Source organism: Rattus norvegicus, chromosome 14 (genome assembly GCF_021556685.1).
Source record: "Rattus norvegicus strain SHRSP/BbbUtx chromosome 14, alternate assembly SHRSP_T2T, whole genome shotgun sequence".
NCBI classification, from domain to species: domain Eukaryota; kingdom Metazoa; phylum Chordata; class Mammalia; order Rodentia; family Muridae; genus Rattus; species Rattus norvegicus.
The window spans coordinates 80,631,347-80,919,704 of NC_141547.1; the positions used below are offsets into that span (position 1 = coordinate 80,631,347).

At 44.9% G+C, this 288,358-nt stretch overlaps 5 protein-coding genes, 3 long non-coding RNA genes and 2 pseudogenes across 42 annotated transcripts in view; 4 read left to right on the forward strand and 6 right to left on the reverse strand.

Moving 5' to 3' along the window:
• Positions 1-2,001: 2,001 nt before the first annotated feature.
• Sh3bp2 (SH3-domain binding protein 2) lies at positions 2,002-39,139 on the reverse strand. Of its 10 annotated transcripts, none has more exons than XM_087583198.1 (14): positions 39,058-39,102; positions 31,705-31,786; positions 12,735-12,874; positions 11,616-11,718; positions 9,854-9,971; positions 9,401-9,471; positions 8,484-8,572; positions 8,138-8,206; positions 5,860-6,511; positions 5,064-5,172; positions 4,793-4,848; positions 4,408-4,489; positions 3,843-3,902; positions 2,002-3,180 (listed from the first exon to the last, which is right to left on the reverse strand). In XM_087583198.1, exons 3-14 carry the CDS (start codon positions 12,868-12,870, stop codon positions 3,043-3,045), a joined length of 1,683 nt encoding a protein of 560 aa, XP_087439324.1. In that variant the 5' UTR covers positions 12,871-12,874; positions 31,705-31,786; positions 39,058-39,102; the 3' UTR covers positions 2,002-3,042.
• Positions 39,140-54,123: 14,984 nt separating this feature from the next.
• Tnip2 (TNFAIP3 interacting protein 2) lies at positions 54,124-71,441 on the forward strand. 2 transcript variants are annotated; one of them, NM_001394684.1, is given in 6 exon segments: positions 54,124-54,466; positions 63,001-63,291; positions 65,796-65,885; positions 67,955-68,203; positions 68,397-68,516; positions 70,648-71,441. In NM_001394684.1, coding segments are annotated over 6 exon segments (1,293 nt in total). In that variant the 5' UTR covers positions 54,124-54,187; the 3' UTR covers positions 70,912-71,441.
• LOC148001411 (uncharacterized) lies at positions 55,247-58,458 on the reverse strand. Its single transcript, XR_015637512.1, has 2 exons — positions 56,642-58,458; positions 55,247-56,546 (listed from the first exon to the last, which is right to left on the reverse strand). It is a non-coding gene; the product is annotated as an uncharacterized LOC148001411 (long non-coding RNA).
• A 10,730-nt stretch (positions 71,442-82,171) lies between the features above and the next one.
• On the reverse strand, positions 82,172-207,913 carry Fam193a (family with sequence similarity 193, member A). 3 transcript variants are annotated; one of them, NM_001427458.1, is given in 21 exon segments: positions 82,172-82,974; positions 92,845-92,926; positions 101,590-102,463; positions 103,891-104,121; positions 105,939-106,122; positions 106,799-107,081; positions 108,932-109,222; positions 110,118-110,316; positions 123,745-123,996; positions 128,002-128,181; positions 128,302-128,455; positions 131,139-131,381; positions 131,496-131,608; positions 132,381-132,458; positions 136,063-136,210; positions 141,468-141,592; positions 146,897-147,131; positions 153,486-153,653; positions 154,278-154,432; positions 165,602-165,844; positions 207,435-207,913. In NM_001427458.1, coding segments are annotated over 21 exon segments (4,554 nt in total). In that variant the 5' UTR covers positions 207,657-207,913; the 3' UTR covers positions 82,172-82,880.
• On the forward strand, positions 82,932-87,147 carry LOC148001412 (uncharacterized). The gene is made up of 2 exons (XR_015637510.1): positions 82,932-85,728; positions 85,849-87,147. It is a non-coding gene; the product is annotated as an uncharacterized LOC148001412 (long non-coding RNA).
• Positions 145,355-145,824, reverse strand: LOC148001413 (U6 snRNA-associated Sm-like protein LSm3 pseudogene; annotated as a pseudogene).
• Positions 176,339-176,434, forward strand: LOC120096838 (small nucleolar RNA U13; annotated as a pseudogene).
• An 18,585-nt stretch (positions 207,914-226,498) lies between the features above and the next one.
• On the reverse strand, positions 226,499-247,546 carry Rnf4 (ring finger protein 4). Of its 10 annotated transcripts, none has more exons than XR_015636554.1 (8): positions 247,417-247,546; positions 246,052-246,114; positions 240,294-240,451; positions 238,322-238,448; positions 235,609-235,700; positions 229,728-229,887; positions 229,183-229,231; positions 226,499-228,687 (listed from the first exon to the last, which is right to left on the reverse strand). XR_015636554.1 is itself a non-coding variant. In XM_087582702.1 (8 exons), exons 2-8 carry the CDS (start codon positions 240,300-240,302, stop codon positions 228,538-228,540), a joined length of 585 nt encoding a protein of 194 aa, XP_087438828.1. In that variant the 5' UTR covers positions 240,303-240,451; positions 247,417-247,546; the 3' UTR covers positions 226,499-228,537. The 10 variants fall into 10 exon arrangements, 2 of the variants coding, with proteins under 2 accessions (XP_087438828.1, NP_062055.1); XR_015636558.1 differs by lacking the exon at positions 247,417-247,546 and adding an exon at positions 247,160-247,294; XM_087582702.1 differs by lacking the exon at positions 246,052-246,114 and adding an exon at positions 230,212-230,221 and having other exon boundaries at positions 235,621-235,700.
• A 6,759-nt stretch (positions 247,547-254,305) lies between these two features.
• The window catches only part of Cfap99 (cilia and flagella associated protein 99), a 38,384-nt gene continuing 4,331 nt past the window's right edge, over positions 254,306-288,358 (reverse strand). The window contains exons 2-17 of one of the 11 annotated variants that reach the window (XM_087583203.1): positions 285,052-285,180; positions 284,202-284,319; positions 281,173-281,317; positions 280,097-280,191; positions 276,236-276,348; positions 274,803-274,980; positions 272,433-272,513; positions 272,177-272,251; positions 271,131-271,202; positions 270,817-270,905; positions 269,325-269,529; positions 259,405-259,546; positions 259,032-259,183; positions 257,302-257,507; positions 255,273-255,441; positions 254,821-255,127 (exon numbers count right to left, since the gene is read on the reverse strand). In XM_087583203.1, coding sequence (XP_087439329.1) covers positions 255,008-255,127; positions 255,273-255,441; positions 257,302-257,507; positions 259,032-259,183; positions 259,405-259,546; positions 269,325-269,529; positions 270,817-270,905; positions 271,131-271,202; positions 272,177-272,251; positions 272,433-272,513; positions 274,803-274,980; positions 276,236-276,348; positions 280,097-280,191; positions 281,173-281,317; positions 284,202-284,204 — 1,845 coding nt within the window. In that variant the 5' untranslated portion in view covers positions 284,205-284,319; positions 285,052-285,180 and the 3' untranslated portion in view covers positions 254,821-255,007. 11 annotated transcript variants of the gene reach the window in all.
• LOC103693090 (uncharacterized) lies at positions 254,981-271,782 on the forward strand. Of its 4 annotated transcripts, none has more exons than XR_015637506.1 (5): positions 254,981-255,500; positions 257,448-257,687; positions 260,463-260,772; positions 266,996-267,029; positions 267,526-268,774. It is a non-coding gene; the product is annotated as an uncharacterized LOC103693090 (long non-coding RNA). The 4 variants fall into 4 exon arrangements; XR_015637507.1 differs by having other exon boundaries at positions 255,144-255,500; positions 260,475-260,772; XR_015637508.1 differs by lacking the exon at positions 260,463-260,772 and having other exon boundaries at positions 255,144-255,500.

Below are 288,358 nucleotides of genomic sequence, written 5' to 3' on the forward strand. Positions count from 1 at the left end.
CCTGTATTGGGAATGAAGCTGTGTCTGGGGGGAGGGGGGTCTGGTTGATAAGGTGCACACCCAGAAACACGACCCAGAGTGGGAGCAACTGGCCCTTGTCTAAGTCTCTAACTACCCTACTGGGGCTTGTAGCTCAGTGGTAGAGCACTTGCCTCTAACATTAGTAAGATGCTGGGGTTCCATCTCTAGCTGTTTAAACAATATATGAAAATCCTTTTACCAATAAAAAAATCTAAAAAGAGGGAAACAATCTCAAAGAGCAAAAAGGTTCTCCACACTTCCAGACCAGGAAACATAGAACCATGTTCCTCCCTGGGCCTTGACTCCAGGATGCTTCTCTTTGCTCAGATTCCAAACAGAAGCCATCTATGACCACATCATAAAAGCAGAAAAGTCAGGGAACCCTCTCGGGGCTTCAGTTTCTCTCTCAGTCCCTCAGAAGTAAGGCAGGACCTCAAGCTCCTGTTGCCCACCCCAAACCCTGCCTCACACACTGGGATCCAAAAGGCAAATTTGCTCCCCCACAGCTATGGCTCTTGGGGTGGCTGAGGGCACCTGAGAGCTATGGGAGGTTAGCAGAGCTGACCAGATACCCACAATGATTAGTGGAGTGTCAGGGAGCCAGACTGGAGCCATAGTTTCAACTCGGAGCAGCGAAGCAGTGATGGATTCACATGACCGTAAGTAGCAAAGCTGAGACTCAAACTCAGGCTTCTCCAGTCTCTCACTTAAAAATGGGTCTACTTGGGGGCTGGAGAGATGGCTCGGCGGTTAAGAGCACTGTCTGCTCTTCCAGAGGTCCTGAGTTCAATTCCCAGCAGCCACATGGTGGCTCACAACCATCTGTAATGGAATCTGATGCCCTCTTCTGGTGTGTCAGAAGACAGTACAGCATACTTATACCTAATGAATAAATAAATTAAAAAAAATGGGTCTATTTCTCCAGCTCAGTAACATAAATGCCTGAAGTGTTCACTACACAGTAACCACCACACTAGGAGTTCCTCTCTCATGGTGTAGGACCAAGGACTGGACTCTTCCATCACCCCTGTGCACAATCTTGCAAATAAGGCCCTCGACTTGAGTCGGTTCACAGAGATGGACAGCTGTACCAGCTGGTCCAGAGGTAAGACAAGGCTGTGTGAAACCCCTAGGTGGGCCTTGAACCTCACAGTTTAGTCAACTGTTTAGTCAGCCTGAAGGATCCAGCTCTGACCCAAAGAATCCTTAATCTTCTAGCCTTGAAACACATCAGCCTCTGAGCTGGTCTCCAAAGCAGGAGATCTGCAGCACCGTGCACACTCGCAGACTCCTAGGCACGGGACTTCTATTTTGTATTTTACAGAAATGGACACTGGCCATTTCCATGGACCCAGTCCCTGGTTGAGTTTAGAAAGGGAGGAAAAAAATGATTGGCCCCCGAGGGATTGTTCAAAACAGCAAAAGTTCCATATGCCCTAAACCTGACCATGGCATCCTGATCCCTCTCCCACAGTAGGCTGAAAGGAAACATCTGCAGAGATGGACATCTGGTTCCTGGAAACAGATGCCCAGTGGAATCCAATGTCTGTCATTCACTGCACCCTGTGATGCCAGGGGGACATAGCCTCCCACATTCACAAATTTGAAGCTTCCAAAATACAGGAGTTGTGGAGGGGGGCTCCCAAACAAAAGCCCCTCTTACTAGACAGCAGTCCCTGGCTACTGAGCACAAGCCCCAGTCCTTGCTCTAGGTTCTATGTAAACGCCTCTCCTCCAGGGCTGGAGAGATGGCTCAACAGTTAAAGAGCTCTGACTGCTCTTCCAGAGGACCCAGGTTCAATTCCCAGCACCCACATGGCGGCTCACAACCATTCATAACTCCAGTCCCAGGAGATCTGACACCCTCTTCTGTCACCCCTGGGCCCCAGGTGCCTACACATGATACACAGACAAACATGCAGGCAAGACACTCGTACACATAAAATAATAAAATACAAATTAAAAAAAAAACCAACCTTCTTCTCCAACATAAAGTGCAATGGTGCCAAGGTCTCTGCCGGCCCTGACATCCAGATGCGTTTATTTTCACAGAAAAAGCCCAGTCTAAACAGCTGTGCCAGGGGTGTGGCCTGGACCAACTGGGATTACCCAAACTACTTGGGGGTATGTGGATGCCACTAGCCCCACCTTTCCTTGGCCTGTCCCACTTCACTCTCGTCAGCACTTCAGGAAGAAGTGTAACTGGAACCTTCCCCTGACCCCCGACCCACCAACCCCACTGGATTCTAAGCTCCTGGATCCCAGAATACAGCACCTCCAGCGGCAGCATCTCATAGAGTGCTCTAGACTAAGCTTGGCCAGGCTGGACTAGGGGCTGCTTACAGCCGGCAACCAGCTCCAGCACCAGGCCAGTCACATAGGTGGTTAATAACTGCTAACTGGGCCTTTCAAGGTCAGGCTCCAGGCAAGACTGAGAGATCCAGGTGGATCCAGTTAGCTCCCTCAGCAGCCTGTGCCCTGGAAGACTAAAGACCACCCATTAGGGCTGCCTCTGGTAGCTCTCAACCTGGACACTGGTGGTGCTCAGTAGAGCCTGCTGCCTGCTCTGTGCCAATCAAGCCCTGGTCATTTGAGACAAAGGTCATCTCTGATTTATAGAGAGGCAATGGCCCCTCCTTGAGCATTCCTATGTCTTAGCATTCCTATGGGTCCCGGGACAAGGCTTAGGTACCATTCAACTAACCCAGCCTTGCTTGGTCCCAGCCCACTCCAGAGTGGGCATGTAATAGAGACTAGCTCTTGTGCCATCAAAACCCAGGCAGCACTTAGCACCAGACCTGGGTTCTTGAGAGGTGGGCCGTGGAGGGGCTGGATGGGTCAAGTCATCCACCAGTCCTTTAGTTGTGGCCTGCTCCAGCCTGGAACCCAGCCTGCTCACTGAGGCTAGGTGTCTGACATCAAGGCCACTCCTGTTCATCTTCCCATGCAAGCCGGTCTCCATCTATGTGGCAGGGCTGTGGCCCTGTGGATGCTTCCACCCAACAGCTGTGTGAAATGATGTCACCTGGGCCCAGCGTAGCCGTACGGGTGCCGCAGCAACAGGCTCTGGTGGCTAGGCAGCACGTGGGTGTGGTAGTGCTCCACCATGCTGCCCACACTTGCAAACAGAACCTCACCTTCCAGGTAGAACTTAGAATCCTGCAGGAAGAGAGGAAGCGGGTTCAGCAGGGACTGAGTGGCCCACTGTCTCAAGCCTATGTCTCCCTCACCTCTTCCCTCGGCTTCTCCCCCAACCGCATTCCCTCGGCTTCTCAAAGGGGAAGGTCAGCAGTGACAATGGCACTGATAGTCAGGCTCGCTCCCAGCTGCCCATGTTCCCTCCCTGTCTGTCCACACACGTCAGGACTGGGTTCTTGAGGTCTCCTGTCAGTAGCCTCTCATTAGCCTCAAGGGCCCAGTGTGAGAAGAACTGCTCTCAGGGCAAGATCTGGGAATAAAACCAAGGGCCAGGGGCTGGGGATTTAGCTCAGTGGTAGAGCGCTTACCTAGGAAGCGCAAGGCCCTGGGTTCGGTCCCCAGCTCAGAAAAAAAAGAACCAAAAAAAAAAAAAAAAAAACCAAGGGCCAAGGGTGGTTACCCAGTACTTCTAGAGGAAGTAATGACAAAACAAGGTTAGAAGATGATGGAGTATGAGGCCATGGAGAAGAGACGGAGGGCAAAGGACAGGGGAGGGCTGATGGTATGGAGGGACCAGTCTAGTTTCCCACTGCCGAATCCTGTCAGGGGCACTCGTTTGACTCTTGCTAAGCCTTGAAGCCAGGGTCCCTACCCCATCCTCAGAGCAGGGCCCAGTTTCTCACCTTCTCAAAGATGCGATAATTCCTCACTTTGTTTGAAGATTCATCCCACACGACCAAGACCTAGGAGGAGGGAAATATGGGGTGGGAGGCTTAGAGGAGGCTGAGGACTGGCCACCAAAGCCTGGAGTGGGGAGTAGCAATTATGGGCTAGACGCTGCAGCTTGGGGGCTGGGGGTGGGGGTAACGTAGACTACATTCCAGCTACAAACACCTGTACAGAGATAGCCCCTCACCCTGAGGCCATCCCTCTGCCCTTAGAGAGCCCCCCTGACGCTAAGCAGTGGGACCATCTCTCACACGAGTGAGGTGTGGTGTTAATGGATATGCAACCTCTGCCCTACACGGTCTCCCTATGCCTCTGCACAAACCCCACCCTAATTCGCACTCTATGGCTCCAGTTGGAAGGCAGCCACATTCACACCCAATTTACAGAAGTCATTGAGTTCTGAGAACAGAGAGAAAATGTGCCACTGGGCAAGGACCCCTAAGAAAGAATTCAGTTAAGGTGCCAAGTAAGAGGACAGAGGGCTCTAGTGGCACAGTGGTACTTAGGCAGCCGTCCTACCTTCCCTGACTTGGTAGAGGAGTTCCGAATACAATACAGCCCATCCTGAGGCTCTCCGAGAGGGTTTGTGGCTTTGAACAACCTAAAACAAAACGGCCATGTCAATGGGCGAACCTCCCCAGACAGCTTTCATAAGGGGTACCCACTAGACCCACTCCACTACTGGGCTCTCTTCCCACTCTTGGTTGTCAGTTGTAACAGAGGGTATAACCCTAGAGGGCTTGTAAGAATAAAAAGGCCAATCCAGACCCACTGCTATCATATTTCCTGCCGTGCTAAGGCCCCACACAGCACCAAAGCACTAACGCTTGCCTGACACAAGTGAGCAAGGGAGACAAGGGACCTCACGCTGTCATAGCAAGTACAAGAAGCACTTTGCACTAACCTTTCCACCTCGCAGGACTCTGTGGTGTTGACAAACACTGAGTTAGGCAGCGGCACCTGTAAGAGGCCAACAGTGTCACTGTCGAAGTATGAGTGACCCCTGCACACATCTCTGCTCCCCTAGCTGGCTGCCACCTGCCTCAGGATACAAGGCTTTGCATGGTGTCCCGTCCCGCTTTGTGCAGGAGAGCTAGCGAGGGCCCCCAGTCTATAGCTCTCCCATGTCTGCCCACTTGCTGACTGTGGGACCTGGATCCTCCACTCAGTCTTGCCTTCTCATAGTCTTCATCTGAGTCCTCCTCGCCAGTGTCAGCCTGTGAGGGCTGACGGGCCTTTTCAAAGGAGAAGCCCCTGAAACTCTGTCCATCCGGAGGGGATCGCCTGAAACAATAAAGAGGAAGGCAAGAATATTAGCACTCTCAGACACAGACGTCACCCCTTCCTCCCCTCCACACATGACCCTTTGGAATCTTGGTGCCAGCTTTCTCTGGCCCCTGTGGCCATCACTGCTCAGGACAGCGAAACTCGGAGAACCCTGCTCACTGCCCAAAGGAGGTAAGGGAGTTATTTTAGTCCTGACAGCCCAACTGTAAAATCAGGGCTGCCATTAATACTGGTAAGCAGGGGCACTGGCCACCTGAACTCAGGTATTATCCTATAGTGGACACTGCCTGGGCCCAAGATCTACTGTTGATATCTGTGAGACTGTGACAAAGTCACAGCTCTCTTAAAGCTACAAGGAGGTGGACAGATTGGGGGACGCTGAACAATGTAATCTGACCACAAAGGACACCTACGGTAAGAGCCCAGCCCTCTGCACAGGTAGCAGGTAGTCCTCTTGAGCCTAGTCTCCAAGTCTTTAAGGGGAATTAAAGGAAGCCACACGTGCTCTGAGACACAAATGTGTATCGGAATGGATGAGACTAGATATCACTGCGTCACTGAACCAGCCAGGGGTAGGGATGCCAAATGCTTCTCCTCAGAATGTAGGGGGTACTGGATAGAGAACAGACTGGGTTGAGGGAACCTATTGGCTGGCAGCAAAGGCACGACCCAAGCCAGACTCACTGGAGGTGGGGAAGAGGTGTCTTCTCTGGTCTAGGCAGCACTGCAGGCCGAACGGTAACCTCAGGCATGGACATCTTCTGCACCGGAGGCCTGGGGGCCACAGGGGGCACAGGTGCAGACTTGGCTGCTTCCCTTGGAGAAGCTTCTTCAACTATCTTCAGGAACTTGGGTTTATTGGCAGGCACAGGTGGGGGCTCAGATGCAGGTGGCCCTCGGGAAGACAGGTGAAATGACTTGAGTTTGTCACAGTTCCTAGAGGTGGTAATGGCCATGGTGGTAGAGCTGGAGACAGAGCTAGTCCCGTGGCCAGGGGTCCAGGGTTCTGGGCCAGGATTCGCACTGTCTCGGAAGCAAGGATGTTTCCGGAGGTTGGGCACAGTGGGTACGTTGCTCACTGGGGGGTCACTCATCCTCCGAGGGGTAGCAGGCACCCTGAGGCTAGGCTCTACTCGCCTCAGGCCCAGGGGGTCCTTCTTAGCATCCTCAGGGGCAGGGCCAGTGTCCATAAGGCCTCGCTTAGGAGGTGGGGGTGGCAGTAAGGGGCTTGGGCTTTTGGAGGTGAAAGAGTGGGCACGGGGCAAGTCAGAGAAGGTTGGCTTCCGAGGTACAGGTACAGGGGGTGGTGGGTAGGCTGGTGGATAGGTCAGGGCATCTGCAGAACAAAAAATAAAAGCAAGTTGGCACCACATAGAGGCTGGACCACCACTATCCTATACTAGCAACAGACAACAAGAACCAACCAGGTATGCACTTCTCATGGCCACACCTTCAGCTGCCGGCCGCAGCTCATTCAATAGGCATCCTCCATGCCTCCCCCTTGCCCTACCTAACGCCCAATGACTAGCCTGCCACCCAGCTTTCCCTGGGCCCAAGCCACCGCTGCTCCCTGCCACTTCCCATCCCCTGACAACAGTCCATGTAAGGTCTCTACAGCCTAGATGTCACATGAAGAGCTCTTAAGCCTCCCACGAGTAGAAGTAAGCAGAGTTGGGATTCCCAGGCCTTCACTTGAGCAAGGGGAAGGGTGAATTCTGAACAGAGGTGAGCAGCATGGGCCAGAACCCCTGGGGTGAAGATGAAAGCCTGTGTTTATAACGAGCAAAAGCATGGTATGACATCAGATGTCATAGGGAGCTCCAGGACAGTAGGTCCGGGACAAGTGGGAATGACGTGAAAGAAATGAGACCTGAGGCCTGGGTTGTCCCTCAGTCACAGGAAGGGTGGGGATAACCCTCAAGAGGTAAATGCAGAGAAGGAGGGTCAGAGGGCATCTGGAAGAATGAGGCCAGTGAGGAGTGGGGGAGGTCTGTCTAGAGGGTAGGGGGAAGAGTGGTGTAGAGCGTTCAATGAAGGCTGCAGGTACCCTGAATGTGCCTACCTACAGCTCAAGGACAGAGACTGCTTTCTCCCTCTCGGAAGCTGGGTAATCAAGTTGAGGACTAAGGCAAGAAGTGTGAGAGTAGGAAATTAAAGCCAGTGGTCTGGTCGCTGAAGGAGCATCAGCAGAGCTGGCCCGAAAGCAGTGAACAAGGACACCAACACCTACAGCTAGTCAGACGGAAGGAGGAAGGTCAGTGGAAGACGGCAAGTAGAAGATGGCAATCGTCCCAAGACATAATGACAGACAAGACAAAGCTGGAGTGTTCTGAGCAGAGGAAGCCGAGAAAGTATGAGGTATAAGGAGGTGAAGGACAGAGACATGACCTTCCTCCCCAGCCCTGGCCGCCCCTGTCACTCGCAGAGATGTGTCTGTATGCTCATCTGTCTGTGTGCCTCAGGGGGTGTAGTGAACACTGAGTCAGAGATGACAGCCTGGCCTACAGCTATGATCCACAGAGAACTTGTTGCCATGGGCAATGGGCCTGCCTCAGACTAACCCACCTCTCAGTGCCCCTTCGTTTTCAGTCAGCTTCCAGGACCACCCCTCTCTCCTGAACCTCCATCCACACAAGGTTAACTTGGGAGATGGCTGGTAAAGCCAACCAGCCCCGAACCTCTGATTACTTGGATCACAGCAAGGAAACTGAGTCCACACAGAGCAAGACCCACAACCTGCTAGGCGTCGTGGTACATGTTTTTTAATTCTGTAGTCAGGAGGCAGTGACAGGCAGATCTGAGTTTGCAGACAGCCCGGTCAGGAAAGATTGAGGACAGCCATTATTACCAAGAGACCCAACCAAACAATAAAGACCCACCAGCTTAGGAGAGGCTCTATTCTCGGTCCCTGTCTCTGGACTCTACTCACCAAGGAGACCCCAGGCCCGGCTACACTACCTACCTTCAAGTTTCATGGGTCCCGGGGAATCAGGCTCCAAGTACGAGTCTTCTTCATCCTCATGTTCGTAATCTACGTGCAGTGAGTGTAAGATGAGACACAACACAGGCCAGGCCCACTGCATGCAGAACAGGCGGCATGGCACCCAGGAGGCAGGGGGTTGAGGATGAGGAGGTAGGATCTAACCTGAACTCCCACTGCTAGGGGTCAGAGGCAGAGAAGCTGCATCACTCTGCCAGAGGACAGGGCAGGGGGCAAAGCCAAATGCGCTTTTCTCTCCCTCTGGGCAGCCCACGCGGGTTCACTGTCAGCAGTCATGGGGACATATGGCAGGTGCAGAGAGTCTTACCTTCGTTGTCTGTGGGATATGAAGACAGGCTGATATCTATAGGTCGCTCAACTGCACCATAGAAGCTGTCCGTGTCTGAGCTAGAGTCGCTGCAACCCAGAGCAAGGAACAAGCAGTGAGTACTAGACTAGGTGTCCTCCTTGTGAACACTCCCAACACCACAGTCACACACAGATACGAACATATACAGACACAAGGATAATCCCTCACATGTGTATAGGGACACAAAGATCATATAGCTCTCTATATGACATTTGGGCATCATGTATGAACATAGGGACTGGAAGCTTGGGACCATCTATGGGTGCCACCTCCTTGCCCTATTGTGGTTTTAGCCACTCTGACTGACTTGGTGCATCAGAACTGTCCAAATGGCTACTTCTTGTCCAACCCGACAGCCAGGAGCTCTGGATTCAGTCCAGGACCCCAGGGCAGGTCCTTGAGAGTGCCCAGCCCTCCCTGGATCTCAGTTTCACCGACTAGGATAGGATTGACTTATGTTCCCTAGAGAGCCCTGCTGTTTGCTGGGCCATCTCATGGGTGAGGACGCTGAGACCAGGAATACTACACTCGCCCCAAGGATGAAGTAGACACCAGGGAGTTAGGAATCCAAAACTCTGAGCTGTAAATGCTGGGCCTCCATAGTAGGGGAAGGAAAAGACACATAGGAGTTAACACATAAGTACAACAGATTGAGACAGAGACAGAGCTGGAAGACAGACAAGAACAGAGGTGTCGCATGCACACTCACACATGACTATGTAAGCAGCGTGTGCTTCCACACATGACGCTTGCCTGGCACCACCAGAAAAACCTTTATGGAAGTGATTATAAGTCTAGTCCCCAGGGACTAGAAGGGAGCCCTAAGAGCCAAGAAGCCCTGGGGACTCCCCCACCTACCACATCCCCTGGCATACCTGGTATCCAGAGGTAGTTCCTTCTTCTCATGGAAGTGGCCAATTTCCCTGCGTAGCATGGCCATCCAGCTCTGCGGGTCAGGAAGAGCCATAGTAAGTATGATGTTGCCCAGAATGGGGTCCCACACTATCCTCTTCCCACTGTCTAGCAAGGAGAGGAACCTAGCTGGGTATAGCATAGATCACGTGGCTCAGACATGAAATCACCCTCCCGGGGCTGCGGCTGTCCCTCAGTCCGCTCCAGGTTACATCCTGCTGGCATATTCTCATGGTGAGTACAGGCACCAGGCTGTGGGTCTAATCCAACTGGCTGCCCATATACCTCGACCAAGACTTTCTCTTCAGGATCCTAGCCTCCTGTCTAGAATTCATGGGAGGTCAGAGCCTGATGATCAGTGTAGCACTTCAGGCAAGTCCTGCCCGGCTCCTGGGGCCCTGCTACCTGCTAATCACCTTGCGCTCGTCCTCAGAGGAGGCTGAGAAGAACCACGTGCGGTGTTTCTTGCTGATGTGAATGATCTTGAACGGGAAGACATTGTTGGATGTGGTCTCCTCAGCTGCCCGCATCACTCTGAGGGCACATTGCCAGAAGTCACCAGCTTGTCCACTCAAGAAATGGGCTCATCAACCCTTGTAGCTGGACTTTTCCTACTTAGGGGGTTCTTCTTTTAACCATCCTTTATTCCCCCCTTCCCCCCTGTTTCACCCACTATCACTAGACAGGAGAGAAAGGACTGTAGAGGGAAAGGGTGGGGGATAAGTCTGAATCTAACTTCCTTCTCCTTGTTTCTTCTTTGACCAAAACTACGAACAAACCGCAACCAATCCCCCCCAAATGACCAGCAACTATGAACCCCATTTCTCTGAAAAACTCCCAGAATTCCAAAGGTCCATTGCAGAAATTATCTGCAGCTGGCAAAACCATGCCTCCGTTAGAGCACTGGGCAAATCACAATCAACTGCTGCAAAGCACTCACAGATCTCTACACGAGAGATTAAGGCAAAAACAGTCTTACAATTCTTCCATGCTAGTTTTTTTTTTTTTTAAGAAACCAAAATTCTAGAATTCTCACTACAAAGCCCACCCCTGAATTGATTCCAGCACTCAGCATCATGCCCTGGGGAACACGGGCAGATCTGGGCAGTCTCTGCCTGCTTAGGCTCTCAGTAGAATACCTAGATGCTTCATGGAGATAGCAGAGTATGAGCTCAGGAAGGCACTGCATCTGTGAGGACTTCCCATGAGAGCAGAGTGCAGGGCTCAAAGACAAGGTCCCATTACTCTCCTTGCCCATCAGAGTCATTCATCAAAGCTCCCTAGCTTTGGCACACGTGGCCCCTGGACTGCCTCTTGACTCTGTGGTCTGCCCCTTGATGCAGGGCTTTCTCAAACATCAGTCTACCTAGGGGAGTCCTGCTGGCTGGGCATCTAGGCCAGGGTATCTGCCTGACTCATCACAGGTGCTGGCCAGGGCCTCTCAGGCTCAACCCACCAAATGGGGTGGACAATCTTTAGGATGCAGTCACATCGGTCAAGGGCTACCAGTCTGGGGAAAGTGACTAGGGAGAGAGCTTTGATTAGCTAGTGCCTAGGGCTAGACTAGGGACCTGGCCTGGCTACTTTGGCAAGGCTGGCTCATCGAGGCTATAGTCAGAGTGAAGCAGAGGCCTGCAGCAACTAGAATAAGCAGGATGGGCTAGGCCTTTATGGGGTGATGAAAGGCTCAGTCTAATGCTACAAGGCAAAGAGCCTGGGTCCCTACAGTCCCCATGGCACAAAAAGAACTCAAGATGACCAATGTAGCAGGGAACTGAACTGGAGCCTGGGAAGACCCTAGAGCCAGAAAGTACATGAAGAACCTGAGTTTAGCATAGTCTGGGATGGATGGACTCAGGGCTCCCTGGAAAAGGAGGGTGGTGAGTGAACAGCAGGACCAGAGGCTGAACAAAGAATTTACAAGGTGATAATTCAATGGGAACTCCACAAAGTAAGCTACCCAGGCCCCTGGTACCTGAACCCCCAAGAAGTTCCTAGTAAAGGCCTCACCCCACACATACTGTCCCACCCTGCCCTCAGCAAAAGCCAGGGTAGGTAGAATAATAGCCAGCAAACAGATGAAGGCCATCTCAGACAGCTAGGGATCGGCTCTGTGGTGTAGGGCGAGAGGGAAGGCAATTGGCAGGGGAGGGTGGTGACAGGCAGATAGACACTCACCTGTTGTAGCCGCTCAGTGAGAAGGCGCCCTGCGGGGAGGCAGATGTGCTGCTCTTGAAGTAGTAGATGCAGCGCTGGTGGATGATCACAAAGCGGAGGGGCCCTGGGGACAGTTCAGCGGCAGAGGTGAGCCACAGAGCCACCAGTGAGGGCTCTACTCTGGGGCCCTCTCCAGAGGCCCTGGGCAACATGGGACCAGACCTCTGAGACTGCAGAAGGTAGAGCTGAGCAGGTGTGCTGCCCTTTCCTTGAGCTTTCTTTGGGGTCACTGGCACACTGGCAAGTTTTGGGGCACCACCCCAGGAAAGGCCTAGCCACCCAAAGAAAATGGGTAGATTAAGGCCTCAAGAGACAGTAAGAAAGGGTGGAGCCTGGACCAGAGGGCTAAGGAGGCCATGGCAGCCTTGCTTGGAGCAATAAGACTACTGGGGAGGTGAGGACCTGACCGGGCAAGGAGAACAGAGCTTAGGCACCCAGAGCTGGCTGATGAGAGCCACAGGGACCTGTTCTCAAGCTCCTCTGTTCCTGCCCAACAGCTCCTCCTAACCCTGGGGAAGGCTATTTTATGGTTCTTTCTTGGAAGCTGTCTATACATTGATATGCACACAGGGTCCAATAGTCCAGCTAGAGCAACGCAGGGGCAGGGAGTCCCTGGCAGAGGGCATTGCGAGGGCAAAAGCATGGAGTGCCCATGGCTGAGCAGAGAGCTAGGCAAGGCTCTTTGCTGCCAGCATCCTGACACTCACTCAGCTGACTCCTGGCCTGGCACACGGCATCATTCTGTGCCACGTGACTCGCCAGCTCACCCACAACTCACATGCAAGGCAAGAACACACTGAGGGACCAGACCTATCAGGCCACACTGAGGTCCTCCAGCCTTGGCTGCAGACTGAGGCACTCATGACTTAGCTGGTCAGTACGTACACCAAATGTTCATCCTCACTTTGCCTAGCTGTACTAAGCTGGATCCTGTGACAGGGCCCAGGGTAAGGAAATCATCAGGTTTACCAGGTGTGCCAGCTGCCAGAGAAGGAAAAGAAATCTCAGGAGGCCCCATTAGAGCAGTGGAGAAGCAGAACCAGGTCCCCCCTTTGAAACTCCCAGGATCCGGTGACTCACATTTGAGCAGTTGCAGCTGGGTGCCACCCTTCTTGTGCAAGTAACCAGCCTTGGCCACACCACCAGGCATAGTCAGCAAATTCTGGGCACCAATGGCCTTCATGGGGACAGGCCAATGCATTTCCTCAGCCTCCATGAAGCTGCAATAGAAGCAAGAGAGACAGGACGCAGCTGGGGTGGACATCAGGGAACAGGTTGGCAGGGGATCCTGGGAGAACAGAGCCAAGATCCAGAACGCAATGTAGAAGGTCAGGTCAGTGGAGGAAGGCTCTTCTTGAGCCATCAACTCTTCTGAGTGAGACTCTGGAGTGACGGTGCTACAAAGTCAGTTCCCAATCCTCTTGGCCACACACTTGACTCCAGAATGCTGAACACAATCCTGTCTTCACCGTGAGTTCACTGAGCTCATGGCCCCAGAAAGATTGGGGCAGTAATGACTGAACTCAGAAAACCCTCATCTGGGTACATCAGGTCTTATGCCATAGCTACCCCAAGGTTCCAATGTTACAGGAGCTCACAAGGTGCTTGCTTGTCTTAGGCGGGAAGTCAGGGGTGGCTTCCTGGAGCAGGGAATACTGGGAATCACCCCTTGAAAATGGCTGTTCAGAAGGACTGAGGCAGGCTTTGGGCACCTTCTCCACTAGGTCTGACCTTCCGTGGAGAGAAAGTAAGGTCTTGAGATGTCTACCCTTCCTCAGTAACTTCTGTCCTTTTAAAGTCTTGAAGTCAGATAATAGGAGAAGAGCAAGCCAAGAGCCCCCACTTCCTCAGTTTAATGATTTGGGCTCCTACCTAGTTTGGCTTTCTAGAGGAACTCCAGCCTCGGTTCTTAGAGCTATAAATTGGGAGCACAGGGTGGACTCCACACACCCTTGTCATCAGTGCCGTGAGGGCCATTTGGCAGGTTTGCTAGTATTCACTTTATCAGCCCAGTGTATCAGAACCCAGAGGCTCCTTCCTGTGAGGAACCCCAACTAGCAGTCACAATTGTCCCCTAAACTGGCATTATTCTGTTGGTACCCCCACTTACTCCATCAGGTCCTTTTTTGGACCCCTGAGGAACTGCATGAGAATAAGGTCAGTAGCCTGCTCTCAACAAGGTGGGACGGCTAGGGAGTGATCCAGAAGGGCAGGCTACTGGGATTCCTATTACTACAGTGTCAATCCCCAATTACATACACAGAAAACCCTCCAGGCCCGGGTGGCCCAAGCCTGAAAGCTCAACATTCAGAAGGCTGAAGCGGGGAGATCTACTGCGTCAGAAAACGAAAGGAAAAAGGATGAAAATCAATCAAACTCTTGTCAACGGCAAGGCCCACGCCACCAAATATGTTAGAGAATTAAGTTCCGTTGGCTACCCCAACACACACACACACACACACACACACACACACACACACACACACACAAGGGGGGAGGTGAGATGGGGGGAATCCACTAACACTCAAATGCACTTGGTCCATAGTCCCGGCCAGCAGGAGCAAGGTCAGGGCCATTGGTCCTTGAACCGCAGGCAGAGGTATGGAACAATAGCGCGACCACACCCCCACGCAGGGCCAAGGGGGAACGCGGGTCCGACCACAGCAGTGGGGTACGAGGAGGGTGCCCACTCCCACACCCATCGGGGGAGGGTGCTAGCAAATGGACAGACAGAGTGCCAGGCTCGGGGGGGCCCCCGGCCAGTCAACTGTGGCTGGCCCATGCTCCCCTTTGTTCTGGGTAGACGCCGGATAGCGCCTGGGGCTCCATGGACTTACAGTCCCCAGTCGTAGTGCAAAGGCTGGGGGCCCAGGTCTGAGGAGTGAGAGTCTGAAGCGTGGGTGCTCAAACCCAGAGCTGGGGCCCCAGATCTCGAGCCCCAGGATCAGTACTCACGGTGTCCACGCGGCGGGCACAGCGGGCTTCCGGGGGGCGGCCAGTGCCCGTCTACCCTGTGAACAGCGACATTGTCCAGAGCCGGGCCCACCAGACGCAGCCTCATCCCTGGAGCCCGTCTCCCGCCAGCCCCAGCTCCGGGGCCGCGACCCAGAGCCCGCCATAGCTCGTAGAGCCCCAGGCCGGAGCGGCCACTGGCTCCTCCCCTCGCGGGCGGAGGAGTAAGGGCTAGGGGCCAGGTGAGGAAGCGGACCCGCCCCTCCACACGTCAGCTTCTCCACCCACTGCACTGAGGGTGGTGGGCTACAAGAAGTGGAAACTTAGAAACTTATGCCTATACAGTCCAGAATTAAGAGCCATCTAGACAAACAAGGAAGCCACCAAGGCGAATGAGGAAGTCCCGTTCATATTCCCAACACCTGAGGATCCCAAAGTCCCCGCTTGTGGATCGACACCCAGTTTGTGCCTTGGATATGAGCAGAGGAAATAGGGTACCATGTTACCTTGCCAATGTCCACTCCATGGGTCTCCCTTGGGACAGAATTCCCCCCAAGGAGCAGGGGGTCCAGCCCTTGGCAGCTCTCACCTACTTGGGCTCTTTTGGGTGTCAGTCCCAGAAGAGTGTTCCTGGCTGCCTAAGGTTGGTAAAGACCTGTTGATCTCCTAGGCATCCTTCCTCCTCCATCTCCCATACAATACAGGCTGCCCCAAGATGGACTGCCTGAGACAGAAGGCAGCACCCTTGCCCTTCTGAGGAGCTCTGGTAATGTTCCTCAGGCTTCATTCCCACCCAGCTGTCCAATCTACGTTCTTCTCCCTGGAGTCCAAGCCTCTAGATTAGGCAAGCTCTGCTGGCCCCTTCCCACTAGGTGCAGCCTTGAGGTCCCTGCAGCTTTCTCTCTCCAAGAGGCTGGCTGGCTGCCTGCATTGGTTCCTGGAGGAGCACCTGCCTTCTTACCCAGAACACTAAGCTGCCTCCTCCTTCCAACCACCCTGCACTACAGGTCCCCCCTCTCTACTGCCTCTGAGCAGGCCACGCCTCTCCCAGCTTCCAACAATGTCCTTCCCTTGCCTTCCTGCCAACACACCATTCCCATCACATCTTTAGTCTAAATACCACAGACACAGTCCTGCCTGGGGGTGTGTGGGGTGTGGGGAGGGTGTTAAAGAAGATCTCACTCTGTAGCCTGGCTTTCCTCTACCTTGGGATGCTCCTGCCTCAGCCCCCCCCCCCCAGGACTAGTATTACTGCTGTATACTCACACCTGGCAACACTCTGGCACCTCCTAATTCAGTCCTACCCCTACTTTCAACCTTTGGTATGTGCTTTGCTCTGTCCCCACCTTCTGGGTCTCTGTCTCTGCGCACAGACCCTACTAACCTAAGCCCATAAGAATTCACCTTAGTCCAGGTTGTTCCCACTGCCTGCTGTTGCAACTCAAGTAATTTAGCCATTAAATATTAGATTCTAAGAACACTAACCATATACAAATTCACCCAAAAAACATAAAACCAAAGCCATGAGGCCAGTATCACCCCAATACCAAAACCCAGGTAAAGCTATCACAAGACAGAACATTAATTCTCTGAGGTTGGTTTGCTTGTTTTTGTTTTTCTTTTATGACAGAATCTTACATGACTCAGGCTGGCCTTGAACTAGCTACGTAGCTGAGGATGACCTTGAACTTCTGATTTCCCTGCCTCCACATCCTAAGTGCTAGGATGACCATACCTGGCTTAAACAGTGCTGTGGATTGAAACTAGACAGGGATCTACCAATCCCATATCCCATATCCCCAGCCCCAAACCCACTTCTGGATATAAGCATAAACATTCTCCACAAGATGCCATCAAACTGAACACAACGCCACATAAGAAAATGTTCTATAACATGAACAAGGGGGATTTATCCCAGCAATCCAAGGTTGCTTTAATAGTTGAATACAATTAATATAATGCACCATATTGATTAAAGAACAAAACCACACGATCATCTGAAAAGATACAGAAAAAGAATTTGCTGTTATCTAAATCTTCATAATAAAGAAACTAGAAACGGGGCTGGAGAGATGGCTCAGTGGTTAAGAGCATTGATTGCTCTTCCAGGGATCCTGAGTTCAATTCCCAGCAACCACATGGTGGCTCGCAACCATCTGTAATGGGATCTGATGCCACCTTCTTGTGTGTCTGAAGACAGTGACGGTGTATTCATATACATAAAACAAGTAAATAAATCTAAAAAAAGAAAAAGAAACAGAAGGGAACATGTTCTAAACCTAACAAAGGGTGTCTAAGAAAAGCCTACAGTATTACAGCTGGAGGTGAGAGGCTGACCATTTTCAGTTTCCTGAAAGGCAGGAACCACGCAAGGATGTCTGATCCATTGCTGCTTTTCAACATTGTACTGAAAGTGTGGTCAAGGCAACTGCATTATGATAAAAAGAAACTGAATGTCGGGCTGAAGAGGCTCCTTAGTGGCAAGGAGCCCCACTGCCTTTGCAGAGGATCCAGCACCCACAAGGAAGCTCGCATCTGTGTGTGGCTCCAGATCCAGGGGCTTCAATGGCCTCCTCTGGCCTCCACAAGCACTACATACATTTGGTGCCCAGACAGAAATCAAGAGTCAAGATAAGAAAACAAACAAACAGAAACAAACCCTAAGCAATGACTAGATGGCTTATGCAGCATAAACTCCAAGGAAGTTAGAAATTATCAGGACTAATAAGTGGATTTTGCATGGTGAAAGGCTGTACTAGCAACAAGTCGGGAACAAGTGAGTTTCAGTGTTCCTTCTCCTGAGTAGTTGCCCATTACTGGTAGCTAGTGACACAGCTTCTCTCTACCTGACCCCAGCCATAGTAGGTCATCATTATCCCTCAAGCTTAGGTTTTGGGCCCAGCACAGAGTGGGAATCCCCGGTGCCCCAAGTTAAATAGACTCTTGTTCCCGGTGGGTGTTTGGGCTGAGGATTGCTGAAGGGAGCTGACACAGCCCTGCTCTGATCTGTCTGGAGCTGCTACAAGGAAAGATGAGCCAACCTCCTCCTGGCTCAATGCATGGGTGGGGTTGAGTGCAAGAGTAAAGCAGTTTCAGCCCCATCTTTTTTCAATTCAGTGGCCAGCAGGAGAAGGCCCAGCTACCACCCTGCTTCGGGCAGAATGAAAGCTCGTAGGTGGCCAGTGAGCAACCTTGGAGAGGGTGTCAGGAGAGAGAGCGATACTCGGCCTCATCTCTCCCAGGCGTTCTCACTTCAGAGACAGAACTGGGATCACAACCCCTCCAGATGAGCCCTGCCTGACACCAGCTGACCCTGCTCAGGAACCCAATCGCCAATCCAGGAGCAGAAAGAGGATGTGGCACCCGAGGGTGACTACCGTGCTGTGCTAGAGTTCCTGGAGAGTTTCAGCCCAGCTTACAGACTCCAGCGTCGTCTGTGCCTGGGAAAACTGAAGAGAAACTAAAGAACTCCTGGCTTGCCTGTGGACAAAGAAGACTCTTAGCCACTCGCTGACGAGCTAGCCACCTCAGTCCCCACAGCACCACCCCAGCTCCAGGGACCTAAGAGCACAATTCAACTCCTAAATACTGGGGAGCTGACGGTTCGTGGGTTGGGGATGCTCAGTCCCCTTCTCTGTAGGAACAGCAGCCTGGGTGGGTTGAGTCACTGTGGAGGAGAGTTTTGAGGGAGAGTGTGGAGACAGTGAAAAGCCCACCTTGCCCTCATCTTCAACTGAGTCCTTAGCAACAGAGGAGATATGGAAGAGTCCAGGCCTCTGAAGCATAGCAACAAATCCCTCCTCAGGAGGAGGCTGGGGCAACAGGGTCAGGACTCATTTGCCAGGTTCACTGTGCTTCGTGAATCCTTTTACTCGTAGCTGCAGGCCTCTCCCCGGCCCCACACCAGGGCTGTGGATATGTGCAAATGAGTGGTTGTGGCTAGAGCCCATGAGACCACGTAGAAGCTGTGCAATCCTTGTTCGTGTGTGCATGTATGGACATGCATTTGAGCCTGTACGTTTATGTGCTTGCATACACACCAGGGAGACTGGATCCCTGCCACACATTCCCCAAGTCACGTATCACTGCTTCTGTGTACATCTTCCTCCCAGCCCTTCTCATAATTGATCTTATTCAGGGGACCCTGTTTCCAGAGGATGCTAGAGGATACCGACTGAACCACCCAATAAAAGCCACTCTGTGCCACAATGGCAGCCCGAACAATTTCAGAGGTAAGCTCTATGGCTTGTACCTGCCTCGGGGCTCTATGAACCTACAGGGGTGAGTAGTCATCACCTACAAGGCTCTGCACACCTGGTTAACATCACAGGTGTTACACTCACATGATGTACGTGTATGCACATTGACACATGTGCATACATACATGCATATACGAGCCAATACATGAACTCAGGGTATAGCCTATGAAGCTCTGGGCTCTGACAGCCCCTGACACCTGCAGATATGTTCCCACCTGCATGAAGGACACTTATTCTTTTTTTTTTTTCTTTTTTCTTTTTTTCGGAGCTGGGGACCGAACCCAGGGCCTTATGCTTGCTAGGCAAGCGCTCTACCACTGAGCTAAATCCCCAACCCATGATCTCATACTTAACCCTCATATGACACATACACATGCACATATACTCATTGTGGTGGTTTGAATGAGAACGGCCCCCAAATGCTCATATATTTGAACGCTTGGTCACCAGTTGGTAGAACCGTTTAAGAAGGATCTAAGAGGTGTGGCTTTGTTCTAGGATGTGTGTCGCTGGGTGTGGGCTTTGAAGTTTCAAAAGTCCCATGCAATCCCCACTTAACCCTCTCTGCCCTGTACTTGTATCAGATGAGAGCTCTCAGCTACTGCTCCGGGGCCATGCTGTCTACCTGCTACCGAGCTTCTTGCAGGATGGTCCCAGACTCTGACCCTCTGGAACCGTGGGCTCCAGATTAAGTACTTTCTTTCATGAGTTGCCTTGATCCTGGTTTTTGTTCCAGCCACTGGAAAGTAACTAAGGCATTTTTGTTCTCTTAGGAACTGAACCACACATGCATCCACAATCACACATACCTACAGACACAATCACACATGCCTACATACTGTGTCATGTGTCCAGGCACATGCTCTTGAAGCTACCGAGATGGTTCAGCAATTAAAAGTGGGTGCTGGGGGGTTGGGGATTTAGCTCAATGGTAGAGCGCTTGCCTAGGAAGCACAAGGCCCTGGGTTCGGTCCCCAGCAACCACATGGTGGCTGTAATGGGATCCGATGCCCTCTTCTGGTGTGTCTGAAGACAGCGACAGTGGACTCATATACATAAAATAAATAAGTAAAAGAAATGACATATTTTTAAAAGCCATAAATTCATGTGCTCACACTCACACATTCTTACATACCTGCTTGCTCACACACGCGTGCTAATATACATTCGTACCATACATATATGCAAATCGCCTAGATATTCACACCATATACACACAAAGACACACTTACAGTCTGCTAAGACCCTTCATGGGTGGTCCCTAGAAGCTGGCCTGGCCCAGCCCACTCCCCAACTGCTCATCAACATTGACAGGGTGGGAGCATGAACTCAGTGCTTTGTACTTTACAGGCCAGGACAATAAGGCACGGAAGGGCTTGCACTAGGCACTCCCCATAGGTCAGACTCTATGCTCTTCAGGAGCCGACCCAGATCACCATCACAACACCCTGATATGCCAGGGTCCAAGGAGCCAACAATTCATCCAAAGCCGCACGTGGTAAACATCCAGTAAGTCAGAGCGGTCTAGCTTCCCTACCCAGCCCACTGCCTCACCCGGGGCTGCCCCAGCTTACGCTGCCTCATAATTCTTCCCTCTTAGTTTCTCTTTCTTCCTTCCTCTTCCCAGAATCTTCTCTGTTAGAGAATCAAAACTAAAATTCTAGAAAGGCCCAGTGACCAGTCATACCAGATAACCCGGGGGTAGGGGGAGGAGAGGGTCCCCATTGCTGTCAGCTTCACAAGGACAGCCCCCTCTGGTCAGTTTTCTGAGGCCTTGGGATTACCCACTTAATGTTAGGGCCTTGAGCACAGCATTCTCCTACAGGCAGCCAGGACTTCTCAAGTCCTCTTGAGCCCATATGTGTGTGCACGCATGCCTGCACACACACACACACACACACACACACACACACACACACACGCACACGCACACGCGTGCGCGCGCACACACACGCACAATGTGTAGACACAGAACCTAATACCAAGAACCACCCCAGACAGGGCTTACAGTAGGAAGGGTTCAGAGGCCTGGCCTTCTCTCTGGTGAGCTGTCTTCTTCCTCCTCCCCACAGCTGCTGTTGGGAGGTATATAATGGAGTCTTAAGAGTGTTTTAATGGCCAGTTTCCTCTCTGGGCTCTATTTGGTCCATTCAGATTTAGGGGCTAAGTAGACAGAGGCCAATCTCCTTGGAGTTTATTGCTTCTCACAGGACTGACTCCAATCCCCTATCCTGGTAAGAGCGATCTATGATCCTTCCTCCCCCTGCCCCCACCCAAGTCCTATAGTGGCTAGGCCAGTACCACCTCCAGAAGCCCAAATCCAAAGCTGTTCAACTTACCTCATGGCACTGACCCAACACATGGCACAACTTCCTGTGACCTGCTGAGGACAGGTGTCCTTGAGTCCAGAAAGGCTATTCAGTCCGGGGGCTATGGGGAGGGACTGCAACCTACATCCCCCAAGCATGAGATCCTCAAGGCCCCAGCTGCTCCCAGCACTGCCTAGCCTGCAGAGCAGCTCAGTAGGCTTCACGGGTAGGGGAAGCTGGGGCCAAGAGGGTTTCCTCCTTGTTTGGGACTTCCTGTTAGTGGGCAGTCCCAAGGAGAAGGCGTTTTCTGACTTCCCCACAGCACGGTTCTAAAAGCCACCTGGGGCCCAGGGCAATACTCCCATCAGCCTGCTGGGTTTTGGCCTCTGAGTTTACTCAGTTCTGGGGCCAGCTGTGTGCCTACAGAGATAGCTTCCTCTAGAACCTCCTGGCCCAAGTCTCAAGGCCAACTCACACTATCAGACCATGAAGCCCCTCACAGACTAGGGTGTCTGGCCCAAGGAAGACAGTGCTGATATCTCCCATTGGGAGCTCATTCCCTCCCCATCAGACTCTTCCCTACAAGGCACATACTCAAAGCTCTGCCTTGCACCTAGTACCTGTGACTTTCAAGATGGGTATTTCTGTGCCCTTTGACACCAAGAAACTGAGAGGCTAGGAAGGAGCTTGGGCCCAGACATCAATCTCTTCCTACAAGGACTCTCTGAGTTACTTCTCTGCCTCAGCTAACACCTGGCTTTCTGGAAAGCATTCTTGCTATCCACGCGGCCTCAGTGGACAGCACACTGCTGTTGTCCCAGGGTTCCTGCCCAGTGGCTCACTTAGAGTAAGCCCCTCCCAGATATTTCTGCTCCCACAAGCCCAGCTTCTTTATCTGCTTTATCCTGGAAACCACCAGGTAGAGAAGCAGGAGTTTCAACTCCAGCCACTGAGTACCTCTGCTTCTCCCTGCTGAGCCCCAATCCCAGGGTAGGAAATGGGGGGATAGAAAATGGATGGAAGGGCTGGAGAGGTGGCTCAGTGGTTAAGAGCACTGACTGCTCTTCCAGAGGTCCTGAGTTCAAATCCCAGCAACCACATGGTGGCTCGCAACCATCTGCAACACAATCTGATTCCCTCTCCTGGTGTGTTTGAGGAGAGTGACAGGGTACTCACTTATATAAAATAAATAAAATCTTTAAAAGAAAATGGATGGAAAGGGGGGTTTCTGAGACCAAGGGCCAACTTCATGGCAGGACTGAGTTCAAAGACTACGGGGTTCCTAAGAGTTGTGGAGTCTTTACTTTGCCCAAGAGGCACCCCAACTCCATGGATTCACTTCTCTGTCTGTGGCTCTGACTCCAGTGGCCCTGAATACCAACCCTATGACTGGTTTTGCAAGTACCTAACCCTTCACAGGCACAGGCCTGTATGTCAGCCGCTCAAAAAGGGCAGCTTGCTGAAGAAGGAGCTCCTGCCTTCCCAACATCTGCAGCCTCAGCTGTGCAGCCAAGATCTCCAGGCCACAAAGGCGGCCAGTGGGCTAAAGAGCCCTGGCTATCACCTGGAGAGTGGAAGGCCTCAGCTTTGCTGTCTGGGCCTCCTTAGGGTGGGCACAGATCCCCAGTCTCCCTAAGCCACTAGGTTCTACCTCTGAGGCAAGTCCCTCCCTGCTGCAGAAAGCTGGGGGCAAGGCGTGAATAGGATGTGGAAATGCAGGCCTCTTCTCACTCTCTTTCTCCTTACCAGCAGGGCTGAGCTAAAGGAGCAGGTGAGGGGCCCTGAAGCATGCAGCAATGAGTACAAACCAGTGGGGCAGTTTCCAGAGGGCACAGGGCATTTGGGAGCTGTGGGCTCCAGAGGACATGTGAGGCCCAGGGAGGCTTCCTGGAAGAGAACCCTAGGTCTGATTTCTAGAACAGAAGTGGGCTGAAGGAATCACACTAGGAAGGGCTCAGGGTGAACAGCATGGGGGAGTACAGAGGGGGAGCCAGGCTCTGGGGAGATTAGGGGCAGAGAATATTGAACCCCAATAGGAGACGAACCAGGAGCCAGCCAGCTCTCTAAAGTATGTTACCCCTTGCCAAACAAACGGAAGGCTAGATACAGCCTAAGGCAGAGGCATGCACCACACCCATGCCCAGTTTTTGTTCCCACACTCCTCAATGCAATAGAGGTCAAAGTGAGCCACACCCACCCTGAACACCCCAACCAGGTCTCCAACCCCAGGCCCTCACCTGTAAGTCTGTAGGGGAGACAGAGCCCCAACAAAGGATTCAGACCATTGTTGGACCTTCCCCCTAATCCCAGCCTCTAGGAGTCCTGAGCCATGTGACCTCCTCAGGCCTCAGTTTCTCCAAGCGCCAAGACCCCTCCGTGAGGGTCACTCCACCACCTTCACCTTGTACTCTAACGTGAGGTAACAGCAGAATCCCAGCAGGAGGACGGATGTATGTGGCTGGGGTGAGCCTATCCTTACCAGCACTGGGCTGCCTTGACTTCCACTCTATCCTCATACTCTGGACTGGTGCCTTAGGTTTCCAAAGTTGAGAACCCCCACCCAAATCAGGTCAGACTCAAGGCACTTACCAGGGAAGGTAAGAGATAGCCAGTAAAGCTAAGCAGGGGCCCAGGGTTAACTAGCACAGAACTTTCTTTCAGTCAGGGTCCTGGCATGCCTCGGCCTGTTCAGGAGTGAGATAAGCACCTAACACTACCTAAAGGGTACACAGTGCTGGCCCTGCCCTGATACCTCAAGCCTGAGAAGAGGCTAGCCCTGCTGACATCAGCACCCTACTGAGATTTGGAGGATGGCACGATATGACCCACAGCCAGGGATCAGTGGTATCGCATTAGAACCCACTTCAAGCACACAGAACCTCTGTACCCACCCTGGTATCTGCTGACCAGCTGTCTATACAGCTCAGGCACTAAGTGTGCCAAGAGAAGAATATTCCAGTGGGAGGAGGAGGAGGAAGAGGAAGAGGAAGAGGAGGAGGAAGAGGAGGAGGAGGAAGAGGAGGAAGAGGAGGAGGAGGAAGAAGAGGAGGAAGAGGAGGAAGAGGACGAGGAGGAGGAGGAAGAGGAAGAGGAGGAGGAAGGGGAGGAGGAAGGGGAGGAGGAAGGGGAGGAGGAAGGGGAGGAGGAGGAAGAAGAAGAAGGAGGAAGAGGAAGAGGAGGAAGAGGAGGAGGAGGAAGAGGAAGAGGAGGAAGAGGAAGAGGAGGAGGAGGAGGAAGGAGAGGAGGAGGAAGAGGAGGAGGAGGAGGAAGAGGAGGGGGAAGAGGAGGAGGAAGAAGAGGAGGAGGAAGAGAAGAAGAGGAGGAAGAGGAAGGGGAGGAAGAAGAGGAGGAAACCTTGCCTCTATCTTGCCTTGGGACCTGTGAGTGCCTGAACTGTGAGGGGGTAAGCTTCTGCTGTTTTCAGCTCTCTAGGATACAGGACTCCATTAGTGTTGGCCCAGGAATTGGTCCTGAATGGAGCCTCATCCAAGTTCTTGATGGGATCTGACCTACTCCCTGTATGCTCTATCAAGGAAAGGGTAGCTCTGTGAAGCTGCATCTCAAAGGGATGACCCTAAGCTGGCTTCCCTGGAAGTCATATCCCTGTGGAAGCCTCTCACAGCTCTCATACAAGGGGCGTCATACCTGGTTCAAATCCACCAAAACTGTTGTGCCCGTCTCCCCTCCGAAATCTGTTCTTCTTTGGCTCAATCAAGCTGTTTCAACAGCACAGCAAAGGCTAAACCAGCTCTTTGGCTGAGGGGATGTGGCAAGACCACTGTTTCCTGCTCCAAGGCCTGGCCATTCCCAACACCTACAGTTTGAAACTTAAAGCCACTTCCTTTGAGGCTAGAACTACCTAGAACCTTGCCCTTTCACTGGAATCACATCAGCAGCTCAATCCTCCCCACCAATGTCACCAAGTGTGACACCAGCACTCTTTACTGACCTGCATCTCACTAAATCCCCAGGGGCCTAAGAGATGGATGAGGAGGAGCCAGAAGCTGGGCTTGGGTCACATACAAGCAGCATCTCTAGTGTGGCTAGAACCAGGATATCCCTGAGTCCAGAATGTGTGTCTCAAAACTAAACTGCACTCAAGGGTCTCTCATAGAATTGACGTCCATGTTGGCTATAGTCAAGGCTCACTGATGTTGACTGGGTGATACCAGCACAAGACTGAGCCAGGGTGCTAGGTGTCTACCACAAAGCACAGCACCAAGGAAACTCGTGATGTCTTTATGTCCTGGGATGTCTGACCAGGGCTTCCTTTCCCAGGCCCCGTATGTCACTGTTCCTCATAAGCGTGCCTGAGCTGGGTGGTGGAGTGTCTCTTGTGCTGACTGGGAGTGATGAGCTCCAGGGTTCCAGGAGACCCCCACACTTGGTGCAGAGTCTGCGCTAGCCAGGAGGGGGCAGCACACTAACTTCAAGGAGGATGACTGGGGAAGTGTTACGTGTTGAAGATAACTAGTCCCAGTACGGTGAGGGGTGGGTGGGGCTGGGGAGAAGGAAACAGGCAAAATCTCCGGGAAATGCACGCTGGCCTGGCATGATGGCTGCTGCGGGCTGCTCCCCTACCCCAAACCACAAGCCAGCAGAGGCGGCTCAGGATTCACACTTCAGTTCATCACAAACACTGACAAATTTCCACCTTTTAATTGCTTGAGAAAAAAAAAATCTTTCAAGGGTGCTGACGTATTAGACCAGGTCCACCCCCGAGTTCCTGGCACCTCACCCACAACTGCAGCCTGCATCTTTCAAGCTCCTGCCGGGCTTGACTCAGAGGAGTCCACTCCCCCACCACCCAGTGCAGTGAGCCTGGGCATTCTGATCCAGGCCTTGTACTAAAAACACTTGGAGCTGCCCCCTGAGACTGCTGCCACTCCATTCTGAGTTCCCCACCTAATGAGCATCTCTCCGCTCAAGCGACCTCTGGGAACAGATTGGGTCAGCGGCTAGACAACAGATCCGCTGTGTTCAGCCCTCCTTTTTTTTTTTTTTTTTTTTTTTTTTTTTTTTTCCGGAGCTGGGGACTGAACCCAGGGCCTTGCGCTTGCTAGGCAAGTGCTCTACCACTGAGCTAAATCCCCAACCCCCCATCCCCAGGCTCTTAACGCACTCTCAGCTCAGTTTCTTCACTGAGGACTAGATCCCACAGCTCCCGCGTGGGCCACCTACTGAGGTGACCAGCTCACTCCAGGATACTGGGCTTCCACTGGCACAACCTTCCTGCCACGCTGAACATCAAGCAAGCGTCAGAGAATGTTTTGGAAATTCTCTTGCTTGACACCTTCCCATTGCACTCCCAAGGGTCTGGTAAGATGCTCCATCATCCCTCTAGCCTGTGCCTGACCTGCATTCCCAGAGTGTCGGAATTTGATCCAAACACACTAGAATACATTCTAGCTCCACACAGCGGAGGGAATACGTTTTACCCTCCCTGCTTCCCAAGGCCACTGTCCCTTCTGGAGGACCCTTCCCAGTCCCTCACAGAATCTGGCTCCCTTTGTGTTCCCCCCTTCAATGCTGTTACCTATACTCTGCCCCAGCATCAGCGCTTGGGCACAGGGACCTCTCTAAGTCCATCCCCTGTGTGTCCTGGTATGTGCCTATGGTGTCCAGTATGATGTAGGCGACGGATTCTTCTTATAGTCTCTGTCTCCCAATAGCTGGCACCCCAATACCCCATGGCACTCAGCTAATGGTACTTTCTTGCCAAACGAGACCAGACTCGCCATCTAGACCAGTGGTTCTCAACTGTGATCCCTCTTGGGGATCGAATGACCCTTTCACAGTGGTCACCTGTCCGATATCTTGCATATAAGATAATTACAATACGACTCATAACAGTAGTGAAATTATACTCATGAAGTAGCAGTGAAAATAATTGTATGGTTGGAGGTCACCACAACATGAGGTAACTGTATTTAAGGGTCACAGCATTAGGAAGGTTGAGAACCACTGCTCTAGACACATGCACCCACCTTCTTCTTCCTAGCAGAGGAAAAGGGGGTTCTGTTTACATGGAGAATGTCCTTGAAGCTGTGCACTCTGGAGCAGGCACTGAGCCTTCCTGGATTGAGCTTCTCCTCACAGTACCTGTGCTGATAAAGCAAGAGTAGCAAGTTGCTGGGCAGCTTACACCCACACCTTGCCCCTGAGCCGCTCCTGATCCTCTGAAATCCTTAGGAATATAGTCAGGGGCAAAATCTACTAATAACTGTGGAACGCTGTCTCCTCTGAGGTCAGTGCTGAGCCCTGCTGTCAAGGGCAGGGCCTTCCCAGGTCCAGCCTGCTCTACCTCTCCAACATCCAGCAGCTGAGAAGACAGAGCTCCCATCCACTAACCCCTCCTGGAGACACCTACATCAGAGGCACATGATGGGGCCATGACATGGGGGTCAGGAATCCAGAGAGGATCCTGCCTCCAGCTGGACCAGGGAAACCGAGGGATCTTCCCTTGTGCCAAGGCTACTAACTTGGAAGCTCACAGTCACCTGTGCCAAAGTTAACATTCTGAGGGAGCCTCACAGCCCCAGGGTCCTAGGAGGCATTTTTCGTTAAGCTTGGCTCAGACCAGCCTTGGGACCCATCCCTGGGAAGACACCTGGATCCCTCAAAGACAGAAAGTCTGCCCTCCATGAGGACAGCAGTGCTGGGTCCCAGTCTCTGTAGACAAGGCAGGGCTCCGGGAAGGAGGCTAGGGGCCAGATGCTCATACCAGAAAATTCTAGCAAAGAAACAGAACCCCAGGCCTCAGCTCCTCAAAAACTGCAAAGTCCAAGGGGCCATTGGGGCTCAGGACAGAGGGATGGGCACCTGCTTTGCCACAGTCTGCAATGAAGCAGATGAGGAGTACTGAAGAGCTGAAGGCCCCATCTCTCATACTCAGCCATACTCTGGTGACCAAGTACGAGGGGCAAAAGGAGACAGTCAGAGCGTCGCTCTCTATGGGCAAAGCCCACAACCTGAACCCCAGGATCCAAGCTGGCATCATTGTCTATCTGGGACTGCCTATTAATAATCTGTGGAAGTGGCCACCTCTGACTCACACCCTTGTGACATCCATTCCACCAGACACTGTGACACATCAACCAGCATTGGGAAGCAATGTTTCATGTGAGTTAGCCAAGCCAGCGGATTACACAGACAGCTCTTCAGATGGACGACAGTTTATGCAAAGACCTTGGAGTCAGGACAGGAGAAGGTACACACACCTTTAGATATGCCAGACAGAAGTGCTACGGGGAACAGTACTCTGCTAAAGCAGCTGTCTGTGGTCTAAGCGTCTGGGCCGAGGCACCAAGCAGGCCCATGCTCCAGTCCCAACGTTGTCCCCTTGCACTAAGGCAGGCTACTCCTCTTCCTGAGAATGGTACTCCAAGGACCAAACCAAATGACTCACAAAGACTATGTCACGGGCACTGGGTCTAGTATTGGTGCCAGGGTCCTTGGGGTGAGGGCACCCTGCTGAGTTTGGATCCCAGCACAAGGGCTCTGAGACACTGAGGGAACACACTGGGCATATTGTATGTGGCCATGAAGTTCATGGTGGTGGGGGAGGGCAGAGATAGAGTGAGGAAGGCAATCAGAGTTCCACCCCCATTGCTCCACGCCAGAGCCATGGGCAGAGGTCAGGGGTCAGCCTTGGCACACTGAGTAAGCACCTGAAGTGTCCTAGAGCTGGCCCAGAGTCACTGTACCAGACCTTCTACTGTGGCCGTCTACTGGGGTCTCCCAGGGTACTCTAGAGATGCCAGCCCTGATCCCTGCCGTTGTCAGTACCTTGGCTACTCTATCCTCTATGACTCAACACTTGGGGATTTTTCACATCACGTTGGCTTCCTAGAGCCACACAAAATCAAGCTTCCTGGATCTGCTCAGCCTGGGCACTTTCCAGCCTGGCCTTCATTCTTAGTCCTTCTGTACCCCATGGTCTCCTGTGAATATTCTGACCCCTGTCTCCCCTGCCACAGACAGGGTCCATTCAGACTGAATCAGCTGACCTGCCCCCTCTGCCCACCCTCCATGGTACCCTCAGGTCTGTCTTAATTCATTGGCTCTCTTCCCCTTCCCACCCCCAGATATTACTATTTTTTTTTTTGGTTCTTTTTTTTCGGAGCTGGGGACCGAACCCAGGGCCTTGCGCTTCCTAGGCAACCGCTCTACCACTGAGCTAAATCCCCAACCCCCAGATATTACTATTTTTAAGCTGGTCCCAATCGCTGTTCAATTTTTATTCTCTGGGTTTATTTTATCCCGTAGTCTTTTGGATTTCATCACTTTTTATTCCTTAAGTCTGTCTTTCTTTCTTTCTTCCTTCCTTCCTTCCTTCCTTCCTTTGTGCCTTTCTTTCTTTCTTTCTTTCTTTCTTTAACAGAAGAAAGCATTTAATTGGTAACTTGCTTACAGTTTCAGAGAGTTAAGTCATGATCATCATGGCAAGAGGCTGATGGACATGGCACTTAAGCAGTAGCTGAGAGTGTTATATTCTAATCCATAGGAGGCAGAGAGGGAGGGGGAGGGGGAAGGATGGAAAGGAGGAGAGAGGGGAGGACAGAGGGGGAAGAGAGGAGGAGGGAGGGAGAGGCTTGAAAGGAGGGAGGGGAGAAGAGGAGAGGGAGAGGAAGGGGGAGGGAGAAGGGGAGGGGAAAGAGGAAAAGGGAGGGGGAGGGAGGGGGAGAGAGCCCTTAAGGTTTTCTTATTTGTTCTCTATAGTAGTGTGGTTACACACATGCATGCACACAGATTGGACAAGTGTCCCACCACTCAGGTATACCTCCAAGTCCCCCTTTCTGTGATGCAAGGTCTTGCTATGTTGCCCAGATGGTTCTGAACTTGAGACAACAGTTGTCTACCCCTCTGCAGCACACTTAGTAAACTTTTAGGTCTCCTTTTAGGCAACACCTTGTCCTCTCATTGGGTTCCTCTTGGGGTCAACTACAGGCCATCAGAGGTGATGGTCTGGGCCTTCTTCTCAGTAGGCAAGAGGTTGTAGATAGCTGTCCTGTCAGGTCTATCTCAGGCTGGACAGTGAGGAAGAGAAAAAGACAGACCAGAGGGAAGGAACTAGGGGACACACAGGAAGAACTGTGGAGAGGGACCAAAAGCAGGAAGGAGGTGCAGGCCAGACCCTGGCTTGCGGAACTGAGAACTGGTTGTTCCTCCTCAGCTGGGAAGCCAGGGCCTCTAAGGCCTGGTGGTAGACACCGTGACTCACGGCCTACTGCTGTCTCCTATCCTCACCCTTTAGCATGGTCCCACAGGGTGCCCAGCTGACCAAAACATTCCCAGGCCCCCTCACACTACCCCATTGTTTGGAGGCCGAGTGAGGACAAGGGTCTGGCCATGGGCCCTTGTGGACGGGAAAGAAGCCCAGGCCTGGCCTTCTTTCAGAAGTTTGGTCTAGTCTTTGACAGCCAGAAGAGGCCAGTTCCCCAACTCTACCCCTCCAACAGCCCAAGGCCAGGCCTCCTCCTTGCCACCTGCTTTGAGACAGCCTGCCTCAGCCCCAGCACAGGGCAGCTTTTTAAAGTGACTGGACTCAGCCTCAGGGTTCAAGGTCTTCATCCAGTATTTCATCCTGGGCCCCTCTCCTACTGTTCCCTGACCACGTTGTGCCATTAGTACCCACAAACTTACCGCTGGCCTTCCAGGTCAGGTGTCCCATGATCGGGCTGCGGGACAATACCCTTAAGGCCCTCAGGCAGCAGGGGCAGGGAAGCTTCTGAAGATGGCAGGCCTCTAGCGGCAGTATATGTCCCATTGTTCCCTGAGTCTGGTTCTCCAAGTCCAGCCCTCCTTCAGAGGCCTTGACCACCACAGCCTCAGATCTATGTTAACCCCAAATCCCATGCTTTCCTGTGTGCAGACTCTCTGTTCTCATGCCTAGTGTGGCAGTGCCTGGCCTTATTACCTACCCCCTCAGAGACTCCCACAGGTAATGTGGCTTCTGGTGGTCAGCAGAGCCCAGCCTCTCTTTCTGGCTACAGACCGTCCACAGGGGCTGTAGCACAGCTCTGTCAGTGTTGCTGACACAGCCTCAGGATAAGGAGGCTGGCTCCTCCCTCGGGAGATACAGCTGTCATCAGCAGCAAAAAGAACCCCAGCGCTGTATGGAGAGGGGCTGGGCCAGGCCGGAACCACTAGACCCAGTTCTTACCAGCTTTGCTCCCTATCTGTGGGTCCCTCTGTAGAGCTTCACCCCCTCCCTAGTTGCTTGACATCCTCACTCCAACCCCTCCATGGGTCTTTTGTACCTACTCCTCGCCGATTTTTCAGGGGATACTGCTGCAGGGTGGGGTACTGAAATGGTCTCCAGACCCCAAAGTGCAAAGTGAGCTTTTATTTTTACCTCTTCAATCTCCCAAGACAGGGTCTTACTGTGTAGCCTCATAAACCAGATTGGTCTCAGGCTTTTGGTCATCCCCCTGCTTCTCCCTTCTAAGGGTTAGGACTAGAGGTACCATCAAGCCCAGCTCAGAGTGATCCTCAAAAACAGAAGCCAAAGGACAGTAAGGCACTTACCACACAAGCAGGAGGACATAAGTTCAGATCCCCAGTCACCCACATAAACCGGGTAGGGCAGTGTACATCTGTGATTCCAGTACTGGAGGGTGGACAGAGACAGGAGGATTTGGTGAGCCCTGTTAACCAGCCAATTTACCCAAATTGGCAAGTTCCAGATTCAGTGAGAGACCTTATCTCAAAAACACGGTAGAAAACGATTGAGGAAGATACCCGACACCAGCCTTGGTCTTCTACATGTGTGCATAGAGATGTTCTGGTTGGTTGGTTTTTTGAAACCAGGTTTTTCTGAGAAGCCCTGGTCGTTCTAAAACTCACTCTGTAGACCAGGCTAACCTCAAACTCGTAGATCTGCCTGCCTCTGCCTCCCAAGTGCTAGGATTAAAGGCATGTATCTCACTGCCTGACATATGTGCACATGAATTCCCCCTTAATAAACATATATACATGTATGTAAACACACACACACACACACACACACACATCATAAAACACAACAACACAACCTTGGTGTCCACAGCACCCACACTGGCCAACAATCAGAGCTCTCACTCCACATGGTACCTTGTAAACCATTCTTGGACATCTTAAGTAGACTGAAAGCTGTGGATTTCTTCCTGTCTCTCTGGACCCGAGCCCCAAAACGGCTGCTCCCTTGATGCTCAGTGGGAAGAACCCTGATTGTAGAAGGGGTGTCTGAGACAGAGCCCAGAGGTGGGGCAGGGGGAATGTCCTTTCTCAACCCTCTTCCTTCCTAAGCAACTTCCTGTCTCCGGAGTGGGCACAGCCACCATCAACCACAGCACTTCACCCTCCTGGTCACATTTTTGAGAAAATGGGAAGGTTGATATCAGAGATCGAACTTTCCTGAAACTGAGCAATGAGCTGAGGAACTCAATGTTGACCTCTGTTATTACTTTATGACCAGTGGACCCAATAGCAGATGCCATAGCTGGCAAAACCAGGGCCAGGCCCCACCTTCCTGAGCAACCACAGCCTTGCGCCTGTCTGAAAGGGACAGAACTCAGTTCTAGAGAAGTCCAGAAGGCAGGTTTTCTAGGGGGCTCCTGCCCTATGGTTACGTCCTGGAGCTGTAGCTCCCTGGAGGAGCAATAGGAAGTTTGGGCAGGAATTCACAGGGAAGGGAGGCCAGCCCAAGGCACAACACAAAGATCTGAGACAAGTGGGTGCAGGTCAGAGAGGGTGGCAACTTCAGCTCCAGGCTGAGGCCTAACTCTTAGTGCCATTAGCTCTGGTCAGTGGGGGACTCTAGGGAGCCTGACTCCAACTCTGGAGGTCCTCAGTCATAGATCCAGTTTTCACTGAATTACCACTATATATCCCAGTGCTAGCAGTAGGCTGGCTTCCCCCTCACCATCCCATACCGCATGAGGCTAGACCTTTTATGTCTGCCCCTAAAGAGGGTGAAAAGTGTCCAGCTCACACAGCAAGGTCTATAGAAGCCATCTGCATCAACCCAGCCCCAGGAGGCTATCTCTGTGTACCTAGAGGCTTCTGACAACAGAACATAATGGCATTAGGGGATTTGACCCCTTCCTTGCTCTGCCATGGTCAGACAACGCAGCTGACCACTGATCTGCCTGCTAGGACCAGACCTCCAAACCATTTGCCTAGTCGTCAGGGGGGAAAAGGTCAATATCAACCACTTAACTCTTCCAAAAGGGGCTCCCCTTCCTGGATTCAAACAAGAGGAGAAGCAGCACTCAGGGTCAGAGCGGTTTCTGCTGTGCTTCCCCCTGCTCAGTGCCTCGCACCGTGTCCCTAGGGCACACTCCTCACATCTGCCAACTCAGGACTCCAGGCCTCTCCAGGTGCCACCCACCCCGCTCCCCTAACGTTTGTAAATCTCACCTTCTGCTGGGACCTCTTACAGATGCCAGCTCTTGAGGCTCAACACCTAAGAGCCTTGTTTCTGGCAGGCAGCTTAGGGGAGACCAGGTTGACCCCCAATGTTGGCCTCAATGTGTATCCTTTCCTTTCCTTTCCTTTTTTTAACAGAAGAACATAAACACAGTTCCCACCACCAAAAATCATGCAGTCAAGTTTCCCCCATTTGAGGTGTCAGTACATCCGAAGGACAAACCTTGCCCTGGGAAAACCACCTTCGTAAACATGGTATCTCCCTGCCAGGTAAGTATCAAAGTCCGTCTTTCAACAGGAGCAGTTGCAGAGAAAAGCACTTTTGCACTTCAGGGCAGGGCCACATGTGGTGACTATTTTTCCTACCAGAAAATAATTTCCTAGCCTGTCCCACTTGCTGAAGTCAATGAGACCAGGCTCAGGAGAGGCTGGGTCCCTGCTGCTGGGTGGCAGATGGGAGGGGCTGTGACAGCAACCTAGAGAGCTTCGTGAGAGGCCCCAGCTCGACAACCCACCATTGTCTGAATGGAAACTGCCAACCCAGGCAGCACAGCTCCAGGATGATGGGCCGGGTCTGTCTCCGGCTCAGTGGAGAGGAAAGTGGCAAACCAACTTCAAAGCCTATCATGCCAGTAAGTGCCCAACCCACCCAGCCTGCAGGGACTTCCCTACTCAGGGAGGCCCTGGAGTTCTCTCTGCAAGGCTCCATGAGTTCCTGACCAGGGTGGTGAACAGGTAGGTCGCCGTGCATCGCCGCGTACTGAGCTATGAAGAGGTCTACAGCTCAGGAGTAGGGCAGGGTACAGGCAGCCAAGGAAGGTCCCCTGATCACTAAGCAGGATTATTGTGTCTGTAACAAAAATTCCTTCTCAGAGAGTGTCACGGCACGGGCCAGACACTGAGTTACAGCATGGGATAGAAATCCTTGTCTTTGAGCCTGTGGGTCTGACCACTCTTATGGTCCAGACTTGGCTTTGGGCCTGGTACACACAGCATACAGCATGTGAGGAACAGGTACTGAATGGAGTCTGCCAATGTCATAGATGCAGGGAAGGTGGAGTGGAAATCCTCAGCTCCCCATCCAGCTTCCAAGTGAACTGTGAGTGCTGTCCTAGGTTTCAAAGCTATGAAGTAAAGCTAAAACCCACCCCAGCATTCCAGGCCCCCAGACCAGCCCTGGCCTCTTCCCATCCTGATTAGGAGTAGGCAATTGTAAGTGCTTGGCCATCTCCTTACCTGCCTTAGCAAGGTAGGTAGGGTCATAGGGGAAGCTCAGGGTATGGGGCCGGTTGTTTTTCTAATACCCCAGAACAGATTATAATACTCTGAGGCCCAGGTCGTAGAGAACCCCAAATGAGACATGCAGTCTGTTCAGGGACAAGAGCGGGAACCCCCAGCTCAGGTCTGAGGATGCTGCCTTGAGAGGCATCTCAAGTGAGTGCCTCTCACCTGTAGGTGCTTGAAGTCTGAGGGAGTTGTCTTTTAAATGTCATTTAAATCCCATTAGCTAATCCTGATCTGATCCCATTTCTCTCGGGGGAAGGTGCTGAAGCCCAAAAACCTCAAGTTGGACAAGGCTATGGCTTTGTCTTGCTTCTGTGCCTTTCCTGGTCAGCCTCTGTTCTCAGAACTCCAGGAAACCAGCCTGAGCTGGCTTTGCCCTAGGCCATGAGAGAGCTCAGCCCTGGTCATGGCATGCACATTACCAGTCTGGCAGATCCCAGGCCAAGAACCACACCTCCTTCTGCAGGCTCAAGCAGGTAGACACCCTGCACCCTACTCAGCGATCTAACGCAAAGGCGTTTGGCTATAAGCCATTCTACCATGCCCAGCGGGTATTCAATAAACATGATTCAAAGGGAGGCAGACAGCAATTCTCGGAATCAGAGTTTGGCTGTAGGGCATGGGAGTGTATGCTACAAGGGTGCCTGACTGCCTGTGAGGCTTCCTGACTTCCATGGGCTACTGCCCAAAGTGACCAAGCCAATGCTATTCCTGGAAGTCAGCTAGCAAAACTCACTCAGGTATATCTGGAATCTCTAATGGCCAGCTCACACAGACCAAGGAGTTGTCCCTAAATCCTGGGGGCAGTGATTTACTTCATGGAGCAACAGAGAGTCCAATCATTTGGTGCTAGAACCTCAGAAGTCAGCGCCGGGGCAGAAGAATAAAAGCAGAGGGAACAGCATCTGGGTACCCATGATGCCCCATCCTGAAACCCAGCCGGCTTTCTGTTTTATTCCTACTGTCCCTGCAGTTCATGGGTGGGGGTGGGGTGCTGACACTAAGCCCAAGTACAGCCATGTGGCCCTACACCTGCACTTTGCTTTACAGAACAGAAAAGTGAGAGTCAAGAAGAATAATTTGGGGCTGGAGAGATGGCTCAGTGGTTAAGAGCACCAACTGCTCTTCCAGAGGTCCTGAGTTCAACTCCCAGCAACCACATGGTGGCCCACAACCATCTGTGATACCCTCTTCTGGTGTGTCTAAAGATAGCAGCAACGGTGTACTCACATACATTAAATGAATAAATAAATAAAATCTTTTAAAAGAAGAAGATGAATATAATTTGGGGCTAGAGAGGACTCGGGTTCAATTCCTGGCACCCACACGAGAGCTCGCAACTGTCTGTAACTCCAGTTCCAGGGGACTTGACACCCTCACACAGACACCCAGGCAAATCACCAGTGTACATAGAATGAATAAGTCATTAAGAAAAGGAAGAAGTACAATGTGCCTGGGAGACCCAGGACCCTGAATCAAGGCAGGAGGCTGCAGCATTTCCCTGGGCTGAGGGGCTGTGAGGGAGGTGGAAGTGGGCATGAAAAATGCCCACAACCCCTGTGCACCCACACACGGGACCATCTCTAGCCCTTGAGTCCCCAAACATGGGGGGAGTACTCCAGAGGCACACTGGGGTACTTTACTCTCCGAGGAGGACTCTGAGGTGTGAAGAGGCCCCTCTCTGACTCTTCAGACTCCTCCATGTTTTTACCATGTCTGGGATACCAAGGGCATTTCGATCAATGATCTGCCATCCTCCCTGGTCTGTCTGTTCATCTGTCTGTCCGTCCCTTCCTAACAGTTTCATGCCCAGCTCCAAGAGTCCCTTTCCTATAAATCTTGCCTTTCCCAGGCTCTAGGTTCCCCACCTCCTCTGCCCAGGCTGCCCACTTCCTCTGCCAAGCAGGTTTATAAAAGAACCAGACCTGTCTGTGCCCAGGGAATCTGGAAGGACATGAACCAGGCAGATGATGGCAGGGCAAGAGGTCTGTCAGAGTCTCTGACCCTTGGTCCCCACCCTGGAGCTTTGAGGACAGAACCCACACTGGTCAGTCTTTGTGGACTCAGGTGTTTACCCACAGGACCAATACAAACAGGGACCTGGAAGCCTGCTCTGTGCCCCAGGCCTCTCCAGGCCTGGCCTTGCCCATCACAAGTCAAAATGGTCTGTTGTCCCTGTCTGACCAGGACACACACCCCCGTCACCTGAGTATCAGCTGCTTACCCCTAGCAGACTGTGGTCACTCATAACCACCCTCAGGTAGAAAGTGTTTGCCAACCCTCATGTTACAGAGGTAATGGAGGCTCGGCAAGAGGAAATGCCTGATGAATATCATGTAGATGGATTTGAACCCAAGCCCCCAGCCTGGGTTTATGTCCTTCCATCTGTCCTTCTATGATTAAAGCAGGTCATTTTGACTCACCGGGCTTCCTGGATTTCTGTAGGCCAACATATGCTCATGCACCCATATGGGGACAAAAGGATACTAGGGACTGACTCAGCACCCCACTTCCTCTGAGAAGGAAGTGAAAAGGAAGGGCCAAGGCAGTCCTGGAGTCTACCTTCCTTCCTTCTGTCTCTCCTAGCCCAGCCTCCTGAGCGGGCTTCCATATAACCCTGTAGGGGGCTCCCCACAAAGGCCAGTCTCCCTTTCAACTCCTCTCTTGCCAGGTGAATTTGCCCATCAGTTTTTGGTTCTTTTTTTTTTTTTCGGAGCTGGGGACCGAACCCAGGGCCTTGCGCTTCCTAGGTAAGCGCTCTACCACTGAGCTAAATCCCCAGCCCCTGCCCATCAGTTTTTGTTTACCCTTTAGTTTGTCCTCTCTGCCAGGGTATGTCTCCACCCAGAACCCAGAGCCAGGTCCCAAAGAGGCAGAGAGGGCATGGAAAAGGAGGTGGACAGACCTGTGGTTCACATCTCCTTGGAGCCATCCCAGGCCCCAGGAGTGGAGAGCTTAATCTGGGGCCCTAAGCTGGGCTTCCTTGCCAGGGAAAGAACACAGTGGTCCAAAGAGACTGAAGCCGGTGAGCACAGCACTCACCTAGGTCACCCAGAGTTGACCTGAGTCCATTTTCTCACTCCCAGCCCAGCACCTAACTTCTTGACCTGTGCTGTGAAACAATTCTGTGCATCTCACCGATGATCCAGTAGGTGATATTTCCAGAGCCCCCTCAGGTGGGGTTTAGAATCTTTAACAGGGGTTGGGGATTTAGCTCAGTGGTAGAACGCTTGCCTAGCAAGCGCAAGGCCCTGGGTTCGGTCCCCAGCTCCAGGGGGGAAAAAAAAAGATTGAGCAATAGAATCCTTAACAGTCACATGTAGTAAGTCCCGAGGTCCCACACTGTGCCCAGCAGGGGTGGCTTCTCAGGGGCTCTTATTGGAGTCACCTGCCTAGGAGGCACAGAACTAGCAGTGTCAAGGAACGAGGAGAGAGAGAGAGAGAGAGAGAGAGAGAGAGAGAGAGAGAGAGAACAGGAGCTGCGTAGGGTCATGGGAGGTGGCAGAGGGAGTTGGCTCCAAGGGGGCTCTCAAACTGTTAACAGCCAAGGCACAGAGCCACAGAAGGGTGGAGGTGGAAACCCTCATGTCCGCTAACCTACAACGCTCTGAACAGTCTTCTATCTTTTCAGAGACTCACTCCTCCTCAAAAATCTCCAAACTCCCCACACCCAGTCATTCACTCGTCAGTGTGAATCAGCACTAACAGGTGGCTTTTCTCTTAAACTTCATGGAGCCTTTGTGGGAAGAAAAGTTTGGAGGGAATGAAAGCAAATTCACCTCCTAAGTCTTTGGAAGCCCCGCTAGATGAGCCCTGTAACCTGGGTCTAGCAACGGGTGCCAGGGGAGCCGGAGGGACTGGAGGGACCCAGGACACACGCGAAACAGCAGCCCTCTCTCTTAGACTGAACGCCCAGCCCTGAGCCCAGACTGCCGCGGTCCGCCCTAAGAACCCGACTCCCGGGGTTGGGGGTTTAGCTCAGTGGTAGAGCGCTTGCCTAGCAAGCGCAAGGCCCTGGGTTCGGTCCCCAGCTCTGAAAAAAAGAAAAGAGAAAAAAAAAAAAGATTTATAAGAACCCGACTCCCACCTCACAGCGGGACACAGGTTCCAGGGACCCAGGCAGGTCTCTGAGACACGACTGTGCCGCGCATGTCCACGACCGGTCCCAAAACCCATGCAGTGCCTTACCCGCCGGTTCCCAGCCCACCGACTCTGCGTCCGGGAGGCGGATCCTCCTCTGTTGCTTCGCTTTGCAGCCAGCTGGGCGGGCAGCAGGCACTCCGGTGCAGGCTCCGCCTCCAATCTGGCCCCGCCTCCCAGGTTCAGGCCCCCGCCCTCGCACTAATCAATGAGCCCCACCCCTGGTCTAACTTCTCCACCCGTTCCCTCTCATGCTCTGGCAGCTTAACACACCTTTTCTGGTTGGTCAGAGATTGGTTGGTGGACTAAGGTGTCTGTAACCAGCAAGCAGTAGGTGCCCACTAGATGTAGGCAGGTGTCTGAGTGAGCAGAGAGTCTTCCTCTCTTTCTTTCTCTCTCTCTCTCTTACACACACACACACACACACACACACACACACACACACACACACACACACACACACACACACACCTTTGATCCGGTGGTCTCCTCGGTGGTATCCTCTCTGGGATAGCAGCATGTGTCTGCTGTGCTGGGTGGGGCTGACTCAAATCTAGGCCCCAGGGTTGGGGATTTAGCTCAGTGGTAGAGCGCTTGCCTAGGAAGCGCAAGGCCCTGAGTTCGGTCCCCAGCTCCGGGGGGAAAAAAAAAATCTAGGCCCCAGGTAAGGGCACCTGTCACCTGTCCATTAACCCCCTCACAGTCAGGAAAGGTTTGCTGGGAACCTCTGGAATCCTACTAGAGACTTTTCAGCCACATCTAAAGGAAATATTGCCTGTAGGACATGGGCTGGAAATTCATGGCCAGCACTGGGTTGCTATGCTGAAGCCAAGGACTCAAGGCTTCCTGTGCACAGCCACTTAAGCCTTCTGCTAAGCCTATCTATAGGCCTGGGGGACCACACGCAAGGGGCAGGGACCTGGGGAGGGGTGACCACCTAAGAGGAGATGGCTTCCTAAGAGAGCCCTGGGGCCAGGCAGGGATATGAGTCTGGAGTGGAGTCAGGCTGGCAGAAGTCCCCAGGGGAACATATAGGTTTTAAACCTAGGGAACTATGGGCTAAGGAAGGGCTGGCTCTGGAGGGAGCTACCCAGATGGGAGGGGCCTAACTGCTATAGAGATAAGGATTACAATGGATGCTCCAGACCAGGCTGAGGCTGAAGGGGCTGAGTAGGAGTCCACCCGTGCTGAGCTGCTGGCGGGGACTCGGGACATCCATAGCTGCACAAGTGTGGGTTACACGTCCCTGTCCACGTCTGTTCCAGGGCTGCCCAGGTCCAAAGGACCCATACTTAGTTCTTTGATGTGAGGCATCCCCGCAGGCAGAGGGGTTAACTGGGTATAGGCTAGGAAATTAGTTCGGTCAAGCATTGAGCAAATATAGAGAGGCTGGTGCCCACTAGGAAAAGACCAGAAAACCTAGGGCTTGGGAAAGGAGGCAGTAAAAGACATGAGGGAAACTTCAGCCAACGAGGCACTGGGTTCTCCACTGGTGAAGAGGATGAAGAGAGGAGCAGGGAGCATGCCCAGAATCCTAACCCTTCAGCCCTCAGAGTTGACCCACACTCATTATTCCTGTCTCTGGCCCTAGGGTAACACCACTTGCCCACAGTTTAGCTTTCATGGATCCCAGTGGCTAAGAAGACAGGTGCTGACTGGCTGAGATGCCCATCCTCTAGGGTACCCACCATGCCCCCATCTCTGCTGCCCAGGTGTCACCTCTGTGTACCTAAGTTGTCTATGACACTCTGCCTGCCCAGGCTACTCCATCTTCTCCTGTGGAGAGTGCCAGGTGCAGAGCACTATGCTGTTTGGCCCAGAATCCTACACTTTCACCCCCTCCTCTGTGCCTTACTGCTGGGACTTGGCTCAGGGTTGGACAGAGTTAGGCACATCTACCCCTGGTGTCAAGTTCAGTTAATCACACGCATGACCCCATCAAGGGCCCTGGGGACCCTGAAATGATTCAAGGCAAATCCTGATCCTTATGGCTAGCAGGAAATGGACACAGATACTATTGAGTCACTTTGCATCTCTTGTCCCCAAAGCTGAGGGAGGGACAGAGACCGGGAGGGAAGTAGAGCAAAGCCAGACATTGGTGCCACCTGCAGGAACCTGACTGAAGGCATAGGCAGGGCTGGCTTCCTCGTACCACGTTCAGAGAAGATGGAAGGAGCTAGAGACTGTAGCTGTGGTGGGGCCCAGGGTCTGAGCACCCAGAGCTCCCAAGTTGAGCTGAAAAGATGGCAGGCTATGCAAGACAGAACCCATGCTTCAGGTGAGCAGGAGCAAAACCCCTAAGCAGGCACAGAGAGGGAAAGCAGGTCTCTGCAAAGCACATGTGTAGTGGGCCAGTCCTCCCGTGCAAGCGAAGTTGCCAGGTCATCTTCCTGGCCACCAGAGGCCCCCTTAGCAGCTCCCCCCCCCCGTGTCCCCTTATCCTGGAACCTCTTTCTCCCTTTGCAAAGCTCAAGGGTCACTTTTGTTCCCTATTCTCCCATCCCACATCTTGTCTTCCATCTATCTGGAGGTCCTACCGGCTCATGCCCAGTAGACTACCTTTGCCAGTCACCGGCCTACTCCTCCTTCTGGACTGTTCCTCACTAGGAACACTAGTGAGCTTCCTCCCAGCTCACTCTTGCCCCAGATTCTTGCATGGACCTGTCCCTTCTCTCCCATCTGTCTGCTGTCAGCCTCACCGGTTCTTTGTTAGAAGACTCTTTCCCTGGGCTAGAGCAGTGGTTCTCAACCTTCCTAATGCTGCGACCCCTTAACACAGTTCCTTATGTTGTGGTGAGCCCCCCAACCATCAAATTATTTTCCTTCATAACTGTAATTTTGCTACTGTCATGAATCATAATTTACGTATGTGTGTTTTCCAATGGTCCTATGCCATCCCTACGAAAGGGTCATTTGACAACCCCAAGGCGTCTCCACCCACAGGTTGAGAGATGTCTTGGTGAGAAAAGATACCATGCACGCTCCATAACTTTAGTTTGATCTCTAGAACTCACGCAAAGGTGAAAGGAGAGAGGCAACTCCACAAAGGTGTGTGTGTGTGTGTGTGTGTGGTGTGTGTGTGTATGTGTGTGTGTATGCATGCATGTGTTCGTGTGTGTGTGTATGCATATATGTGTTTGTGTGTGTGCATGTGTGTGTATGCTTGTATGTGTTCCTGTGTGTGTATGCATGTATGTGTGTGTGCATGTGTGTGCATGTATGTGTATGCTTGTATGTGTTCCTGTGTGTGTATGCATGTATGTGTGTGTGCATGTGTGTATTTGTGTGTATATGCAGAATTGTGCATGTGTGCCCACCCTCCTTATATTCCTCCCTCTTCCCCTGTCCTTTGAACCCCAACATCTGCACACCCAGGCCCCCTTTAGAATGCCATCTTACTAGAGCAAGACCTTGCTTGCCCCGGGGCTCATCCACTTCCTGGAACAAAATAGATGCTTAATAAATGGCCAGTGAAGGGAAATACAAAACCAGCAGGTAGAGTTCTCAGGGAAGGAAAGACTGCCTTCCCAATCAGGTGCCTCTGTTGGAGGAACACTGACCCACCTTCTTGTTTCTATCCCCAAGAATGGCTTCATGGTTAGGCTGCTTCTCCTTGGCAGGCCCGTTTCTAGGTGGGCTGAAGGTGACTGGCCACTCATATGGGGGACAGCAGGAGGCAGGGAACCCCACAGACCAAAGCAGTCAGGGTGAGTGGGAGAGGGGTGGTTAAAGGGGAACCTTGTAGATGATTAGCTCAGGCTGGACTCAAACTACAAAGAGGTGTGTGTCGGGGTGGAGGGAGAGTTGGCCTCAGACATCTGGCAGATGTAATCATCTAGCAGGCTTCGAGAACAAGGCTGGGTCCTCTCCTGGGAGACTGGCTTAATGGCTTGCCTTCTTGGGTTCTAGGTCTTCCCTTAGAGGAGCAGACTCTGTGGCTCTCTCACACTGGACTTGCTCAAGGGGAGGCAAAAAGTTTTCTCCTTTGCTGGTATTAGTCAGAATCTAGGCAGAGGGTAGGGAGTGGAGAGTGGCTGAAGGGACTTCAACATGCCAGGCTATCGATGGGGTATGCACAGGGCCCTGATTCAGGTCCAGGCCATACTCCAAGCCGTGGTTCTTACTGTCGCAGTCCCACATGCACGTTGGGAGAGCCAGCAGAGCACCCCTGCCCAGGAGACCTTTCTAGGCTCCTGTGTCATGCACCACCCAGTTGTCCCTTTCAGCTTTCGCCACACCCTGCAGGGTAGGACTCTACAGTCCTGCTTGGCTGGCCCAGCCTCTGAACATCTGGCCAAGCTTTTCTGTACCTCTCATGCCCAGCCAGGCCAGGCTTCCTGGCCAGGCAGAGAGCAGGTGTGAGATGGGGAGTTGGAGGTTTTCCGAGGATGGCAGGACCAAGTTGGACCAGACCTGGAAGAGCTTTCTTGGAGAAGATGCTACATTGGAGGACAGAGGGAGGATGGAGCAAGAGCTACAGCCAGGCAGAAGGGCCCCACCTCCGACACCTCCCTCCCAGCTGTCCTCACTCCCCACCCACCCACCCCCCAGCCCTTCCACAGACATGCATGTGGCTACCTAACTTTGGTGATAAAGCCCAGCTTGGCACTGGCATTCCCAACAGAAAAGTTTATTTGGATCAGTTTTCGATATAGAACACTATCAAAACAACCTTAGTAGAAACTTCTATTTAAAAACAGCCAAGCACAGTGGGTGGCAGACCCCTGGCCTCACATATACCAATACTTCTATTTTTACACCCAAACATGCTTTCAACCCCCGGAGCCCGATTTGGAACCTGAAAGCAGCCTGTTCTATTCTGGGACTCACTTCCGGCCTTGGTGGTGTGGTGGAGGTGGTGTTTGTACACACAGGCTGCTCTGCCCTCTGCCCTCCCCATTTCCTCCGCCTCCTGTCCCTTCCTGCCCTCTTTCAGCTACATAACCTCCAGGACAATAATGGGGTCTGGAAGGAGACCACAGGCTTGGGTAGGGAAGCTATAGCCTTCAACGGCATGTGGTTCCCCATGATCTCTTGTAAGGCCCACCAATCACCCAAGCCTGTGTGAGGAGGGGAGGCCAGCCTTTCTCCAGTCAACACCGGACACTGAGATGTGGGGTGAAAAGTGCATGTGACAATAAAAAAGTCCGCCAAAACTGTGGCGGGAGGAGAAGGGGAAATAATAATCCTGGCCCAGGAGACTTGAGGACTGGCTTCTATCCTTGCCCTACACCTGCCCCAGGCCCTGTCAAGGTAGAGTCTGCCAAGTAGAAATGAATGTGGGGCTCCCCCACAAAGTTCCAGAACCACCTGCCCCTCCAGACCTGGCACTGGGTCTAGATGGGCACCACCCAGTTTTCAGCCTGACTACTTCTCCCTTCTACTCTTCTGTTCTTAGACCTGGGTCTCTATTCCCACCCACGAGAACCTCAAACCATGCTGGCCAGACCCAAGACTCCCAGTTGCTACCTAACCCACCCCAGATGCTACATAACCTTGGGGCACGGTGTTGACCCCTCAAAACCTTGATCCCTACTGTGCTCATTCCTTGAAGGCTACCCTGGAGCCCTCCTATGCCACAGATGGGCCCCAAACATGGAGGAGGTCAGATAGGCTTTGCCCAGAAAGTCTCTGTTGGCCCTGCACCTCCTCCTTACCTCCATCCTCAGAGGTAGGACTGGAAAAGTCACAACTGTGACAAAGTAGCCAGACTGTGCTCTACCCAGACATTTTCCTGCCAAGGAACACCTGCCCCAGGCTGTGGCTTTCCCATCACAAAGCGAAGACCAGCAGGGGAGCAAGAAGGGCTCAAGGAAGGAGAGGCTGAATCTGTCCTGTCCTGTGGTGGTTAAGTACCTAGGTGAGAGGCAGGCAGGGAAGTCCCCTTTCCAGTGTGCACAGGCTGAAATTAGTAAACTCTATTTTCTTTTTTTTTTTTTTTTTTTTAACCATCTTAAGAAGTGGGCACTGTAACTCTGGGGATTCCCTCTGCAGACCCACAACGATGAATTAAGCCTGAGGCAAGGGTTCAGACCAAGTTTAATCTCAGTCAGGCCTGACACTGTAACACCTGTAATCACAAGGCTTGGGATGCTGAGGCAGGAGGATTGCCTAAAGTTTGGGGCCAGTGTGAGCCACATAGTAACTTTTAGGACGGTCTGAGCCACAGTTTGAGAAGCCCCACAGCTGGCAAGATTCACAGAACACAGGAGTAACCCTCCTTCCCCGACTCCAGAGGCCGCAGCTCAACTCTGCCCATGTCTTGTTCTTTTCACTTCCCTATTCCTAAAGGACACTCTTATTGCTACTTCCTGACATACAGCCTCAGCACTTGCCTTACATAGCAAGGCTAGGTGACACGGGGAGCACTTGCCTTACATAGCAAGGCTAGGTGACACGGGGCCTTTATGTAGAGCCTCCCAGCAGCTAGTTTCCTCTCCTCAGCTTGATCCTCCTGGAGCTTTCATTTTACGTTTGCTCAGCTTTATGAAATAAATAATTTAAATCCCACCAAATGCCCGGCTCTCCCCAAAGGCCTTCCACTATACCAGATGAGCCATCAGACTACAACAGAGTCTGGCGCCCGAAGCCTGCTTCCACCAGTGTCCTGCCACTGTCTTTGTCTCCCTGGAATCCCCTACAGCGAGGCTCGAACTTCCTCTTTCTCATTTCCCCCCTCTTTTTGGAGAAGCACACCCCCAAGTGGCTCCTGAGAAGGGAACACATTTTCTGAGGACCTGTACTATGGCAGAGTCCTGTGTCTCCAAACTTTGTATTTTGCTGGTAGCCACAGTTCTCTGGCCCTTTCTCTATCTCCATTGCTAAGGTCCCTGAATAAAGACTCTGAGATTCCTGTAGACAAGCCTGACGCACACATCTACTTGCCTTCTTGTATCTGAACGTTCTGTCCATCCTTTTTTTTTTTCTTTTTCTTTTCTTTTTGTTTTTGTTTTCCCAAGACAGGATTTCTCTGTCCTGGAACTCACCTTGTAGACCAGAATGCTCTTGAACTCACAGAGATCCGCCTGCCTCTGCCTCCATGGTTCTGGGATTAAAGACATGCACCACTGCCACTGGCTTCAGTCCATCCTTTTAACCTGTATCTTAGTGTGGTTTTGATAAACCACATTACCAAAAGCAACTTGGAGAGGAAAGGGATTTTTTTTTAATCTTACAGTTTTCAGTCCATCATGAAAAGAAGTCAGGGCCTGAGACAGGAACCTAGAGACAAGAACTGCAGAGACGACGGAGGACACTTGCTCCCCTTGGCTTGCTCAGCCTGAGTTCTTGTAGAACTCAGGACCACCTGCCTAGAGCGTCGTTGCTCACACTGGGCCTTTCTGCATTCATCAGGAAAATTCTTGCACAGGCTAATTTGATGGAGACAGTTTCTCAATTGAGGTTCCTTCCTTCTTTCCCGATAACTCCAGCTTGTGTCAGGTTGACGACAACAAACAGTAAAACAACCCAGCGAGTACTATCTGGAAGCCTGATGTTTTCCCCCTCATTCCTGCTCTCCAGATCTTTTATCATCCAATGCTAGGCTCCTAGACTCTTCCTTTAATATCTCTTTCTCTCTCACGCCCCTTTTTAATCAGTGTTTAGCTCTATTGTAGGATTTCCTTTATCCTGGGCTGGATTCAGAGATAAAGGTTCTGGCTGCCAAGCATTCGGGATCCATGTGGAAGAAGTGAGAATCAGCTCCTGCGGGTGCCTCTGCTCTCCACAAGCATGTGCTTGTCCCCTCTCTCCCAATAAATACATTATTATTAATTAATTTGATAAAGGTTTATCTTTATTAATTAATTTAATAAAGATTTCAATCTTATCTTCCAGTTCTATTGAGTTTCTACACTCATGTACATATATACATATGTATTTTCCTGGATCATATATATACATTTCAAGATATATTATGTATATACATATGTATGTTGAACTTCTATGATCATGTGTATGTTTGTCTCTCAACATATATGTATATATGTGTATATATATATATATATATATATGTATATAGAGAGAGACAGAGACAGAGACAGAAAGAGATGAGACAAAGAGAGAAAGAGAGAGAGGATCTCATGTAGCCCAGGCTAGCCTTGAACTCACTAAGTAGCCCAGGCTGGCCTTAAACTCACTATGTAGCCAAGGATGACCTCGACCTCCTGATTGTCCCGCTATCCCTTCCTGAGTGATGGGATTACAGGCATGTGCCACCACACTCAGTTTATTCAGAGTTGAGGATTGAACCTAGGCCTTCATGCATGATAGGCAACCATTCTGCCAACTGCATGATAACCGAAACCTCCCCAGTCATATTTTTAATTTCTGAGAGTTCTTTACATTTTCTAAATATTCTTTCTTCTCAGCGCCCGTTTTTTTTTTCATGAATATGTACAAATTTTTCTCTTCGCTTGAGTGTACTGATCGCATGTTCTAAGCCAGCTGTAGTGACAAACACTTGTAGTCCTAGCTCATCAGAAGGCTGAGGTGAAAGGATTGCTTCAGTCCATTTCCCTGGCCCCAGGCACAACTTTGAAGATGTGTCCTCGGCAGACCTTACCGTACCTGTAACCCACCTACCATTGTCTCCACCAATGTAATTGGTAAAGATCTTGACTCATGACTTCCTCTGTTCTAGAACAAAATCTCACATGGCATGTAGCTGCTTCCATAGAGAAATGTATTTTCTGGAGCAACTTGAGTTCCTATCTCTGGGTCATTGTTATTCATATTTGACTCTGAAATGAACTTTCTTTTTCCCTCTGAAGTGAGGGCTGCTCTTTGCCTGGACAAACACATTTCAGTCCCTCTGAAAGAAGAGGGTTGTAACACAGTATTGTATCTGAATATACCAGAGCCCCTGTTTCCATGGCAAGCCACAAACTAAACATGGTGTTTTGACCTTGCAGTGCCCAGAAAGGCCCAACTGGACTACCATTTTAAACTTCCCTGCGCTCTTTGCCTGGAGAACAGGACTAAGGCCCAGGTCTGGTTTCTTGAGGCCCTGAATACAGGAACCTACTCCAACTCACTGCCGAGTGCTGTATGCTGTAGACCAGGGCTGCACACACAGCACTGTTACCCTTTGTGAGACACAACTACAGACCTCAGTCCTAAAACGTGGTCTAGAAGAGGGGCACAGGCTCTGGGTATACACACCTCCACTGTCAGAATAGTATGCATGTGTGTATGTGTGTTCATGTGTGCATGTGTATGCTCATGTGTGTATGTGTGTATGCATGTGTGTAGTGTGTGCTCATGTGTGTATGTGTGTATGCGTGTGTGTACGTGTGTGCACGTGTGTGTATGTGTGCATGTGTGTATATGTGTATGCATGTGTGTGTATATGTGTGTATGTGTGTATATGTGTGTTCATGTGTGTATGTGTGTGCTTATGTGTGTACATGTGTGTTTATGTGTGTATGTGTGTGCTTATGTGTGTACACGTGTATGTGTGTACATGTGTATGCATGTGTGTGCATGTGTCTGTTCATGTGTGTATGTGTGTATGCATGTGTGTGTGTGTGTGTGTGTGTGTGTGTGTGTGTGTATGTATGTATACATACTCTTCCCCTGAGGAAGCAGAGGGCAGAACTGCCAAGTATGGTGCTGTAACTAGTGTTCCATGAATAGCACTTGTCCCGTTCCCACGTACAGTGCCTCAGCTGTGTGGGGGAGAAAAGCTGTGTGTATGGAAGTGAAACCAGAAAGCAGTCCATGCTGCTAGTCACACTAAGAGAAAAAAGAGCACCCCAGATTCTTATTCAATGCAACCTGGGAAAAGAAAAATAAACCTGCTGTCTTCAAGCCTTGTCTTAGCATAGTTTATGGATAAATGGAACAAAGGCATCTCTAGTTCAAGGTTGTTCCTCTGGAAGGGGGTGGGCCTTGTCTCTCTGACTTTTTTTTTTTTGTTTGATACTGTCTTTCTGTACAGTGGAAACGGAGGGTTCTTGTTCACTAAGGCCATTGAGTCTTACATTGAGTCCTCCCATTTGGATGACCTCTAGAATTCAGAACAATAATCCTTATCGGTGTGTATGTGCTGAACTGTTCACGAAGCCTATGGAGTACAGATGCTGTCTCGCACTTGCTAACGCTTACCATCTGCAAGACTTTCCCTTAATGCTCGGAGCCAATTCCAAAGAAGAGCCTGGGCCTGCCCTGAGAGCAGTGAGATTGTTGAGTTAGAGGAGGCGCTTTGGGACAACAGTAGCCAGAGCCCCAGAAATAAGCAGGCATCGGGACGCACAGGTGCCTCTCACTCAGTGACCAGAGACTGGGGCACCTAGGTCTCAGGGAAGAGTCACCGCTAGTCAGACACTGAGGCTCAATCAGATGTGCAGGCCTACTAGAGTAGATGGGGTTGGTGCCTGAAGTTCTGGTCCCCAAGCCTTTGTGGCCACACTGCCCCCTTGTGGACATTTGGAAGGCCCTCCTACCTGTGAAGGCCTCAGGTGTCAGTCAGCGCTAGTGTTAGAGCATTGTATGTACATAGCTTTGGTGTGATGGCATCAGGCCAGTCACCAACCTCACTGACCACAGACTCACATATGAGCCTTCCCCCTCATTAGGGAGGCCTCTGCTTCTTACACAGCTTCCTTTTGAGCTAAGCTGGCCCTTGAGATCTCAAGATCTCAGAACAGGACTGAGGTGTCAGCATTCAAAATGAAGCAGGAGAGAATTAGGAAAAGTTGCAGACTCCAAAGGGACCTGTATCAGAGGAAGAGGCCTTCGGGGAATCAGACCGACAATCGTCTGTCAGTAAATTAAGCCGGAGTTAGGCCTGCTCCACAGGATCACTGGAAACTCACGGCCTATGGGGACTCAGAATGAGAATCCGTCTCTGAGACACTGAGATCACCCCACACTTGGATGTCCCCAGGACATTGTATCCCTTTCTTGGGAACCCAAGTACCAGGCTCCTCCTCATTCTGTACATTGCAAAGACAGCCCCCTCCCCACACATACAAACAAACACCCTTGCCATTAAGTACAGACTGGCCTCAAACTTATGATCCTCCTGCCTCAGTGTCTTGAATTCTGGGATCATAAATCTGCACGGTAGCTCATCCAATCACCCTCTCTAAGGTGAAACATTCTCCATTCCTTTTCCTGGCCCCCACATATTCCCCCCATCCTTTTCTTATTATATTAGTTATTTTTCTTGTTGTTGATGCAAAATACCTAAAAAAAATAATAACCCAAAAAACAAAAAATAAAAACAAACCAACTGGGGGGTGGGGTGGGATGGAGGCTTTTGGAGAGGAAACTGGGAAGGGGATAACATTTGAAATGTAAATAAACAAAATAACCAATTAAAAGAGTAAACAACAACAAGTCAAACCAACTTAAGGGAGGAAGGGCTTGTTTGGGCTCCTGGTTTGAGGGGTCACAATCCGTCAGAAGGAGAAGGTGTGAGAGCTGGAACAGGAGGCCACATCTCAGGAAGCCAAGGGAAACGATCAGTGGTCCACAGCTCCCTCCCTCCTCATTCAGCCTGTTCCCAGCACATGGAAGATGCTGCCCACATTTAGGATGGGTCTCCTTTCCTCAGTTAATCCTCCCTGGAAACCTCGTGGGCATGCCCCGGGTGTGTCCAGTTAGTGTTGGTTATTAACCAACGAGCTTGTACAAAGTTTCCCCACCTCTTAGGCTGGGCGTCTGTCTCCACTGTTAGAATACTCATCTGTAACTCTCTGGGCCTAAGCCCTGTCAGCTGAAGACACAAGGATGCTGGCCACTTCCTGTGTTACGTTGCAGACTCTTTTTTTTTTTTTTCTTTTTTTCGGAGCTGGGGACCGAACCCAGGGCCTTGTGCTTCCTAGGCAAGTGCTCTACCACTGAGCTAAATCCCCAACCCCTACGTTGCAGACTCTTAACCATGCCACAGAAGGTAGTGTCCTTAGAGGTCTGGAAATCTCTCATCTACAGTTCTAAAGTCCCAAAAAGCTCAGAAACCCAAAGCATTTTTCTTAAAGCTGATACAATAGCTGACTCGAATCCTGTCTTACTTAATTTGACTAGACATTCCCTCTGTAGTTCAGGAAGTAAAAAAAACAAAAAACCAAAACCCAAAACTGACATGTTTTGTGGGTCTTAGAGATGCCCCAGTGGGAGTGCTAAATTGTATGTCAATTGTTGATGTTCTGTTGAGACAAAGAATTTCAAGTGTGGCTGGAGATAGTAGCTCTAACTATAATCTCAGAGCTCAGGAGGCTAAGGCAGAAAGATTATCATGAGTTTGAGGCTACTCTGGTTTACAAAGCGAGTTCCAGGTTGGTCTATGGAGTGAGATTCGATCCAAGCATGGGGCCGGAGAGATGGCTCAGTGGTTAAGAGCACTGACTGCTCTTCCAGAGTTCAAGTCCCAGCAACCACATGGTGGCTCACAACCATCTGTAATGGGATCTGATGCCCTCCTCTGGTGTGTCTGAAGACAGCTACAGTATATTTATATATAATAAATAAATAGATCCTAAAAAAAAAAAAAGACACAAGCATGGTGGCACATACCTTTAATCCTAGCACTTGGGAGACAGAGGCAGGTAGATATCCGTTAGTTCCAGAGCAGCCTGATCTTCATAGAGAATTCTAGGCTAGCCAGGGCTACAAAGTGAGATGCTGTCTCAAAACCAAAGCAGAAGAGAACAAAAAATAAAGAACAAATCAGAAAGGTCTTCAAGGGGGCTGAGCTAGCCCGGTGATGTACAAGCAGATAGCCTGAGAGTCTGATTTTGGACTCACAGCACCCACGTAAAAGCAAGTGTGATTACACACATCTATGATCCTATCGTGGGGGCTGTGGTTGGATGGAGACAGGTGGATCCCTGGAACTTGCTACCAATCAATGTAGCCAATCTGTGAGCTCTGGGTTTAGTGAGAGACCCTGTCTCAGGAAGGTGAAGAGAGACAGTGGAAGACACTTGACATCAACCTTTGACTTCTACACACATACATCCACGTGTGTGTGCTATATATACATACATACATATTAAACACATACATACATGTATATTACATGTATGCTCATATACATATTATACACATGCACATATGTTACACACACACACACACACACACACACTTTAAAAGACTCCCAAGTGTTAGCATCTTGAAGCAATATCACCCATCTGTTACTTTTCAGTTTGTCAGGAACCTCGGAGTGCACGGTTATAGAGGCTAAGTACTCCCTGTTGTGTGGGGCCTGCCCATATGTACAGATATTGGCAACAGGACTTCTTTTGTTGTTGTTGTTTGTGTTTTGAGACAGGGTTTCCTTGTGTAGCCCTGGCTATCCTGGAACTTGCTCTGTAGACCAGGCTGGCCTCAAACTCAGAGATCTGCCTGCCTCTGCCTCTGAGTGCTGGGATCGAAAGTGTGTGCCATCAAGAGTACTCCTTTTTAGAGGAAGGTTCTCTCAGTTATGTGCACCTCTGTAAATCAACGCTTTTGAACTTCAAACACTTGTGACCCAGGAGCATTTGAATAAGTTTCTTTGTTGTTTGATGTCTATTTTGCGGTTAGTTCACAACGAGGCTCAAAAGCACTTGAGTGACCTACCCTAGGCTACACACGGCAGTAAGTGAACAGTTAAAGCCACATATCCACTCAGGGCCAGGGTCTTCTGTGTGGTACCCCCCCCTTCTCTTTCATCCCACAACTGCCTTGGTCAGTCAAGATGCACCCTGCATGGCCACAGCAATGGTTGTGCTGGACAATCGTCTAATATGTGGAAGTTTGAATGAGAGCAGCTCCCATAGGTTCCTGTTTGGATACTTGGTCCCCAATTAGGGACTCATGTAAGGTTGGGAAGGATTTAAAAGTATGGCCTTTCAGTGGTAGAGCGCTTGCCTAGCAAGTGCAAGGCCCTGGGTTCGGTCCCCAGCTCCGGAAAAAAAAAAAAAAAAAAAAAAAAAAAAAGGTATGGCCTTGTTGGAAGAGCCATGTCACTTGGGCAGAGAGATTTTGAGACTTCAGCATGCTCTCTGCCTCCTGCTTGGGGATCAAGATATGAGCTCTCAGCTTTAAACATCTGACCCTTAATCCCACTTAAATGCTTCTATAAACTGCCTTGGTCCTGGCATTTTGTCACAGTAATAGAAAAAAAAAAATACACACCTATTCTCTAGTGTGATAACACCCCTACCAGGTAGGGAAGGCAGCAGCTGCGATGCATCGCTTCTGACTGGAGTTTTGGCTCTGAAGGCTAAGAAGGAGCTGAACATAAGTGAGCCAGGTCCGTGACTCCTAGTATCCATCCTATAAATTCTTGGTGAGGTCTGGCTTTGCATATAGTTTGATACTTGCAAGGGAGTGTGTTCCTGCAGGTTCAACCAGAGCTTGGCTGTGAGCAGACAGGATACTGAGAAGGAGACTGAGCAGAGAAGAAACACATCCTCACCTAGGGAGAGGACTTCCATGAGATCTTAGCAAGGAGCCTTTGAAAGATCTTCACGGAGGAGAGACTTCCCAGAGGAAAAATAGGGTTTGTATGGAAGCTGTGGGAAGGGAAGGGCCAGCGCCCTCCTGTCTTCTGCTTGAAGAACAGTTTCTAGCGCTAAGGCCATCCTAACTCGAATTTAGGGGCATGCTGGCGTTTGGTGGCTGGCTCTGGGGTCCACCATGTACTGTGAGCTCAGTGTCCCTGTATGAAGAAACACAAGTCAAGTCCCTGAAGAGGAAGGAGCCCCGCCAATGAAACCTGACCACACTTCATGTCCAATGTCTGAAGTCCTTGGATTTATTTGCTTTTCTTCAGCTGCTGTACCAGAGGATACCTAACCCCAAACCCTGGTCACAGATGGGATCTGACTCCAGGAAAATACCTCAGACGCAGGGAATAGGGCCGTGGTGACAAGTCTAAGACTGTGGGGCAGACAGCACCTAGAAGGGAGCTGGCACGTCAAGAGAAAGTGAGATCATCGAGAGAGAGGGGCGGTGACAGCTGTGGGCGGGGGCGGAGTCAGACTCCCAGCGGAGGGCGAGGCGGAGCCAGCTGTGTGCGGGGGCGGAGTCAGACTCTGGGCAGAGGGCGAGGCGGAGCCAGCTGTAGGTGGAAGCGGATTAGGCTCAGGGAGTGGGCGGGGCGGGAAAAGTTCCGGGAAGGCTGGTTATCGCTCCCGCAGCCTAGAGAAGTTGGAGACGCCCAAGTCCCCACGGAAGGCCCACAGCTATGTCGTCTGGGGACGCAAGGTCTGGTAGACAGGACGAGGCCCCGAGCGCGGCCTCAGCGCTCTGTGGCCTGTACCACGAGGCAGGCCAGCAACTACAGCTCCTGAAGGATCAGCTGGCTGCGCGTGACGCCCTTATCGCGAGCCTCCGCACCCGCCTCGCGGCTCTGGAAGGGCACACGGCACCATCACTTGTGGACGCACTTCTGGATCAGGTGGAGCGCTTCCGTGAACAGCTGCGGCGACAGGAGGATGGTGCCTCGGAGTCCCAACTGCGGCAGGTGCGGGGAGGGCAAGAGCTGTTGCCCAAGGTGGCCTAGGGAGCTTGTTGGAGAGTGTGACACTGAGTCCAGAGGTGCGCGAGGTCTTGAGGGTCCCGAGGGTATGAGGCTCGAGGTGCGGGTCTGAAGAGCTCGAGGTCTGGAGCATGGTGGTTTAAGGGGTGCGCTGGGGTTTGAAAGGAGCTGAGTTATAAGGGACACGAGATCCTGAGGCAAGTGGGTCCTAAGGAGCTCTGGGTCCTGAGGTTTCAGGGTCTGAAGGGCGTGGGGATCTGAGGCGCAGGGAATCCTGAGGGATTGGGGTCTGAAGGCGAGAGTCTGGGTAGTTCAGGATACTGAGCACTTCGAGATTCATTCGTAGGCCGGAGAGTTAGGCAGAGTTGAGCAGGAGTCTCTGGGGCACAGGGTTCTGGTGAGCACCAGGGTGGCAGAAGTGTGACGTTTGAGGAGTACCAAGTCCTGACATTCTGTTGAGGTTATGAGCAGTTCTGAGGAACATGTGATGGAGGTTAATTTGGGACAGACCCCCTGGGTCTCTCGACTTTGGGGGTGCTGCTGTGGGAAACTTGCTCATGAAATTCCATGGGGGCAGAGGTCTGAGGAATGTGAGGGATCCGAGAGTGCAGGGATCTGTGGGGCATAATGTTCTGAGGTAGCCTTGAACACATGGTTCTGTTGGTAGTGAGCTTCTCCAATATGTGCTCTGGGTCCCAAAGGGGTGTGTAGCGGCTTTAATCACTGCTTATTACTTTGAAGAGACATCATGACCAAGGGCAACTCTTATAATAGAAAGCATTTAATTGGGCGCTGGCTTACAGTTTCAGAGAGTTAGTTCATTATCATCATGGTGGGGAGTGTGGCAGCATGCAGACAGGCTTGGTGCTGAAGAAGTAGCTGAGAGCTACATCCTGATCCACAGTCAGAGAGAGACACAGGGCCTGGTGTGGGCTTTTGAGACCTCAAAGCCCATCTCCAGTGACATAGTTCCTCCAAGGCCACATGTCTCAATCCTTCTCAAATAGTGCTACTTCTGGATGATGAAAAATGCAAGTATCTGAACCTGGCGCTTTCTTATTCAAGCCACACCAGTGGGGCACCAGGATTGACGAAGATGGAGTTCTGGGAGGGGTGGTGTTCAGGGTTCTGTAGGTAGGGTTCTGAGGGACAGACACTAGAGGCTCTAAAGGACATGAGTGAGGCATGGGGTCAAGAGGGTCTCAAGGACATCCTGACAGGCATTGCTCTTTGAGGAATGTGTACAGGTTCCATTGTGTTTGTGTTGGCTCTGAGGGGGCAGTGCAGGTCTTGGTTCTTGTGTTCTGTGAAGGGAGGTCTTCTGTGGAATGTGAGTTTCTGAATCCTGTGCGGAGTGCCAGGAACCTGAGAGATGCATAGGGTTCTGAAGACTGGGACTCTGAGAGAAAAGACCCACGTTTTTGGTTGGTATTTGGTGTTATATTTAGTATTATATTGGTGTTTGGTTGGTATTTGGTGTTATATTTAGTATTATATTGGGATTTGGTTGGTATTTGGTATTATATTGGAAGAAGCAGCAGATGCCAATCTGAGAATATGTAAATTCTTACTTGGTTCTCCTTGTCATTTGTTATTACTTGGTTCCACAAGCACACAAAACTGAAATGCGTGATAACACTTTCCTGTAGCAGTCGCCTCTATCTGACTACCTTGCCCCACATTTGGAGAAATGCTGGCATGTTATTCCATTTGGTCCATGGCTATCTTGGTTTTCCCCCATGGACAGTAAGCCTGACAGGGGAGCAGCTGGTAAAAGATAATATTGTTTCCAAGATTACCACTGCAACTAGATTTCTTTTTCCTTTTCTTGTTTTCCTCCCATCCCTACACCAGTTGTACTAGGGATTGAAGCTAGAGCCCAGGCAAGTAAGTGCTGTACCATTGAGCTGCACACATCTCTGGTTATTTTCTTGCTTTTTACCCAAACTGGTCTTGAACTCACTGTGAATCTCAGGCAGGCAATGAATTTGGATCCGCCCTGCCTCAGTCTTCCAGGTAGATGGTATTACAGGCTTTTGCCACCAGGCCTGGCCACAACAAAATTCTAGAGGGGGGAAAAAAAGAACGTATTTTTTTCCTGATGGTAAACTTTAGAATACGTGAAAAACGAATCCCACATGCTTTGTGTGTGGTTCTTACCTGTGTTTCCTTTGCGGAGATAGATACGTGGTCCTGTTGGGTTCACGTTTTTCTGTACAATTTTACTTTATATCGTGTTGTCATTGTTTTCTATCTGTATCATTTAAAGCACCAAGAGCAAACGGAAGTCTCCCCACTCCAAGTCTCTCTTTCTGGAAGGAGGGTTGCAAAACATCAGAGCAGAGAGAAAAGTAGAGGCTACTTGGTCTGGGCCACTAACTTAGTGTTGTGACATCAGGAGCCACAGTGAGTACAGAGCGTCAACCTGAAGGCACTTCAGAATTTGTCACCAGAATATCAGTGGGAACAGTTAGGGTAAGGGAACTCTCCATACTCACAACAGAACTACACATGCAGTCTGGTAGCCACTGGTGCTCAGTGCAGATGGATCTACACCCAGCAACTGGCACTTGTTTATAGCTCTCTAGAGGCTCCAGACAGAACCAGTCGATGGTCCCAGTATTAACGGTTCTACGTCCACTGGCATACAGATTTTGTTCTGGGATTTTAAGAACTATTTGCAATTTTATTTAGGGAATTTTGTTAACAGTGTGGTGACTAAATATTACAAAACCATGTGTGGACTGAGGAGTCTGCCAAAACAAATTGACTGACTATATTAGTAGTAGAAATATGTGTCAAAAATTACCCTGTTAAAATAACTACTCTGTTCACTTTAATTTCAGTGTTGCTTCTTTCTATGATGTAGCTTCCTTGGTTATGTGGTTTGCAGAGGTGTGCACAGGATAAGGCTTATGTAATTAGTATAATTTATTAGTTATTAATGTAATATATTTTATGCCTACATACTAATAACTGTCTTAGTTACTTTTCTATGGCTGTGGAGAGATACTATGACCCAGGCAAGTTACAAAAGAAAGCATTCAATCGGGGGCCTGTTTACAGTTTCAGGGAGTGAGTCCATGACCATTATGGGTGCAGCAGGCAGGTGTCCTGCTGAGAGGTAGCTGAGGCCTTACATCTGATCCACAGGAGGCAGAGAAAGAGATGGGGCTTGGTGAAGGGGATAAAGGCACTCGCCCACCCCCAGTGACTGGCACACATTTTCCAGCAAGGCCAGACCTCCCATTCCTTCACAAACAGTTCCACCAACTGGGAATTAAACATTTAAATACATGAGCCCATGGAGGCCATTCTTATTTGAACCACCCCAGTAACTAATGTAACACATTCCCTGACGACAGATCTGTGTAAGCACAATTTTAGTAAATGTCAAAGGGATTATGTGCTTGTCAACTCAGTGCAAATACAGAAGGACTTTAAAACAACTTATCATTTTCTTACCTCTTTTTTTAAAGATCTATTTATTTATTATATATAAGTACACTGTAGTTGTCTTCAGATGCACCAGAAGAGGACATCAGACCTCATTACACATGGTTGTGAGGCACCATGTGGTTGCTGGGATTTGAACTCAGGACCTCTGGAAGAGCAGTCAGTGCTCTTAACCACTGAGCCATCTCTCCAGCCCACTTTCTTACCTCTTGTCATTAAATTCTACTAGTGAATGCAACATTGTTATGTTTTAAATCCTTTGATTTTCATCTGTAATGAGAGGAAAAGAACAACTGGCTTTAATTTTGAAAGCAAATACTGTGGGGCTAGAAAGATGACTCTCATGGTGTGGTGGTGTACATACCCTAATCCCAGCATTTGGGAGACGGGGCAGGCAGATCTCTGAGTCTGAAGATAGGTAGGGCTGCCCAAAGGAACCCTGTCTTGGAAAAAAAATCCCCAAACCAACCAACCAACCAACCAACCAACCAACCAACCAACCAACCAACCAACCAGTGCACAGTACCCTTGATTCACAGCATCAAGGGGTTTACAAGTGCCTGTTACTCCAGCCCCAAGGACCCAGCATCCTCTTCTGGCCTCTGTAATAATCCACCAACAAATGCATAGTAATATGCAGACACCTAAAATGAAAGTTTGGCACCAGGCGTAGTGCTGAACAGCTTTGCACAGTGGCACACGCCTTTAATCCCACCACTAGAAGGCAGAGGCAGGTAGATCTCTGAGAGTTTGAGGCCAGTCTGGTCTACATAGTGAGTTCTAGCCAGAGCTACATAGTGAGACCCTATTTCAAAAAGTCAAGTAAAATCTAAGAGAATAAAAGAAATAGTGTTGGCAAGATGGTCCAACACTCGAAGGCCACTAAGCCTGCTGATGAAAGCTTGATCCCCAGAACTCATGTGGTAGAAGGAGAGACAGAGTCCTGCAAGTTGACCTCTATATGCATGCCCAGTCATGCAGGCTTTTGCGTACACACACACACAGACTCACACACAAAGGAGCAAGATATTAATGACATTTTTGTGGATATAAAACTGACAGAAGAGATTAAACTAAAAATGAACAGCATGTGTTGAAGGTGATTTGAAGAGGATCAGGAGGAGCAGAGGATGTCTCCGGTGGTACAAGCCAAGGGCCCACACCTGGTAATGGCATTTTCAGGATCCCAGCTTGGCCAAGGGAGTGTACATTCAAGGAAAATGTGTAATTTTTTTCCATCTTTATTAACTTGGGTATTTCTTTTCTTTTTTTTTTTTTTTTTGGAGCTGGGGACCGAACCCAGGGCCTTGCGCTTGCTAGGCAAGTGCTCTACCACTGAGCTAAATCCCCAACCCCAACTTGGGTATTTCTTATTTACATTTCAAATGTTATTCCCTTTCCCAGTCTCCAGGCCAACATCCCCCTAGCCCTTCCCACTCCCCTTCTATATGGGTGTTTCCCTCCCCATCCTCCCCCCATTACTGCCCTCCCCCAAGAATCCCACTCACTGGGGGGTCCAGCCTTGGCAGGACCAAGGGCTTCCCCTTCCACTGGTGCCCTTACTAGGCTATTCATTGCTACCTATGCAGTTGGAGCCCAGGGTCAGTCCATGTATAGTCTTTGGGTAATGGCTTAGTCCCTGGAAGCTCTGGTTGGTTGGCATTGGAAAGGCAGAGGCAGGTGGATCTCTGTGAGTTCTAGGCCAGACTGGTCTACAGAGTAAGATCCTGTCAAAGAAACAAACCCAACTACAGTAGAAAGCAAATGGTTGGTTAGCTTGCTTTCTCTGATGGCCATATCCACCATCTCTAGAAACAGGGACCCTAGACCAGAAGAGACTGATGGCTCCCACAGAAAATACTGCAGACTAGGTATGTGGAGGAATTGAGAGGTTCATCTTTGACAGACACTAGCCAGTATGTCCAGATGAGGCCATAAATGTGTCCTCATGGTGTCCTGGAGTGGCACTTGGGACCCTACCTCACGTGCAACTTGAGGCCTGGATGAATGATTTTGCAAACTTCTTCCAGATAAGATTTTCTGGGGCTGGGGATTTAGCTCAGTGGTAGAGCGCTTACCTAGGAAGCGCAAGGCCCTGGGTTCGGTCCCCAGCTCCGAAAAAAAGAACCGGAAAAAAAAAAAAAAAAGATTTTCTGGGTTAATGGTGCTATTCACCATGTGGCCTGTGGCTATACAACTGTATCCCGTTACCCTGGAGACCGGCCTCCTAGGTCCTGCCTAGTCCTGGCATCCGCAGTCCTTTGCTTGCAATTTTTCTCTTCCTCGCTTGCTACACTTTATAGAGCAGTGGTCCTTAACCTGTAGATCATGGCCCCTTTGTCAAGCCTCTTTGATTCATGACAGTAGCAAAATTACAATGACGAAGTAGCAACAAAAGATAATTTTTTTTTTCCTTTTCTTTTTTTCGGAGCTGGGGACCGAACCCAGGGCCTTGCGCTTGCTAGGCAAGCACTCTACCACTGAGCTAAATCCCCAACCCCAACAAAAGATAATTTTATGATAGGGGATCACCACAACGTGAGGAGCTGTATTGAAGGGTCACAGCGTAAGGAAGGTTGAGAACCATTGGCTTAGAGTAAAAGACTTTGTCTCAAAACAATCAACAAATGAGAATTACCAAACAGTACATGTTTTTATGACAATAAAAATCCAGGGGCTGGTGAGATGGCTCAGTGGGCAGAAAGTGCTTTCTGAACAAGCTTATTGATATCTGGCACCCAGGATGAAGGGAAAGAATCAACTCCTCAGAGTCGTCCTCTGACTTCTGTATGTGCACCACACCACGAACACACACACACACATGCAAGTACAATAATAAAGTTATAAAGAGAAATAATTGAAGTTTGTCTTTACAGCGTGGTGAGTCTGTGTCTTCATTTGCAGAGTGGATTGGTTGAGGCTATCTCATCTCATCATGTTCTGTTTATGCTTGAGGAGTCTTTGAAAATAGGAAAGCACAAATTTAAGGCCAGGTCGTTAAAAATGGTCATTTTGGCCAGGCTAAGGGTGCAGGTACTCCTAGCACTCAGGAGGCTAAGCTTTCGCTCAACGGTCCAAGCCAGTCTGGGCAACCTAGACAAAGTTTGTTATTTATTTATTTAAATTTTTATTTATATGTGTGAGTGTTTTGTTTGCATGAATGTCTGGGCACCACATGTCTGTCTGGTTTTTGTGGAGGCAAGAGGAGGATATCAGATACCCTGGAAGTGGAGTTACAGGCCATGTCGAGTGGCCATGTGGGTGCTGGGACTTGAACTAGGGTCTTCTGGAAGATCATTCAGTGCTCTTAACCACTGAGTCATATCTCTAGCCCCAGAAAAAGTCTCCCCCAGTACCCAGACAGGGTTTCTCTGTGTAGCCTTGACTGTCCTGGAACTCCCTCTTTAAACCAATCTGGCCTCAAACTCAGAGATCCACCTGCCTCTGCCTCCTGAGTGTGGGATCAAAGGTGTGTGCCACCATCTGACTCTTCAGAAAAAGTCTTAAACAACACAAAGTAAAACAAAATTGCCACTTAAGGACGGTGATCCCAGCACATTAGAAGCCTGAGGCAGGAAGACTGCCATGAGTTTGAGGTTCAACTGAGCTGTAGAGAGATATCTTGTGTCAAAAAAATAATAATGGGCTGGAGAGATGGCTCAGCGGTTAAGAGCACCCGACTGCTCTTCCAGAGGTCATGAGTTCAATTCTCAGCAACCACATGGTGGCTCACAACCATCTGTAAAGAGATCCGATGATATAATAAATAAATAAATCTTTAAAAAAATAATAAAAAGAATATAATTGTTTTAGGCTGGACTGGAACTCATTAGGTAGAGAAGGCTGATTGAAACTCTTGGTAGTCCTTCTGCCTCAGATTCCCAAGTGCTAGGATTACAGGAATGGGCCACCACACCCAGCTTTTTTTCTCTTTTTAAGTAGTCATTAGGATTTCAGGCTATATTAGTTTTCTAAACAAAGTACCACAAATGGTCAACTTTAAGCAACAGAGATTTAATTTTTCACGGTCCTAGATGTTAGAAGCACCATGGTGATCAAGGTGTCAGCTGTCCTCTTTACCTCTTCCTGCCTTTGGTCAGAGCTGCTGGTCCTTGGTGTTCTTTGGCTTACAGGTACTGCACCGCAGTCTCTGTCTTCACGTGGCCATCTCTTCTAAGCACATCTATCTAAAATTTCTCCTTTCAGATGGACATCAGCGGTTAGATAAGGAATAGTCCTAACTCAGTATGACCTCACTTGAACTAATGATCTCTGCAAATACTCAAGTTTTCATTAAGTAACTAATTTTTCTGGTTTTTTGAAACAGGGTTTCTCACTGTAGCCTTGGCCGTCTTGGAAGTCACTCTGTTGGCCAGGTTGGCCTAGCCTTGAACTTGGAGATCCTCCTGTTTCTGCCTCCCACTAATTATCATCATTTTTTGGGAGACAGGATCTCACTATGTAGTCCTGATTAGTTGGAACTTGTTTTGGGTAGACCAGGCTGGTCTCAGACTCAAAGAGAACTAATTACCTGGCTCTCCCTCCCGAGAGTTGGGATTAAAGGTGTGCACCATTCCATCTGGCTGAGACTAAATTTTGAGTGACATTTGAAAAATATTATAAGATGAAAAACTCCGTTAACTATATTACCTCTAAAGTCTGCCGTCAAAGTGAGTATTACCTAATGATCTGTTATCCTTGCCAGAGTTTCTTATGTTTTTAATCACATTTTTTTCTCATGTAGCCCAGACTGGCCTTGTAGTTGCTGTATAGCTGAGCATTCTTTGAACTTCTCATGCTCCTGCCTCCACATCCTAAGTGCAGGGATTACAGGTGTGTCCTATCACGCCTGGCTTTGAACCTTTGCTTTTGACACTGCTTCAGTTATCAATCTGTTTTAATCTTCACAACTGTTGCACCTGCCTGTCTCCCTTTACATTTTTAGAGAGGGTCTCCCCGGCTGACTTCAAATTCTTGCCCCTCCTGTCTCAGACCTCTCGCTGCTGGGATTATAGGCGTGGGTTATCACACTCATTGGAACTGTGCTTTTACATTCTTTTTAGGAAGTTGAAAGACTTACTGAGTGTCTAGAAGAAAAAGAGAGGGAGATGCAGCAGCTGATGAGCCAGCCTCAGCATGAGCAAGAGAAGGAGGTGGTCTTGCTTCGGAGAAGTGTGGTAGAGAAGGAAAAAGCCAGGGCAGCCAGTGACATTCTGTGCCGCTCCTTGACTGATGAGACCCACCAACTGCGCAGGACATTGGCTGCCACTGCCCACATGTGCCAACATCTGGCCAAATGTCTGGATGAGCGACAACGTGTGCAGGGAGACGCTGGGGAGAAAAGCCCTGCTGAGGTAGGCCATATAACTAGATCAAGTGAAGACTCTTGTGTGACAAGAGCCTTTGTTGTTCTCTAGGACTCCTGAGCAATCACCGAGGTCTGGAGGTGGGGGGGGGGGCTACAGAATCTACTCTTTTCTCAGGGGGAGAATAAGCTTGCTTATCAAGAGAGATCTGGTACAACATGTAACCTGTAGCCTGCCTCTACCACTCCTAATATTGGTTGTAACTGATCCTGCATGACAGCCAGGAGAAGACACTTTGGTTTTCTCTGCACTGAGGAGAGGAAGGAAGAGCTGCGAATTGAGGGGCTGCCCCCAGGAAGTGTCGTCACATGTGTATTTGACAAAAAGAAACTGAGGCAGATCTAGGTGACACTGCTGAGGAGCACAGATGCCTCCACATGCCACATATGCAGATTCCAGACCTAACGTTGCTAGAGATTCATGAGTGCCAGCCTTTTGCAGGCTCCATACATCTGAGTGGTAAGAGCTGATCTAGCCACAAGTCTCATGAAGGGCCAGAACTTCTGTGGCCAGCAGTATGGCCTGGCGTAAGCTAGGCTGCCATATAGCCACCATCAGGGCTTCTCCAGCATCACACAATAACACAGAACATCTTCATGCCTCAAAACTATGTGAGGTGGACAGCAGATGGTGACAGAAGGGCCAGAAGCCAGAAGGGACAGGTTGCAGTAAGGACCCAGGAAGAGCCCTCTGTGGCTCCAGGCCAGAATGGTTCGGGTTATGGCTCTGTGTAAATTTGGTGGAGAGGAGCATGATTAAGGCTTCAGCATTGGGCATCCATAAGGTAGTTATGGTGAGAGATGCATCTCATAAACCAGAGGGCTCCTGGTCAGGAGGAGCACATGACTGGTGGGACCAGGACTCTACAGGCTAGGTACTGGCCATGGTACCGTATTTCCTGCTGGCACGTAGTGCCGATCTGTGCGGAGCTGACAGGGAAGCAGGCACATATGGCACACCTTGCCTCAGTTACCAGAGGCTGTAACTTTTGTGTTACTATGACGACCAACAGAACAACTTCAGGGAGGGTTCCAGGTTATCATGGTGGGGATGGCATAGTCATAGCAACAGGAAGAGATCTCTGACAGACAGAGAGTCCTCATATCATGGTAGACAGGAAGGAGGCCAAGGAGAAGAGACAGAGAGACAGAAAATGAGGCAGTGAGACCAGGGGCCGGGTATCATCTACAAATAGCACCATCAACTGGGGTCAAGCTTTCAAACCATGAGCCTGTGGGAACATTTCTGACTGAAATAATCACAGCACCAGGCTGAGTCTGCATCTTATGTAAGCCTCCCCCCAGCCCCACCCTGGGGCCTCTAGATCATGTCCTTTCTAGGCAGTTCTCTAAGGCTGCAGCAGTGTTCATGTGACTGTGTGTCAGAAGTAAGGGATATATAGCTACCAGCAGCGTCTCCAAAGTGTAGGAAATTCCATCAGCAGCCATCCATCTCAGAGTTCACAAGATCACCCTAGAAGGAACACAGTTGTATATGTTTCTGCACAGGAGGTGCTCTTGTCCAAGTTTGTATCACTGTAACATTCCCCTTGAAAATCTCAAAGTAGCCTCAGTAGGCTGGAAGGTGGGTGCTGGATCATGGCACACAGGCACATCATGTCTCTCAAGTCAGTATCATTTCTCAGCCCTGGACTTGGCTGAGTCATCTGGGGCTTCTCAGCAGTCCGGGTTAGGACGTGTACTTCCTGTCATTCAAGGGGATTTCTTAAAACTAATGTCAGTTATTTACAGTTCCTCTGTTCTGTTGAATGCCTGGGATTTCTGGGATATAAAGTATATTTGAGAAAAGTTTTGATGCTTTCCAGTTGGGTCAGCCAACTGCTATCAGGAGTTAATTTGGAGTATAGCGTCCGTGACTGAATGCCCTGATTCTGAGCCTGTGTGAAGCACACGTTAGTTTGCCTCATCTGGATAAGTTCTCTTGCCGATAGGCAGGATTTCTGTCTTGGTGGCTCAGCGGGAGGTAAGGTGGATCTGTGGCCAGGCCACACTAAGGACCTGGAAAGCCTCCTGGATGCTGAGTAGTCTCCGTTCCAGAGTGACACTATGTTCCTGTCTTCCCTATCGTCTGTGATGATACATAAGCTGTGTCACGTTACAGCTGGTGTACTTATTGCTCTAGACTTGATGGTAATCGAATGTTTAGTTCAGATTTTAGTCCATATTTAAAATAGACAGCTTATGTTGGTAGGTAAGAAGGAACAAAGATAGTGTCAAGAGTGATACACCTAGAGACCTCTGCCAAGGCTGTGTCCTGGCCTCAGTTGGGAATGGGTTGAGGAGGAGCTGGATTTGCACAGTTTGTTTGTTTGGCATCTGTTTTGCTTCTTCCCCAAGTGAGCAGTCACCATCTCCGACAGTGTAGCTGCAGTGACGGTCTGTGACCTCTGCCTCTGGTCCCAACTTCCTCTCCACTTCTGCATGTTATACTCACGCAGTGACATGGTTTCTCTTTGTCTCTCCCTTATGTAGCTAGAGCATACAAGCAGGGATGCCTCTGGCCAGAGTGTTATTAAGAAGTTACAGGAAGAAAATCGACTGTTAAAACAGAAGGTGATTCATGTGAGTATCTAACATTAACCCTGACAAATGACAAATGAAGACTAGAGGTGACTTCTGTCCCCTGGCTGCTTTAACTGGATATACACAGCCTCCAGAGACCTGACCATTCTGCCACAGAGGACCTAGTTCCTGATTTTCTCTGTCCTCTTAGAATTAACTGGTCAGTCAAGGAAGTACTAGAATTACCATCAGGGAGCTGCAAAGGCGGAGCCCAAGCCATGTCCGACTAAGCATCAATCATGTCTGTCAGTGGTCCCCACCTCCCTTCTTGTGCAATCCAGAGGGATATTTTTATCAACTATTTTGTAAATGCAAGTTTTTAAGTAGCTCTAGAAACATTTTTAAAAGGTGAGGGAATCCCACCTCATCCCATCTTTTAAGTGTAAATGGTTCTTTAAGAGGTTAAATTATTTGCTGGTTGTTTACTTTTTGGTACAACCAGAAAATAGCTGACACTGAATCAGGAGAGGCTGTGACTTTTGGGAGTCACCATAACATTCCGCAGAGGGGGTAGTTTTATATGCCACATTACAAAGCATATTAAATGGCAGTTTGGGGTCTCAGTCATGCATTCACGTCTGGAATATTTTCTGTTATATCTGGTCCTGTGTTTCTAGTAGAACCATTTTGTAAGATAGCCAGTCTTTGGTCCTCGCCCTGTCAGAACTGTGTGTGATGCCTGTGGTCATAGCAGTCCGTTTTCCTAACAACTGTGATAATGCGCTGTGAAAAATGGAGATTTTGAGTATGTTGTGTGTGTGGCATAAAATTGTGAGTTGGTGGAACGGAGGATTATGAGCACTTGGTTGTTATGAGGTCTTAGGGAAACTTGCCACGTTTGAGGCTGGAGCATCACTGGGATAAGTCCAAAGAAAAACAACGTGCAGCTCTTCATCTGCATATGTGAACACAGTGTGATTCTTCAGAGTCTGGGTAGGTGTGATAAGAATTGGAATGTTTGTGTACTCTGCTCCTCGACCAATAAAATCTCAGTTATGAAACAGTAAAAAAAAAAGATATTTTTATCAACTATTTTGTAAATGAGGGTTTTTTAGTAGCTCTACAAACATTTTTTTTTTTTTTTTTTCGGAGCTGGGGACCGAACCCAGGGCCTTGCGCTTCCTAGGTAAGCGCTCTACCACTGAGCTAAATCCCCAGCCCGCATTTTTTAGATTTATTTATTTATTTGTTTATTTATTTATTTATTTATTTATTATATACACCATAGCTTCTTCAGACACCAGAAGAGGGCATCAGATCTCATTACAGATGGCTGTGAGCCACCATGTGGTTGCTGGGATTTGAACTCAGGATCTCTGGAAGAGCAGTCAGTGCTCTTAACCACTGAGCCATCTCTCCAGTCCTCTAGAAACATTTTTACATACTCACCATCAGGAAGTAGTTTTGAGTGTGTGTATGTGTGTTGTGTCTATATATGTTTGCACATGTGTGTGGAGGCTAAAAAGTGACACCAGGCAATGGTATCTCACCTTATCTTGCTGCATCTGGAGCATATAGATTTGGGGGCTAGCCAGAATCTGCCTGCCTCCCCATGGCCAGCACTGATATTACTGACATGTGTGTCATACCTAGATTTCACATGGATGCTGGCAATCTGAAAACAGGTCTTCATGCTCAGCAAGTTCTTCATGGTCGAACCACTCCCTCCAGAAGTGGTTTGTGTTCCCCCTCTCGCTGGGAAGCAGTTTTTAAGGCAGAAAAATTACACTGAGTTTATATCTGTTTAGATCATTAATATGGCTGTGTGGTGGTGGTGCACACCTTTAATCCCAACACTTGGGAGGCAGAGGCCAGCCTGATCTACAGAGAGTTCCAGGACAGCCAGGGCTACATGGAGAAACCCTGTCATCTAAAAACCAAACCAAATCAACCACCAACAACAAAAGGCTACTCTCATATGGATATTACTCTAATGTATCAGGGTTCCTGGAAGGCTTAGAAAGGGAAGGAAGGCAGTTCTTAGGAAAACCTTACTTGGTAAATTATTGCTGATAACCACAGATCCATGTTGGCTTGAGCAAAAGTCTCTTTTGGTTCTGTCTTTTCAGGTGGAAGACCTCAATGCCAAGTGGCAGCGTTATGATGCAAGTAGGGATGAATACGTGAAGGGGTTACATGCACAGCTGAAGAGGCGGCAGGTTCCTCTTGAGCCTGAGCTTATGAAGAAGGAGATTTCCCGGCTTAACAGACAGTTGGAGGAGAAAATAAGTGACTGTGCCGAAGCAAAACAGGAGCTGGCAGCCGTGAAGATGGCCCGGGACACTGCGCTGGAGCGAGTGCAGATGCTGGAGCAGCAGGTGTCCTCAGGCTCTGAGCAGCCCTGACCAGGATGTCTGCCTGTTTACACCACAGGCAGTGGCTGCAGTCTTGGGACAGCCTAGGCTAAATGTTTGGTGGAACTGGGTGGGATACAGTTATAGAACATTGGGAGAAGGCAGGTAAGGATTTTCTCCTCCCTTGAATACAAATGAATATTCTGTCTTTTCTCAGATTCTTGCTTACAAGGATGACTTCAAATCAGAAAGGGCAGATCGGGAACGAGCTCATAGTAGGATTCAGGAGCTGGAGGAAAAGGTCATGTCCTTGATGTACCAAGTTTCCCAGAGACAGGTAAGAGTACAAGAGAATTTCTCCCTTTAGATTTTTTTTTTATTGTGAATTTTGAACAAAGATGTATTGGCTGCCAATACTGTTGGTGACGTGCCATTCCCAGCTCTGGGCAGAGCAACTTCTCCTGGGCCTAGGGTGTGGCCGTAGAAAACCTGTCTGTGGTACTGTATTTAACTGAGAAACCCTAGTTACTATTTTGCAGAGGTAGGACACAGACTCTGAGTCCTAGTCCTTCAGGATAGCCAGTGGGCCTGTTGCCTCCTCTGGTTTTAGTACTGGTGGATGTTGTCAGTGAAAGCCTTTCAGGCATGGAAAGCTGGACACACATGCCTTCTACCTCTCCTCCTACCTGGATAGACTCCTGCTTTGCAAATTCCCAGGAAAAGTTTGTTATTTTAGCCACTTAGTATCCATACATCTTCTGTCCTGTGATAAACCCCAGACTGCCCTCAGAAAACTTACTGTCCTAACAGCTCAGATAATAACGGTACCTCTGAAAATCAATAGGCTGAGAAGGCAGCACTGGCTTTGAAATGGTCTTTCCCAATTAAGATGTGAGAAGAACCAGAGATGTGAAGGCTGCCTACACTGTTCTGAGCAGCTGCTGGACCTCATCAGCCTCTGCTTCCCTTCATTTGCAACAAGGGCACAGGGGTGTCCTGGTAGATACCTTTGTTCACCTTTGTTCATCAACCTTAAGCTTGATTCACATCAGGGCCTGGACACAAGCATCAGTTCTAATGACTAGAGGATTTTGATGGAAGCCTAAGGCCCTCCCTAAGTCCACAGGCCAAGAGGATGGTGCCAGAATGCTTTATTTAGTAGTCACAGAGGACCCTTCCTGCAGCCTCTGCTTAACTCCAGCAGTCTATTTGATATTGTAAAGTGGAGTGTGGATGTTTCCCCATCTTGTTTTAGATCAGGCTTGTTCAAGGTGGTATGGCTATAGAGGAGGCTATTCCCCTAAAGCCACAGGACTATAGGCATAGGACAGGGTTTTTCTTTAGCATGCAATATGGGCAGGAATGGGGATATCCTAACATGGCTGTGTGGGTTTGCTGAGCTTTTGGCCTTGCCTGTAGGTTTGCTGGTTTCTGTGCTGTATCTCGCAAGGACACTAATGGTACGGTTGACTATGCTGGTTCCTCAGGCAGTCTTTCAATGGCATGCCAGTGGAGTGATCTTACCTGTTCTAGGTCTGCCAAGCTAGGTCCTCTGAGGGATTCCTGATCAGCCCCAAAGGCTAGATTTCTGTTGGGGATTAGTAGTAGCCTCTCAAACACTCATCTTTGTTCGATCCAGGGAGGACAACCATGTGACAGTGGTTCTGAGGTAGAAGTGGTAAGACATTGTTCCCCTGAGAAAAATTCAAATTCAGATAATAGCACCAAGTAGGTGCGGGAGGTGAGGTAACAGCACCAAGAGCAGGTGCTGGAGTAAGGCGCCCATACTTCTATACACAAATGCCCAAGGGGTTTGTGGCATTTGTTTAGTGCACATGTACCAGACTGTGCCAAGAGTATACTCCTGGTTGCCATTGTAGGTCTCAGAGGCTGTCTAGCACCTCAAATCACATCGAGGTAGGGTGGCACTTAGTTTGCCTGTTCCTTGGTTAATGCCCAACTGCCCACACCACCCCAGCTTTGTTTCTCTCACTCTGGTGTTAGTGGGGCATGGCATCAGGGTCACTTCCTTGACTGAATATTCTAAGGCTGAGGGTTCCAATCAGGCCTCCCACTTCATGGGTGGAGAGAAAGCTCACTCAGGCCTGTGCTTTCATGATACGACCAATTATCTGTAAGATTTCTTCAGTTCACTCAGTACTTTTGTCTAGACACCAAGAAGCATTAGGATTTGAGGAGAGGTCTTCTAATTTAAGCCTTTAGAAGCTCTAGAGAGTAGTCAAGTAAAATGCCTTGATTCCAGAGGTTAGTTCTACACTCCTTAAAGAAACTTGTGATATGTGGACTGAGAACTGATGTGTGGTGGAAGTAAGGCATTTTGGTCTAGAAAGAAGCAAGACAGTAGAACTTGCTCTATTGTGAGATATGTCTCTAGTTGTTAAAACCCAGGGGCAGGCTTTGTTAACCTCTAGCACAGCCCATGTAAACTAACCTTTGCCTGTCTGCAGGACTCCCGGGAGCCAGGACCCTGTCGGATTCATACGGGGAGCAAAACTGCCAAGTACTTAGAGATGGATGCACTGGAGCATGTGGCGCCGGGCGGCTGGAGGCCTGAGTCTAGGTCCCAACAGATGGAACCTTCTGCAGAGGGTGGGCATGTCTGTACAACCCAGAGAGGTCAGGGTGATCTTCAGTGTCCTCATTGCCTGCGGTGTTTCAGTGATGAGCAAGGCGAGGCATTCCTCAGGCACCTTTCTGAGTGCTGCCAATGAGCCAGAGACACCATGCCTGTGTGACCCATGACCAGCAACTCAGTGTGTTGCATTCTCCTGAGATCTAGGGCCCAAATAGGCAGGGTCACTGGTCAGAGGGAACTATTGACAGAGCAGGAGGAAGAGATGGGGTCAGGGGCATCAAGCTGGATGCTTGTGGAACATCTCATGCGGAATCTGGACCGAGCTGTCAATTCAAAGCTGCAAGCTATCTGTTGTGGGAGTATTCTGACTTGCTTGCACCTAAAGTTGTGCTACTTGCTGGAAGGGGAAGTTGCTGTGGGAGCAGCGTGTCCTCTCTCCAGGGTGGTAGCTCCATCCTGTTGAGTAGGTAGGTGTCTTATTCCCTGACTGGTCTGTGAGCACTACAGTTACATGGTACACTAGAACCTTCCCAAACACAGCAGAGCCACACAGCTGTATCCAGTACCATCACCTTGCAAGAACACTTGTATTTCCAAAGGGAATGCACCTTTATTTCCTAATCATTTACTTTTATAATAAATGGATTTACTACTGTGCTGCTCTGAGAGTTGGGCTGGGATGTGTGCAGGAACAATGGGTGTTTTCTGGTCACTAAGGAGAGACCAGCTGGTAAGGAGAAATGTCCCTGCCATCTTGCCTCAATCCAGAAGTGTCAAGGAGAGCAAAGGAGTTAAGTCTCTTCATCAAGATAACAGGATTAAAGGGCAGAGCTCAGATTAGTGTCCAGGCATGGAGTTGAGCTGGTCCAAGAATGTGTTTACATATGCTGCAGGTAGCAGAGGAGTAGGGATGCCCAAGGAGCCCCGCTGATACCAGCGAGATTCCCAGATGCCAGATAACCACAGGATTGGTCTTGCCATCTTCCCATGGGAATGTTTACTGTGCTATTCTATATTGGAAGTCTGTAACCTATCTTTTGATTTATTCTCAGAAGAGACCTAGGGCTTTGAAACAGTATGGGGATGGTTAGAAACCGAGAGGAAACTATCCTGAACCAGAGTAAAGCGCATTGGTGCTTTGGGACTCCAGTGGCTTCAGCAGAAACCTCAAACTGCGGTGAGGGCCCAAGGGACTCCAGTTTAGGTTGACAGGTTCTCAGGAAGTCCTGTATCTCATACCAGCGTCAGTGAAAGGTGCAGACCCAGTGAAGGCAGGAGTTACCAATTGGAGTAAGGCTCACTGGCCCTTGGGGAGTTCCAGAACTCACAGCAAAAGCTGAAGACCCATGCAAGAGGCACCACTACATAGGACAATACCTGATCCATACACAAAGAGCCACTAGTCCTAAATACCAGTTCCACAGAGGGAAATGACACCTCAACTTTATTATAACATAGTCCTCTCCTGAGCATTTGTAAATGTCACCACTGAAAGAATAAAGGGAATTCGAATGTTCAAAACAAAACAAAAAAACAACAAAAAAAAATACAAAAGAAAGAAAAATTTAACTAACATATTAATTCCAGATGGGCGAGTCCTAGCACAGAAACAAAACCAACATGAAAAACCAAGATAATATGTCTTCCTTAAGGATTACTAATTTCACAGTATTGGCTCCTAATGGGAATGCTTTGTTAGAATTTCCATACAAAGAAAAAAAATGTAAGTATGTTCAAACAGCTTAAAGAATACATGAATGCACTCCAAGAGAACAACAAAGAGCTAATGAAATAATGAAGTCATTCTAAGAAATGAACATCGACTTCAATAAAAAGAACTGCTGAAGGAAAACCAAACTGAAATGATGCTGGAAATGAAAATTTCAATAAGCCAAAGCTTATTAAAATTAAAAGCTCAGTGGGAGGGGTTGGGGATTTGGCTCAGTGGTAGAGCGCTTGCCTAGCAAGCGCAAGGCCCTGGGTTCGGTCCCCAGCTGGGGGGTGGGGGGGCTCAGTGGGAATCTTCACCAACAGAATAGATCATGCAGGAAGTAGAATAACTCGGGCTGGAAGATGCAGCACAAGGACTGGATCAATCAGTTAAGGTTCGTGAAAGATTTTTCAAAAAAGTAAACAGAACATGTGAAAGCTTTGAAATACCATAAAGCCACTCAATTTTTGAACTATGAGCATCAAATACTCATAAAGAATACTATACTAAAAGCATAAAATATATTTCTTTTTTTTTCCCCCCGGAGCTGAGGACCGAACCCAGGGCCTTGCGCTTTCTAGGCAAGTGCTCTACTACTGAGCTAAATCCCCAACCCCTATAAAATATATTTCTTAAAAAAAATCATTTGTGTATGTGGGTTTTTGTCTGTATGTCTGTATTTCATATGTGTGCTCAGTGCTCAGAGGCCAGACGGAATTGAACCCCTTGGAACTGGAATTCTAGACAGTTGTGAGCTACAATGTGCATCTTGGAGATCAAACCCTGGTCATCTGAAAAGAAGTCAGTGCTCTAAAAATCTAAGCCATCTCTCTGGCTCCATCTAGAAAATATTTTCAATAAAATAGAAGAGAATTTTCTGAGTCTAAAGAATGAGATGCCAAGTCAGATACAAGAAGCCTATAAATAGCCTACCAAATAGGATAAGAAAACTTCTAATACCGTGTTTTAGTTAAAATTCAAAAATACAGACAAAAGAAAGTTATTGAAAGTTGCAAAAGCAACTTACAGGTTTTTTATAGGTCAAGTTACCTATAAAAGAAGGCCCATCAGAATAACATGAGTATTTTACAAAGACACTTTTAAAGCCAGAAGGGCCTAAAAAATATATTCTGAAATACAGCTCTGAAAGAACACAACTGTAAAATCAGATTATTATCCAACAAAGTTGTCTATTAAAATTGAAGGAGATATAAAACCCTTTCCATGTTAAAAATAGTCTAAAGATGAGGGCTAGACAGATGGCTCAGCAGTTAAGAACAATGACTGCTCTTCCAGAGGTCCTGAGTTCAATTCCCAGCAACTACATGGTGGCTCACAACCATCTGTAATGGGATCCAATGCCTTCTGGTGTGTCTGAAGACAACAACAGTGTACTCACATGAAAGAAATCTTAAAAAAAAAAATCTAAAGAAATTTATAATAACTAAGCCAGCTCTACCGAAGATCCTGGAAGAAATGCTTTGATCTCAAAAGTAGTATAAAAATTACAAGTCATATGACTAAATAATCACACAAGGTAAAAACAAACACAAAATTGGCAGAACAACAGAAACTGGTATGTCAATAAAAACTGAATATTGGTAGTCTTAATTCTTAATTAAGATTGGGGGGCTGGAGAGATGGCTCAGCGGTTAAGAGCACTGTCTGCTCTTCCAGAGGTCCTGAGTTCAATTCCCAGCAACCACCTGGTGGCTCACAACCATCTGTAAAGAGATCCGATGCCCTCTTCTGTTGTGTCTGAAGACAGCTACAGTGTACTTATATATAATAAATAAATAAATAAATCTTAATTAAGATTGGATTAGCAGACTGGATTAGAAAGAGAGGATTCATCTTTTTTTGCTGCCTTCAACAAATACATTTTACCACCAAAGACAGATACCAGCTTAATGTAAAAGGGTGGGAAAAGTAATTCCATGCAAATGGAACTGGGAAACCAAACAGGCATAGCTATCCTAGTAGGTGACAAAATAGACTTCAAACCAAAAAGAGAAGAGATAAGGAAGGTCACTCCATCAATACTCATCAATAGAAAAATTCATCAAGCTCCTTTCGGCCATAGCAGCCATCTTCTAGTAACTCGTCAAAACACAAAAGGAAAGAGGAGAGGCACTCAGCATGTTCTCTAGGTCTTTTAGGAAACATGGAGTTGTTCCTTTGATCACATACATGCGAATCTACAAGAAGGGTGACATTCTAGACATCAAGGGACTGGGCCCTGTTCAAAAAGGAATGACCATAAGTATTACCACAGCAAAACCGGAAGAGTCTACAATGTCACCCAGCATGCTGCAGGCATCATTGTAAACGAGTTAAGGGCAAGATTCTGGCCAAGAGGATCAATGTGTAGATTGAGCACATCAAGCACTCAAAGGGCAGAGACAGCTTCCTGAAGTGGGTGAAAAAGAACGATCAGAAGAAAAAGGAAGCCAAAGGGTACCCGGGTTCAGCTGAAGGGCTAGCCTGTGCCACCCAGAGAAGCCCACTTTGTGAGGACTAACGGGAAGGAGCCTGAGCTGCTGGAGCCCAGTCCATACGGATTCATGGCCTAATGTACACAAAGGAAATAAAGGACCCGGACTGCAAAGTGTTTTCCTTAGGTAGAAGTGTGGTGTCTTCTCCCTGAAAAAAAAAATGTTAAAGCAAATTTTCATTGTCTTTCTTGTTCAAATTCTAATTGTTGTTCTAAATGATATTGCTTAGTGTGCAGAAAATATACTCTTGATTAGAAAATTTAAAAATCCATCCATCAAGAGGATACTATATTCATAGTGGTGCACCCCTCTAATCCTAGTAATCAGGAGACAGGAACAAGCAGATCTCTGTGAATTGGAGGGCAGCCTGGGCTACACAGACCCTGTCTCAGTATATACATATATACGTATATAAATACATACATACATACATACATATACATGTGCCAAATATGGGCAAACCTACTTTCTTAAAACACTGTTAGATGTAAAGCCACAGAGTAAGACTGATGTAGTGATGCCTCCCTTACTTTTCACCAGTAGATAGGTCATCTGGACAAAAACTAAACAGACAAACACTGGAGCTAAGGGTCATCAAAATACAATGGATGTAAAGGACATTTATAGAGCATTTCCCAAAACTGATCACATATTAAGCACAAAGCTAGTCTCAAAAAGTATAAGAAAATTGAAATAATATCCTGTATTTTATCTAACCAAAATGAAATAAAGCTGGATAGCAACAGTAATAAAAAGTATGCAAACTCATGGAAATTAAATAATATACTATTAAATGATGATGTGTCAATGATGGAATCAAGAAGGAAACTTAAAAAGGTGACAGTTTATAGTGGCAAATGTATCAAAACATTTTGCTTTAAATTTTTTTTTCTTTTTTTTTTTTTCGGAGCTGGGGACCAAACCCAGGGCCTTGCGCTTGCTAAGCAAGCGCTCTACCACTGAGCTAAATCCCCAACCCCTTTTATAATTTTTTTTTTTGCTTTAATTTTTTTTTCTTTTTTTTTTTTTTTTTTTTTTCGGAGCTGGGGACCGAACCCAGGGGTATCAAAACATTTTGAGAACTGCTAAAATAAGTTGGTAGGCCATAAAGCCTTAGAAAAACAAGAAACCCTAAGAATAGAGGGGAAGAAATAATAAAAAACAAGACAGAAATCAATGAAATATAAACAACTTAAAAGAAAAAAGAATCAACTTACAAGGAGTCAGTGAAATGAAGAGGGTGTTTTTAGAAAAAATTATCAAAACCCTTAAAAATTAGTCAAAAGACCCAAATTAAAAAAAAAAAACTGGGGCTGGGGATTTAGCTCAGTGGTAGAGCGCTTACCTAGGAAGCGCAAGGCCCTGGGTTCGGTCCCCAGCTCCGAAAAAAAGAACCAAAAAAAAAAAAAAAAAACAAAAACAAAAAAAAAAAAAAAACTGAAGGTAAAAAGGTATTACAACAGATTTCAATACAACTCGGAAAAGTATGGGACATACCCTAAGAGACACAGTTTCTCTATGTAGTCCTGGCTATCCTAGAACTCCTATGTAGACCAGGCTTGCCTTCAACTCACAGAGATTTGCTTGCCCTCTGCCTTCAGAGTGCTGGGATTACACAATCATGCCTGGCATCTTCCAAACTCTTTACGAATCTAGTTATTCTGATACCAAAATCAGGTAAATACTGCATACACATGTGCAAAAATTAGACTGATCTCTCCAATGATTATAAAGACAAAAATCCTTAAAATATAACATCACACTGAAAAGTATTTATCATGACTATGTCAATGATATGGGGATGATTCAACATACATAATTCAATAAATATAATTCATAAAAGAAATGGACCAAAACCCAGAAATCACATGAAAGTCATAGAAAAGGCTTTTGACATACCCAGTATCCCTTCAAGACCAGAGTCATGGAAAGGCTAGACATGGAGGGAGCATACCTCAATATAATAAAGACTACATATAACAAACTTATAGCCAACATCATACTAGAGAAGAACTCAAAGTATTTCTACTAAGATCAGGAATAAGACAAAGGTTTCCATTCTTTCTACTTCTAGTCCATACCATGCTTGAAGACAGACTAATAAAAAAAGAGAAGGGATACCAATAAGAAAAGCAGTATCTCTTTTTTTCAGATAGTACCAATCCTATACACAAGGGCTCCTAAAGAACCAACCAAAAAATTCAAGCTGATAATCATGGTCAGCAAATGACACACAGAACCCGAGAATGAACTTAGCCAAGGATATTAAAGACCTCTATAATGAAAGTTTTAAGACGCTGAAAAAAGAAGTTAAGGGGGGTTGGGGATTTAGCTCAGTGGTAAAGCACTTGCCTAGCAAGCGCAAGGCCCTGGGTTTGGTCCCCAGCTCCGAAAAAAAGAAAAGAAAAAAAAAAGTTAAGGAATATACTAAAAGGTAGAAAGAGACCCCCATACTCTTGGATCAGAAGAATATTGTGAAAACTGACCACCCTACTTAAAGGTCCAGAAATATACAAGGAGGCACAACCAATCAGAGATAGTGAAAACAATCCAGAGTAAAAATAATACTGCAGAAGGTAACACCACACATGGTTGCAAATTATACTACAGCAACATTAATAAAAACAACACAATAATGGCACAAAACATAGATCAATGGAATAGAATCGAGGACCAAGATATATAAGTAAATGCAACTACAGTTAACCGGAAGTTTTCCAAAGATACCAAAAATATTCATTGGAGAAAAGAAAGCATCTTTAAAGTAATGCCATGAAAACTGACAAATGAAATTAGACCCTTCTCTCTCTCAATGCACAAAACAACTCAAAATGTATCACAGAGCTCAACATAAGACCTGATACCCTCAAATGCTAGAGGAAAAAGTAAGAGTACATATTTCAACCAATAGGCACATGAAAGGACTTTCCGAATAAGATTGATCACACAGGAAATAGATCAACAGTTGACAAATGGAATCTCATCAAACTAAAGAAATTGAAGTGAGTAAATAGATGGCCTACACAATTGGAGAAAATCCTTGGCAGCTATTTATCTAATAGGATTAGTGTGTAGACTATATGAAGAACTAAAAAACTAAACATGCCAGGCAGTGGCAGCACACACTTTTAATCCCAGTACTCGGGAGGCAAAGACAGCTGGATCTGAGTTCAAGGCTAGTCTTGTCTACAAAGTAAGTTCCAGAACAGGAAGGGCTACATAGTGAGACAATATCTGAAAAATGAAAGAATAAAAAGAAAACCAATGAATGAATGTTAGGTTGAACTGAGTCATTCCCATCATTTTGTTTTATCTTTAGGTGAGGTTGCTCTGATTCAGTTCTTACCTTGTATGCATGAGATCCTGGCTTCTATTTCCAGTGCACATGTATGCAGACATATGTGAACTTTTTTTCGGAGCTGGGGACCGAACCCAGGGCCTTATATGTGAACCTTTTTGACTACCATTTTCTCTCAGGCATCCATTTTTTCCCCTCAGAGATAGAGTCTTTTTTTTTTTTTTTTTTTTAAATAGCCCTGGAATCACTTTGTAGACCAGGCTGGCTTCGAACTCAAAGACTGCCTCTACTTCTTTAGTGCTGGGACTTAAGGTGTGCACCATCACTAGCCATACTCACATCCATACGCACTGAGTCCTTTAGTGGGTAGCTCTACACAGGTTATTATCTGTCTCATAAGTTTTCCTTTTGAAGTATCATTTGACATTGAATTTCTAATCTCTTTCTTTCAGTGTTTTAATTGTGTGCCTTTGGTTAGTTATTATGACTTAGTCTCCCACCTACTTTGAGACAGCATCTTTGGTATGAAGCCCAGGCTGTCTTGAACTCAATACGTAGTGTGGTCTTGAACTCACAGAAACCCACTTGTTTCAGTCTCCAGAGCACTGGGATTAAAGATGTGTGCCACTTTGCCTGATATCTTTGCCTATAAATTATCATCTATACTTCTTGGGTTTCTTTTGAAATTTCTCCTAAAGCTGCGCGCTCGCTCACGCTCTCTCTCTCTCTCTTTCTTAGGTATAGACTGAGAAAAATCTGTCTGGGTGCCAACAAGTAAGGTTTGTTTGATATTCCTTAAGTGTTTTTGGTTTTAAGACTTACTCTGCCAGTGTAATCCCTCTGTTGGCTGATGCCCTTTTAATAACTTACTGGTACCCTGAGTGTAGGGGCAAAGGCAAAAACAAAAGCAAAATTCTTACAGTTTAACAACCAGGTCACACTTGAAACTTTCACCTGTAGTAACTCTGGTGCCTTGACCAGTCTCTAAAAGAGCATGCTTTTAATTCTAACAGAGGCAGAGGAATTCTGTGAGCTTGAGGCCAGCCTGGTCTACAGAACTATTTCTAGGACAGCCAGGGCTACATAGAGAAATTCTGTCTTGAAAAACCAAAACCAAAACAAATGGCTAGTCCCAGAAAACAACTCGTAAGGTAAAGGGATGATTGCCTGTGCACCCAAACATGGACACCGTACAAAAACAGCCCTTTCGATAAGACCAACTTCCCTGCCTGACTGCACTGACTTCTTCCTAATGGTTTGACTGGGAACTAACTTGCTGCTTACTAATTGTATTTTTGTTTGTCCTTACCTTTGAAAGATACTTTACTAGTTGTCACCAGTCTTCCATATACCATTACCCATGGGACTTATTATAGTGTCTTCCTATTCAGCCTATGAGAAATGCTGGTCCCCTTGGGCCCCCGTTTTGTGTGGGGTGGGGTGAGAGGGTGGGGACACATATCATCAAATAGTCAAAATTCGTTTATCTCTGAACTAATACCACATTTACCATGGAGGTGGATCCAAAATGATGGTAGTCTGGGGCTGCAATGAAACTAAGGCACTTTCAGTTAACATCTGGGGACAACTCATACAGCTTCATGCTTACAACACAGACAAATTTTAAGCATGACTCCTTCTGCTTCTCCTTGTCACAAACATACTGTCAGGCATGTTGTCAAAACATGATGCTGACCCAAGAGCTATTCAATCCAAGCAATGGGAATGCATTCAATCTTAAAACAAGCAAAAGAATAAAAATTCTTGTAGGCTGATAAGAGTGGTAGATGTTCCTACTAACTTTACTGCCTTCTTCCTCCACCCCTTGTTGAAAAGAAAAAAAAAAATGAAACCTTCTAGAAAACAAAACTTGCTGTCACGTTCTATGGAGGAAGCAGAGGAGCTTGTTGCTACTTGGATTTGTGGGTCTGTCATCTTCTCACCGTAGAGAATCCCTGTCTTAGAGCAGAGATTTCCAAAACTACTTACTCTAGGACTTTAAGTTAGCAGTTAATACTGTTAGTCAGAGATGCATTCAGAATGCAGCGCAAGCCATGAGGTGCAGATAATGATACTTGCCATCCAAATACAAGCCTTACTCACACCTGCTCAGCAGATAGAAAAAGGAAGATGGAGTTAATGGCTTCAGAAGGGATTCCTGCTGTTCACTTGTTTTGGTATTTGATCCTTAGTGGTTTGAATGAGAATTGCTCCCCATAGGTTCACGTTTGAATACTTTCTTGGTTAGGAGGTATGGCCTTTTGGATAGGTATCACAGGGTGGGGTGAAGGTGGGCTTTGAAGTTGTAAAAGACTAGTACTGTTCCTAGTGTCTCTTCAACTCTAGTGCCATCCCCTAATTGTCTACTACGTTGTTCCCCACCACGATAGTCATAGAGTCTAATCCTCTGAAACTGTGAGCCCCAAATTAAACACGTTTTTCTAGAAGTTGCCTTAGTCATGGTGTTTTATAATAGGCTCCCCTGGAGCCTGCCTGCGCACAGGCTCTGGCAGGAAGTCTTCAGCCTCCCTCAGGCAATGACCACCTTTGGGTTTTGGTTTCCCCTACCCAGAAGCAGAATGACCACTCTAACCTGCAAAAACCCTGGCAGCCTCTACCGCCATGGAACTCCCTCACCACTTACTCTCCCCTCTGCATCAACTGGGACCAGACGCTTCTGCTGTCTTCTAGTTTTTTTGTTCTTCAAACTGCTGAGTCATGTACCCTTGATGATAGAGCCAAAGAAACTTGAGGCTTCTAGGGAAACAGAAAGCTCATTCCTGGCAGCACATGACAAGAAAATGTGAGGAACTGGCCTGCAACACACCATAAGTACTCAAGAGCTGGGGGCTAGGTTCTGAGTGACTCTGGGCCCCAATATGGTACTTGGTGTTGGGGCACCCAGGTTTTCCCCCCTCACTAGTATAGTGCCAACAGTTCCTGCTGGTGCTATAGCTGGAGATCCTGGGTTCCTCTTGGCAGGTGGCTTGGCTCCAGAAGAGGCCCAGAAAGGCAGTGTCTGGGAGGCAAGCTCAATATTGGGCCTCTCTAGCCATTTCTGAAACCAGGAAATAACACCTGTACCTCTGGGAATAGAACCAGAATCTCTGCCCTTTCAAGAGCACTGTTTATGCAAGGTCACATCTCTGCATGACTCTCTTTGCTCAACTGTCCCAGGAACACAGGGATGAGTTGCTTTCTCACCTGGAAAAGCGAGCATTCTATACCTCCTTTGGGTACTGTCAGCCTGGGCCTGATGATCTTCCCACCTCAGGTCTTATTCATCTTCTCCTAGGTGCTGGATGCCTCAATGTTCGAAAAATATGAGCCATGTAGTGTGCTGAGGTGAGACGAAAACTAGATGAACCCAGAGGCAACTGTGTGACCCTCCTGTTATCTCCGAAGGGACAAAGATGGGTCTAACCAAGCCAGAATTACTCTTTCACTTTTCAATACCCTTGTTCCTAATCTAAACCCAATTAAGAATTCCACTACAGATCACAACTCCCCTCCTCCCCCAAATGTGGATAGGTACCTGCATACAAGGCGTAATAACCCTCTGCTATGTGTTACAAAGACTCAGTCTCTATTCTGTGTCCTAGTGACCTGGGTATAACCCACAACCCCACTTTGCAACTTCCTGGTACTTCTGGGCATGAGCACATGAAGCCTAATCGTCTGTTTGGCTGCTGTGTCTTGTTCACTTCTTTGTTCTAGTACCTGTACCAGCCTCGTGTTCAGAAGACCACTGAGGATACCAGGAACCCTGAGACCTAGGAATATCAGAAAGTGACTTTGGAGTTGGTGGCCTTGGGTCACTGGGACGAATACCACCCATTTGATACCTCCCACCGCACCCGTCATCCCCAGCAGAAAGCAACCAGACTGGGTCTCCTGCTGTACTAATGTATTCCATCTTTCAAAAAGAAAGACATGATTTTAATATTACTTAACAATATGTTAAAAAAGTAGCCAGGCAGGCCTCCGTGTTAATACGGTTGTACGCTCTAGAACAGACTTGATGGTGTGAGTACTGGGTGGGTTTCTTGTTTTTAACGTTCTCATTCTGCAAGGGGTCTTACACAAGCTGGCTACAAGTCAGGGGGTCAAACACAAACAGCGCAACGTGTACACTCAGAAACAGTAGATTGTGAAAGAGGACAAAGGAGGCCTGCCCGCCCAGCCCGCCTTGGGTGGGACACAGGGCACATGGGAGCTGAGGGATGACTGACACCCTGGCGGGGACAGATGACAGGACAGGGCGAGATGCAGAGGCAACAGAGCCACGTGGATGATGCAAACTCGTCTCTGGCCACGGCCCAGGCCTCTGAAGCCGTGGTGGTGGAGAAATTGGCGGGAACTACTGTTCCATTCCGACAGCACAGAGCTACAATCAAAGAAGTCTCACTCACAGACTACACGCACACAAGCTAACAACGCAGGTCGAGCAGCAAGTTCTCAATCTGGGGGTATCAGGCCACAGCATCCCGCCCTACACACCCTGGGTGGGTACTGAAGCTCAGGGGAGCCAGTGAGGGGCTTGGCTCTTGAGTGGCGCAGCCCAGCTGCCTCCCACATATCCCTCTCCAGGCAGTCCTCATTCAGTGGGCAGCAAAGGTGGCCTTCTTCAAGCTAAAGTTGGACCAGTTGATGGACAGTCTTTGTCGGTTCTGTCTAGCAGAGTCCAAGCAAAACCTGCCAAAACAAAAAGGCAAACTGTCACAGGGCAGAGTTTTTACCCAGACTGGCAACCGCCAAGTCAATTCTTGCTAGCAATTCACCAGGGAGGCTTAGTGAGGTTTAAGTTCAAGTCTCCATGCTTGGAAGAATGGTCCCACCTTTAGGACAATGGCCAAGTTAAGTGGCTTGTGTATCTTTTGGTGACGTCATTTGATACTGTTTTTAGGAGACAGTCTGGAAAATGTAGGAAAAGCAGCATTTACTGTAGGAGAGGGAGAGAGTGTACCAAGTATCACTGAAGGGCTTAGGGAAACCTCTTCTCATGTGACCACCTGAGAGCAGCTGACATCAGCCACTATTACACCTGAAAAACGGGCTTGGGTCCTGCTACTTCCTTATCCCAGAGGCTCCTTAAGACTGATGTAGGTTCTGATGTGTTGTCTAACCCATTACCTAAGTCACACCCTGCTGCCCAGCAGAGGAACTGTTGGGCAGCATCAGGCCAGAGATCACCACACAAGAGGCAGGACTCCAATACAGTCCTGCAGCAGGTCTTCCTGTGATACATACCTCACAGTCTTGGTCAACAGCATGAGCTCACTCAAAACAACAAATGTGTTCAGGGTAAGAAGCCACCAGCAGGCTCAGCCTCCACAGTAGCCATGAGTCTCAGGAAGGAAGGCATGTTGTGGCCAATGTGGCTGGGTATGCAGGAGAGCCACAACTAGGGTCACAGGCAGATACCCACTTGACCAGGACCTTGTGCTGCTAGGAAGAGCAGGTGCTAAGCTTAAGGATATGGTTGCCATGAGCCAGCCAAAACTTCTGTAATTGACCAGAAAGTACTTCAAAATTTGTAGATCCTATAGTCTGTAGCAATCTCATACCTTGCCTCAATGACACAGAAGCATCCATGGCCATAAAGCCTGAGCTGATGTCTCTGAAGTTCATGTTAAACAACATTTAGAGAGTAAAATCCAAAGTTTGTAGAATTTTTGTGTGTCCCAACTTCTTCAGTATATACATTCTCTTAGCTCAGGAAGAGTCACACAGGAACAAGGACAGGCTGGGTCTGGCCCATAGCCTGCAGCAAGTGAATGGCATCTAGGGCAACAGCTAAGACTATGTGTAAAGTGGAGGTTGTGGACTTATTCACAGAGTTAAAACTTACTATGATGAGAAAGGTGGTAAGACTATGCCCTCCACTGCATCTGCCCTCTGTACATGAAGGCCTTCAGGTATGAACCACCCGCCAGCTCTGTGCCCTGACCACAAACACTGGAAGCTAAATAGATTCTGAAAGAGACCACCCTTTGGGGATGGAGAGATGGGCTAGTGAGTGGTTAAGAATGCATAACAGAGAAGAGAACCTTCCAATACCCATTTTGGGTAGCTCACAGCTTCCTGTAAGTCTAGCTCCAAAGCATCTGATACTCTTCTATTTTCTGTGGGTATAAGTGTATGTGTGCACGTACACATATGTACACATACACACACCACACATTAAATAAATAAAATAAAAAATCTTAAGAAAAAAAGGACCAGTCTTTACCCCATTTCTTAGGTAACAATGGTCAATTTGTATATTAATGATGAAAAGAGTATTTTTTTAAAATAATTTACTTTCATTTACGTGCACTGGTGTTTGGCCTACATGTATGTCTGTGTGAGGATATCGGATCCTCTGGAACTGGAGCTACAGACAGTTGTAAAGCTCCCATGTGGGTGCTGGGAATTGAACCTAGGTCTTGTAGAACAACAACCAGTGTTCTTAACAACTGAGCCATCTCTCAAGACCCCAGAGTCTTTTCTTTTTTGTTAAAGACTCTTGCATAATTTTTCATTTTTAACATTCCAGCTCTGATTTGGGGAGCAGAAATTTTATAATAAAACCTAAAATGATGGTTTTCAGGTGGTCTGAATGTTTGTGTTCGAATTGTGGCCCAATCATTCAATCACTGCTTAGCTATGTATTGTCCATTTTGTGGCCTCTGTCCAGATGGAGAAAGAACGAGTCAATGCCAGGGAAGGGCTGTGCCATCTCAGCTCTAGAATCAAAACTCTTTTCTCCTGGAGCTAACCTTCCAAACCTCTAATATCTCTTGTCCAACTGTCTGTCACATGTGTAGGCTACATCCCAGTCCCCTTTCTCTACAAAGCAGTAAGAATGCCTAAAGCCATTCAGAAACAAACTCAATCCTTTGCAAAGGCAAATCTTATCAGAGAATCAAGAACATAACATGCAAGCTGCTCCCCAAAAGACCCGTAGGCCCTGCAAGTGGATGGCCTTACCACATCTAAGACCTAGACCCATTAGGTTGCCATCGCTGGACTGCATTCTGCATGCTCCACACGTATTTATACAGGGTACCAGGATGCAGAAGCCTCAGTGAATGTCCCAATGTAGCCCTTGCTGTCCTGGCATTTGAGTAAGGCCTCCATACTCAGCAGTAGTCTGATTTGAGCATCTGTACTGATCATACTGCATTTTTTTTCACCTTATTGTTTCTTCTACTTAATATTATGGTTGAGCTTCCTCTATAAGGCAAAACTGTCAAGTCCTATAGATGTGCATAGCACTACTAGTATCACTTATGAGGCTCTGACTTACTCTGAGATGTGATCTAGCTTCGCTCAAGTGAGGAGCCTGCTACAGACTCTTGACTAAAAGGAGCGAGAGGCATAAACCTCTGCACCCAGTTTACAACTCAAGTAAGAAAACTTTCCCTTATCTCACTTCAGAAACATTAATTTTCTTCCAAATTAAAGGTTTTTTTTTTTTTTTTTTTTTTTTTTTGGTTCTTTTTTTTCGGAGCTGGGGACCGAACCCAGGGCCTTGCGCTTCCTAGGTAAGCGCTCTACCACTGAGCTAAATCCCCAGCCCCAAAGGTTTTATTTTATAAGTAGGACTGAGGACTAAAGCCAGATTTCTCTGCATTATACCCGTAACCCAGCCAAAAGCTTGCTTTTGACACTTAAATTCTTTTTCTTTTTTTTAGATTTATTTATTATGTATACAGTACTCTGTCTGCATGTCTGCCTGTAGTCCAGAAGAGGGCACCAGATCTCATTACAGATGGTTGGGAGCCACCATGTGGTTGCTGGGAATTGAACTCAGGATCTCAAGGAAGAGCATTTAGTGCTCTTAACCACTGGGCCATCTCTCCAGCCCCTTGACATTTAAATTTTTTTACCCATGAAGCGTTGGCTTTTAAGAATGGTATGGAACTGGTAGCCAATTTCAGTTTTGTTTTTTCTTTGATAACAACTCCCATAGCCACACCTATGAAGAGCTTCATTTCTAAAGCAATCTGCTGATCCATCTTCTTTAACAAACCAGGCCCAGTATTTTCACCAAGCTCTTTCAGGGCCTTTCCTTCTACATGGTCATCACAAGCTCTCAATGGAAGGCTTCTACAACTTTAAATTGGGTAGGGATAACAGCCTCCCTTTGTTCTTCTGGGAGGTATAACCAAATCATACTTACCCTCCTTGTAAAATGTAGTAGCATCCATGAATGACTGACATATATAATATGGTATTAGGATGCAGAAGCCTTACCAACAGACCCAGTGCAGCCGCTGCTGTCCTGACAACTCAACGTCAAGTACACAACCCCAGCAGCCAGCAAGCCACACTACTTTGGCGTCAGTTCTTCCTTCTCTCAGAAGTATCTTGGCTTTTACCATGGTAATTTCCTCATGTTCTCAGAGTTTTTTTTTTTTTTTTTTTTTTTTTTTTTTTTGGTTCTTTTTTTCAGAGCTGGGGACCAAACATGTTCTCAGAGTTTTAACACATACATTTGCATCTGTGAACGTTTTTTTTAAAAGACTTATTCATTTATTATATATAAGTACACTGTAGCTGTCTTCAGATACACCAGAAGAGGTCATTGGATCTCTTTACAGATGGTTGTGAGCCACCATGTGGTTGCTGGGAATTGAACTCAGAACCTCTGGAAGAGCAGTCAGTGCTCTTAACCGCTGAGCCATATCTCTCCAGCCCACATTTTATTTCTTATGTGAGGGTCTCCAACTCACCATGTACCTGACAATGAGCTTGAATTATGTATGATCCTCCTCCTGTCTCTACATCTCAAGTGCTGGCATTATAGGCATGAATCTCCTCCATGTCTGGTTTTATGAAATGCTGGGAACTGAACACAAAGCACTCTACTAACTAGGTATACTCCCTGCACCAAAATTGAAAAATGGACTTTATGAGTCTTAATTCATGAAAACAGCATGGTTAGCTGGTATGAAACTTACTGGCATCAACACAAGACTCTATCCCTGTGGGTCACCTCAATAAAGACACATTGCCACACCTTTTCCTGCCTTGTCCTGTTCTCCCCTAAGTCCTACCTTGATTTAGGGTCAAGAAATAGTGATAAAGGTCTGTCAGTGGATAAATTCACATGTAATCTGGCCAACACGACCTGTCTTGTGCTGGCCTGGTCACTGCATATGCTCCTGTGGGAAACCTTCCTTGGTGCGGCATTGCAGATACTGTTCGTAATGTAGAGGGAATTCTACTGGAGGGACATAACATTTTTGGTGATGATCAACATAATGGACAGGAAGGTATGCAGGAGCTGCTGAATTCTGCTCCGTGGTGTCACTGCACAGCCTTCTCCCCATGACTCAATCACAATTTATTCTAACATGCTTTAGAAACCCAAGCTCCATGATTGTAATGGCTAATCTTGGTTGACTAGACTGGAATCAACCAAAACCCAAGCTGCTGGGCATTCCTGTGGTTTTCTTGATTGGCTCATTTGAGATAGGAAGACCCATGCTAAGTCTGGGCCATACGTTTTAGTGGACATAGGGGTAGAAAAACAGCCTGCTTGCTCTCACTCTAGCTGGCAAGCCCATATATTCTGTTGAAGCATTCCTCTGCTGCTATTAAAACCCAATTCTTCGGGATTCCTAAATAGACTACAGACTAGCAGCTCTCTATGAATGCTTTGAGACTCTAGGACCAGATAGGAAAAGCTGATACATACAGTTTTGTGGCCTTTCTACTGGGAGACAGTCACTGTTGGACTAGCAGCACCCTGGTCTGTAAGTCACTCTACTAAATCCTTTCACTATATACCATATGCATTCTATCAGTCCCATTTTTCTAAAGAATTCGAATACAATGACCATTCTTGGGATTTAAGCCACAGGTAAAATGTGCAAAAGTCAATAACTGTTAATTCTTGTCTTTGAACAGGATCTGTGGGTAAGGCCTTCATTAGTGCTTTGTTGTCTTAAATTTTATGTATGTGTGAGTTTTCACAGCATGTTTGTATGTGCATCACATGTATGCCTGGTGCCCAAGCAGACTAAACGGGGGCATTGGATCCCCTGGAATTGGAGTTATAGATGGTTGTGAACCACCGGAGGGTTTGGAAATGAACTTATGTCCTCTCCAGGAGCAAGAAATGCTTTGAACTGCTGAAGCCATCTCTCCAACCTCAGTGAGCCCTCCCTCCCTTTCTTATTACAAGTGTGGAGTCAGAGGATAACTTGTTGGAATTGGTTCTCTACCTCTTCCAGGTGTGTTCTGGAGATCAAATTCAGATTGCCAGGCTCTGCAGCAGTGCCTTTCTTTACCTGTTCAGCTATCTCAGTTGGCTCCTTTTATGCTTTTCCTTTAAAAGCTCCCTAGACTTCTGAGTGTAAGTCCTGTGTGACCTCTGCTAGCTCAATGAGGGGTAGTGCAGTGACATGGGTCCTATGGTAAGTGCTGTGTGCCTCGTCCTTTACTATCTATCTGTCCTCTTCTCTTTGTTGAAGGGAACCCAGGACCTCTAACAACTAAGTAGGTTCCCTACCAATGAGACTAATTCCCAACCAATAAACACTGAATCTGTTTAAATTACAATTTTGGATTATTGGTGTGTAAAGAAAGCAGTTAACTTTAACTTTTATACTGAACCCACACACTACTCCCTTGTGATGTTCTTTCACATTTACTCTGTAGACAAAAGAGACTATTTATAAAATAATTTTATTATTCCTTCCTGTCAACTTGTTTAAGCCTTCAGTTTCTTTTTTCTGTATTGGCTAAGAATTATAGCTTGAGGCTGAGTAATCTGGAAAGGCACAGTACCTCTATTTTATACATTTTTCCTTTCCCAGGTAGGGAATACAAAATCTATTTTTGTCCTATCTCTTTCTGTTAGTCCAGGTCCCCTAGAGGAACACAAGGGTGTGTGTGCACGCACGTTATTAGAATGACTTGCAGGCTGTGGTCCAGCTAGTTCAACAGTGGCTGTCTACCAATGTGAAGTCCAAGCAAAGTTCAAGAATCCAGTTCTGTCCACAAGGCTGGGCATCTCAGCTGGTTTTTCCTTCTAGGGGCTCTAATGACAGGGAAGGAACGGACCTGACAGTGAGAGTGAGGGCAAACAGACAAAGGGAGAGCTTCCTTCTTCTATGACCTTTATATAGGCTGCCACCAGAAGGTATGGGCAGATGAAAGGAGGATCTTTCCACTTTAAATACTTTAATTAAGAAAACGACCTCTCGAAGCTGTATACACACACTGGGGTTGTAGTTAACTCCATATCAACTACAACTGGTAGTCAAGCTGACAACTAACAACAGCCATCGCGCTCGCACTCTTTAGAGTGCACCAGTTTACCAATTGCTTGTTTCTTCCCTGGTCAATTCTCACCTTCCATTTAGTTTTTTGTTTTGTTTATGGTGAATACTGTCTCATAAACATTTGTCTTGGTTGGTATCGAAGTCACTTGAGATCTACTTGCCCCTGCCTCCTGAATTAAAAAGGGATTAAAAAGTCATGTGCCACTACTCTCAGAAATTCTGTAGTCCTTTTTGCTTGTCTATCATTTCTGTTTTTCTTTTGTAGCTTTTTAAAAACAATTTTGCTTTGTACATCAGGCTGGTCTTGAATTCAAATTCCAGGTGTACACCACCATGGCTGGCTATTTCAAGTATAGCATTATAAATAGCATGCACATATATATGTACATTCAAACATTTTAATATCTAATACAGTGGTTCTCAACCTCTAGATTATGACCCCTTTAAAGGAGTCAAATGACCCTTCACAGGGGATCACATATTAGATATCCTGAATATCAGCTATACATTACTATCTATAACAGTGGCAAAATTAGTTATGGAGTAGCAACAAAAATAATTTTATGGTTGGGGGTCACCACAACATGAGGAACTGTATTAAAGAATCATAGCATTAGGGAAGTTAAGAACCACCTCTCTAACAGATACTTCTTTTGATCTATATAATGTGTTCCAATTTATTTTGACTAGATCCGCCGCCCCCACACACACTCCCCCCCCCCCCCCCCCCGGAGGTGAGGACTGAACTCAAGGCCTTGGGCTTGCTAGGCAAGCGCTCTACCACTGAGCTAAATCACCAACCCCTTAGAATTTTGTTTTAAGGCAAGGTCTCATGCTAGCCTAGGCTGACCTGCAAGTCACTATGTAGCCCAGGTTGGTCTTGAACTCACAGTGATCCTTACTTTAGCCTCCTGAGTGCTGGGAATACAAATTTAAGATACTGCATCTGGGTACAATTTTTCTTTTTATTTATGGTTACTGACATATGATGGTGTTTACCATCTTCCTTCTTTTATAAAAGATTTATTTTTATTATTTACAACTATGTGTGTCTGTGGAGGCCACAGGAGTTGAATCTCCTAGAGTTGTAGTTATAGGACATTTTGAGCAGTACCTTATGGATGTAGAAAATTGGAAACGCAGTCCCCTGGAAAACAATCACTTGATCCTTTTTGGATTGTTGAGCCATCTCTCTAGACCCATTTGTCTTTTACTCAAAGATCTATTTCTTTCTTTCTTTTTTTTTTCTGGAGCTGAGGACAGAATCCAGGGCCTTGCGCTTGCTAGGCAAGCGCTCTACCACTGAGCTAAATCCTCAACCCCTGATCTATTTCTTTTTACTTATATATAGGTCTGTGTGTCTGTGTCAGGGTATATTCATGTGAGTACAGGTGCCCAAAGAGCTAAGAAGAGGACATTAGACCACTGGGTCTATAGTTACAGACAGTTATGAGATACTGACATGATACCTGTGCCTTTGAGCTCTACACTGACAAGCCATTCCTCTAGCCCCTACTTCTATTTTTTTGGAGAAAATTTTTCTCTCTGTAATCACAGCTAGCCTCGAATTTGTTATCACCTACCTCAGCTTTCCAGATAGCTGGAGCTACAGAAATGAATTACAATGCTCGGCTTTAGCCTTGGACTAAGTTCCTTGCTGTCTGGACATCTATTCCCAGGTATTTGTGGCCAGGAATGTAGGCTGGTATGGGACTGGTGGCTAAGTATCTATGAATTAAAGCATGCAGAAGGCTGAGGCAGGAAGATCATGAGACCAAGGTCTGCCTGAGTAACTTAGTAAGATCATGCCTCAACATGGGGCTGGGAAGCAGCTTTGCAGTAGGCTATTTGTCTGTTCGCCTGTCCCATACCACCCTGCATTCCTGGTCACAAGTACCTGGAAACAGATGCCAGGGCAGCGTGGGAGCTACAGATGAACATTTCAGAATGCTGAAATGAAACTCCTGACAGTCTATGACATCAAAGCAGAACCCAGTGCACTGACTTCCTATACAACAATCTTGGGCAGATGCTTTAATAATTTAAGTGTGATATGGTGATATATGCCTATAATCATTAATAAAGTAACATTAAGAAAGTAGAAGCAGGAGGCTATACAGTGAGTCTAAGGTCACCCTGGGTTACATGAGACCCTGTCTTTAAAAACAAACCAAACACTGAAAATTCAATTAGTTTACTTACAACTCTTTTGGAGTCTATATAAATGTACTTAAGCATATACAAACATTAACCATTTCACTTCATCCTTCCTTTGGTTTCTTCTTGGGCTTCGAGAGTTTTCCATGTCTAACCATTTGTACATGCCCTGCAGGTCTCTAATAGAGAATGAATACTTTTGTCTTTTCTTACACATTGTGCCCTTCATGGCCTGGAAGATGGCTCAATGGTTAACATCATTGACTATTCTTCTAGAGGATCAGAGTTTGAGTCCTAGCACCCATGTGGGAAAACAAACAAACACCTGTCTGTAACTCCAATTCCAGGGGATTCAACACCTTCTCCTGGCCTTTTTGGGCACTACACACAAATAGTGCTTAAACATACATAAAGACAAATATGAAAAACAAAACAAAACACCCAAAACATAATGTGTCCTTTGGTCTTCATGTGGCTGAGACAAAGGTTATATTTTCTGGAACTTGTAATCTTGCCTCAGCTCCCCAGCTACTAAGGATTACAAGTATATGATGAAATATGCTGCTTAAAATCTTTTGCTGCCATAATTCATAAAGTAAACAAAGATCCTTGAATACGATCCCAACCAAGTTTGCCACCAAAAAGCTGCTCTGTGTTCAATGTTACTTTTCTCCTTAAAGAAGGCTACGCAAGGGGTTGGGGATTTAGCTCAGTGGTAGAGCGCTTGCCTAGGAAGCGCAAGGCCCTGGGTTCGGTCCCCAGCTCCGAAAAAAAGAACCAAAAAAAAAAAAGAAGGCTACGCAACTTCTCAAAATCCCCCATGTGCACGAAAGTCATCTGCTAGGCTACCAAGAACACAGGTGGCTAGAAACAGAAGAAGCAGATCTTGAGAGGCTGCTGATTCAGGCCCACCAGGAGAATCACCACTTTCAACTGCTCTTTGAGCACATGGACACTGAAAGAAGTGAGTGAAGATGAACTGTGTACACGAGGGCAGGGATATGGGTGGCATGACGTGGGACAGGGTGGATCATATAGGGTGACAGAAATGTCACAGGAGGATCACGAGAATAGGCAAACCAGATAAGCTTGGCAAACAGGAAGTCCTGACAAGCAGGCCTTATGTTACCTTTTGAAATACTCCACCTCCCGCTCGGTCTCATCCATATCCACATTGTCCAGGTCGATGTCTTTAGGCAGAAAAACATCATCTGTAAAGTGAAGGAAAGGAGATATCTCACATTACCAGAGTGGCCATCTCACCAGAATAAAGAGATAGACAAGACTCTGCAAAAGTTCAGGAGAGCAGACTGCTTGTGACCACCTAGAGCTACTCACTCATGTGCTCAAACAAAGCCATTACTACTTCAAGGTCCCAGCAACAAAACCTGCTGGAGAGAAGCTCAACTCAGAACTCAAGCCTTCCCACATCGGAAGTGTAGTCCTGCGTAACTTTCCAGGCACCAACGAGTCATTGGCTGAGGGACATTCTACATCCCAGAATCTCAGCCCAGTTTGATAATTTCAACTTTTCTTCTCTGTCATGCGGCATCTGACGGACACTGAGCCTCTTCCCCAAGCCTGGCTCCAAGCGTGCAATATCAATGACAATGTAAAGGCAGAGGGAGCTCACACTTCTTTGTTAAAAAACAAACCTTAGTCTCTCAAATAACCACCAGCCTAGTTCTACCATGGGGTATTTCCACAGTGGCATAATTAGGGCACATCTCACTTGCATAACAGCAGCTGCCGTTGTGGCAACTCACATGACAAGAGTACCACAGTCTGTTCTGAAAAGTAACAAAGCCCAGGAGAGAGCCTCTGGGTTCCTAAACTCAGAAGGAAGAAAAGACAAGATTCAGAGGAAAGATAGCCAATGAGTCACATTAGGCTTTATATACCTGCACAGGGCTGCACTCCAGACCAGACCCCACATTTGAAGATTCAAGTAGTAGAAATAAAAAGCAAAGAAAAGGGCTGGAGAGATGGCTCAGCGGTTAAGAGCACTGACTGCTCTTCCAGAGGTCCTGAGTTCAATTCCCAGCAACCACATGGTGGCTCACAACCATCTGTAATGAGATCTGATGCCATCTTCTGGTGTGTCTGAAGACAGCGACAGTGTGCTTAATAAATAAATCTTTTAAGAAAAAAAAAAAAAAAGCAAGGAAAGAAGATGGTATGCCTGTTACTCTAGCCATTACAGTCTGGGTTACACAAAACCTATCTTGAGGAGGAGGGGAAGAAAGAAAGACAAAACAAAACAGGGCCAAGCTCTGACTAGTTCAGTTGGAGTTCCACAACACATGGTGTAGGAGCGAACCAAGTCCTGTGAATTACCTACTGAACCACTCCTGCACTGTAGCATGCATATGTACCCCACACAACAAATAAGTGAATGTAGAAGGAATAATAAAGGACACGTACACACACACACGCACATGCACACACACCCACCCCGTGAAGAGTTAACAGATCTGGCCCTCTCAGGGGAAGGCAAGATCATGACTGCAGGCGTGTGAAGAGTAAAGCTCAGCAGTCGTTTCAGTCTCAGAGCAGCGGCAGTCATAACTGCACACATACACTGAGACACCAGTCCAGGTAGTAATACTACAGTGTCTACCACACACTTTCCTAGTTTCCTTTTCTGGTTTAGTTTCGTGGAGTGCTTTCCCAGTATTCAATAAACGCTGGGTTCAATTACCAGCACACACAGAAGCTGCACATGGTGGTACTTCCCTGTAACCCCAGGACTTAGGAGGTGTAGGCAGAAGGAGGAGAAGCTCAAAGTCATTGTGAGATACAGAGAAAGTTGGAGGTCTGCTTGGTCTACATGAGACCCTATCTCAAAAATATAAAATAAGTGAGCATTTATAAAACTTTAATATAAGCCATATTTGGTACTAAGACCAGTTTTTCCACAGCATATTAAAATGCAAATGTGACTTAAGAATTTTAAATCTACGGGAGCCAATACATTCACTGCCAATGAGTAAGAATGTAGTGATGAGAGGAGACATGTTGAGGCTGTGTAACACTTATCTAAGGACCAGGGCCTGTCCCAAGCATTAACCAAAGATGTTGTATTCAGAAAAAGCAGAATCAATGAGAAATGAGCAAAATGAAGAGAAGGAACTGGAATAGCAAAGTAGAAAGAGCAGAATTGGCTGTCAGCTACAGAGGAAGGAGGAGGTACAGTGAGTCCCTTAAAGGAAAATAAGGCAGGATGTGAGAGGGGATATCAGGAAATAGGCACCGAGGCACTGAAGTAGTAAGTCTAACTACTAAGTAAGTAGAAATTTAACACAGTTGGGATATAGTTTGACCCCACAAAAGCACACTGCGGCTTAACTCCTTATTTAAATGCTAGAATGTGGGGCCCAAAGGGCAGAGCCTCAGGAATGACTCGCAGGAGCCAGCTCTTCTTTAAAGGCCCCAGATTATGTATGTAGAGTGCCTGTTCTAGGGGCTGGAGATGGCTTTTGTTGCCTTTCCAGGAGATGTCAGTTCAAATCCCCATCCATGTGTAGCAGCTCACGGCTGCCTGTAACTCTAGCTTCAGGCGATCCAACGCACTCTCTTTTGGCCTCTGCTGACACCAGCAGACAGAGACAGACAGACAGACACACACGCACACATCAAAACAAACAAACAAAACAAAGAAAACAAAAAAAAAGTGTATGTTCTAAAGTGGGCCATTACTTCAACTTCCTCAGAACACCTGCATTTCTTGGGACTTTTCTGCTCTACCTGGAGGTAGCACAAGGCCACAATAGATAAACATGTTGGATCTTGCACTCCTCAGCTTCTAGAACTGTGAGTGAAACTAAACCTCTTTTTTTTCAACAAATGACCCTGTCCCAGGTGTTTTGCTATAGCAACAGAAAAAAGATTTTTTCCTAAGTACCAAATATGTTTAGAAATAAAAGTGTTGGGGCTGGGGATTTAGCTCAGTGGTAGAGCGCTTGCCTAGCAAGCGCAAGGCCCTGGGTTCAGTCCCCAGCTCCGAAAAAAAAGAAAAAAAAAAAAAAAAAGAAATAAAAGTGTTGAAGAAAATACCACAGAGAAAAAAAAAAAAACAATACATATAAGACACTCAAAGTAATTACAAGATAGTGGTAACATTGAGGCTAACTATAAAGTTATTATAACAATGGGAATGGCTTTAACTCACCAAAGAAAACCTCTCTTTCCTCCTCTGACTCCCAGCCCTGACAGGGCCGACTTTGGAGCTCTACAGTAGTGGATCCTTTAATTCTAGTTACTCAGGAGGTTACGGCAAGAGGACTGCAAGTTTGACACCAGCCTGGACAACGTTTTTATCCATCCCACACCACCCCCCAAAAAAGTGGAGATGCATCTTAGTGACAGGGTACTTTCGATAAAGTAATTTATATATCACCAATAACATAAGGCAGAAATACACCTGTAACTTAAGTTCATAGGAGACATTCACAACAGTTAGGACTGCAGGGGTCCCACAAAGGCCAAGGAAGGGGCTACTGGTAACGAAAACTATGGAAGTGGGGACTACGGGGAGGAACTTAAGTCAGGGGACAATTCTGAAGGAATAGTGGTGCTTTACTCCCGCCCGCATCTCTCTGCCTACCAGCCATTTTAAGTTGAACTGATTTCTTCTGCTATTATGTGCTGCTTTGCCACAAGCCCCAAAGCAACTGGGCTGACTAGAGGCTAACATCTAAAGAACAGAGAGCAAAGTAAGCCTTCCCTCTTTAGCAGTCAATCATTTCAAGCATTCTGTTCTAATAGTAGAAAGCTATCTGTTAGGTTGTAAGTGGAGAGCTCTGAACATTTCCAGAGAAAGAAATGTCCAAACACTCTAACCAGGACGGGAGAGCAAGGGTGGTGGTGGTGGGGGTAAAACAACTAGGAAAGCAACGAGCCTCCCCACCTAGAATATAAGGCTGCAAAGATGCTACCTGGTACAAGGAAAACCATACGAAGCCAACAACACGGAAACTACATTTCTAAACAACCTAGCTGAAAAATCACCTGTCAGACAGACCACAGTGCCAAATGAGGTGACACTAGCATGTGATCCAGAACTCAGGAGGAGGTGGCAACAGAGCTAGAAGCCAGCTGGGTAACACACTAGGTGTGCAGCAAGCTTGAGTTCCTCGGTAAGATGTCTCAAAAAATTCTTTGGGATACAATTAAAGTAATGATAGCAATTAGTGGAAAATGCCAACTATCAAACACTTTTATCAATAAAGGCAGAAGAGGAATGAAAACAAATGAAATTTCTTCTTTTCTTACTTTAAAAAAAAAAAAAGACAGTCCTTCCACATATCCCTGGCTATTCATGAACTCACAAAGATGCACGTGGTTTATGCCTTCAGTGGCCCCAAACTAAATTCTAAACTAAAAAGCTAGATGATGGCTCAGTGGTTAAGAGCACTGAATGCTCTTCCAGAGGTCCGGAGTTCAATTCCCAGCAACCACATGGTGGCTCACAACCATCTGTAATGGGATCTGATGCCCTCTTCTGGTGTGTCTGAAGACAGCTACAGTGTACTTATATATAATAAATAAATACATCTTAAAAATAAGTTAGACAATGAACATCAAGGTAACAAACAACAAAATAGAAAAATCACATGAAAGAAATACAGGTAAGAGCAGAAAACTAAAAAGGAAAAAAGGGAAAACCTGAGTTAATCAACAACAACAAAACCTAACAAAGGGTTCAGATTATTAACTTAAGCAAAATCAAAACACAGAGTGAGAAATGGCAAAGAGAAAATACATGTAGGTGACAGGTCACATGTCAGGACCACAGAGCTGGAATGCAAATTCAGTCTTGTCGATACAGGGCGGGCCTGCTCAAAAAGCAAGCTCTGAGCAAGCACAGAACAATTTAGACAAGATTTGGAATGTTAGTTGAAAAGGAAAACTTACTAAAGAAAAGTCATCTTCCAAAATTAACCTCATTACCTGAAGAAATATGAGAGGATTTCTATGGAAACAGACAGAATGCTATCAAACTTCTAAAGCTCTGACAGTTCCAAGACAGCCTCAAGCTGTTCCAGGACTGAAAATGAGGACACTGAAAATGCTCTCTAATTCCTTTTATGAAGATTATTGATTGAAATCCAATTCTGCTCTGTGCAAATAAAGCAAAGTAAAAACAGTGACAAAAAGGAAAGTTACAAATGTATGAAGTATGAATATCAAGACAATAAAGTAACAACAAACAGAACCTCAGCCAAAGAATATAATTACCACAAGGCAAATGGTAATTATTACAGGAATTTTAAGGTTGGTTTAATCTTAGGAAATAGTCTTGAGGAGAAAATCATAATTCGCTCTGTAGGTGCAAAACAAACAAACAAAACAAACAAAAGAAAAACAACCCACCTTGATAAAACTCAATACCTAGTCCTCATAACGACACTCAAGGATGTCAAGACTCACTGGCTCCCATCCTAGCACTAGGTGGAACAGCATCTCAGTCAACAGGGAAACACTACAACCATTTCTGGCAGAATATGATTCACTAAGAGAAAACAACTGTGGAAGCCTTGGGTGAGAGTCTGTGTGTGGGTCTGTGCACACCTGTAGTCCCAGTGCTAGGGAAGCAGAGGCAGGTGGATCTCTATGAGTTTGAGGCCAGCTTGGTCTACACAGTGAATTCCAGGGTAGCCAGAACTACATGAAACCTTGTCTCAAAAACAGACAACACCCCAACCCCACCCAACCCCCCAAGACGCCCAAAACTCAAAGGCTGGCGAGATAGCTTAGTGGTTAGAAGCACTGGCTATTCTTCCAGAGGACCCAGGTTTGATTCCCAGTACCCATGTGTAACTCCATTCTTCTGGAGTTACACAAAAAATTACAATCAAGCTAGGCATGGTCACATAAGACTTTAATCCAAGCACTCAGGAGGGGAGGCAGAGGAGGCAAATCTGAGGACAGCTAGAGAAAAAAGACACAAATTAGTAAAATGTAGAGGTAAAAGGGAAGATAACACTATGTAACAGAAATGAATGGAATGGGGGTTGGGGATTTAGCTCAGTGGTAGAGCGCTTGCCTAGGAAGCACAAGGCCCTGGGTTCGGTCCCCAGCTCTGAAAAAAAAGAACAAAAAAAAAAAAAAAAAAAGAAAAAGAAAAAAGAAATGAATGGTATGCAGAGCCCCCACAACAAACAGGGTTTCTCTGTGTAGTCCTAGCTGTCCCAGAACTCATTTTATAGACCAAGTTACCTCTGCCTCCTGAGTGCTGGGATTAAAGACATGAGCCCACACTACCACTACTCGGCTGAAATTCGGAAAAAAATTAGGAACACATTCCACTAAATTGGAAAATGCAAAAGAATGAATGGATTCCTAGATATATATAAAATATGCCAAGACTGAAGAAATAATTCAAACATATCTAAAACCAACCACAGGATTGAAATAGTAATAAAGTTTCTCACATTACAAAGATCCCAGAAATAGATGGATTCATACAGAATTCTATCTAGATTTCAAAGAACTAATGCCAGTACTATTTTAATTATTCCATAAAATAGAAAAAGAAGGCTTTTAGACACTTCTGAGTCTAGTTTCACATTGATACCAAGATCAGATAAAGATATAACAATAACAAAAGAAATTTATAAGCCAGGTAGGATGACATACACCTTTAGTCCCAGTACTTGGGAGGCAGAGGTATTTCTGAGTTTAAGGTCAGCCTGGTCTACAGGGTGAGTTCTAGGATAGCCAGGGCTACACAAAGAAACACTGTCTTGAAAATAAACAAACAAAACTCCAGAAACAAAATCAAACAAATCAAAAACAAGTGGAGGGGTAGGGCTGGTAATAGCTAGTTGGTAGAGGACTTGCCGCTCAGGTTCAATCCCTACTACTGCATGAAATGGGAATGGTAGCGCACATCCAAAACCTTGGAGGCCTGTCACAACCAACAAAAACCAAACAGCAGCAACATGACACACACACACACACACACACACACACACACACACACACACACAGCACATCAGTCACCCGTCTACAGACACATGACATAACTTCTCCAGTAAACTCCACTGACTGACAAGATTTGAACAGCGAAGCAATTTAGTAAAATAAAAGATAGGAAATTAGCACCAAAAAAAGTTTCATATAACCAACTAGTGAGGCTGTGTTGTCTAACAGGAATGAATGAGATTTGAGTTACATATTTTTAAGAGTAAGATTTTAAAATTTAAAAACAAAACATTATATTTAATCAAAATAGCATCTCAACATGTAAATATAAAATGCATTGTGGTAAAGGACAAAGCTCAGGGATGCAGTGCTTTTCTGAGATGCATAGGTCTTGGGCTTCAACTTCAGTACTGGAACCTAAATACACTGAAATACTTCATCCATTTTAAAACTAGTCTCAAAATATAGTGCACACTTCACAGATACCCTACTGTAGCCTACATCTCAACGCACTACAAGTCACACAGAAGAGCAGCAAAACACTAAGAACAACTAAGAGGTGAGAGAAACACCCATAAAACCTGTAAAACACAGAGACTTCAAAATAACAGTTCAGAGCAGGGAACAGAAAAGGACACAAGGCCCAGACACAGCCCAGGACACATGAAGACCTGCCTCAGAGGAGCAGCACTGTAAACCAAGCACAGCAAGAGATGCCACCATTTGGGAAAAGAGAAAAATAAACCCATACTTCACCCTCATACCTAAGAATAAACCCAAACATGTTTAAGATCTACATGAGGGGAGGAAGAAGAAACCACACAAACACTAGAGGAAAACTTTGTATTCCTCCCTAACCCTGGTGTCAGATAAGGCTAACAATGATCAAACTCCAAAGGCAGTTTACAACGGAAGACTTACAATGTACGACTGGTAAAATGACTGCATGAAAGCAAACAGGAAAACTTCCAAATGGCTGAACAATTCAGTAAACCAAGTCCACAGGAAACTTTGGAACCAGGAGAAGAATTTGGCAGCACCGAAGAGAGGTGAAAAACTCATATCACTAATTTGTAAAAATTTCTTAAAAACCAAATAACAAAATTCTAGTTAAAAACAAAAACAAGCACACAAAACAAGAAAAAGGCTGTATTGGACAGTTGTTTACCAGCTTGATACAGAGTCATTTTTGCTAGAGAGAATCTCAGTGAGGAAATGATCCTGTCAGCCTGGCCTGCCTATGGATGCCTGTGGTGCAATTCTCTTGACTGACGACTGTTGTGTAAGGGCCAAGCTCACTGCATGGATAGTGCCACCTTTGGGATGGTGCTCCTGGGTGCTATAAGAAAGCAAGTGCAGGAAGCCATGAGGAGCAAGCCAGTAAGCAGCATGTCACTTTTATGTACAAAACAGGAAGTTCTCCAGAGTGTAGAACAAAACACTCTGCAACTACTTCAAGAATGTACTAAACCTGTGTAAGTCACTATGAGAACAAGTTCTTACTAATCAAAGATGTCTGAGAACACGTCATGCGGTGGAATATCACAGGAACTCTCCGTGACATAGACATCAAAATTTACTATAAGACTGGAAGCATCAACACAACTGTATTAGGAACAGGTGGACATAGCCTCACCCAAAGATGACCCAGGATACGAGGGATGTTACAGTGGCCACCTTCCTTACTCTCCAGTTCTGTACCTGTGTTTTCAACTAACCACAAATCAAAAAAAAAAAAAAAAAAAAAAAAAAAAAGAATAAATAAATATTGTGCACTTTATATGTATAAAATTATTTTAAAATAATAATATAGCAGCTACAAGTATTATTATTGTTGGAAAAGTCAGATGAGCAACATCCCACCTGCAGGGGCCTGTAGAGAGCTCACACACACAGACCACCACCAGCCAAGGTTGGGAACAGTTCCCTTGTGATCTTTATTTACCAATTGAACTGCTGGTTCTGTCTCCTTTCTTCTTTTTATTTTTCTTATTCTTGCCTTTGGGCTGAGGAGAACTGGCCAGAATCAGCCTGCCATTCTGCAGGTGCTGGCTGGGGGAGGGTGGCTCAGGAGTGACAGTGCTCAGCTTCTCCTCTTTGATGTGGCTCAGCTGCTTTTTGTTGTTGTTGTTGCTGTTGGTTTTCCTCTCCTCCCTCTTCTGCTCTGTGAGGAGAGCAAGGTCAACTACTTTAGGCTTCAACTCTGGCTGGGCCCGGGGTTTGAGCTGTACCTCTGTGGTTTTAGGAGGTTCTGTGGGCTTCCTGGCTGGCTCACTGCTGGCCTTGCTGGTTTGCTTTAACTTCTGCTTGCTATTTCCCTCTTTGTGATGATGCATCATGTCCAAGAGAAATGCAAGAGGCTCGTGCTGCTTCCCATTGACTTCCTTGGGTAGCAGAAGCTTGGAGTCTCTGGGGTCCACAGGGTCTGTAGCATCCCCATTGGCTCCAGGGCCTGGCCTGGGCTCTGAGTGGTTCATGTGTCTGGAAGGGGAGTGAGATGAGGTTTCTGGTTCTTCGGTTTGTTCTAATGAGCCATTGTGGATGTTTTCAGAGTTAGAGATAGGCTCTGTTGCTGCCTGGAAATTTCTAGCAAGCATGTCCAACTTGGAACAGTCTTTACTTGGCCGATCCTTTTTCTTCTTTTTTGCAGCTCTTAACTTCTGAAGCTCCTGAAGCCGCTGAAATTCCTCCTTGAAACGCTGTTCCTCATCTTCCTCCTCTTCTTCCTCCTCCTCCTCCCCCCGCTGCTTTTGCTCCTCCTGATGATGCAGATGCTCCCGTGCCCTGGCCTCAGCTTCTAGGCGTGCCTTCTCTTCCAGCTGCCAACAACAAAAGAGAAGATGGCTTTAGACGAGGGTAAGAACTCCAAAACGTGACTCAGCAGCCATCTTACTACCACGCGTGGTAACTTGAATTTGATCTCCAATACCCACACAGTGGAGAACCACCCCATAAACATTGACCTCTGACATATACACAAATTATAATGGCCTCCCCTCCCTACACATATAAATGTAATTAAAAAAATTACTCTAAAAATTTCATATATTGAAAACTTTTCATATATTAAAAACTAAACTTTGAAAGAGGCCGTAACAACTAAATAAAAACTTAAACATACCTACCTGCAATTATTCCACCCAAAACAACTGTCAGATCTCATCTACCTCCCACAGCGTGTTTACTTTACTGGGAACAAGGTGGTTAGCCTCTGACCAAGAAGTAGGTCCCAGGAGCAGTCAGATCAGCAGTTGTGCTGTGTGTGCAGCACCCACAGAGCTGACCATCTCTCTGTATAGATGGCAAGGAATCAGCTCACTGATTGCATGAGCTCCTGACAAACTTAGCTGTCTAGGTGAGGGCTGAACCTGAAACAAGGACCTGCATAAATAAGACACAAACAAAATGTGTCCAAAACTTTAAAAGTCCCTTCCCACGCTAGCAGACAAAAGTCTCCATTCAATACATGTTGAACTACACAAGAGCAAAGATCTTTCATAATATTCAGTATCACATAGCAAAATGGCCCCAGTGTGTTCCGCTTTCCAACTTGATGGAAAGAAGTCTCACCAAGTGAAGATTTCATTTTAATAATGATCCTAGACCACAGACCAAATCCTTTCACAGCCCCAGACCTCAGCAAGTAGATGTCTACTTTTCTTTTCTTTTTTTTTTTTTTTAAAGATTTCTTTATTTAATGCATGTGAGTACACTGTCACTCTCTTCAGACACACCAGAAGAGGGCATCAGATCTCATTACAGATGGTTGTGAGCCACCATGTGGTTGCTGGGAATTGAACTCAGGACCTCTGGAAGAGCAGTCAGTGCTCTTAACCACTGAGCCATCTCTCCAGCCCCGATGTCTACTTTTCATGACATGTTATGGCCTCTGGGGAGGTAAAAATTGCTCAGAAGTTTACACTAAGAACAACTGCCTAACCTTACCCTGTAAAATGCTGATGCTAGGAACTGTCCTTCAAGTAGATGGGCCCGTGGGTCAGAACAAGAACATGGGAAGGTGCTTGTAGGTACTATGGGCCATCTCTTAGCTTCTAAACCTAAGAGTCTAGGAAGAGCAGGCTGCATGAAAGCCTATTACAAATTCAATACTCTCAGAGAAGACAAAGGGGTACAGCTTCTAATTCAGGCCTTCTGAGACAGACAGATTCTCAGAGTACCAGGGCAGGCATGTCAAGCAGCCCTAGCCTGGTATCTATGTCCCCTGGCAGGGAAGGCTGTCACTTACCTTCCTCTGCTTGTGTCTCGCTCGTTTGGCTGCCCGACTACTACTAACTGGCTTGGCCTCTGAGCTGTTTATAAACTGTAACAAATCCTCCACTCTCCGATGGTCAACAACACCCTCCCGTTCTGAGATCTGCTCCATTTTCTTGGGTTGTTCTTCCTTCCTCTTAGTCAGCCGTAAACGAAGCTTTTCCCTCATTTCTGCATAATTTCTACTTGTTGGTGCAGCTGGAGGCTAAAGTAAAAATATAAACAAATTAGGCTTCAAGTTTAACAACTTTGAATGTAACAAATTTCAGAACACTTCTCTAAAAATAACCTGTTTTTCAAAAAAATTACTTAAATACTTAATATATATGCTTAAAACAATACATGCTTTCAGACTGATTATAATATGTAATATATACTTACAATAAACATTGTAAAAGGAAAATTAAGAAAATAACTTTAATGACAGGATAAAAAACAAAGTCTAATTATTACCATAGAACCTAAAAGATAAGATTTATAAGCTACCTTCCAATTCTCATTGGTTTCACATTTGTGAAATGGATATTTAAAGCTGAAAAGCAATACACATATTTATGTGTCTATTTTTATTTAGTACAGTGCGATTATCTCCCCTACCAGAGCTGGGGACCAAACCGAGGGTTCTGCATTGGCTAGGCAAATACATCCTATAACTGAGATAGTTAAATCCCTAACTCTCAAGTTACTTTTTTTTTTTTTTTTGGTTCTTTTTTTTTGGAGCTGGGGACCGAACCCAGGGCCTTGCGCTTCCTAGGTAAGCGCTCTACCACTGAGCTAAATCCCCAGCCCCTCAAGTTACTTTTTGATGTTGATAATCTTTGTACTGTATTCTCTTCAGCAACCTTTATTTTCCTTTTCAGTGTTAAAAGGAAAACAAAAGGGAAAACACTACTGCCACATTCTTTACTGTTAAAAATCATGCAAGCAGTTTAGGAAATGGAGATAGAACATAGCAAACAAAACACCTACAATGCCCCTTCACTTCTTATTTACCCTTCCTAGGGACCATAGACAACCCTGGGTTGCATAAATACAGTGTCTGATCTGCAGAGGTGTTCAAGCATGTAGTGTCACAGTATCTTTTGCACTCATCCAACAAGAGGTTCACACACAAACTGGGGTGGGATTTAGGTTACAACCTACTTCATGGACTATTTAAAATCTCATAAACAGGGGTTGGGGATTTAGCTCAGTGGTAGAGCGCTTGCCTAGGAAGCACAAGGTCCTGGGTTCGGTCCCCAGCTCCGAAAAAAAAAAAAAAAATCTCATAAACAGACACCAAGTTGCAGCAATAGGCAGGTGGTTCAGTTCTGTAATTTCAGCATTGAGGAGCACAAAGTATAAGACCAGCCTGGCCACAAAACTAGTTCCAGGTTGGCCTAAAATATGAAGAAAATACCTCAAAAATCAGAAACAAACCATCATCAACAACAATACAGTGGTAAGAGAAAAGCCGCAGTGATGAAATCTTCTTTCTTTAGGTAAGTATACCTGGAAGGGCCTATAAGGCTCAAACATTTATATAGTTTGACTATATTCACCCCGCCAGCCTCTTACCCTCCTTCTACCCCCTTAGCACTCTTTATTCCCAGGAAGTACCTGTCGGATCCTAACAAACCACTAGGGCTGGAGAGATGGCTCAATTCCCAGCACCTCCATGGCAGCTCACATCTGTTTGAACTCCAAGATGTGACACCCTCACACAGATTATACATCGAAGGTGTAACACCAATGTACATAAAATAAAAATAAATTATTAAAAACAAGAGTAACAAAAACAACCCATTAAGGGGATTGCCAGTGGTTAAGAGCACACACTACTCTTCTGGAGGACCCAAGTTTAATTCCTAGCACCCAGGTCACAATCATCTGTTCCAGGACATCAGCACAGGCACTTGCACATACCCATATACAGATATTCACACCTACACACAATTCAAAATAACAAAAAAATATCTAACACACAATTCTTGCCAAGTCTCACAACCGTCAGGTCATAACACCCTGACAGCATGCACTTACCCCGCCATGTCCAAAGAACTCACAGTAGCAGCAGTCACAGTACTTGCCCTCCTTCTGGTTGGTGGAAGTTGAGGTGCTAGAGCTGTGCTCAGAGCAGCTGTCCTCATCTGCACTCTCATCCCCATCATCCTGCTGCGGGTCATACACACCATTCTCGCAGCGGTGCCCTTCACAGTCAGGGTCACTGCAAAACCGTGTACAGCTCATTAGCAAGCAGCCACCCTGGAGGCTCTAATCATTCCCCATAGCCACCCACTCATTGGAGTCAGAGAATCGTGTGCCATCAGCCAAGAATACAGTGACTGGGCTCTGGCAGACGTGTTCGGTAGTCATGGCACACCTCCAGTGCCACTGGATGAACACAGGACTCTTCTGACTTTCTTGAGACCACTGGTTCCATAATGGGGGTTACGAAGGACGTGTTTCTAACAGGCAAGTTCAAAGATAACAGTCATGATCTTTTATAAAACTCACTGTGTGTGGTATTAGTTTTAGTATATACATCTTGGAAATTTCCTGCAGATTCTACCCAATGTATAGCAGATACAACTTTAAAAAAAAAAAAAAAAAAAAAAAAAAAACCAAGCAAGGCACACCACACCCTTAATGCCACCAGTGGAGATAGTCAGCATCCCTGACCCTGGTCTTGGCAGCCGGGCCATTGTTCTTTCCTCTGAAGAACTAGAGGCTGAGAGTGAGACTGGAGCCTCTCCAAGTCCACGGCCTTGGCCTCTGTTGGTGAGGTCTCTTTCTTCTGCACTGGACTTGTTACCTGCCTGGACCCAGAGCACAGTCTGTAGCTATGTTAGTGCAGCATGTCTCCCAACCCTCCTCTCAGGAACCTGGACTCTGTGGCTCACCTGCAGACACTGGGAGGGGCACTTATGGAGCCATCTGTTGTGGAGGGTGGGGGTGCCACAGGGGTAGGACAGAAGCTCTTGCGTGTATCCACGAACCCAGGGGCTGTGGTTGCAGTTTTGGGGAATGATGGGGCAGCAAGGTTTGGAAGGTGAGGTGTGGAGGCTGGAGAGAGCGCAGAAGGAGACAAGGCTGGGAGTGGGGCTAGGCCTGTGGGGCTGTTCCTTGGAGCAGCAGGTGCTGAATGTCTGTGATCTTCCTTGTTGAGGCCATGAAAAACATCACCTACATGTAGAGATATAAGAGAAACTGCCATTGGCTGAAGAAAACAAATATTTTTGTTGCCTTTAATTACATTTTCCCCCACTTTGGAGGCAGGTAGACCTGGAGTAACTTTGAAGGAATAGGTCAAAGAAGACCATCTATATGACTGGTCACATTTACTTATTTTCTACACACACCAGATCTGGTCCTGACACCTACAGTAAGCTGTGCTCTAGCTTGAGCTCTTGGGACTGGAGAGGTTTGTAGATAACCTGCGCTTTCTCCATTGTGGGCACTGGCATTCACAGGCCTGGAGCTCGAATTCCAAATGCAATCTGAATCTAAGATCCTAACTTTACCAAGTTCACCACAGCTTCTCCAACTGATCCAGCTGCTGCTCAGCTTTTCCTTTCCCAAGGCAGACAACTCTAAAGATGTGTCTACCTGTGTGGTTTCTTACCACAACTAGGTGAATCACTTCAGAATGGAATCTATCCATCAAGTTAAGCTGGGTGAAGATTAATGCTCTTTGTTCCATTTGAAATCTGCCAGGTTGATGGCCCCCAGCCTTCTTTCTGAGGGGTTCACATAGTTGCCCCATAATGGATCAGCCTCCATGGAACTGTAACGTTTGCCAAACTGATATCCAGTGTTCTTAATATTCCCTGAAGGAGAACTGGAGATGTAGCTCAATGATAGCATGTTTGTGAAGCAAGTGTGAGGAACTGGCTGATACTCTAGTGGGTGCATGTGCACGCTCTCTCTCTCTCTCTCTCTCTCTCTCTCTCTCTCTCTCTCTCTCTCTCACACACACACACACACACACACACACACACACAGACAGATGGGGGGTGTATCTATTTAATACTATAGTACAAGCACAAGCCTTAGAAGGCTAAAGCAAGAGGATTGCTATGGTTTGAGGCCAGCCTAGACTTAACATACAGAGAACCTATCTCATCTCTCACCTCCCCCAAATACAAGAAAGATCCTTTTGATGAAATCATGGAGGAGATGGGCCTGTGGGCATGCCTAAAGAGGATTATTCTGGTCATTCAAATTAACATGCGAAGGCCTATCTTAATTGTGAGTGAGCAGTTTTCTGGATACCTGTAAACCTGGACTGTACACTCTGAAGACACTGAGCTGAGCATCTGCATGCATTCACTGCTCTCTGCTTCCTGTGAGTGGATGCACTGTGACCAGTGCGTCACTGATTTCCCTGGCAGAATGGATATAACCTCTTCTTTCTTAGGTTGCTTTTTTCAGGGTATTTTGTCACAACAAGAAGAAAAGTAACAAAAATAGTCCCCGATTAGGCTGGTGATTGAAGCACAGTAATTTTCTTTCTACGCTTCTCTATGCATCTGTGTAAAGAGGAGTTTGTCAACATCCCAGGAATTCCTGACAGTGAGGAGAACAATCATGATTCTTTCTGATGTTCAAACTGCCTCAACTTGGGTTGATGAGGTACTACCTGGCTTCCATGGCCTGAGGCATTTGTCCCAAGTCTCTATAAACATTTCCTTGCTTTGAGGCCCCTTCTAATAGTCAATGAGTGAATAGTGTAAATGTTAGCAGGTTAGTCTTATTGGCTCACACAAATTCTCTTTTGCTCAGCAGCAGCTGTGCCCAGAAAGCCATGATCTATGCCCATCACAGAAAACAGGCTGGAGACAAGACAAGGACCTCAGCCACCCAAGGGTATTTATTTTGATGGAAACTAAAATCCCACCCAAAATCAACAGGGTATGTTCTTGTGCACAAGCACCTTCAGGGTTTGTTTCATTTCCACCTCTAGAAAGGCTGAATAGTAACAACATGGGTGTGTTGTTAGAAGTGAGAGGCTGTTAGGCTCTCAGGGTTCTTACCTATGGAAGGCGGCCTTCTGGATGACACCTTGAACTGACTGCTGCTAGACTGCACCGTGGTGGCTGTGCATGACACAGAGGATGTGGCTGAGGAGGTAGCCATGGCAACTGTGTTTGCCATGGCAACTTCATTTGCTTCCATAAAAGCATCTTGGAAATTATACAAACACTTCTTTTTTGCAGCATTTTTCTTTTCTTTGATATCTGAAACTGCAGGAGCCTCATTGCTGGGTGGAGGTGGAAGGGCTTCAGGTCTTGTTTCTGAGAGCACTGGCCCTAATATATCACTTCCTTTAGAGAAGAATGGGAAAATTAATGCTTCTAGGAGAAACAGCAATTAGCAAAATCCCCTAAAGAACATGCTAACACTAGGGCTGCTACTGAAACCAGAACTTCTCTGGGATGATGCTTTCATTCCGTAGAAGGTTTATTGAGCACCTATTATGTGCCAATTCCTGTGCTAGGTGCGTCTTAGTATCAGTGAATGCCTTGAAACCCGTTCTTGATGTTGGAAATATTATTCCCATCCTAAAGATGAAGAAACTGAGGCTCAGAAAGGTTAAGCAACATGTCTAAGGTCACACAGCTAGAAATCCCTTCAAGCATAGATCAGGAATATCAGGACTAGCTTCTGTTCTGAGCATACTCAAGGTTGGGAGGGGAGTGACTGACCAGGGGCTCTGGCCATCTCAAGATAGAGAGGTGTGGGTGTCAGCCCTTCCCAGATGCCTCTGGACCTAAGACTGAAGTTGTAGCTGAGCCTCAGCAACTGAGCCAGCTGGGGAGAAGGTGCTTATTAGAGGGGACAGAGCCCTTTAGGGTCAATACAGAAATCAGCAAATAGGAACTTGAACCACAGCATTCAGGTGGATGTGTCAATATCTCCCTGCCTCCACGCACTGAGCTGATCTCGGGTAGTCACCATTATTTGAGAACTACAGGCCAGACACAGACCCTTGAGACTAGATCCTCTCTGGCTGGGCAGCATCACATGGCTCACTGTGCTGGCAGAGAGCATGGAGCCAGTGTTAGCTCTGTTAATCAATGCAGTGGACCCATCAGAACAAATGTGGAAGGGTGCGTGGGATGCCAGGCCCCAGGGCCTCCCACTGGGGAATGCCATGATGACAATCTTACTTGGCTCAGGATATTTAAAACCTTAAGAAAATTTTAATGAATTCCTTACCAGAAATTGTATCTGGCAAGAAAGTGCCAGGGTTCCAGTTCTTATCATTCATCATTTCTGATTCCCAAAGACTTATAAATTTAGAACTATTCCAGTCTGGAGTGTTCCCAAAACAGCTCGGGTAAATATGGTCTTGAAGAGATGCATTGAATGCCTGAGGCTTATTTGTGTGACTCTGAACAGGTGCTGGCGGTAAAGCCTACAAAAAAAAAGTTCTAATCACATATCAAATTAATATTCTGTATACCTGTGTAGTTCAACTACAGACAGACGAATTGTGACTGAAACCTTCCCACAAGCTGATGTCCATGGGGAGCACATTTCATAAATGCTGGAGTGGAGGTTTACCTAGGTAGGCTGCACGTGTAGGTCAACCTTTAACCAAAGGTTCCTGATGCCTTCAGACAACTCAGCCACTCCTAACATTCCTGTCTAGTCATACATGTAAGAGCTGTTCTGTGGCTTGGTCTCCTCAGACATGTACTGATCAACACTGTAAAGTCATTTAGAGGTACTGATAACAATGGTAAGTAAGGCCTTTAACCCTCAACTCTTAGACCTGTGCAAAGAACAGCATAGATCTCAAGAGCTAGAGAGGTTCTGGTTGTGCTCTGAACCTGGGGGTGCTGACTTATTCCTGTTTCCAGGGAGTAAGTCATTCCAATCTCATCAGCAAACTGGCCTGAGCCCTGAGAAAGGTCCTGAGAAGCCAGGGAAGGGGAGTGGGATACATTCCCGGGGCCAGTCAGCAATACATATTAACTGAGTGCCAAGTTGCTGGCAGCTCCCTGCACTCACCTGGGTTTCCTAGAGCCCTCCATGGTTGACACCGAACAAAGCCCTGGAAGGGCTATGCCGTCCACACAGCTGCACTGCTGTGCTGGCTTGGATATTAGGATCTGGCCCTGATACGAACCAGTCCTTTCCTCACAGCAGCCTAAGTGATTTTTATTTAGAATGCTGAGGAAGCTTTCTGCTACTTTTGAGATAAAAATCGAAGTCCTTCCACACTCCATGACATCCTAGGGAAATAAAGACCACCTCTTCCTGCTCAGCAAGCCTGGGCACACAGATCTTCCTTTCTGGTTTCCACCTTTCCAACCTATTTTCCTTCCTCACTTGCTCACCTGTGTCTAAGCTCTGGAACTTCTTCATGTACACTCATTCCCAAGACTCAGCCCAGATGCCACTGTCCCAGAAAAGCTGACACTGTTTTGCTCTGGATCCAATCCAGGACCAAGGTGAGTCCCCCACTTAACACCTTGGAATCTAGTCTCTTCCTCCACCTGCAGCAGTAGAATGCAAGATTGACTTGTAGCCTGGGATTTTGATGTCTGCCTTCTCCTAAATCAAAGTTACTTCATAAGAAAATGGGGCGTTAAGAAGATGGTCCTGGCCCTGGCTGGTGATGGTGATAACATGCTTTTAATCTCAGAACTTGTCAATCAGGGGCAGGCAGATCTCTGAGTTCGAGGCCAGCCAGGTCTACAGAGTCCCAGAACAGCCAAGACTACATACACAAACCCTGTCTTGAAAAACTAAAAACGAAAACCAAAAGAGTCCTGGCCCTCGACCCTAGCTCTGGACAATGCTGTGTAGCTCTGTCAAGTACTGCTGAAATGAGTGAGTGGACTATGTCCTGGGTGAGCCACAGACCTGGCATTAGAAGAATGCCTGGTGATCCCATTTTTTGGTGATGCACACGATCAGTGAATTCTGTAGATTCAAGTGTGAGGACTTCAGGGGGGATTTCCAATTGCACCAAGGGATGGTTAGATGGAGGAAGGGGGAGGATAGAGAAGAGATGAGGAATTGAGGGGTGTGAACAGTAGAGGCTACAGCAGAGGCAACTGTGTGGTTACTATCCTGAAGAGGCAAAGGGGCCACATTGAGGGTGCCAAGCCAGAAGAAGACAATCATCTGATCAGTTTAGTAGAAGGTCAGCCGAGACACATAGTGATGGTCAGCAAGGCAAGGGTGCACTGAAACTGCCAGTTAGGTGATGAGAGATGATGGTATAATGGAGTGAAAACAGTGAGGAAAGGAGGGAGCTGTGTGTGAACCTGGAAGTCATCCTTGGCTCCATTGTGATAGCATAGTTAATGAGAGCTAAACAGAAACTACAAATCAATCCCAGCCTCCCTTTTAGTAGCTGTGTGACCTCAGGCATATCACTCAACCTTCTGTGATTCAGTTTTTTCATCTGAAATCTGGAAATAGCTACCCCAAAAGTTTTGGTGAGTGAGTATACTGCCTGGCCTGCAAGAAGCATTTGCTGTGGGCAAAGATGGCTATCTAGTACTAAGACTATGCCAAACCCCACCAGCTAGACCCATTCTAACATTCAAAGAGCTGGGCAGTGACTCCACCCAGTCCACTGGCACAACACACAACATCCTCTAACCTGAAAGGCTCTGGGAGACAGGAGAAGGGGAGACAGACAAGCAGAACAAATGCTGGAGACAAAGTGTTCTAGACAGAGGTGATGGGGATGGGCCACTCAAAAGCAATGGTCTCAGCAAGCTGTTTTGGCATGGGAGCCCGAGGAAGCAAAAAGCAAGGAAAATAATGAAACTACATTTTAATAGATACTTGGTTCCACAAAGTAATAAAAAGCTCGGAGGGACCTTGTTGAGATTCGCTGGTAAGAATAGGTAATTTAGGGTTGGGGATTTAGCTCAGTGGTAGAGCACTTGCCTAGCAAGCACAAGGCCCTGGGTTCGGTCCCCAACTCCGGGGGGGGGGGGGGGGGGGAGGGGCGGGGGGGGGAAGAATAGGTAATTTAGGAACCTTTGGCTAAGGGACAGAAACACCTGCCAGTGTACATCAGCACACTTGCTAGTCCAGAATGTGAGGTGAGATTTGAGCAGAAGCACCTCTGGGGATCTGAGCTACTTGAAGAGCAGCCTGAGATTCTTTTTGGACACAGCTGTGCACTTGCCTGGCTTCCCCTTTGGTCCCTCACCTTTATCACACTCATGTCTAGACCCTTGGTCACTCTTTCCAGTGCCCTCTACTTTGTGATGATCTTTGTGCTCCATTCAGACCTGTTCTCTGTTACTTTCCTACCCTATATTTAGCCATAAGTTACCTGAGTCATGACAAGGTATCCTTTGTTGTGGCTCAGGGGATGGAACCAAGAGCCTTGTGCAAGTGTTTTACCACTGAGTCACACCACCAGGCTTGCCATAACATTTCGTATTTTATTCTGATGATGTTTTGCCTTCTCTTTTGAAAACACTGACTGGATTAACTGAGTTGGGTGCTCCTAAAATGTAGCACAGGGCCTGGCACATACTGGGTGCTCAATAAATGACTGCTGAAAATAGCTTAGTTCAGAAGACTTAAGGGGTCCAACAGCCATGCTCTTACATATTTTACTTACATGCTTCTTCAGAAGCCCACCCACACAAATAGCAGGCCCAGTTGTAAAGACTGAAGGCAAAAAAGTGAGGGAACAGATAACAAGAAAAGCTGTTTTTTAATGATTTTGTGCATTTTTGTGCACTGATGACCTTAGCAGCAACAGTGTTCCTTCTGAGAAAAGCTCAGAGGTCTAATAAGTGGACCATCATGAGCTATGCTTTGTAAGCGGATCAGTGACTCCACAAACTCACAAAGCTTCATAACAGTAATTTTGAATTGTTTTCCACTTTATGGCAAAAAGTAACTCCTAAGAAAGAAAATTCCTTCTGTTAAGTAAAAATTCTGATGAGGGTACAAACAAAATAACCTTCATAAAACTGCATCCCTTTTGGGTGGATGATCCAGTCTTCCCTACCTACACCAGCTCAGATACCAAGACTGAGAGAAGGTGGCGTGCCAAGACAAATAGAGATGAAACCATTAAATGAAATCACGTGCACTGTACAGTCCAGACCAACAGAAATTCCAGTCAAAGACAAAGTTAACACAAATATTTTTTAGTTTGGTTTTTCTGAGTTTTTTTTTTTTTTAATACCTCCCAGCGATGGTAAAGAGGTAACAAGACCTTAGTATTGGCATCACGCTTCTGAGACTATAAGCCTTATTTAGTGAGAAAATAAGCCCTAACCCTAACATGAAACACACAGAGATCATCATAACAAAACCCCCATCATGAGCCAGTTTCCACACTGGATCTCCCCACAACGCCTAATCTGAATTGGAAAGAAAACAATTAAAACAGGTCTCTTAGAATATGCATACATGGAAACAACAGAGTTAAGTATATTTAGGATACTGCAAGAAAACCCCACATATTTAGAATTGTGCAATCAGTAAGTTAATCCTTCAAAAGTGAAGGAGAACTGGGCAGCTGCACACTCTAACTGCAGCGCTCCTGCAGACAGAGGCAGGCGGATCTGAGACTTAGACAACCTAAGTCTACAGAGTTCCAGGACAGTCAGGGATACACAGAGAAACTCCATCTTGAGAAAAAAACAAAACAACAAACAAAAAAAAAGTAAAGGAGAAATAAAAATTTCAAAACCCTAAGGAATTCACCTATGATAGACTGGCCCTCTGACTGTCTGAAATTAAATGACTCTCTTCAGGCAGAAAAAAAAAAGTATATGGGTCACATGGTTGGGTCCACAGACAGAAAGATCACAAATAAAAGCAAAATAAAATATTTTCTCATATTCCTACCTCAGGTGAAGGCAACTGTCTGGGAGATCAACTCATGTACCAAAAGCTATGGGAAAAGGTGGAGAAAGGAGGAGGCATTTTCTAGAAGCCACTTGGGCTACACGTCAAAGGTCTGACAGTTTGATCTCAAGGGGAATCTAGTTGATATGCACCGTGAATCCAGGGTACCAGCAAGAGGAGTAAGATGTAAGTATGACTGATAAAGCGTAAGGCATTGAAAAGTGCAAAGTATAGTTAAACAGAAGCCTTGAAGATGAATATAAAGAACCTCACCATTGATAATAATCTAAATATATCAAAAATCACTCCTGTCAATATATTTCATAAAAATAGAAAAATGATACGAAAATATCAATATAAATAGAAGTACAAGGTCTAAGAAACTCAACTATACTGATCTAAAACACCCGTTTCAAAAAATTTACTTCTATTTCTTTTAATTATGCGTTTGTGGGGGTGGGGGTGAGTGATGATGGGCGTACAAAAGGCAGAAGCACTGGATACCCCAAAGCCGAGGCTGCAGGTTGTTAAGTTACGTGCTGTGAACTGAGCTTGGGCCCTTTGGACAAGCACATGCTCTCACCCCTGAGCCACAGACATCTAAAAGTGAACACACAGATCTGTCAGGAGGGCTCAGCTCGAGGGAGGGGATGTAGGCTTATAGACAGGAAACCGGGAAGGGGAATAACATTTGAAATGTAAGTAAAGAAATATATCAAATAAAATTTTTTTTAAAAACTTAAAAAAAGAAAAAAGATGGCTCAGCTCATTAATTTTGTGAGCTAAATTCTAATTGCTGGGACCCATATGGCAAAAAACAGGATGGGCTTCATTAATTTCTCCTGACTACCACACAAGTGCCATCACACTAATCCCCCACCTACCCAGGAAATGAATGTTTGAGAAAAATACTTGAATGAGGAAGAAACCAATGGATGAAAGATACAAGAAAAAAAGTATGAGATGCAGAGAAAGCAAGAGTAAAGGAGGAAATTTACATTAGAGCAGCAACACATTTTGAGTTTGTGACATATCCAGGAAATACAAACTTTTGTCTAAATAATAATCATCATAATAATTAGGGTTGTAATAAATGACACAGAAAAGAAATTGAATAAAAAAGATCATGGAGTAGAGGGATAGCTCAGTGGGTAGAAGCCCTTGCTTTTTTTTTTTTTTTTTTTTTTTTTGCAAAAGGTATGAGTTTGATCCTACCACCAATATTGGGCATCTTACAACTTTAACTCGAGTCTCAAGGTAATCAATAACATTTTCTTTTAACTTTGTGCACATGTGAGCCACCATCAAAAGCCACAAAAGGGCACCGCCTTTTCCAGCCTGCAGTTTCAAGCAGTCGTGAGCGGCATAACATGGGCACTGTGAACCAAACTTGGGTCCTCTGGAAAAACAAGCAGCACTCTCCCACAAAGAGAGACAGAAAGCGAGAGATCGTTCTTTGTAAAGACTGACAAAATGGAGAAACTTTTATTAAGACTAAAACAAACAGGCTGGAGAGATAGCTCAGTGGTTAAGAGCACCCACTGCTCTTCCAGAGGTCCTGAGTTCAATTCCCAGCAACCACATGGTGGCTCACAACCATCTGTAATGGGATCTGATGCCCTCTTCTGGTGTCTGAAGACAGCTACAGTGTACTTATGTATAATAAATGAATAAATCTTAAAAAAAAAAAAAGACTAAAACAAACAAAAACCAAACCAAACCAAACCAACCAAAAAACAAGACTCAAATTACCCAACTCATAAATGTCAGTGGAAACAGTTACTGACAGAATTTTAGGTGGGTACGTCCAGGGTTACAGATAGAACTTAAGTGAAGTGCTTACTTAGCATGCAGGCATTAGGCTCTAGGGAGTTGAGAGGTACATTTCTACCAACTCTATTCAAATACAGTATTAGTAACCAGTGCCAGGGTACTTAGCTGGGGGAAAGGAAGAAAAGAATTGTTTAGATTATACAATTTTATAGGAAAACCCAAAAAACTTCAGATGTAACCAAAACCAAAAATGGTTAGAGCTAATAAATGAATTTCAACCCCACACTAAGATAGGTTAACATTAAAAAAACAAACAAAACAAATTACAATTTTATGCACTAATACAATCAGAAAATAACACAAAAAGAATAGAATATTTATGAATTAACCAAAGAAGTGGGAGGACAAATAAGTACAGACGTTAAACTGTGACCATCAAAGATTACTGCTAACATGTTACATTGCCATGTCTTCTGTCACAATATCAATGATTTTTTTTTCAAAGTAGAAAAGGAATCATCTTAAACTCACAAAGAATATTAGAGTCCATAACTGTGATAGTCTGAGTAAGAATGGCCCCCAGCCCTGCAGCTTGCCTGGGGAGCACAGTCGAGCTGACCCTGGTTGGGGAGTTTCAGGTGAATCAGCTCTTAGAGAACTAGTTCCTGCATCTTACCTGGGCAGCACAATAGAGCTGGCTCTGATAGCATGGGCACAGGTAAGTCTGTCCCAAGGGTGTGAGAGCAGGAGCGCCGGCTCTGTCCCTCATCAACTGCAGCATTGGATAAACCAATCAGGATAGTGCTGGAGAACTAACTCACCCTGGTAGTGTGAGTGAGAGAGAACTGGGAAGCTCATCAGCTCTGCTACCACCACCACCCGCATGCCCAGATTAACAACTACTCCATCTATCAACTCCTAAGTGAGTGAAGGGGCCAGTTGTACAGATCCAAAGCTACAGGATCTCCACGGCATAGGGCAACAACAGGATATCTGAGAGGCATCCCAGAGAGGATCCAGTATTGATAGGATAGCAGAAGCAAGAGGCTTGGAACCAGACCAGTGACTCACTGCTATGAACACTGCAAAGAAGGGGACAATAGGGTATACACTGTCGCTACAGCTTCCACAATGATGTCCTGTTGTAACACCAGGTTTTTCCACCCACTCCCCAGTTCCCAAATAACGACTTGGAGGCCTTTTTATGTACACTGCCTATGGCCTTAAATAAGAGCTTATTTCTAGACTAGCTTGTAACTCATATGTCCTGTTTGCTCTGTGTCTGCCACATGGCTAGCCACCTCCCCTCAGTTTCATACATGCAACTTCCTCAGAGTCCGAGGGGAATATCCCACCTCTGACTGTCTCCCAGAGTTCCAGTCTCTTTATCAGAACTCCTACCTGCTATTTCCCACCTTTTGCTAATACAGTGGGACTCATTGTGACAGAGTATAGCTTCTACAATGAGAATTATTTTCCCTTGGGGGTTGGGGAGTTGCAACGCCTCAGAGGATGGGAAGATGAGTTGGTCTGGGGTTGTGTGATACGAAATTCACAAAGAATCAATACAAATTCACAAAAATACAAAGTTTAAAAAAAAAAAAAGAATGGCCCCTGTAGTAACAATTCTGGAATTTTGGTTTCTTTAAAAAGCACAGAAATAAAATAAAGTGCTATCTATTTAATTCTAGTTGTGGTGCTATGGGGTTGCTTCAGACTGTCTGCAGCAGCTGACTATGATCTGTCTCATGCTCTAGCAGAGGCATGGTTTGCCAGCTGTAGATAGTTTCTATAACTGTGTGATAATTGGAATTCTGGGAACTCCTCAGAGGGAGTATAACTCTCGAGCTCCGAGAGGCTGGATGGGTAGTTGTTGCTCATTCAGGGTATTTGCTTATAGCTTGTTAGTAGTCATACTCAAAGAAAAAACAAAAGGAAAAAAATTAGATTTAGGGATCCCCTCCCCTAATTTTTCCTTCTTTCTCTAGCGAGTGATGGCCATGAAATGGGGTGGGGCAGTGGAGGGGAGAGGTAAAGGATAGGAAAAAGAAGAACCCACAACAGCAAAGACCGGCTATAGGCCCCCATAGGCTCATATATTTGGATGCTTAGTCATCAAGGAGTAGTAGCAGTATTTGAAGAGAATAGGTGTGGCCTTGTTGAAGAAGGTATGGCACTAGGGGTGGACTTCGAGTCTTTAAAAGCCTATGCCAAAACCAGTGTCTGACTCTGACTTGGGGTTAGGATTTAGCTCTCAGCAATTGCTAAATTGCTAAATCCAGCACTGTGTGTGCTGCTATAGAACGTGCCTGATAAGAAACTGGTCCTCTGACCAGTTAAATGCTTGCTTTGGTCTCTTCCCAGCAATAGAACAGTGCCTAAGACAATAATCAAAACTATCTTGAAAGAAAACAAAACTGTACACTTGTATAAAATGCATGGCAAAGCCCCAGTCATGAGCCTGTGGCACTGACAGTCAAAATAGACAGGCAGGACAGTAGCACAGAAAGGAGGAGGAAAGGAAAAGGCATGTAACCCCACATATCCTGCTTAGCAGGAAGATCCTAAGTCAGTGTCACATGACCTCACAGCTGTCAGATGGTCACTATTAAAGTAAATAAAGTAACAGGCTGTATGGATAATTTCTTGTGTACTATGAAGAAGCATCATCTGTCATTAAAAAGCTGATGTTAAAAAGTTGATGGCCTATTAGCAAAAGACAGGAAATAGCAGGTGGGAGTTCTGATAAAGAGACTGGAACTCTGGGAGACAGGCAGAGGTGGGATATTTCCCTGGGACTCTGAGGAAATTGCATGTATGAAACTGAGGGGAGGTGGCTAGCCATGTGGCAGACACAGAACAAACAGGACATATGAGTTACAAGCTAGTCTAGAAATAAGCTCTTATTTAAGGCCATAGGCAGTGTACATAAATAGACCTCCAAGTCGTTATTTGGGAACTGGGGAGTGGGTGGAAAAACCTGGGGTTAGCATAGGTGTTGGTGAAATGTGGAGGAAGAATTCTTCTGCACAGTAGACAACAGGTAAGGCTGCAAAGTGGCACAGTTTAGGAGGAAAAGAGCATGGCAGTATAGGTACCACACAGTCCAACTATTATAGTACATTCTCAGAAGAATCAAAAGCAGAGTCTTAAATTCTTGTTCATCCATCCATGTTCAGAAATATTTGTTCCAATAGTCAAAAAGTAGAAACAAATCTTGACATGCAAAAGTAGAACAGACCAAAAAGATATCAGATCAAGTAAAAAAACAAAAATAAAAACAAGGGTACACATGAACCTAACAATGAAATATACAAGTATGTGAAGCAAAAGAAGAGAAGACTGCAAAAGGAAATAAATGAATTTTCTATCATAGTTGGGAGTCTCCAATCCCTTTTATTAAAAATGGATGAATCAAGCAGGCAAGGATGATGAAACAAACACCAGCGAATGGGTACACTGCCTTCTACAGATTACCCAACAACCAGTCTTCTCTAGCTCATAGGGAATATTCACCGTTCAGTTTGACATGGGGTCTCTCTTGTAGTCCTCTCTCCTAAAGCTCACTATGTAGTACAGGCTGGCCTCAAACTCACAGAGGTCCCCCTGCCTCTGCTGGGATTAAATGTGTGGGCCACCATACCCAGCAAGTATTCACTTCTGGACTATAAACAGTCTTATAAATTCAAGAGTAGCAAACAGGTCTCGAAGGTGTATAGACTAGCACTCTATACGGCAATGCTGTTTTACTAGATTGTGTTTGTGGTGCTGGCAATTGAACTGGGACCTGGTACAGCTAGGCAAGACACCTAAATCTTATTTTCCTTTGATATTTCACTGCAGTATTTTTCTTGTTGTCTCTTTAAACTTTTACATAACTCATATCTATCTTAACAAATAAATATATCATTGGTACAGAATCTTAATTTCCTTAAATTTAAAGAAATTAAATATTTATAGTATTCATACTAAAACATTTAATGCATGAAATGTTTAGCCACAATGTTCTGGGTGTAAATTAAAACAAAAATTAAAACCGTGACAATATTACAAGTAACAACTATGACTTCACCACTCCAAACAAAGCAGCAAAAGATAGAGGCATCGGGTGGCCCAAAAACCTCAGTGTGAGGAATTGTCCTCTACACATGGCACCTACCCTTTGATTTTTGGCTATACTGAGACACCACACTTTAACACTTCCCGAGAAACCTCCAAGGAAACTGGAGACAAGTTTATACCGTTCTAGAACAGCGTGAGCATGTCCTGTTTCTAGAGGATCCTTCTACTAGTACTCTGTGGGGCTGTAGCATACTGTGCATTTAAACAGTAAATCCGTAACATTCAAGTATATCTGCTTAACTCAAATGACACAAACCAATTCTATAAGGCCCCATAAGAGAAAACACAAGCTTGTTTAAAGACGTCAGTATATTTATACCAAATATACATGAAGTGTTTATCAACCGCTATACTTCCCCTTCCATTGTGCATCGGTGTCCTGAATGCCAGAAAGCATTGAGATATAGCCACAGCCTACTTAACACCATTTTATTTTCCACAATAAAAAAGGCCTTCAATAGATGTATTTAAAATAGATCAGTGTGGGGCTGGAGAAAGGGCTCAGTGATTATGAGTGCTGGCTGTTCTTAAAAAGAACCTGGATACGAGTCCCAGCACCCCAACACTGCAGCTCCCAGCTGCTTGTAACCCCAGTTCCAGAGGATCCAACACTACCTCTTCTGGCCTCTACAGGCAACAGGCACACTTGTGATTCACAGATAGGTATGCAGTCAAAACAATCACACATAAAATAAAAAAGGTAAAAAAAAAATAAAAATGGATCAGTGTATAGTTATAATATCAAAAAGCAATGCTATTGAAATGCAGCTTAATTATAAATTTTTAGGTTTCAGGCTGGAGAGATGGCTCAGTGGTTAAGAGCACTGACTGCTCTTCCAGAGGTCCTGAGTTCAAATGCCAGCAACTACATGGTGGCTCACAACCATCTGTAATGAGATCTGATGATCTCTTCTGATGTGTCTGAAGACAGCTACAGTGTACAGTGTATTTATTATATATAATAATTTTATAATAAATCTTTAAAGAATAAATTTTCGAGTTTCTAGAAGACCTTCACCATGTGTAGCTAGAGCTCTGTATTTGCCTTCCTACACATGAACCTTTTGCATTTTACCTATGGCCTATGTTTAACAGAACTAATGGAATGGGTATCAGATATAAAAATGGTACTAAAAAGGTTTTTCTTCTTTTACCCTTTTATATGAGACCTCTAACTTCCTTAAAAAAGGCCAGGGTTGGGGGCTAGAGAGATGGCACACCTTCTTCTAACTACCATGGACATCAGGCACACACAAATATTCCTAAACATAAGATAAAAATAAACAAATCTTTTAAAAGGTAGTTATGCTGGAGACATGACTCAGTGGTTAAGAGCACTGACTGCTCTTCCAGAGGTTCAGGTTTGAGTCCTAAAACCCACATTCTGACTCAAACATTTATAAACTCCAGTTCCAAGGTCTGAGAACGGATTCTGGCCTCGATGGCCACACATACACACACATACACACACATACACACACATACACACACATACACACACATACACACACACACACACACACACACACACACACACACAGACAAAATATCCATATATAAAATAAAAATAAAAGGAGGAGGGAAAAAGTCAAAGTAAAGAAAACAAATAGTAGGGGTTGAGGATTTAGCTCAATGGTAGAGCGCTTGCCTAGCAAGCGCAAGGCCCTGGGTTCAGTCCTCAGCTCCAAAAAAAAAAAAAAGAAAGAAAACAAACAGTAAACAGCTAATAAGGGTATTCCCAGTAGACTTGGGGAACATTAATTTGACTACTTTCTTGGGATACTTTTTAAAAATAATTCTTCAATAGTTTCAATAAGCAAAAAATATATAATAGACATTCCTTAATCTTTTCTCAGAATTAGATAAAAAGCTCTATCTAGAAAAAAAAAATAAGAAGTTGACAAAAGTTTATACACTCACCCAGAGGAAAGAAAGGTGTAAGTCATAAAACGCACAAACACAGCCTGGCTATGACTAAAACATTTTGTTAATAAAGACACTGTTACATATTCATACAGGTTGATACCAAGTCTAACAAAACCCAAGCATAGGTTTGGGGAGCTTCTGAGTAAAACTGAATGTGAACCTTATTTAAGTGTGGTACTAATTTACCTCATGTGTCCTCCCCAATTAACACATAGGGAACCTGTTTACCACATATCACATCATAGAGTAAACCCAGAAAACCAGGCCCTTTTCATGTCATGGTCTCTGTCCCACTTGAGAACTGCTCTGTTAAACAAACAAACAGGGAGAGTTGTGACTAATTAGTGCCAACTTGTAAATAACAAGACCTCAGTCAGCACTATGGTGAGCCAACGGTGCAAGTGCAAGGCAGACCAAGAGGCAAAGCAGCCGAAGGCACCTGGAGTGAAGTGGCTGAAGACGGTGCACACCAGTAATCCTAGTAGTGGGGACAGAGGCAGGAGGATCACTGTATGTTAGCCTGGTCTACAAAGAATTTCAGGCCAAATTCTCTAAATTTATCTTGAATGTCTAAAATGTTAAGTATATACATGGTTTTGGTTTTTGCTTTTAAGGAGAAACTCAAAAACTGACCACTTTCTAGGATGCTTTTCCTAAGTGGGCTCTTTGCAAGCTGGATTTATAAGGACCCTCTTTTCTCCCCTCTAGCTATACTGCCGTGGCCGCAGAGAATAGGATTTCTTTGCATTGTATACTGCACTTTTCTTCAGGCTTGCATATTTTGACAAAGCCCTAGTTTTCAAACTAAGGATGCCCAGAAAACACCGAGGATTCCTGCTACTTGGCACATAATTTATCTGCCATGCTAAGGCAAGAGTCAGGATATGTGTAGAAATACAAACTTCTGTCACGAGTTCAACCTGTTAGCAGTGTCACCTGAGAATCTTCCAGTTCTACTGAGTAAGGCATGATTGATTGTTTACCTACACACTGTAAAGGTTCAACATTACAAGAATTTGCCAGACTACAGCCAAAGCACATGGCTGCAGCCCATCCAATCAGGAGCAGATACTGCTCTGCACATGGGTCAGCATACCCACCCCTGTCTGCTAAAGTAACTGCTCTTGTCAGAATTCAGTCATGAGGAACCTTCCAGGCCCTTCCTGCCCTGGCTTACCTTACTGTGTGTGAAGGGGGGTGCTGGATACAAGGTGGGATGGATGAGCGGTCGTGGCAAGTGTGGAACAGTATGCAAGGGCACATGTCCGTGGATGTGGGGGTACAGGTGAAGCGCAGGATGTGTTGGTTTTTCTGGGCTCAGGAACTGATGGCCAGGAGGCAGGGCTCCAGCAGTCATTGCTGATGCTGGTAGCCCAGAAGCTTCTTGTTTACAAACGTGGCATTCACAAGTGTTTGGTGTTTGTTCTGCCTAAAAGGACAGAAAAAGAAGTACTTGTAAAATGTAGAACAAAGAATGGCATAAATTAAGCTGCAGTCAGTCAGATAATACAGAACAAACACAAAGATACAGGCTTGAGATGACCAGAGCCCTCACTGGAGAAGGTATGCATGCAGAGCTGGTAATGAGGAAGGTATGCAGAGGGGAGAGCTAGGCCTCACTTTTCCATATGGGTATTTGCAGAGGCAGCAGACCCTGATTAGGGACTCAAGTGAACAGCAATAAAAGGCCCCACAAAGATAATAGAAGGATGAAGCTATGGGGAAAACGGGACCAAGGAAAACAAGATCACTGAGTGGCTGGTGTCTGCTGGGGTCGTTCAATCAGCAGCTGCAATAAAACCTCCACCATGAAATGTATACAGGATGCTAGCTGGTCAGAATGAAAAGACCAGTGATACCTCTTAGCAAAACAAATGTGAAACTGAACACAGATGACAAAGGTAATGCTTCAGGATCTAGAACTCAGCCAAAGAAATACTAGAAAGTCTTTAAGATAGGCAGAACTTCAGAGAAGAACAGGAAGAATCTAGACTTCCTGCCAAGGCCTTTCCTTGTCCTAGCTCTCGTGCAGGAAGCAGAATGCAGAGGCATAGAGTAGAGAAGCCCTGCTCAGTGTTCAATGGCTGAGGAGCCTATTTAACAGGGGCTGGGCTGCTCCTCCCCAGACCGCCCTTCCCTGTATACTCCAGCCACGTTGGCTCCCAGCCAGCTCAGCTGCCCTTTACTTCCTGACTCTTCCATCTGCCTTCTCTACTCATGGCCCAGCTCAGCCATGTCCACCTGGATTTCCCAGATGGCCTCTGGTTATGCCCTCCCATACATCTACAATAAACTTCCTCCTCCACCACCTAGAACAGCCATGTCCTTCCCTTTTACTTCTTTTTTTCATTAAGCAGACTCAGTGGGAATGGACAGTGAGGGGAATGGAACAGAAACACATTAAGAAGACTCTGGTAATGAGGCAAGTGTGCAGTGCTCCTCCAGCTCCACAGCTCAGCGGTTGACTGGGAGGACACGGTGTACACAGAGGCAGGACCTCATAGCACAAAGAAAGAAGCCAAAGTTCACTGGAGTATAAGCTGAGCAAAAAAATGTTTCCCAATCTACACACAGCTGTGTTGGGACACAGGAATCTTCAGAATAATAAGTGAACCAATAAAGCAAGTAGCCAGGCTAAAAATAAAAAGGAGCAAACAAAACATAAAACTGAAAAAAATATGAACAGAGAGAGCAGAAGCCATACACTGAGAATGATATGGATACAGCATCTAAGAGCAATAAAGTAATGATCAAAGAGAACAAAAACCAGATCCCCCGAAAAAACAAACAAACTAGCAACCCTAAGGACAAAGTCAGAATTCGAAGTTGTTCATTGATCTAAACCATTCTGTGGGGGTGAGGGTGTAAAAAACTACAGTCAGTGGACAGTGGTTCTTGGCTCACCTGTCAGATTAGTACACAAAGATGTCTAAGCAGTTCTTACAGTTTGTTCAGAGAATTAAAGAAAATGTTAAAAAAATTTAATATAAAGAGAAAGGAAAAAGTACATAAATTCTAACAGAGACTGAAGATGACAGAAAGAATCTGTGAACTTCAGTAAGGTATAGAAACTACTCTTTTGAGATATAAACAAATGGAAGGATTAATAAAAAGAAAAAGACCAATAGACAGACGTAAGCCTGATTTTTCAACACGGAAAAATGTGACCTTTCAAATAAAATGGTTTTGAGTCTAACCTTACACCATAAAAAATACTGAGCCAAATGGATCATAACATCAGAGGTAAAGTTATGAAACTAAAAGAAAATTGTTTTATTTAATACATTAATAAATAAATGCGGGCTGAAGAGATGGGTCAGTGGTTAAGAGCACTGACTGCTCTTCCAGAGGTCCTGAGTTCAAATCCCAGCAACCACATGGTGGCTCACAACCATCTGTAATGGGATCTGATGCCCTCTTCTGGTGTGTCTGAAGACAGCTACAGTGTACTCACATACATGAAAAATAAATATTTAAAAATAAATAAATAAATAAATAAATAAATAAATAAATAAATAAATAAATGCATTAAAACAAAAACCTATGCTTTACAAAAGATACCATAAGAGGCTGTGGTAAAATATAATATAAATATAATATAAATATTAGCAATTGTAAGGACTAGGGCTCATACTCCAGTGTTCAGTGGTGGCAGACAATTCAATACAGTAAGATACTTCACGGACATGAGAAAATAGTACAAACTAGGACTTGCATCCAGTATATAAAGAACTATTGAAATACAGTAACAAGACAGAAAGCAAACAGTCCTTAAGTACATAAAAGGCAACCAAAAGGCTTTATCATTATTAATATCAGCAAAACTTCAAAACTACGCTGTGACTCTTTTGAGGGCCCTGGGTGATCATTCTGACCTAGTACTCTTTGCCAGATCAATGCTATGATCACATTTGCTTATGAACAGAATGTCAGACATATAAGGCAACTCACTGAATAGCTTGAAATGGTCAAAAGAAACAAACAATTCAAGTGCTGGCTAACAGAGTTAAAAAAAACAAACAAACAAAAAATCAGCAGCTCCATAGGAGGAGAAGAGAACATCAGTTAGGACCAATGTACTTACCTAAAAATCTGAAGCCTTAGAGGAATAGGAAGGACAAGACTGAATGCAGCTACAGCTCAGTGGCAGGGAACTTGCCAACAAAGAGTGAGGCCCAAAATGCAAACCCTTATACTTCAATGAATAAAGTTAAAGAACTTCTCAAACTTAGTCTAAGATTCTCAGTCAAGATTCTAAATTATTTAGAGCCAGGAGTGTACTACATATCTATAATTCCAGCATTTGGGCGGTAAAGGCAATAGGATCAGGACTTTAAGGCCAGTCTTAGCTACACATACCTTGTTGTAAACAAATAAAACCTAAAACAAACATAATAATAATAATAATAATAATAATAATAATAATAATAATAATACCAAAAAAAGCAAACTTATTTAAAAAAACAAACAATCCCCCAACCTCCAGAGGTAACTGAGCAGTTAAAAGCATATACCACTGTCACAGAGGACATGATTCTAGTTCCTAATGGCCATCTCCAGTGACTCACATGTGCCTCTAACGCCAGCTCCACAGGATCAGATCTTACTGCCCTCCCTGGTGACCTGTACTCATGTGCACATGCCCACACAAAAATGCTTTTAAAAATAACTTTTAAAAATTAAAGTTACAAAAATGAAGAGAATCTAGAAGCACATGCTTGAGAGACATCTGTTAAGTAAAAAAGCAAGGCAGCCATTTCTCTAAGACAAGGACAGTCTTAGTGTGTCTGCATGGGCACATGATGAACCTGCTCATCTACTGGGCCTAGGAGCTCAAGCTGCGCAGATGATGAGACACACGTAGGTGAGTAGATGGTGTTAAGATTTCCCAATTTATCCCTTTTGGTATCACATTTATTATTTTAATCACGTACTTAATTACCAATTATGATAATTAATGAAGCACCTGACCTTCATTTGCTCTCCCTTTCATTTAAATATTGTCTACTGAACAAATGAAATTCTGAAGCTGGATATGTGGAATATAAACCTGTGACCCCAGCACTTGAGAAGTTTAGGTAGGAAGATCATGGGTTCAAGGCCAAACAAGAGTAAAAACTGTCTCCAACACAAATGTTGAAACCTGTCGTATACTTCTACAGAACAAATTTCAGAAAAAGAAAGGGAGGAAGGAAAAAGGGAAAGAGGGAGGTAGGGAGGGAAGGACAGAAGGACGGAAATGAAGGAAGGAAACAAAAACATTTATTTCAGTAAACACAGGTTGCTATAAAACTAATGACAATTACAGATCTCAGGAAAAAAAAAGATTAAAATACGAGTTTTCATTTTATTAAAACAGTAATCTGCTTCAGTATACTTATAGAAAATTTATACCAAGAAAGAGACCTTTGGGGAAAGAAACAGAAGATCCTACCTGCTGAGCTGGGTAGGATGGAGGTGGAGTGTTCACTTTACTCTCCTCTGTCCTGGGGTTACCATTCCCTATGGCCTCCTCTTGTTTGGGAGCTCCTGGGGGCTCACCACTACTCTCAGCATCAGCTTCTTCATCATCAGCTTCTGAAGAACTACGGCTGGTGCTGCTTACCTGAGGGGACTTAAGAGGTGGCATTTTATAGCTTCAGTTTTCAAAACAGTGATGTGAATAAAGGGTAGACACCAACAACCACTTCTTTACTGACACCCACACCTCCTCGTAAAAAAGCCACACTCATACCTCATCTTTCAGGGCCATGTTTTCCCCACCACCATTCAGTTCGCTGTGGATTCCATTCATGTTGGCCACCACATTGGTATCATCATAGTTGGTCAACGGATAAATGTCAGCAAACTTAGCTGACAATGGTGCGACATCTTCATCATCACTACAACTGAGGCAAGCAGAGACGGTCACCATGAGGCCCTTCGATTGGGGAGGACAGTGAGGAGCACCCCCCACTGAGCACGACATCTCCTCTAAGGTCATGGGTCTGCTCACGAAGAGTGTTCAGTGTCACTCACACTACTTAACACCTCTTAGTCACCTGAACACAAAGAAAAGCCTGGATGAGTAACATCTGTGACATGGAGGATGGGAAAGAATGTCCCACATAGAAATTCTGAGAAAACCACAAAAAACTTAAGACGAATCAGTATTACACTTTCATTTGGTCTGAAAAGTCCTAAAGTAAAAATGCCATCCCCAAGAAAATATAATTTTTATTAAAATGTTAAGGTACAGCGAGCAACTTCAGGTCTTCAGTGTTTTATTTTACAGACATCAAATTGTCAGAAAATATCCAGCTGACCAAACTCCAAGTGTTACTAAGTAACAACACAGTAATTATGCTTGTTCCACTCAAGTCAGTTATAACAATCCACTTCATCAATGTAAGGAAAAAATGACATGTTCACTAAAAAATGAAAACCAAAACTTAAGCCGAAACTTCTGGATTTAGCCTGTGGAGGCCACTTTAAAATGTGACCTCCTAATACATGAGAGAACTGACATGTCCAACCCAGTATTAGCTAAAACTTGCACCAATCTCTCTTCTATCCCGGCATATGATGATCTCCAGAACATAAAAATCCTAGGTAAAAATTCCCTTAGGTCTGACTCCTAAGAAAAGGCCTAGCATTACCAAGCTCATTGTATTCTCCTTTTTGTTTTGTTTTGTGAGGGGTCTTTCTACATAGCTCTGGTTGTCCTGGAACTCACTATATAGACCAGGCATTGAGTTCACAGAAATCCACCTGCCTCTGCCTCCTGAGTCTTGATGCACTATACCGAAACCTAGAGCTCACCAATAGAAGAAAAAAGCACCCACCAGCAAGGGAGTGTGTGTCTTGGCCAACACAGCATTCTTCAGTGTTATCACTACCATAGTGTTACCAATGGGGAACTGATTTTGAAATGAAGTGACCAATTCATACCTGGCACACATGGCAGCTGAAGGCTTCTCTACCCCAGGAAGACCCAGACTGCACTGCAATGACTAAAATGATGCTGCCATTTCATCTGTTTAGAAAACAGCACCATGAACGACAATGCACACTAAGGGTCACATGGCTTTTCAAGTCACAGAGGTTGATTTCTTGGAAGACACTTATCACAAGTTGTTGGGGCCTAGAGTATTAAGGGACATGAGCTGCCCAGACCAGTGGTGAGCAGTTCCACCCAGGCAGAAGACTCCTATAGCCCATGCTCCACTACTATCACCCATCAGAGCCCTCAATTGATGTCAGCAGTTATGACAGTAAGTGGGATAGTCTGATACATTTGCATTTACTTCAATTTTCAATGGATTCATCTGCCTGGTAAACTTCTATATGCCTCAGTCAGAAGCTGTATAACAGCTAGAGAAAAAAAAAAAAAATCCTCAAAATGCCTATAGCCTGAGAGCACACGCAACAGAACTTTGATCAGTGAAGAGTCAAGCATTGACCTAAACCCAGGCCTTTAGAATTATTTTTGGATTTGGAGTTGAGGAAAAGACTCAGTGGTAGTCATTGAGCTTGTATGAATCCCTGAATTCTATTCCCAGTACCATAAAAATTGAGACCTGAAAGATAAGGAAAAACTTTCAAAGAGGAAAACATAAGTAGCACCATGACAAAACCAAATGAAATGTGTGATGAGCATCTCCGTCAGTTGGAAGAAATCTGAAGATCAAGTGCAGCCAGATACAGTCAGCAATCTCTCCACATAAATACCTCTGCAGGGCTAGTGATGGCTGCATTTTCAACTGACTTCACTTAAGAAACTACATACAGGGGAGACTGGAAGGGCTGGGGACAACACATGGGATGGAAAGAGACGGGGATGGGAGGGAGGGAAAAAAGAAACCACACACACAGCCCAGTGTGGCGGAATATGCACTCAGAAGGCAGAGGCAGGTGGATCTCTAGGTTGAGGCTAGTCTGGTCTAGAATGAGTTCCAGGACAGCCAGGATTACTTTTAAAAAACCCTGTCTTGAAAAAAACAAACGGGGGGGGGGGGGGGGGTGAGGAAGAGGAGGAGGAAGAGGAGGAGGAAGAGGAAGAAGCAGCAGCAATAGCAGCAGCAGCGCTATACATCCATGTGCAAATTAGCGTATGAAGCCTGTGCAAGCAACAGGGTCAGAAATGAGTTTTCAGCCACTTTGCTAATATGAAATGCACTTCTTTACAAAATGTGGGAATACAGAAAACACAAACTCAATTGCTTGCTAAAGTGATCTTCTGAGTTCTTAGCAAGACATGGAACGAGCATGAACACTGGGCTGACAATGAAGCGGATGAGCAGCCACTGGCCACCTCAGACAGAATGAGAAGATGAGCCAGAGCTGCCAAGACACTTCCCTGCATACCAACTGGCAATTAGAAAGTCACTGGTTTCTTTTCTCAGGTTAAGAAAGCAGCATCAGTTTGGGCTTACGAATTTCATGTTTTAACAGGTGCTTAACACACTGAAAAGTCTTTTTTTTCTTTTTTATAAAAAGTGCTGTAATGGTGATTGTATTTCTGTAGACTGATTCCTCATTATTTCTCATTATTGGATAAATTTTTGAAACTATTATAAAGTCACAACTTACAAAGTTGGTGCAGAGCCATTGTCTGTGAGGATGAGTCTGGGATGTTGCTGAATTGTGATGGGAGAGCTGGAACCTGACCCTGAGCTTGCTGATGACACACTAGGTGGGCGCATCTCAGACAGATAGTCGGGAGCAGAATCCACTTGGAGTGGTAGCTGGTGAATGTGGATGTCATCAGTGACGGGGGTGTCCATGATACCACAAGTGAGGATGTGTGAGAGGCTGCAGTCATCACAAGCACATCTGATCAAGAATTAAGGACAGTTACCAAGAAAGCCAACTCTGAAGGTTGGGTTCAAACCTTTGCTTTTATTAGTGCAGGGTGAAGGCCAGTAGCACCCAGACAGCCCAGCTCACCTTCGCCTGTAGTTGCAGTTGGGGCAGTCAGGCATGCTCAACCGAGATGACAACATGTGCCTCCTGGTATCTGTGAAGTTGTTCTCGCCAGTAACCACTTTCTTATTAGTTAACTAGAGGAAATTTATCAAACAATGGCTTAAATTTGCAAGATACTTCTCCCATTTTAACTATAACAGTAACCATTTACAAACCAAGAGGCCCACTTTTTGCAGATGGACAAAATTAAAAACAAGACCCTGGAATCTGCAGGCAGGGTTAGCCAAATGGGCAAAACATCAGGAGTCCTCTTGATGTTCTGGTCTCTACCAGACACATACCACGCACAATTCTGCAGACAACCAGAGGTAGGTCTGCTGTAGACACCAAGTTTACTCAGCCTGCTCTGAGTGTTCAGTACTCGTCAGACACTTCTCCACTGGAGAAGACTGGACCTGAGAGCTGCATAGAAGTAACACCCAAACTCAACTGACAAGTAGGCATCCAGATTTCAAAGGGGAAAGGCCCAACTGGCTGGGCCTATTTGCACACTCAGGCAAAGTAGCCTCTGTCTCATCCCATTGTTGAGAGGGAGCTCAACTGCAATCTGATGCAATTGGCTAACTGGCACCGACAAGAAGTTCAGGGAATATGGATCCTTGTACCAGTTCTCAAAATTCCTATCAAGATTATTCTTTTCAAACAAGTATATGGAAGACTAAGAAACAGGTATATGCAATCAGTTTCTGTGAAAGTTAAACTCACTATGTCTGATGACTTTCACACTGGCAGGAGATGCCAATGGTCTTCATTGGTGTCCTGTAACATTGAGCATTGAGCCCACCTTTATACTAAGATGATACTTGCTCTGGACAGTCACTTACACGTCTCTCCTGTCAATCTTACCTGCTCTTCAATTAATCTCCTTTGCTTAAAAATCTCCCAGTCTTCTGTCAACATGCGCTGTTTGGTTTTCATTGTCATCTAGAAAGGAGACATTAAAACATACATAGAGGGGCTGGGGATTTAGCTCAGTGGTAGAGCGCTTACCTAGGAAGCGCAAGGCCCTGGGTTCGGTCCCCAGCTCCGAAAAAAAAGAACCCCAAAAAAAAAAAAAAAAAAATACATAGAAACAAAAAAAAACTTAGTAACAACTACACAGAACATTCCCAAGGGAGATTCTTTTAAATGATAAAATCAAAAAAGGAGTGCAATACAAAACAATGAACTGTATACAAAACAATGTGCGACCACATTTCAGTCTCCTGCCTGACACTTAAGAATATTATCATAAGTCCTGTCCTCACAAGGAAAACCTCAGGAGCTCCTGACCTCAGAGATCAGGGTACATTCTGTGCAGAAGAAAGTAAATGCTTGCTCTCCTGTACTTGACAGGTCACAAGCCTGGTTGGGGACTCCTGGAGCTGGTTTGATTCACCCATGTGTAAGACCTTCCTAGTCCTGAGAAACTAGCCCTTCATCTATATGTGATGTCAACAATAACAAAAACATAAAATAAATTAAAGGTAAAAAAATGAAGTATAAAACAATGCAATCTGAGAAGAACCTGAGAGAGACAAATGAAGGAACCAACCTCAAATGTCTGCTAACCCTCTTTGGCACATTTCCCCATTCTAAGAATTAAGGCATTCACATACCCCTTTCTCGAAAATCCCAAAAGCAGGATCTGCAGCAGCTTCTCAGTCAGAACTGAGACAGCTAACTAGAATGTGAGGCTCAAAGCAGACACCAGCTGCTGTTTTATGTTTTATGGGCACTGTTGCAAGCAACTTTACTATGCCCTCTAAAGAAAGTTCTGGGTGTTGCCCATGCTTGTCTGAAGTACAGAGTGCCTACAACACACTGGATTCCTTCTACCACTGTCCAGTAGACTGTGAAAGGCAAACCCAGATTAGTATACGTGGTAACCCTTTATAGGTAACGGGAGTCATCCTATGTGGTCTTAGCATTAGCACACATGGCTACAGCAGAACTTTCCTGTGACACACTGTATGCTCAGGGGTCTTTTAAGTTTAGAGCCCCTCTGTAGTTGGGAACCTTAGCTGACTTGGATGGGCACAGAAGCAAGCTCTTCTAATTTTGCTATCAATTCAGTGGTGCTTTGTATACCTCTGGCTCCACATCCCCTTTCTATGTATCATTCACCGTGATGACAAGAGTTAGCCAGGTATAGTCCTCTCTTTTTAAAATGTATTGTTTTATATGTATGAGTGTTTTGCCAGCATGTATGTCTGTGTACCACATGCATGCTTGGTGCCCACAAACATCAGAGAGTGTGTTGGACTGCCTGAAACTGGAGTTATAAATGGCTATAAGTTGTCAATGTGGATAATGGGAATTGAACCTGGGTCCTCTGAAAAAGCAGCCAATGCTGTTAACTACTGAGACATCCTCCAGCTACCTACAATCATTAACAGGGAATGTTTTTACAAGTTCTTGACTGTCTACACGAGGTCCATATGCTGAAGACTTGTTCCTCAACAAAGTAACACTGGAAAGTAAAGGGACCTTACAAGAGGTGGCTTCCAGAAGAACTTAGGTCACTGGGGCATAACCAAGAAATGCACATTAGACCTCCAAACCCTTTCTCTCTGGAGCACTAACTAAGGACTTCCTCCATCATGACCTCCAGCTGTGTGCTATGCCGCCACAAAAACACAGCAAAGTCAAGAGAATCATAGACTGCAGCCACCGCCCTTTCAGTTGGTTACTCAAGCCACAGGGCACTCAGGAGGCAGAGGGAAAGGATCACAGGTTTACAGCTAGCTAGAGTGTGGAGGAGACCTGTGACAAGTGACACACTGCTGTATTCTCTTACAGTGATGGGCAACTGGGGAGTATCTTTTTGCTTCACTGTTTCATACTACTAATGACCCAGATCCTAACTACTTCTGACTTTGGTGCCCTCAATAAACAGTCATGTTCAGATGCCATGAACGTTCTCTGCAGAGTTCACACTGTTCACAGTGCATTACAGTCTGCTTTTTCAAAACTACATATAAAAAACGCAAAACTTTATGAGTCTGTAAAAATGTAGAAAAGTTCATGTAAACTTAAATATCATTTATGTGACTCTCTCATTGTCACAGTAAAAAGTTGACCCTGGAGTCAACTGCCAAGGACCTCTACAGAATCCTGGGAGACAGATCCCAGACAGAAATTAGCTTCTATTCTGGCCCCTCCCACTCCAGGACCCAGATCTGTTTGCTGCAAAAACAGCACGGTTCAGAAAGCAGACTGTTAAACACACGGGGCTCAGAGGGAAGATAGCTATTGGCTCCTTTTCTGTGGCTACCTCTGCACAACTGAGCTGCTAGCTAGCTGCAGGATCAGGAACTGACTCTTGAGGCTGTAGGGGGAGAGCTGTAAGTGAGGGCTCACTCATACCACACTTGTCAGCCTGGCCATTCTCACACTCCTCCCCTCCCAATCCATAGGTAGACCTTGCAGCTAACTAACCAGTTAGAGTGTCAGTCTCCCAAACTGCAATCTACTGTTCAGCTCAAGAAGAGCCAAGCTCCTCGCTCAGCTGGCTCAGCTGGAGAGTACATCTGTCTATAAGGCCAAACAAAAAGATAATTTAGGGCCACGCCCACGAGAAAGATAATATAGAGCAACAAGTGGTTCCCAGCAGGGAGGGTACTGCACAAGTAGTAACTATGCAGAGGCCAAGGTCACATTACAACAGAATCATAAGTCTCTAGGGGCCTCTAGCTCTCTGACAATCTCATAAGATAAATAGCAGTGAACGCAATATGCTGACAAAAAAGTGGAACTAGTCTAGTGACACCATGATGGCCAAAGTCATTAACAGGGAGAGCTTTCACAAGTTCTGAACAAGAAATCCTCTTCCCAACAACTCAGCAGCAGGGAGGAAAAATAAAGGACTCAACCAGTATCTAAATGGCATAATGATCCTGGGGTTCACATGAGACCAGCTTGTATCTCAACCCCGAACACTTCTGTTTACAAACTGTCTTGCACACACAACACTGGGCTGCCATTTCTCCTCTATTAGTCTTCATATCGGTTTCTTTAAAACAGAACCTTTAAAACCTAAAGCTGTTCTTGCTTGGCTTCATCAGAAGCTCTAGAAAAGAAAAAGGGCTGAATGAATAACCATCTTAACAAAATGTCTGGTGTCCCCTGGTATACAGTGGCCATTTAGTATACCCATTTCAGGTCCATCTCCAGAAGGTGTATCCCACTTATCCTGCTATCCGCTGCCCTTATGAGCTGTCTGTCTGTCCTCTATGGGACAGTTCTGGATGAAGGGAGAATGGGCTCTGAATAACACCATGATTATAAATGGCTGCTGGATCTAAAAGCCCTGGTCACGTCCCAAGGTCCTCTTATGAAGATACATAGACAGTGGATGGGTATGACCTTATTGAGGACCTAATTGTTGCTACCACACAATAATAGTCAGATCAGAGGTCTGTGCTATTGTCTAATTTTCACCAGAGCATACCAAAAGCCTTTGCGGGGGCTCTACAACTCAGACTACAGCTAGCAACTTAACACAGAGGCCCCAGAGTACAGGCTATGCCTCAAGGGCAGCATTTACCTGCTCATCCACATAGGCATCGATCCTCTTCTGACACTCCAGCCACTCCTCAGCAACTTTACGCAACTCTTCCTCAGAGCGCTGGTACCTCTGCAGCAAGGTGCTGTACATGTCTTCATTGCAGGTGTCATGTGTAGTGGTTCCTAGCCTAGGAGGGAGAAGGCCTATCACAAAAGAAGAGCCCAGAAGTTCCTGGCCAGACAGAAGAATCTTGGCTGCCTGTTGCTATTGTCTAACTTTATCACCTCCTGTCACAAAACATACCACAGCAAGTCTTAAAGATTATATACACTCTGAAAAGAACCACTTATAAAGGAGATGGTCAAATATATTAACAGCACCTGCTGAAAGAAATTAATGGGAATCCTGAAAATACTAAGGCTACAACATATGGTGCTGACCGTGTGTGTGTGTGTGTGTGTGTGTGTGTGTGTGTGTGTGTGTGTGTGTGTGTGTGTGTGTGTGTGTGTGTGTGTTTTGAAGTGGAAATACATTCAGGGGGCTGGAGAGATGACTCAACAGCTAAAGAGCACTGACTGCTCCAGAAGTCCTGAGTTCAATTCCCAGCAACCACATAGTGGCTCACAAATATCTGTAATGAGATTCAGTGCTCTTTTGCCGTGTGTCTGAAGACAGCGACAGTGGACTCATATAAAATTAATTAGTTAATTAAAAGTATGACCAAAGCATGTTTAAAAATGTTGGGCATAAACACAGGAAAAGTAGGTGTAAGAAACACAAAGTTGCTTACAGTTTACCACTTCATGATTCTATCTGTAACAACCTAGTGATTTAATAATGAAACGAAATAATAAAATAATTTTTAATCAAAAAAATTTCACAGGTAATTCTGGACAGAAATAGTTGCCAAAGTCCTTTCCTTTCACTTTGTCAGGGTAGATCATTTGTGAACACTGTACAAACAGGAATTCCTAGACAATCTACTGAATGCAAAGCTACCTGGCACAGGTGTCCACCTAAGCTCTGTACCAACGCCTGATATCACCCCAGCTCCCAAGTTGTATGTTGCAGCCCTGAAAGAAAGTTTTCTGCTGATTCATACTGCTGCCAGCCCTGTCTTTTACTGAACTGATTCTATTCTTCAATATAAACCCCAATACCGGGGTTGGGGATTTAGCTCAGTGGTAGAGCGCTTACCTAGGAAGCGCAAGGCCCTGGGTTCGGTCCCCAGCTCCGGGAAAAAAAAAAAAAAAAAAAAAAAAAAAAAACCCCAATACCCATGTGTCATGGTTTGAATGAGAACTGTCCCCCATAATCAGGGGTATCTGAACACTTCGTTTCGAATCTGGTGGTGGTGGTGTTTGGGGGAAGTTTAAGAAGGATAGCTTGATGGAGGAATTATGTCATTGGCTCTGAGATTAGAAGCCTCATTCCATGTCCAATTTGTGAGCATGGTTGAGGCATGAGCTCTCAGCTTCCTTTTCCCACTGCCATGCTTTCCCACCAAGATGGACTCCTGTCTCTGGAACTATAAGCCCAAATAAACCCTTCCCTCTCTAAGTTGCCTTAGTTATAGGGTTTTTTCACAGTAACAGAAAGGTAACTAAGACACCGTGAACTTCCATCCTGCCTTTCTTCCTCCATTTCTACCTGCTTCAAGTTACACACACTGACCACCTGAACCAAGGACAGTGGAACTGACAGGGACCATAAAGACTGCCTTGGTAATGGGATGAGGTGACCAGAACATCCTCACAGCACCTCTACAGGAATCCTAAACATACTAAGGCTGTAACATATGGAGCTATATACGCATTTCTTATATTAAGGACAATGGCCTGATTCTTTAATTGGTAACTTGCCAGGAAAATGGGTTAAGGCAGCAGCTCAGCTCAGAGAAAAGACTCTGAAAGGACAAGGGGGAAAGAAAACTTGTGTTTGAAAAAATGAAAATATTTTGTAATTACAGTTAATTATAAATACTGTGAATATAATTAATGTTACTGAACCATAACTTACAATGGTAAACTGTATATATTTATCAAAAAAAATTTAAATCAAGTCAAATGGCACTGAATTGTAATTTTAAGTAAATGCACTGATATAATATGTAAAAATATCCCAATAAAGCGGCCAATAAAACAAGTGTTTTCTTATGTTTTGTCTTTAACTACGATGGTTTGGCTCTGAAATGTCTCCCACAGGTTCCTGTGTTGAAGGCTTAATTCCCAAAACTGCATTTAGAGGCAGGGCTTTGGGCATACAGCGGGAGGGGGAGCTCTGACCTCAGGAACTGGTGGGAACCCGATGCACTTTAAATTCCTGGATCCTTCTTCTGCTTGGCAGTTACCACAAGGTGAACACCCTTCCTCTGCCAAGTACTTCTGCGACGGACTACATTTTCTAAAATGGGATGCCTCCTTATAAATTCCTATCTGCGTTGTTTAGCAGTGTGTTAGAAAGCTAACAAAAAGAAACTAAATTTCTCAAAAAGAAACTAAATTTCTTTCTAACAGTCGCTAAAGACCTTTCAGCGACTGTTTACTTACTTGTTTGTGTGTGCAAAGAAAGCCATTTACTACATGAGGTGGGCAGAGGAGGAGACCTACTGTCTTGTTCTATCACTCTAATCTCTGTGGCTTGAGATAAGACCTCTCACTGAACCTGAACTTCAACAATTCAGTCACATTAACTGGCTGGCAGACCCTAATTTACTTGTCACCATCCCAATAATGAAGGTTCTAAGTACATACAGCTATGGCTTAGTTTTATGTAGGTCCAAAGGTCTCATCTCAGGTCCTTATGCTTATGCAGCAAGACCTCTTACCCAGTGACACCGTCTGACCCCCAGTTACTGTACATTTTTGTAATGGGTCTTACCATGAAAGTCCTGACTGCCCTGAAACTCCCTAACTCCCTATGCAGATCAGATAGATTGGCCTCCAAAATAATTTATGTTAACAAGAACAATAAAAAAAAAGACATTAAATAAACCTGTGCTGGCCATAGGCTGTTTGTCATCTCATCTCATAATCTATTAAGCTACATGTATACATTGCATAGTTCACCTCTGTATTTTACTTTAATTTCTTGCCCGCCTCCTTTTGAGACAGGGATTTTCAACATAGGCTGTCCTTGAATTCACAGAGATTGAGCTCTTGTCCCTTCCAAATACTGAGATTAAAGTTATGAGCTACCATGCCCAGCTGACTTTAATTTTTTGTAAGTTAAGTGGGCCTACTACAACTATGTATTTCATGGCAAAACTTTTTGTGAGTTGACAAATGTAGTTTTGTATACTGAAAGTTCAAGTATGAACTATTCTTGGGTTTAACAAGTAAGTCTACGGTGGAAGAGCATTTTCTGGACCAACGAGGACTGCTTAGCAGGCATACTGTCCCCTCTCCTGTACCTCCTTCCTACTCCTGAGAGTAACAGGGAGCGAACACTAAACTAGGACACTATTACTCTTTGGAATCTGACTATCATTCCTACTGAGAAGAATATTCTGAACATGGGAGCAGAAATCATTTCTGTCAGCCACTAGAGAACAAATGAATGACTGATACATCAAACCAATACTTGCCAAGAAAAGCAACAAAGGAAAGGTACTGAGACTTATTCTAGCCCCACAGGAGGCTTGGGTGAATGTGATCCTCAGAACTTGGACAAAAAATACTTTCTTCATGTTAACCCTGGCTTCCTTTCCTGCCACAAGGGTCAGAGTCAGAAATTCCCATTGTAATGTACCCTCCAAGAGTATACTGGGTGCTTTTGATTTTTTAAATTGTGTGTGTGTGTGTGTGTGTGTGTGTGTGTGTGTGTTAATGGATGTGCACATGCACAAATGTGCCATAGCTTGCATGTAGAAACCAAGAGAACAACATTCAGGAAAAAGTTATCTTTAAAATGTGTGTACATGTGTGGTGTGTGCGAGTGTGCCCACTCGTTCACTTGCGTGTGTGTGTGTGTGTGTGTGTGTGTGTGTGTGTGTGTGTGCGCGCGCGCATGTGTGTGGTGTGCATGTTAATGGGTGTGCACATGCACAAATGTACCATAGCTCACATACAGAAATCAAGAGAACAATGTTCAGGAAGAAGTCTCTCCTTCTATCATGTGGGACCTGGAGATCAAATGCAAACACAGGTCACCAGGCTTGATGGCAAGTGCCTTTACTTACTGAAACATCTTGGCCACTCTGTATTGAATGCTATGAAATAGAATGGCACAGAAAGAATGGCTGAGCAAAACTGGTAAAAACCTGCAAAACACACCAATCCTGCACAGTACTTTGCCCTGACTTGTTGTACTGTTCCCTCTGACCAACTACTTGTGAATTGGTTCTTTCTCTAGAAGTGACATTTAGTAGGGCAAAAGAAAAAGGTAGCTGCTGTTAGTGTGTCTACATAGTGACAATGTGCTATGTGATTAGCAGACAGGAAACAAAATCAAGTAGAGATAATGCTGAGGTAGCTAACTGCCACTCTACTCAACTTCATCTACTGATCTACTGAGTACTTCATCTACTGATGAGGAGAGGCTGGCACAGGACAAACAAACGCCCATACTTCATAACTCCATTTGACATAGTTCACCCCAAAGGAGGCCCACTAGAGAGTTCCCTATGTGTGTACTTGTCTTGGTAACAGTAGAGACTCTCTCATCAACTTTCCTGCTGAGAAGTGACATAGGCACTCTATACTAGGACAAACCTAGATGAAAAGGCATTCCTATGCCCAGGGGAGTCTAAGGTACTCTGAGAGCCATGTTCTTCTTCCTCTTGTCTCCCTTTACCACCATACTAGAATCCATGACTAGACCAAGACCTATCAAGGTAAAGCAATGTTTGCCAGAGCCTTTTTCATTTATGAGGTGTACTGTGGTACTATGTTTTATATGGTAGAATGTTTTTTACATTTATTCTTTTTTTTTTTTTTTTTTTTTTTTTTTTTTTTTTTTTTTTTTCCGGAGCTGGGGACCAAACCCAGGGCCTTGCGCTTCCTAGGCAAGCACTCTACCACTGAGCTAAATCCCCAACCCTGTTTTTTACATTTAAAATTTCAATTGTGGGCTGAAAAATGTCTCATCAGTAAACAGCACTGGCTGTTCTTTTAGAACACCTAGTTTGGTTCCATCACCAACATGGTGGCTCATAACCACCTGTAACTACAGTTGCAGGGGATCCAATACCCTCTTCTGGCCTCCCTAGGCATTGTAGCATGTGATAAGCAGACATGCATGCAAGCAAAACATCCATATCCATATAATAATTATAAATAAACAAGTTTGGTTGTATTATATCTTAGAGTTTGAACTGTCTGTCCACTGTCTTTTTCCTTATGCCCTGTTATTTCCCCTATAAGGACTTCCATGTGTGATGATCTATAGCCACGTGCACATACACAAGATTACAGCAATAGAGAATCCAAGTCAAGACAAAATACCTGATCTGAGACACCAGTGCTGGCAAGTTGCTCTGGAGTAGTGGCTCTGAAAAGACCAGATTTTCAAACAGATGTTTGTTATGCAGTTCCCATGTCACCTGGAACTTTTTCAAATGTTCATTTTCCTAGTTTAAAAACAATAACAACAAAGATAACAGAAGATATAGTGAGTAGATGAAACTATGAAACTTTCCAGAAGCATCTTCCCACCCCTAATGTCCTACCACCTTCTACACAGGCCTAGAACATCCTGCCTGTGTCAAAACCCACCAAACCAGATCACTAACATGAGCAACACCTCACTGCCTTCTAAGTAACCGCTATCCACCCCCAACCCTAGACATGAGTGGCAGGCAGGTTCAGAGATTTAAAAATGACAGAAGGAGGGCTGGAGAGATAGCTCATCTGGTCAAGGTGCTTCATGTTCACCTGAGGAACTAAGTATGATTTCTGGAACCCACATGATAAGAATCAGTCAAGAATCTTCTTGACTTCCAGAAGTATGCACACACAAATATATAAAACACTTTTAAAGAGAAAAATGTATTTGGGTCAGATCAATACTTTTCTTGCCTCTCTTTGTGAAAGCTCATTCTGATAGCTGTACATACATTCTCCACTGGGGACACTCAGACAAGGAAAGGGCTTTTATTCTCCTAGGAACCACAAGCAAGCTCACCAGTGCTATAGACAGCAGACTGCAAGCCCGCAGCACTGCCATTATGGTGCATCAATGTGCTCTGGCTCTGATGTGCCCCACTTCTTTGTCCTTTTGGGGCACATACTACAGAGCTCAGAATTCCAGTGTTTTTTCCTAATTTACCAATTTTCTTTTCAGTCTTTTACTATATGTTAAACTTTTTGTCTCCTTTCTCTTTGCTTTTGCAATACCAAAGATTTAACACTAGGCCTTGAGCATGCTGGTCAAGCCTATTACACTAATCTACATACCTAAACCCTTTTCTGTTTGAGGTAAAAAGTTTGTCTATATACCTACACTGGCGGTTGATAGGAGAACGATCCTTTGGCCTCTGCATAATAAGTGCTAGAATTAAGGGTAGAGTGTATGGGTGTATGGGGGGTGGGGGTGGGGGAGAGAGAGACACAGAGAGAGGGGGGGAGAGAGAGACAGAGAGAGAGGGGGAGAGGGGGGGGAACAATCAAGAGAGAGGGAGAGAGGAGAGTGGGAGAGCTGAAAGATGAGGAAAGAGTGAGAGAGATTATGTGTTTCTGAGTTTATTTTCCCACAAACTGAGATGACCCCTTTGCCATCATCTTAACCTTGACTATAAATTTAAACACATTTCTTTAGACATAGAAACCTCAGTTACTTTATAGTCTTTGAAAATTCACTATCTTCAGTGTTCAGTTGTTATCTCTCTTTGCTCTCAGCTGTGCTGTCTTCAACTTTTATTTTGTGATTTTAAAACAAACAAGCAAGCAAGCAAACAAACAAACTAGGGTTAGAGAGATGGCTCAGCAGTAATGAGCACTGGCTGATCTTCCAGAGGACCTGAGTTTGAATTTTAGCACCCATATGGCATCTCACAGCCATCTGTAACTCTACTTACAGGGTCTAGTGCCTCTCTCCTGGTCTGGTCTGTGTGGAACTAGACATGAAGTTGATAAACAAACATACATTTAACAAAACGCCCATAGACATTTAAAAAAATTAATCTTCAAAATATAAAAAAAAAAACTAAAAAAAAAACCCTAAAGCTTCTCACTGGGGGGCAGGGGAGGGGGGCGCCATACACGGCTTGGACCACTGCAAAGTAACTTTCAGGTTCTCTGATGTATCACAAAAAAAAAATAAAAAAATAAAAAATAAATAAAAAAGTCAAGGGTCATGATAAACATAGCTCCTGCTCTGTCCAGTACTTGGGTGGCATTCACTTATGGGCCCTGCACTTACAGCTGACTCCACCCTGGACGACTGAGACTTCACTCCGTATCGGGACTAGAAGGAATCCTTGGGACCAATGTTGATTTGAGCAGACATGTTCCCAGGGTGCCAATTTTCAACCACGTTTGACCACTAGGTCTTTTTCCCTTTTATGCCTTCTCAGCTAAGACTTTTATAGTCTTTTATTTGACTTCCAAAATTTATTTGTTCCCTTGAAGAACAAATACAACAGACTATGTAAACTATGCCACATATAATCAAAAGTAATATTCTTATATCTACATTTTGTTCAAGTTTTAACTGGGTTCAAACCACAAGAAAATATTTCTACATTATGAGTTAATAATTATTTAACTCCTGAACACATACTCAGAGAACTATATACCCTACACCATAAAATATGTGCACTTGAGGGCTAGAGAGATAGCTCAGTGGTTAAGAGCATTGACTGTTCTTCCAAAGGTTCTGAGTTCAACACCCAGAAATCACATAGTGGCTCACAACCATTTGTAATAGAATCCGATGCCCTCTTCTGGGTGTCCAAAGGCAGCTATAGTGTAGTCACATGTATTAAATCAATCAATCAATCAATCAATCAATCTTTTTTTTTTTTTTTTGGTTCTTTTTTTCGGAGCTGGGGATCGAACCCAGGGCCTTGCGCTTCCTAGGTAAGCGCTCTACCACTGAGCTAAATCCCCAGCCCCCAATCAATCTTTTTTTAAAGAGAAGTTTGCACTCCCATGTTTACTACGGCTTAATTCACTATAGCAAAATATTCGAATCAACCTAGTTGCCCACCCACAGATGAATAGACAATGAAAATTACACACACACACACAAATTTGATACACACACACACACACACACACACACACACACACACACACACACATATATATATATATATGAATGAATGATCATATAGTATTTAGCTCTGAAAAAAAGGTAACTACCTGCAGGAAAATGGATGGACTTAGAACACATTAAGTAACATCACAAAAACCTCAGAAATAAAGCAGCAGCATGTTTTCTCCCATATGGAGAATCTAGTCAATACTATGTGTACATATGTAAACAACTGTGCATGTGGGCACAGCACAACATGATGGACAGAAAGCAAGAAAGGCTATTGGAGATGAAGCAGCATGAATGCAGGTAGGTAATAAGCACCAGCTGTAAAAGAGGATTTTTTTGTTTTTGTTTTTCATTTTAACTTTGACACAGATTTTTCAGTTTGAGCAGCGGGTAAGTGCATAAAAAAATCTATCTGATTAGTGAGTCAAAGTATAAAAACCAAATGTACAGCTATACAACTTCTATTCTGAATGGCTATTGTATCTATATATTAGTATACTAAGATGCATAGACTTTATAACTGGTTAATTCTGATGTGTGACTTTTTATTTCCCATGTATATATGTATGTATGCATGTATGTATATATATGTATAAAAGTTTGTAAATAAAAACTACTGTTAAGCATGTCTTATTTAAACTTTATTTTGAGGGGATGGTTACGGAACACAGGGTTCTGAACATAGCAGGCTATCATTCAACCACTGAGCTCAGGTAAAACTCTGCTATTTCTAAGATGGAGTCATCTGAGGATGGCTAGACATCAAAAGCACTTTCTAGAGAGTTTCTTTTTTTTTTTTTTTTTTTTTTTTTTTCAGAGCTGGGGACTGAACCCAGGGCCTTGCGCTTGCTAGGCAAGCGCTCTACCACTGAGCTAAATCCCCAACCCCTCATTTTTTTTAATAAAAAAAAAGAAACATTAAATTTAATTTAAAGAAAAACAACCTGAAAGTAACTGCAAGAACAATGGGCAAACCAAGTCCTGAAAAGAGCAAGGTGGTCACACTGACTGGAGGGCTGGAGAAAGGGACAGGTCGTTTAACTGGAGAGCTTGTGAGTTACTTGCAAATGAACTTCTTTGAGGACAGAGGGATCCTTGGGTTACTCCTGACTATCAGAATGTGTGTGAGCTTCTCTCTCTAGGAGTGTCCTGTACATCTCAAGAGGCAAAGTCTCCACTTCCCTACACAGGCTCCATTGTTCTTCTCAGCTAACTCTCAATGGAGGGACGACTAGAACAACACCATCCCCCCGGGCGAAGAGCATGGGGATGTTCCGTTGTGTGGATTTATCTATCTCTTCATCAATCTGTCTCCTCATCAATCTCTACTGTCATCACAATTTCTTCTACATCTCCCAGGACCATATTTAAATGTTGACCATAAGCTTGTAATCTGCCTTGAAGCTCTCAGTCATTTCTCATTTCCACATAAATTTGATCATCCAAGCTGAGCCTGATAGGACCCAGAGGTTCCTCTAACAGTATTGGTGGTCTATTGCTGTCGACATTGTCCACCATGTTTCAAACACTGAGAGTGTGCATTTTTTAACAACCTAGACTGGTACTCTCCAGAGAGATGGAGCAGTGGCCCTCAAACCAAGTCTAGAATTGGCCATGTCCCAAGTTGAAGTGGAGGAGGAGGGCTAAACTGTACAAGATTTACAAAGAGGTGCACAGGTGAACTGCAACTACCACAGCCCTCACATTCAGATTGCCTTAAGTCACTTCGGCCAATTTTCCCTAACCATGTATCTCACCACTCCTCTTACTGGAAGTAATTACTTGGCATGATGACAGACTGAAGAAGGAAAACTGGACAGTGTAGGGTTGTTGCAATGTACTGTGAAACAGTATTATGTGAACTTTTCTGGAGTTAACATTAGACCATTAACATCAGCACCAGATAAAGAACCAATGGTTTCTGCATTTTTCCCAAAACATAGGTATCACTAAGAAAGCAACAAAACCCATGTAGTGAAGTATCACTTATTAAACAGATAACATAATGGTGAAGACTTGCAGACTATGAGAGTGGGGTTGGGGGACCACACTTGATGAACAGGAGAGGCAGCATAGGAGTTTGTATTTTTGTCCCTGGAGACCCTGGTCTGCTTCCAACTTCAATGACTGTATTTCCACACAATGCCTCTCCACCCAGGAATGGAGTGGTCAGAAATTGTCTCTCCAGTAGGACTGTGAGAACAGTGTAAAGAAAGGGCAAGGCAGCTACCCTTTCCTGAACTGTGCTGCTAGGTGCACATGTGAAGAGATCTAAGCAAGAGGCCTCTGGCTATGCCTTTCACCACCCCAGCACCAGTCACTGGCAGTACACCAACACTAAACCAAGACACCAAACATTTCTTAGACTCCCATCAATGCATCACAGTTCTCATCTCCATATCATAATATCTAACTTCCTAGTGCTCAGGTCTTCCCAAACAGATTTCCATCTATAATTCCTGGACATTAATTCTCTAAATGCTTCTACCTGCCAGTAAAATCCACTAAACTAACATAGTCATACCCCACCTGTGGCTAGGAGTCTTTGATCAACAAGGAGGACTTAACCACATGGTCAGTCCCCTGGCTGCACATATCTTCCCTATCACATGCTTTTGTTCTTATGTTCACCTCAGCAGCCAGGAAAGAAGTGGATATGGTCTCTCACCAGAGTGCCAAGAAAGGTACTGATGGATCGTGCAGCCTGACAGAGGGCACCATACTCTTCCAGGAGTAGGGAGACAAAGTGGTGTGCTTGTGGTGGGCCTTGCAAGCCGGATGGTGCCTTGGCCTTTGCTGCAGCAGACAGCTGCCGGAGCAGACGAACCTTCATTTCTAGCACATATTCCCGGGCTTGTTGCTCCAACCTCTGGTAGAGCTGATAGGGATCCCGCTCACAGAGCCTATAGAGACAAAGAAAGAGTCACTACTTAGCCATAATCTTTCCACACATGTCAATTGACAAGCAGTTTTCATATCAGTGCCACTGACAGTCCACTGTCTTCCTTGAACAACCTGTGGGAGTCACTGATTAAGAACTTGTGCACCTATAGCATTTGATGCTAGGTAACTCACAGAGACAATGACATGACACAAATGCTTCCTAGGACGCACTGTTTATGCAACCTGTGCTCCATGCCTATAGTCCGTGAGAAAAGATTTCAGCCCATCTCTGTGGAAGGTACCATAACTCACAACCAGGAGGTAAAAGCCTCCTTTTTTTTTTTTTTTTCTTTTCTTTTCTTTTTTTCGGAGCTGGGGACCGAACCCAGGGCCTTGTGCTTGCTAGGCAAGCGCTCTACCACTGAGCTAAATCCCCAACCCCAAAAGCCTCCTTTTACTATGCCTGAGAGCTGACCCCAGGTGCTAACCCAATGAGTGAATTAGAAAGTGACAAGTTCCAATCCCAGCAGAGGTGACACCTGGCTGGAGGGCTGGGGCCAAGTTCACCTTCCTTGTTTGTAGAAACTCATTTGCTTCATACAAATGAGGCTCGGTTATTTTCAAAATTAGAAAAAGTATTAGATACAGGTTATCCCATTTTTAAATTATCAACAAAGCAATAAAATGCATAAACTACAATGAAATGCTTAAAGGCAGGGGAAATGTACCCCTCAAACTATCCACAATGGTAATTAACATCCAAATTTACACGTGACTCTTTTATAGTTTTGAGAAACTATAAAAGTTACCATCCTGAGAAAGAAAACTTTCTTCCTCATGCTGCATTATAGGTTCACACATGGAGATGATCCCGTTTTTAAAACTTTCTCTATAGTATGGTAATACTATGATTAAAGTTGTCACTTCTTTAAAAGGTACATTTCTGAGATGCCTCTAGATCAGAAGTTCTCAACCTGTGGGTAGAGACCCTTTTGGGAGGAAAGGAGTTAAGTGATCCTTTGGCATGGGGTCGCTTAAGACTATCACAAGACACAGATATTTACATTATGATTCATGTAGCAAAATTTCAGCTATGAAGTAGCAATAGTTATGGTTGGGGATCACTACAACATGAGGAATTGAAGAGTTAAAGCATTACAAAGGTTGAGAACCACTGTTCTAGATGGAAGCATAAAACCACTGAAGCAATAACCAAACATGTACTGGGATGTGTCACCACTATGAAAAACCAGCTGAGCTCAGTGGCTGTTACAAATCAGGTATAGAATGCATTAAGCTGTAAGTTTTACATGGCAGATTCTTCAGTCTTTTGGCCACTACATTAAATCTTAAGAAAGGAGAATAGTTATTAGTTCTTCCACGAGAGAGGGAGAGAGAGAGAAGGAGGGAAAGAGAAAGAAAATTAGCACGGTGTTGTGGATCATTTTTACTCCCAATACACAAGGTAGAAAAAAATCACTATGAGTTGGATCCAAGTCTGGTTTACATAGCAAATTTGAGCCTAGCCAGTTATATAGTGAAATATTGTCTCAAAACCCAAAATAGTAATAATATGTATTTATTATTGTTAATATGTATATGTATGTGTACCTGAATTTATGGGCACCATGTGCATGCCTGAGCCCATGGAAACCAAAAAAGGACATTATATCTATGAGTTACAGGCATTTATGAGCTGCCATAACTGGAATAGGTTCTGGAAAACAACCCCAGGCCCTCTACATCAGCAGCAAGTAGTCTCAACCTTTAAGCCATCTCTCTAACCCCTCCTGTTCCCTTTCTAAAGTTACACATCACTTAAGTTGCAAAAGATAAGAATCAAGGTAAAATGTGCAAAGACATATAGAAAGTATGTGTCTATATACAATCTGCAAAATAGTATGTAAAGCCTTGTATACAATGTGCAAGGTAATAAATATATAAAGCCAAGTCTACAGTGTGCTTAGAGAAAATAAATATTGTTGACTTGGCTGTTACATTTCAAAAAGATGTATTAATTTTTGTAACATTAAAATTTAGTGAGTTTTCCCCCATTACTAGAGATCAAACCCAGGGTTTTTACATACTACCACTGAGCTATCCCTAGCCTTTAGTTTCAGGAAACAGAGTCTTATGGCTTATGGAGCCTTTAACTTGCTATAAAGCCTTAGTTTCTCTGTGCTGGGATTACAGGTATATATCACTAAGTCTGGCAACAATTTTAAGCAGAATGTGTTATGTTTAAGGACAGTGACATAAAATTCAAATGAGTAAGGAACAATTGAACTCAGAAGAACACTAGAGAGCTGAGAAGGCTCAGTGAGTAAGATCACTTGCTTTGCAAGCACAGGACCAGAATTCAAACTCCTAGTACCCCTGTAAAAGGCCAGAGAGGCCTGAGCATGTCTATCACTCTAGCACTGAAAGCACAAGTGTTTTCAGAAAACTCACTGACATCCAGCCTAGCTGAACATTAGTAGACATCCAAAGCTTGATTACCAACCAGTACATGTTGTAGAAATATTTAATCTTGACCTGGGCTTTCTACCCTGTCTTAGACCACTAGTTTTCAGGAAAAAAACCATATATTACCTTTATACTTATAATAAGTCTTATTAAACAGTATAATGGTTGGGTAGCTACCTACCCTCTATGCTACTAGAATCTGTTGTTAGAATCTGTTTTCACTCTGGGTTTTTAATCCCATCTTAAACCATTTAGTTTTTGGATGAAAATGCATATGTTTTATATTTATAATAAGTCAATAACCCCTAATATTATTCTGCTTTATCTGGGCTGTTCTGAACTCTAACTGGCCAGTCCTCAGAGCTACATTATTTTGGCACTTTTTTTTCTTGTGGTTCTCCTCCAATCCCCAAGCCCAGTAAACATAAACCCCACCTATGTCTCTCTGCCCAGATGGCTGTTAGCATCTTTATTTACCAGTCAGAAAGAAATAATCTGGGGCCAAAGTGTATGTGTGGACTCTCTCATCTCTGGGACAACTAGATCCTGGGGACCCGCATTAGCATTACAATACATAGCAAAAGACCAAACCTCAACAATTACCATTTTTAGCCCAATAAAAGGCTCTTTTCTCTCAGATATAAACTGAGTATAATTATAATTATGTAAATTATAAGGTATGATATATTTATAATGAATATCTATTATATTTGGTGATTTAGATAAAGTATTTAATCATTTATCTTAACTTAATGAGCTTATAATTTTATATCTTAATCATGTTTGATTTTAACTTGGATTATCATCTGACAACTAGAGCATCTCTTTTAATGTTAAATGGTTTAGTTTAATTGTGAGACTATAACTAGTCTTTAACCTCACCAGAGATTTAAGAAGGAATATGTATTTCAGTATGGAGGAATGCAGCTCTTAAGTTTTGGATCTCTGATGGTTTCAAAGACCAACTATATATAGTATAACTAAATTGCTAAACTGATTATTTTTAGCTATTTATTATCTGAGTGACTTTGAAAACATTTTATTGTAATTAACTCAATTAGAATCTAATATGACCATGAGTTTGACTATCTGACTATTAACTTGTATTAATTATTTTAAACAGTTTGTAGCAGCAGATATTAAAAGAATTGGGTCTAAGCCTTGTATTTTTAAATGAGTTGAATAGGCACAATGCCTATCTATGAATAACAAAACTAATTTTAAATGTTGCCTCAATATACAAGGATTTATAGCAATGAAAACCTTAAACCTGTGTCAATATTTAAATTTTTATTTCAATGTAAGAAAATATACCTCAATTTTGCATCGAAATATAGAGGTCTCTACCAATATAAGATTATGGCTATAAAATGCCTTTGTTTAAGAGCAGATTTAATAATCTATCCATATTTGTCTAATTTCTTATATTACTGTATTTTATCTGTTGTAATATTTCATCTTGACATAGGGTTATTACCCAGCCTTAGACCACTTCCTTTTCAGACAAAAACCTTTATATTTATAGTAACTCTTAAATGGTATAAACACTGGGCAGCTGCCTACCCTCTATACTGTTGAGGGTATAGAGTCTATTGATCTATCAATATCCTCAAAATATTAGGTCTATCAATATCCCCAAAATATTATTTATTATGTTTTAGCTGGACTATTCTTATCTCTAGTTGGGGGTCACATTTTCTTGACACCTAAGCCATGGTAGTTTCTCTCTCTCTCTCTCTTTTTTTTTTTACTCTCCCCCTCCCAACACTCCCCCATCCCCCCCACCCCCCCCCCACCCCCGGAGCTGAGGACTGAATCCAGGGCCTTGAGCTTGCCAGGCAAGTGCTCTACCACTAAACTAAATCCCCAACCGTACTTTCTTGTGGTCCTCCTCTGACCCCAAGCCCAGAAAACCTAAACTCTACTTCTGTCTCTTTTGACCAGTTATTGGCTGTTAACATCTTTATTTACCAATCATAAATAACCTGGGGCCAAGGTATATGTAGAGACCCTCTCCTCTGGGAAAAGAGGTCTTAGGGACCCACGCTTAACATTACAATAGATGAGACCAAACCTCGACAAGGATATCCAAAATGGTGGGCTTTTTCAGTTCAGTGAAAGCCCTAGTCAAAGCAATCAGAAGGAGAACAACAGAGGAAGATACCCTGGCTTTTCCGAACACATACACACCCGTATACTCATGTGCATATAACAAACACATATTCTTAGAAAGAGGAGGCCCTGGCCTGGAGAGATGGCTCAGAGGTGAAGAGCACTGACTGCTCTTCCAGAGATGCTGAGTTCAAATCCCAGCAACCACATAGTAGCTCACAACCATCTGTAATGGGATCTGATGCCTTCTTCTGGTGTGTCTGAAGACAGTGATAGTGCATTCATATACCTAATATAAATATTTCTGAAAGAAAGAAAGAGAGAGAGAAGAGAGAGAGAGAGAGAGAGAGAGAGAGAGAGAGAGAGAAGAGAGAGAGAGAGAGAAAGGAGGGAGGAAGGGAGGGCGGGAGGGAGGGAGGGAGGCCCACAGACACCTCTTACAGTTTTTTTCAGTGCTGTGAAATTAGAAGCATTTTGATTCTTTGTCCATTTCCACACTTTATAAATTTAAGGAAGAAACTATATGATACTTTAGAGAACAAATTTTTTAATTTATATTTTTTATGAGTATGTGAGTTTTGCTGGCGTGCACACACACACACACCCCACATGTGTGCCTGGTGCCCCCCAAAGGATCCCTGATCCTGCAGTTATAGAGAGCTGTGAGCAAGTCCTCTTTAAGGGCGGCCAGTGCTTCTAATCACTGAGCCATCTCCCCAGCCCAGGTGAACAGTGAAAGAGACAGTGCACGTAGTTCAGCACTTAATCATGCACAGGTGTTGATGGCGCTGCTCCACCCGGGTGACATCTGTGGTGACGGTGTTCTAGAGCGTCCCAGATGTAGCATGAAGAATCTGAGATGTGTCACTGACTGGGAAATCTCTCCTTACAAAGGCACTTATTACCTGGAAGTATCTCAAATAACACTAAGTCGGTCTCAGGTCAAATCTGGAACACAATGCTTTGCAAATCAACTTCCCTGCTTTTTTGTCATAATCAATGGCAAATGTGACTTCCTAAGATGCCAAAATGTATAATCAAAACATAAGAAAAGAAAAGAAAACAAAACAAAACATGAGAACTGATCCATGAGATATCCAGCTCAGATTTTTGCTTTTAGTTGAAACATTTCAATCGGGGAAGATGGCACACTTAGGTGTGGGAAACCAGAGTGACGCCTGCCTCACTTTCTGTCAGCCACTGGGCACAGGGAGCCTGCTGAACAACAGATGCTGGGTAGAAAGCGCTCCCTGTGAGAACAGCTGCTGTGCACCTCATGGAGCAGGTGCCTTCACAAGCTACTCAATCTCAGAGTGCTTCAGTGGACAGGAGCACTCTGCCTTTCTCCCTGAATTACAAATGCAAAAATGCTTATAAAAATATCCAACATCAGCTGGCATAGTAAGAACTCTGGCATCTTGGTTGTGCTAATATATGATACATGCCATATGTCTTAATATATGACAGAAACATTTCAGTTTAGAAACAGAAGAACCCAGCCAGGTCTAGCGGCACATCCTTTTAATTCCAGCACTCAGGGAGAAGCTGACTGTAGAGTGAAGTTCAGGACAGCCAGGGCTATATAGAGAAACCGTCTCAAAAAGAGGGGGGTGGTGGAGAACCTACAACTTCTTACCCAGAAGCCTCCTGTTTGTCAGTTATCTGCTTAAGATCTGAGCTGCACCAAGAGCTCAAAAGTCCAGCTGAGCTTTACTTAGGACAAGTACTGAGGCTTCCATAGACAGTAGGGAGGGCAGGGATTAGAGGGGGCTGTAACATGAAGGGGCAACCTGTACCTATCCACGAGCTCCTTTACTCCCTCTTTGTCGGGAACCAGAGACTGGTCCTGGTCTTCTGCCAGCGGGGTCCCTGCCTGGCGGTATATGCATCGGACCATGTAGCGTACTTCTGACCAATAGTTTTGCAGTTGCTGTGGTTCCCGGTCTGTCTCTGCTGAGATGTCTCTGTGACAACATAGAAACCAGCAGAGTTAAGGGAGGTAGTCTAACTAACTTCCCACCAGATACTCCTCAATGCCATACTCTGACCCCACATGACAAAGACAGGCCTTGCTTTGTCCCTTTGGTGGCTTGTTCCAGGCCAGGGGTATAGCCTGTCACTATCAACTCCTAGCCTCTTCTTTCAACTCCTAATACCTCATCACAAGCTCCTGTTCCATACCCATTTACTTATGCTCACTTTCCTTTTTCTTTTCAAATTAATATTCCTTTTCTAGAGATAAAGTCTTGCTATATATCCCTGACCACACTGGAACTTACAGGTAGATTCCTCTGCCTGTCAAGTGCTAGGATTACAACATAAAATAAGAGTTGACCTTTCTTTAAATTCTAACAGTTTTCCCATTTTGCTCTTTATATGGCCCAGCTTACTGGTGTTTAGTTCCTCAAGGGCAATAATTTTGTCTTTTTGTATAGTTTTTTCCCTCATAATAAATAGCAAAGTCATGTCATACACTTGGGGATATGTCAAACATATTATTTGTCAAAAGAAACCCATGTCCCAGACAAGCACAACATATTCTTACATACCCCATGACTCTAGCATAAGCAGCACAACACAATACATACCTGCGTTCACTGCAGGCCTCACATGAACAGGCATCTGAGGGTGTGGTGCCTAGCCCTGATGAGGTCATGGTCTGTGTGCCTAGGGCCAGCCTCCCAGCACCACTGGTCTCTGGCTGGGAACCCCCAAGTGATGAGTGAAGGAGAAAATCTTGGCCCTGTTTTAAAAATAGAATACAACAGACTAGTTATATTTATGACATCAATTGTCTATTGACTTCTTAAAAAATGCCTTTTAGAGGCAGATACGACTTTTATCCCAGCACTCAGTGGGCAGAGGCAGGTGAATCTCTCTGAGTTTGAGGCCAGCCTGATCTACATAGAGAGTTCTAGGACAGCCACAACTACACAGAAAGACTCTATCTTAAAACAACAAAAATGCCTACTAGAAAAATGTTCCAACACAAACACTGAAATCTATATAGCAAGCTTTTGGGGTCTGAAAAGGGACTATCAAATGACAGAGTCTACTATACAGCAGCACAGGCTGGCCTTGAATTCGTTATGCAGCCTGCATTTTCTTGCCTCAGTGTGCAGCTCACTGGATAGGCAGGCAACAAACTCCATGTTTTATCTGGATCAATGCTGTTCTTACTTCCAAAGGTTTTTACCATCACACGACAACATCCAACAAATTTTATTCAAAAGAAAGGAAAGAAAAGAAAAACAACTTGACTTCCAGTGCCCTAACCAGCATGTGATAATCATTCTAGTAGATGTGATATGACCACACCTTCTTGAAAAACAAAGGCAGTGGGCCCAGAGCCTACCTATACTGCCTTCTCTGACCATGGACAAGAAGGCTTGAGATCATGCTGGGCAGACAAGATAGGTTAGAATACTGGAGCACACTCAATCCTACAACAGAGCCAGCCTGCTCTGACAACATCCTAACTGAGAGAGTAAAACACTGAGGCATAAAATTGGCTTCTTGAAGGGAAAGGGCCAGATCTGAGAAATGTTTCCAGTACCTTCTGTTCCCTATAGAACATACACACAAACCCCTTTACACCACCTTAAGGCTACTGCTGGACAAGAAACAGACACCTCAAGGGTAATGTGCTTCAAAGGTTTGGCACATGGACACTAGTATTAGACTCTGAAGTGGAAGAGCCCAAGAGCTTCCTGCCCAAGAGATACATACAGTAGGGAATTGTACTGTCACTACCACATGGGCGAAGGAGCTGTCATCAAGCAAAGAACCCACACAAATAGACACTGAACAATGAGAAGGCCCAATTAAGCATCCCAGACCAAAGGAAATAAGTAACTAGTATAAGTATTCCTGCTACTGTGACCCAGTCACACATAACGTAGAGCAAGTACTTTTAGGCAAAAAGCCACAGACAGCCTGACAAGAACAAGGGTCCTAAATGTCTCCTTCCTGGACCACCTCCTCCTCTACTCTGGAATAGAGAAGTATAAGGACATGAAACATAGCCTCTACCACAGTTATTCCTATACTCTCTTGTACAGATGACTGTCATCATCCTTGCCTAGAGGGCAGATACAGCTTTTTCTGGTGCTAAGAATCACTAGATATTCTCAACAGCAGCAGATCAGCCACTTAAAAGTACAGGGCTGACTATTCTCTCCTAGCTCATGCCTACTTCTATGCTCACCTCAGACTAGCACATCCCCAACCTGCCACTCAGTACAAGCCCTGTCTCACCTGGGGACTGCCAGGCCCTTATCCACTCTCAAACAGCAGCCAGAGAGAGTTCATGGGCTCCTCTGCCTAAAATCTTCTGTTCATGTCTGTAGCACTTTGTAATACATTCCTTGCTTCTTATCAAAGTCTTCCAACTTGTCTAGGACAAGGTTCTGCCTCTGTGTCACTGTACTTGTTCTTCTGCCTATAGTGCACATACACTAACCTGGGTGTGCCTTCTGATGGCCTAATGTAGATCTGTAGCACAGGTCTCAGACAAAAAGATCCCCTACCCAGACACAACAAGCAAGCCATTTTTGGTGGTTTTGTTCGTTTATTTATATTTTGCCTCTCTATGATGAATAGACACATGTCAACTGTGTAAGTAACAGGTACAATGTTCAAATGTGGGCAGAGGATGATAGAACAACACCCCAAAGTTAACTACCTGTGTATTTCTTCCCTTACTCATACTACCAGACATCTTTGTCTTTAAAGAAATGGGGCTAAGGTGTCTATTACAGATGTAAGAAAACAATTTCCTTGCACTCTCTGTCTGTCTGATTGTGGCAGCCAAGATTGAATAGAGGAACACGAAAAAGAAAGAAAGAAAGAGAGAGAGAGAGAGAGAGAGAGAGAGAGAGAGAGAGAGAGAGAGAAGAAATGAGGACTGGAATACATACTCTCTCTCCAGGGAAGGAAGGTTTATTAACACCCAACTGGGCCTGCAGCACCCTGATAAGGACCCTCTATTCTTCAGTGGGTCATAACGACATCCACTCCAAATTGGTTTCTTCAGTTCCACAGCTTTGGTTTCTCTTGACAATTACCAGGATGTTCTTCAGGGCTCACTTTAAAGATCTGAGTATCTGATGATCTCCTGCCTGCCACTGGTTACTTTCTCCTCTGTGTTAAGATTTACTATTTATTGATGCAGTGCCTGACTGCTGGCCAAGTTCTGTTTGGCACACCAACCATGAACAATCTCTTCTCTCACAAATTGCTATCTGAAATCTTGGCTTTCCTTCCTTTCTGGTGTTTTTATGTTTGACACTGCAATAGCATGTGAGTGCACCTGCTCACATTATGCACAAGCACCTACAGTGACAGCTAGCACAGCAACCACAGCTAACGTGACATTTTCCAGTGAGAAAGGATACCCAGGGCTGCAGGAACTCCATGTTAAACCCCTGAATGTGGTACTTTACAGTGCTGATTTAGGCTCTGTCCACACTGGACACAATCTTTAGAACTATGACAATTATTTTCTATTCACAAGGCAATATGAAATCTGCAATGGCCAGCTTCCTGGCCCCTACACAGATGCCTGGTACGCTTCCGTCACCATAGATTACTGCTTCTGCCACCCGATCTTCCCCACTACAACAGACTGTACCTTCAAGATGTAGATCCAAATAAACCTCTGACCTCAAGCTGTTTCCATCAGGTGCTTGATTAGAGCGATGAACAAGAAAAGCAGAATGATAAACCTGACTCTGAGTCACAGGCTTCAGAGCTGGTTTTTGTAAGCAATGTGGAAGAGTTTGGAGGTTTGCCTTTGAATGCATTCTGATGAAGTTTAGACAATCAAAATGCCAACAAAATGAGGACAGCACAGGCAAGAGGAACAGGACATACCTTTCCTTGGGACAATGGCAGATTTAAGTGCTACTGAAAAACAAACCAACCAACCAACCAACCAAACAAACAAACAAACAAAACCCCACTATTAGTCTCTCTGACTCAATCTTGAAGGGAAGAATGTAAGCTCTCAGCTACTATTCCAGCACCCTGCTTTCTTGCCTGCCACCACGCTGATCATCTTTCCTGCCTGCCACCACGCTGATCATGGACTCTGAAACTGCTATGTCAAAAGGAAAACATAAATTCAAAAGAGCAAATTCTGAAACAGCAAAACTGCATCTTGGCAAGAAAAGACCAAAAACCAAGCCAGTAGCTGGCCTAATGCTGCAAGAGTGAAGGTCAAGATTATCGTTTTCTCCCAATTGAGAAAGTTCTTTCCCTTTCAGAATCAGATAACTTCTCCAAGTAACTTCAGGGTAAATTTAAATATTTAATTTACACAGTAATTACAAAGAGATTTATGTGTTCCTCCTCCACTGTAAACAACATACAGCATCCTCAAGCTAAGTAATTGGGGAGATGGAGGGGGGGGTGAGTAGATGGATGGATGGATGGACAGATATAGAACTCTAGTGCTCACATTAAAGATTATGAATTCTGACAAAAGGAAAAATGACTTAATCAGTAAAGTGCTTGCTATACAAACATGAGATCCTGAGTTCTATCCTATGAACAGTGTCCCCACAACACAAAAGCCAAGAGCAGTGGTACATGCCGTAATCCTACTACTGAAGATGCAGAGAAGGAAAGAGTACATTGGGGTGTACTGATCAATCAATCAATCAATCAATCAATCTAGCCAAATGAGTGAGCTTCAGGTTTTAGGAGAGACTCTGAGGTTTTGAATAAATTATTATGTGAAATACAACAACACTGCCATAAATCATACTCTATTTTTAAAAGTTCCCAAAAATAATGTGAAGAGCGACTGGAAAAGGCACACAATGTCAACCCATGACCTCCACATACATGAACGTGTGTATGCACACAAAACAGTCTAGGGAAGAAACCCTCATATTAACCATAATTTTAATTTGTGCTTACCCCTTTAGTCTCTGTCCCTTTTTACCATTTTTATATTTTTTACTACAATATGAGGTATAAAATTCTAAAGCATTTTTAAAGATATTCCAAGTCAATTTCTTCTACTTGGAATTTGTACTTGTTTTTCCCCACTAACCCTTTTTTGTTTCTTTCCTATATATACAGTACCAAAAGACACTTCAAATATTTTAATAAAGGTATCCAGTCATTACAAACAACAGAGCACACAGGGTGAAAAGGACAGGCTGGGAAATCAAAATACTGTGGTTTGGAACCTGACGGTGCCTCTTCTAATTGTTTCATTCTAGAAAACTAACCTTCCTGGCCCACTTTTTTCATCTATAAAACTGGGAGCTGTCCCTGTATGGATGGTAGTAAGGTTTTGAAAGAATTATTATATGAAATACTTAGAAGAGCACTGTCATAGAAAAAGCACTATAAGAGAGATATTCTTTTGATGCACATATACACACACACAATATATATGCACATACATATGAACATTTGGGGTTATGCAACTAAATGGTTGTATGCTGAATACATTTCTCCTTAGCCTTATTTTCATTCTTAATTCTTTCATCTGTAGATTACATTATAGAAAAACTTCAAGCAACTGAACTGAATTACAGAATACAGTTGCATGTTAAAAATCTATAATAAATTAACAATTTTCCTATTAATGAACATATGAGTTATGTCTGAGCATTTTAGCACTATCAGTCTTTACCAGAATGATTAATGGCTCAGTAAAAATTCTCGTTTTTTTTCCCCGTTTTTGAAGACAGAATTTCTCTTCTTTGTGCAACCCTGGCTGTCCTGGACATTACTCTGTAAACCAGGCTGGGCTCAAACTAAAGAGAGCCACCTGGCTCTGCCTCCTGAGTGCTAGGATCAAAGGCGGGCACCACTGCCTGGCTCCAATAAAAATCTTTAAACATGTATTCTCCCTAAAAAATATTTTTTTAAAATCACTGTTACTGCTAATAATAAATTCTTTAAAACTGTATTTGTAGCTGGGTATGATGACTCATGTCTTTAATCCTAGCACTTGAGAGGAAGAAGCAGGCAGCTCTCTTGAGTTAAAGGTCATCCTGGTCTAAATAGTGGTTCTAAGCCAACCAGAGTTACATAGTAAAATCCCATCTCAAAATAATAATATAAATAACATGAATGATAAAATAAAATTTTATTTGTAAGCAACCTTTGTGTGTGTATCTGTTCAAAACAGGGTCTTTTTTTTTTTTTTAAAAAGATTTATTTTATTTATGTGAATACACTGTAGCTGTCTTCAGACACACCAGAAGAGGGCATCAGATCTCATTACAGATGGCTGTGAGCCACCATGTGGTTGCTGGGATTTGAACTCAGGGCCTTTTTTTTTTTTGTTCTTTTTTTCGGAGCTGGGGACCGAACCCAGGGCCTTACGCTTCCTAGGCAAGCGCTCTACCACTGAGCTAAATCCCCAACCCCTGAACTCAGGGCCTTTGAGAGAGCAGTCAGTGCTCTTAACCACTGAGCCATCTCTCCAGCCCAAAACAGGGTCTTTCTATGTAGTCCTAGCTAGCTTGGAACTCATCTTGTAGAACAGGCTGGCCTCTAACTCAAGAGATCCACCTGCCTCTGCCTCCTGAGTGCTGGAATTAAAGGTATGAGCCATCACTCCCAGACTGTAAGCAAACTTGATATATATTTGACTTCCAACACTTAGATGCTGGACTTTTCCATGCTACCCTACCTACCTTGAGCAAAAGGGTTATCAGTCAGATAAGTGGATTAACCTTACACCAGCACTAGCGGTTTTGAACACTCCAAAGATGACTTGAGAAAACTAATGCACTGGAGGCTGACTGGATGGCTGTCTGAAGGCACAGCCTCTGCCAGTGCTGTTTGAAACAGTTTGAATAAAACTTTTTGCTATCACAAGCCTATATGAATTCTAGATTATCTTTTCTACCACTTCCTCTGATGGTCTTCAGAGGGACTGTTGTGACAGGCTATGAGGCAAGGATGTGGCCTAAACAAATAGTCTGGATTGGTCCAAATACCCTTTCCTGGGCTATCTATATAAGGCTACTCGACATAGGGAAAGAAGCAATAGAACAATGGTGGTGGTAAGCTGTGGAAGAGGTCAGCTATGACAGTAGCTGGAGTCTCCAGAGCCAGGGCAAGAAGAAGAGCAACAGGAGACGGGAGGGGGAGAGAGGAAGAGAAGGAGAGGAAGAATGGAGTGAAAAGCTTGAGATGTCAAATTTCTGAGATCACAGTCTCAGATGTACATTGAGACCTCTAACACTGACAGCTACCAAGGGCCAAGAAATACCAAAGGGCCTAGAAAAATACTGTAACACTAGAGAAGAAGAGCTTGCTGCTTCCTCCACTTGCTCACTGTTAACCCTTGCTGATACCAAGCACTGAAAGAAATAAAAGCTGCCAAAGACAAGCAATGGTGACAGGCACAAGCAATCACTCTTACTCACTGAGTCATCTTAGTCTGATGATGCCTAGGGCACTTAAAACCAATGAAAAGGCCACTGCAGTACTTTTTCTAGCACTTCAATCAAAAGACGAGCCAGCATACAGAAGACAACTTAGAGGAAAAAAAAGAGCTCCAAAAAAATGCAAACTTTGCCACTCTAACCGTTTAATCAGTTTTGTTTATGAGAATACAACATCCGACTTAACAATCAAGCTTTCGCTGTAAATCTTTATACCTCAGGAACTCCTTCCACCCAGCTACAGAAAAAAGCACTTGTAACTGTGATCCAAAAGAATAATCTTTCACAGCAAAATTTGGAAGCTCAAATGTATTATATTCACACAGGTGACTAGTACACAGCAACAAACCTTAGTTACAATGAATGAATACTATATAGTTATGGTTATGAAATCTTAAACATTTGGAAAAATGTCTAGATTTAGATGCTTAGTGCTATTACTCACAGGGGCCAGAAGGTGATCAACAGCTCAGCAGGAAGGCAATCCTAAAAATTAGAGCCACAAGTGGACCTAAGCTGAGGAAGGGACAGGACTTGATTTCTCTGGGCTAAGAGTCAATACCCAACACATCTACAGGAAACAACTAGGCCTAACTCACCAGTAAGAACAAACTCAGAAAATCCAAATAAGCCTGCCCACCCTCCCTCTTTCTTTCCTTCCTTCCTTCCTTCCTTTTATCAGACAAGGTCTTACTATGAGGTTCTAGCCACACTGGACTTCACTAAATAGACCAGGCTGGTGGTCTCCAACTCAGAGCTACTGGTCTCTGTCTTAAGAGAGATCCAGGGGTTAGGGATTTAGCTCAGTGGTAGAGCACTTGCCTAGCATGCGCAAGGCCCTGGGTTTGGTTCTCAGCTCCAAAAAAAAAAAAAAAAGAGTGATCCAAATGGTATTAAAGATGTATACTACCATGCCCAGAAAGTCTACCTTTCTACTGAGTACAACATACTACCCAGAGACAGAAAATAAAGGACATAGGAAGGAGGGGAGAAGGCAAGAAGAGGGAAGAAAAAGTTATAAATCAGCATGAAAAGTCACCCTTAAGGAAGAAGGTGCCTGGGGTTGGAGATTTAGCTCAGCGGTAGAGCGCTTGCCTAGCAAGCGCAAGGCCCTGGGTTTGGTCCCCAGCTCCAGGGAAAAAAAAAGAAAAGGAAGAAGGTGCCTCCTTGAGGTTCCCGTACAATAAAGAAGAAAATGTATAAGGATTCAGTAGTTTCAACGGGATCACTCAGTATACATTCTGAAACCATGTAGAACAAGACTGGAAACATTTATTTAAAAAAAAAAAAGAAAGAAAAGAAAAGGACAAAAATACATAGAGAATAAGATTTTAAGTGATCTCACCCAGAAATTAGATTAAGCATACATACACAAATCAAGACTGGAAAAAGGTTTGGCACACAGTTCAGAAACAGCTGTAGTAATGGATACAGACAGAGCCTTCTACCCAGGTCGACACATATGCAACATTTATGACACTCAACCATGGATCAGAATTAGCAGGTGCTGCTAACTGAATGCAGCATCGCTAATATATATCTAATTTCTAACCATACAGCATCACGATAAAATCAATACGGCTAGAGAAGAGCAAGAAGCTCTGCTGGTCAATGCCCAGGCTGGAGACAGTAATGACAGACAGCACACTTTCAAATGTGTAAGAGGGCCGCACCTGCGAGATGGCTCTGTGAGTAAGAGCACTTGCTGCCAAGCCTGACAACCTCAGTTTAATCCTTGGAATCCACATGGTACATCAACTCCCATAAATTTTTCTGGGACCATGGAAAAAGTCCAACACATACAATAAATAAAAATATAGAAAGTCACAGTTGCCTTTTGAGCAAATGCCTTTAATCCCAGCAGTTGGGAGACAGAGACAAGAAGATCTCTAAGTTCAAGGGTAACCTGATCTACAAAGAGAGTTCCAGGACAGTCAGGAATATAGAGAGAGATGCTGTGTGTAGATAGATAGATAGATAGATAGATAGATAGATAGATAGATAGATAGATAGATAGATAGATAGATAGATAGATAACTTACATGAATGTGGCTGGAAATGAGTGGCTACAGAAGAAATGCTATCTGGAGTGTGTGGACTATTCATGATTGTCAACTTGACTGCATCTTGAACAAACTAAAAACACAAACCACTAAGCGTTCCTTGAGGAACTCTCTTAATCATGACTATTTGAAGTAGGAAGATCTACCTGAAATACCTTGCCCTTACTCTCAACGGCCGGTTTATTTATCCTGTTCCTTTACCAGTAGTAGAACCAACCAATTTATTCAGAATTCCAGCACTAACTGAAGATCAGCAGCTCTCCAGTAATTCTCTAGGACTACAGCAACTAACTGAGACCCTGGAGACATTTAGCCTGTGGATAGAACAACTACTGGACTTCCCAGTCTCTCCAGTGTGAGATAACGTGTAACTTGGTATCCCCAGAATGAGTAAATATATGTATTCAGCCTCCCAAAGTCGCTGATGGGTAACAGCATCACCAGCTCTCTATTGACTGCCTGGCATTTGACCAAACACAATGGGGGAAACATAGGCAAGAAGAATACTTAAGGGGCTGGGAATTTAGCTCAGTGGTAGAGCGCTTACCTAGGAAGCGCAAGGCCCTGGGTTCGGTCCCCAGCTCCGGAAAAAAAAAAAAAAAAAAAAAAAAAAAGAATACTTAAGGAAGAAATGGAAATGCCAGTTCCACATAAATTCTGCCAAAAACAGAGACACAACTCATGTTATGAGGTTTAAAGGACACTACAAGTCAAGAGGGCTCAAAGAAGACATCCTCCCTTGTTGTGGATTGCTGAGGGAACAGAAAATACAAACAGCAATCCACAACACTCCCTGACCACAGATGGCAGACTAGTATAGCAACATGGAGAAAAAATGTCCAGGTAGACTTGTAAAAAAACAAGTTTTCCCAAAACAATTTAAATATGGAAACAACCCAAAGGCCTATGAACGCACGTACATGTACACACACATACACACACACACAATTTTAAAAGGATAAAAATATACATAATGGGGGAGGGAGAATATGAAAAGGGATACCTGCACAGGTGGATTGTGAAGGAGCTCATAAGGCTTCCATCTATCCTGGAGAGCTATTACTAATGGTTTCTGGGATGCGGTATCATTTTCTTCACTGGCAAAGCCACTGTCTATGCTCCCATAAATAAGTCCCACTTCCAACACTCATGCCAATAACCCTAATCAAACCCCTGGCTTAAAGAAAGGAAAAAAACCCATGGAAGTGGGAGGGCACTTGTAAAGGTTTTTGGAGCAAGAGGGAAAAGGGAAGGTAACTGGAAGAAGGGGAAATGATCAAAATTTATATGAAACTGAAAGAAAAAATCTGAGAAGAAAATTTCAGACTAATCATGCTCTGAATCTTTGGTGAAGAAATTACAGGAGCTTTTCTTCATTCCTTTGCTTATTCATTTATCTACTAATTAATATAATTATTTTAAGTACCAGATATGTTAGGTCAATTGCTCTTGGTTAAAACAGACACAAAAGTAATTGTGTTGATGGAGTTTATTCTACAGTAAAGACACATTGTGGAAGTGAAGTATTTAATCAGAGACAGAGCTATGGAAGAGAGACAAAGCAGGAAACAGGGCTTGTGGGAAGGAGCTGAGATAAACACTAACTTCTAGTCTGATCAGCACTGAAACCCCAGACTAGTCACTCTGCCACTAACACTGGCATTAAAGCTGGGGGTTTTCTTCAGCCACCTGAATGGCCAATGACGAAGAGGACTAGGCCTTGGAGGTGGAGAACCATTCATACTACAGCCAAATGCTTCTCAAAACTCCACTGGGACTAATCTGAAAACAAAAGATAGAGATTCCTGCCTGTTGCTGGCCACAAGAAGCAAGAGATCAGAAGTCACTCAGAAAACAACTTCCTGCATTCAGCAATCAAAAGGAAAGAAGAAAAATAAAATAATAAAAGGGAAGAGAAGAGTCTTGAATATGGGAATGGTTGAAAAAGCCATCTTCTAGAACACAAAGAGATAAGAAAGAAAGTCTAATGGGAACAGTGGTCACTAAGACTTAAAACTAGGAAGGAAAGGCCTGGAATCAAGGGGGATGAAGGTCAGGCTTCTGAAGTGCATTACAGAAATAATTTTCAGATATTTACCAGTATACAGGATTGTCTAGAACTAAACACATGAAAGTCTTACTAGCTTTTCAGGAATCTTTATCACTAAAGAAACCCTGAGGTCAGATGCAAAAGCCAAAAAGTACCAAACTGGCCAGCTTGCTGACTGTGCAGATAGGGAAGCAGATGTTCTTCCCCTACTGCTGGTGTGGCTAGCAAAGGCCAGGAGAGACATCCCTGTTGGCACAAGTCAAAAGACAGTGTGGAAGGAAGCTTTCTGATGGCAGATGGAAAGCCTTTCCTTTCACTGCCAGTTAGCCCACCACCCACAAGAGGGAAGCAAGAGGCCCACCAAAGCTGCAGCCACTCACCGGCTGGTCAAGACCGCTGTGCCTCTCTTCCTTCTCCACAGTCCTCCGGCAGTCTGGGCATACCCACAGCGGCAGGTGCAGCACGCTGTTGCCCTTGGGAGCCATGGAAAGGGCCAATTTGCTCGCAGTCTTAACTCCACTCTCTAAGAATGAAGAGTCTTTCCGTTCACTTCTGCATAGAAGACAATAATCCCCAGCGGGGTAGGGTGGTGTCCTATGATTCATGCCAAAACTAAAAGGAGTCTGGAATAGAAAAAAAATTCTATTTTCAAAACCTGAGCCAGGAAGCCAAGACTGTTAAATATATATTATACATATGTATATTTATATAGAAAAATATTAACTTGAAAACATATGAAGCTGAACCTCGTACTCTAGAAATTGGTGATATTTCAAATAAAATAAAAACACATAAAGAAGCACTTTGCCCTTCACCTACACTTTTGCATTACTTTGGCCTGGAAAACCCATCAGCACGGATCTGCAGAACTCAACTAGGCATGAAACACCATACCCGATGCATATGCACACAAGGTCTTGCACCGAGCAGCAGTTCTGGCTTAGAAGCATATCTGAAGAGGGCTATTCCTGGTCTAGACTCTAGAAAACAATCTCTTGGCAGCTGCATACCTAAGACCCAAGGCACAATACTGAATTCATGGCCTAATTTCAACAGCTGCTTTTTCAAAACTATGGGCAATGTGGGAATAGAGGCCTGAAGCAAAGGATTCTCTGGAATATACAAAAAAGCTAAGGGTAGTGGGTTTGGAAACAGACCTAAAGTACTAAGACCACCAAAAAGGGAACAAGACTTTAACTCACAGCAGTTAACTAAAATGGGTTCTCCTATAGCATTACTGTCCACTGCAGTATTAGGGCAACCCTAGAAGGAGGTGTGACCTTGTAGGAGCTAGCTGGCACAGAGACTCAGCAGCCAGCAAAGGAAGACAGCAGACCCCTCTTCAGCCTCTCCTATCACAGCCATCAGATGAGAAGGAAGAACATCTCATTCCTTTCTAGTGTTCAGCTGTCTTTGCCAAGCCAACTCCTCAAATCTCCCTTACTTGCATGTCTCTCCTTAGATATTATCGACATTCAACCAGATTATGAATGTGTACTAACACATACAACTGACCCACAATAATCAGAGCTACCAAATGAGCCCTAGGCTACACAGAGGCACTGGGGCTAAAATCTGGGGCTGAATAAATGAATTAATGAGTGAAGAAAAGTGTCTTTCACACTTACATGCTCTGATAATGGCTGAAACAATATGAACCTGTTATACTCATAAAACATAGTGTGGGATGGGGCGAGGAGAGTCCCCAGTATAGCCTACAAACTCTCCTGCCCAGAATCCCACTGAAGAACAAACAAAATAGTACAAGAGTATTCATCTTTTTTCTATACAAAGGTCCTCATATGTTAACATGAAAATTTCAAAACTCATCTCACGTAAGCCTGTCTTTTTCTCGTAACAGACAGAACACAACCGTCAGATCAGAGGTCACAGGCTATACATGCTGGGCACAAGTGTACCAAAAGCCAGGCCAGAAATGTAATATGATATCCAAAGCTGACAAAAGATACCCACTCACTAACTACCAAATACATGGATCCAAAAGTATTTAAGATTTCAATTTTACTCAGATTCTAGGATATTTGAAAATATTTTAAAATAATTTTGGGGTGGGCCCAAAATTTATGACTATGAAAATTTTCTGTTTCAGATGTACCTTATACATACAGAAGCCAGTGTCACTACATCCATATCTTAAGTGCATCAGCACTATGACTGCAACTATTACATGGGATCTAGTGATGGAACTTTCTCTTAGTCTCGTGTTGACATGGTTTGGACTTGGTATTAGATCAGAGATGCTCAACCTGTACTCACTAGGAACCTACCATGTGCCTAGGTACCAGAACACAGTAGTAAGTTTTACTTATTCACTATCTGGAAGAGCTAATATCCCTACCAAAGCAAAAACAGAGATCATCAGAGCTTAGACTGCTAGCTGCAATCCTAACACTCTGAGACTAAGGCATACATGTTCTAGGCCAGTCTGAGCTAAAGCCTTTCTTAAAAACAAACAAGTAGGGGCTGGGGATTTAGCTCAGTGGTAGAGCGCTTACCTAGGAAGCGCAAGGCCCTGGGTTCAAGGCCCTGGGTTCGGTCCCCAGCTCCGAAAAAAAGAACCAGAAAAAAAAAAAAACAAGTAAAAAGAGAGGTCAGTAAAAAATATGCCTTAGGAGCAACTGATTGAGTGCTGGTGCTGGAAGAATGTCTTTCATTTAGGTAGCACTGAAGGCCTCTGTCAGGAAATATTGCAGAACAAGCACAAAGAGAGCAGACGCTGAAGAAAGAGCAGCTGGGGAGAGCACCAGCCCCAGGTTGCAGGAGAGCTGATAAGACATCTGATGAGCCAGAATGGAGGCCTGAGAGGAGATGGAGCAGGGACAGCTCTAAAAAGACACCTAATACATCTGAAATCTCTACTCTGGGCCATCTTTTAGGAGAGGCAAGAACAAAATGCAAAGAACAGAGACCCTGTTCTTCTAAAGGATATTGAAAAGGTAAGCTCAGAGTCATAGGCAGTAGGTTCTTAGCCTTTGTGTTTGTTTTTGAGATGGTATCTTTCTGTATTACTCAAACTGGCTTCAAAATCCTGGGCTCTGTCAATCCCCCTACCTTGGTCTCCCAAGTAGCTGAGACTACAGGTTTGATCTACCAAGAGCAGTACGTAGAAAAACACAAAGCAGAGACCCAAAGGAAACTACTTGTCCACCTGAAAGAGAAACAAAGCTGAAAGAACAGCACACACATCTGAATACAATGTGCGAGCACAAACACAGGCCAGGATCTAAAGCTTCTGTAGCAGCTGGGCACAGTCAGAAAGGACACATCACCAAGACTTCTGGTTCTCACACAAGAGCAGACATGACCCAATATCCATCTTAAAAAGAAATTTTACTGTATGAGAATGAACTCTCTGGACAATGACATAGACATGTTGCTACAGGCAGTTCTGAGTAAAGACTAGAGTTCAGAATAAAGAAGAGCAAGGTGAAATTCACAGGGCCTAAGGAGTCAATGACTAAATACCATAGGGGAATCCCAAGTGATAGGATAGGTTAGACCAGTGGAAAGAAACAAAGGACAGCTTGGATGTTGTTCTCATCTAAAGTTTATTTTCCAGAGTAAAACTCAGTCAGAAGGACATCCACACCAGGCTAATCTAATCTAATCCATGCCCTCTGAAAAAGGTGACCACAGATGAAGCTTGGTTGTAGAAAAACTTTATGGTCCATAGACTGAAAATGTAAGAAGGTCCAGAAACCTTCATCACAGAGAAGATGTAACTACTAAGGCTCTAAGTCCACAGGAGTGCCTGGGAAGAAAGGCAGTGGAGTAAGCAGCCTGGGAGTTCACACAGCACAGACACCTAAAGGAGAACAGAAGCATGAGTGCACTACAGACTGGAAAGGGTTAACATTCTGTTTGGGCAAACTATTTGACACTGTGTTTCCCAGAGTTCCAGCCCACTCATCATCATCTTTTATCTGCTCTTCTCCGACTACTACCAACCAAACTACTCCTCCCCAGGGTATGTGTCAGTCACATGCCCACCATCACCCAAGGACTCCAGTTATACCCGTCCCCCACTTTTTTTTTTTTTTTGGTTCTTTTTTTTCGGAGCTGGGGATCGAACCCAGGGCCTTGCGCTTCCTAGGCAAGCGCTCTACCACTGAGCTAAATCCCCAACCCCCCCTCCCTCACTTTTAAAAAGCAAAAGCTTTTCCATCTTTCCTTTAGAACACAAACATGCTGTTCCTGTCTCATCCTCCTCTTTTTTTAAAACAAAGATTTATTTGTATTATTTTAAATATGTATTGTGTGTGGGCATGTGTGAGACAGTAAAAAGCATCCTGGTTCCCTGTTGAGGAGGCTTGAACCCCCAGTGACCCTGAAAGGGATGGTAGGTGTTTTGCCTGACTCCCAGGAAACCAGGCCGGTCACTAGCCGCAGTCCTTCATAGACTTGTGGCCATCAGTCACGTAAGGGCAATGCCCCAAGCCCCTTTACAGGTACTGGATTATAAACTCAAGACAGATCTCCATTATAATGAGGTACCTAAAGGCCTGAAGACAGCCAATGAAACTCCTCAGGTACTCATCCCTGCAAGATATTTAATTTCAGGCCCACCCTGAGAAGTGGAGTATAGTTTTACTCACCCACTTTCCACCAAGACAGTAAACGCCTTAAAACCATGAACTGTCTCTTTTCATCGGAATCTACCATGGGGAACCATAGAACCATTAGAAGCCTCTAATCTCCTGAAGAAAACTTCCCTGTGCTGCCAGCAGTGGCAGCCAAGCTCAAGCTCGATATGGTCCAGCCAAGGACTAATCCAGCGGAACCAGCCGGGGCTCCCCCCTTTTCCCATTGGGCCCTAGGCTAGATCCAGTCCCGCAGGCCCCCATTCCATTCCCAGCTCATTTGTGGCATCCCAGCAGCGCCTAATACCCAAGAGCCTGAGAGTCAGATGCCCCAGCATCTTTGCAGGCCCACGAACTCTCAGGCTGTGTCCTGCCCTCAGATCTCCCTTCCCCACCAGGGGAGCAGAGTCCAGTGGCTTCCCACAGCCCAACCACAAGCAGCGGTGGGAGGGGCTGCTGCATGGGGGTAAGCATGGTCAACTTCCCAAGTCCAGCCTCTCCGTGTGGCCCAAGACCTGTAGCACAGCAGCCACAGGGACCGACACCGCCCCCACCCCCACCAACTAACCTACTGTCATGTGCACGTAATTACAGATGCCCAAAGAGGTCAGAGGCATCTGGTAACTCTGGTGCTGGTTGCAGGTTAGCTGTGATTGATCAGACATGGATATTGACTTGGGTCCTCTTAAATGCTAAACCATCTCTTCAGGCCCTTCATCCTCATCTTGACTGCATTTTCATCCACTTCTTTTAATAATATATGAGAACAATGTAGCTGGCTTCAGACACACCAGAAGAGGGCATCAGATCTCATTACAGATGGTTGTGTGCTACATGTGGTTGCTGGGACTTGAACTCAGGACCTCTGGAAGAGCAGTCACTAAGCCATCTATCTAGCCCTTTCATCCACCTCTTAACTACCTGTCAACAAAGTTGTCCACAGAAACAAAGCCACTCAATCTTCTCTTCTACACACACACACACACACACACACACACACACACACACACACATATCACTAAAAACCTACCAGAATGAACAAAATCCAGAATACCACCAAATGCTAGTAAACATGCAAAGTGGCACAGCCATTTGAGAAGACAATTTTAAAATGACTTATAAAATAAACCAAACCCTAACCACTAGATCCAACAACTATGTTTCGTATCTATCAATAAACTGAAAGTTTACATATACATGAAAAGTCATACACAGATTTTGTGTGTATGTGTGCATCTGTGTGTGTGGGGGGGGGGAGGGACAGATAGATGGATGGATGTATGGACAGATGAATGGACAGGCAGATGTGGTACTCTGCCTTTCCCATGTAATTCACCGCCATTCAGATATTTTACAACAGCTTTCATAACTGCTAAAATCTGAAGCAATCAAGATGTAATTCAAGCTTCCAGGGACTAAGCCACTACCTAAAGACTACACATGGACTGACCCTGGACTCTGACCTCATAGGTAGCAATGAATATTCTAGTAAAAGCACCAGTGGAAGGGGAAGCCCTGGGTCCTGCTAAGACTGAACCCCCAGTGAACTAGATTGTTGGGGGGAGGGCGGCAAGGGGGGGAGGATGCGGAGGGGAACAGCCATAAAGAAGGGGAGGGGGGACAGGGATGTTTGCCCGGAAACCGGGAAAGGGAATAACACTCGAAATGTATATAAGAAATACTCAAGTTAATAAAAAAAAAAAAAAAAAAAAAAGATTTAATTCAGCAGGTAAATGAACACAAGAAGAAATGAGTTATCAAGTCATGAAGAGGACAGGCAAAATTGTACATATATATTACTAAGCTTTAAAAAAAAATCTGCTGGGGTTGGGGATTTAGCTCAGTGGTAGAGCACTTGCCTAGCATGCGCAAGGCCCTGAGTTCGGTCCCCAGCTCCGAAAAAAAAAAAAAAAAATCTGCTAAGGCTGCATACTACATAATCCCACGGGGGCTGTGGGTTGGAAAGAGACTGACTTCTTACTTTCTACTCACTTTGCAAGAACCTAAAAATAGTCTATTAAAACAATGCTTCTTGGGCTGAAGAGCTGGCTCAGTGGTTAAGAGCACTGACTACTCTTCCAGAGATCCTGAGTTCAATTCCCAGAAACCACATATAATAGGATCTGATGCCCTCTTCTGGTGTGTCTGAAGGCAGTTACAATGTACTCATATACATAAAATAAATAATTTTTTAATCTAAAAAAGAAAAAAAAGAAAAACAGTATGGCTCAACAACATGCATACCCATCAAGGAGTTGGCCTTACCATTGCTGACAGCTAATCTGTACAACATCTAGGGAAGGTAGGCAGCTGTCAATAACAGGTTGACTATATTGGACCCTTTCATCATGGTAGGAATGGCAATTTTCCCTCTCTAGGAGAGAAATGTCTTTGTCTGGTTTGGTTTTGTTTGGTTTGGTTTTGTTTGATTTGGTTTTGTTTGGTTTGGTTTGGTTTGGTTTGGTTTTTCAAGACAGGGTTCTCTGCTAAACAGCCCTGGCTGACCTTGAACTAGCTTTGTAGACCAGGTTGGCCTAGAATGCACAGAGATCCACCAGCCTCTGCCTCCCCAGTTACTGGGATTAAGGGTGGGATCTCAGCCACCACACCCAGCTCAACAGAGACTTTAGCACTATTGAGTGCTCAGTCAAAAGACAAAGGCTGCATCAAGAACCTAGGTGTGGGGGTTGGGGATTTAGCTCAGTGGTAGAGCGCTTGCCTAGGAAGCGCAAGGCCCTGGGTTCGGTCCCCAGCTCCAAAAAAAAGAACCAAAAAAAAGAACCAAAAAAAAAAAAAAAAAAAAAAAAGAACCTAGGTGTGGTGGCAAACACCTTTAATCCTAGTACTCAGGAGGCAAAGACAGATGGATCTCTGTGAATTTATAAGCCAGCCTAGTTAGTCTACATAAGGAGCTCTAGGACATCTAGGGCTACATAAGTAAATCCTGTCTCAAACAAAACAAATCTGAGTAGGAGCCACATACCATTGAAAAACATTAGCGGATTCTTAGTAAAGAAGAGGAGCGATAGAAACAAGAGTAAATACAGGAGCAGCCATAGACCTGAGGTATAATATTCAAGAATAAACTTGATGCATATCATTCATACTAGTATTGTCTGTGATATGAACATATTATTATATATATAATATATATAATATATATATGCACCCCTATGAATACAAGTATACAGGAGGGTGCATTCACCCTTATGTATACAGACAAGAGGCCAGAAGCTGAGTGTTTTTCTCTATCAGTACCCATCCTCTCCCCTTTTTTTGCTTTTTATTTATTTATTTATATTTATTTAAATATTTATTTATTTATTTTTATTTACTTATTTATATTTTGTTCTCTGTGTGAGTGTGAAATGGCACAAGTGTAGAGGTCAGAGGAAAATTTCCAAGACTTGGTTCAATCTTTCTACTACGTGGTTCCTTACAATTCAAGTTGTTAAGTCTTAGCAGCAAGTACCTTAGCCACTGAACCATCTTAATAGTCCTGAGATAGGATCTATTACTGAGCCTAGAGTTCATCATTTTAGCTAGACTCTCTGCCCAGAAAGCCCTCAAGACCTGCCAGTACTGGAATTATTGGTACATGCTACTCTACATGTTTTTGTTTTTGGTTTTTATGTAGGTGCTAGGGATGTTACATGCTTATAACCCCAGCTACATAGAAGGCAGAGGCAGAAGGATCACTTAAGCCCAGGAGTTTGAGGCCAGAATCAACTTTTAAAAGCCTTGCCTCAAAAAAAGGAAAGGAAAGGAAAGGAAAGGAAAAGAGACGAGGGGAGGGGAGGGGAGGGGAGGGGAGCCATCTTCTATGTGCTGGTAGCACCCAATGCCTGTGGAAAGTAACACTGGACTCTTATGGGAAGCCAAAGAATTTGCCAGAAAGCTGCCCATAGTAATTCTACTGAAATGTAGAGAAGGCACAGAGAATTGACAAAAAGAGACAATCAGTAGAGGGCACCTCAAATGTCACATACGAGAGTGGGTATGTGTGGAGCCAAGAGGCAATGAACTGCTGCTAATTGGTGCACCTTCCTGCTCACATTTTTCCATGCTGGCTGCAGACATAATGCCTCTTGGCTTCAGCACCTCTTTCTGCTTACTAAGTGAAAAGCACCAGGTCTCATTTTATGATTTTTACTGATGCTCCTGGACTTACATCCCAATAAAGTTCATGAATAAGCAGGCAATGTCCTACTCTATTGCACAGCCTATTGCACAGCCTGCTGAAATCAAGCAAATACTGGGGATAGTGGTACACACCTTTAATCCTAGCATTCGCCTAGAGAAGCAGGCTAATCTCTGAGTTTCAGACTAGCCTGGTCTTAAAAAGTGAGTTCCAGGACATCAAGAGTTACACAGAGAAATTCTGTCTTGAAAAAAAAAAAATACATAAAGTATGGCTTTGGCCTTTGTACCATGTTAAAAAAAACAAAGCCCTTCTATAAGAACGTAATTAAAACTTATCAATAGAGGGAGCTAGAGAGACAGAGCTGGGAGGGAAGGCTTCCCTCCTCTCAGAGTCTGCTACAGATAGGCTCTTGAAAAACACATTGCCTCTAGGGATGAGTAATATTTGACAATGTGTACTTTTCTCTAGCTCTGAACTTTAGGAATAGCAATGTAATAACTAAGAGCTTCAGAACATGAATCTGTATCCCAACCCTAATTACTGTTGCTGCTTTCCCCTAAGCCCCATCCATTCATGCCTCCACCTACCAGGGTCCCTCAGCACTGAAAGACTAGCCAACCTTGGAGCTGCCCTGACTCATTTTATTTAATATATATTTAATTACGTGTGTGTGTGTGTGTGTGTGTGTGTGTGTGTGTGTGTGTGTGTGTGTGTGTGTGTGTGTGAATAATTTTTCCCCTTGCTGCATGAGCTGTGCTCTAGCCAGTTCTGGCAGCTCACTCTTCTCTTCTGTGTGCTCATCCATCCCTCACTCTCAGCTGTTACACTCCAGGTTGATCTGACTTGCCTGCCAACTGAGGACCAACCCAGAAACCCTGAACAACCTACTGATTATAATTCTATCTTCCATAAGTCTAATCTCCAGCCTTGGAGAGAAGGCTCCTTTCAAATATGTTCCTTGATACTTGTTTTAAATGGCTAAAGTTTGTAGCTATGTGGTGACGGCGCATGCCTTTAATTCCAGCCCTCAGGAGACATATGCAGGTGGATCTGAGTTCTAGACTAGCCTGGTCTACAGAACAAGTTACAGGATAGCTAAGGACCTCTGGTCTTGAAGAACAGTCCCACTAGATACAGAATATTCTATATAAATGAGCAATACATGATACTTGGTCTCCTGTGGTCAGAACTTGGTCTCCTGTGGTTAGATAGACAAATTTGAGAAAGGGTTTAAAATTTAAACTTTAAATGAAAGTATACTCTCTCACTGCTAAGCTTAATGAACAATCCAGGGGGAAAAAAATCCTTCCCAATTCCACAATTTAGGATTCTTTATACACAATAGGCGAACAGCTACACCAGGTAGCTAGCAATGGGCATGACCATATATATTCACACCTCTGAATCAACAGCTAAAAAGCAAAGTTGTAATGTGTAGACCAGAATAGCTGAGGTTACATAGACTTCATCATTAAGAACTACTTGTCTAGGAATAAAACTTTTAATTAAATGTACCAACAAAGTAAACCAACATGAAAAAAATCACCAACTACGACAATAGTGAAGGAAAAAAAGAACATGAGACATGCAGAATCCTAAAAAGTGAATTTTGTTTGAAAATCTTTCCTAAACTAAGTTCCTTTCCATGATGTTGATGTGACTTCTCAGATTAGTAACACTGGTACTGATAAATGTTCCAACCACGTGAATCATCGGAATTTGTTATAAAACAGAATGAAGAAGAAAATAACAAAACATTACCCCAGAACCATATGCCCCTCACCCAACAAAATTTAGTCAGCATGAGTTCTGTATTTGTACCTACCTATTTCTAAATATAATGCCTAAAAAATCAAGACTGTGTTGGAATAAACAACCACAGACTAGCAGAACACTTCTCATATCTCAGTGTAAGTCACCATCAGTCTGTATGTTAGAAGTAGTGAGAAGGAAAACTGCACTGGAACTCTGCAGTCAGGAAACCTGAATTTCAATTACAATTCCATCTCCCTGTTGGGAGAAGCCTCCCCCACCCCCTTTTGCATTGTTTTGAGAAACAGACAGTCCATAAGCTCTGAAAACACTGTTTCTAAATCAATACTGAAAATTATAGTTGCTCAGAGAACACGGCATAAAAGAGTACAACACTGGTTGACACTCACTACCCACTCTTCATCCTCTAGCAAGTGCTTAACACTTGTTGGCCTGTGGCTTCACACATTTGTTAATTTATTTTTAAAAATCTACTCCGGCTTACCAGAGAACCAAATACGATGCTAAATTATTACATATAGGTCATGAGTTTAAATGCAGAATCTGAAGTCTAGACCATTGAGCATAGTGATTACCAGTCAAAATGGCCAGTACTTGCCATCCCTTTTTTTTTTAAGTATGATTAGGTTACACCATTGTATGACACACGCGTCCTTCAACCCTCATTATGACATTATTACATTATCCATCTGACATGGGGGGTGTGATGTATTACCATTAAAATGAGGAAATGCAGGGGCTCAGAGAGATGGCTCAGTTGTTAGCAGCACTGGCAACTCTTTATAGAGGACCTGGGTTCTGTTGTAAGCATTCACATGATGGTTTACAACCACCTGTAACTACAAGTTCTCAGGAATACAATGGATTCCTCTACCCTCTGTGTGTGATGCACACATGTGGTACAAACATACATGCAGGCATACACCCATACACATAAAATAATTTTTTTTAACTGACAAATGTAGCTCCTTTGGTAAAGCACTTGCCACACAAACTTGAGAATCCGAGTTCAGATCTCCGGCACCCACAGAGCAAGTCCAGGAGTACAGGCCATAGGAGATCAGTATAATGAAGACAAAAATGAAGTGATTGGAACTATTTGTTTCAGATCATCTCTTACCCTGAAGCCAAGGCTTGAGGTGTCAAACTTGCAGCAAGTGTCCTGCTTCAGTCTCCTGTGCACAGGCTTACAGGCATGCATCATCATACCCATTACTGGTTTTTGGTTTTTTGTTTTTTTGTTTTTGTCTTTTTTTCCGGAGCTGAGGACCGAACCCAGGGCCTTGCACTTGCTAGGCAAGCGCTCTACCTCTGAGCTAAATCCCCAACCCCCCCATTACTGTTTTTAATGTTTTTCCTGTGCTGTGGACCATCCCAGGGCTCCTCCCACTTGCAGGCTCTCTACAACCAACTACATGCCTATATTAGTTATGGTTTTACTACCGTGAACAGATACCATGACCAAGACAACTCTTGTAAGGACAGCATTTAATTGAGGCAGGCTTACAGGTTCAGAGATTCAGTCTAAGATCATCAAGGTGGGAACATGGCAGCACATAGGCAGGTATGGTGCAGGAGGTGAAAGTCCTACATCTTCATCTAAAGGCTGCTAGTGGAAGACTGACTTCCAGGCAACTAGGATGAGGGTCTTAAGCCCACACCCACAATGACACACCAACTCCAACAGGGCCACACCTTCTAATAGTGCCAACTCCCTGGGCAGAGCATATACAAACCATCACAATGCCCAATCCTTAAAAGCATTGTATACATTTACCATGTACCGGGTAATAGTTTTTGTTTAGTTTGGTTGGGGTTTTTGTTTGGTTTGGTTTGGGTGTTTTTTGTTTTTGTTTTTTTTTTTTTCTTTTTTTCTTTTTTTCGGAGCTGGGGACCGAACCCAGGACCTTGCGCTTGCTAGGCAAGCGCTCTACCACTGAGCTAAATCCCCAACCCCTTTTGTTTTTTTAAGATGGGGTTTTTCTGTGTAGCCTGACTGTCCTGGAACTCAGAATCTGCTGCCTCTGCCCACCACTGCTCGGTTGCCATGCGATGTTTTAATAGAATGAGCACAGTGTGAAGTTTCAGGAGATGGTATACACTACTGTATCAGTAGATAATATGCACTGTGATGCTCAGGAATAGATGATATCTGCTGTGCTCAGTAGATGACATACACTGTCATGTTTCAGGAAATGGTATCCATTGACATGTTCAGTAGTAGATGGCATACATCATGATACTTTGGTAGATAGTATATCAAGTGTATATTACATAGTATATTTCAAATCCTTCTGGGGCTAGAGATGTCATTCTTGCTTTGCATGCACAAGACACTTTTGATCCCAAATCCTTTAAAAGAAAGAAAGAAAGAAAGAAAGAAAGAAAGAAAGAAAGAAAGAAAGAAAGAGAAGAAAGAATGGATGAATTTGAGGGAAAGAGAGAAGTTGGAAGGGAAGAAAGAAGTAAGAAAAGGAATAGGGGGAATTCTGTCTTTAGAGTGTGATACAGTATTACACATTTGTAATTCCAACACTTGTCAGAAAGTCAAAGGGCCCAGGATTCAAAACCAGCCTCAACTACATAGGGCAGTGGTCCTCAACCTTCCTAATGCCGTGACCCTTTAATACAGTTCCTCACGTTATGGTAACCTCAAATCTTAAAACTATCTTCAGTGCTACTTCATAACTAGTTTTGCTACTGGTGTGAACTGTACATACTTGCCTGATATGCAGGCTGAATGACTCCTATGAGAGGGAGTAGTGACCCACAAGTTGAAAAACACTGATATAGTCTGAAGCTAGCATAAGCTACATAAAACCCAGTCTCATATAACAATAAATAAAAATAAAAACAAAATAAAAAAAAACAAAAGACACTTTTCTGACTCCCTTAAAATATATATTACTGTTCTCTATAGCTTTCATTTCTGCAACAAAACCCAAATCTTATTCCTACTATCTAATTTGGCTAAGCAGCTACTGACCAAGCTCTTCCAACAGTCTCTCCTCCCTACTCTCTCCAAACTCCGTTTTCAAGATCTGTATGATTAACTGACTTGAGCACATAAGACTGTGATCAAGGCACAAGCCTCTAACCCAAGCACTTAGGAGCAGAGGAAGGAGGATCTCTGTGAGACTGAGGCTAGCCTGGTCTACAAAGTGAGTTCCAGGATGGTCAGGGCTATGTAGAGAAAGTTTGGCTTGAAACTACCCACACACACAACAAAAAGGGGGCGGGGGGACTAGAGAGATGGTTCAGCAGTTAAAAGCACTGGCTGTTCTTCCAGGACTCACTCCCAGAATTCACATGACAACTCACAGCTACCTGTAACCCCAGTTCTAGGGGTCTGACAAACTCAGACATAAATGCAGACAAAGCACCAATGCACATAAAATAAACATAATTTTAAAAAATTCTGGGATTACATGAACCTTGTCTAGATCTAAAATAAAATTTTTATCCTCTCCCCCTCCCTCCCTCCCCCCTTACCCACCCCTCCTCTGCAGGGGAGGTTGTTAAACAGAACCCAGTGTCTATGCTCAACATTTCCTTTATGAATCTGTCTGCTGGCTAACATTTGGGTAGACTGTACATTCTGGCTATGTCACATCAGAGCACAAGAGTCTCTTCAAAACACTATTTAATGAGTGTGGTGGTTTATAACAATAACCTCGGCATTTGGAGACTGGAACAAAAGGATCAGAGTAAGTAATAAGAACAGCTTAGACTATGTAGTAAGTTTTAAAAAGCATAAGATTTCTTTTCCTTGGGCTACTATAGACAGCAGTGAGACTACTATACGGCATAGTGGTTCCTTTAATTGAGTTTTTATCTAAAAGAAAACAAAATTTGCTGGGCATGGCCTGTAACTCCAGCACTGAGGAGTCAGTGGGAGGCAGGAGGATTGCTTACTTATAGAGTGAGTTCTGGCCCAACAAGGGCTACAGATAAGATCCCATCTCAAAAACCCAAACTCAACAATATTAAAAAAAAAAAGTTTTAGCTTTTTAGATTTCTTATATGAAATATATGTGAGTGTTTTGCCTGAATTTATATATGTACCGTGTGTGTGTGTGTGTGTACATGCACGAGCCCACGCATTACCCATAAAGAACAGAAGTATCAGATCTACTAGAACTGGAATAACAGATGGTTGTGGGTCATTAGGTGGGTATTGGGAATTAAACCCAGTCCTCTCAAAAACTCTTAAGTGTTCTTAACTATGTCTCCAGGCCCCACCAATAAAACCTTTTAATTAAGTAAATTATTAGCATGCCTGAAATTAATTCAGAATATAACATCAAACTTAGACCAAAGACCACCAGAAATTTCAAGGTAAATGAGTGGCTATCTTAAAGAAATATAATGTTCCCAGCCAATAACAAACTTTCACAGATTAATGACTTGGCATCATCAGCTGGGCATGGTGATGCATGCCTTTAGTCCCAGTGCTCAGGAGGAAGAAGGAGGCTATCTCTGCATTCAAGGCCGGCCTGGTCTACAGAGTAAGTTCCAGGACAGTTGCACAGAGAAACTCTGTCATGAAAAACCAAAAATGACGGATGGATGGATGGGATTGTTTTAAAATATCTTAGCATCAAACATACTAGACCATATGACACTGGAGTGTGTATTCAGGCTGAATATTGCCAATATGAAACTGCCTTGTAAGGCAATGTCTTCTTCAATAACTTGACCCATTCCAAAACCAGTTTGAATGCTTTAAAAAGGCTAACACCATCGTGGAGACTCTGGACTTGGGTAACATGGAGTTTCTTGAGCTCACATCCTCTATGCATTTAGGCAAGCATACATCAATGGTTCATTACCAGAGGCACTTGGTAATCATCATCAAACTCCCTTAAGTTCAGAGTCATGAAAGCGGCATCAACCACTGAGCTGACAAATGCAGACTAAGACTATAAACTGGAGCAGTAAGCTTGATGCTGCAACCACCACCCTGATAACTTTTTCCTCCTCTGACCTCTGGGGACTTTCCCCACCACTCTGGAGCTTATATATTGTTCTGAGGGCTGTTTGCTACCTTCCCAATCAATCACTGCTTTTGTTTTTTAGGAGGAAGCGGGGGACTATGTAGTGTTCTTCTCTGTGCACACTTATGTGAGTTCATGTAGAGGCTAGAAGTTAATGTCAGGTGTTTTCTATTAATCTCCACCTTATTCTCCTGAGATTTAATTCTTTGAGTCTCTCACTGGACGGAGTTCAATGATTTAGCTAGACTGGCTGCCAGCAAACATCAAGGATCTGCTCTATCTCTGGACACATTACACACACATAACAGAAGGAAAATGCACCAGTGCACATACATGCATACAACAGAGCAGCACATACACAGAACTCAGCCAAGAGAGGAAGAAGCGTGTGATATCTTCCTTCTATTTTCAGATGAAAATAAGACAGAACCCCCAAAGCCCTTTTCCCCTTACTTGCTTCATCTTGGCCAAAGGCCACCATAGGAGAAAATGAAATAATTCAGGATCAGCTTTTTTTCTTGTCTTCTACCTTTAGTCCTACTCCTGCTTGGGAGAATGGGGCCAGGACAAATATAAGATGTTGCACTTTAGTCAGGCCTAAAACTGGAGCCTAGTCCAGAAGGACCAATATCTCCTCCCTAAGGAAATGTTAAGACACATTCTGATTAATCAAAGCCAGTGCTGCTCAGTATAACTTCACTTTTATAAAATAAGCTGTGACTACACATTTCTTTAAAGTCTCAGATTTATGAGTGGCGTGTGATAATAATATGTACTCAGTCCTATGATTATCTATCCCATCTACTCTATGTGTTTTACACACATTTCACAAAGTACTTTATCCCACTGTCTCACTGAATCTGAATGTTCTGTAATTAACTTATTTTGTACAATATACCACTGATATTCTCAATGGTCATATCAGGACTTTTTTAAATTAACTGAAAATGGCCAAGTACACATCTGTAATCCCTGCACTGAGAAGGCTGGGACAAGACTTTCAAAGCCAGTCTTGAGTATAAAACTAGACCTTGTCTTGAAAAGGGGGGAAGGGATGGAAGGGCAGGAAAAGGTAGAATAGAGCAGAGCACGGTAGCTCATGTCTTTATATTTCAGTACTCAAGGCACTGAGGCAGACAGATCTCTATGAATTTACTGAGAGCCTGGTCTATATGGCAAGTTCCAAGACAGCTAGAGACATACAAATACATACATACATACATACATACATACATACATACATACATACATACATACATCAGCAGCATAATTGGGACTAGAGAAAACGTCTCAGTGGTTTCAGAACATGTATTGTGGTTTGTTTGTTTTTTTTCGGAGCTGGGGACCGAACCCAGGGCCTTGCGCTTCCTAGGCAAGCGCTCTACCACTGAGCTAAATCCCCAACCCACATGTATTGTTCTTGTAGAGTCTAGAAATAATTCAAAAAGGAGGCCCTGGGGCTGGAGCAATGGCTGCTCTTCTAGAGGGCCTGAGTTCAATTCCTAGAAACCACATGGTGGCTCACAACCATCTGTAATGGGGATCCGATGCCTTCTTCTGGTGTGTCTGAAAACAGCAACAGTGTACTCACATACATTAATCTTAAAACACACACACATAAATCTTAAAAAAAAAAAAAAAAGAAAAAGAAAAAGAAAAACCCCAACCTTCTGAAATATGCAAATGTGACAAAGGCGGACTGTAGGCTTTTTTTTTTTTTTCTCTCGGAGCTGGGGACCAAACCCAGGGCCTTGCGCTTCCTACGTAAGCGCTCTACCACTGAGCTAAATCCCCAGCCCCTAGGCTTATATTTTTAAACTCTATTTTTAATAAGGTTTTTAAATGTTTTAACCTCCCTTCTAGCCACCAGAGGGAGTGGGAACGAAAGGTTATTAGGATGTGTGGGAAGTAAACCTGTTTAGAAATTGTTCTGTGGAGCATATCCCATCTGTGTTGTTAGGAAATCAGCAGTTTAGTTCACAGTTCAGCAGCAGTAGCTCAATCTACTTGCAAACACTTCACGAATATACCAGCAGTCCAGCTCAGTAGTGTCAGGATAGCACACACGAATCAGCAGCCGTGGTGGCACAACCTAGCAGAGACAGCCAGGCCTCAGCTGAATTGGCACAAGTCAGCAAGAGGGACCAGGACCATCAGGCACAACGTGGGTTTTTTGACGTGTCTCTTTCAACAAGGTGAAGATTAGCCAAGATGCAAGACCAAGAAGCATTGCAAAGCTAGCTGTGCAAGCATGCCCCTCTTGTAGTCTGCTGAGTCCTATTTATACTCCCTCCAAAAATCATGTGTCCTTCCACAAGTCTTGCCTCAGCATGTGAGTCTGTATCAGTTGACATCACTCTGCCAACTGGCCTGAGTCTGTGGAAGCTGCAAGAAGTCACAAGAACCTCTTGAGGAGTTTTTTGGTACATTTCTGTCTATGAAATCATGACAAACGGAACTCAACAAAGCATGTAAGGTGAACTAACACATACATGTCACTGTCAAAGAAGCCTTCATCAGGTGTCCTTTCACATGCTTGCTTTACGTCTGCTCCAGTAAAACATTCTTTTACATATGTGCCTTAGGAAAACACCCTTCCACCTGTGCTTCAGTGAATAGTCTTTGACATAACTGACTTTCCAAAGAAACCACAAGTTTCCACTTCAGCCAACACTGGACTAATAAATGTACATTGACAAGGGACAAAAAAAGTAACTCCTCGTCAAGAAATGTGCCCAGGGGCCCCAAAATCAAATTCAAGTCAGCCACCTCAGATCAACAGTGGAGAAAGACATCCATAGAAGAATTAAACAACACTGCTCCAGATATAACCTTAATAACCCAGATATCAAAGCTGGAGCAGCTCAACAGATAAGAAAGAAAATCTCAGGAAAGACCAAAAGGAAAAAGAAAAGTATTTTGGGATTGCCATAAAAGATAAAGAAACCAAAGTTAAAATTATAATGAGATAAGAATAAAATTAAAGGCTTAATGGATACAGACACAAATGTAACCATTTCATGAGATTCCTGGAACTCAACTTGGTCACTTCAGAAGGCATCTATAGAGCACCTAGGAAATGGGACATTGTCTCAGGTAAAACAAAGTCTAAAATGAATTAAATGCATGCGATCAAAAGGTCAAATAGAAAAACTAAAGCCTGAATATAGACAGTCATAGAAAGAAAAAAGATTAAATTTAAATCAAAACAGGCAACATGATTTACTGATCCCTCTACATAGGAACAATTCTGAGACTGGCTGAGACATGAAAATGTCTCCAACCAGAACTTCAGCTATGCTGATAAATATTGGCTTAAGAATACTCAAGACTTATCATGCCATCCTTTCAAATAGCATAGATAAAAACGTTATTATGCTTTGGTTATATAATCCAAACTAACTAATAAAGAAAAATACATGCCTTACCTGCTTAAACACAGAGAGCAATTATCATCTTTAACTAAATTGTGCACAGTGCACATTCCATACATATGTTATTGCAGAAATGTATATTATCTTTGAGAGTTTACAGGTTTACAGACACCAATGAAGTTAAAGCAACCCTGACAATATTCACCCTCAGGGATGCTGCAATGCTGAGACATATTTATTCCACATCCTGATCATCTTACAATTTCCTCAAAAATCTGCATCCAGCACATTTTCAAAATGGCTAGATTGTCTAGCATCGTTAAGACCATTCCAGTCAGGACTTCAATTAAGCCCTGAATTTTCTCAGTATACAGAGTCTGGACAACAAATGATACAGCTAGCTTTCTTAAGACTGACCAATATCCAAAATTGGGGGGTAGGGGGAAAGAAGGGGTGCAGGCAAAAGGAAAATGATGCTCCCAAATCCACCAGGAAGCAATTTTAAGAGAGCAATCCCTCACTCACAAAAAGAGGATGGATGGCTTTGCCAGTCAATATTCATGGATGGATGGTTTGGCCTCATTTAAAAGGGTTGGTTCCAAGTTAATGGTCTTGACCAGGGGGAAATATAATAAGAGAGGGTTGGATTCAGGGATTTCTTTTTCTTTCCTCTATCCTTCTTTCTCTCCTATCTAGTGTTAGCAGGAAAAGTATGGAGAAAGGATAACCAAAAAAAAGGAGGGAGGGTGAAAAAATAGGAATAATAGGAATAAAGGGTAGATTACTGAATATACTCTCTAACTCTATAGAGCTTCTACCAGTCAAAAAAGTATAGATCTGTATATACTGATACAAAATTAAGGTTATATTTGGTATAGATCTTTGTATATTGATATAAAATTAAGATCTATTTGCTTATAACATACTATGTATATCAACCTTTTTAAAGGTATTATAGCTATGTAATTCTTAACAATCCAAGATTAAGTTCTTGTACAAATCGTTTAGAATAAGTTAAAAATGCAAGTTAGTAGTCAAGGCAGTCAGTCATGTTAGATACTAGTTTAGGTAATTTCAGAAATATGGTTCCAAGGTTAAACAGACAGCAGTTAGAAACAATTCAGATATACTATAGATAGATAGTCTTCAAAAAACTCAGTGATCTACAGAATATGGTATTTAAAGATATTTATTAAAAGGCCTTTTCTGACCATGAGACAGGTCTGCTCCTGGCAGTACCCCCATTCTACTTCAAAGCAGATGAGGAGCATTGAAGAACCTCCAGACAGAGTTTGCTTCAAAAGTGTCAAGCTAGCCACTGGCCAAGAAATTGCCCTTGCTTCAACTGCTGACATTATGCTATCCAAACTGGATGCAGGTAAGTCTACTGCCAAGCTTTACAGGGGCAAAGTCCTTCATAATCCCTCCTTCACAAAAAAGTCTGTCATATACTGGGCGAGAAGGCTGAATATGATGCTCCAATAACAGAGAATTTTGGGGGGACTGTAGAGGCAAACAGCTTTCCCTGTCACTTCTATAGTTTTGGAAGCTACTTGCCTACATACTCAAGTACTGTTTATTCCTCCTCAGGTCTCAGATTGGGTTATAATCTTACATAAGTTTAAGTTTAAGTTTAGGATTTAGGAAAATGTTTTTAAGGGGGGCTGGAGAAATGGCTCAGTGATTAAGAGTATTGGTTGTTCTTCCCAAGGTCCTGAGTTCACGTCTCAGCAACCACATGATGGCTCACAGCCATCTGTGATGGGATCCAATGCCCTCTTCTGGCACGCAGTTGTACATGGCAGATAGAGTACTCGTACACAAAATAAATAAATCTTGAAAGAAGTTTTTAAGTGTAGGAAGATATGTTAGGTTGGTAATCCAAGTTGTAATAGAAATTGATTTAGGGGTTGGGGATTTAGCTCAGTGGTAGAGCGCTTGCCTAGCAAGCGCAAGGCCCTGGGTTCGGTCCCCAGCTCCGAAAAAAAAAAAGAAAAAGAAATTGATTTAGGTACAGAACTCTGAACTCACCAAGAGAGGCTAGATAATGGAGTACTTTCTCCAAAGCTGCCAAATATGTATGGACTGGACACTGCAAATGTAAAACTTACCTAATAGTTTTCATAATTGTTATTATTGTATGTGGTTTATTATTGTAAGAGAAAGGGCCTTTTTTTTTTTTTTGTTCTTTTTTTTTTTTCCGGAGCTGGGGACCGAACCCAGGGCCTTGCGCTTGCTAGGCAAGCGCTCTACCACTGAGCTAAATCCCCAACCCCCGAGAAAAGGCCTTTTATTGAGCTAAATGGGGAAAATATACAGAGAATTTCTTGTGTGAAAACATCACCTGTCAATAAAATGCTGATGGCCTATTAGCAAAAGGCAGGAAATACAAAGTGGGACATTCAAGGGGGAGGGGATTCTTGGGTAGTCAGATGCAGGAGAAGATTTCTCAAGAGCTGCTAGAGACAGTTCATGAAACTAAAGGAGAGGTAACTGCCCATGTAGCATGACTTACACTAGTTTAAGCAGGTTAATTAAGTTAGAAGCTAGTGGGAACAAGCCCAAGCTTATGGCCTAAGCATTTATTCACAAATAAGAAGCCTCAGAGTCATCATTTCAGGGAACTTGGACACAGGTGGAAAAGCCCATAGTTACAGCAGAGGACCTAGAGTTCCTGAGTTCAATTCCCAGCACACACATCAGGCAGTCTTCAACTACTTGTAACTTTAGCTTCAGGGGATGTCTCTGACCTCCTCAAACACATGCTCGTACACACACACACACACACAATCTCCTTTATGTTTGGTTTTCCAAGAGTGTTTCCCTGTGTAGTTTCCCTGACTGTCCTGAAACTCACTCTGTAGACCAGGCTAGCCTTGAAATCAGAGATCTGCCTGCCTCTGCCTCCATGAGTGCTAGGATTAAAGGTGCCACCTGGAAACAAAAATATTCTTTAGGAAGAAATATATAATTAAGCTAGGGGTGATAATACAGTCTCATAAACCCAACACAAAAGTAGTGCTGGGCAGGAAAATAAAGAGTTCAAGGCCAACCTCAGTCAGGTACATAGGGAGTCTGAGGCAACATGAGCTAGATGAGATTTTTCTCTCAAACGACAATCGGTAATTCTTTCTTTTTTTTTTTTTTTAACAAGTACGATAACTGGATCTCTTTTTATTTTTTTCTTTTTTTTCCGGGGCTGGGGACCGAACCCAGGACCTTGCGCTTCCTAGGTAAGCGCTCTACCACTGAGCCAAATCCCCAATCCCTGGTAATTATTTCTTATGACTAATCCACATCATAAGAGACATATAAACCAATTCTCTTCCATTACGGTTGTAGACTACAGCTGACTATCCCCTCACCTCATCCAGCTTGCTTAGAACATTTTCTGAGGGTAAACAGCATGATACATGGCATGCCTTAAATTCTGGTCACCATGGTAAGGATAAACACACCTCATATGCTAGCCTTGCATGTTTTATAAAATCTTTCATTTCACTACGATTGAAAAAACAAATCACAAATAATATTGCTGAACTCTTAAGACTATATTTACCCTCCAAATATAATTATTTAAGAAACTTCTTTAAAATTTTCCAATTTTTTTTAAAAAGTTATTTTTTTTAAGATTTATTTATTATATATAAGTACACTGTAGCTGTCTTCAGACACACCAGAAGAGGGCATCGGATCTCTTTACAGATGGTTGTGAGCCACCATGTGGTTGCTGGGAATTGAACTCAGGACCTCTGGAAGAGCAGTCAGTGCTCTTAACCACTGAGCCGTCTCTCCAGCCCCCAGATTTTCTAATTCTTAGCTAAGCAGTGGTGCACTCCTTTAATCCCAGCACTCAGGAGGCAGAGGCAGGAGGCTCTTTGAGTTCAAGACCAGCCTGGTCTACAGAGTGAGTTCCAGGGCTACATCCAGCAACCCCATCTCAAAAAAAAAAAAAAAAAAACACAAACAAAAAAAAATTTTTTCTAATTCTTTATATGCAGTGTTGTAAACTTAGGACACACATACAAATAACACGAAAAACAGAAAACAAGTAAGGGGACTAACTATTTGGGGGAAAAGGGGAAGCAGAAGAAAAGGGGGTTGGTACAGGAAAGAACACAAACAAGGTATCATAATAAAATCCACTCTTTTTATGTTAACTGAAAAAAATCATTTTAATCTGGGCAGTGGTGGTGCATGCCTTTAATCCCAGCACTCAGGAGGCAGAGGCAGGCAAAGTTCCAGGATAGCCAGAGCTATACAGAAAAATCCTGTTTTGAAAAAAACAAAAAAAAAAAGGAAAAAAGAAAAAAAGTTGAAGTGAAAATTTCTGGTTTCTATGGAGACTCAGTTGTGTCACGTGATGTATTTTCTGGAAACTGTCTTATTAAGAGGATATTTTTGCTGAAGCAGACACATGGGGAGATGTTTTGCTAAGAACAGATACATGGTATTTTCCTGGAGGCAGCCTGGAAAAAGAACCTGTAATGTTTTCCTAGAGCAGATGATTGAGAAAACACCTGATGTTTGGAAAGGAGATAAATATATCCAAAGAGACAGTGGACGATGCTGGATGGTACTGGTGCTCCTTGTCATCACTGGGCTTTGATGACACTGGTCTTCACTGACAACTGGATGGTACTGGTATGCCTTACCATTCTTTGCTGGTCATTGTTTGTTGTGACTTCATAAAGAGAAATCACACCAAAAACCTTCTAGTGGTGTTCTGGTGGCTTCTTGCTGCTTCTGCAAATTTGGGCCTTTGGTGGCTTCTCACTGCTTCCTAAGATTTGGCCAAGTGGCAAAACCTTAGTTTCTTCTGGATCAACCTGCCATTGCTGATTCGTGAATGGTGTTTATGAGTGGATCAAGCTACTGCTGCTAATTTGTGTGAACTGAACTGCTGACATCCTGACAATGCAGACTGGATTTGCTCCAAGGAAATATTTCTAAACAGGTCCACATCCTCTTTTGCTCTATTAATCTTTCCTTTCCACTATGTCAGGTGGGTAGTGTGCTAGAAGGAAGGTTAAAGCAGTTAAGAACCCTTCTATGTCTACAAAAAATTAATTTAAGTCATGAAAAATAATGTACCATTTTTCTGCATTCATAAAGAACAATAAATATAGAACAAATATAGGAAAAATGTATATAGAACAAAGGTGCTCACTTATTGGTGAGAAGGATCAGAACGAGCAGAGTCAAGCCAGACCCTGAAGATGTTAGGATTCTAAAGACAGATGAGACAAGGATGAGAATGGCAAACAAGTATTCCTGGTAGTCAGCGGAAGCCTCTCTGCCAAAGTGAGGAAGCTCAGACCCAAGGACAAATGGGACTGATCAAAAGGCACAGAGGTACCCAGACAATTAAATTTCAGGAGAAGTTGGCTCATGCATACACAGGTCACATAACATACTGCACTATGGTGAAGCAAAAGAGAATCCATAAGAGCACCTGCATTTCTCACACCGATACGGAACATGACTTAATACACACACAAAATACATCTGGTGCTATACTCAGTGGTAGAGTACAGGCTAAGTACAGAAAGGGGAGGGGAGATGGCTCAGAAAGTAAAAGTACTGTTGCCAAAACCCAACAACCTGAGTTCACTCAGGACCCACACAGTTGAAGGAGAAAACCAAGTCCTTTAAGCTGTCCTTCATATGCGGTAGCACATGCATGCCCCCCTCTCCACACACAAATAATAACACCATTTAAAAAAATTAAAGAAGGGCCCAGAGTTCAATTTCCAGCAACCACTTAGTGGCTCACAATCATCTGTAAAAAAGTTGGATGCCCTCTTCTGTGTCTGAAGACAGCTACGGTATACTCATATACATAAAATAGATATTTTTTAAAAAATTTCAGAGAAGGGAGTTGGAGATATTAGGAGCAATTAGTCAGCTTTATTGGCAGTGCCTGCTGGAAACACCAGTCCTCTCAGAACACACAGAGTTATATGTAAGGTTTCTGTCACTGGCTGCAGCCACTCTTGTTCTTCTATACCATCCCTCAGTTACTCAAGGCTTTTGTTAAAATTCAGCGAAATGAGCTTGCCTCTGCACAAGAGATTCCTGTCCTTTCTTATACAGCAAGGTGTCACATTTTTCCATTTTAGGAAAAAAGATTCAAAACATTACTGCACAACAGAAGCTTTTAAACAGGTGAAAAACTCACTTCCTAGTATAAGTGTGCGCACAGAACTATTTACATTATTCTTAGCAAACACATACATACAATGACACCGTTCTACACATCCCTTTCAAAATACTCAATACAGCAAGGTTTTCTCAGTAAGCAATTTTCTACTCATTGCTAAAATGGCACTTTCGTCTTAAGAAGGCAGGTTAAGATTTTATTTTTTGAAAAACTACTGAACTTGTTCGGTAGCTTTCTACTGACAACTGCTTAGAAAAAGTAAGCAAATTTAGATGAATTATCTTCATATAAAAGATAACTCATCTTCAAAACAATAAATGCTTTTTACTTGGTCACAAGATGACCAACAAACCCATATCTTGCCAAATATAATCCCCATCTCCCTTATTACAAACAATTCGAGGACGGAGATCCCTCCAAGTCTCCACCTCAACCTGCTGCTATCAGCATCTCTCTGGGTCTCACTGGAGAGTAAGCTTTGCCAGTTTCTCCTTCTGAAACTTCACAGAAAAATGGCTGTTCCATTACCACAAATATCCACTTTGGGCCATAAAATCCTGTTTATCTAAGAAACTACTTCAAAATCTATCTGCATATTCTATCTCTGACACACAAATCAATCAGAATCTAGGCTGGTTCTTATTGTAAACACCTATCTTTCATCATCTCAAAGCAATCTTCCAAAATTTCCTTTCAATCATTTGTTTTCTCATCTTCTGCCAATATTTCTATGAGTATTCCAAAAATGTTTGCTGACAAAATAATGTACTGCTGTTGCTGCCACATGGCTTCTATGCGTTATTCCTGCCACTTGCCCACTCTTGCCCCTGCTGGAAAAGCTTTTCCCAATGACAGATGGCCACTGTGTCCCACAGTTCTGGAAAGGTATGACAATGTTGCACACTGATTCTACTACTCCACAGCAGAGAACTACACTTTTGTACTGGAGGCCTTTCTTGAAATCTAGCAGAGACCGGGTTCAGAAGACCTTCCAAAACTGTTGTAGAAAACCAGCTCTTGGCCTATGCTCACCAGGCAGAGTGCTTCTACAACTGAACCCCACCACACACAGATAAAAGCTAGAAACCTTGAGTCATTTTAACAAAACTTTATAAAACCTAGAGTCTAGTGAATACACTGAGCAACACATGACTTTAGAACTTTAGAACTGCTGCAAAAGTTATAGGTGGTATTTAACTCCTGGGTGCTTATTTTTAAACATTTTGTCAACTGTAAATGCTACGCTTTCCTTCTCTAATCTCCCTAATCTCTCAAGGATGTTAGGCAGAGTTGGACTCAGCAGTTAAGAACTCTGGATTCGGGGGCTGGAGAGATGGCTCAGAGGTTAAGAGCACTGACTGCTCTTCCAGAGGTCCTAAGTTCAATTCCCAGCAACCACATGGTGGCTCACAACCGTCTGTAATGAGATCTGATGCCCTCTTCTGGTGTGTCTGAAGACAGCTACAGTGTACTCATTTAAAATAAAATAAATCTTTAAAAAAGAAAAAAAAAAAAAGAACTCTGGATTCCCAGCACCCACATGACAATTCACAACCACCTATAACTCCAGTTAAAAAAAGATCTGACACCCTCTCCTACACCTTCTACATAAAATGTATGCACATGATGCACAGACAAACAGGCAGGCAATATACCCATACTCATAAAATAAATAATAATAAATCTTAAAAAACAGAAGTAAATGTAAAGCTACATTTCAAATCATCCTTGAAAGTAGATTATCAGTTTTACTTAGATCATTTTCATAGTTTCACACAGCTAATAAGCATCTTGTGAAGACAGTGTGCAGGCTCTGCCACAAATGAGCCAGTGTTTCATGTGTTTTTACTAACAGCAGCATCTTCAACCCATGGCTTCTATACTGGCTGGTTTTGTGTACCTACTTGACACAAGTTAGATTCATCAGAATGCAGCCTCAGGTAAGGAAATGCCTCTTAAAGATCCAGAAGGCTTTTTCTCAATTAGTGATCAATGTGGGAGAGCTTAGTCCACTGGGCAGTGCTATCACAGGGCTGAGCAAACAATGTAAAAGCAAGCCAGTAAGCAGCAGCCCTCCATGGCTTCTGCATCAGCTCCTGCCTCCAGATTCCAGCTCTGCTTGACTTCCTGTCCTAACTTCTTCCAATGACGGGACTATGATCTGGAAGTATAAACCAAATAAACCCATCCCTCACCAACTTGATTTTTGTTACAATGTTCATCGCATCAATAGAAACCCTAACTAAGACAGCTTCTATCCTGAGAACCATTTTAACTAAAAGCAGACAAGAGAACCTATGGACATACTAAAAACACACCCTTCGGTGGTTTGAATGAAAACAGCACCCATACATTCATGTATCTGTATTCTTAGTCCCCAGCTGATAACGTGTTTGGGAAGGATTAGGAGGGGTGCTCTTGTTAAAGTGGTATAACCTTGTGGGAGGAAAACTAAATCTGCTTAAGAAACCTGATAATTGGGGTTGGGGATTTGGCTCAGTGGTAGAGTGCTTACCTAGGAAGCGCAAGGTCCTGGGTTCGGTCCCCAGCCCCCTCCCCCCCCCCCGGGGGGGGGGGGGGGGGGGGGAAGAAACAATAAGAAACCTGATCATTTGAGTTCCATCCCCAGAACTTTCATAAGGTGGAAGGAGAATTTAACACCACAAAACTATCCCAGTTTTCACACATGCTTCACATAATAACATGGACACACACATCATATGAACAATAAAGTAAAATAAGTAAAAGACACCAGACAATGAGATGGCTCAGTGAGTAAAAACTCTTGCTTAGCAACCATGATGACCTGAGTTCCACCTTGAGACTCTTTTATAAAAGATAAGAGAGATAAAAAGGGAAAGCTGACTAAAGGGAACACAAAAACTATCGATAAACCTTTCATAAATTTAATTTTCGCCACTATTTCTTTAATCCAAGATTTCTTTATTTGCATATTCTCTCTCCCAGTTCTTTGTTTTGTTTTTTAAGTTTTGCTATGTTGCCCAAGCTGACCTCAAGCTGTCAAACTCAAGCAATCCTCCTGCCTCTGGCTCAGATATTACAGGAATTACAGAAGTTACTCATTTTGTAAATCTAAAATTACTCCAAAATAACAAGTGTAAGAAATGGCTCAGCAGGGCTGGTGAGATGGCTCAGTGGTTAAGAGCACTGACTGCTCTTCCAGAGTCCTGAGTTCAATTCCCAGCAACCACATGGTGGCTCACAAGCATCTGTAATGGGATCTGATGCCCTCTTCTGGTGTGCATGAAGACAGGTACAGTGTACTCATAAAATAAATAAACCTTTAAAAAGAAAAAAAGAAATGGCTCAGCAGCAAGAGCACTGCCCGCTCTTCCAGAGGACCTGTACTCAGTTCCCAGCATGACAGTTCGCAAATATCTAAAACTCCAGTTCCAAGGAATCTGGCATCCTCACACCAACATACATACAGGCAAAACACCAAATTAATAAATTATAAAAAACAAAAACTAAAACCCTGGAGGTAGAGCTCAGCTGGCAGAGTGCTTGTCCAGGATTCACAAATACCATGGATTCACTACTCAGCACCAAAAAGAAAATCAAGAGTGGTGGGCATTGCCTTGTAATCTCTGCACTGGAGGTGGAGGCAGGAGGATCAAAGTTCAAGGTCATCCTCAGCTATGTAACAAGTCTCAACACACACACACACACACACACACACACACACACACACACACACACACACACACCACACAAGTTGGGTAGGAGACCATCCTTGGCTATGTAATAAAATTCTGTCTGAAAAAAACACAGGAAAATATATTTAAGTAAATAAATAAGCTGGGGTGGGAGGACGGAGAAATGGCTCAGCAGTTTGGTTCCCAATGCCCACTCAGGGTAGCTCTCAACTGCCTCTTAACTCCAGTTCAGGAAGACCTCGCCTGAAACTCCAATACATAGACTAAGCTGGCCTCAAATTCAGAGTTTCCCCTGCCTCTACATTCAAATGCCTGGATAAAGGGCATGTGTCACCAAGAAAATAAAAAGTAAATCTAAAAAAGTAAAAATAAACCTGAGGCTGGAGGAATGACTTGGAGTTAAAAGCACTTGTTGCTCATGTAGAGGACCTAGGTTAGTTCACAGTACCCATTTGGTGGTTCCCAGCCAAACATTACAGAGAGAATCCAGTGCTCCTTTCTGACCTTCATATGTGCCACTCATGCACACCACGCATACTATGAAGGCAAAATGCTCACACATAAAAATTTCTTTGAATTAAAACAAAACCAGGGCTAGGGAAATGACTCAGTTGAGTAAAAGCATTTGCTATTCAAGTAAAAAGACATGAGTTCAAATTCCAAGCACACATGTAAAAAGCTGGGAATGGCTGAGTATGCCTATAACCCCAGCATTGAGGAATGGCAGACAGGTAAGTACCAGAAACTCATTAGCCAGCTAATTTCAGGTTCAGTAAGACCCTATCTCAACAAATAAGATGGATTAGACCAGCAAAATGATGCAGTGGGTAACTGTGCTTACTCAACAATCCTGACGATTTGAATTCCATTTCTATATCCTTAGTGGAAAGAAAGCTGTCCTCTGACCTCCATACATGCTGTCGCATATGCACGTACACACATATAATAAACAATTATCTACATACTTAAAAAAACAAGGTAGAAAGTATTAGAGAGAGACATTCACATCTTTTACTTATGATTACATACATGTATACAAATCTTAGAGCTGGGTACGGTGGCACATACTTGTGATTTCTAGTACTTGGGAGGTAGAAGGATGGGAGGTTCAAGGCCAGTCTGGGCTACATAGAGAAATATTGTCTCAAAAACTCAAACCAAAGCCAAAACAAATCAAGCCAAACCGTAAATAACATGTCAAAATATTCAAGAAACAGTTCACTTGACATAACAATCTAAGAATATACATGATAAAAAATTAATAAGGAAAGAACGAGCAATATCTCTATCTGCTAGAATCAACCCAAGGTAATTTTCATTTTAAAAATTAATTTTAGAGCTGAAGAGATAGCTCAGTGGTTAAGAACACTTGCGGGGTTGGGGATTTAGCTCAGTGGTAGAGCACTTGCCTAGCAAGCGCAAGGCCCTGGGTTCGGTCCCCAGCTCCGGGGAAAAAAAAAAAAAAAAAAAAAAAGAACACTTGCAAAGGACGTGAGTTTAATTCCCAGCACCCACATGGTAGCTTGACGACTACCTTTAACTCAAGTGCTTCTGACCTCCATGGGCATGTGGTATGCATGCATACATACATGCATGCAAAGCATATAAACACACTAAATAAAATAAATAAACCTTTAAAAAAGTAGCCAGGCATGGTGGCTCACACCTTTACTCCTAGCACTCAGGGAGGCAGAGGCAGGTAGATCCCTGAACTTGAGGCCAGCCTGGTCTACAGAGTGAGTTCCAGGACATCCAGGGCTACACAGAGAAACCCTGTCTCAAAAAAAAAAAAAAAAAAAAAAAAAAAAAAAAAAAAAAAAAAAACAGAAAGAAAAGAATAATTGTTGTTGTTGTTGTTGTTATTACTATTACTACTACCACCACTAGAGCTAGGTAGTGGTAGTGAGCACCTTTAATACCAGCACTCAGGAAGCAGAGGGAAGCAGATTTCTGAGTTAAGGCCAGCCTGGTCTACAAAGTAAGTTCCAGGATAGTCAAGGCTACACAGAAAAAAAACCTGTCTCAAAAAAAAGAAAAAGGAAAAGAAACAAAGAAAAGGGAGGAAAGGGAAAACAAGCAAACAAAGGCTGATTTCTATACCAAAACAACATGCTTTGTAAGTCAATTAAGTATGTTACTTGGTTTTTAACTCATACTGGTTACAACTTAAAATAAATAGGCCTTTGTATCTTCAGGCTAGAAAATTAAGAAAATCAGCTTACAAAGCCTAACAGGGCCAATCCATAGGTAGAGAAGTGGAAACTTCAGGGTTCTTTGGAAAGTCAGTTGTGTTGGATGGTGTTTTGCTGGGGCAAACAAGTGAATGAGGGTTTTCCTGATACAGAATCAGGTGAAAGGACGTTCTGCTAAAGCAAGCACATGAAAGGACATGGGATGAAAAATTCTCTGCTAATGACACACATGTGCTGGTCCACCTTACACTGTGTAGTTGAGCTCCTTTTGTCAGGACTCCATAGAGAGAAACACATGAAAAAACTTCTCAAGGCAAGATCAATGGAGGACATGTGATGTTTGGAGGGAGTATAAATAGGACTCAACGGACCATGAGAGGGGCTTGCTGGTAGAGCTAGCTCTGAAATGCTTGGTCTTGACATCTTCCACCTCATGGAGAGAGGCACAGCAAAGAACATCCTGCTAGTGGTGTTCCTGCTGGTCCAGATCCCTCCTGCTGACTCAGTGCTGAGGCCTGGCTGCTCCCCCAACACTGCTGGCCTGGACTGCTGGTGTATCAGTGAAGCGTCTGCAGGTGGATCCAGATGCTCACCTGTGAACTGAACTGCTGATTTCCTAACAGTCAAGACAGGATTCGCTCCAAAGAACCATTTCTAAACTGCTCCACTTCCCCCAAATCCTTTATTTCCACTACCTCTGGTGAGTGGTGGGCAGAAGGCAGATTAAAGCATTTAAGAAACATCATTAAAGGTAGACTTTGAAAAACTTGGTAGATAGCTCAATGGTTAGTTATGGTATTTGCTGCCAGGCCTGATGACCTAACTCATGCCAAAAGCCCTCCTAATGGAAAGAGAAAACAGATTCTTCCAAGTTGTCCTCTGGCCTCTACATGTTCATATATGCTTGCACACACAATCAATCAATCAATAAATATAACTTTTTAGAAGCACATGACTTGAATAACAGGGTCAATTTACAAATAAATAAGAACCATAAGTAAATATGAACCAAACACAAGAGTCAAAATACAAACTAAGAACACTGTAAGAAGTCAGCAGAGGTTGAGGGAAACAGCTCAGTGAAAGGACTTGCTATGCAAACACTAGGACCCATTTTAGATCCCCTGAAAAAAACATGTAATTCCAGCCATCAGCTGTGGAGACAAAATTCCCTGAGCAAGCTAGCAAGACTAGCTATATCTCAGAGCTTTGGTTTGATGGAGACCCATCCTCAGTGACTAAGGTGGAGAGTTATGGACAACGATTCCCAGCATCAACCTTGGGCCTCCACATAAACACATGCAAAACTGTGAACAAATAAATATGTCTGATACCTGAAATATGAAACAAAAAAATAAAAAGAAATCAGCAAAGGTAACAGTCTAGTCAGTCTTCACTACTCTATCAGCAACTGAAAGAATTAACACACAAGAACAGCAACAAGAATAAAGAACGGAGCAAAACCCAAACCAATTGAATCCAGCTTCTGTAGCTTGTGAAACACCGCATCCAGTAATAGAAAATAATTTCAGTACACATAGTAACATTCCAGGATCCAAAAGAACTTCAGATTTATGAAAAAAGTTAAAAAACCGCATAAAGAAGCCTCTGACCACTGCAGTTACTATAATTCTCTCTCTCTCTTTTTTTTTAAGATTTATTCATTTATTATATATAAGTACACTGTAGCTGTCTTCAGACACACCAGAAGAGGGCATCAGATCTCATTACAGATGGTTGTGAGCCACCATGTGGTTGCTGGGAATTGAACTCAGGACCTCTGGAAGAGTAGTCGGGTGCTCTTAACCGCTGAGCCATCTCTCCAGCCCTACTATAATTCTCTTACAGAGCTGTAATGCTAGCAACTCAAGAGGCTTGAGATCAGCCCACCTGACCTACAAAGCAAGATCTTAAAAAAAAAAAAAGGTGGGTGTGGGTGTGGGGTGGGGGGTGGCTCAGCGGTAAAGAGCACATACTGTACCAGGCATGGTGATGCATGCCTTTACTACTAGCACTTGGAAAATAGGACAGGTAGATAGACCTCTGAGTTTGAGGCCAGCCTGATTTACATTAATAGTCTCAAACAAACAAGCTAGCAAACAAAGAGCACACACCACTCTACTCTTGTGGACCATTCAAGTTTGGTTCCTGGCACTCACAACAGCCTAATAGATTTATAATTCCAGCACTTGGAAGGCTTAGGCAGGAGGACCACTGTGAGTTTGATAACAACATGGGCTACATAGTAAGTTCCAGGCCAACCAGAGCTATACACAGAAACTCTGGGGGGGGGGGGGGGGGGGGGATAAAGAGAAGTAAAAGTAGGCACGGCACAATGGTGCCTGTTTGTAATCCCAGTACTCAGAATGAGACAGGAGGATCAGGAGTTCAAAGTTGTCTTCAGTGACAGTGAATTTGTGACCACCCTCAGCTACTTGAAGGCACCTCTAGAAACCATTACTAGACCACCAGCAAGATAGCTCAGTGGGTATGAGCAAGCGCCTTGTAAGTGCTGAGTATCACGGCAGGAGAATGCATGGGAGAGAGAATTCCCTCCACAAAGTTGCCCTCTGACTTCATGTGTTCTGTAGCTCATTTGTGCCCACCATCACTTGATCGTAATCATACAAACATACAAATGCACAGTGTACACACACACACACACACACACACACACACACACACACACAAAATAATTTTTAAAAGTAAAATAATCGGCTAGAGAGATGGCTCTGTGGTTAAGAGCACTGGCTGCTCTTGCAGAGGACCACCTGAGCACACACATGATGGCTCACAACCACCCACAACTAGTTAGTTTCAGAGTGTCTGACACCCTCTTCTTTCCTCTGTGGTCCCCAGGCACAAATAGACATACATACATGCAAGCACATAAAACAACACAAATCTTTTTTTAGAAAAATAAATAAAAATAAAAGGGTGAGATACTAATGATATAATGCATATATGTGTGTGCATATATATACATATACATATACATACATTCATACATATATTACATATATATACATATACACACATATATACATATACATATACATATACATATACACATACACATACACATATACATATACATATATATCCATATCCCGCAGAGGCCAACAACATGCCTAATAAGACTCTACACTCAATCCTCAGTACCAGAATGGAAGAAGTCAATGAACCTGAAAACAAGTTACAGTGCTAAGAAATACATACAGTCTGCTGATAAAGTGCTGGCCTATCATGCACAGGGCACTAGGTTCAATCCCAGTACTAAAAAAGAACAAAAGCAAAATATAGATGATCTCTAGCTTATATTAGTTTGACTTATAATCTTCCTTTTTAACAACCTCATGATAATTTAATTCTATTAATTTAATTTATAATACACACGTTTTACGCTGAGAATAATTAGTTTGGGCTAATCATATGGCTGCGGTGGCTGGCACAAAATTTACCAACCTTGGGCTGGGGATTTAGCTCAGTGGTAGAGCGCTTACCTAGGAAGCGCAAGGCCCTGGGTTCGGTCCCCAGCTCCGAAAAAAAAAAAAAAGAACAAAAAAAAAAAAATTTACCAACCTTAAGAGGTACAGCTTAGTCAAACTTTGGTTTGTTGTTTAGTATGTATCACTACTAGTCCCATGGGGGTGTGACTAAGCAAGGTGTCTTAGGCTATTTTAATATGCTTGATACCCTCTCCTTATATTTTGAATAAATGTTTAAGGGATTTGACACTGGTTTATGGATATTTGCATGTGTAATCTTACCTCCAATTAATTCTAAGGCCAGGACAAAACCTTAATGTTTATGGGATTCGATATCCATCTAAGCATTTTCAGTGTTTTGCTTTGTTGTTTAGCTACATTAACTTAACTATATTAAGGCTCTTAGGAAGTAGGTAGTACTACTTTTGACTGAGTGAAATTTAGTTTTCGTAAAATTCTTATTAATACTAAAATATAAGTGATATTTTGTGAACTACTAGAATAACACAGGACCTCTAGGACTAAGTTTACTATCTTTACTGCTTTGTGGGTTTGGCATTAAAGTGTTTGAGGTACTCATTACTACTTTAAACCTGGAAAACCCATCTTTTCCTATAATGATAGATAGATAGATAGATAGATAGATAGATAGATAGATAGATAGATAGATAGATAGATAGATAATGTTTGATCTGAGTCTTCAATGCTGGCAGTTGGCTCTGAGTTGCAGCTGGTCTTCGAGATCCAAGGTAAAAACTGATATTCTAACTGCTATTCTGTATATTCTAATGCTAATATACAACTCAAACTTGAACATACTAAGTGCATTTGATATAGAATGTCTTATCGGGAATGAAAAAGGAGACATAAGGACTAAAGAGAATGGTATAATTACAGACCTCTTTAGACACTAAGAGGACATTAAAGTGAAGTCTTGGGTAGCCAGGATACAAACAACAGCCATAACAGGCAACAGAAACAAAAAGTTGGCTACCAGGGCACTTAGTCTTTTTAACACCGGAGACATTTCACCTCACTATTCATCATACAGAAATGTTAAGAGTGAATCTAAGCTGTCCCCAGTTACATTGATCTGTGTGACTAACCTTTGCCTAATATGCCCATGTCAAACAGTTATCATCCACCCTGGTTCTCTCTTATACCGCCCAGCTCAACTGCTTAGGGATGATGGTACCACTCACAGTGGGCTGAACCCTCCTAAATCAATCAAGAAAATGTCCCACAGGCCAATTTGATGAAGGTGATTCTTCAATTGAGGTTCAGTTTTCCCATGTATATCAAGTTGGCAACCAAGATTAACCATAACACCACTAAACTACTGAAAAAGACAAGAAAAAACTCCAACTTTATTTGTAATTGTACTAATAAGTCAGTCAGAGGCTGGAGAGATGGTTCAGAGATTAAGAGCACTGACTGCTCTTCCAGAGGTCCTGAGTTCAAATCCCAGCAACCACATGGTGGTTCACAACCATCTATAATGGAGCTGGTGCCCTCTTCTGAATGCAGATATATATTTTGGAGCTGGGAACCGAACCCAGGGCCTTGCGCTTACTAGGCAAGCGCTCTACCACTGAGCTAAATCCCCAACCCTGAATGCAGATATATATACAGAACACTGTGTATATAATGAATAAATAGATCTTTAAAAAAAAGTCAGGAGCAATATAAATTTTTAGAAAATAATATGTATCATGATACAGCAACACTCATTGAAACATCAATACTAGCACATCAGTTCTTTATTCCCACAAAAAATTTAATTTTGGAAATTTAAAATGAATAATATACTATGACCACAAAGGGATGTAGTTCATGAGTGCAAAGTTGGTTCAATATCCAAAATCAGTAATACTATTACTACATTGACAGCATAAAGAAAAACACAACCAGAATCAATTATTTAAAACTTCATTTCTAAAACTTCAACATCTGCTATTAAAAATTTCAGGAAACTAGAAACAGGAACAAAAATATATAATATAATGGATAGCTACAATAAAAAATAAATAAAAAATAAACAAACAAACCAACCAACCAACCAACCTACAACAAATGCAAAAAATGGTGAAAAACTACAAGCTTCTCCTCTAAGTTCAGGAAAAAGCAATATCCAGTCTCACCCCAGAAGATGATGCTGTATCCAGTGTAATAAGAACTATCAGCTGAGCGGCAGTAGAACATATCATTTCACTGATCTCCCCACTCAGGAGGCAGAAACAGGCAGATCTCTGAATTCAAGGCCAGCCTGGTCTACAGAATGAGTTCCAGGACAGCTGGGGCTACTACACAAGCAACCCAATCAATAAATAAGAGGATGGATGGATGGATGGATGGATGGATGGATGGATGGACGGACTGACGGATGGATGGACAGACAGACAGGTGGGCAGGCGGCAGAAGCAGGCAGATTGAATTCAAGGTCAGCTTGGTCTACACAGTGAATTCTAGGACAGCTGGAGCTACACAAGCAACTCAATAAATGAGTAAGTAGATAGATAGAACGATAGAACGATAGAACGATAGAACGATAGATAGATAGATAGACAGACAGACAGACGAGATAGACAGACAAATAGCAAGAGATAAATAGACAGACAGATCCACCCTCCAACCAACCTACCAATCGACCAACCAATCAGTAACTGAAAATTAAAAATTCAAAAAACGGGGTTGGGGATTTAGCTCAGTGGTAGAGCGCTTGCCTAGCAAGCGCAAGGCCCTGGGTTCGGTCCTCAGCTCCGGAAAAAAAAAAAAAAATTCAAAAAACATGATTTGCAAAGTTAGGGGCAGGGAGCTAAACCGTGGGAGAAGCAAAGGTCCAGAAGTGGCAAGGATAGCAGCATGTGGCATGCAGAATAGATCTTCCGTTCTTCTCTGGGCCAAAAATAAAGGAGTTAGTTGAAGTAGTTGAAAAAGTCAAATTTGAAATAATGAAATCTACACGCATCTGAAACAACATAAGCTATATGGTCTCTATGTTACATGCAGAAAATGTTAATTAAAGAAAACAAAGACAACCAAGTTAAAAAAAAAACCTACCATTTCACCTTTTGGAATATTCAAAATATTAACTGTCAACCAAATTGATCTATGTTCAAATTTAAGATGTTTCTATTCAAACCCATAAAAACTACTTCTAGGTATCAGCAAGCTGATTCTGAAATATATGGAAACAACAAAAAACAACTATTCTCTGATTTTATATTAGAATTGAAGGAATCAATTTTAAGACAGTAATCGAGACATTGTGGCTACTGAGTGGGCAAAGAGTACAGAATAATCAACAAAAATAGAACCAATTAAGTTTTTGATAGTTTGGGTTTTTGTAGATAAGATTCCCTATGTAGCCTAAAGCTAGCCTCCAACTGTAGTACAGCCTAGATTACAAAACGAGGGCTAGTCTCAAAACAACCAATCAAGCATAAAACAAAACAAAAAAAAAAAAAAAAAAAAACAGACAAACAAAAAAAACCAGACAAACAAAAAACCTCTATCAATACCTCATCATTTACATAAAATTACTCAAAATGGAAAGCTGGGAGATATGCCTTCAAAACCTGAGGCTAAAACAGAGTTTTTTAGCTAAGACATCAAATCCATGATCCAAACTGGGCATGGTAATGCACATCTTTAATACCAACATTCAGGAAGCAGAGGCAGGCAGATTTCTTTGTGTTCAAGGCTAGTGTGGTCAACAAGGTAAAATCCTACCTCAAAAAACAAAAAAACAGGGGCTGGGGATTTAGCTCAGTGGTAGAGCGCTTGCCTAGGAAGTGCAAGGCCCTGGGTTCGGTCCCCAGCTCCGGAAAAAAAAAAAAAAGAACCAAAAAAAAAAAAAAAAAAAAAACAGAACAAAACAAAAATGATCCTCAGGAAAAGAAAATTGCTAATTTTTTTCCTCTCTACAACAGTTAATAACTATTAGGGCTGCAGACATGGCTCAGTGATTAAAAACACTTGCTACTCTTACATGGAATTCAGGTTTTGACCTTTGTTTGTAGACACCAAGTAGACATGAGGGGAACATAGTACATATAGGAAAACACTCACATATAAATTTAAAATAACGAATCTTTGAAATAGATTATTTTTTAAAAAGCACTAATAACTGATGACAAATAAAAGACAAGATTGGGGGAAAAAAGTCTACAAATCATACATATCAAAAGACTTGCACCCAAAATTATAAAGAACTTTATAAATTAAAAAATAACAATCCAACCAGAAATTGGCAGTTCCGAGTTGGGCAGTGGCAGAAGTAGGCAGATCTCTACGCTGAAGGCCAACCTGGACTACAAAGCAAACTCCAGGACAGCCAGGATTACTAAATGAGACTTTGTTCTTTCTTAAGTAAGTAACAGTGACTGTCAAGAACGAGTGGGGGAAGAGTACAACTGTACAGGGATAGCAGGAATATGTTTCTGATTAATGAAACTGTCCTGTACCTTGACTGACAGTAATCTCAGGAGACTCCATGTGTTAAAATCAGAGTAACAGGGGTTGGGGATTTAGCTCAGTGGTAGAGCGCTTGCCTAGGAAGCGCAAGGCCCTGGGTTCGGTCCCCAGCTCCGAAAAAAAGAAAAGAAAAAAAAAAAAATCAGAGTTGAAGGCAGAACGGAGTGATAGATCAGTAGTAAGCATGCACAAGGCCCCAAGGTCAACCCTTAGGATCACAAAGCTGGGCACAGTGGTATAGTGGTATACTACTACAGTCCTAACCTCTCAGAGAGGCTAACCTGAATGCTCACTTGAACTCAGGAGTTTGAGATCAACCCAAGCAACAACAACAACAACAACACCCTCACAAACAAGTAAAAACTATGGCAAAGACACCACACTGTGCAGTGAATGGTGAGGAGCACAGGGCACTGGGAACACTCACAGTGTCATTAGGCACTCTAAAAGCATGCCACAACAGGCCTCTCTGTAGTGGCACTTTTCTAAAGCCTGGATGGTAGTTGATGTAAACTGGTCTAAGTTAAACTAGAAATCCTAAAGCACCTTAAGTTCTAGATTTTTATTCAAGCTACTTCCTCAGATCCTAAAGCAATGTGAACTACAAGTGTACCTTCATCTACTTCAAAGATCCAAATGCACACCAGGCCCTGAATATCCTCTAAGATCAGGATGTACTTGCACGATGATGGCCTTAAGCTATTGCCAGCTACACTTCTAGTGTCAGGATAAAAGGGGATTCATTATTACAAATGTCCATAGTCAGTGACAGGTTTCTCTGACTTTAATTTTCAGTTCGAAAACTTCCTTTGATCCCTACCCTAAATGGCATCCTTTTATAAATCTCACACAGCATTAAAACAATAACTTTAAATCCCCATTCCAGTCCTGTGTGAATGTAAGTCATATGTAATCTGATATTTCAACAACTAACAGGTTCATTTCCACAATAAAAAAATCCTTGGTTTTATAAGTATATATGACTACTGTTAATTATTTTGAAAATATAATTCTCATTATGTAGACAATGTTTGTTTCTGTACCTAATACCAAAATATTTAAGTGCCAAAGGGTGGTAGAAAAAGCCTCCACTAGTTTTATTTGCAAACAGAAAAACACTGTTAGTAGTCTCAGGCTGTAATACCATTCACTTTCCTAGTCTATAAATAATGCTCACTACAGAGAATTTTGAAAGTTTTAAACACATGGGAAAAGGAAAGAGTAAGCTTCAGAATGCCCACCATAAAGTCTTTATGGACAAGACTTTCCTATGTAAATCCATATGCACACAATATTTTACAAAAACAGCTCTATACTATAAACACCTATAATCGTTTCACTCATACCCACAGATCCCCTAACTGACTCAGGAACCACCTCAAATAAGGTAGTTCTGTACCCAGCACTGAGAGCATTGTGATTGGGACTCCTACTAAAGGACAGATCTTCCACTGTCTTCTCTCTTAGTCACCTTCTGGTTTGGTGACCTATGGAGAGTAAAGGAAGCTTCTCAATACTTCTCTCTTAGAAACACAAGACCAACACAGACACCATTATCTGACACTGTTATGCATACCTATGTTGTGCCACCCAAAGAGCTTACCACTTTGTATGGAAACTGAGTTTTTAGAGTAGCATTAAGGCCTCTGTGGAGCTGGGTGTGGTGATGATGCGTTTAATCCACGTACTCAGGAGACAGAGGCAGGCAGAACTCTACTGAATTCCAGGTCAGCCTGCTCTACATAGCAAGTTCCAGGACAGCCAAAATAGAGAAAGACCCAGTCTCAAATCAAAACAAAACAAAAAGGATTTCTGGGGTTACGAGAACATTTTTAGCCCTACTGCCAATGAAGACTTGTTTTGTATATGATGAAAACACACACACACACACACGTTTAAACTAAAGATACCTTAAGTTTAAAATACAGTAAAAGCAATGTTTTTACATGATGTATGTCTAAATTCAATAATGCACAGAGAAATCTGTGAGCAAGTATTTTATTAAGGAAATGGAGTAGAACAGAAAAGACCAAAAAATACTGGAAATCCTTTTATGGAACTATTTGTGTATGATTGTTTTTAATGATGAGTTATGGTCCAAATTCCTGATGCATAATAGTTCAACACAAACAATCCTGCCAAAACTATGCATAAGGTCATCTGTGCTTGAAGAGTTACAAAAAGCAAGTTATTTCAGGTAAATGTTACGCTAAGTTGCAATTATTAAATCCTAGAATGAGGTATGAGGAATAAGGCTTCTATTTGTTACCAGTTGGTCTTCACTGAATGTCTTCCCTTCCAGCTCCAGCAACCACTATTAACGTTTCTATAAAGCACTGGCATAGGCCAATCTCCTACCTTCCCCCACAACAGAAGCAAAGGCATCCCTCAAAGTCCCAAAATGAAAAAGGACAACCTCATCTTAAACTAGAGCTCGATTTGCTGTCCATAGTCAAGGAAAAGGACAAACTCTAGAACTCAAGCCCAAGGCCAAATCCCAGATGCTAAACAAATGTAACAATACTATGGGAAGAAAGCTCCAAAAGTTGCACCAAAACTGCAGAGAACACCCAAGAACAAATAAGGAAAACTTACGTATTCATTTATTATTGTACTTTCATGCTACAACATGAGCATCAAAAACCATGCCCATACCCAACAATTTTTAACCTCTCTCAAAACATACTGTGCCAACACAATATTCCAAATCTCTCATTTAAAAAAAAAAAATCCTGCCTCATGATTTGACACTCAAATACTCGTTAAAGCTTTGGTTTCTTCAGTGTGAATGTCTTTAAATGAAGATAACTTGTTTTAGCAACCTTACAAGATCTCAACCTGAGAAAAACCCGTAATCATTCGGTGGCCAATCCAATCTATGGAAACGATTATGCCAACTGCATCCCACGTACCAGCACTATCTTCTGAAGCAGAATAAAAGCGACAGCAGTCCATCGTCGGCATGCCTGCGTAAGTAAACCTGAAAAAATAGTTACCCCAACCCTTGAGACTATACTCAGCTGACACTCCAGAGGAAAGAGACCCCCGGCGGCTCCCGAGAGCCTACAGCAGCAGGCACAGAGGGCAAGACAACCGCGCCCGTGGCAAGCCAGCGGTACCCAGAAACTTCTAGGGGGCACTTTTCAGTCAGCCCCAAGGCCGCAGTCGGTGTGCCCCGGGGGTCCCGCCGGCGCCGCCCTCCGCACCGCTCGCGCCCGGGAGGAGCTGTCAGCTAGGCAGCCGCCGGCCCGTTATCCGCCGGCCGCGCCCGCCTGGCCGCTCGTGAGGGGGCGGCGGCCGCTCCCGCCCGCGGACCCCTGCTGCTTACCTCGAAGTAGCCGCCGGCGGCACCGCCCGCGCCCGCGCCCAGAGGCCCGTGGGCCGCCGCGCCGCCCAGCAGGCCCGCCGCGCCGGGGCCCGGGGCCTGGGGGCCGCGCAGCGCCGCCGCCGAGCCGGCCTTGCCGCCCGAGCTGCCGCCGCCCGAGCCACCGCCGCCGCCGCGCTTGTTCTTCCGGCGCTTGGCCCCGCGCTTAGCGTCGGCCGGGCTCATGGCGGGAGGGAGGGACGGAGGACGGCGGGCGGGGAAGGGGCGCGGGCGGGCGCCGGGCCGCGGGCGGCGGCAGCGGCGGCGGCGGGCAGGCGGAGGCGGCGGCGGGCGCTTCGGCCGGCCGGGCGGGGGACGCGGCGCGGGGTCTCCTCCCGGGCTGGGAGGGCGGGGCAGGCGGGAGCTGAGGGGCGGCTGCTGGCGGGAGTGACGCGAGTCTACCGGGCCCGGTGCCGCCGCTGACCAGAGTTAGAGTCCAATATGGCGGACACAAGGGGAAAGGGATCCCAGTTTACGTCGGGGGAGGGGGAAGCGGCGGCAGGGGGAGGGGCGCGGGCGGCCGCCCCCCCGCACTCCGCCCTCCCGGGCGGCGCGCCCCTGGCCTGGGACCCCGCCCCCGACGCCGCGCGCGGTGTACGCCGGGAGCTGTAGTTCCAGCCGCCCGCGGCTCCGCCCGGGCGTGTAGGGCGGGACCACGACTCCCGTAGGGCCACGCGCACTTAGCCGTGCGGGGAGAAGGTGGCCCTAGGGTGACGTCAGGCGCCGCGCGGCCCTATGGACTCTGTAGTCCGCGGACGGGCGGAGCTGGAGGCGGGCGGGGTCCAAAAGGGTCTCGCAGTTCCAACTCTGGCGGTCTCCTGGCTCGGTCGGTACGGCCTCCCGTCTAAGACCGAGGCTCTTGCCCTGCTCGTAGTGGGCTTCTCTAACTTTGACCCAGTCCAGGTTCGAGCGTGCCCCTTTCACCTGTCGCTGTGTGACCTTGGCCTATACCGGGGCCAGTGGGAAGAGGGCCGGCATCTGACGGCTGGTAATTCGCTGCATCGCCGATGACAAGGCCTGCAGAATCGCAGGAGCCTGCCTCACTCCCTTATCACTTCTCTTTAAAGTCTCGATACTTAAAGGAGCGCTTCCTCAATCCATCGTCCGTGCTTTTCATCATTTCCCATTCACCACATAGCAGGAGGACTTTAGATGAGCCCAGAACTATGGGCCACTACCTAGAAACCTTGCTCCTTGGAGCCTGGCTTTTCTATTGCCTACAAGGACCCAAACTAAAGGGCTTCCGCGCTTCCTACCTATTTTTGGTCCCATCAGTGGAACCAAATGTTATCTGTCGAGCTTAGCATTACGACTTATAGACATGCACTCCTGAACCTGTCCATTTCCCATTACCTCCTATTAATCCTGGCCCAGTACAGCAATTTTGACCCAATTTTCACCCCAACCTGAGCAGCCCAATGTGATCAACCCCGTTTCACTGACTACTTTCCCAATAGAATGAAGGTCCCTCACCCAAACAGGTCTTGGATAGCCCTGACACTAAAATGGGTAGGATGCCAGGCTGGACCTCCCTCAGTACTCCCTAGGTGGGCAGTGTCAGGACTGCCCCTTCCCTCCCAGTTTCATCTAAGGAGTCCAGTTGAATGCCTCCCTTCTCCCATAACCCCTTTGCTTTCTTCTGTTCTTGGAGCATTGGCATGGAGTTGAAATTTTTAAGTGTCATCGTCATCAGTATCTTAGAGGACACGAGGATATAGAACTGCTTGCCTACTACACCATAAACCCAACCCCTTCCAGGCAAGGGGCTGGGCATGCAGCACTCCAGCATTTGCTAGGTGAATGAATGACATAATGACCATTTGTCCAACAGTGCACACGGTGCTGCCATGTCTCAGTTCACACATACAGTCTCCTGAGAGGTGCTATTAGCCATATTCTATGGATAAGAAACAGGTTTATAGATGCTAAGGACGTTGCCCAAAGCCACTCTAGTTTTCAGAGTCAAGGCCAGGATTCAAGCCAAGGTATAACTTTAGGTACCAACACAGTGTATATACAAAGACATTTTGTTTCTAGAGCAAATGAATTCACAGAATCTCTAAGCCTCTATAAGGCTGAAGAGGGTTTTTTGGTTTGGTTTGGTTTTTGTTTTGTTTGCTTGGTTAGTTGGTTGAGTTTTTATTTGTTTTGGTTTTGTGTTTTTGCTTTTGTTTCTGTTTTTCAGACAGCATCTCACCATGTACTTATGGATGGCCTTGAACTTGATATGTAGACTAGACTACTCTCAGAGATCCTCATGCGTCTCAGCCTTCCAAGTTCTGGGACTAAAAGTTTGTGCCACTGCCTGTTTCATTTTTATTCCAAACACCTGGGAGAGCCATGCAAGGCTTTAAGCATAGAATGCCATGGAGATACAAACTTCCTTTTATATATTTTTTTAATTTTATGTGAATAAATATTTGCTTATGTCTGTATGTGCATGCACCACATGTATACCTGAAGCCAACAGGAGGCAGAATATCATATTATATGCATAATATAATGTAACATATATGTAACATAAGTTATATTATATACTACACTTAAAATATATGATTTGTGCAATATATATATACATATATATATATGTATATCGCCTAAAATATATAGGCAGACCCAGGTAGTAATGGCACATGCCTTTTATCCCAGCACTTGGGAGGCAGAGACAGGCAGATCTCTGTGAATTTGAGGCCATCCAGGTCTACAGAGTAAGTTCCAGGACAGCCAAAGCTACCCAGAGAAACCCTGTCTCCAGGGGAAAAAAAGATAAGATTCAAAAAGCAGAAGATAAATCAACTTAAACATCATAACTATGAGCTATAATTTCTCTATGAAATCTAGAGAGTGTTCTTTAAAATGTTTCAACAAGTTATTAGCATAAAATTAGCTACCTTTGAAGTCCTGATCCTCCTGCCTCAGCTTCTGTAATTCTAGGATTAGATATAAAAGTCTTTTCACATTAAGTTTTTGGAGCTTCTATATGTTTTATGCTTTTAGCATATGTCTGTTGAGATTCACCATCTTTAAAGTACTTAAGAGCCACTCAAGGCTTATAAATATCATACTCAGGAATCTTTTTTTTTTTTTTTGGTTCTTTTTTTCGGAGCTGGGGACCGAACCCAGGGCCTTGTGCTTCCTAGGTAAGCGCTCTACCACTGAGCTAAATCCCCAGCCGCGGAATCTCTTATTTTTAATCTCCCTTTGAAACAGAATCTTACTGTGTCACCTAAATTGGCCTTAAACTCATGCTCCAATTCTCTTAGCCTCTGAAGTTATAGACATGTGTCACTGTACCTGTTTGTATCTGGTTTCTTTAAGAAAACAAACAAAAACAAACAAACAAAAAAAAAACCAAAAAACAGTTTTAACTATTCCAGATCATGTGTATTTGATATGATTGGTTTTTTTTTTTTTTTGGTTCTTTTTTTTGGAGCTGGGGACTGAACCCAGGGCCTTGCGCTTGCTAGGCAAGTGCTCTACCAGTGAGCTAAATCCCCAACCCCCTATGCTACAAAAGTATTGGGTTTGAGATAAAGCCCAGAGTGGCCTAGAAATTGCAGTCATTTTATGCTGGGGGTTTACAGAACCATCCTGCTTAGCTATTTGGCTTCCTTAAAAAAACACTTACACATGTGTTTGTGTGTTGTGGTTATTCTGCCTGCATGTATGTCTATGCACAGTGTGCACATCATACCCATGGAGGCAAGAGGAGGACATGGGTCTCCTGGGACTGCAGTTAGAGACACTTGGGATGCACCATTTGAGTACTGAGCATTAAACCCAGGTCCTCGGCTGGAGAGATGGCTCAGTGGTTAAGAGCACTGACTGCTCTTCCAGAGGTCCTGAGTTCAATTCCCAGCAACCACATGGTGGCTCACAACCATCTGTAATGGGATCTGATGCCCTCTTCTGGTGTGTCTGAGGACAGAGACAGTGTACTCACATACATACAATAAATAAATCTTTAAAAAAAAAAAAAAAAACCCAGGTCCTCTGCAAGGGAAGTGTCCTTGTCACTTTTCTACAGACATAATACCGAGCATGACCAAATATCTTATTTAAAAAAAAAAAAAAAAACAAAAAACGGGGTTGGGGATTTGGCTCAGTGGTAGAGCGCTTGCCTAGTAAGCGCAAGGCCCTGGGTTTGGTCCCCAGCTCCGAAAAAAAGAATAGAAAAACACACACACACACACACACAGAAAAGACAAAAGCAAAACAAAAATTTGGAGCTTCCATTGCAGAGAGGTAGTGTAGGCTTCGATTTCCAAACCTACTTTAATAAGGGTTCTCATACACTTCAACTTCCCCTCTATCCCACCAACCAAAGGTAGGGAAGAAAGATGGCCAATAAGACAAGGAAGGAAGGGAGCCATGTCCTAGCTCCAGCAAGCAGCAGAAATTTGGCAGCTTCGGCCATATGTATCTGGCTTTGTAGTGAAAAGAAGGAGACTACTGGGACAATTGATGCTAGCTAGCTAGAGCTAAGAAACTTGCTATGATAAGAAGAGACCAGCATCACCCAGGTGAAATCTTCTGGGAAGTGTTTTCTCAGAGCACAAAGAAGCTGTGTTCCAGAGATAATCAAGGTTGTACCTGGTGCTGCAGCTGTACTGGTTTTGTACTGGTGTACCATCACCCAGATGGTACTGGTTTTAAAGCATGAAGGGGTCATGAAGAGCAGCTGAGGCTGGGCACTGTGAGAGCCAAGGAAGGCCATTGGTGAAGGTGCAGCCTCAGTTGTAGTTGACAGCCCAAGACTGACAGGGTCATGACAAGGTTTGAGGCTTGGCACCATGAAGAGAGCCTATGAAAGGCTATTGGTGAAGCCTAGTTGCAATGGAAGACCCCAGTGTATTGGAGATGCCAGTACCATGGGATGGTCACCAAGGGAAGCAGCAGCAGTGGAGTGGTGTCAATCAGAGCCTAGAGTGCTACAGAGGGCAGAGCTGGAGAAGTGACCCATGCCCTTTAGAGGAGCCCAGAAGATCAAGTGTAGATCCCAGACTATAGAAAAGGATGTGGGGGTTGGGGATTTAGCTCAGTGGTAGAGCACTTGCCTAGGAAGCGCAAGGCCCTGGGTTCGGTCCCCAGCTCCGAAAAAAAGAACCAAAAAAAAAAAAAAAAAAAAAAAAAGGATGTGAAGTTTAAGTTGCCTTAGGGACCCCAAGATGTTTGAGATGCTGGAGCTGTAGGATATCTCCTGAGAAAAGCTGCTAACAGGGAGTGGAAACAGCTCAGGAGAGAGAAGTTTGTTGCAGTCAACAAGATGAAAAAGGAGTTGGAGATGTGAAAACCTCAGACATGGAGATGTTTGGAGTTTGCATAGCTCATCTCCTGTCTTGCTTTGGGGATTACAGTTAAATGATTGGATGAATCTCAGAAGGCACTTTAAACTTTGGATTTTTAACATTGTTGAGACTGCTATAGACTATAGGGTCTATGGAATTTGGACTAAATATATTTTTTATTATGCTATGTGTAGTTATGGCCCTCAAAGACTCCTTTGAACAAGCCTATGGGACGAGGGAGTGGAATAAGAGGGTTTGTATAAGCTTGGGCCAGGGAGTGGCACTATTAGGAAGTGTAGCCTTGGTTGGAGTAGGTGTGTCATGGGCTTTGAGACCCTCATCCTAGCTGCCTGGAAGCCAGTCTTCTCCTGTTTGCCTTCAGATGGAGATGTAGAACTCTCAGCTCTTCCTGCACCATGCCTGCCTGGATGCTGCCATGTTCTGGCCTTAATGATAATGGACTGAACCTCTGAACCTATAAGTCAGCCCCAACTAAATGTTGTCCTTACAAGAAAAAAAAAAAGACATGGAGGATGTGGACCTGTTTAGAAGTAGTTCTTTGAGGATATTCCAATCTTCCTAGTTAGGTTATATCAGCAGTCCAGTCCAAAACATCAAACACAAATCAGTAGCCTCAGTCCATTCCAATCGGCAAACACCAAACATAAATCAGTAGCATGGCTCAATCCAGAAAAAAAGTGTAAGACTCTGCTGAGTTAGCAGGAGTCCATGGAAATAGCAAAAAGCAGCCAGAATACCACAAGAAGTTCTCTACAACATCATGAGAAGCAAGATCAGAAAAGATCAGTGAAGTGTTGCAAGGTGTGCAAATGCAAGACCATCATCAGCAAAGACCAGCAAAGCATTCCAAAGCAAATCAATGCAACAGTGATGTTCACTGTGTGTGTTGGATTCTATTTTATACTCTTTCCAAACATCAGACATCCTCTCACTTTTCTATTTAAGCAAAGCATCCTCTCATAAGACAGCTTCATGAAAAACATCACATGACACAACTAAGTCTCCAAATAAGCCAGAAAATTCCACTTCAAGGTAGAGTCCATGATCCTCTTGGCTGAGAGCACGGCAGCAGACACAGACAGACAGGTATCACTGGAACAGTAGCTAAGAGCTTACATCTTGACCAGCTATCATGAAGCAGAGAGCTAACTGGGAAAGGGTTGGGCTTTTGAAGCCTCAAAGCACAACCCCATTGGTAGCCCTCTTCCAACAAGGTTATATCTCCTAATCCTTCCCAAACAGTTCCACTAACTAGGGACCAAGGATTCAAAATTATGACCCTATAGGGGCCATTCTCATTAAAACCAAGACAAGCAGTAAGTTCTGACAACCACTGAGCCACCTCTCCAGCCTTGTTGATTTTTAAAGTTTATTTCATGTGTCATGTGTGCACACATGCATGCACATACCCACATAACCTATACACTTGCTCAGTAGACAACTTGTAGGAATTGGTTCTCTCCTTATACCACATGAATCCAAGGGACTCAAACGTAAATCCTCAGGCTTGGCAGCAAGCCATCTCAGCAACCCAGTCTGACAAGTTTTTAGATTGTGTCAAAATATACTCTATCGAAACTTACTACGTTGTTTTTTTCATTTTTTGTGGGTTTTTTTGTGTTTTATTTTGTTAATGTGTATGGGAATTTTGCCTCCATGCATTTCTGTGTACCATCATAGAAGCCAGAAGAGGGCATCAGGTCCTCTCAAACTGGAGTTACAGTTGTAAGCTACATGTGGTGTTGAACTTGAACCGTGGTTGTTGGGGTGCACTGTGTGAAGGCTGCCTTTGTATTCAATTGTTAATTCTGTACCAGCAGAGAGCTGAGTACTGGCTGGATTTGGGCATTGTTATTCTTCCGGCTCATACACCTTCCTCACTTCTGATTGGCTGAAGAAAGTACTGAGGTCAATAGGTGAAGTAGGAAGGGAAAGCAGAACATCTGGGCAGAGAGAAGAATTTAGAGGAGATAAGATTGGCCAGTGTAACTAGGAAGTTAGATGTACTGGGAGTGAGAGAGAGGTAACAGGCCAGGTGGCAGGATGTGGATTAGAACAATTGAGCTAATTAAGTTAGACAAGCTAGCTGAGAGGTAGCCTAAGCTAAGGCCCACGCTGTAATAAAGATTAACAAGTCTCTGTCATTATTCGAACGCTGGCGGGTCTAAGGCCAGCAATACCTGGTCTTCTGGAAGAGCAGTTAGAGCTCTTAACTGCTGAGCCATTTCTCTATCCCACTTGCTCCTTTAATCTTGAAATGTAAAATTCACCGACATGAACTACATTCAGAAGGCTGTAAAACTATCACTGTCCATTTCTGTGTTTTCTTTATTCAACACAGAAACTCCGTATCATTACAGAGGTGGTTTTTGTTTGTGTTATTTTCTATTTATTTATTCATTTTATTTATGAATGCTCTATCTGCATGTACACCTGCATGCCAGAAAAGGGGATCAGGTAACATTACAGATGGTTGTGAGCCACCATGTGGCTGCTAGGAACTGAACTCAGGACTCTGGAAGAGCAGCCAATGAGCTAAGCCATTTGAACTACTGCGCAGGTCAACCCCACAGTGTTTCCTTCTATTGGGGCTCCTTTAACTATTATGCTAATTTTTCTCTACAAATTTGCCTATTCTGTGTATCATTCTTCTTTACTTTTAATTTAAAGGTTGAGAGAAGGCCGAATGCATCCTCTTGTTTCCATCCCATAAATGGTGGAATCACAGGCCTGTGCTATCTACCATGCTGGGGAGGATTTCATCTTTTATTTATCCAATCATCTGCTGGTGGATATTGGGGTTACCACCATCAAAACACTGTGAATGCTAGGAACATTTGCGTACAAGTACATCCAGTCTTTTGATGGATATACATAGATGTATTCTACTGACCCATAGCTGTAGCCTGTAACTTTAATTATTTCAAACCACACTTTTAATGATGGTTCTTAAATGCTTTAACCTCCCTTTCGTCCCACCACCACTACCAGAGGTAATGGGAATAAAAGGATGGGGGCAAGTGGACTTGTTTAGAAAGATTCTTTGGAGCAACTTCCGTCTGTGCTGTCTGGAAATCGGCAGTTCAGTTCACAGGTTAGCAGGCAGTGGCAGCTCGATCCACTTACAAACACCTCATGGATACACCAGGAATCCAGTTCAGTAGAGCAGGGTTAGCAAAGGTAGTGACACGACCTAGCAGAGACAGCCAGGCCTCGGCTGGCTCGAGTCAGCAGGAGGGACCAGCAGGAACACCAAGAGTTCTCCACTGTGTCTTTCTCAGGGAAACAAAGACTCAAGACCCACGTGTGTTGCACAGTGTCTTGGTCAGGGTTCCTATTCCTGCCCAAACATCATGACCAAGAAGCAAGTTGGGGAGGGAAGGGTTTATCAGCTTACACTTCCACATTGCTGTTCATCACCCAAGGGAAGTCAGGACTGGAACTCAAGCAGGTCAGGAAGCAGGAGCTGATGCAGAGGCTTGTGGAGGGATGTTTCTTACTAGTCTTGCCCTGGCTTGCTCAGCTTGCTCTCCTATAGAACCCAAGATCACCAGCCCAGGGATGGCACCATACACGGTGGGTCCTCCCGCCTTGATCACTAGTTGAGAAAATGCCTTACAGCTGGATCTCATGAAAGCATTTCCACAACTGAGGCTCCTTTCTCTGTGCTAACTCCAGCTTGTTTGTCAAGCTGACACACCAAACTACCCAGTACACACAGCTAGCTAGCTGTACCAGCAAGCCAAGCCCCATGAGGTCTTATTTTATACCCTCCAAACATCACATGTCTTCCACATGCCTTGCCTCAGCACATGCATATGATCAGCCCAAGACCTTGGAAGCTGCAACAAACTGCAGCATACCACCAGAAGTTATTTGGTGCATTTCTCTCTATGGAGTCCCAGCAAATGTAGCTCAACTACGAAATGTAAGGTGGATTAATACATGTATATCATTAGCAAAGGATCTTTCATCACGTGTCCTTTCACATGCTTGCTTTAGCAAAACATTCTCTCTCCTGTGTCTGCTTCAGCAAAACGTTCCATCACCAGTCTGCCTTAGCCTTTCACTCCTGTGTCCACGTTCCTGCACGTGTTTACCTCAGCAAAACATCATCCAACTGACTTTTAAAAAATTTTTTTAAGATTTTATTTATTGTATATGAGTACACTGTAGCTGCCTTCAGACACACCAGAAGAGGGCATCAGATCCCATTACAAATGGTTGTAAGCTACCATTTGTTTGTGGTTGCTGGGATTTGAACTCAAGACCTCAGGAAGCGCAGTCGGTGCTCCTAACCACTGAGCCATCTCTCCAGCTGACTTTTTTTTTCTTTTCTTTTTTTTTCGGAGCAGGGGACCGAACCCAGGGCCTTGCACTTGTTAGGCAAGCGCTCTACCACTGAGCTAAATCCCTAACCCCCACAACTGACTTTTTAAAGAACCCTTTAAGTTTCCACTTCAGCAGCCTAATAATTAGGCTGCATGAAAAAACTAAAAAAAAAAAAAAAAAAGGGCTGGAGAGATGGCTCAGTGGTTAAGAGCACTGACTGCTCTTCCGGAGGTCCTGAGTTCAAATCCCAGCAACCACATGGTGGCTCACAACCATCTCTAATGAGATCTAATGCCCTCTTCTGGTGTGTCTGACAGCTACAATGTATTCATATAAATAAAATAAAATCTTAAAGAAAACAAAAGGGAGGGGTTGGGGGATGTTGGCCTGGAAACCGGGAAAGGGAATAACAATTGAAATGTAAATAAGAAATACCCAAGTTAATTAAAGATAAAAAAAAAGAAAAAGAAAAAGACAAAAACAAAAACAAACATAAAAACAAAAGCCCCAGAAATTGGAGGTCTCTATTTCTAGTGCAAATATAAAATAAGGAATCTGCTCTTGAGAACGGTCATGTGCTGATCTCATATAGGCTAAGCTGTGAAATAGACTCTGAAAATCTAACCTACAAAAAAGACTGAGGCCAAACCAGCTGCGTAAAAGAAACAAAACCCAGCAGAGCTGTTTGGAACAGGTTTAGACCAACTGAGTCATTTAGAAAGGACACTTTTCAACTAGTTGAGCTGCATATAGACCGTGTAGTGTGCTGCAGGTCTCCAGTGTTTTTGAGATGTTTGTTACCTGTGGGGTAGGCTTGGATGATAGTTTTCAGTCATTTCTGCTCCTGTAAGTAATACATCACCCATATGTCTGTAAGTAACCGCAATAAAACTCATTGGTTCACCAACTAGGTTGGACTAAAGTAGTCTCCATAGTTTTGTCTGCTGTGGAATCCCTATCTTTTGGGAAGTAGACATATGTTGCATCTCCCCAGAAAAAAGTTTTGTCACACAACTGACACCCAAAGAGGGACACAACAGAACCAAAGATAAGTCGGGGAAGAATGAGTATATTAACCTGGCTATGAGCAGCAAGACAAGCAACTAAAGCAAAGCAGCCCGAGGAGGAAGCATCCAAAGAGAAAATTTGACACAGTTGTGCTTTTCTGTGGGGTTTTTGTTAATGGACCTTTGTGCTATGACAGTGGTTGCATAGGTCTTCCTATGGTTAGTGAGACGTGCAACTAAAGCTGAACTGTCAGGATTAGGTGGGTATTTGGGAGGAATCCCAGGATAAAGCTATGAGTGGGGTCCACCATGTGTATGGAGACACTCTGAAAACAACAAAGAGTCTAGAGAAAATCTTTTGGTCTTTGAGATTAGTACACAAGTTAAGATTGTCAGTAAGCAGCAGCAGAGCTTATCTGGCTTCGGTTGCGTGTAGCTAGAAATGCATCTGAGGCCAAGAAGGCATTCAGTCAGAACTTGTTTGTGTAAAGGAGCAGCTGTAACAAGAGAGATACATCTAGTGTCCTCTATGTTAGCCTCTGATTTGGAAAGTAAATTAGATAAACAAGAGGATGACGGTAGTGGTAAAAGCTTTGAGAGAGGGTTGGGGATTTAGCTCAGTGGTAGAGCACTTGCCTAGCAAGCACAAGGCTCTGGGTTCGGTCCTCAGCTCAAAAAAAAAAAAAAAAAAAAAAAGCATTGAGAGAGCCTTCAACTCCAACCTTTAGTAAAATGGAGAGAGAGAGAATTTGAGAGAATGAGAATCTACAATTCACCATACAGAAGGGGCCTCTTACAATGGTCTGGTACAAGGTGATCATGAACTGCTGAAATTAGAAAAAATTTTTAAACAGTGAAAGAGCCTGTTGCCTATTGTAAGGTGTAGGACATGGGAGCAGATGGAATTCGTCTGATTGTAGTGGAGTCCAAAAGAACTAAGTAATGTAACTACATATCCACCTTTAAGGCAAAGGCTACATTTATGACCTGAGACAATATGCAGAGTCAGTCCCTAGTGGACTGGCTTATTAAATCATTAGGAACACTTGGTTGTCTCCACCTGAGGTCCCCCACAAATAGCATGGGTTAGAAACCACAGAGGAGAAACAGTCACTAAGGAAGAATCTAAAAATAAGAAAAGCTTTGTTTGCACCCCAGTTCATTGGGCCGCAAAGAACTATGTTCATAAGAGTTAAAGAACAGGTTGATCCAATAGGGACTCAAGGACGTCATAGAGTTTCAGTGGCTTCACTGAGTGAGCCCTTTGAGGGGGCAAGACTTTATAAAGAAGAAAGGCATTGGCAGACCTCAGTGTCTTAGGCCAACACATAAAATGTGTCTGTAAAGTAAAAGAAACTAGAAAAGATTTTTAAAAAATGGCAAAGCAGGGTTGGGGATTTAGCTCAGTGGTAGAGCACTTGCTTAGGAAGCGCAAGGCCCTGGGTTCGGTCCCCAGCTCCAAAAAGAAAAAAAAAAAAGAAAAAAGAAAAAAGAAAAAAAATGGGGGTTGGGGATTTAGCTCAGTGGTAGAGCACTTGCCTAGCAAGTGCAAGGCCCTGGGTTCGGTCCTCAGCTCCGGAAAAAAAAAAAATGGCAAAGCAGAGGAATAGGTTCAGATGTGGTGAATTTATGTTGACCTGATAAAAAGTCAAATTCTGTGCTAAGGAACTTCTAGAAGAAGCTGGAGGAACAGTTCACAACATCCATCAGTGATGAAAACAGGTAAGATCAAGTCTGTTTCAGCAATGGATAATTATACCCCTAAAGGAAGAAGGGTACATTTTTCTCCCACAAGAGGTCGTGCAAGGGTAGAGATGGTTCGCCCAGTCAGAAACTGTAGTATTATGTGAAGCATCAATTCTCATTAAAAACCTGATGGCCTATTTAGCAGAAGGCAGGAAGGCTGGGAGTTCCAGTAGAGGGATTGTTACCTGGAGCTAGTCAGAGGGGGAAGATTCGTCCTGGACTCTGAGGAAACCGAGGAGAGGTAACTATCCCTGAGGCAGACACAGAATAGTTTGAGTTACAAGCTAGTTGGAGAATGAGCCAAAGCTCATGGCCTAGGCATTGATTCATAAACAAGCCTACGAGTCGTTACCTGGGAACTGAGATGCAGCTGGAGAAGCCAGCAGGTAGGAGAACCTCCCCCCCAGGTATGGTGGACAGAGGGACAACAGCTACAACATATCCACAGTGCCAACCCTGGGAGCCATCAGCTACAACAGGGGATGGCAGGGTCACACTCACCTTTGGCCCTGAGTAGAGCTGAGTAGATTGTCAGGTCCACTAAGTTGATCAGAACTAGTAATTTAAAAAATGTAGGGAGGCTCTGTGAAAGAGCTCCAGGATAGGGATATGTAATGGCTCAGAGGACATTTCTGAGAGTTACAGGGAGTGAATTAAGTTAGGACTTCCCATCCATGATTTGTCCCCAAACTTTGATCTGTGGAGAAAACAATTAATACAAATGGATGGAACTTTTCCATTAGACCTTGACTATTACGTTCAACTTTACTGTCTTCTTAGTTGTGAATCATTGAGATCGCCTGACTTTGAGAATAGGTGAAAACAGATGTTCTGAGTGCTTCACCAAGGTTATCTTTGTTTTGGCTGAATTTTGTTAAGGGATTGTAGTTCAGCATGTTGACTTGTCCTGCCTCTCCCCAAATACATCCACCATTTATTATATAGATGACATGATGCTAACCTCTGAGCGTTTTACAGATTTCAAAAGCCACTGGAGAGACAATCAGGTGCAATGATACTTCTGGTTACCTTACAATCCTACTGGGGCTAATTAAAAAGAAAAAAATTCGAAATGGTATGTGATTTAAAAGGAACACTCCCAGAGGCCATAAGGTTACTGACTGAAAACAACAGTGCCAGGGGTGGGCTTACCTCCCTGGGAGTTGTTAGGCAGGAAAGCCCCTGAGGTCCCAGAAATCAAGGGCTATAGCTACAGCTGTTGGTTCTATGGCAGAACTAGATAGTAAGACCCTATGGCTAAAGACATCACACAATTTGATTGCAGGGCATGGAAAAGTAAGCTAGAAATTCCCATCAGGGGCCATGCTGGTTGCTAGTGGAGAACTGTCACTAATATTTTTGCTCAGCTCTGGACCCTGATCGCTAAAAGATCAACATGCCAGGTAAGAGGTAGTTGCTTTTATAATAATGGCTCTGTTATCATGACTTCTGACTGAATTTATGGCCTACTCCACAAGAGGGAATTGATAGCTAGTACTGTACATCAGGCCAAAGACCTGGGGCCAGAGATGTTGAAAGTCCCAATGGGAAAACTATTTCATTGTTTTCCTAAATGGATATGATGTACCTGTCAAACTGCCTTCTAAACATGTGCTCCCATAGATCACTAGTGTCAACCTCAACTCACAACCACTGGTGATCCTCTTAACCAGTGGCTGTGGCTATGAACAGTGGTTATAACCCTAAAGTCAGTGGTTCTCAACCTGTGGGTCACAAACCTTTTAGGGGTCAAGCAGCTCTTCTACAGGGGTCACCTGTTTTCACAGGAAAACAGATATTTACATAATGATTCATAACAGTAGCAAAATTATTTATGAAGTAGCACAAAACAATTTTAGGGTGGGGGCTCACTGTAACATGAGGAACTGTATTAAAGGGTCACGACGTTAGGAAAGTTGAGAATCACTGTCATAGGTAAATATCTATAGTTACCCCTCTAAGGATCAAATATCATTACAAAAGAGGGGGAAAAATAAGGAAAAAAAGAGAGAGAGAGAGAGAAAGTAAGTGGTGGAGTGCAGTACAGTACAGTATGACAGTTTTTTTAAAAGATTTATTATTTTATATTACTACACTGTAGCTGTTTTCAGACACAACAGAAGGAGGGCATCAGATTCCAATTTGGATGGTTGTGAGCCACCATGTGGTTGCTGGGAACTGAACTCAGGACCTCTTAAAGAGCAGTCAGTGCTGTTAACCACTGAGCCATTTCTCCGGCCCCCAGTATGACAGTTTTGAAGAAGACTGAACCATTCCATCCTGCAGGGAAGCTTTTTTTTTTTTTTAAAGATTTATTTATTATATATGAGTACACTGTAGATGTCTTCAGACACACCAGAAAAGGGCATCAGATCTCATTACAGATGGTTGTGAGCCACCATGTGGTTGCTGGGAATTGAACTCAGGACCTCAGGAAGGGCAGTCAGTGCTGTTAACCGCTGAGCCATCTCTCCAGCCCGCAGGGAAGCTTTTTAAGCATGAACGTGAACAACTTAAAACACCTTCAGAAAGTCCCTGAAACCAACCAGATTCACTAGGCCCCTCCCTTTCAGACAAACCAAGTTGTGAAATAGACTCACACAAACTAAGCTTTAAAAAAAAATACTGAGGCCAAACCAGCTAAGCTGTCTGAAGAGGTTGACAAATGAAGTCACTTAGGATACTTCAATATGTTGAGCTGCCTATGGACTGTATTGTGTGCTCCGGGTTCCCAGTGTTTGTGACATGTCACCCATGCTGAGGGAGCTCTAGTGATGCAGCTATCTTTCAGTCATTTCTGCTCCTGTAAAGTAACCAATCTTCCATATTCCTGTAACCCCAACTATTTGCTCAGTTCTGGACCCTGAGTATTAAAACACAACATGCCGGGCTGGAGAGATGGCTCAGCGGTTAAGAGCACTGACTACTCTTCCAGAGGTCCTGAGTTCAAATCCCAGCAACCACATGGTGGCTCACAACCATCTGTAACAGGGATCCGATGCCCTCTTCTGGTGTGTCTGAAGACAGCTACAGTGTATTCATATACATGAAATAAACAAAATCTTAAAAAAAAGAAAAAAAAATCACAACATGCCATGTTCACCAACGTGGTTTGACTTTGGTGGTATCCATACTTCTGTCTGTTTTGGGATCCTGATCTGTGGTAAGTAGACGTGTGTTGCATCTACCAGAAAGTTTTGTCACACCATCCCATGTACTGTAAACCTGGGCTGAACAAGAAAGTAAGCTAAGCACCAGATTCCTCACTTTCTGGTTTCTGTGGAAGCATTGTCAAGAGCCATCTCCTGAGCCTACTTCTGTAATTTCCTTGGTATGATAAACTATATCCTGTGAGAAGTAAACTCTGAAATTGCACAATTAGAACATGCTTGTTTATTTGCATACTTTGGTGAACTAGTCCTTCAACAATTTATGAGTAGTATTACATGTATATGGGTACACGGGCCTGTGCATACATGTAGAGACCAGAATGTGTCAGGTATCTTCCATCATTCCCCAACTTACTCCCTTGAGATATGGTATCTCATTAAACTTATGAGCGAGACAGAGCAGCCAGCAAGCCTCAGATTCTTTTGTCCTAGCCCATCACATTGAGTTACAGAACAAACACACATTCCTATTTATGGGTGATAGATCTGAAGGTTCTCATGCTTACACAACATGCACTCTTATTCACCCATCTTTCCAACTCCTATGTCCATCTCCTTAAACTATTTTAGTTGTTACATCTTCTAGACACTGGTCCTTAATAGATAACTTGCCTTTTTGCTTATTTAGGGACAAGGTCTCACTGTAGTACAAATTACCCTGCAACTCACTACTGGTCTTGAATGTATGGTTGTCCTGCCTTCCGATTCAAATGCTAGGATTGCAGGTGTACACCAACACTCCAAAGTAAACATTTTGTTTTGTCTTTCCACTAATTTTAAATTGTGTGTCTGCATGTGGGTATATACACAAGCACTGGTGCCTGCAGAGATCTGAGATGTCAAAATCTCGGGAAGGAGAGTTACAGATGTGATCTGCCTGATGAGTGCTGGAAGTTGAACTCAGGTGCTCTAGCAGAACAGGCAGTGCTCTTAACTTCTGTGCCATAACTGAGCCTTCTTTTCATTCTATTGGTATTATCTTGTGGTATCGGCTTGTTTTTTTTTTTTTAAAGACTTATTTATTGTATGTATATAAGTACACTGTAGCTATCTTCCGACACATCAGACCAGGGCATCTCATTACAGATGACTATGAGGCACCATGTGGTTGCAGAGAACTGAACTCAGGTCCTCTAGAAGAGTAGTGAGTTCCCTTAACCACTGAGCCATCCTCCCTGGATCTTGGTTTTTGTTTTTTGAGACAGGATTTCTCCCTGTAATAGCTCTAGCTGTACTGGAACCCCCTTAGTGGAACAGGTCTTGGACTCAGAAAGATCTTCCTCTGTCTGCTAGGATTAGAGATGTGGGCCACCATGCCTGGCTGGCTGATAGTCTAACTTTGTTTTTTTCATTTGCTCCCAAGACATTTCCTGTTACACTCAGAGTCCTTGCTATGCAAGCATGAGGACTTGAGAGTCTGTACCAATATGCATAGTTGTATTTGTAACCACAGCTTTGGAATAGGGTTTGGGGAACAGGCAGATCCAGCCTGCTGTTAAACCAGCCTAGTTGTATCTGAAGCTTCTGAGGAACCTTGTCTCAAGGCAGTAAGGTGGATGGTGTTAAAGACTACATAGTTCATCCCTCTATGGTACATCTATATACTCATGTACACACAAAACTTCTCTTTCTCAGAGTCCAGAGGATATCAGGTCACTTTTCCAGTTGGTGGAAACTGTGGGTGCTGGAAACTAAACTCTAGTACTTGTAGTGACAGATTTCAAATTATGGTTTCTTTTTTGGTTTTTTTTTTTTTCGGAGCTGGGGACCGAACCCAGGGCCTTGCGCTTCCTAGGTAAGCGCTCTACCACTGAGCTAAATCCCCAGCCCCAAATTATGGTTTCTTTAAGGACAGGAATATAGTTTCATCTTAAACCCAGGTGTGGGATACCGGGCTGCTTCAGACTGTCCACAGCAGTTGATTCTATCTGCCTCATGTTCTAGCAAGGGTGTGACTTTGCCAGCTGCAGATAAGTTTCTAGGATTGTGTGATGTTCAAAATTCTGAGGGTTTACAGCTGCTAGAGCCCTGGGTGGTGGGGTGGGTTGTTGGTTGCATTGTTAAGTAGCCAGGCTCAAAGAAACAATAAATTACATTTCCAGTTGATGAAGATCCAACTTGACCCAATCATGCTACTAATCAGCAGGAAGTAGTCCAAGGAGAATTTAGCAAAACAAGTCTGAGAGTTGAGGACAAACCATTTAGTTGTAGATCTGTACCTAACTGTAGATTAAAATAGACACAGCAAAGCCAATTAACAAAACTAAGCTACGGACATCTTTTTGTAGTGTGCCTTAAGGATTCCTCCTTTTCTGCACCAAGCTAAGTTAAGGCCAGCCTCCCACTAGGCTTCCCCTCTCCGTTGAAGAGTGTCTGTTTAGGCCTCCTTCACTTAGCTCTTAGCTTAAAGAAGGACTTATCTGTGAGTCTATGTGTGCTGGGGACTGCTACTGGAATTTGTGGTCTATCACTAGCATCAGGTACATATAAGTCTAAAGGGTCTACTACCTCTTGCTGACAAGTTTCTTTCAACACCTTGCCACAGTGGTGGGTTTGGGAGGGCTGTGCTTGAACTCTTTCCTGTGTTCTTTTTGGGTATTTAATGATCCTTTCACAGGAGTCACCTAAGACCAGAAAACAGGTATTTACATGATTCATAACAATGGCAAAATTAAAGTTGTGAAGTAGTAACAAAATAATTTCAGGGTGGGGGGGTCACAACATGAACTGTACTGAGGGGTCGCAGCATTAGGAAGGTTGGGAAGCACTGTGTTGAGTGTCTCCTGGACTGCATCTTCTGATTTCCCATTGGATCCAAAGACTGTATCCTCTAGTAAACACACTCAGAGAAGCAATATAGCTGTCTCATCATCAACCACAGCCAAGCATGACACAGGAGTAGTGAGGAAGCAGTAGACAGCACAATGCAGCAGCTCTTTTAAGGAGACATGCACACCGTTTCCTTACACCTGCTTCTCTGACAGGGCTTTTCTATGGCAGTGAGTATGGACCATATACTTTGGAATTGACTTTCCTGCCTCTAGCACAAATTCCCTAAGTGGTCGGGGCAGTTTACACTGCAGTATCCCAAAGGCAACCTTGGTCATGTTTGTTCACAAAGTCTCCAGAACTTTCATTTCCAGCCAGCAACACTTCTCAGAGTAAACTACTCTTTTTGTTGTTGTTATTGCTTCTTTGTCAAGACGGGGTTTATCTGTATAGACCAGGTTGGCTTCAAACTCAGAGGTACACCTCCCTCTGCCTCCGAAGTGCTAGGATTAAGAGTGTGCACTGCCACGGCCCCAAAATAAACTATTTTTGGACTCTGCCAGGCCTGAGATGTGGTTCTGTTACCTTTTGGATGAGCTGAAATTCTCCCGCCCATACCAGGCACAAATCACACTGAACGAACAGCACACACTTTAGCAAAGAGTTCCAAAGAATAACTGAATAAATAAAAGATACTTGGTTCAAATTGTTTATTTCCATCTTTAATACTAGTCCAAAACAGACTGATACCCATGAGCATAGTTTAAATGTAACAAAGAAAAGAGTTAAACTATATACATTAAGGAAAAAGGAAAGAAAACCTTTTTTTATACCAACCTTTTCCTATTAATGCAGTTTCTGATTAGAACTAAACATGTCTCTTTCTCAATTTAATTTAGGATGAAGTAATAGAACTTTTATGATCAACTTCATAAACTGTCTTTAAGGAGAAAACGAATTTTTAAGTGGGTGTCACCATATTTACCAGTGAACTGGCTGCATGGTTGCCTTGTCTCCTTGAAGTCTGGCTATCATTAGAACTAACAAGATCAAGTCCATGAGGCCCTCGGGGAACTCAATGGCTGTGACATCCAAGGGGAGGGCACATACCATACATCACAATGATGAAAGTTAATGCTCTTACCCTCTGAGTCCATGTAAAAAAACTTATTACTCTCATTCAAACTAACTGAAGTCAAACAGTTAAAAAGTCAGAATGAAGAATAAAACTATTTTCTTTTCACAGAGAGGAGGGACACTCCTTCAGCTCCATTTAAAGTGAATTCTGTGCTGAGTCCCTGCTCCTTCAGAACAGTAAACTGAAAGTCAGTTATTGCTAGCAAAGCTCCAGTGGTCTCTTTCCTACCTCAAAGATGTTCCACACAAAAAGGCTATTGGTTTGACTTGAAGCCCTCTGAGGAAGTAGTGTGGAGGTGGAGGCAGGCTGGCATTCAAAGCCTATCCTATCCTTTATGAGCTACCCTGTCCTGGTGTCCCCAGTGGCAACTGACCACCTTTGCTATCTCCGAGAGCACCAGAGCAGAGATTGTTATGTGGTCCCACTGGGAAGAGGAGGCACCACGCTTTGCTGACCAAAACCTACTGAGCAGTCAAAGTCCAGAGGATCAAAGCTCAACTGGCCAGAAGAGCAGCTTTGGAAATATCTATCTATTCAAGGGGTGTGGGAAAGCCAGGGCAGTGGTAGGTTGAGTAGGGCAAGACCTCTGACACATGGGCAACAGTGACTTAGGCAAAAGCATGTAAGTGAACAGCTGATAAGGCCATTGTTACTTCTACCACCTCCTGGTATCTATGCTTGGGCAGACATTAGGCAGTGGGAACTGAAAAACTGAGGGTTGGAGGGCATTGTAGACAACACAGGACACATCTTAGCAGAAAAGAAAAGACACTCAAATACTTGCTTGTCCTATTAGCTTTGAATGCTCTGTGCCAGGCAAAGAACTTTGGAGCATGGGTAGGGTTCCTGAGAACAGTTGGTGAATAGAGATGGGGTGGGATGGGCACTGCTCCCACAGGCAACACTGGGCTGAGGATACTAGCAGTGCTACATCTTCCAGATTGCTGAAGAGCAAGTGAAGAACAGGCTTTATTGCACTTTCTCATTCTTAGGAAACAGGTTGCCCTGCAGAGTCTCTTGATTTGCAGAAAACACTGCACATCAATGATAAGTTTCAGGCATAATCACAGGTCACCTCTGCTCTCATGGGAAGGAAAACTAAGTCCACCAGCTAGGCTGTTTCACGGGCAGTTTATGTACTGGTATCCTTGGACTAGATGGACTGTCTGGCCAGGTCACTGTTTGGCAGGCAGAATAGCTAACTGGCAGGTGCCTTGGGAATGTTCTGCACCCACAAGAACTGGGGCAAACTTTCCCAACAGGGAAACTTCTTGACCAACACATAAGCTCCACAAAGAGGCTAGAGCCATGATGCTCAACTGCAATATGCCTGACTCCTTTTTTCCAACTCTGGGTTCAGACCACCCAGAGGGGCAGAGATGCTGAGCTGATCTGGGAGGATCCCTGGATCGTGCTCCATAGCATCAAACTGGAGATAACAAAAGGATGTAAGGGGTTGGAAAACAAAAGACCAGTTTACATCAGACATTGATTTTTGAAAGTCTTTTTGAGCTCAGGAAACTGGAGGCAGATACCATGCAGAAAAGCCAGCCCGGTTGTCTGTCCATTGGTCTATCCTGAGCAGTTGTGAACATTTCATATATAAATGGGATGGTACCGTTTATGGTTGATCTTTTTCCTACAAGTTGGGCAAGTGTTAGCATTCTTAAGGGAATCACGGAGGCACTGGCTACAGAAGACGTGGCCACATTCTGTAGAAACAATGAGACGCCCATTCTGCACAATCTAGAAGACATTAAAAGAACAGCCTTTAATAAAGATTTAAAAAAACAAAAAAAACAAAAAACCAGCCTTAAAGTATCCCCTTTTCTACAAGGAGACCAGTAAAACAAAGGAGCTGGGTTATACCAGAAAAGGCAGAGGCATATACAACAGTCTCATTGGACAGGACTTCGCCAAGTGCAGTAGTACAAAGTGATTATGGGGAACCTCAAAAAAAAGCCAGCAGCGGGGTTGGGGATTTGGCTCAGCGGTAGAGCGCTTGCTTAGCAAGCACAAGGCCCTGGGTTCGGCCCCCAGCTCCGAAAAAAAAAAAAAAAAAAAAAAAGCCAGCAGCTTCTAGTTAAAGCTGGAGTGGAAACATCAATTTGCACAAGGGCTAAAGATAAAATGTGCCACCACCACCGACACATACACTTGCAAATTAGCCTCATGACAGGTATCAAATTCCACACAATGCACAAATCCTCCAAGTTCTTTTGAGTGAAGTAGGTTACTTACCTCAGAGTATCCATCCATGCAGATCGGACAACTGACGGTGCCCGAGGGCCTAAAATCACAATGCTTTGCATCAGTTTCTAAGTAAAGTACTCAATTATACCCTGTAAAGCAACTTCAAATACACAGTCTATATCTTCTACCAAATCTCTCATTTTTGCTGAGTTAGGACAGGCACCCAAAAAACAAAGGTAAAGTAACTGTAGGTTTGGGCTCCAACGGCCATTGAAAAAGGGAATGAGAGAAGGTCTAAATAAAAGATGTGGTTAAGTAGGCTTGCCCACCTCTTTTACTTCCAGCACTGTTGCTAGTGGCACCTGTAACACCTTATAGCCACCCCCATCTGTGACAACCTGGTAACTGTGGATACGTCTGGCTCCTGCTCTATCTACCAACTGTCTATCCTGAGCAGACAGCTGAGCCCAACCCTGTATTCCCAATGTGCTCACCTGCTTGGAAGATTGTGCTCTGGAGCAAGAGCTAACATACCTGTTTGCATATGCAGTAACCCTGGCCTCTACCCAACACAGTAACACAGAGCACTTTACCTAAGTCCAGTAGTTCCTTCATCCTTGGTGCTTCGAGGAGTATGGGTAGTCACGTATACATCTTTGTCCTTAGACAGTTCTTCATCATCACTGCTCACCACACAGCTGTCAGCATGGTCTTGGCGCAACCTCCTCCCATTTCTCCTTGGCCTTCTCCTTTCTAAGGAAAAAGTCACATTTTCAGCCACCTTCACCTAATCCCATTTACTCTTATGCCTCTGAAGACCTTCTCTCCCCTTGAGCTCTCCAGAGAGAAACTGCTACATAGTAGCTCTGCCCTCAGGTCCTATCAAGGCATAGAGGCCCATCATCACTTGCCTTCTTAGAATAAAGCTCAGCCCCTGGTAGCATGGCAGAGATTGTCAGTAAAACAGCAAGTCTGACCAAAGGCATCTTCCTGCCGAAAGGTCTTGGAAGGACAGCCTGCAATGCTATGGCATTTATTCATAACAACCCAGAGAAAAAAGAAATTAAACCAGCTTACCTTCAACAATCTGAAGATGGAGGGCAGGGGAGGGAAAAAGAGAAGAGTGTGTTATAAACATTCTGACATTTTCTCTGATAAAACACACCTTGCATCTAGTATATATGTATGGCTTCCCAGTGCTCCCTTACTCCCAGGGAAGGGAGATGATGTACGTGTACTTCTACAGACCACCTATAGACATCTCCAGGTCAGTGCATCTGTGAGTCAACATGCCTCTCTGAGAACAATCAGCAAAGCTCATTGCTACCAACAGACAATAACAGCCTTTGGAGAAGGATTTGTGCTATTAACATCATAAAAGATCAATTAGGTATTATCGTGAGTCAGCCTTTTGTTAACAAGAACTAGACAAACACTTGTTAGGTAGCTCAGAACACACATTAATGTAGCCAAAGATGATCTTGGTTTCAGACCCAACTTTGCCTTTCACCAAGTGCTGGATTTGAGGTGTGTACCACCACATTCAGTTTTTACACTGACAATTTCTACCAATTCAACTCAGATTACTGCCACATTCTAGAAAAGGAGAACATTCAAGTCATGGGAGGAATGGCTGTAAGTTTTTCCTTTTCACCATACAGGATGCAGCACTTCTGAAAAGCACAAAACATGAGTCCCCTAGTGTCCATCCAACCCTGTGTCACTCCGTCATACCCTTCATCTGGACTCCTTTGCAGCAAAACTGTTGGCCTTAACTGGCTGTGGTGGTGCAAGGCTTCTTAATACTTTTAACACTACCACTTAGGAGGCAGAGGCAAGTGGATAGGAGTTCAAGGCCAGTCTGGTCTATATACCAAGTTCCAAGGCAGCCAGGACTACAGAGAAACCCTGTCTCAAAGTCCCAAGGTCAGTTCCCACCTTCCCCATTTTATCTGAAGGACTCAGCTCAGAGAAAGGTAGCCCACACCACCGTCTCCTTAAGCCCAAAGATTCTAGTACAGGGGTGAACTCTGCTGCCTGCTCTTCAGTCTAGAGCAGCACATATAAAAGCTCACCTGGTAGGCTGACATTAGTAAGTCCTAAGTTATTTCAGAATCAAGTCTGGAGCTTCTTCTAGGCTTTTTAATACCAACTCACCACCCGTCTACACACACGTGCACGCGCATACACAGTTATTGCTGTTTGGTTAAACTAAATATAATGGCCAATCACAAACAGAAATCAAGAGTAAGGTAAGAGTGGCAAGCACCAGAAATGCCAGCACTGGGAAGCAAAGACAGAAGGCCCAGGAGACAGCTAAAGGGAATTTTTTCTTTTTTTTTGGTTCTTTTTTTCGGAGCTGGGGACCGAACCCAGGGCCTTGCGCCTCCTAGGTAAGCGCTCTACCACTGAGCTAAATCCCCAGCCCCAGCTAAAGGGAATTTAAACATAGGTTACATGAGACACCCTCAAAACAAACAAAAAAACTAGATTAAAAAAATCCTCTCGGGGCTGGAGAGATGGCTCAGCAGTTAAGAGCACTGACTGCTCTTCCAGAGGTCCTGAGTTCAAATCCTAGCAACCACATGGTGGCTCACAACCATTTGTAATGAGGTCAGATGCCCTCTTCTGGTATATCTGAAGACAGTGACAATGTACTTATATATAATAAATAAATCTTTAAAAAAAAAAAAAATCCTCTCTCTGCTCCTGAAGACTAAAGATGGTGACTGGAAATGTGGAGACAGTTTCATCACTAGGGTAAAAGTCCCTAGAAAACTATAGGCTGGCACAATGGAAGTCTTCCCAAAGTCTCTTCTAAGGCCCAAAAAAGGGAAGATCTAGCAACAGTGTTGGTATGCCCAGAATCTGGTTAGTATAGAGCCACTGTTGCCCAGGGTAGATTACTGACTAGAGCAGATATACTGCAAAGAACACTACATTCTCAGTTCCCTAGGAGCTATGGTATACAAACTGATTCTCAATACTATGTAAGAGTCAGAAGAATTTCAGTGCTAGGCTGTGCTCAATTCAGGGCCAGACCTGGACTCTGAGCCATCAATCAGGAATATATGCTCTACTATCTCTAGGACCAGGAAGCTGTGGTTAGGCAGCCACCACTATACCTCAAAAGTGTCCAATGCTGTAAATCCCCCCAATCTCCTAGGATAGCACAATGCTTGCTAGGCATGGGAGAATAAAGCAAGGCAAAGAGTTAGCAGGGTATCAGGGATGTTTAATGGAAGAGAGATGAACAAGTACAACACAAACTTGGAACTCTGACCTACTAAGGGGCCTTTAAAAGAAGAAAAAGTCACTATACATGGACTGACCCTGGACTCTGACCTCATAGGTAGCAATGAATATCCTAGTAAGAGCACCAGTGGAAGGGGAAGCCCTGGGTCCTGCTAAGACTGAACCCTCAGTGAACTAGATTTTTGGGGAGAGGATGGGGAGGGGAACACCCATAATGAAGGGGAGGGATTAGGGGGATGTTTGCCCAGAAACCGGGAAAGGGAATAACACTTGAAATGTAAGAAATACTCAAGTTAATAATAATAATAATAATAATAATAATAATAATAATAATAATAATAAGAAGAAGAAGAAGAAGAAGAAGAAGAAGAAGAAAAAGTCAGGTGGGGTGTGCCAGTTTAAACATGGAAAATTAAAACTCTTCATCAAGGGGTTGGGAGTTTAGCTCAGTTGTAGAGTGCTTGCCTAGCAAGCGCAAGGCCCTGGGTTCGGTCCCCAGCTCCGAAACGAAACAAAAAACACGACAAAAAACAAAAACAAAAAAAACCCCTCTTCATCAAGACAAAAAAAAAAAATCTGTTGATAATTTTTTTCCCTTTCATGTTCAAATGGAAAACCACACTAATTTATAGTGACAAGCCAGGTAAGATTTCTGTGTTGCATTTTGGGCTCTATATTACTGTTAAGGTCCTGGTCTAAGGTGGCCTCCTTAGGGAGAGCAATGGCCATCTCTGGCTAGGAGAAATAAAGGCCACAGAGACACCCAGTATTGTTGGAATGAGTGAACCAAATTAACGTGTAAAGAATGGATATCAGCCCAAATTGGGGGTGGAGATATATTAATATTTATTTTCTGTCAGAGTATTCTATCTATCTGGTGCCAGAAGATGGCACCAGATCTCATTATAGATGATTGTGACCTACCTAAGTGGTTGCTGGAAATTGAACTCAGGACCTTTGGAAGAATAGTCAGTGGTGCTCTTAACTGCTGACCCATCTCTCCAGCCCAAGGGGCATATTTTTATGTATATGCAACCTGAAGTGAATTGGCTAATTGTACTAAGATGTTACTATCACTGTCAAGTGTCCGGATACTTTTGCCAGTGTTATAATAGTAATCAGTGTTTGTACAGGAGGCACATTTTTTGTGTGCTCATTACACTGTTGTACGTTAGAGTTTTCTAAACTAAGCTCAGTGAAAAAGCACTTTCACGGCGTGTATGGATCCCCAATTCAACTTCCAGTTGCTATGATGAGACTCTCAATGCAACTATTTATTCATTTCTTTTAACTTTTTGGGGTTTTGGACTCCTTTAGAGTTGGAACAGCACAAAGGAATCTGCTTTCAGGGTTCAGGATATGTTGAAAATTTCCCCCAAATTGTGTTCAAGAATTCCTATCCCAGAGATACACCAAGGCTCAATCAGTGCACTCAACTTGTCTGCTCTAACAGTTTTTGGTACTATCAGCAAGTTCATCTAAATGACCTCCCTCTTACTGTGCTTCAGTAGGAGTCTAAAGACAGTACAGGATACCTCACAAATATGGCTATCTAGGCCTTTAGTTAATATTAGTAATTTAATCAATTTAATGGCCTCTGATAAAATCATTATAATCAACAAATGGAGAGTGATTGGAAAAAAAGAGCTGTGAAATCCATGCAATTCTTTTATGTCTGAAACAAACACTAGGAAATTTCTGTAATAAATCCAAGAGTAAATAAATCAGAAAAACCCAAGCCTCCTGTCTTCACACTACTGCCATTTGGCATTAACATGTACTCCTGTCGGTTAGGTCACTGTCTGCAAAGTTCCCTCACCCCACTCTTCCTACCCCAGGCTCATTCGAGGACTCCTCTGCTCATATCTGTCCTTATAAATGGAAAGGTAGGAAAGCCAAGGAAGAAACCTGTGCAGCAAAAGCAGTCCAGAGGAAGGTACAAAAGGGAAAATACTGATCTGCCCCCTAGAAGGTAACTACTTTCTTGGAAGTAGATCCCTCCCCAGCTCCCTTGTCAGGACCTAGCCAGGTACATGATCAACATTCAAGAAAAGAGATTTGGAAAAAAAAAAAGAGAGAGAGATTTGGAGCTTTCTGAGCCCTTTCCCAGTTCACCAGCTCCTTCCTATCCTTGAGAATATTTTTTTAAAAGATTTATTTATTTTTATATGAGTACACTCTAGCCATCCACAGACACACCAAAAGAGGGCATCAGATCCCATTACAGATGGTTGTGAGCCACCATGTGGTTGCTGGGAATTGAACTCAGGACCTCTGGAAGAACAGCCAGTACTCTTAACCACTGAGCCATCTCTCCAGCCCGAGAATGTTTTTCCTCAATAAACTGTATCTATTTCTATTACTTTGAGATGGGAAAAAGAGGAAGAAAAAGGATTTGGTGCCACTTTCCAGCATTATTCAGCAAATGGAGTGTAGGGAACTCTATGGAATTGACAAGGAATAAAGTAAGAGTCAATGTATAGTTTTGTTGTAGAGGTGGCCACTTAACTTGTTCTTGTTTTGTTCGACAGTTCTAGTCCACTTTCAGGGAAGTCATTGATTACATGGGAGTCAATGTCCCTTAAATTCACCATAGACTTTGTGAGAATACCAGGGATATTAGTACAACTTAGTGATTTCTAACTAAAACCACACCATCTCTTCCGTGGAAGCGCTATAGCATCAATGTTCTTTTCTTTTCCCCCTTTGGAGACAATGTTTAACCACATAAGCCAGAAACTCTGCCCCTCAAAAGTTCAGATCACAGGCATGTACCACAAGACCTGGTTATTTACCCTTTCAACTTGTTTTTTTTTGAGACAGGGTTTCTCTTTGTAGCCCTGGCTATCCTGGACCTCTAGACCAGTGTGGTCTCAGAACTGTTTGCCTCTGCCTCTCAAGTGCTAAGATTAAAGACATGGGTCACCATGCACCTGGCTTTTCTGTGTTATCTTTTTAAAAAACATTTATTTGTTTATATGAGTACACTATAGTTGTCTTCAGACACACCAGAAGAGGGCATCAGATCTTATTACAGATGGCTGTGAGCCACCATGTGGTTGCTAAGGAATTGAACTCAGGACTCTTGAAGAGTAGAGAACTCAGTGTTCTGAACCTCTGAGCCATCTCTATAGCCCCTTTCACAATCTTTCCAACCCTGACCAGTGTCCCAGACATCAAATGGGCCTAGAACTCCTATCCAAACCAGCCAACTCTCACCCAAATGCTTACCACAACAGAGTCATTGTGAGTCAGGTCCACAACCACAGGCTCTAAAGATTCACAGGTGAGGTCCACGATTTCATCTCCAACTTCAAAATAAAGCAAAATATTAGGATAGTAAGGCTGTACTCTGTAGGCGTGGTTGGTATTACACAGTATAGACTTGTGACAGAGTATAAAAACCCTGACCAAAAAAAAAAAAAACAAAAAAAAAACAAAAAACAAAAAACAAAAAACTAACCCCCTCTCAAAAATGATATTGAAAAAATGCCCCTCTAGCATTTTGCTAAGTGGGCTGCATGAATTGTAGAAGTCCTAGAGGTGTCACCCAACAAAGTAGTTCTGTCCCACCTGCAGTCATGCCAGGCGCCACCACAATTTCATTAATTAGGGAGGGCATGCAAAAAAGCTTAAGTATTTTTCTTCCTGATTGCCAATAACATTAAAAAATATGAGGTTTAGAATTTTATCAACAGTATGGGTCTAACACAGAAACTTGTTTTATCTGCTTCTATTGAATTTCCCAGTGTTAGTTGTGGTGGCACACATTGTAATGCCAGCACCCGACAGGCAGATCTGTTTGACTTCAAGGACAGCTTGGTCTACACATAGCAAGGTCCAGACTACTGAAGGCTATGTAGTTACAGTAAAGACTGTCTGTCTGCCTGCTTCTTCCCCACACTCCATACCTATATACACACAGATATTCAATGCTCTTTAGACCAATTACCTCTCACTCTTCACGAAAAGGAATGGCTGCTACTTAATGATCATAATTTATGGGTCCATAAACTTATGGGTCTTTTCTTTTTCAAGACAGGGATTCTCTTGTGTAGTCCTGGCAATCCTCGAACTCAAAGAGATCCACCTGCCTCTGACTCCTGAGTGCTGGGATTAAAAGTTTGCACCACCACCCAGCTATAAGCCATTCTTTTTTTGGCAGATACAACTGGCTCTTCCAAAAGGTACCAACAGGCAGCTTGTGAATACCATCTTGCAAAGGTGACAGGACTGCCAACAGTATGACAAATGCCACCTTGGAAGCAGCTGCAAGTCCTGACATTGAGTCCATGTTTGTGTTCAGTGTCACAGTAAGAGAAAGGGACCTCCTATGGGTATAGAGGTCCAGAGTCCTAATCTGTAGGTAAAGAGTGAAGATTTTGAGGAATTCACTGTAAGAAGTGAAACTGAATCCAAACAGAAAATGAACACTACCCTGGGAAGTCCAGGAAACCCATCTTACATGAAGTAGCTTCTTTTTAACTCTAAGATCACTGAAATCAAGTTCCTATTCCCTTAATCATTTTTCTCTTTGCAGTGCTAAGGACTGAACAAAGGTCTTGTGCATGAAAGATATGCTGTACATTACTAGGCTATGCCTGTAGCCCGCTGCTACATGAGTTATAAAAAAACAACAGAGCAAAAGGGTTTGATCCAAGCCACCTGACACTTCTGAGAAAGCACAAGAAAATCCAATCTGGCCTCTGCCTAAACCAAGCTTTAACAATGATAGCTGCTGACAAGTTTGTCTTTATAAGTTTTCTCTTAATGAAACCTAGGGCTGGAGAGATGACTCTGAGGTAAAGAGCACTGAATGCTCCTTCAGAGGTCCTGAGTTCAATTCCCAGAAACCACATGGTGGCTTACCACCATCTGTAACAGGATCTCATACCCTCTTCTCCTGTGTCTGAAGACAGCTACAGTGTACCCACATACATGATATAAATAAATCTTAAAAAAAAAAAAGGGGGGCTGGGGATTTAGCTCAGTGGTAGAGCACTTACCTAGGAAGCGCAAGGCCCTGGGTTCGGTCCCCAGCTCCGAAAAAAAGAACCCAAAAAAAAAAAAAAAAAAAAGAGAAAAGAAAAGAAAAGAAAACAAAGTCCAAAAGAGGAAACTCTCAAGTATTTCACCAAGCTAAGCAGGGTGAAGTTCATGAGCCAAGTGACTGCTTCAAAACCCATTAAGATACCACAATACCTTACTCATTGTTGCTGTAAGCAGTGAATAGTAAGTCAGTCTTAAGACACGCACATAAAGGGCTGGAGAGATGGCTCAGCGGTTAAGAGCACCCGACTGCTCTTCCAGAGGTCATGAGTTCAAGTCCCAGCAACCACATGGTGGCTCACAACCATCTGTAATGAGGTCTGATGCCCTCTTCTGGTGTATCTGAAGACAGCTACAGTGTACTTATATATAATAAATAAATCTTAAAAAAAAAAAAAAAAAAAGACACACACATAAAGAAAGTACAAGAGTTTCCAACAGCTAGCATTTGTAGCATACAATCTGTCATACATGGTCCCAAAGGCTTTGTGGTACAAATTCAACTTGCCATATATACTAACATCATTCCCGACATCAGTTCCAGGGAATATAATGTTTCTTCTGACCTCCATAGGCACCAGGGACACATGTAGGGAAGACATAGAAGCTAAACACTCATACATATAACATGGACAGAAAAAAAGGTGTGGGGGCTGGGGATTTAGCTCAGTGGTAGAGCGCTTGCCTAGGAAGCGCAAGGCCCTGGTTCGGTCCCCAGCTCGGGGAAAAAAAAGAACCAAAAAAAAAAAAAAAAAAAAGGTGTGACTTCCCCTAAGGCCTCAAGTTGGCATTAGCATAAGCTGGTCCAATTCCCATGCATGTCCACTATATCGCACCATGCCCACTTGTCAACATTACAGTCTAGTGTTTCTGGCTCTCTTACCGGTTTCCACAAGTTCTATGGGTTCTGCTTCCAAGGAAATCTCAGGGGTTGAAGTTGTTTCCCGAGTTCGCTTCTGGGTTTGTCTAGAATTCACAGCTCCACCACGCCGCTTTCTTTGAGGATTTCTCTAAGGTCATCAAGGGAGAAGGAAGCAGTCGCATCAGCCCCAGATTTGACGGGGTTTCAGGAAGAATAAAAAACAGGGGAACGATCCAACTTGGTTGCCCTCTTACTTGTCTGTGTCTGCCCACACAAGCATGCACACCCACCCACACAGGAGGTGTAATTTATCTTTATAAAACCTGTGGTACTTATTCTATCCTGAGTTCAGGTACTTGCTGGTTTATGTCAGTCTCCCCTCAGCTTTCTTGTATCTCTTATACTATCACTATTTCCCAAAATTCTTTCTCTTCCTGCCAGTGTCCCACTTCCTATGTCCTGCCTCAGCTCATTGGCCATCGGCTTTTTTTTTCCCCTTCTTTCTTTTTTTTTTTTTTGGAGCCGAGGACCGAACCCAGGGCCTTGTGCTTTCTAGGCAAGCGCTCTACCACTGACCTAAATCCCCAACCCTGGCCATCGGCCTTTTTTATCAACAAATAATGTTTGTAAGAAATTCTGAAGAAGGGGCTGGGGATTTAGCTCAGTGGTAGAGCGCTTACCTAGGAAGCGCAAGGCCCTGGGTTCGGTCCCCAGCTCCGGAAAAAAAAAAAAAAATTCTGTAACCATGCATGGCTAAATTCACTATTTAAAAAAAAAAAAACATTTATCATGTGCATGCATGTACTTGTGGCTACTATGCACATACAACAGAGGACAACTTTCAGCAATCAATTTTCTCCTTCTACCATGTGGGGCATGGAGTAAAACTCAGGTTGTTAGGCTTTTCAGTAAGCCCCTTAACTTGATTACCACCTTTCCACGCCATAACTAATTAATATATGTAATATATAAAAATAAAAATAGCTTTTACTTTAATAAGTTTAATAAACTTAGTAAAGTTACATTTATACCAAATTATTTAGAATAAGCAGAATTTGTTAACAAATACTGGATCTGCATGCACATCTATGTCAATACCTGAACCCAAGTGAATCCAGACTGTACCTGCCTTACACCGAACCAAGGATGATGATAAGTGAACCAAGGATGATCAAAAGTGAAAAATCATTCTTTAATTAAAAAAATTTTAAGTTGGGCTAGAGAGATGGCTCAGTGGTTAAGAGCACTGACTACTCTTCCAGAGATCCTGAGTTCAAATCCTAGCAATCACATGGTGGCTCACAACGATCTGTGATGGGATCAGATGCCCTCTTCAGGTGTGTATATACAGTAGACTTATATACAATAAATAAATCTTTAAAAAAATTTTGTTTTATTATACATATACAAGTATTTTGCCTGTATGTACATATCTATGTACCACTTGAAAACCAGAAGGGGTTATTATCTCCTGAACTGGTGTTACAGATAATTCGGAGCAGACATGTGAGTGCTGGGAATTGAATCCAGGTCCCATGGAGAAGCAGCAAGCGCAGTATGAGCCAGCCCCCTAGACCCAGTTTCTGATCGTTGTAAATAGTAGTTAATACATTTATAAAGGATAAAGTCTGATCTCAGTGAATTCTTGAATTTGGCCTTGAACTTAAAATTCTGATCTTGCCTCAATTAATCAATAGATTATAGGTTTATTTACCATCTACTTAGATTATAGACAAGTGTATATCTCAACACAGATTTTTCAGTTATGCTGGGAAATGTAATCAGGGCTTTGTGCTAAGCAACAGAGACACATCCTCGGGTGTTTTCATTTATTTTTAGAGACAGAGCACTGTGCAATTCAGACTGTCATCAACTTCCAGTCTTTGTAGTTCAACTTCCCAATGTCTAGAATTTGAGACCGGTACTATCTTTAATATGCTGTAAGGGAACAAGGTAGTTACTGTTGGTAATAAAATATATGAAGAAAACTTACTGTACTCATTGTGCTCTCTGGCTTCAATCCACAGAATAGGAAGTGATCTACACCAAGGTTTATGGTGTGGTAGAATGTTCTCAATCTCTCATGCCCACTGAATACTCATCCTGTGGTTCACAATTTGGAGCCAACTAGATGTTCAGAATGTCTAAATTCTGAAAAACAAAAGATACCAACTTGATAAATGTTGCTATTTGTACTGTTGAAAAAACTCACATATATACATACACCATACACAATTTACCAGTTTTTTTCTGCTACCTGGATGCTTTCCTGAACATTTTATTTAATTTGTATCCTTACCCTACATTCATTTTAGAAGGAAGATATTGTTGAATATAGAATTATGTAATCCCAAAGTATACAACCCAAACTATCATACTCAAACTATCTGCTCAAGCTCCTTTTAAGTGCTTGGGATTGAATGGAAGGCTTCCTGTATTCTAACACTGAGCTATATACTCCTGTATTCCCTCCAGGCCTCCTTTTTCTAGTTGCTTCAAATGTAGTAAAAGTATTGTGGTTAACTCCAGGAGCTTAAAGACAAGTAAGTTTTAGGTGCTTAACTGGAATACACCAGCTCCTTAGCAACCAGGAAAGGGACTAGAGCTTCCTAAGCCAATCAGTCTCCCATGACTTCACCATCCTCCCAAGGACCTGAGGGGCTAAGATGCAGTAAATTTTTGCAAGTTTCCCAACAGACTATTCAGACCATAGTAATTGCTAGATTCCAGTGTACATTATCCTTCTCATCTTAGGAAGTTTCTTACATATGAGTGACCATCTATGAAATGTATCCCTCACCCCGCATAAATTTTCTCACAGGCATTATCTTATTTCAGAAGAATATAACAAAAATATCTTGACAATGAATGAGCTAAAAAGGAAAGGAAAGCCTCATGGATTAGAGGACTTGCGGTGAAAGGAAGAGGAAGGACTTGAGTTAAACTTCTACAATACCCACATAAAAGCCAGACATGGCACCATACCTGTAACCTCAGTGCCCAGCCACCTCAGTTCAAAAAACACTTCAGATTTAGTAAGACTTCAGATTTAGTTTCAAAAAAGGTGAAGGGCAACATAGGAAGACTGTCCTCCTTTGGCCTCTACATGGGCAAAATACAAAACACACACTGTGCATGCAAAAGGGAAAAAAGAGCTGTTTGCTGAGTGCTGAGAAATAATGGGACACACATATTTTGACTGTTCCATTAGCCTCTTGATTCACTCTATGATATTTAGGCTTCTAAGACTGGCTACTACGCATTGCCCTAACCTGTATGCTTCTTACCAATCTGAGACCAAGTCTCCTAAAAACCCACTAAAGCTTCGCTAGGAGCTTTCCTCAAGTCTTTTCATACTCCACATTACTGGTGACCATACCAGTTACATTCCAAATCTGTTTTTTTTCTTCAGAGATAACCAAAGCCAAGTCTGAGAACTCTATGACAGAAACCAGTCTTTGAGAATCTAACTAGAGAATCCAGGCAGAAAGGGGCATCCATTACATCAATCTGAAGATGTAGAAAGGAAGTGTGAATTCAGAGGTTATATCAGAATATCCTCACCAACTGCAAAGGGTTGGGGGTATCAGAATATTGATAACCAATAAATACCAGAACCCACATTTTTTGTTTTCTGGGATTTTTTCCCCCATCTTTCAGTGGTGATGGAATGTAGCCCACAGCTTTAGTCCTACTCCATCTCTGAGTTACCTTCCTAATTTCCAAGAAGCTAAACGTATAAGTGTGTATATGTGTGTGTATACAGGTTTTTGGTTTTTTTTTTTTTTTGATTCTTTTTTTTTCGGAGCTGGGGACCGAACCCAGGGCCTTGCGCTTCCTAGGCAAGCGCTCTACCACTGAGCTAAATCCCCAACCCCGGTTTTTGGTTTTTTAAAAATGTTTCTTTGTACCCCTGTTTGTCCTGGAACTGGAAGAGATCTACCTACATATGTCTCCAGAGGTCTGATTAAAGGTGTGTGTCATCATGCCTGGCAGAGAACCTATACAACTGTTATGCTGAGACCAAAATTAGAGGTATCATAGAAGAAAACTGTAACATGGAAATTTAGTGTCAGGGAACTCAATTCCTTTCTTCCAACAATCTTCCAGCACAATGAACTCAACAAGAGCCCCACCATCCTTTGGGGCAAAGGAAGCCCTCAATGTGACAGGACTTATCTACTTTCCACCTCCCTAGTATTTTGCATATTAACAGAAGCTATGATAATTGTATGAGGGCAAATTCCTTTGAGAGTGAGTATCCTTACCATTAAAAGATCTATAGAACACTGACCACTCCGGGGGAAAGGACAGACAGCCAGGCATTTCCAAACCTCTAAGAATGAGAAACATTCGGGCTGGAGAGATGGCTCAGAGGTTAAGAGCGCTGTCTGCTCTTCCAGAGGTCCTGAGTTCAATTCCCAGCAACCACATGGTGGCTCACAACCACTTATAATCAGGTCTGGTGCCCTCTTCCGGCCTGCAGGAATACACGCAGGCAGAAAGCTGTATGATGTATACATAATAAATAAATAAATTTATTAAAAAAAAAAAAAGAATGAGAAACATTCATTCAAAGGTACCCAGCTGTTCAGTCCAGGAGAGTGATTCCATAAAACCAGTAAGGCAAAGAATGTTGTTAAATATACCTATAATCCTCAAATTTGGAAGAATGAACCAGAAAGATTAAGATAGAGACCAGCCTGGAATCTTACATAGCAAACCTTAAACAAAACAAAGGGGTTGGGGATTTAGCTCAGTGGTAGAGCACTTGCCTAGCAAGCGCAAGGCCCTGGGTTCAGTCCCCAGCTCCGGAAAAAAAGAAAAAGAAAGAAAACAACAACAAAACAAAAAGAAAAACAAAAACAAAATATCACAAAACCAAGAGATAGCAAACTAAATCAGTTTAGACCAAAAACTAAAACCAAAACCTCCAGAATGTTACAAATATTGTATGTGAGGAATTCAGGCAGAATGTCCCTGGAAAATTGAAGAGAATCAGAATAAGGTAGAGATTCAGAATGAGTGAAAATTAGGAACAAAAACCTCAAGTTGCTTGTTTTCTCTCACTTCCAACAGGTAATCTACATTCTCTATTGGCTGTCTCCTGCTGCCACTTGTTCTCATTTTCACAAGGTAATAAATAGGGTTACAACATTCAGCTATTAACAGTTCCTTATAAAAACATAGTATTACAGGCCCAATACTCAACAACTTGGCCAATGACTTTTAAAAACATGTAGTAGTGGGGTTGGGGATTTAGCTCAGCGGTAGAGCGCTTGCCTAGCAAGCGCAAGGCCCTGGGTTCGGTCCTCAGCTCCGGGAAAAAAAAGAAAAGAAAGAAAAAAAAATGTAGTAGTACCCTTCTCCAAATGTCATCTGGCTAACAAAATTAACTATGATACTGTCAGCTTTGCTTGTGGGATTGAGTCTTAGATGGTCTCCCACATTCAAGTTATTGTGAAACCTGCATAACCCTGGCTCTAAAACAAAGCAACAGAAGTACCTTATGTAACTCAGTTTAGCTTGGAGTAACTTTCTGATTTTTCCTTCTATTTTTCAATGAAGCTGTGAATAGAAACAACTTCCTACTTCTCCCTATTGTATCAACACCACTAAAACAAACATGATTCCAAACATGTCTGTATGTCACTTTCCAGTATCCAGTGAGTAGGTATCACTCATTCACTCAGGGATCTTTTCCAAGACAGTGCTTTACATAGTGGAGGCAGGCAGGTCTCAAAGTTTGAGGCCAGTCAGGAATACACAGTTGAGGTCCTATCTCAGAATAATAAATTTAAAAACTATCATATGGGGGGCTGGAGAGATGGTTCAGTGGTTAAGAGCACTGACAGCTCTTCCAGAGGTCCTGAGTTCAATTCCCAGGAACCACATGGTGGCTCCCAACCATCTGTTATGGGATCTGATGCCCTCTTCTTGTGTGTCTGAAGACAGCAACAGTGTGTGTGTGTGTGTGTGTGTGTGTCTGTGTGTGTGTGTGCGCGCGCGCGCACTTAAAACCAACCATATGGGCACACATAGTATATGTGCCATATAGTGTGTGTAATGTAAAAGTCAGAGGATAACTGTGGATTTAGTTCTTCCAGCCACCTTTACATAGTGCAATGGCTATTCTTGGCTGTCAACTTGACTACATATGGAATTACAAAACCCAAATGTCTGGGTATGCCTGCAAGGAATCTTTTTCTTTTTGAGACAGCGTTTCTCTGTGTAGCTCTAGCTATCCTGAATTCCCTCAGTAGACCATACTATACTGGCCTCAAACTCAAGAGATCCACCTGCTTCTGCCTCCCAAGTGCTTGGGATTAAAGGCCTGCACCACCACTGTCCATCCATATCTCTAATCAAATACTCCACTGCATTTAGTATACTTGTCAAAACCAAAAAATAAGGTTGTGTTTTTCTTAATGAAACTGCATTTAAATTATGTTGCTCATTAGATGCTTTGAAGAGATAGCAAGTTAACTGGGGAGAAATGGCAGGAAAGGTATTTTAATTTGAACCTAGGGCTTAACACATGCTAATACGTGAACTATCACTGAGCTACATATCTCCATTATATAAGAATCTGAGTTCAGATTCCAATATACAAATGCTTAGGCACAGCAGAGTGCTCACCTGTAAACCCTACTGAGTGAGTGTGTTTGTTGGGGAGATGGGGTAGACAGGAAGCCTAAGGCCTAGAGACCTGGTCTCTGGAGGCATATGTACCCCACACCCACAGAGAGGAGAGTGAGGCTAACTCACTTGCCCAGAACTCATTCCTCAGCCCAGTTATTTGTGATCCTCTTGCCTCAGCTTCTTGAATAGACAGGATTACAAGCATTAGCCACCAGTTTGGCTATACTTTATTTCTTGAGGGATATGAAGAGTTTCAGATCTGGGGGGGGGGGGGGGGATGGATTTTTTCAATATATGTAAAATTATAGTCTCTATCAGGAAACAAAGAGGCAAGGTAGTTAAGATTCTTACAGGCTCTGATGCTATATAATCCCATGATCTCAGTTACACCAGAAGCTGAGTCAGGAGGACTGCCAAATTCAAAGCCTGCCAGGATTATCAAAGAAGTTCAAGGACAGCCTAGGTAACGTAGGGAAATGCTATCTCAAAAAGTAAAATGAGGAGTTGGTTTACCATACATAGCAGGTAAAACATTTGCTATATAGAGACCCGATAAATTAATTGAAACCGAAGTAATCTCATAAAAAAACAGAAAGAGGGGGTTGGGGATTTAGCTCAGTGGTAGAGCGCTTGCCTAGGAAGCGCAAGGCCCTGGGTTCGGTCCCCAGCTCCGAAAAAAAGAACCAAAAAAAAAAAAAAAAACAAACAAACCAGAAAGAGTAGACTTAGCAAGTTGTCTTCTCACCACCAAACACACATCAAGGCACACGGGTGCTCACATCATATACACACATCAGTATTGGCAATGAATACAAAGAGGGCCAGAGATGTAACTCAGCAGTAGAGGAGCTGCCTAACATGCATCAAGCTCTATGTTCAATCTCCAGTCCCAACAAAACAATACCCCTTGACTGTTCAGGAATGAAATAAACATACTCACCAAGAAATCAACTTTCCTTAGGGGAAAAACAAAACAACCAAATAAGCAAGGAAACAAACAAAACCAGAACTGTTTTTGCAATGGGAGTCTCGGAGTAGCCCAGGCTAGCCTCAATTCCACATAGAACCCAACAAGAATGACCTTAGATTCCTGATTCTACTTCCCCTACCTCTGAAAGGCTGGAATCACAAGCACTCTTCAAAGTATTTAGAAAATTGTTATAAGAGGTCCCCTGATAGAAAAAAAAAAAAAAAAACTCATTATTTGAGAACTGTAAAAAATGTAGTCAACCGTGTCTTTAATCCCAGCACTTGGGAACCAGAGGCAGGGGGATTTCTGAGTTTGAGGCCAGCCAGGTCTACAGAGTGAGTTCCATGACAACCAGGGCTACACATAGAAACCCTGTCTGGAAAAGCCCCCACCCAAAAAGTGATTAGCACTGTTTAAAAATGAGGCTTTTTAGAAAATTATAGCTGCGGGCTCAAGTATAAATACAAAGGTTAAGCAAGACGACTTTGCACTCATTTCATATCGAACTCACACGTACACCGGATCCCAAGTGTTTTCTCCATCCATTAAAAAGAAAAAGCACCAGGTGTGTGTAGGGTCTGGGTTGGAGAAGTTCCCTCTCACTATTGTCAGGAACAAGAGTCAATCTGCAGGCTGAAAGACCTCAGACTACCTGGCTTTTGTAGACCTCAGTCTCCCCAATCACTTGGGCAACCTAAACGGAGGGCCAGACCGAAGAAATGAAGCTTAAAACGCCCATGGGTAAAAACGAGTTTTTTAAAAAAAGGGGGCAGAAACGCCCAGCCCAGATCTGAACTCCTTCCCCCTCGAATCAAAATGTGGACAATGGCGTCCACAGGAAACAGTGTTAAAGGTTAAGGATCATGTGGTTTCCTATTCCTGAGTATATATGTGCCCTGAGGGAAGACCCCGAGAGGGCTTAAGGGCTGGGCTCTAAGTCTCAAACGCACGCCTTACTAACCATAGGGGGCCGAAAGCGGCTTCTGGAAGCCCAAACCCCATTCAGTTCCAAGGCCCGCAAGCGTCCTCGGCTCTCTCGCAGCTTAGATAAGGCCCGCCACGCGGCCTGGGTGCCCCAACAAACTCGCAGGCCTCAAGAAGGCGGGGCGCGACGCCAACACACAAAGGCTGCGTCGTCAGCAAGGAACAAAAACCTAGCTCAGGTTTTCGCCGATCCGCCCGCCCAGCCAAATGGGTGACCTTGGGCGCCCCCCCTCCCCTCGTTGAGCCTCAGTTTCCCTTCCTACTTTGCAAAAAAGGTTCTCCGGCCAGGCTGTGGGTTGGTGAGCGGAGCCCCACACAGAGATTTCCCTACTTCCGATGAGTGCGGCGCTCCATGTTCCGACAATCGCGCGCTCTCCCGGACAGTAGGCAGAGGGCCCAACCCCAAGAGGCGCGGCTCCGCGACAGGCGGGCGGGCACCAACCCCAAGGCAGGCCAAGAGGCCGCCCGCGCTCCACGCCCGCACAACCCGCACCCGCCGCCTCCATCCTGCGAAGCTTACCCTTACTTGGAGTTGGTGTTATCAGCCAAACGCCTTGGCCACCGCGCTCGAGCAAGGACGCACCTAATCCAGCAGCCGCTGAGGAGACCCGCTCAAGCAAGACTCCACCGTCTCACGAAGACCCACTTCCGCTCGTCCGGCACCGGCCCGCCCTCTCCCGCCTTTACTCTCGTGCTCTACCGGTTTAGGAAGGAGAAGTTGCAATTTTATTGGGTGAGAAAACCATCTATTACCACTTTGAAATGCACCTTCTTCCGGCCACGCCCCCGCTTGCTTGCGGGAGCTTCCACTTCCCGCGAGAGTACCGCCGGTCGCGCTCCTCCCACGAGAACTTGGCGGAGTCGTTGCTGGGGTATCCTCGTGAGCTTGCCTACTGGTTGTTTTACTTTTCGTTTGACTTCTGACCTGTTTTACTATAGCCCTCCGGCTGCACCTAGCACTAAGCCACAATCCCTATCAGTCATTCCATACCCTTCTCAGTCTCCTTGGTCGTTAATGAGGCCTACGGGAGACTCGCATAAGGTCCCAATTTTCTGCTGATCCACAGGCAACCAGACCCGGATTTGCACCGTAAATGCCAGACTCTGAGTGGGCATGTCGGTTCCCGGCTCTCCTTCTCACGGGTACCATCATCCGGAGGCCAGGGGCTCACCTATAGGTTTGGGAGGCCTACCTGGAGGAAGCTTGAACACTAGACGGAAGAGAACGTCCAGCTAGACATTTTGTGTGCTAAAGCCGGGGGAGAGTAGAGCTGTGCAAGTCCAGGAGACTGCTGGTTAGCCGCCCAGTGTGTCAGGAGCAGAGGCGAGGGGTGAGGAAGGCACGGCTCAAATGAGAACTCAAACACCACTGAAGAATGGCTAAGAAGGGCAGGCCTCAGGCAAGACCTTGGCCTGGAATTGGGTCTGAGGGCATCTCGTGTTGTAGATGAATCTCCCTTACCTCAATCTGAAAACCAGTATAATGATTTTAGGCAAATCTCAATATCCTTTTTACTTCTGTGAAAGAATGTGAGGGCTAACAGGTAATATATGTGCATGCTAGGTCCTGCTGCAGGGCAGCAAAACAGAATGCTGCTAGAACGCTGTTTTTCTTGAGCACCTGCCCCTGGGCTAGGTTGAGGCATGGGTTTAGCAACTGGAAAATGATCTATCCATAGATAAATAGTAACTAGAAAGAAAGGGATGGGGACCCTCAGACTATCTGAAGATTGTCCTAAATGTGGTTGAATTGCTTCTATGGGGGTATACATCCTGGGAGATTTGATTAGCATGGCAAAGCAGATTAAAACCGGACTGTTAGTATTTGCAATATTACAACCTCTGAGGTCTTGTGGAATTATATGAATATATATATATATATGAATGATAAAGTGTATGAAAAAAGTGTATGATAAATAACACATCTGACTCCAGTGTAAAATGTGTTTTGATGTTTGAGCATGTTTTCTAAATGTTATAAATTGGAATAAAGAGAACTTACATTTGTAAGAAAAATGTAGATATTTTTTATTAAAAAAAAAGTTTTGAATACTTAAGTGACACCAGAACAGGAATACACCAAAACAAGAATACTATACCTTATAGGTTAAAGGTTCTGTTTGCAGTAAAACAGTTCTAACTTTCTAGCAGACAGTGGTGGCCCACACCTTTAATCCAAGCACTCTGGAGGGAGAGGCAGGCAGATCTCTTTAAGTGTGAGCCAAGCCTAGTCTATAGGCTAGTTCAAAGACAGCCAAGGCTATACAGAAACTCTGCCTCAAACAAAACAAAACAAAAAAACAAAAACAAAAAATCAAAAAAGTTTTATTTGTCCTATGTTAAGTCCTTGCAAGTTAAAGTTTCTATCTGTAATTAGTAAGTTTCTGTTTCTTAGATCTGATGTGAACTGCTTGCAACCCCATTCACACGACTTATAAAGATCCTTACCCTTGCTCCATCCCTTTAAAGGTATCTTTCTTCATTTTGTGAATTTGTGTTTTTCCGGTGTATGTGTGTGTGAGGATATTGGATTCCCTGGAGCTGGAATTGCAGTTGTGAGCAGCCAGTTCACATCTTTCCAGCTCTCGTTTATCTAACAGTGTAACAGTCAGCTCTCTTGCCCCTCTGAACACATCTCTCCCAGACGCTGCTTTCTCAAATCCTAGACACCTACCTGGCTAGTCTGAGGCACACCTTAAAGGAAAACCCAAAATAGCAGGGGTTCCCTTTTGACCTTGATTAGGTGGCACAAACCACACCTGTTTTCACAGAGAACCCCTCTAATAGGTGAGGAAAAAAGTTCAAGGGACTGCTTTGACTTAGTATGAAAAACAGAAGCAAAGGACCTCATAGATTTAATTTTTTAAGATGAGGAAAAAGGGGGAAGATCTGTGTTAGAATGGGCTAGGAAGTGGTAGTATAATTGGGCATATTTTGTTTGTTTGTTTGAATGGAAAGGGATTTTTTTTATATTCTTTCCAATAGTGTTTCTCTGTCTACCCCCAGCTGTCCTGGAATTTGCTCTGTAGACCAGGCTGGCCTCCAGCTCAGACATGGGCCTGCCTTTGCCTCCCAAGTACTATTAAAGGCAGTGCCACCACACCCACTGTAGGTTTTATATTTGTCATCTTTTGGTTTTTTGAGATAGGGTTTGTTACATAGAACAGATTGGTTTCTAACCCGAGGTCTCTTGTCTCAACTTCCTGAATTCTTGGAATATTTGAGATTTTACACATTTTTTAGTTTACTTTTTTTGAGGCTGGATCTCATGTAGTCTGGAACTCAATTTGTAGACCATGCTGGCCTCAAACTTCTGTCTGCCTTTGCCTCCCAAGTGCTGGGATTAAAGACATGTGTCACATCACCTGGCTTGTTTACTTACTGAGTGCACATACATGTACCACAGAGCACATGTAGCAGTCAGAGGCGGGCTGGTCTGAGTCAGCTCTTTCCTTAAACTGTGTGGGTCCTGTACGGTCTGAGGATATGGAAGCTTCTAAGAAGTGTTTGTGGTCCAGGAAGGTGTTCTGGGGTTGGTAAATGCAAGTTCTGAAGGTTAAAGGATGTGAGAAAAAACAAACGTGGATGATGATAGGAAAGTGATAAGATATATGGGAGGAATGAAAATTGAGGGTCTAGGATGGTGTTTTGATGTTGGTAAATGCAAGTTATAAAGGATCTTTTTATAAATTTAAAAAGATTCTTGTAAGCTTCAGGGAATCCACTCAAATCCACTTCCTATAGGTCAAATGGACTCCAGATAAGTATTGTCAATCAACAGCCTGTTTCTTTCTTCCAGGTGAGATCTTTTCCCTGGTCCCAAGACCTCCCCACCCCTCCTCCAAATACTAAGACTATGGGCCTAAAAGTTTCAAATGAACATCCTCCCCAAACTCCTTAACTTTACCTTCTGCCCTTAACATACATACATACATACATACATACATACATACATACATACATACATACATACATGTTCTAGCATCTTGCCAAGTCCACATATTTCCTCAGAACCTGCATCCAGGAGGACATATCCAAAGCAATTACTCTCAGGTGTTCTCTGGCCCAGCCTTACAACAGCCTGCTTCAACTGGGCACGCACACTCCTATCCCCAGATGGTCTCACAGCCTGGACAGCTATGAAACAACCAGCTCTTCCCAGACTTGGCCAACATCCCAGCTTTTGTCCCCCACCCCCACCCCATGGCAACACCCCAATGTCAGTAGGAGTAGTCACAGATGATTGTCTCCCCTTATTTATTTTCTATCAACAAAAAAGTCTGGGATGTTTGGTTTCAGACCATGGGACAAGGGACTGAGGTGCATATTTTACTTAGCAAAGCAGACCTGCCCTCCAGGTTCTCCCGGCATCCCTCAGTCCCCACCTGTCATACCCTGCCCAACCCTGAACTCTCCAGCCTCGGGGCTGGGCTGCCCTTCCCCCAGAGGCTCTTCCCTATATAATCTAGACATTTTGGCTTCTTCTGTTTTCTCTCGATGCTTGCTCTTTCTCAGTTTCTCTCTTCTCTCTTCCCTCTTCCCTCTCCCTCCCTTCCCATGGTGACTTCTCTGGTATCAGTTCTTAGGCCCAGTGAACCCCCACCCCCTAGAGCAGCTTCCCCTAGAGCATGCATATATAATCTGGCTTGAATTGGCTCATTTCAGCACTGGAGAAATAATTTATCAGGTCCCAAGGATTGAACTCAGGGTTGAACAAGGATTGACCTCCTGAGCCGTCTGTTAGCTTCTTGTTTGGTTTTGAGACAGTGTCTCTATCTTTATAGTTTAGGCTGTCATGAAACTGTGTAGCCCAGGCCAGATTAAGATTTACCCACACACATGCTGAGATCACAGCATATGCTACACCTGGCTTTGGGTAAATTTAATATGCTGAAGATGTATTAGTGAAAGTCAACTACAAATAATTTCATGCTCAGAAACAAGTTTTCTCTGAACATCACTTGACAGTGAACTTGCTCCCTCACAAATAGTGTCTCCTTGTTTTAAACATTAGCTTGTGGAGAAAAACTGGCATTATCAGTGCTTCCATAGGTTCACACATGTGAACCACCAAGAAAGGTCCAGAAAAAGCATTCACAGCACCCTGTGGGCCTTAGATCTCGGGCTGACCAGCCACCATGTCAAAAAATGCATATAAGGAGAAGGCAGTGGGTCTTTAATATTGTGGTGTTTGAATAGGTACAGCCCCCCTGTTTAAGTGCTTGAACCATAGGGAGTGGCACTATTAGGAAGTGCAGTCTTATTGGAGGAGGTCTGTCACCGTGGGGGTGGACTTTGAGGTTTTATATGCACAAGCTATGCTCAGTGTTGCACACAGTCTCCTGCTGCCTGCAAATCAAGATGTAGAAGTCCCAGCTCCGTCTCCAGCACCATGCCTGTCTGCACACTGCCATGTTTCCTCCCACGACAATAATGGACTGAACCTCTGAAACTGTAAGCCAGCCTCAATTAAATGCTTTCCTTTATAAAAGTTGCTGTGGTCATGGTGTCTTTTCTAGCAATAAAACCCTAAGACAAATAGGAATGCCCTGACTAGAAGGTATATTACTTCACATTTACTTCTGAACAAATATCTCAGATCTCCATACTTTAACAGCATGTCTTTAATCAGTCTACAAGAAGAGCAAAATGCTTGCTCTGTCTGTCCCAATCTATTGGTTGTAGCATGGTCTAGGATGGACTCTCAGGGACAGCTAGCACTCCTTCACATGGTATCATCTCAGCAGGGCACCCTGATCATGTTCACCTGAGGCCAGACAGGCTTCCAAGAGAGCAAGCAGGGCCTCAAGGCCGCCTGACGACTGAATCTAAACTGGCACACTGACACTTGTATGCTATTGGCCAAAGAAAGTTATGGTGCCAGGGATGGTTCAGATGCTGAGGGGTAAACTGCCTCTGTGTTGTAATTTTCTTCTCAATGGGGGAGGGGCATGGCAGGAGAGGTCACGTGCCATGGAGCATCTGTAGACATCACTGGATAACTTTGTGCAGTTGGTTCTCTCCTTCCACTTGAACGTGGGTTCCAGAGAGCTCAGGTTGTCAGGTTTGTATAACAACAAAAAAACTGAGCCATCCTGCTTGCCCTCTCTCTTGTTTTGGTTTTTGTGGGTTTTCTCTATGTTGTGCTGGCAGTCTGGTACTCAGTCTGTAGACCAGACTAGCCTGGAACTCACAGAGGTCCACTGCCAATCCTCTACCTCTTTTTTGTTTGTTTGTTTGTTTTGTTTTTCGAGACAGGGTATCTTTGGGTATCCCCAGCTATCCTGGAACTTGCTTTGTAGACCATGCTGGCCTCGAACTCATAGAGATCTGCCTGTCTCTGCCTCCCAAGTGCTAAGCTTAAAGGTGTGTGCTACCACTGCCCAGCACTCTACCTCTTTTAATGCAGGTTTTGCTACGTAGTTGGACTATCTTGAAACATGCTACATTGTCCATGCTGGTCTCAGCTCTTGCTTCTGTTTCCCGCCTCTTCTTCCCAAGTGCTCAGATTATATGAGTGCATTGCCAGGCCCAGCAAGACCAGGGTATGAAGCTGCAAGGCAGTGGATATTGATATGTTAACATCTGGCCACGGTTCTATCACACACAGCAGCCACTTGCCACAACATTAGTAGCTGTGGAGCAAACACCCTAGGTGCTCTTGCGCTGTCTCTGAGCAGCAGCTCAGTCCAGAAAAACAAGGCAAAGGGAGACCTTGCTGACTGCCAAACTGCACTGAGGCTAGGACCACCCCCTTTGCTGGGCTGGCCAGAGGCTGGCCTTAAAGTGAGAGGTAATCCCCATGGCCAGTATTTGCTTTAGGATGCCATGCACACTTGCTTCTCTGCAGGGGCTGGACCAACAAGAGCTGGTTCAACCTAGAACAGTGACAATGGTCATCTTCCCAGTTAGCCTGGTGACAGCACTCATGTTCAACACATCCTAAATCCTGCCTTTGTCTTTCCTCAAACCACTAGCATCATTCCTCCATTTTAAATGAGTTTGAATCACACAAAATCTGTTTTAAAAAATGTGATTCTTATTTAAATAAAACTGAATCTGCCTCCAATTCTAATTCAACAGGGAGACAAGGATTCCTTTGTTCCTGAGCAGCCCCTAAACACCTCCCACTCCCCTGCCAGGGTTCTACAAGAGCCTTGGAATTCTGTTAGTTCTACAATACTTGAATAGAACTCTGAGACTTTAATTTGTTTCTGTCAATGCTAAGAAACTTTCTTGGCCTCAAGTACCCCCGGGGAACAGCCTTATCTCCTGAGGGACCTCTGCAGGCCTAAGGAGGATGGGGGGGGGGTGTCATCTCTCTCCTGAATATCTACCCATCTAGTAGTTTCCCCCTGCCTTATTCCCTCCCCAAGACTTATCACCATCTTCTTCCTAAAAACCAAACATCACAATGCAGCTTTATTCGTCCGGCTACGTTTCACCAGCAGGCATTCATTCCACACACCTGTTATTAAAGTCCAGCTTCCCCCAGCACAGAACAGCACCAAGGCCAGGAACTTAGAACTCATCTGATCTGCCCTGTTGAGCCGTTGTCCCCAAGGTCTCCTATTTTGTTGAATTCGGCCTCTTGATGACAATGGTGAGAGGACCCTGAGAAGTACCTGCAGTTAGCTTAAGCCAGAGTCACTTCTTTAAGGACAGGTGGCCTCATTAGCAGAACAGGAGACAAGTGGGGTATAGTTGCTGCGTGAAGTGATCTCTGATGATCCACGTGAGACATGAGAAGAGCCAGTCCAGAGCCTATGCTTAAGAAGCTGACGGCATTGGCCATCTCACACTTGTGTGAGGGTCCCAGACATATCCTCTGGCTCTGGGTGGAGAGAGGCGCTTCCTGTCTTAAGGAAAGACATGCAAGGCATAGGAAAGAGCCAAGTTCAGCATATAAAAACGTGGCAGCCAGTTGCAGTCCAGAGGAAGAGTACATTTGTTTAGAATTTCTAAATGCCACCACACCTTTTTTTCTGGAGCAAACATATAGGGGCAGGCTTTGTGGCAGGGGTGCAGGAAGGGAGCCACTGTCGGAGGAGTAGGGGTGGGGGCTGACGTCGGCAGCCGCACGCAGTGTAGGCGTGGGGCTGCCGGCTGGCTCAGGAGGCTTCTAGGTGATGATGGGTAGGGTGGCAGGGGCGATTTGCTTCTTGCCTTTCCCTCAGCCTGCGCTCGCGACTCTGATCCATCTCCACCCAGTGCTGTAACATCTCCTGCGCCTGCGAGCGAGCGGTTAGTGAGTGGGCGGGCAGTCAGTCGATGGAGGAGGCACTGCGTCTTGCACCCAGGCGCTTAGGCATCAGCTTTCCCACGCAACAGCCCCCAACTTCTCAGACCCGAAAGGTTGCTTCCCTCTCAGCTCACCCGCAGTTGTGGGCGTTGGGTCCTAGGCGGTGACACGACCTGCTGCGATGCTGCTGTCTGCCTGCGGCGTTCAGCTGCCCTCTCCTCCATTTTGCGCTTCAGCTCCAGCACACGCTCATCCTGGGAGGGTGTCGCCAGGCTTGTCGCCTGGGCCTTCTTTTCCTCCCACCTGGACCACAACACCACAACAGCACTAGCTTAGAAGAAGACTGAGTAACGCCCAGGAAGGTTGGTTTTATTTTTTTTTTTTTTTGATCCGGCCAGTACACTTACCCTTTTAATCTTTCAACTTTTTTTTAAAAAATTTTAATTGCATTCTAATTGTGTATACAATTGGTGTGAACATTCTTTTTGCCTCACACCACTCCCTCTGGCTCTCTCATGTCCCCCAACCCCAGGCGACAGCTGCTGGTACTGTACATTTCTACACACCCCCTCCTTAGTATGGGTCACTTTACCTGTCCAATGGCAGGTCTTCCTGCCTGGAGCGTTCATCACTGTATACATCACAGCATGGGGGACATGGGGGTGGGGGTGGGGGCATGAACACACGATTTCCTTGCTTTTCAGCTCTTGCTCAACTGTCCTGACCCTGTTCCTCATCAACAATTCTCATTAAATTCCTGTGGTAGAGGCTGGCTGTTCGAGTGGGGATGGAATCCAAGAACTTTGAATCTTGACAGGCACTCCAACACCAACTAGTGCATTTGGGGTCTGCCAGGGTGAGGCCAGCATCTGGAAACTGGTGCGTTTCCTGAGACATGTGTCACTCTAGAGTTGGGTGTGGCCAGCGAGTCCTTTCTGAGCAGTGGCATTGCTTCCTCTGAAGTCCAGCCAGGGCAGCAGGTGCTCAGAGGACTAAGAGTGAGGCATTCTCTTCCGCTGGCCATGAATTAGGGCCCTTCCTCTGACCACCCCTCCCCAGTCACATGAAGGTACTTCCTCTGGAACCGTGGGTACTGTTGTAATAGGCCCGGTTACCACCTCCCCAGGAACCGTTGTGACCACAATACCAACCTGGTTTCTATTGGACACTGGCCTAGATACAGATGTTCTCAAACAAATAAAAGGTCTGAGCATATATACACACAATTAAATGTGATATAGACACTAGTTTGAAAAGAAAAAATAGCAAAGAATGTTTTAAAAGTCCTAGCAGTGGGGTTGGGGATTTAGCTCAGTGGTAGAGCACTTGCCTAGCAAGCACAAGGCCCTGGGTTCGGTCCCCAGCTCCAAAAAAAAGAAAAGAAAAAAAAAAAAGTCCTAGCAGTCTTGGGATAATGGGAGAAGTGTGAGTTCAGGCAGGTGTTTGAATGATATTGAGAATTTTGCTTATTTTAGATAGTTATGTCATGATGTTATGGTTTGTGTAGGACAACCTACTTTTTTTTTCTTTTAGAAAATACCACAGGGGCCTAAAAGATGACTCAGTGGTCAAGAGCACTAGCTGTTCTTCCAGAGAACCCAGGTTCAATTCCCAGCACCTACATGGAGGCTCACCACTGTCTGTAACTCTTGTTCAAGGGGATCAATCCAACACCTTCACACAGACACACATGCAGGCAGAACACCAATGCACATAAAATAGAAAGAAATTAAAAGAAAAGAAAATACACACTACAGTTTCTATACTTAGTGTAGAAAATACACTGCTGAAGTATACAGTACAGGCAGCCATCTCTATGGTAACTGTTTCTATGGCAACCATTTCTGTGGTAACCATTTCTATGGTAAGCATTTCTAAATGACTTTGAAGACAGAAACAGCTAGCTAACTAGGTAAAGCACATACAGCATAAAGGTTGTGCTTGCAACATTGATGATGTTGTGTGTCATGGACATGAAAGCCATTGCCACAGAACTGATGATTCTTCCATAAAATGAAAATGGTCACGGTTACTGTAGAGGATTGTCTGGCAGGGACTGGTGGTTGTAGCAAGGGTACCCACAGAGAAAGGTGTATAGCAGGCTTGTTGCTCCTTCACTCCTCCCACACATGGAGGTGCCTTCCCTGGGACCATGGTACCCACCTCAAGGCTGCGGTCCTGCCCATGGCTGCACGGCACAGTGAGATTTGCTCCACTGTGTTCTGTAGCATTTGGCTTTTGGCTCGTTTGCTCTGGATGATTTGATCCCGCTTCTCCTCTTGCTCTCGTTTCTGGGACTCTTTGAGCAGGGCCAGCCGTTCTCGAAGTTCCACAACAGACATCTCACCTTCCAGACCATATCCTGGGATCTTCCAAATGATAGGAGAGACCTCAGAGCTGGCAGCTGCACAAGCCACTTGCCCTTAATGTCCAAGAAGACTTTTCCTCTGCTTCAGTCTGCCTGTGAAGCCCACATCAGCAGCTCCAGCCTAGAGCCCTTCAGTAGAACTGGACTTCTCAACTGGATACACCTTGCCCTTTGTGTCTAGGTGAGACCCAGCAGTCAATTTGAAGAGTCTCCCAGACCTGCCCTCATGTTCCTGTGAACCTAGCTCTTCTCTGCTTTCTCATGCAGGCTGCCGCCTCCTCCACCTCTCTTCTTAGCCCTTGGCTTTTTCTGGCTCTGGACTTTTATACACTTGGGTGCACCTTGCTCTCATCTGGAGAGTTCAGGGACCTTACCCTTCTACATGCAGCTCCCCAAATGTCTACCTCCATGCAGTTTAGCTCTCTCCCCGTCAGAGATCCATCTCTGATAGGTAGCTCTTTCCTCAATAAAAACATTCCATCCTGCAGGTAAGAGGGAGGCTCCTAGGACTCAGGAAGCAAAGGAAACTTACAAGGCTTAGAAGCTTAGGAAGTTATAGGATTCACAAGGCCTGGGGGTGGGCTGGGCTATGGTTATATAGCAAAGATGCTTGCTGGAAAGAGAAAATTCTTGGGCAAGTGCTGTATGGTAATTTCCTCTAAAGGCAAGCAACCAGTCCAGGAGGTATGTGAGGGGAGGCTCGTGAGAATCAAGATTCTCCCCTGCTTTATAAAATGAGTGCACAGCTGCTGAGGAGGAGATACTGACCAATAGGGCTGTCAGAGGAAATTCTCAGACCTGTCAACCTGTCAGGTTGCCTGCAGATTGTGCAGAGAGCTCTTGGGATGCAGCTTTCATGAGCTGTTATCTGTGTTGGGGTAGGTTTTCAGTGACAATAATGCATATGAGCCCTCCTGGTGCCTGTAAGTAACCCCCTGCTGTACCACTGGTAGGAACCCCAACAAATATTGGTTCACTGGGTTGGATTTCATTACCTTGGTCTGTCCAGGGTTCCCTTTCATGGTAAGTAGATGAGTGTTGCATTTCCTCAGGAAAAAGCTCTCATACAACAGCAGGCTGAACTGCCTGCAGATTGTACAGGGAGCCCCTGGGGTGCAGCTTTTCTGAGTTGTTCCTCCAACTGGGGTGAATATTTTGGTAAGCTCACCTTTGAGACATCTGTGCCTCCATAATTAACCCTTCCCCATGCTCCTATATGCAGTCTAAATAAACTCACTGGATCACTAGTTTAGATTAGGGTTGAATTGTTTCATTGGTCTGTGCTTGGTACCATATCAAGGTTAGTGGAAAGGTCACAGAAGAAACTCACCGCCTGTCTTGCTGTAGCACATCCCATAAGCTGAATTCACCCATAGCTAAATCCAACTACCATACTGGGTACCCAAGTGACTAGGGGATTATGGGTAGAAGAAGACCAACCTTTGGCCTTGATGGGAATTCTGTACATGCTGTACCACACAAGGAGGTACCCTGATGTTGAGATCTCCAAGGGCCACAGTCTCACCTCGGTAAGGTCCACCAGCTTCTCCTTGCGTGTGGGCTGTGTCTCCAGTGCACGCAGCTGAGCAATGAGCTCACAGCGTCGCTTCTGCTCCTCTTTGGCTGCCTTTGTGCTATTCTGTAGCAACTCCCGGCTCTCCTCTATCACCTCCTGAACTTGGGAACAAAGTGGGGTGCTGATGAGGACAATGAATGGTCTAGTGGACATTGGACAGGGAATATACCTCCCAGGAGTGTCTTCTTCAGCCCTTGTCCCCTACCCAGTCCTAGCCTACCCTCCAGGGGCAACACTGCTCACTGAATAAAGTAGCATGTTTGTAATCAAGGAGGACGTAGGGAATGGGGAAGGCCTTGTGGCATCTGACTCCCTGAAGTACCTATCTGCTGCCGGCCCTTCACAAGCTTCATCTGGACTATCTTGACATTCTTCTGTGCCTCCATGACCTGCTCCACCAGCTCTTTCATGGCCTTCTCCTCCTGCAGGCGCCTCTCAGCACACTGTAGCATTAGCTCGGCCGACTGCTCAGACAGAGGAACCGAAACAGTGAGAACCGGACTGGGCTGGGTCTCCCCTTTAATCCAGTCCTAGCCTACACCAGAATTTAGAAGGGCAACCAGCCAGCCCTGCCCTGAGTTCATCCCAGAGCCATCAGCCCCTGGAGAACCTAGTTCCTTTTGAAGTTGGGCCTACTGGGGGAAGTTCCACCTCGTGTCCTTCTTCCTTCTTCCCAGGGTTGTCCTGGGGTTGAGTCTCCACTATTTTGTTGTAGCAGCTCTAGAACCTGATAAAGTAATGTGCTCATAATGAGGAGAGCCTAGTGGGGAGGGTCCAGTAAGAAGCATATGTGCTTAAGATGTCAAAGTGCCTGGGTTTGATCTCCAGAACCAAAGGAAGTGGTGGTACGAGGTTGTTATGTTTTGAGGCACCCTCAAGTAGCCTACATTCCCTTGGTTATCCAAGGGATGACCTTGAGGTCCTGATCTTCCTAGTTTTACACAGGAGTGCTGAATTACATGTGTGTCCCACAACTGCCTGGCTGGATAGTTATTGTTCATCCCGAAGATTGAAATTCAGGGTTTCTTCATGCCCTCTCACTGATTTAAACCCTCTGCCCCACTTTTGGAAGGTCACGATTAAGACCTTGGAGAAATGCTTATATGGAAATATAAGGTATTAGAGACTGACTGTCTAGCAGGGCTGGTGCATGCCTTTAGTCCCAGCACTTGGGGAGGCAGAGGCAGGTGGATCTCTGTGAGTTTGAAGCCAGCCTAGTCTACAGAGTGAGTTCCGGGACAGCCAGAAATATACAACCTTGTCTCAAACAAACAAACAAAAACTAGCAATGGCAACAATAACAAAAGCCAAAGCACACACAGAGAAAGTTGCTAATAGAATATATAGTCACTTATATTATTATATTTATATTATATATAGTGATCTCACCAGGTGGTGCTGGGAATCTAACATGGGTCCTCTGGAAAAGCAGCCAGTGTTCTTAACCACTGAACCACCTCTCCAGGACCAACCACCAGCTTTTACAATGTGTAGACCATTGGCATAGCAACCAAGAAGCCTCTGGTCATTGTTTTAACCCTGAGATCAACTTCATCTTGCCTGCAATCACAATCACGTTGGAGTCCAAAACAACAGGTCTAATGTCTAAACGGTCTGTTGCAACTCTAAGTCAGGTCTTTCCTGGCCTGGGCCCCTAAAACAGATACAGAGATTTTTCATGGGACCTGAGGTAAGTTCTCCCACAGCTTCAGTTAAATCTTTTCTTTAAAATGTTTTTTGTTGTTTGTTTCGTTTCCTTTGCCGGGCCACTTCCTCAGCTGCACTGACCACAATGAGCAGCTTGGGCAAGGGCTCAAGAACGGGAGTCACCATCAGTGACGGGAACTGAGAGTCAGCCGAGCAGAGGGACTGGTGGGGAAGATGAGGCGCTGGGGCTGGGGTGGGCAAGGGGATTGGTGAGACACGTGACAGATCCACAGAAAGACGTTTGTTTTGTTATTGCCTGGAAAGTGAGTGGCAAATCATGTTGCTGGCTGAGTCTAGGGGTAGATACCTGGCTGTCTCCTCTGGTGGAAGCCTCAGACGTGGGTTCTGCCTGGCGTTGGTGAAGGGCAAGAGGCAATGAACACATCCTTGGTCCAGCTCTTGAGTTCCACCCCAGATCCCCTCAGCACAACAGGATAGTATCCAAATAAGGGGTGTTCTTCCCGGGGCTGGGGATTTAGCTCAGCGGTAGAGCGCTTGCCTAGGAAGCGCAAGGCCCTGGGTTCGGTCCCCAGCTCCGAGAAAAAAAAAATTACTGTTGTTGGGTGTGGTGGCACACACCTTTATTTATTTATTTATTTATTTATTTATTTATTTGGTTCTTTTTTTTGGAGCTGGGGACCAAACCCAGAGCCTTGTGCTCTGCCCCTGAGCTAAATCCCCAACCCCTGGCACACGCCTTTAATCCCAGCACTTGGGAGGCAGAGGCAGGCAGATCTCTGAGTTTGAGGCCAGTCTAGTTTACAGAGCAAATTCTAGGATGGCCAGGGTTATGCAGAGAAACTGTCTCGAAAGACAAACAAGAAGATCATTGTTTTTTGGTTTTTTTGTTTTTTGTTTTTTGTTTTTTCTTTTTTCTTTTTTTCGGAGCTGGGGACCGAACCCAGGGCCTTGCGCTTGCTAGGCAAGTGCTCTACCGCTGAGCTAAATCCCCAACCCCAGAAGATCATTGTTATAGCCATGATTTTAAACACATCTTTTCCACACTTGTTGATAAGAGTTCCTGATTTTGGTCACCATGAATGAAACCAGAGCTGGTACTTGGTCCCCATGGTGAGGCACAGGGACTTATTGGAGAATAATCAGGTCATTTTTAAAGATAATGTTCCCCTGTGTAGTACAATCTGACCTTCAAGTCCTAGCCTTCCTGCCTCAGCCTCCTGTGAGGTAAAGTTGAGATAAGCATTGCCACATCTAGTTATTAACTGGGTCTTAAGCACAGAAACCCAAGGTAGGCCCAAGAATCTTATCTCTCAGTATAGAGGAGGCTTCTGAAGGCTCTGGAGCAGTGCAAATGCATCAGAGATAAGTCAAAGGGTGCTGTGGCCAGATGGGAGTAAGGGGACCTTGCCCTGAACAAAAAGCTGTAGTTGATTGCCACATGCTAGAACTATAAAAAACAAAACAAAGCAAAACAAAAAAAGACCATCAGTACGGTGCACAGTGCACAAGAAAAATCAAATTCAATTTTATTTTCAAATATCCATCTAGTGTGGCTTTCATTAGGCAAACATTTTAGCCACAGGAATAAATGTGTGTCCTGGACATGCTCAGAACCAACAGCAAGCCCCCTGGGTATACATAGTTAGGCTGCAGGACAGTTCTGGGTCTGGGATGACAGCCTCCTGTGACCTGACTGTGAAGACAGTTACGTTGTGGAAGTTCAGGGTTTGCCCCTCACATGCCCCTTAGGGTTGGCTGGCTGTCACTCTCATCCTTGGGTTCTACCTGTAGCCACTTACTCATAAAACCTTTGGGTGTCAGGAGAGACCTTGTTAGGTTGTTTCTAAGCCTGGAGAGGAAGCCTGTGAGAGCTTCCGGTGTGTGGCCAGGAAGACACAGATGTAGCAGACACTCCTGACTCAGTACCCAGAAAGCCACTCTTGATTCAACACCCAGATGACAGACCTTTCTGGAGTTACTTGTCAAATGTAGGAGATGGGACAGTAAAGCTAGCTACTGTGAAGGTAGAGGTGACTGTTGAACTGTTGAGGGAAGAGGTGACTTCAGTAGCCATCAAAACCTAACCTCCCTCCATTACATCCATGGGAAAGCCCAGGTGGGTGGGACCTGTGTGCTACTTCCTTCCTAACACTGCTTTTCCCACCATTAGCTTCTTCTGAACTGCTCTTTGCCCACAGTTAAAGAGATATGTATGGAAATATAACTAGAACCCTGGCCTTAGCAGGAATGACACCACCCTCCTCACCCACCCCCCCCACCCCCGCCACGGATAGTAGAGGTCACCTAGGAAACCTGGATTTTGGCACCTACCTATGGAAACACAGAGGCACCCTTCCAACCCTGCCACACTGGTTTGCGGGAGCCAGCCAAAGTGGAAAGTTTAAAGATGACCCGCAGTCTCGTTATATCATGCCCCCAAATGCTCAGGTTTCAGTAAAATCCACTTATCACAGAAACCCAGGGCGGTCTTAAAATAAACAAGGAGATGGTGACTAGACTTCAACAGTAAGGTGACAGCTGTTAGGGCTTGAGATAAAATAGCCTCAACAAAAGAAAACAAAACAAACAAACAAAAAAAACCAAAAGAAAACAAAAATGAAAAACAAAGCAAAACAAACAAAAAGAACGTAGCAAATATAAAATACATGAAAAGCCAAATAGAAATGTTATCATGGAAAAACAAATTTCAGTAGGGTTGTTTACAGAAATGTCCCCCACACACTCGTGTCTGAGTATTTGGAGACACTCTTTTGGGAAGTTTTAGAGTCTAGACTGTGGCCTAGCTAGCAGAAGCTGGTCACTGTAGGCAGGCCCTAACATGGCAGCCAATCGGTATGGCCCAAGCTTTCTGCTTCCTTCCACTCACACTCCTGTGATGGAGTTGGCTTCCTCACTGTGGTGAACTTTAGCCTTGAAGCCAAAACTCCAAAATCAATCTTAAATGTCCACTAACTGGGGGCTGGAGAGATGGCTCAGTGGTTAAGAGCACTGACTGCTCTGCCAGAGGTCCTGAGTTCAAATCCCAGCAACCACATGGTGGCTCACAACCATCTGTAAAGAGATCTGATGCCCTCTTCTGGTGTGTCTGAAGACAGTTACAGTGTACTTATAATAAATAAATAAATAAAAATGTCCACTAACTGGCCCATAAGTCAAGGCTTGGTCCCCAGCCCATGGCAGTGTTAGGAGCTGGCCTAATGGGAAAAGGTAGGTTAGGAGGGGAAAGGGGTCCTCTTTATCTTTTTTTTTTAAAGACTTATTCATTTATTATATATAAGTACACTGTAGCTGTCTTCAGACACACCAGAAGAGGGCATCGGATCTCTTTACAGATGGTTGTGAGCCACCATGTGGTTGCTGGGAATTGAACTCACGACCTCTGGAAGAGTAGTCGGTGCTCTTAACCGCCGTCTTAGCCATCTCTCCAGCCCCCCTCTTTATCTTTTGCTTCCTATAGTTTTGCTACACCATGAGCTTTTACCCCATGTAGAGCTACAGACCCAAAAGAATGGAGTCAGTGTACTGCAAACTGAAAACATTTAAGTCAATTTTTTTTTCTTTTGAAGTTGATTATCTAGGTATTTTGTTACAGTAATAGAAAACTGGCTAATACACAAATAAATATTTTGAACAATAACTTTTTTTTTTTTTTGGTTCTTTTTTTCGGAGCTGGGGACCAAACCCAGGGCCTTGCGCTTCCTAGGTAAGCGCTCTACCACTGAGCTAAATCCCCAGCCCCTTGAACAATAACTTAAAAAGCTAGGTGTGGTGATACTGGTCTCTAATCCCAGCAAATGGGAGGTAGAGGTAAGTGGCTCTATGTGAGTTTGAGGCCAGCTTGACCTAAATAGAAAGTTCCAGGCCATGCAGGGCTACGTAGTAACCCCAATGAGAAGTGATCTGCTCGGCCCCCGAGTGCTGGGACTACTAGGTTTCTTGACAGCATATCCCTTGCTGAGTTGTTGGTTTTGTCTGTGACGTTGTCTTGCTGTGTGTTCTGTACATGGTGGGCACTTGAGAAGAATGCGGGGTCTTGATGCGGTCTATGAAGTCCATGTCTTCTGCCTCAGTAATAGTACTATTGAGTTCTGTTCACGCTAATTTTCTGTCAAGTTGGTCTGGGACTGAAGTTTATTCACTGACCAGTACTGGAGTGGTGTGAAGATGTGACTCTGTCCTTTCTTGCCTGCCTAGGGTACCTTCTGATTGGTTAAAATAAAAAGCCTATGGCCGGGGTTGGGGATTTAGCTCAGTGGTAGAGCGCTTGTCTAGCAAGCGCAAAGCCTATGGCCTGCAGTAAGGTGAGACTTCTGAACAGCAGCCTCTGAGAAAGGAGTCAGGTATGGGAAGATTAGCCACTGAGACAAAGAGGAAGTTGGATGTAGAAACTGAGAAGTGGTAGCCAGCCATGTGGGTGGTCATAGAAAGGCTCATGGTTACAAAACGGCCTAGCCAAATTGATGAGTCTTGGGTTCAGGTAGAAACCTTGTCCTAAAAATGAATGTGGAAGGCCCATAAAATGGCAGAGTGGGTAAAGGCACGTGCATCTTAAGCCTAGCCAACTGAGTTTGGTCCCTGTGACTACATAAGGCTAGATGGAGAAGTGACTCCACAAACATGTCTTCTGACTTTCACATGCCTACTGGGGCACATCCTTTTGCCTAAAATAATTATAGAGAAGTGAAAGTTAAAAAAAATAAGTGACGGGGTTGGGGATTTAGCTCAGTGGTAGAGCACTTGCCTAGCAAACACAAGGCTCTGGGTTCGGTCCCCAGCTCCGACAAAAAGAAAAAAGAAAAAAAAAAAAAGTGACAATGTTGACCTCTGACCTCTACATACATGTGTACACACAGGCACCTGCATTCACAGGTACATAAACTCATATTAGCAAGTATATAAGACACACACACACACCATACATATGTACAAATAAACAACAAAATAAACAAGAGATTTAACATAGCTAAAAACATTATTAATAAGATGGGATTCTGAAAAAAAACTTCAGTAACCTATAGGAAGGTAAGGAAAAGAAACCGGAAAAAAAGAGAAAGAGATGACTCAGTGGGTGAAGTGCTGTGGACAGACCTGATGATCCGATTTCAGACTTCAGAATCCCACAAGGCAGTAGAAGATAACTAAGTCCTCAGAGTTATTCCCTGACCTTTACCCTCATGCTCTGCATAAAAACCCAGGAATGGTGGACAAGCACTACTAAAATAATTGTGCTATTTTGGTCTGTACATACTAATTAATACATTAGAAAACAAGGTTAGGGGTTAGGGATTTAGCTCAGTGGTAGAGCGCTTGCCTAGCAAGCGCAAGGCCCTGGGTTCGATCCCCAGCTCCAAAAAAAGAAAAAAAAAAGAAAAAGAAAACAAGATTAAACACAAAACACAAATATATAAGAAACTCATTCCAAATACGCTATAAAGAAGCTAAACGCCACAGGATAGAAAATATGCCCTGTGCTAGAGCCTACTTTGGGATTCCAGCATAGAGCATATACTCAAAACCAGCTGAGACACACGGCTCATGAACTGAACAACTATTGGATTCTTGGACTTTCTGTCGGTAGACAGCCATGACTGGACTTGCTGGAGCACAGCCTGAAAGTCATTATAATAAATTCCCTTATAGATAGTTAAATAGGCAGGTAGGTAGGTAGGTAGGTAGGTAGGTAGGTAGGTAGGTAGGTAGATAGATAGATAGATAGATAGATAGATAGATAGATAGATACATACATACATACATACATACATACATACATACATACATAGTCTACCAGAGAACCCTAACTATGTTCTATTCAGGTTCTATATACTAGATTCTATTTAGAGAACCCTGACTAATATAAACAGACTCTCACTATGTATCCCTGGCTGGCCTGCAACTGGCTATGTAGACCAGGATGGCCTTGAACTCACAGAGATCCACCAGTCTCTGCCTCCCGAGGACTGGGATTAAAGGTGTGTCTTTGTTACTGAGAGTAATTTTACTGTTGGGACCTGGCCCAAGATGATAAGGTGAAGAATTTCAGAATGTGGCCTAGAGACTGTTTTTGTGGTATTTTGGAGAAAAATGTGGCTGCCTTTTGCCATTGTCCAAAGAATGTGCCTCAGGTTAAGGTGAAAAGGAAGTCTCAAATCAGCCTGGTGTAAATTCTGTTGTGTAGTTCTAAAATTCACTCTTTTTTTTTTTTTTTTTGGTTCTTTTTTTCGGAGCTGGGGACCGAACCCAGGGCCTTGAGCTTCCTAGGTAAGTGCTCTACCACTGAGCTAAATCCCCAGCCCCCTAAAATTCACTCTTATGAAAAGCATTTTAATGAAAAAAAAGGAAGCTGAGAAAGGAAAAATACAAAGTATATGGTTCGATTATTAAAGGGAAGTGAAATACAGCTGAATCCTGTGTTCAAGAATAAATTGAATTAAGGGAGTAGTGACCTTGGGGCAAGATGGCACCCAACTAAATTAACTACAGGCAACTTAGTACAAACCTTTAATCCCCGGAGGCAAAGATAAGCAGATCTCTGAGTTCAAGGCCAGCCTAGAACAGAGCAAGTTCTAGATGAAGAAAAACTTAAATCCAGGTGTGGTGGTACACACCTTTAATCCCAGGAAACGGCATACAGATCTCTAAATTCAAGGTCAATCTACAGAGCAAGATCCAGGACAGCCAAGCTTAGGCAGTGAAGGAGTTAGGAAAGATGAGGCTAGTGATAATGTAATAGAACAAGGAGGCCATGTTGTTGCAGCTCCTGCAAGCAGCAGAACTCAGCAGCTTCTGCCATGTGTCTCTGGCTTTATATTTAAGAGGAGAAGGAGATAATTGATGCTGGTTAGCTGGAGCTAAGAAAGAGAGCGGTATCACTGAGGTGAAATCTTCAGGGAAGTTTTCTGAGAGCACAAAGAAGCTGTGTTCCAGAGAAAGCCAAGGTTGTACCTCATGCCGCGACTGAACCGGGTAGTGTGTAAGTGGCACTGGTTTTGAAGGCAAGAAGGGGTCATGGAGAACAGCTGAGGTTGGGCACTGTGAGAGGCCATGGAAGGCCACTGGTGAAGTTGCAGCCTCAGTTGCAATTGATGGCCCAGGACTGAAGGGGTCATACAAAAGAGTTGAGGCTTGGCATCATGAAAAAAGCCTAGGAGAGAGGTTACTGGTGAGGTCTAGATGCAATGGAAGACCCCAGTGTATTGGAGATGCCAGTACCATGGAATGATCACCAAGAACAGCAGTGGCAGTGGAGTGAATCAACCTGAAGTTAAACTGCTACAGAGGGCAGAGCTGGAGAAGTGAAGCCAGCCCTTTGCGGGGATCAAGTGTAGATCCAAGACACTGAAACAAGGTGTAACACTGAAGCTGCCTTAGAGACCCAAAGATGTTAAAGATGCCAGAGCCTCCAGCTGTCTGCTGAGGAAAGTTGCTAGCAGGGAGTGGAACCAGCTCAGGAGAAAGAAGTTTGTTGCAGTCAACAAAGATGAAAAGGGAGTTGAAGATCTGAAGATCCCTTTAACATCAGACATGGAGATGGCGGAGTGTGAAGTTTGCCCAGCTGGTTGCCGGTCTTAATTTGGGGATTACAGTTAAGTGATTGGATGGATCTTGAAGAGACTTTGAACTTTAGACTTTTAACTTTGTTGATACTGCTATAGACTATGGGGACTTTGGAAGTTGAACTAAATGTACTTTTTATTATGCTAAGTTTAGGTATGGTCTCCATAGACTCCAGTGTTTAAACAAACCTATGGAGGTCAGGGAGTAGCACTATTAGAAGGTGTGGCCTTGTTGGAGGAAGAGTGTCACTGTGGGTTGGGCTTGGAGACCCTCCTCCTAGCTGCCTGAGGATGCTCAGTCTGTTCCTGGCTTCCTTCAGGTGAAGATGTAGAACTCAGCTCCTCCTCCACTATGCCTGTCTGGACGCTGCCATGTTCCCACTTTGATGATAATGGACTGAACCTCTGAACCTGTAAGCCAGACCCAATTAAATGTTGTCCTTTATAAAACTTGCATTGCTGGGGCTGGGGATTTAGCTCAGTGGTAGAGCGCTTACCTAGGAAGCTCAAGGCCCTGGGTTCGGTCCCCAGCTCCGAAAAAAAAGAACCAAAAAAAAAAAAAAAAAAACTTGCATTGCTCATGGTGTCTGTTCACAGCAATAAAACCCTAACTAAGACAATGGATGACCTCCAAGTCCAGCCTTTGAGCTCTGGTTCTCAGTGAGACACATTCCAGGAGAGAAGAAGCTGAAACCGTTGGCCATGGGTGGCCCCTTCACACCAAGTCCATCAGCCCAGCTAACATGGATGGCCCCTTCACACAAGAATAAGCACCTATCAGCCCAGCTAACATGAAAGTCTTATGGACCCCTGGCTGTTGAGGCAGGGATAAAGAAACCATGTCTCTGAAGGTCTTAGTGGGTGGTAACCCGGGGTCACTGCTGCTGCCAGACTAGAGCTAGACATAGCACAGGTGCATGATTTCTCCGCTGGCCACAGCTCATGACTCTCAGAAGTCACAATGTGACCACTCCTGGCCACTCTACACAGTGTGCATCACCTCTTCCTTCTGCTTGTCAGCCTTCTGCTTGTTTTCCTGCACGAGGTTCTGCCGGGCCAAGATGGCCTCCTCGTGGCTCAGCTTTCCCTGCAGCCGCCGGCACTCGCCTGCAGCCAGCTGCTCCTCCAGGTCCTTTGCCTGCATCTTCTTCTGCCACTCAAGGAACTCAGAAAAGTCCCCAGCCCCATCCACAAGTTTGTCAACTCTGGGGAAAGAGAGACAGAGGGGCAGCTATTTTTCCTCCTGTGTTCAGGACCACTAGGAGGCTGCTGGTCCTTCTCTCAGGAATGGACTACTTCAAAGAACTTTCAGCCATACCATTCACCCCCATCCACCACCTACCTGTTTCCATCTGCAGTCTCTCCTGTGTACCCACCCACCTACTAGTCATCTCCCTGCCCTCCCTTCATCTACTTCTCTGGCTGTTCTTGCTCGCTCTGTCTGTCTGTCTGTCTGTCTGTCTGTCTGTCTGTCTGTCTACTTACCAATTCTGCCCACACTTTGTTGCTCATATACTCATCTTTCCAGTCAGCCACCTGAGCTCTCTACCACAGTCCAACTTGTGGACACGAAAGGATACTCATGGGTGGGGTCCGAGGAGCAGAAAAATAAAACAACAAATGTATTAGAGGATTACAATTGGCATCTTGATGTGTGCAGTCTGGAGGACAGAGCCCTTGGCCTAAGACATTTAGCATCACCTCTAGGTAGAAGCTCCCCAGCTGCTGTCCATTGCTGGAGCATACTTGCTGGCTGGTGAAGAGAAATTGTGTCCTGGTTTGAGATGGTGGTGTTGAGTGAAAACAGGAGACAAAACAGTAGGATCGGGTTGTGTGCTCACTGTGTGCTGACTAGTGGGGAGAAATGTGTTACTGACAGCTTAGGGAAAACTAAGGTGACTTGGCTTGTTTATTTTGAGACAATCTCTTGCTGTAGTCCAAGCTAGTTTAGAACTCTCCATCCTCCTGCCTCAGCCTTCGGAGAGCTAAGATTAACATGTGGATCACCAAGGGGTTGGGGATTTAGCTCAGTGGTAGAGCGCTTGCCTAGCAAGTGCAAGGCCCTAGGTTTGGTCCCCAGCTCTGAAAAAAAAAAATGAAAAAAAAAAAAGAAAAAAAAAAAACAAACCAAAACCAAAACCAAAACCATGTGGATCACCAGACAGGTGGTGGTGGTGCGCGCCTTTAATCCCAGCACTGGAGAGGCAGAGGAGGCGGCATCTCGGAGTTCAAGGCCAGTGAGTGAGTTCCAGGACAGCCTGGGTTGTACAAAAAGACCCTGTCTCCACAAAATCAAACCAAAGCAAATGAACAAACAGAAATTGGACCGCCATGCCACGCCCTGGCCTTGCTTATTTCTCAGCATAATCAGCGCTGCTCCCTCCTCTCTGCGGAGCAGCCTAATGACAGGCTCCTACTCGAGGCTTTCTCTCAAGGGTAACATTCTTGAGGGTGGGAGGGAAAGAATTAGATAACTCCATCTGCCCCCTCACCTCTGCAGCTCCTTCTCCACCTGCCGCTGGTATAAGGCCCCTTCTCGAAGGATGGTGGCTGTGTTCAGCTTGACCGGTAACTTGTTAGGCTGTGGGAGAGGGGAGGGATGGATGGTAGGTGTCTCAGAAGCAAGTGTCCTGCTGTCAGCTATCAAGCCCTTCCAACATGTCCCCCACCTAGGCATTTCTCTCTGCTTCAAGGGTGAAGCTGCCTGTGAGGTCCTCTATCCTCCACCCCCCACTCAGAGCCTTCCTTGGGTAAGGCAGGTGGGGAGACCCACGATGAGACCTGCTGGACCGGGAGACCCTCTCACCTTGTAGAAGGTCAGATTTGGAGTCCTGCGTATGCTGGGTACGGACTGATGCCACAGCTTCTTCTCTACTTCCTGCAAATCAGGCAGAGGGAGTCTGGCCTCTGGGCCTCCCCAGAACCCCTGGAAAGGCCACCTACTCCTCTCCTCTGTCCCCACTCAGCTCCCCACGCATATGTGCCTACCCTCAGGATATCATCAGTCTTCTGTTGCACTCTAAGCCTTGCTAGGGTGCTGGCTTTTCTGAGCAGGAACATGGAAAGGAAAGGGTGAGCCAGACCTAGGTACAGGGGTCCCTAGAAAGGATGGCTAGCCTTCTCCAGATTCAGGATCCCTTTCCTCGGTTATCCACCAGGACTGAGTTTTTGCTGGCCACATTCCTTTTCTTGGGCTAAATGACTGCAGCCTGCCGCTGACTGGGTGGGGTACATAGCCCAGGCACTTCCCAAATGATAGATCCCAGGGTAGATTAGCTGCCCCAGATGGCCCTGCTCCTAAGTGAGTTTCTCTGGAGGACAACTCTTCTTTGTATTGGTCCCTAGTCACCTTTATTTTAGTTTATTTTTTAAGACAGAAACTCACTATGTCGACCAGGCTGGCCTCAAACTCAAAAAGATGTGGATTGTTCCTGCCTGCCGGAATTAAAGCGGTTCACCACACCCAGCCTTTCTTGTCTTTCTGTGTGGGTTTGAGGAGATGCTTCAGTGGGTAGAGGCACTTGCTGCTGAGCCTAAGGCTGAGTTCAATCCCTAGGACCCATAGGGTAGGAGAGAATCCATTTATGAAGCTGTTCTCTAATCTTCCCAAGAGTGCTGTGACACATGAGGCTGCAAGGCAAGGGTGACCTGAACTACTGATCCTTCTCTCTCTGCCTCTGTGTGAGGATTACAGCACCTGCTACCACACCAGGTTTACGTTGTGCTAGAGATCCGACCCAAGGCTTCACGAACGCCAGGCAGATACTCTGCCAACTGAACGACATCCTCAGCCCCAGAAGGAAGAGGTTTATGGTATGAAGTAAATACTACCGTGAAGAAGCTTGACATTACCTGTGCTTGTGGCTCCTTCTGTAACCGGGGCATGGCACACCGTAGCTCTTCCATGTTCGCTTTCAGCAGCAGCTCCTGCCAGGACAGCACGTTGTCCTTCCCCGCCCAGCTGAAGCCCTGGGTCCTCAGGCCATTGTGTGTGTGGGTTTGATGGAAGAATGTATGTACCGTCTAAGGTTCCCCACCTTCTCCCTTTCCCCTATTCTTAACAGCCTGATGGGGGTCTGTAGGGAGACAGGGGGTCCCACATGGCCACCTCAGCTGTCCGGCGGTTGTGTGTCTTGATCATCTGCAGAAGCTTCTGCTCCTTGGGCTCCTGATAGGTACTCTGAGGGACCTGATGGAGTGGCAGAGGGGTGAGTCTGGGCTGAGTGACCATAGAAGAGAGGGTCAGACCAGCAGCAGGCATGGGGTCTAGAGTTAAGTATGGGCTGAGGTGGACAGAGGGAGCTGTAAGGGAAGGGCACTGAGGGCATGCCATTAGATGGATGAGATAGCTAGGGTAGTCAAGGTATGGGGGGAGGCAGCCAGCTCTTAGGACGCAAGGGGTTAGCAGAGGGTCGGAGAGTGTCAGACATGGGCGCCAAGTACTGACAAGGCTGTGGATTCTTACAAGCACTGAAGTGGACCTCCTAGGTAAGCTGCCTGTGAACGGACCTTAAGGCTTTGGTCGGTCCTCTCAAAGGAGATTCTCAATGCCCCTACCGTAGCTGTGTCCACCAGGGTGAGGGGCCATCCTGTCAGCCTTGAACCCAAGATTCCTGAACCTGACCCCCGAGTCCTCGCCTTCTTTCTTCTCTGCATGTTGTACAGATACAGCCAATTCAACTCCTACAAACACACGCCCTCATCTTCCTCCAACCGTCCTGTCCCCAGGCTTGATGATCCTCACTGGAGACCCTGGTGCTGTCTTTTCATTGCCCACACTAAGGCCTCTTTCTCTGTGGCTGTGTTCCTCACACCCATAGCCATCTCCAGCCTTGTCCACCTGCTTCAAAACGTTCTTCTTTCTTCCTGGCAGCTAGGAGGAGCTGTGTGGCTTCCAGCCCACCTGATTGTGTGTCCTATCTCTGCTCCTCACAGCTGGAGTCTCATCTCTTGCCTTCTTCCCTTCCTTGCTGCTCTGTGACCTCTCCTGGCTGCCCTCCAACTTTGGGCATGGAAGGCCTGGGGCTAGCGCATATTATTGGCTCACACTCAGGAGGGGGAAGAGAGTCATGGCCATGGGTCAGAGCATGGAGGGTGTTGCATATGGGCTTTGCAAATACAGAAGTGAGCTCAGGGAAGCTATGTCACAGTGAGGGGACAAGCAGAACTGTCCCTCAGCCAAGCAGAACAAACAGAGGGAGAGGCAGCTGGCAGGACTGGTTCTTGAGGAATTGGCAGTAAAAACATCAGAGACCCTGAAGATGGGGTAACTGTGGAGTTGCTTAGCGACAAAGCCCTGGTGACCTATCTACCCATCCATCCATCTGATTACTCATCATCTATCTACTACCCATATAGCTGTTTCTCCATCTCTCCACTCATCCATCTGCATCCATCCTGCAAGTATTTACTGAATGTCCTCTCTAAGCCACCTGTGTTGGGAATATGACAAATAAAATGGACGTAGAGCCAGATGGTGAGGTAAACAGTAGCCAGAGGTATGGAGAAAAGACAGGTCAAGAAGAAAACCGAGCGGGGACCCAGCGGAACTGAAGCCTCATGAAAAAGCTTCTGGAGTTGAGAAATGTTCAGTGAGTCCTGAGAGATGGGAGAGCCAGGCTGAGAGGTGGATGCTCCATCTCTAGTCCTTCATTCTGTGAGGACCGCACTGACCTAGGAGGTCCACGTCAATGCTTTTGAGAATCCACAGCCTAGTCAGGATTCAGCACCCAGAAAGACGGTGAACAGTTCAAGCAGGCATGAGGCCTGAGCTGGACCAACCAGACTTTTCTGAATAGTTCCCGTCCTAGACAATGTTCAGTGTAGACACAAGGCCTGGATTAATTTCTTTAAAACTGAAATGAGACTAAGTTAGTCTAAAGATGAAATTCACTTACAGAGGAGACTAGGGTACAGGCAGTCACAGAGAAATAGAGCTGGAACCCTGATCAACCTCTACCTGAAGCCTATCTCTAATACTAGTTCTCTATTGTCTAAGCCAGTTTGAGCTGCACTTTTCTGTACTTGCAGTTCAGAACATCCTGACTGCTAAGTTAGAGACAAACAGGAGATCGAGAGGCCTCCAGCAGAGGAGGTAGACATGAGCTTCCCTGAGAAGGAGCTCATCATTTCTGGGGCTCATGCTGACACGCCTCATGCAAAGCAGAGACAGTGTGACTTTCAAGTGTACTATCTTATGGGGAGGGTGAACACCATGGCTAATGGTGAACTCTAAGCATAATCCAGACAGGTCTGAACCGATGGCTAGGCAGTGTATCCCGTAGCACCTCCTGTTTGGGTCCAGAATATGACAGGCCAAATTCCCTCAGTGTGTGTGTGGGATGTGGATGGATTGGGGGTTACCGAATGTTCCCGTCCAGTCCAGTCCACCCTTGACCTTGGAGAAGCCTAATGACCTTTACAGCCTGTTCTCCCAGTCTGAACATCCTGGTGATACAGGAACAAATGTCCAACTCACAGGTTTTGACTTGGGGATAGTGGGGACAGGCTCAGGCATTGTAATGGCGCGGGGCCTTGGGACAGTCAGGTTGAATTCCTTGGGCACTGTGAGTTTGGCCTTGGTCTTCAAGAGAGGAATATGATCGGATGGCCCTCCCTCCAGTTGTTTGATCAGCTCCTGGATCTCTGGCTGCCATCTGGAAGGGAGAAGTGGAGAAGGTCTTAGAGTCACATCCTAAGCAGGTCACCAAGAAGCTGGCCCCTGGGATCTGAAGGACCCCAAGTGCTCGGCTGTCCTTCAGGGTGAGTTTTTCACTGATTACCTTGTGGGCACAGTTCAACCACACCTCAGTACATGCATTAAGTTTCTCTTTACACGGAGACCCAGGGGACAGAGGCACTGGGAGGCTGAAACATCTCCACTGTGGGGATGTGGGGATCTCTGAGAGTGAGCAGGAACTGGGGTGTGGAGCGAGTCTGGGCAGTGCATGTGATACTGGTGGAGGTAGCTGGAAGCAGAGGAAAGAAACTGGGAATGGGACAGGGATGTTCTGGAGCTTCACTGTTGATGGCAGGGGAGTGGAACTGTGTGGGTTGGGTGGAGTGAGGGTCACATCGTGCTAAGGGACAGCCAACTGTCCTTGTGGAGCAGGGGTTTCAGAAGGGTCTTGGTAGGTGGTCCAGAGGTCTACAAACCCCCTTTCACTACCCAAACCTTGAGTGGATCCAGCCCACCATCATCAGCCTATTCAGTGTTTCCTCCTGTGGGGCTCATCAAGGGTGACTTGAAATACTTTTCTGCCTTATCCTCAACCAGGACAACCCAGCGCAAGTGAGGCTGCCATGAGGGTTTCCAGCGAGGGGCTCTCAGAAGGCCATGGCTGGACTTGGCCTCCTAGAGTAGGTATGGGGAAGCAGCTGTAGGCTTGGTCCCAGAGAGGGCTGGGAGGCCTGTGCTAAGTGTGGAACTAGCAGTCCCCCCATTTTGGGAGCTTAATTGCTAACAGTGGGGATCAGTTGGGACAGAACAACTCTCCTTGGTAAAGGATTAGCTCGGAGGACCCCCACTTTGGGACCACAGCCTCCTAAACACAATTGGTACATAAACAATTGGCTTGGGCCCAGCCTATCTGTCTGCCTGTCCCCAGGAAGACAAGATGATGTTCCTTCTCAGAAGGGAGGAATCTGGGAGATTCCCTTGCCTTCTCAGAAGGGAGGAATCTGGGAGATTCCCTACTTCATCTTGCTGTCCCTGCCACAGACTGTGGTAGGTAGATTTACTACACCTCTGACCTCTCATCCTAACCTGCAGCATGATCTAGCCTCTCACAAGACTTCGGTGAGCAGGAAAGGGATGAGGAGACCCCTGCCTCATGCTCTGAGGCACCTGGAGTGGACACAAGATGATTTTCAGAGACCCAAATGCCACAGCTGACCCCACAGCTGACCCACCTCATCAGAGGGTTAATCCAGTTCTCTGTCACATGGTCCGTTTCGTAGATGAGGCTCCACTCGTCTTTGATCCATGAGCACAGGTTCAAGGGGTTAAAGAAGAATCTGAGGAACTGAGGCAGGAAACCCTGAGCAGCTCAACAGTGCTCTACCACCCACTGCTCCTCCAGCCCCTCACAGGAGCCAGAACAGACGTGATACTGTTGTGATGCCCACTGACGGACACTCATCAAGCTTCTAGTCCTGGAATGCCCCTTGCTCACTCCTGGGCAAGATGCTGCAGGGAGACATGGAGGGCTGCCTGCCATCACCCGCCCTGCCCCATTACATGGGCATCTATAATTCCGGGAGAACTATTTCCTGTGCCCCGTAACCCTGCCACTATAGCATTGCTGGGGCAGGGTGGGGAGAGCCCTCAGACCTAGGAAGGTGGGTTTCACTCAGTCCCACAGTGAGTGTCGGATCTCAGCACCAGGACTAAGGCTCCAGCCCTAGTCAGGGGCTGCACAGTGTGAAGCCTATGATGCCTTCAGACGGCTCAGAGCCAGTCCTAGGAGATTACTAGTGCTACAAGCTTCCCCTGGCGGCTTCTCAGCTTTTGGTTTTCAAATCTGAAGTTTTGGCCCAGGGCCAGTGCCTTCCAGCTTCTTGATGGAGTCAGCTGCTGTAGGGAGCCGGAAGGTGACTTTACACAGCATAGAGCTGTCAGCAGGTCAGGAGGGATGGGCTCAGTCCTATGAGGGTCCCTGCTGTCTGGGACAGTCTCAGGTCTTCAGCCCCCAACTGAGGGATGACCAGGCTTGAATGCCCTGCAGCTGCTCTTAGAGGGACCCAAGAAGCTGCAAACATACCCAAGCCCAGAGGGTATAGTCCAGTTTAGAGGATTCCTGAAGACTATTTGATGCAGACCTTTCAGAAGCAATCAGAAGGGGCAGCCAAAAGCTATGGTTACATTTATGCCATTATCCTGTTTGCAGGACCAAGGACCACATGTCAAAGCCCAGGACAGCTTTGTAATGACACAAAACATGCAGCTAGTTCTTGGAAGTCCCAAATGTACTTGGGGGATGACTTTGGAAGTGCGTGACCACTGAGAGGACCATGCTGAGCAAGTTTATGACCATTCCGTGCCTCTGGTCACACTGCCTCCCCGTGTAAGCACTGTCCTCCCCAGCTTCATCCTTACCAGCCTCGAGCTTCCTTGTGGCCTGTAACACTGTTCTTCACAGAGGCTTCCAAGGCCTCCTTCTAGAGCTTTCTACAGCTCCCCACATGGCAGCCTGCCCACTCTCCTCACTCATCCCTGTGGCCTCTCCCACCTTCTTGGCCCTTGCCCATGACCAGTGTCCTGTCACCCTTTTCTAATCTCTCAGCTGTCAGCCATGCACCTGAAGGTGAGACTGGCTTCTACAGCTGCCCTCTGGGGTTCCTGCCTCCTTCCTGCTGGCTCAATCCAATTTGGGCACATCCTGTGTTTTTTTCTTCCCATTTCCTCATTCCTCCCCTCATGCTCACATGAGCATCTCGGCAGAGCCAAAGCCATCTTTCTCACTGGGATGTGGTAGGACAGTACTATTAGAGACCACGCAAGAGTGAGAAATGGGAGTGGGGGCGCGGCTGGAGAGATGGCTCAGTGGTTAAGAGATGGCTCTGACTGCTCTTCCAGAGGCCCTGAGTTCAAATCCCAGCAACCACATGTTGGCTCACAACCATCTGTAATGGGATCGATGCCCTCTTCTGGTGTGTCTGAAGACAATGACAGTGGACAGTGTACTTACATAAACCAAATAAATGCATCTTTAAAAATATGTATAAGTATATAAAATAATATATAATTTGATATTAAATATATGAAATAATAATTTTTAAAGTAGGGAATGGAGCTTCCCATGGGTCTAAGAAAGCCCTCTGATTTGGGAGGAGGAGATGGCTCACTAGTTAAGAGCAAATATGGCTTTTACAAAAGACCAGAGTTCTGTTCCCAGCACCCATGTCAAGTTGGTCTATAACTCTACTCCAGTTGACCAAGGCTCAGGAAACTCTGAGGGCTCCCAAATGTGCGCATATCTATACACTGATATATATACATATATCTTCAATCCCAGCAATGGAGAGGCAGATCTCTCTAAATTTGAGGCTAGCATTATTTATATATTGAGTTCTGGGGCAGCCAAACTACATAATGAGATTCTATATAAAAAAGGAAAAAAAGGGGTTGGGGATTTAGCTCAGTGGTAGAGCGCTTGCCTAGCAAGTGCAAGGCCCTGGGTTTGGTCCCCGGCTCTGAAAAAAAGAAAAAGGAAAAAGAAAAAAAAAAAAGGAAAAAGAAGGCTTTTACCATCTGGCAGGTTTTGGTGCACAGGTGTGGGGTTCCTGGGTGCTAGAACTTCTAGCTCTTCCACCTGCATCCCCTTTGGAAGCCACAGACCAAGAAACGGCCTTCCAACCAACCGAGGCCGGAGATGCTCACAGCTATGTAAGACCAGAACACAGCAGCAGCAGCTCTTGAGACAGACCACACTACTGCCAACTTCACATGGCTTCTTCTAATCTCCAAAACAGGTAGAGGGACCCTAATGGGACCAGACTCGCCCAGTGGGGCACGGAGTATGGAGGGGGGAAGAGGAAGGCCTTGTACTGGCCACCATCCAACCTCTGCTGCTCTGGTCCCCGGAGTTTTCTTTCTCTTTGGACCTCACACAGGCTAAGGAATTATTATATGGCTGAGGTTTCGCTTCGGTCCTTCTCTTTTTTCATTTCTCCTTTGACACAGTGACTCAGGCTAGCCCTCCTCGCTCGGCCTCCAGAGCACCTGGGATTACAGGGGTCAAGGCCTGGCTCACATGAAGGTTTTGTGGGTTATTGGCACGAGTCTGCAGAGCTCCATGGGGTGGTCAGTGACCAGGTTCTGGCCTGGGGTCACTATTGTGGGTTGTCCTGGTGTTGCTCATGTTCTGCTGACTCTGCTTCCTCAAGAGGGGCTGCCCCACAACGAGGAGTACATCACATACTCAGGTGATTTCATGTGAACCTTCTCCCCATTCTAACTGGTCAAACAAGGCTGGAGCCTGTGCTTGGGCAATGGAAAGGAGAGGTGGGGCTGGAGGTCTTGGAGGGACTGTGGCCGAAGGAGACGGGAGGGAGGAAGAGGAGACGGAGGCCAGTGTGACGCAGAACCATATGGCTTCGAGGAATCGCAAGTAGCAAGGGTCTCAGAGCTGGGGAATGAATTAGTAAAGTGGTAGGTCTGCCCAATCTAAGCGTATAGCTTTCAATTATAACTGGGTTGTGTGTGTTTTTATATGGGCTTATTGGGGTAAGAAACTACTGCAAATGGTCACTGCACATCCCGAGAACAAACAGTATGTGGTCTGTACCCCCAAGCGTTTGGTGAGTCACCACTGCGGGACCAGGGCAGGAGGTAAGGTGGAAGTTTGCTCAGTAGTCATTTTGGATTCCAGCACAAGGCAGCAGAGACTGAGCCAAGTACAGGTCATGCTGAGTGTGGCGCTGGCCAGGGCAGTCCCAAAGCATCCCTCCAAAGATGCCATCGATTTTACTTCTTGCTCATAAGAATGAGGTCTTTGCTTTTTGCTTGAAATAGTTCTGGTTGTTTATCTGTCATGGGATACTTATGTTTATATGCAGGTAGGAAAGCCTGTCACTCACAAACCAACCAGACAGACTTCCCAAAGGCAGGCAACATTGTCCTGGGGGGGGGGGGTGTCAGCTGGTATTAACCAGTTTCTCCAGCCAGAGGATGAAAGGTGGGACAGGTCAGACACACATCTGGCTCTGGTTCTTGTTTCCCCGGGCTGGCAGCCTCATCCACAGTACAGTGGTGGGGACAGTGGGGCTCACCTTGCAAATCTTACCCACAGGCTGGGACTTGATGATGCTGCAGAAGAGCTGGAAGCCGAGCTCATCCAGCTGGAAGGTGGCCAGGTAGCAGATCACTGAGGAGAGAGGTGGTGTGAGGAGTGCCCAGCTGCCCTGCAGAGGGGCTCTGTGTGTGACCTTGGGAGAATGCTGCAGCTGCTCAGAGTCTTGCTGGACCTCATTCTGTCAGGGCACATAAAGACAGGCCCACATGGCAACTAGCGCTTCATGCTCAGTGATCATAGACCCTGGCTGCTCCGGGCTTTTAGCCTTCACACACACGGCACCGCATGTGGTCAATTCTCAGAAATCCTGGGATCTCTCCGGGCTAAGGTGATATCATCTCCACTTCTGTCCATTTTGTGAGCTGAGTCACTTTGAGCCTTTGGGTGTGGAGGCTCCTCTGAGAAGGTGGCTCATTCTCTATCGGAGCCAGGCAGTTAGGGCCAGCCCAGCTTTGCGTCCAGCGCCCGTCTCAGCCCACCAGTATGCAGTAGCCCTTAGCTCTCCACTTCCCTAGGCCGCAGCAAGGCCAACAGTAGATCCCAGGGCTAGATCCCTATCTGCTCTATGGGTAGCCCTAGCCAGCGACCACAGACACTGTGTTCTGTAAGTGTGGACAGTGAACAGAGGTGTCTCTCATATTGAATCTCTCCCTGGATATCCAGAATAGCATAGGCCTATTCTCTTCACAGGCGACAGACTATTTTGGCCTAAGCTGCCCTCAGGGGCATTTTCTCCCAGGTAAGTGGCTGGGAGTCCAGAGTTTGCAGGGGGCAGCAGGATCCATGTCTGCTTCCCCTAGGCCCCAGTTTCCCCATCTGTGAAGTGAGAAAATACATCTAAGCTGGGCCAGACACTTATGGGCACCCAGGAATCAAGGAGGGAAAGAACTAAGGCAGATACAGGAGGAGCTGCTGTGTCCTGAAGCTTGCCTGCTTGCTGGCCTCTTTCAAGTCAGCCTGTCAAGGGTCTGTGGCTAACTTCCTCTCGAGTCCCTCTCTGCAGTGGGCAGCGGGCCTGGGCCTCATGGACATGTGGAGAGCGGATACACGCACCCTCAAAGAGGCTGTAGTCAGACCACAGGCAGAGCCGGCCATCCCGTGCGTAGAAGGCATCCACCACGATGGTCAGTAGCTTCTGGTATTCAAGGCAGCCAGACAGAACCTCCAAAACAAACCCAAGCTTCTGGGGGGTCAGAGTCTGAAAAGGAAAGCCAAGAGAGAGAGCCCTCTAGGACCAGGAGATCAAGGACAAAGGTAAGGGACAGATACTCCCACATGGCTGAATAGAGGCCAGATAGTTCAGCTGCCCTAGAAAAGTGGACAATAACCACAGTGATGGGGAAGGCAGGACCTCCAGGGTGAATGGAGGCAAAGTGGTTCTAAAGACAAAATGAGCACGGAAAGCAATGAGACGGTACAAACACACAAGGACAAGTGTTGTGCAAATATTCTCCTACATGAGGATGGGTGAATCCACAGAGACAGACAGAACGGCAAGCAGGTGGCAGGGGAGGGGACAGGGAGCCAGGCAGCTGGTATTTCCTGGGGATGGAGTTTCAGGTCAGGAACATTAGAGGTTATGGAGATGGGTGGATGTGATGGCTATACAACCCCATGAATGGGCTTTGTGCCACGTGAAAATAATCAAAACTTGGTCAAAAGTATGTCTTGTGCATTTCAACACAACTTCATTTCTAATGAGGAATAAAACATTCTCCAAAAGGATGCTGCACGATTAAGGGAGATCTGCGAGAGCTTGTCTTGAATACAAAGCGGGATGGGAAGTGCTAGTTAGTCGCAGTGGGAGTTCTGTTCCCCAGGCCAGGCCTAGTGGTTGGTACACACCTTTAATCCCAGGACTTCGGGTGGAGGCAGGCTGAGTTCCAGGCCAGCCAGGACCACAGAGGAACCATCAACCATCAGGGTGCAACCATTGCCCCATCGCCCCACCTCTAAGCAGTGCACTGCAAGACCTTCACCACAGAAGCCTCTGGGGGACAATTCAGACCCAAATGAAGGGGTGACCTCTGTGTGTGTGTGTGTGTGTGTGTGTGTGTGTGTGTGTGTGTGTGATACATGTTAATTATTTTTAAAAGTAATTAGGGGTTTCAAAATGAGGTTTGAAAAGTAATTAAGTTTTGGTGGAAAAGGAAAATGAGGTGGTGTCTATAGTGCTAACACTGAGAGGGTTGGTGGACGCTCGATGCTGAGCCTTTCCATAAAGCAATTCAGGGAACGGGCTTCACACTTTAAATCATGACCCTTAACAGAGACCCTTAACTTCTGGGAACTTAAGGGAACCTTCCACAACCTGAAAGTGTTCATGTGCACACATCAGGGGAAGAGGTCTGGACAGCAGCATGGACAGGAAGCAGGGGCCAGCAGCAGGGTGACCAAAGGGTCAAGCATCATTGCTCCATCCCACAGACCAGTATGATGCAGTCATTAAAACAACCTATGCTAAGATTTACAAGAGGATGGCAAAGTAGCACAAACCACAGTGAAACTATGGGCTATGACTCTATGTCCATTGAATGCATCTGCCCCTTCTCTCTGCTCCTCTGCACTCATATTTCCTCACAGTTGGCCACCTCTTTAAACTTCTCCCTTTCTCATATTGCTGCAAACCCCAAAGCTATCTGGCTGCCTGTGTTCTTGTTAGTCCAGCCCCACAGCATCTTTTTATGCTAATACCCATTTGTTCACAGTCTGGGCTCAGACAAGACATTTTTCTGCTCACAACCAACCTCCCCATGGGCTAGCCACACAGACCGAGCAGCCAGGTCTGAAGGTTAGGCACACAGGCCCTGTTGGCCTTCCTGTCTATTCACTCCCAGTGACAGGTCCGGACCCTGGGCTGTTGGGGTCTCCTCTTGGTAGGTCCCTCTGCCCAGGAAGCCCTATCCTTCATCCTGCTGCTTCTCAAAGTTGGACTCTTTGCCACTTCCTGGCCGCCATGCTCTGTGCTGCCAGCCAAGCTGGCCCAGGTGAACGCAGGCAAATGCAGCTGAACCCATGCTCTGTGCTGCCAGCTGTAACTTAGCTTCATTTACTAGTACATCCAAATAAGGTCATATCCACATTAAGACGTTTCATGTACTTAAGGTATACAGTCTGCCTCTCATATGCCCTGTCCTGAAGCCTCTGTCAGCCTCTGCCTAGCGGTCTAGAGGTTGTGTAACTTTCTGGCAGGTGGCATCTCTGGCCTTGACCTGACAGTCAGTATATTACAGCAGGTTTCTGACGGCTGGAGATGAAAAGTATTGTTCAAACTGGGTCAGTACCCAGGGCCCCAAACCATGTTGGCTTCAGAAGGGCTTTGGCAGAACCTCAAAGACCAACGTCTGAAGCAGGAGCTGCCTCTGTGCCTGAGGTAGAGATCAGCTCCCTCCACTGCCGCCCGCTCACCGGATGGCGTCATGGTGCTAGGCTTCCCATAGAAAGGCACACAGATGGTCACCACTTTGTGAATTGCCAAGTTACAGCCAGGACCCATTTATGTTAACCTATTGGTTGTTAACCGAGAAAGTGCCTCAAACTAATTATCAACTGCTAAAACTCACTTTTCTGCAATGGTCATCAAAGACGAACAATACTAACTTCTCTCTGCCTTGCTTGAAAGAAAAGGCTCTTCTTCTAGAGAGCCCTGAATGACTCAGCAGTTCAGGGAGCATGTCAGGGAGTCCAAGTGGGTGGGGGGAGTGGCGAGGACAGCGGAGGAACAACTGGATGGCATAAAAAGGACCAGAAGGCAGTATGGCCAGTGGAGGGGACATGAGGATAGGTGGGTGAGCTGGGAAGGCACAGAGGAGCAGAGAGGCTCTGCAGAGAGGACACCTCTGTGTCATGTCTGTGGGGACATGAGAGTAGAGGAGGGCAGTGCTCCAACAGAGAGGCAAGAGGGAGCTTTTGCGGTGCATAGGACGAGGGCTATACCAGGGCTGAGGTGGGGTATGGGGATAGGGGATGCCTCACCTGAGTGAAGAAAGGACACAGTTCTTGATGACTGAGGTGAGCTGTCTGGGGGCCCATGGGGACCGAGAGACTATATATGCTCTAGACCAGACATATATGCTACTTACCATTGGATGAAACAGTCTAGGGTTCGGGAGAGAGGTCCGTGCTGGATGGAGGAACTGTACCTATCAGCAGGTAGGGCGACTCTCTCCTGAGTACCCTGACAAGGAGAGGCTGAGGCCTCTGTGGGAAGGAGACTCAGAACAGTTAGTGTTCAGAGAGGCAATCAGAATGCTACAGAGCTGCTGTGTAGGAAGGCAACCTGGGCAGAGTCGGATGGGGGTGGGGGCGTGCTCTGGAGATTTAACCATCCGGAACTCACTCGGAAGTGTAGCTGTTACTGTGACAGGATCAAGTGGAATATTCCAGAGCCATGCTCTGCCTGTCTGCCTGTCTTACCTTTTGCAGTGGGACATGCTGCTGCTGTCTGGATGGCTCAGCTTCCAGAACCTTGAGAGCTACATTCTGTACGGTTTTCCCAGCCTCAGGCCTGTTATAGCAATGCTTATAGACTAAGGGTGGAAGCACTCAGTAGGGCCCAGACTCTCTACTGGAGGCCTCTTCAGCTAGACACAACACACCTTGAACTGTGGCCTTAGGTAGGTCTCTGCCTCCTTCACTGCTCCTGTCCAGTCACAGTTCTTCCTATGAGGGGCTGCCTGCTATAATCCATCAGGGAAGTCCTGCAGCTCAGGGTAGAGCTAGGTCTCATGTGCATTTTGGATGCTGGGACCCTTCTCATGGCAAAGGGTTTCTACAGAAGGACCGCTGCCCTTCTAGAGAGCCTTGCCTGACACTTCTCCCCAGAGGCAGGAATGGATCTCACGCTGTTCACTAGAAAGTGAAGTGTGGACAACACATAATGTCACTGACGTGGTCTCCCAGGACCCTGTGTCTCTGCCACCCTGACCGTACCTGCTGTAAGGAGGTGAACACTGTCTCCAGGAATTGCTCAGGATTGTCCTTCTCAGGCTTAAATTTGTCAAGCTGCTTTATCACAGTCTCAATGCATTTTTCATAGTAGGCCATCTTTGGAGGAGGGTCCTAAAAGAAACCAACATGAGTCACATCCTTCACAGCCTCTGAGTTGCCCGTTTAGCTGTGGGCAGGAGTGGTCGAAGGCCCCTTACCTACACCAACAGGAAGCCCATGAGGGTTCTGGGTTGAACAGTGAGATTTTGGAGGTAGGGGTTTGGACTCAGGTGAACTCAAACTCACTATTTGATTAGTTCATCTCAGGCCTCTGTCTGTTAGGCCTTGGTGAGCCCACAGTTAAGTCATTGACTGCTCAGCCCTAGCCTTAGACCTCTCTGCCCGAGGTTTCAAGGCAGCCAGCAACACCCAGCTGTGTGCAGGGTGACTCCTGGGATGGGCTCAGGTCAGAAAGCAGGCCAGGTGGGTGGCTGGTTCAGCAGGTTCTACCCAGAGCAGGCAAAGATGACAGACCCAGGAAAGGCTGTGGGGTTCTTAGGCGCTGTGGCATGTGAATAACATGGCCCATGCTCACACACACAATAAACAGAAACGGTAAGACACATTTGGCTAAAATAAAAAAAAAAAAATAGAGGAGAACTGAACCCACCCTGCATCCACCCCTCTGTTTCCTCACTGCACTTGTGATATGGCCGGCTGCTTCAGGTTCCTGCCGCCTCAATCTCCGCTCAGGATGGGCCGCGCCTTGAACTGTGAGATTAAATAAAACCTTTTCTCCCTCAAGTTGCTTTTGTTAGTACTTATCATAGTAACAGGAAAAGAAAGCAAGGTCCTCAGTGTGGAGGCCAGTCCTGGCCAGCCACGCTGGGCCTAGCGCAGATCTTTGAAGATCAAGGAGCTACTCTAAACACCAATGAGAGTTTAAGAAAGACAGACAAGAGAAAGAGGACAGGAATATGCTCAGAACAGAAGGATGTCCAGTCAGGGCACGTCAATGCTCTTGGTAGGCATCAGGATTAGATCCAGGGGGTCATCTGCCAAAGGTCCTGCTTGACCCCTGAGCAAGTCCAGAGAGGAGCAGGCATAGTCTGGGAAGCTGAGGTTGAATCCAAGGGAATGTGATTGTGGAGGAGATGCAGATGGCTCTGTGTGAGGGCTCTCATCCTAATGCTGCAACCCTTTAAACCCCAACCATAAAACCATTTTATTGCTATTCCATAGCTGCAATTCTGCTACTGCTACGAATTGTAAGTATCAGGATATCTGACGTGTGATCCTGTCAAAAGGCTGTCCTACCTCCAAAGGGGTTGAGACACACAGATTGAGAATTGCTGCTCCAGGGTCACAAGATGAGGAAGCCAGAGGAAGACAATGGGGTTTTCCTGCTGTCTTTGTGGGGGAAGCCTCTCTGTGGAGGAGCTGCCTGGGAAGCTTCACTGAATAGTTAGAGGGGGAAGGCTGGGATCACTGAGGGCCAGAGCCCCCATGTAACCTGGCTGCATTCTGGGGCAGGGCGACCACCATGGGGCTCGACAGGGTTGCCGACACACAGGTAACACCAGCCTCCCTGAGAAAGGCCTCATGGAGTCTGGAAACTGGTTTGAAGCCCTGGTACCATTAATAGGCTCTAGGGGTGCACCAAGGATGTTCCATGGGCACCCAGGAAAGGCATAACTTAGACTCCTTTTCCTATGCCTAGAAACCCTCAGGGCCATCTCATGGTAGATTCCTCATGGGTCAGTGGGGCTTTGATAAGAAGCTGGAGGAGATAGTAGTCTTCTGTCTTAGACAATGTCAGATTCAATCCACCACACACATCCACACCTGCCAAATGCAGCCAGCTATGGCGTTGGATATAGCGAGAGGTCTGGGGTCGACCTGCACCCTGTGAAACCTACCTTCCTGGAGACTGAGCACTGGATGGTAGGAGAATGACTCTGAGGGCTCTTAGCATCCTCTCCCTCTCTGGTCACTCAAATTACCTTTACTGAGCTTCCTGGTGAGAGATTTGAATGCTGAGAGAAGGCTTCTGGGAAGTCCTGCCCACTCTGCTCCCCATTGCATGATCACTCTGAATGAGCAATAGATGGGCTTCATGCACAGTGGCCATTCTACCCTCTCTTTGAATATAGCTTCTCTTCGGAGGGACAGAGAAGGCCAGACATTTAAGTCTGCTGACATGGGTAGATTCAAGCACAAGAGGCCAGGATCATTTTCTGGGACTTGCTCTGTAGACTGGGAGACTTGCAGTTTCCCTTCTGGCTGTGTGTGTGTGTCTATATGTGTGTGTGTGTGTGTGTGTGGTGTGTGTGTGTGTGTGTGTGTGTGTGTGTGTGTATGTGTGTGTGTATGTGTGTGTGTGTGTATCTCCATGCTGAGTGAGCATAGTGATCTGGTGTGATTCTAGGTGTTGGAACTAGAGCCCCTGTCTGAGACCATACCTGCCAGGCAGTGCCCTGGAGGTCAGTTCCTGCCCTGGCTCTGCCCCTCCTCTGGCCAGTTCTGCAAGCCCTGATGTCATTGGCTATGCACGACCTTTGCCCTCTTTATCTGGAACGGTTCTTGGGGCCCTTTGTCCCACTCTGGATCTCTCCTAAGAGGAAAACAATCTCAGACACTCCAGGAATCTTGGCTAAGGGCAGCCCGTGGGTGTGGGGAGGTCCTTCCTCGTGTGTGTGTGTGTGTGTGTGTGTGTGTGTGTGTGTGTGTGTGTGTTTGTGTGTGTGTGTGTGTTGCAGGGGATAGGAGGGAAGCTGGACTCCTGGAAGCACTATTTATCAAGTTCTTCAACTGCTAGTTGTTGGTGTCTTGGTGGCAAACATGGTGCTGTCAAGTGGCTCTAAAGAGAACATTAGTTCTGATTTTCCATCTCTATAGTTTTCAGTATGTGCCCCAGCAAAACAGTTTTTCCCAGCCAGGTGCAGCTAATGGACAAAAGGCGTGTCTAGACACAGCAAGGACTGGCTCTTACTGCCCATGCCTCTGACAGCGTCAGAGTCCTTGCTGGGGGTGGCAGGGTGCAGGCTGCCGACTCTTCCGGTGTGGGTGACTCGTGTGCAGGGAATCTTTTTCCCCTGGCCTCACTTTTGAGATAGAGGATGCGTCTAGGTGAAGTCTTAATTCCATTCACTTGATCTCTCAGCCCAGTCCCTCCCAAGGCACCAAGACTAGCTGAGGTTCCTGAGGGCGTTGGGTGGGGTGGGAGCAGCAGTGGCTGCAGGGCTTTGGCCCTGGCTGCTCTGGGAGAAGTGGAGAGGTAAGGTCTTAAGAGTCTATTCCCAGGTTCTGT

Coding starts and splice junctions, on each gene's coding strand:
- Sh3bp2 (XM_087583190.1), bottom strand. CDS start 14,773: ATGGCGGGCTCTGGGTCGCGGCCCCGGAGCTGGGGCTGGCGGGAGACG. Junction 8,573..9,400: donor GAACTACCTCTGGATACCAG/GTATGCCAGGGG, acceptor TCTGGGTTGCAG/CGACTCTAGCTCAGACACGG. Junction 4,490..4,792: donor GAGTCCTGCGAGGTGGAAAG/GTTAGTGCAAAG, acceptor GTTTTGTTTTAG/GTTGTTCAAAGCCACAAACC.
- Rnf4 (XM_087582702.1), bottom strand. Junction 235,701..238,321: donor CATAGAACTTGTGGAAACCG/GTAAGAGAGCCA, acceptor TTTATTTTGAAG/TTGGAGATGAAATCGTGGAC. Junction 229,232..229,727: donor GAAGGAACTACTGGACTTAG/GTAAAGTGCTCT, acceptor TTGTGATTTTAG/GCCCTCGGGCACCGTCAGTT.
- Fam193a (XM_087583200.1), bottom strand. CDS start 165,826: ATGAATCATAGGACACCACCCTACCCCGCTGGGGATTATTGTCTTCTA. Junction 136,211..141,467: donor GCACTGGTGTCTCAGATCAG/GTATTTTGTCTT, acceptor TCTCCCTCCTAG/GCTAGGAACCACTACACATG. Junction 131,609..132,380: donor GGAGATTAATTGAAGAGCAG/GTAAGATTGACA, acceptor AATTTCCTCTAG/TTAACTAATAAGAAAGTGGT.